Source organism: Panthera pardus, unplaced genomic scaffold, assembly GCF_024362965.1.
Source record: "Panthera pardus isolate Hobbes unplaced genomic scaffold, ASM2436296v1 HiC_scaffold_17, whole genome shotgun sequence".
Taxonomy (NCBI): domain Eukaryota; kingdom Metazoa; phylum Chordata; class Mammalia; order Carnivora; family Felidae; genus Panthera; species Panthera pardus.
This window is the reverse complement of record NW_026526732.1, coordinates 23597535-23862201: the sequence shown is the minus strand read 5'-3', so window position 1 is coordinate 23862201 and position 264667 is coordinate 23597535. Positions and strand designations below refer to the sequence as shown.

The 264667-nt window shown below is 38.5% G+C and overlaps 1 protein-coding gene and 1 pseudogene across 5 annotated transcripts; one reads left to right on the top strand and one right to left on the bottom strand.

Annotated features, from left to right (window-relative positions):
- Positions 1–50579: 50579 nt before the first annotated feature.
- On the bottom strand, positions 50580–67977 carry LOC109252472 (tubulin alpha-1B chain-like; annotated as a pseudogene).
- A 4927-nt stretch (positions 67978–72904) lies between these two features.
- ADGRG6 (adhesion G protein-coupled receptor G6) lies at positions 72905–213942 on the top strand. Of its 5 annotated transcripts, XM_019425114.2 has the most exons (26): positions 72907–73648; positions 81868–81968; positions 139400–139741; positions 143568–144191; positions 152356–152424; positions 154907–154990; positions 160604–160689; positions 163361–163413; positions 164385–164447; positions 167485–167627; positions 170908–171019; positions 172350–172414; positions 172861–173071; positions 174309–174480; positions 175894–176034; positions 178171–178290; positions 179957–180002; positions 181635–181741; positions 185550–185677; positions 186628–186896; positions 188567–188663; positions 191480–191763; positions 205175–205276; positions 205908–206060; positions 208620–208665; positions 211030–211135. In XM_019425114.2, coding segments are annotated over exons 1-25 (3588 nt in total). In that variant the 5' UTR covers positions 72907–73646; the 3' UTR covers positions 208634–208665; positions 211030–211135. The 5 variants fall into 5 exon arrangements, with proteins under 5 accessions (XP_019280657.2, XP_019280659.2, XP_019280655.2 ...); XM_019425112.2 differs by lacking the exon at positions 208620–208665 and having other exon boundaries at positions 72905–73648; positions 181638–181741; positions 211030–213942; XM_019425110.2 differs by lacking the exon at positions 208620–208665 and having other exon boundaries at positions 211030–213942.
- The last annotated feature ends 50725 nt before the right edge of the window (positions 213943–264667 follow it).

The window sequence follows — 264667 nt, the reverse complement described above, 5'->3', positions numbered from 1 at the left end:
TTCAGTTTTTCTTTGCGTAAGTATAATGCTATTGCATAGCACTTGATAGAATGAATACTCAGACAGAATAAACTATTGTAAATCATTACAAAAACAAGCCCACAAACCATGCCTCCTGAAAAACATTTTTATACCTTTCACAACTAAATTCCTATATCATTTGTGGAATTTGATGTTTGCATCTAGAACTCCAGTGCTCTGAAACATTTCTCTAGCACTTTATTGTAGTACAAGAGTGTGTAGAATGATCTTTTAATGTTGTAAGAAGTAAATAAATTCAGTGAAGTTTAATTCAGATTTTAACATGTGTGGATACCAGAAAGAAAACTGTCACCTCCCATCTCACACCCTACTTTGTTGCTCCCTATTGGGAGAGCACATTGAGGGGAAAAGATAATGTGGAAACCCCGGAGTCCGCTGACAAGTGTGCTGTGTTATAACAGCCCTTATCTCTATCTCTAAAATGGAAGCCACATCGCCAGCCTCCTCAGAATTTGTTAGAGGAGATACTTTACATGAAGTGCTCAACAACCAGTAGCTTACCATAAATGTTTGTTGTTAATGTTCATGTTATGATAATGTAAATTATTAATAATTTGTTTTCCAAATATCAGGAAATCCCAGTTGTCTCTGGCAGTGCTTTCTTACCTGAGAGGATTGAACTGGAGAGATTTTTGGCTTTGCATGTCTTTATATAAAATCTGTCAAACTAAGGTTAAAATTGTTTGATGTAGTGCTAGAATAAGCGATTTTCATTTAGTCACTCAACGTGTATTTATTGAGCAGCTATTGTGTACCTAGTATTGTCCTTTGCATGAGAAAACAGCAGAGAACAAGAAAAAAATTCCGGCCTCTTAGAGTTTATATTCTTAGGGAAAGGAAACAAACTTAATAAAAAGTTTATATTCAACTAGTGGTTTTCAAAGGGTAATTGTTAGAAATGGCAAATCTTAGGCTCTGCCCCAGTCCTATCCAATCAGAAAGTCGTAAGGGTGGGGGCCCAGCATTCTAAGAAACACTTTAGTCTGATGGTCCCTAAAGTTTTCAGTAATTCAGTCCTACCCAAATCACAAATAAGAACGTGAGAAGAGAGATTCTCCTGAAGCAGTAGCTCACAAAGTGTGTGGTTCCTGGACCCCTAGCCATCAGCATCACCTGGGAACTTGCCAGAAAGTTCTGGGGATCATACTTGAGTTTATGTAGTAGTGATAAATTCAGTGGGGAAAACAAGAGGATGGGGCAGGAGATGCTTAGATGGGTGTAGACCTGCATGCTCGTGTTTAAGTAGGACAGGTTGGGCCTCACTGAGGTGACTGCCTGAGGGAGGTAGAGGAAGAGCATTCCTAGCAGAGGGAGGTAGACAGAAGAGGTCAGAAGGTACAAGCGACAAAGGCTGGCGAAGGGAGCCACAGGCTTAGGAACATATACAGGCTTTTTATAAGAGACCAGACTTTGAACAAAATGAGCTGCTGAGAGGTTTTGACCAGAAGAGTGGCCTGATTGTGACTTAACTTTTAAGAGGATCGTACTGGCTACTGTGTGGAGACTAGACCATAGGGTGGGTAAGCGTGGAAGCCGAGAGAGCAGTTAAGAGTATTGCAATAATGAAGGTGAGATATGATGGCTTACATCAAGGGTAGCAGTGGAGGTAATAAGATGCCTTTGGTTTCTGGCTGTCCTTTAAGTAGAGACATCGAATTTCTGATAAACTGGATATGAGATCTGAGCATGGAAGGAGTGAAGATTGACTCCCAAATTTGCAACCTGAGCACTTAGAAGAGTAGTTGTTAATTGCAATATGGATAGTGGCCAAATTCTGCTGACGTTTAGGCTGAAGTACAATGTTCCCAAGTTCTGGTAACCATCCCAAGTAAAGCTATTCCATAACATTGGTTTGCCAATGCAGACAGAGGGGGAAGAAAAAAGATAAGTTCTGCCTATAGTGATTGTCACAGACATCTCACCAAATCACTGCTGAACTGGAGCTGGAAGCCAAGGACAGAGCCCATGGTTAGCCTGGCCAAGGAAGTATTCAGCCTTCAAGATTACTCCAAGAAAAAAATCCTGGTTACAGGTCCTGAAAATTAACAGCCTAGGGTGTTCATAGAATTGATCTCCCTATTTATATGATGTGTAGAAATTTGAGGTTACTGTGTATGCACTAAAAGGTTATATGCTGTTCTTTCTAAAGAAACTTACACCCTATTAGCAGCATCGTTATAAATACCTTCAACTGAAAAAATGATAACTGACAAGGGGTTGAAGAGTTTTGGTTATCTGCACAGCTTTCTTTAGCCATCCCCATTAAAAAAAAAAAAAAAAAAAAATCATTTCATGTATCCGAGCAATTGGAGCAGATCATCTACCTTGGACCATAAGTAAACCTCCACCAGTACTGCTCACAAAATTTTAAGACACCCCTCACGTGGAGGTATGCTTACCTGGTTATAATCTCTGATGTGTGTATGGAATTCTGAGACCAAAACCTCATTCACTGGACTCTATTTAAGTAGGAGTAATTCTAAGTAAGAATACTTTATAATAATAAATATAGTAGCTCACATTTAGGTGCTTACTAGGGACCAGGCACTATTCTAAGTATTAGAATTAATATTAACATTAATACTAATTAATAATATTAATATCATTAATGTTAATCATTAATATTTTATTATTTAATTGTATTAAACATTTAATATAAATTTATATTAATATAAAATTAAATAATATAAAATTATATTAATGTAAAATATTAAATATATTAACTTATTTTTTATTATAATAGTAATATAATAATCATTAATTAAAATGATTAAAATTAATTAAAATCAATAATTAAAATTATTAACTAATGATTAATGTTAATGTATTAATACATTTAATCCTGCCAGCGATCCTGAGAGGGGGTCCTATCATTCACTATCCCCGTTTTATAGGTGAGAAAACTGAGCCACCAGACAGTAAATGTGGCTGAAGCTGTACAGCTAATACTGAAAGTTTCTAAGCTCAGGTTACCTGTTTCAGACAATATGTATCACCCATATAGGTAAATCACCCATTAGGTAAATCATCAGTTAAACTATTGTAAGTGTAGTGAGATGTTCTAAGTGAACCCCATATTATCAAAGTCATGGGTCACAACCAAGGTCACAATTCCTGTTATTAGTGAGAGGTGTTCAGCTAGACTTTTCTGTTATCTAGGCTATGTGTTCCAATTAACTGGGGGTGCTAGGCAGTGAATAAAAAACGTGAACACAAACTCTGGAGCCGATGGCCTGGCAGCAAATGGACTGAGTCCAGGGAGAAAATACCCAGGATACAAATGGATTAATATATTCTCTTGAAAAGCATGTCCCACATTGCTAGGGAGACCCGAGTTTCCCATTTTTTAAATAGCATTATTATCTTCATTCCAAATATATAATGTCTATTTTAAATATTTTTATTCTAAAAATACATTAGACTTTACCTTCAGGAAATGCAATTGGAATATGAACATCAATATAAAATTAACAATAATCTTTATAATTAGTTATTTCCCCAAACTTCTCTCTGAAAGTCTGAGGCAGGAGCATCTGTCTCTTCAGAAACCCCCTGAAGTTTGGAGAGGGGGGGTGGGCAGAGATTATTGTATAACAATAGTCCACGACAGAGCTTTCTAGAGAATTAGCTCTGTAGTTCAACGATATTAGGAGATCCTGTAAAAATATTAGTATCTTCCATATGTTCAAAAATATTAATATGTATTGAGCATCCTTTGTCAATTAAAGTTCAACGTGATAATGCTATATCCTTGGAGGTTATATACAAGACCCAGTAATTCTTCCTGGGAAAAATCAGGGAAGGTCTCGAAGAAGAGGTTGAATTATAGCTATGCCAGGCAGAGAAGCAGGGAGAAGTGAGCAAAAATAAAAGCATGCACAGCAGCATCAGGGGAAAAAAAATGTAGGAAATTAGGAGAATTTGAATAAGTGTTGCTATGGCAGAACGCCTGTCAAGAACAGGAGTTGTAAGTGTGAGATTACACAGGTGAAGAGGTGTTAAGGACTAGATTGTGTCCCGCCAAACTGTATGTTAAAGCCCTCCCCCACCAGCGCCCCCTCACCTCCCGACACCCCGCCCCCACAGTGTGACCTATTTGGAGATAGGGCCTTTCCGGAGATAATTAAGATGAAATGAGGGGCGGGACCCAAATCCCATAGGACTGGTGTCCTTATGAAAAGAGGAAGAGACACCAAATATCTCTCTCTCTCTCTCTCTCTCTCTCTCTCTCTCGTGTCTCTCCTCTGCCCTCTCTCTCTCCCTTTTTCTCTCTTTTCCTCTTTCTCTCCATGCACACAGAGATGAGGCCATGTGAGGACACAGCAAGTAGGCAGCCATCTACAAGCTGGAAAAGAGAGACCTCCCCAGAAACCAGCCATGACGACACCTTGCTCTTGAACTTCTAGCTTCCAGACTGTGAGAAAATAAATTTTCATCACTTAAGCCACCCAGTCTGTGGTATTTAGTAATGGCAGCCCAGGCCGAATAAAACAGGGGCAAAAGGATAAAGGCACTGAGAGTCCTGCCAAAGAATTGATATTTTCATCTTGAAAGTGATGGAAAGTATGATTTCCAATTCTCAGTTTCCTCTAAAATCTGTGGCTCAATTTGCACTTTTGAAAATGGTCTTTATCTACAAATCTCTATAAAGGCTTTGCTCAAATATGCATTCGACCATATTGATTGCTTGCTTTATTGGGTAACCCATAGAATTGTTCTTGGCTCTGACCCCTCAGATATGGTATTTGTGTGGCAGTATGGGGGACATTCAGATTTTCTTCAGAAGGAAGAAGGACATTTAGATGTGTCTGTTGTGCCGTGCCTCTATACTTTCTCTATGAAACTAACTATACCCGTCTGACTATAACTTGGCAATTTACCTGTTCACTTTGTATATCATGTAGGTTAAGCTTTATTATGACAAATCTTTCATTAGATGCTAAGCTCCTTAATGGTGAGAGCTATTTAAATCTGTAAATCCCTAGTACTTTGTGTGATGTCTGATGCAGACTAAGTATCTCTAACCTGTAAATTAAAAAAAAATTTTTTTCTTAGTGTTTATTTATTTTTGAGAGAGACAGAGAGACAGAACGTGAGCAGGGGGAGGGCAGAGAGAGAGGGAGACACAGAATCCGAAGCAGGCTCCAAGCTCTGAGCTGTCAGCACAGAGCCCAACATGGGGCTCGAACCCACAAACTGCGAGATCATGACCTGACTAAAGTCGGTCACCTAACCAACTGAGCCATCCTGGCCCCCCACTAACTGGTAAAATTAATAGATGATTGAGTGAAGAAATTATACTGAAATCATCAAATTAAGGTTCAACATGTTCAGAAAACTGTTCCCTGCTATTGTAGTGTGAGATATAACTATAATAAGAATTGCATCAAAAAACTCTGAAATCATTAATCATTGTTATCTAAAAAATCCTCATTTGGTAATATCAGAATAGTGGGATATTGGGTAGAGTTCATCCATGCCACCCAGAAAGTCTTGATTACTAATTCAAATGCATGGTTCTTTATCTGTTGAAATCGTGAAGGGTAACAGATGTCCTCAGAGCATCCTTATACACTAATAATATCCGAATAACAACATCCATGTTCTCTGCAGATAGTTTATGTGTTCTTGGTCTATCCATACTCTTGGAGAGATTAATATGCTCAAGCCATCCGAATTATTTAACAGAAAAACCTGCATGTATTAAAAATAGGGGAAAAATACGTGGACTGTATTGTAATTGAAAATAATTAGTGTGAGGGAATTGTAACTGAAAAATTATTTTTACAGGTGAATGGACAAAGAAGCAGACGTTTAAAATGATAGAAACTGCCACTGAACACTGAAACCCGAACACTTTAGGGGAAGTTGGAACTCATTTGAATTTTTTTCCTCAATACATATACTCTCTTCTGTCCATTGGTCCAAAGACAAACAACTGAAAAAAGGAGTGACAATTATAAAGCCATGGGCATAGGGTGACATAACGTAAAGAGTATTCTTTTGTGAGACAGGAAACTGGGTTTCTGGTCCCCCTGTTGCCATGGTCTGTTCTACCACAGACTTTGCCTTTCCTGACCCTCCTCTAAGCATTAATCCTGTCACGGATAGCGTGAGGGGGCGGGGCTGGAGACCTAACATCCTTCTGAAGATCTAAGATTCTTCATGCTTCTGAATAATTCTTAGACTTCTGTAGACAAAATTTGAGGTCTGCGGTCCTCGAATCGCCTCTTATTGAACTAGATTCATTGTTACATTATGTTTTCAAAATTGAAATCCTTACATCCATCCTATTTCATAAATAAATATCCCCTGAATATCTTAGGTCAATATGTCAAGAGTTCAGCAATACATCCCTTTGAATAAATATTGAAACGAAGGATCAGGACGGCTAAATAATTACTGTTCCTTTGGGTAGAGAATTTTCTTCTGCCAATGTGAAGATTCCCAGTGAGCAAAAATCTGACAACGAAGGTTTCAGAGCAAAGAATATCCCCAGGGATAAAGAGAGTCATTTCAAAATGATAAAGGGGTCAATTAGTCAAGAGAACATAACAATCCTAAAGGTTTATGTTTCTACCAAGAGAAGTTCAAAATACATAAGGCAAAAACAAATACAACTGCGAGGAGAAATAACAAATCCACAATTATAATCAGAGATTTTAATACCCATGTCAATAATTGATAGAACAGTAGGAAAATAGGACTGGTATACTGGACCCTTAGATTTGTCCTTATGACCCTGTTTTTCTCATGATTGGAGAGTTTATTTCTATATGTGTGAAGATTGCAAACATGTCTGCCTCTTTTGGTGATGAATTAAAATGGGAGTGGGGGCACCTGGGTGGCTCTGTCGGTTAAGCCTCCGACTCTTGGTTTCGGCTCAGGTCATGATCTCATGGTTTCATGAGTTCAAGCCCCACATCGGGCTCCAAGCTGACAGTGCAGAGCCTGCTTGGGATTCTCTGTCTCCCTCTCTCTGCCCCTCCCCCACTTCACTATCTCTCTCAAAATAAATAAACTTAATTTTTTTTAATAAAATGGGTGTGTTCAGTTATTTATAAACGAGTATATATATTTATTGAGTATATATACTTATTGATTATTTTCTTAATACTGTCTTGCGATGCTGCTTGTAAACAACCCATGACAGGGGCAGCTGGGTGGCTCAGTTGGTTGGGCATCTGACTCTTGATTTTGGCTCAGGTAATGATCTCACGGTTCATGAGTTGAAGCCCCGAGCTGGGCTCCACGCTGACAGCATGGAACCTGCTTGGAATTCTCTCTCTCTCTCTTTCTCTCTCTCTGTCTCTCTCTCCCCTACCCCTGCTCATGTGTGCACTCCCTCTCCTCAAAATAAATAAATAAACATTAAAAAAATTATTAGTGTTTATTTATTTTTGAGAGAGAGAGAGAGAGAGTGTGTGCACATGAGTGGGGGAGGGACAGAGAAAGAGAGGGGGACACAGAATTGGAAGCAGGCTCCAGGCTCTGAGCTGTCAACACAGAGTCCAACGTGGGGCTCGAACTCACAAGTGGTGAGATCGTGACCCGAGCCAAAGTTGGACACCCAACTGACTGAACCACCCAGGTGCCCCAATAAATAAACTTTTTAAAAATCCCTGATATTCTATGTATTTTCAAAATGAATTAGTCTGAGAGTTTTTGCTATAGTGACTTAGAATACATTTTTTCCCAAGCTGCCTGTAAGTCTGCAGCTTGGGAAAAAATGTATTCCAGGTTACTATAGCAAAAACTCTCAGATTGATTTTATTATTTATTCGTATCATTTTTGAGAAAAATACCAGTACTGCAGATAGAATAACATAAAGAATCCCATTAAGTATATATTTTGTGTGTGTTTATAAAATATTATATATCATATATATCTCATATATGTATATATTGATGTTTATGTATCAGATAGTAGTAACCCTTTTGAAAATAATCTTTAAAATTATATGGACCAAAAAGCAAAGAAAATTAGGAAATAACTTATTTTCTATTATTGTAACCTAAGAGCACGAAGTTTTATTAGAAGTCTCTGCTGCTCAGGAGTTTAAAATCTATGTAAGGAGGCAGATGTGCACAAGTAAACATAACTGGAGGCATAGTTTTAAGTGCCATGAAGAGAAAAGTCATGAATTGCTATTGAAACTTAATAATTTTTTTTTTTCCCCAGGGCACCTGGGGTGGCTCAGTCGGTTGAGCATCTGATTTCGGCTCAGGTCATGATCTCACCATCAGTGGATTCGAGTCCTGCATCAGGCTTTGTGCTGACAGCTCAGAGCCTGGAGCCTGCTTTGGATTCTGTGTCTCCCTCTCTCTCTGCCCCTTCCCCGCTCACAGTCTGTCTCTCTCAAAAATAAGATAAGATAAGATAGGATAAAATAAAATAAAATAAAATAAAATAAAATAAAATAAAATAAAATAATTTTTTTCCCCAAACTACGGAATCTGGACAGGACATTTTCCTGGGGTGGTGACCTTTGAGCTGCACCTTATTCCAATAAAATGAAGTGGGTAATTAAGGTAAAGGGAAAAGCATAAAAAGAGAAATATAGTAGTGGGAAAGTCCATGATAACTTTTCTTCAATTATAGCAAAACAGCCATAAGGAGAAACCACCTAACAGAGTATAGTCATGTCGTCCCAGAGAGATAGGCAGCAAAATCTCTTAAAGATGGAACAGATTCGAGTCTAAACCCTTTCCTTCTATATAAATCCTAAGGAAATTCTAAATCCTCCTAAATAAAGTGTTTTTATTCTTTCTGAAGCTGAACGTGTATCTGCTTGTAGATGCCAACTTGATATAAGCCCAGTTCTCTTGACAATCTTCATCCATGCTGCTCTGTGCCTTACATCTCCTAGAGACTAGGATAGAAGGAGGGAAGGGTTCACCCTGAGGAGAGTCCTGTGGAACAGACAAGACAGAACAGGGTTGTGGGGAGAGCAGGGTAGGGAGGAAAATGGGAAGCAGGTGAAGGGGTGGATATAGAAGACAGAAGTAAGGGGGCAACTCCGTCTCAACAGTTTACAGGAAAAGTCACTAAAGTCCTGCTCGGAGACTCACTGCTGCCCTGTCTGTTCAGGGAGTGCTTAAGGTATGTTATCTGGATGCTTAAAGTTCTGTAAGAAAGTTGTAGAAAAATTCACAGCACGCTTTCATAAAAAAGTTTCTGAAGACCTTACCAACTAATCCCTCTTTCATCTGGGCATGAAAGAATCAGACTCGGATTGGAGATAGCCTGTCACTTCAAATGAGTCTTTTGAAAGAAGGAATAAATTGTATTAGGAGAGTGTGTGATAGAGTCACGATTTACCTTCTCAGGAAAGTCTCAATCTTCAGACATTTAAATTGTCAAACGGCTTGGGGAAACTGAATAATCCTGGAAACTTGAACTCAGTCCTAATGAAGTGTTAAAAATTTTAGTAATGTGACATGAGCTCTTTGATTCCCAGCTTTATGGAGAAAGCAGAGCTTGAACATAATAGGGTTTCCTGGCGTTATTGAAACTCCCACTTACCCGCTATCTTCACTGTGCCTCATGCTCCAGGATACTTTACTTGACTGTATAAGGCTCTGTGGTCTTTCTGCCACTATCAGAGCGACATCAGGGTATCATTTCTTGATGTCTCTTTAGAATATTTTTTATTTATCCTGAAAAAGGATCTGTGGTTTTGGATGAGAAAAAAAAAATACATCTTTTCTTTCTTAATCTCTAGCTGACATTTAATATTCCCGCAGTTATGAATACAAACAATAAATCAGTAGAATTAGTATAGTTTTAAGTGCCATTAAAGAAAAATTACAGAGATTTTCCTACCTCATTACAGCCATTGCAGTTGTTACTGATATATTGAAAAGTCATTTATAGGGGCACCTGGGTGGCTCAGTCAGTCGGATGGTTGACTTCGGCTCAGGTCCTGATCTTGCAGCCTGTGGGTTTGAGCCCCACGTCAGGCTCTGTGCTGACAGCTCAGGGCCTGGAGCCTGCTTCGGATTCTGTGTCTCCCTCTCTCTCTGCCTCCCCCGCTCGTACTCTGTCTCTCTCAAAAATAAATAAACATTAAACAAAAAAAAAAGAAAAGTCATTTATGGTTACCACTATTTTGAATTCACAGACAATATTTGACCTGTTCTAGATATTAGTGTGTTAATAAAGGCAAACATATATTATTATATTGCACGTTTGGATTTTAATATATCTTTATTACTTATTTCTGCATAACTATTTCATCTATAATCCTAATTAGGTAAAATAATGGCCTTCAAGGATGCCCACACCCTAACCCCCAGGATCTGTAAATATGTTACCTTACATGGCAAAAGGAACTTTGCAGATGTAATTAAGGTGAAGGCCCTTGAGGTGGGGAGCTTATCCTGGATTATCCAGGTGAGTTCAACCTAATCACAAGCATTCTTAAAAGCAGAGAACCTTTCCCAATGTGGTCAGAGAGGAGAATGTGAAAAGGACTTGATCAACCTTCGCAGATTTTGAAGGTGGAAAAAGGAAGCCAGCAGCCACGGCATGTGGGTGGCCTTTAGAAACTGGACAAGACAAGGAACACAGATTCTCCCTTAGATCTTCCAGAAAGAAGTGCAGCCCTGTCAACACCTTCATTTTAGCCCACTGAGACCTCTGTGAGACTCCTGACCCTCAGAACTTGAAGATAGTTTATTTGTGCTGTTTAAGCCAGCTAACTGTGTGGATATTTGTTCTGGCAGCAATAGAAAGCTAGTATACTATTTATTTTATATATTTAAAAATAATACTCTGAGAAACTTCTCCAAAGGCAATTTATGCACAAAAATAGCTTGAAAACTCCTGCCCACTCCTGTCTGTTGCTGCAGGTCAAAGGAAAACCTTAGGTAGTTGCCCAGTGACACCTGTCAGTATGTATTGGGGCCCCAAAGGTAGATTGTATATTTTTTTGACAATGGTTCAAATATTCCCGTAGAAATTTTTGTAGCAAAATCACAACTAAAGTTCTTATTCAAGCTTTACTTTTCTTCCCACCTTCTTTCTCAGTGCTTCTTATTTTTTCTGGCTTCCAACATTTCCAAATCTGGATTACATTCATATATGCAGCTCATTCATGTGGGAATGAGAGCCAAAGGAGGAGTGATTTTAATCCTTTTAATCGACATTATTACTTTATGAGCTTCCAAATGAACCCAGCAGCCTCCAAAATATCATGCGAGGGAACTGTTGTAAGGAAATGAAAACCGAATAAAGAGGATCTGTGCCAAAGGAGATGTGTTTTCCATTCCCAGTGGTGATAGAGTCTCTGAAGATTCTTTACTGAAATTCTTGGGATCAATTCCTAATTTGTTATAACATGTTAATGCAAAAATGATTTTAAAAAAGAGTTTTCATTTCCTTACTTGTTAAAAGTAAATGGCACCTTTTGAAGTATCTGATTAATTAGAATTAGTAACAATATTTGGGTTCTGTAAAGTTCTAGGGAAGTACCTGATAGAATTCTACCAGTGCATTCTTATCTATTATTTTGTGTGTATCAGAATGAAAAAAAAAAAAATCTTTCTTTGTATTTCCAAAAGAGATGTTTCTTCCTCCATAGAAAACCACAATCATGAAGCAACATGAATATGCCTTTGTCAACAGCAGCGGCATCTGTCTGCTCTGAGGCACAACTTACAACACACCCCTCTGCGTGTCCGCGTTCTCTTGTTACCAGCAGTCTTGCTAAATGTGTGCTTTTGGATCTTAAGAAAACAAAACAAAACAAAAAAATTAGAACTGCCAATGCAAACATTGTAAAATTCTAAATTATTGATCAGTGTGCTTTGGAAAATATGCATAAAACAATCTAACCTTCCTTTCCCAGGACTGGCTCCTCTGGGTGATTAAAGACAGAGCTGCTAGTTCTGCTGAGGTCAAGTACATACAGTATATAATAAAGTATGATATCTGGACCTTGGACAAAATGGAATGCCAAACCTAGAATGTTGCCAGCTTTCCACTGTGCAAGGTCTAATTTAGTTGATACATCTGCTTTCCATACTTCACGAACCCCAATGCATTTTCAGGAATTCAAAGCTAATATTTCTCATTACTAAAGATGCATAGTCATTCTGGCCTCAGGGACATAAAGTTGTGTTAAATGACGCGTATTTTACACGGAAGATTTTTTAAATGCCTTATACAGAGTTTTCTAAAATGTAAAAAAGTATGGGGTGCCTGGGTGGCACAGTCAGTTAAGAGTCCAACTCTTTATGTCGGCTCAAGTCATGATTTCAGGTTTTGTGAGATCGAGCCCCGTGTCTGGCTCTATGGTGACAGCACAGAGCCTACTTGGGATTCTTTGTCTCCCTCTCTCTCTACCCCTCCCCCACACGTGCGTGCTCTCTCTCTCTCTCAAAATCAGTAAACATTAAAAAAAAAGATTAAAATGAATAACATGTGAAAACGTGATGCTAAAATCTAGCTTAAAAAATCCATAAATATTTAACTTGTGTTTTATAGGAACTTTTTTTCACTAAAGCAGTTGCATACTTTCACACCTGAAAAACATCTCACATCTCTAATAGCAACCCTCAACTGAGACTAGCATTCTGTTGGTATTTTCATATAACTACACACTTCCTAAATGCTTGTGCATTGTATGGTAAATGCTGTTAACAGGCAGAAAATGCATATTGGTGATGCAAACAGTTTGCACCTAGCAGCTCTGATTTTTTTTCTTTTTTAATTAATTTTCTCTCACAGAAAATGGCATACTACCAAAACCAGACAAGGATGCCCCAAGGAAAGAAAATCACAGGCCAATATCCCTGATGAACACAGACAGAAAAATCCTTAACAAAGTATTAGCAAACCTAATTCGCCAGTGGTGACGAGTTTGAAGAAAAGCTCTCCTCCCCAAGAAATACTGATAGCTCGCTGCTTATCTCACCCACTCACCTCTTTTAGCATCTGTGTGTAAAGAGAAATCCCAATGTCTGTTGTACTTTTTTAGCTATATCTATGTAGAAAAAGCATGTCAAAATCTCCTAGGCTGGCCTGCTTTTCTTAGTGAAATTCCTTTTGTCTGTGCTGGTCTGTCTTCCACTCTCTCTGGCCTAACACTGTGGATAGATAAGAATCATGAAAACCATAACCCCCACTGTACACAGTTACTTCAACTCTTCCCCATGAGACCACCTTCCACCCTCATCCACCCACTGCACGGAGCTTGGAGGATGACACCCCCCCACCGCCCCCATCATGGCTGACTACTTTCTGCGATGTGTGGGGAATTGGGATCTCTGACAGGACACACAAGAAGAAAAACCACCGGGAGGAAGAGGAGGGCACTCGTGTGATCTCAAGAAGCAATACTTGCTGAGCAGAGGTCAAGTTTCTGGATAAAGACCAGAATCCTTCACCATTCCTCTCAGGTGCTCTGTCATCTGATCCACACCTGCCTCTCTAGTTGGCTTCATATCACTCTCTGCCTTGCTGTTTGGGTTAAGCCACCCTAGGCTTCTTCTTGGTCCCCCAAAGTCATTGCTGTATCCTGTCCCAGAATTTTCACATGTACTGAAGCTATGCCTAGAAACACTCTCTCCCTCAACTTCATTCTGTACTTAATCTCGTTCAATCTCATTCATTTTTGACATCAGATAGATTGCATATGGAAACATTTGTGTTTTAACACACTTTTGCAAGAAGAGATCTTAAGTTCTAGATTTTACAGTTATTTGAAAAATTACTAATGAATATATATTTTATTAGTAATTTAAGTGTTTCTCATACTTCACTGTGTATTCAAGTAAAGTTGACATTTCATTATAAGAATTAAGAACACTAAGAGTATATTTGCCTGGAGAAGATGCATCCCTTCATTAGGGCAAATTAGCACTGATTCTGTCAAGGTATTAAACTATGCTACCCATAGGAAGAAACCTCAGGACTCTATATCATAGAACAGAGATCAGCAAAGTATGATCTATGGGACAAATCTGGCCCACCACTAGTTTTTACCAATAAAGTTTTACTGGAACATGATCATTCTCATTCATTTATGTACTGCCTGTGGTTATTTTCATGATGCAATGCAAGTAGTTGAGTAGTCATGACCAAAACTGTATAGCTCCCTGCCAAAGAAAAACTAAACTATTTCCTTTTTGGCCCTTAAGAGAAAGTTTCCTGACTCCTGTCATAAAATATAATGACAAAGATTTTAATCTAGAAAGTTCAATGCCAGGAAGTACCAGTAATCCTGAAAGACATAAAGCATGAATTCTTCAGAAAATCTAGTATAAATTATACTCTACTCTGATGGCCCCAACAGGAAGAGTTGCCCTCAAAAGTCTCCAAAGTAACAGAATCAGTTAATTTGTCTAAAGAGTGACTGAGAACTGTAGTTTTTGAATGTTAGATATGTATACCAAAATGTGTGTGTGTGTGTGTGTGTGTGTGTGTGTGTGTGTGTGTGTGTAGAAGTTAATGTTATGATGTTGAGCTCTTCTATTGGGAGTAACTAGTCAGTCACCAGACCCTACTCTTAAGAATGTCTTAGTTTATGATGGGAAAAAGCCATCTTCATTGAAGAAAAGGATTTTTCTTATTGTGCATGTGTCCAACTTATCTAAAAACCAAATCCTTTAGATATGTTAACAAGAGGTAGGCAATGGCTTTCACCAACTTCTTTTCCATCCCTTAGCACTGGATTCTGATCAGCCAAGAGAATATTTCTCTTATCTCCAATTATAACTCTAACATTTCAATACTTCTTTGAGGCAGTTGTTAAAAGTATGTCTTCCACTCTCTCAACCTCAGTAGAATCAGTAAGTGCATGCTTATGTACATAAACTAATCTCTAATTTTGTATTTCTGGGTGTATGATAAATGCCAATAATTATCTCCTCATGGGGAAAAATAAACAAATATAAAAATACAGGCCCCGGGTTCCAGTAACCAAAACAAATTCAAGCTCAGCAACTTACTAGCCATGTTGCCATGGACCAGTTACTTAAAACTACAAAACTTCTGTTTCCTTATTTATGAAATGGAGGATATAATAACACCTACCACATAAGGTTTGCTTGAATAAAAATAGAATATTTTTGAAGCACTTATGTGATGTCTTGTGTAGAGTAAAATATATATGGACATGTTTTAGGGCATGCTGGTGATGAATCATGCAGATGGGCCCATCAACTTTTCCCATCTCTGGACACTCAAGTTGGTGATAAATCAACACAGGATGCAAAGAGTCCTAGTCCATGATGATGAAAAAAACATTGTATCTTCTGAATCTGGTTCTCAGCGTGAAGTAAGAGCACAGCAGTGACCATTAGTGGAAAAGCTATCCCTAAAATCCACTTCTTCCCTTTCAAGCTATAGAATCGACATATCCAAAACTCTAGTCTCTGAAGAAAAAATATGTTAAAATATGGGAAAAAAAGTCTAAATAAAGTGGGAGACATAATTTGTAAAGGGCAGGGGATTGCTTTTTTGAAAATAGAATAAGTCGATGCTTCTCGAATGTTCTCTGGAAGGCAGAGGAGAATGAATGGACACCTGCCAAGTGTTGTGGAGCAGAGCAGAACATGACATGTCTCTGAAATCATGAGGTGTCAATCATGATGCATAAAAATGTTATATTCTACGTCTTATTTTTTATATTTGTTAGCTTAAAAATTTCCTTAAAATCTCAATGAAAAGGTGCATCTTATACATTTCAGGTCTTTCCAGCACACTGGTATTTTCCCAGTAAGACGCACAATTTGAACAGGGCTTTGTCTATGGTATATATATATACCTGTTGAGGGAATTTTCTTTAAGGAATAAATTAATCTAGGAAGGGAAAAAAATCTATCACCTGGAATAGCGTCAAAACAGTTATAATGATAAAAACAATTTTTCTCTCAAACCCTATAAAGCTAAAAGTGAGAGTAGAGAGTCACTATTTAAACAATCCTTTGGGGAAATTGTTAGATTTTTATTCAAGGGAAGCCAAGGCAATCTTGATCTGAGGAAGCTGGTTATGTAATACAAAAAAATGAGGACTTTTCAGTCAATGTATTATAAACCTGGGCCTGCCATTTGTTATGTGAAGCAGAGTTATTTAACTTCTCTGAGCCTCAATTTCTTCACCTGCAAAGGGAAATAACAATGAAGAGTTGTTTAAACAGCCAGAAATAATGGTGTGAAATGCCTGGATTGCTTACTACATGGAGTTGATGCTTAATGTAATAGATACAGTAATACTTTAGGAGCTTATTAATTCATTTATTCATTTTGGTAGAACAGTGTGTCACTGAGACAAGGTGAAAAGTAGTAGTATGAATACTGTTCTTGACATTTTATTGATGTCTACTTGCAGAGGCTTCTCCAGGTACAAGCATAGATCACAGGGGGCATCAGCCACTGAGTAACCCAGAGCAATGTGAACAACCTGTCTATAAAGCAATGAGGTTATAAGTCCATTAGGGTGGATTTGCATATAGGTTCACCTAAAAAAAAATAGTTATTGAGCTTTGACTATGCAAAAAAGCATCATACTAGCCATAAAGCCCATAAAATGGAAGGACAAATTATAAAGAGAGCAAAAATTGCTCTTCCTAACTTCTAAGGAGCCCACCTCTGAAGGAGTGTAAAATGATGAACATGCAATAAACCCAGTGCATTTGTTCTTGGAAAAACACAATGAATCTAGGCTCTGGGAAAATTCTCAAAGCTCATGAATAAAATTTTCACATCAATGGAATATTTGCAGTTGCAGAAAGCACTCAAATATAACTTAGCACCATCAGCTCTAAAATTGCTATGTAGCTGGGCCTAGAGGCCATCTACTTGGAAGGAGAACCAGACAGATCTTCTTTGAAGCGTGGTTGACCTGTACTCTGACTTTATTTAATAATGTACCTTTGGTGGTGGTAAAGACTATGGAGAATGTTTAACCACAACCTCTACCCACCACTCAGACCCAGTGACCCCTTACCACCATCTCAGAAATTTGGGTTGAAGAACTGGTTTTATCCTTACTTTTGGAGCCTAAAGAAAACACCTGTCCTTTGACTATATACTGAGTACCTCATATGTACTCTACCAAGTGCCAGGCAAAGACACAATATGTTTTCCCAAAGGGCTCAGGGTCTAGTTCAAGGGACAGAGACCTGAAAATAAATAAGTACAGCAGTGTGATAAGCATTCATCTGGACTTAATTCTTTTCAAGTTGGTGTACATGGAATGGGAATCAGGCTTCCATCCAGAACAGGCAGGGTAATCTTTCCCCAGTTGGGGTTGGTTGGCATAAATCCAACAAGATCCTGGAAATCTTTCTCCACAGCCCAATTTCTAAAAAATAAAATGTTTATTTTCAAAAGTCATGTTTCCTGTAAGTATTATCTTCACTGGTAAATTTTTAAAATGGCTCAAAATATAAAAGATTTATACATAACTCTCCTGAGAAAGCCAAAAATTGAAAGAAAAAAAAAAAAAAGGAAATCACTAGTGCCTTAATGTTGCATTAGGAGAAAAAGAAAAGTACTTTGGCTGCCCATTGCTAAGGCAGTTAATGAGTACCCAATGACAGTTAAGCCTTGTTATAAAAAGTTAGATATATTGAGTTACTATCATGAGCCAGAGATGGTTCTGGGTGATTTACATGTATTATCCCTATCAGAATTCCTCAGAATAGTCTTCTTTTTCTTCTTTTTTTCCCTCAGAATTGTCTTTTTAGACAATTTTTTATCCTAGAGCCCTGAATTAGTCTTCCCAACAATGTTTTGATTTCTAGGAACAACCTTCCCTTCATCTACCAAATACTACTTCAAGGGCAGAGTTTGAAAAGCAAGGCCCTAAAAGCCTTAATTTCCTTTTGATTTTCATCTATGTGGGATCACAAGTATTTGGTTTAGAATTGACCATTTCTACGGTAAGCTCTAGGCGAGAAAAATTTCAATGTGGCTCTGACTGAAATATTTGACAAAGCCCTGAGGCTGTCGGGAGAGTATTGACTTTATATTTTCATTTTTTTTACTTTTTTAAGTGTTTATTTATTTTGAGAGAGAAAGAGCACATGAGCAGGGGAGGGGCAGAGGGGGAGAGAGACTCCCCAGCAGGCTCCATGCTGTCAGTGCAGAGCCTGATGCGGGGCTCCATCCCACAAACCATGAGATCACGACCTGAACCAAAATCAAGAGTCAGATGCTTAACTGACTCAGCCACCCAGGCAACCCTGGATAGTATTGACTTTATAAATAAATGGATGTCACTGAGGTGTAAATGTGCTCTTCTCCTTTGCCTAAAAGTAGTTAGTTTAGGAGGACGATGTTTACTGATATATAGAATAAAATATTTATTTGTATCTCAAGTTTATTCAATACCAAACCTTGTACACTTCAGATCACATAACGTAATGAAAGACATGTAGGGTGCAGCAAGCCCAGTCTGCACCTTACAGGTGCACCTTATAGGTGGTGAAGTCAACTCAGAAGAGGAGTCGTCTCCCTGTGACATCACGCAGCTTGAAGAGAAATGCAGCTCAGGATACTGTGTAGCTCTCCTCACTCCATTTCCTGCCTCTCCTACTGCACCTCTGCATCTCTTACTGATGGCGTGGGTGCTATTTGTATGCCGAACTCCCAAGGAATGTTCTCCCAGTGTATCATTTTGGAACACTATTTGGCTACTCATCCCTTAGTTTTCTTCGTTACCACTGAACTTAAAAGAAGCTCACTCAAGAAAAGTCTTTCATAAGACAATACCCAACTGTAGTCTAAAAGCATATGACACTTTGTTACATCAGGAATCCCTGCCTTCCATTGGTTTGTGGGATGCCAATTTGTAATAACGGTAGTAAAGAATTCATTGGAAAACCAAGATAACACATGGCCAGAGTTTAGTGGAGAGGCAGGCATGTCAACTGTGGGAATGGCTGAGTTGACAATGATATAAACTCAAAAGAACATGTTCTAGTTTCTGTTAATTAATAGGCCTCCAAAACTTCTTGTATTTTTTGACAGTGTTTAAAATCTTTCCTCCTTTTGAAACTGTTTTCTATTGGCTTCCAGTGCATTATTCTTAGTTCTCCCTCTCTCCCTCCATCTGTCTCATCTTCTGAATATCTGCTGAATATCATCCTTCTACGACACTGATGTCTTTTTCTCTCTCTTTCTCACCATCATTTTTCCATGGAGCTACAATTTTACATTTTCAAAACCCAGAGAGTATCCACTATTTATTTCTATGGCATCCCAAACTCTGTGTGTCAAAACTGAATTCATTTTTGGGGCACCTGTGTGGCTCAGTCGGTTAAGCGTCCGACTTCGGCTCAGGTCATGATCTCACAGTCTGTGAGTTCGAGCCCCACGTTGGGCTCTGTGCTGACAGCTCGGAGCCTGGAGCTTGCTTCAGATTCTGTATCTTCCTCTCTCTCTGCTCTTTCCCTGCTCACATGCTGTCTCTCTCTCAAAGGTAAAGATTAAAAATTTTTTTTTAAAATTCATTTTTTATACAAACTTCTCTTTCAAAGGAGTGAAGCATATTTCTCCATTCCTTTAAGTGTGAGCTGTGCACAGTGACTTCCTTACAAAGAGTATAGTATGAAAAAGAGGGGAAAAGGATTGTTTCACAGTGGAGGAGTCTGGAAAACACCTCAGTCAGATAATCGAGATCAACCACAGTATTGATAGTACATCCCCTTAACATGATGTGATGAAAATGGTACTTTTTCTCTGTGGTCTTCTTTCCAAAATGCATAATCCTAGTGTAATCATAAAAAAAAAAAAAACAGACAAATACCTATCAAGGGACATTCTACAAAATACTTGGCCAGTACTCCTGAAAACAGACAAGATCATCAAAAACAAGAAAAGTCTGAGACACCATCACAAACAAGATGAGCCCAAGGAGACATAACAACTAAATGCAATGTAGTAATCTGGAAGATATTCTGGAACAGGAAAAAAAAAGACATTAAAACTAAGGAAATCTGAATAAAGCCTGGACTTTAGTTAGCAATAATGTATAAATATATGATCATGAATTGTGACAAATGTACCACACTAAGAGGTTAAGAATCGAGAAACTGAGTGTGAGTAGATGCAAACCCTCTGTGCAATCTTTACAAATTTTCGGTAAATCTAAAATGATTCTAAAATAAAAATTTTGTTAAAATAATGAATTCATACGGGCCCCTGGGTGGCTCAGTCATTTGAGCGTCTGACTTCAGCTCAGGTCATGATCTCGCAGTTTGTGGGTTCGAGCCCCGCGTCGGGCTCTGTGCTGACAGCTCAGAGCCTGGAGCCTGCTTCCGATTCTGTGTCTCCCTCTCTCTCTGCCCCTCCCCGGCTCATGCTCTGTCTCTCTTTGTGTCTCAAAAATAAATAAACATTAAAATTTTTTTAAATAATGAATTCATAAATTTCCCTCCCAAGCCTTTTTTTTTTCTTTATGCTCCCTATTTTCGTCAGTGTAATTGTGGTGGGACAACCAGAACTTTGTCCCAGCTATTCACATTTATAAGGCACACGGCTTTTAATAAACAATGTTTTCTTAATTCCGAAATTTAATATCTGAGTTTAGCACCTACATATTGAGAAAAAAATAGGTAACATAGGAAGCTACCAGATAGCCTCCATTTGTTAATGACACAAATCTGGGTACCACCCCATAAAGTACAAAGTTGATTTGAGATCATCTGCAGTGGAGAAATCAGAATGGATACACTTTAACTCAGATTCAGAAAACTTTAAACTTATTTTTCTTTTAAAATCTTCTTTTTTTATAGCATTTATTTATTTTGGGGAGAGAGAGAGAGCATGCATGCACATGAGTGGGGGAGGGTCAGAAAGTGGGAAAAAGGATCCAAAGCGGGTCTCGAACTCTCCTTGAGATCATGACCTGAGCCAAAGTCGGATGCTTAACCGACTGAGCCACCCACGCGCCCCAAGAAAACTGTAAACTTTTTTTTTCTGTAAATTATCTAAACTGCCTCGTCTGAAGATAACCCCACATGCCGTTCTGCCTTTTCTGCCTGCCAATTTATATTCATTAATGTCTTTCCTGTTTAAATCCTAGAATAAATTTTATGCTCCTCCCTCAACTGTCTCTGCATCTTCCCTTTCTGCTTGTCTGACCGGAGGTGATGTAATGTCTCGTGTAGCCTCTGTGCCCTGCTGCGTGAAGAGGAAAGGATCACCTGGTCTGTCGCCATGCCCTGCCCTCATGGCCGCTTCTGAGCTCTAGGTTGATCTCACTGGTCACTAATGTCGTGCTTGGGCTGCCACCCACAGCAGGTGGCACAGCTAGGCCCATCCTGTTCTTTCAGTTTCCATCATTCAGCAATGACCGCTAGTGTCGCTGTTCCCTCACTCTTTAGCCTCTGTTTCCTGACCTTTGGCTTCTGCTGGGTCTCATACCACTTCCGTGTTCCTTTCCAAGGCATACTGAAAGTCCTGGATACCTTGCAATCCACACACAGGCTCTGGGAACCAGGAGGGACATGGAAGGCCCATCTGCCTAAACCCCTTCTTTGTCACTGACATTACTGTTTTGTTCATGACTGTATTCTTGGCATGTCATTCTGCTCTGGGATTATGCTGAATGCAGGCCTTTTCAGAGGGCCCATGCCATAGGAAAGAAAGAACAGTCCTCTTCTTTGGGATTTTCCCAAACCAACTGGGTTTTTTTCCACCACAAGGCCTGGCACCAGATCCTCTACTCCTTTACCTTGGTGAGGCAGCAATGGAGCATGGACTGGATCCCCAGTTGGCCCATCTGCTCCTCTCTTCGTATTTCACTGCGTTCATGAGCTCTCTCTTCTACCCTCTCTCTCCCCACACACCCCAGCTCCTCCCCCTAGACTTGGAAAGAATTTTGATTTCCTTTTCCTCCCTAACAGGAACTGCCTTCATGTCACAACCACATCCTTCTTTGTTCCATAATTTAATATTAAGACTTTATGCTATAGTCCTGTTTATGACTCTTAACATTCAAAGCCTAGCTTTGGAAATTCTAAGAACACTCTTTCTCTCCCACAAAGAAAGGCTCTGACAAATCAAAAGACTTCTTTCAGACTGTCATCTCGTGACGGACTTCAAAATTTTCTTTTTGAACTTCAAAGCAGAACAATGATTATTGTCTAAAAATTTCTTTGTCTGGATCTTCCCTCTGCTGCCGTTGAGTAATAAAATCAGGCTTAGGTCTTAGGCTTCTTGGCAGAAAGGCTGCCAGGGACTAACCTCAGTTACTCAGAGAAAAATGCCACAGGTTGTATTTAAGATATTATCTCAAAGTACATGGTTTTTCTCTGCTTGGCTTCAATTCCAACCGGGCAGAATGCTTAGCATGGCAATTGGCTGCTACGAAGCAGGCACACATCGTTGACTCTAATAACATTATTGTTGATGTCATTGTTACTATTGTTATTCTCAAAGGTCTGAGATGTTTTAAGAGGTTCATGATGAGAGAGACAGTGAAGGCAGAGTAGGTAGGCTTCAGGGCCATGCAGCTGGGGGGGAAAGATCGTGAACACAGGTGGGAAGGCAGGAAATCACGGAGCAGTAAGAAGGCAGCAAGATGGAAACAGAAGGAAGGGAGGGAGAAAAAGATTGGAGAGGTAAGTGACAGAAAAGTTACAGATGACCATAATTTCTAAGACTAAGAATTTGTATTTTATTTCATAGGCACCCAAGAAGTTTTTGCTTTGTCCTCACAGTCAAGTCATGAGTGTGTGGTGCGAGCACACGCATTCACCTGTGAATTCTACAAACTAAAATCAGCGTTCAAAGGACAGCAAAAACGAATGGATCTGCCTGTTGAAGCAAACATGCTCCTCACATTTTCTGAGTAGTTACTTCAGAGTTTTTTAACGAGATAAGTCCTTACACACGAAGTTGAAGTACCATAATCTTTTATTCCCATTCTATTTGCCAAATACATCATCGAGTTTGTATGTAGTACCTGTTAAATACTGGGGTGTGTGTGTGTGTGTGTGTGTGTGTGTGTGTGTGTGTGTGTTTATGTGTGTGTGTCTTAAGTTTATTTTTGAAGGAGAGAGAGAGAGAGTAAGCAAGGGAGAAGCAGAGAGAGAGAGAGAATCGAAAGCAGGCTCCAGGCTCTGAGCTGTCAGCACAGAGCCCGGTGTGGAGCTTGAACCCACAAACTGTGAGATCATGACCTGAGCCGAAATCAGATGTTTAACACACTGAGCCACCCAGGCGTCCCTAGTTACCTGTTAAATATTTTAATATTTTTTAGCCTTCATTTTAGTTTTGCAGCAAGGTTTTGCCTTCTGCCTTTGGTTTATTCTTAACAAAAAGAGAGAGAAATGTGTCAGGACCAGGGATAAAGAGAGAAGGAAATTAATAATATATGGCTTGGAAAAACCCAGGGATAAATCTCAAGGGCAAGAGGCTCATGGAAAGCAAACTTGCTTAAGTGAAATTGCAATAAAGAGACCCATATATCTAGAATAACTATTCAATAACCACTCCCGCCAACAAATAACCCAAATAAAAGACTAAGACATATAGTGAGGCAGGTAAGAAACTGAATCTGTTTTATCTTTGGAAGCAAAACTCCACACGAACCCAGGGCTGCACCGATAGTCAGGTTGGGAAGAATTCAAGGTTCAGTTCATTGGGTGATCAATTGCCAAGCTCTTAGCAGGAAGAAACCATATGCCTTATGTACTGTATCAGCACCTGTCACTAACACATACCTGGCCTTCAGTGAGTTTATTGAACTGAACCAAACTGAATACCTAAGCACTGGAAAATATAAAATCTGGCCCTTGAGGGGCGCCTGGGTGGCGCAGTCGGTTAAGCGTCCGACTTCAGCCAGGTCACGATCTCGCGGTCCGTGAGTTCGAGCCCCGCGTCAGGCTCTGGGCTAATGGCTCGGAGCCTGGAGCCTGTTTCCGATTCTGTGTCTCCCTCTCTCTCTGCCCCTCCCCCGTTCATGCTCTGTCTCTCTCTGTCCCAAAAATAAATAAAAAATGTTGAAAAAAAAAAAATTAAAAAAAAAAAAAAAATCTGGCCCTTGGATTGTGCTGACTCTTCCCAACCTTTACGGGGAGTTCTGTATTATCCTCCATTGGCTATATGATCCCTGGCCTGTAGAACTTGTTGAGTGAAGTCTTGTTTAATTTTACGTTCTTACCAAGGAATGTGTTATAGGGCTGTTTATTCTCTTACTGGCCCTTCAGTATAAAGAGCATTTACGTATCATGATTTCAAACACACTCAAGGATCCAGTTGCCTCCTTGCCCTGAGGTTCTCTGGAGCTTCAGAGAATGGACCAGACTTCCCAAGAAGGACGGTGTTCTAAATCCACTCTTGATTAAGTCCATCTTGCTTCCTATTGGGTCCTTCCTAAAAGACCATGAGATGTTCTGCAGAGGCTTCAGAATTACTAATGATAACGAAGGATAAGGAAAGAGGTTAAGAATGCTAGGATTGGTGGGTTAATAACAAAATAAAAACTTGAAATACTGTTCTGTTTCTTTACCCCATGTCCTTTAGCCTCTTAATTAACCTCTTCAATGTATAAGAAAAATAGGACCTTAACTCCCGGGGGATCAACGTTCTTTGAACCTTTATGGTGCACTTGAATTACAGCTATTAATACTGAGATCATGAAAGAATGAGTAAGACATTCCTACTCATTAAAGTGCTCCCAAACGATACATTCAAAACTTTAAGTCCTTTAAGTGGATGTAACTTTCCATTAATAATGAAGAAAAGCTCCTTATTTTAAAATTTCTAGAAATTGGAGCCTTGGAATACATCTAACATAAAAAAGGTCAATTCATTTGTTATGAAATATCCTTTTCCCCTCTCTTTCCTATTATTGGGAAGGAGTGATAGAGTCCTATCTTTTATTCCTAGGCCTCTCAGGGAAGTTACATGTGGATCAGTGAAGATTATGTTAAAGATTCAAAAAGTCTAAAGATGTAAAAAAAAATGCAGATACTATTGATATTTTTGTCTTTGCTATCACTCCATTAACTTCCATTTTACCCGTTAACTTTTTATTCCCAGTCAGTGGTTTTATTCTGCTCAAAAAAGTCTTAATTTTTCATCAATGTTCGCTTTTAAATATCAGTTAAATAACAGAATGCTTTCCCCCTGAATTTAGATGGAAACAAAACCAAAACATTTTTTTTAAAAGGGAGGGGGAGGGCGTCTGCTCCTTGAAGGGTTATCAGACACATTTTGGGGACATCTGTGTCCCAGAACAGCTCTGGTTACCCAGATCTTTCACACACCAAGTCTTCTTAGTTTGAAAAGTAGTTGCATAGTTTTTAAAATTATTACTCAGTTTGCAAGAATCTTCTCAAAAGGATGAAAGTGTGTGTGTGTGTGTGTGTGTGTGTGTGTTTCAAAGACAAAGAAAATCCATAATTAAAAAACAATTCTAATCTGCTCAGGCCTGAAAATAGCCCCAATTCAAGTTCCTTTTTCCCACACAGCTGAGGTGCTTCAAAGTTGTAATGGAAACAGAATTGAAATGAACCGAGAATGATTTTGAGTGTAAGGGAGAACTTTCCAGTTTTACTTTTGTTCAATTTCCTGATGGATGAGGCTGTACCACAACCTGACAGGGGAGGAGGTAAGGCTGGCCACTGTGCAGGCTGGAATACTCCTGCAGGGGCGCAGAGTAAAAATCACAGACCGAGCCAGATCCACATTTCTGCTATACACTGCTTCCCAGGAGCTTCACAAATCTAAAACACGTGAAGAAAGTAATTGAGTAGCTATAAATTCCATCATAAAACTTTCCTACTGGGAATAGGCAATAAGTCCATTAAAAATAAACCACAACAGGCATGCTTGATGGTGGAAAACATTACGAATAACTCACACGCTGGCAAGAAATTACAACCAATAAGTGTGTTCTAAAAATAGTGGGCCAGGGGAGGGAAACTACCTACAATAAGTGATTTCCAAAGGAAATGCCAATTATTACAAAAAGGCCAACAAAAATGGTGAGGATGGCCCGGGCTCCAGCCTGCAGGGCTCTGTCTCTCTCCACTGGCTGCAGTTAAAAGGAAGGATTTTTTTTTATTTCCCCATTATGAGTAGTTCCCATGTTTTAATATAGTCAGAAGATTTACATGTTTTTCCCACAATGTAAAAGGGAGCCTTGTTCTTTTTTTTTATATGAAATTTATTGTCAAATTGGTTTCCATACAACACCCAGTGCTCATCCCAACAGGTGCCCTCCTCAATGCCCATCACCCACCCTCCCCTCCCTCCCACCCCCCATCAACCCTCAGTTTATTCTGTTTTTAAGAGTCTCTTGTGGTTTGCCTCCTTCCCTCTCTGTAACTTTTTTTTCCCCTTCCCCTCCTCCATGGGTTTCTGTTAAGTTTCTCAGGATCCACATAAGAGTGAGAACATATGGTATCTGTCTTTCTCTGTATGACTTATTTCACTTAGCATCACACTCTCCAGTTCCATCCATGTTGCTACAAAAGGCCATATTTCATTCTTTCTCATTGCCAAGTAGTATTCCATTGTATATATAAACCACAATTTCTTTATCCATTCATCAGTTGATGGACATTTAGGCTCTTTCCATAATTTGGCTATTGTTGAGAGTGCTGCTATAAACGTTGGGGTACAAGTGCCCCTATGCATGAGCACTCCTGTATCCCTTGGGTAAATTCCTAGCAGTGCTATTGCTGGGTCATAGGGTAGATCTATTTTTAATTTTTTGAGGAACCTCCACACTGTTTTCCAGAGTGGCTGCACCAGTTTGCATTCCCACCAACAGTGCAAGAGGGTTCCCATTTCTCCACATCCTCTCCAGAATCTATAGTCTCCTGATTTGTTCATTTTAGTCACTCTGACTGGCGTGAGGTGGTATCTGAGTGTGGTTCTGATTTGTATTTCCCTGATGAGGAGCAACGTTGAACATCTTTTCATGTGCCTGTTGGCCATCTGGGTGTCTTCTTTAGAGAAGTGTCTATTCACGTCTTGTGCCCATTTCTTCACTGGATTATTTGTTTTTCAGGTGTGGAGTTTGGTGAGTTCTTTATAGATTTTGGATACTAACCCTTTGTCCATTTGCAAATATCTTTTCCCATTCCATCGGTTGCCTTTTAGCTTTGTTGATTGTTTCCTTTGGAGTGCAGAAGCTTTTTATCTTCATGAGGTCCCAATAGTTCATTTTTGCTTTTAATTCCTTTGCCTTTGGAGATGTGTCAAGTAAGAAATAGCTGCAGCTGAGGTCAGAGAGGTTTTTTCCTGCTTTCTCCTCTAGGGTTTTGATGGTTACCAAAGCGGGAGGCATCACAATCCCAGACTTTAGCCTCTACCACAAAGCTGTAATCATCAAGACAGCATGGTATTGGCACAAAAATAGACACATAGACCAATGGATTAGAATAGAGACCCCAGAACTAGACCCACAAATGTATGGCCAACTAATCTTTGACAAAGCAGGAAAGAACATCCAATGGAAAAAAGACAGTCTCTTTAACAAATGGTGCTGGGAGAACTGGACAGCAACATGCAGAAGGATGAAACTAGACCACTTTCTTAGACCATTCACAAAAATAAACTCAAAATGGATGAAGGACCTGTATGTGAGAAAGGGGGCCTTGTTCTTAAAGAAGAGGAATTGCAAATGATTCTTACCATTACCATGCCCAGAGATGTTCATATTTCTATATCTTGAAGAACCATCTGTAGAGCTTACAAGTGAAGCCTGATGGTGGCCATAAGTACTAGTCATTTAAGAAATGTAGGCATATAAAGAGCACGTGTGTTGATTGCCCACCGAGAGGCACTGGGGATTTGGAGTCAGACAAAACCTTGGCCTGTCTCCTCAATGGTTAGACTTAAATAAAAGAGATGGACAAATACGAAGGTTACAATATAATTTGTGCACTAAGAAAAGTATGCAAAGAAGCCCCAACCAATGAGAGACATCTAACATATTGGGAGGCCAATTGCTTAAACCCTGGAACCTGGATTTTCTCACCTGAAAAATGGAAACAAAAATAACTATACCACATGTATATTGAAAGGATCAGATGAATTAGAATGAAGGTTTTTGAAAGTTAAGAATACCATACAGATGCAATTGATAACTAATTTACCTCTAAAATGAAAAGATTTTTGCTATGTGCTAAGCACATTATTAGCTATTTATGTATATGAACTGATTCTCTCAATGACCCTACGAGGTAGATAATATGATTATTGCTACTTCACAAATGAGGAGACTGTGGCCTGGAGTCACCAGATAGGTAACTTATGAAAGGTTACATGGCTAGGATTCAAACCCAGGCATCTGGCTCTAAGCTAAGAATTTACCATGAGTTAATGAAGCTTAAACTTTGGGACTTCTCATTTGCATGGACCACTCCCAGGCTCTGGGTGGAACCCCAGTAGTATCTTCACATGGTCATATGTTCTTACAAGATTTGCAAAAATAAGATATTTTAGCCAACTGATCAAGAATACTCTCCCTCTCCCTTTCCACTCCAACTTGAGATCTCTCAAGTCGACTAGAGCTGGAGTAACCACGTCACTTTTGAAATCCAGCTAAGGGGGAGTTGAGTCGACGATACATTTGGTTTAGGTTTAGCAAAATCTATTTATATAGTTTGCAGTCACTCCTATGTCTGGCAGGGTTATAGGGAGGCATCACAGTCTAGTGGAGGTAAGATTTAGAGGTTTGTCTGGCTCCATTGATAATGCTCCTGACCCTTCCCTGCTTTTCATGTGCTTAGTGATCCATACACGAGTGTTTGCTTCCTTCATTTAAAGTCTCTCCTCAGCCACCAAACATCATGTGGCACTACTTTCCATGTCCTACTTGGCTGAAACAGACCTTTCTAGTTGATGTTCCCTTCCCGCTCTCCCTATACAGCACACTCCATCCAAACTTCACTCCTTCCTTTCCTGGACCATGCTTTTTGTTCATGTTCTTATTAATTTCATCAACGACAAACTGGTTAATGAGTGTTGGCAATTCAATGAGCATTTAAAATAAGTCAATAGACGGGCTCCTGGGTGGCTCAGTCAGTTAAACATCCAACTCTGGCTCAGGTCATGATCTCACGGTTTGTGAGTTGGAGCCCCGAGTCAGGCTCTGTGCTGACAGCTCAGAGCCTGTTCTGATTCTGTGTCTCGCTCTCTCTCTGCCCCTCCCCTGCTCACGCTCTGTCTCTCTCTGTCTCAAAAATAAATAAAAAAACATTCAAAAAAATAAGTCAATAGAAAACTTTAAATGTCAAAAATCCTATAACTTGTAAAAAGAAACTTGATAGAGGTTCTCTAGATTTGGTAAGAATCCTAAAACTTGGGAAGCTGGGTGGTTCAGTCAGTTCAGTTTCTGGCTGTTGGTTTCAGCTCAGGTCATGATCTTGGGGCTCCTGGGTTCAAGTCCCATGTCAGGCTCTGTGCTGAAGGCACGGAGCCTGCTTGGGATTCTTTCTCTCCCCCTCTCTGCCCGTCCCTCTCTCTCTCTCTGAAAATAAATATACTTTAAAAAATCCTAAAAATTTATAACAATCCTAAAAATTTATAACATTATCAGTATTGGGTTTTGAATCTGAAAGCTTTCTAAGATATCAAAAACTAATTAATGACTAATCATTTTAGCCTCTCATAATGTTGGAAAGATTGAATTTTCTTCCCTTTCTTGTCAAAAGAGTAAAATAACAGTTGTTATATACAGCAAAAAATAGATAGTAAAAATGTATTATAAGGTGGCTCAGCAGTTAATTAATGAAATACCTTTTCTGTATTTTCACGTTTGTGGTATCGGTTTTTGAAAATTAGTTATTATTTCTTTTTAATTTTTAAATAAGTATTTGTTTTCCTACCTGATTAATTCTTCTCCATAATGAGAGTCCCACAAATTATATGATATTGGAAATCCACAAAACATAGATTTTTCTCCATTCCCAGCCCATACTTTTTAAGAAGTCATTCTGACGGTTAAATAATTGCTTTGTTATATGGATTACAAGTTATTTGATTTTGCTTTAAATGAATGTTTATTTGAAGGAAGATGGCAGCCTATGTTGGACAGAGCTCTGCCTGGGCGTGAGCAGAGCTGAGTTCTCAGGGTGTCCAGGTGGGTTTTCCACGTCTCTGTATCTCTTTATGCTAATGCTACCTTAGACTACATGTCTCCAGTGGTCCTTCTATGTCTCTGGGTTCTGGGTTCTCTGACAACTCTGGGAAAAATATTCTCTCTCTCCCCTTAATTTTCTTTTGGCTAATAATAGGAAATGAACAGGAGAAACCAAATAACCAATGACTCCCTGTCTGACTGTGTAAATTCACTGTAACCCTATTAACAGCATCACTGAAACTTCTTTATCAATATCAATTAGACTGAAACTCTAACAATTGCTGTGAAGTAAAGAAAAATAAGCAGGTTGCTGGGGCCAAAGCAGAGTTCACGGTACAGCAGAATCTGCTGTGGGAAGGCTGGCTGGGCTAGGGTATGGCTGTAAATCATAAGTCCAGGAACAGGTGTGTGAGACTGGAGGGCTGGCAGATGACCGTGACAGAGGAGGGAGGCCACAGCAAGAGCAGCAAAATCAGCAAGCTCGCAGATCAGGCCATGCCAGGCCACCACTTAGGTCTGTGGTTCCCAGGGCCAGCTGAGTATGAGAATCACCCGCAGAGCTTTTAAAACCAATAATGCCACCAACCCACATTATAATTTACATTTCTCAGGTGATTCTAATGTGCATTTAGTTCTGGAAAACAAGGGCCTCAGTGCTGTGCTTTGGGGGCAGCCCAGAGGCTGGATGCTTATAGCTCCCTTTTAAAGAAAGGCCAAATAATAATAATAATAATAATAATAATAACAAAATGAAAAATAAATAGCAAAGGCTAATATCAGAGTTGGATTCATTTAGTAAGTGAATTTAGTTAAATACAGATCTTCCTGAAGGAAAAATATCATTAGTCACTTACACTTTAGTACATCCCTGTCCAAGAAATGGAACTTTCTGTGATGATAGAAATGTTCTGTATGTAGTGTGGAGTCCCATTCAGTGGCCTGCTAGCCACATGTGGCTATTGAGCACTTGAAATGGGGCTAGACTAATGTAGCAACTAAGTTTTTAATTTAATTATTTTTTTTAAAAGAACACTGTTTCAATGCTTATATATTTTTGAGAGAGAGAGAGAGAGAGAGGCAAAGAGAGAGAGAGAGAGAGAGAGAGAGAGAGAGAGAGAGAGAGAATCTGAAGCAGGCTCCAGGCTCTGAGCTGTCAGCACAGAGCCCAATGCAGGGCTTGAACCCACGAACTATGAGATTGTGACCTGAGCCAAAGTCGGACACTTAATTGCCTGAGCCACCCAGGTGCCCCTTAATTTAGTTAAATTTAAACTAATTTAGATGGAAATAGCTACATGTAGCTAACGGCTCCCATTTTATAGGTCAGTGCGGTTCTGTTGTAAATGGCTGAGGAATGAAAAGGTAGAGAGAATAAGGTTCTGGAAGACCCAGGGAAGGGAGCAAGAAGGCAGATAGGTAGGGAAACAAGGGTATTTATTAATGGCTTCAGGGCAAAATACTGTGGGAGACAAAGATGAAATTAGATCTGTAGTACATATCAAATATTTTCTTAAATCCTAGAAACATAACCAAGTGCTTTCTTCATTCAATATAATTTACACTGTCATTGAATTAAAAAACATCTGTATAGATCAGCATAGATAAAGTAAAACATAAAATGCTGAGAAACAGATAAAGTTGCAGGAGTATGTTTGGCATGCCCCCACTTATTCAACACTTTAAAGTAGAAAAAAACAACAGTGCATATTGTTTGCAGAGACATGCAAATGTGCTAAACACTTGAAAACGTTGGACAGAAAACTCCCAGCTTTCAGGTAAGGGTTGCCTCAGGCAAGTGAGCTGGGGAAAGGAGAGGGGGTGGAGGAAATTTTAGTTTACAGACCTGAAACAAATATGGCAAACTACGAATGCTTACTATCAGCATTGGGTACACGTGTGTTCTAGTATCTTCTGTGCTCTTCTCTGTGTTTGAAGTGGAAACTGAAATTTTCAAAATTGAAAATTTACTTATTGTTAATGAAATAAAGGTTTGCCATCAGGTTGGGGCAGGCTTCTGGGAAGAGTTGGTGGGCAAAATTCTTTCAGTCCAAAATCAAATTATAAAATGTCAGATATCTTTAGATATTTTTATAGGTAATTGAAGATATTCAACATTATTTTGTTTTTAAGAAATTTTTTTTCAAAATCAGACATAGAATCCGAAGCAGGCTCCAGGCTCCCAGCTGTCAGCACAGAGCCTGACGCGGGGCTGGAACCCATGAACTGTGAGGTCATGACCTGAGCTGAGGTCGGACACTCAACTGACTGAGCCACCCAGGCGCCCCTCAACATTATTTTGTCATGGAAAGTAATCTATGTTACTTTCAGGGAGCATTCTTCTCTACTCTGTGCTATACTACATTGTACTACAAATTCTACTGATCTACCAAAATTTTCCCATAATTAAAGGTTTATGTATAAACATCCCTGATCGTTGCCCTAGAAAATATGGAAGCCAAAATTTTATCTTTTAAAATACAGAATCATGAATAATAATAAATGAACCACTATTGCTATATATCAACAAAATGGTTCATATCTATACTTCACGTTCATCTTTAAATATACTGACAAACTCTTTACAGTTTTAGCAAAAATACAAGGTAGCAATTTGTACTCTTACCACTAACTGATCACATGACTAATTAAGCAACAATAAATGGTGAAATTAATATTTGAATCCACGTTTATCTGTTTCTAATTCTTACTATGAAATGATATGCCCCGATTCGAGAGACCCCCCGAAAACAAACCACCAGAGTCCAGAGCTAAAGGCAAGCGGCAAGGGTCGTTAAGGGTCATTTATTGCAGGTTCGAAACCGGTTCTCCGCGCACTCGTTGCCGGAGGCCGTTGCAAGAGGCCCCGAGCAAGGATCTTACAGCTTCTTTTATAGACAGGCACAAACAAGTTAGGGATTTTTTTGAGGTTACAGAGCTGTTATAGGTTGACATTTAAATTTGAACGCTCAGCAGAACTTGATTGGTTCCCGCCTTTATTTCAAACCATTCAGCAGAACTTGATTGGTTCCCGCCTTTATGTCAGACTACCACCGGGCGCGCCCTGGCTGGTTTCCAGAACGGCGGTGGAAGGGAAAGATCTTTTCTTTGCAGTTGTGAGTACACCTGGTAATTTTTCTCTTAGCCTCTCAGAAACACTAAAGCTACACTCTCTTACTTTCCTTATCCTTAACAGGGAGAAGTATTAAAATGAAAAAAATCATCGAAGACACATCACAACTTTTAATGGTGGGTTAATTGCCTTGGCTGCTCTTGGCCACTTAGTGGTGATCGTTCTTGCCCAGTCTTTATAAAAGTGCACAGGCGTGGGCTCACTTCAATCTAATTCTGTGCTCTGAGACGGGAAGAATGAGTACATTCCAAGATACTGGTTTGTTATTAAAATTTTGTGCTGAAGCTATTTTGTGTGTGCAGTTCCCCGGTCAACTTCCCTTCTTACTAATCCGAATCCTAATAGTAATAAACACAAATAAAATGCTAACGGAAGTGTAATGAAAATATTAAAAAAGAATGATTATAACATGCTAGATAGAAAACCCTTCTTCATATAACTTTAAATGATACAGCTATATTCTCTCCTGTTCGTTTGACTGAAAAGACCCAACCTCCCTCATCTTGACATTCTTCACGTAAATGTTTGATCTTGCAGATACTGTCCTGTTCTTCCATGCAGTGCATCTACCAAGGAGAATAGTTAATGTAGAGAAATTATAATTTAGAAAAAATGATGATCAATAAAATATGATACAGCAGTCAGAGCACTGCTATGAGAAGGCTAAAGATATTAACGTAAGGGTGGTTTTATATGTGAAAATTGTGTATCTAAAAAGAGATCACTGTTCACTGCCTCCGGATAAAGTTACAGATCTGTGTAAATAGTAATACATTAAACTTAGCAAAATTCAGAGTAAACGAATTAATTTTTCTTCATTACAGGACTTCTCAGAGCCTTTATTTTGTTAACCTGATTGATTGTTCTTCAAGAGAAAGGTTTACTGTGGCAAGACTGTGTGATCCTCCACTTAGTTCAGACCCTCTTACTTGGTGTTTCCAGGAACATACATTGAGCACTGCTGCTCCTAAAAGCTATGTCTTTCAATATCCTGTCTTGCTTTTTGCTTAGTAAGCATTTGTTTATCGAATTCCTGTTAGGTACCTTGTACTATGTTGGAGTCTGGAGACCTCATGAAGTTCAAAGTGTACTTGCAAAAGCAGATATCCAAACAAAATTGTTACACAATAGGCTTAGTTCAAGGTTGACTCTGGGTTAGAAAAATACTAGCAGATAGGGAAGAAAAATCTTTTGCATTAACAGCGCAGAGGAGAGTAAAACATCCCAACTGCAGGCAGTCGGAGAAGTGAAATTTAGGGTTGCCCCCACGCCAGACTGAGAAGTAGGGAGTTAACCTTTAGTATCCACGATAACACTGCAACTCCACCAGGAAGGAACCATGATGTTTGTTTTTCTTTTCAGCAATACTATTCAATGTATCTAGCATAGAGTAAACATTCAAATGTTTGTTCCTTAATTACTAAGTGAATGCATGGCCCCCACTTTATAAGCCCACATCCTTTCCAGTAACTCACTTATAATACTCTCCTCTGGAGTTGTGGCTCTAATTCTTTGTTTCCAACTCACTCCTTATATTTAGGGCTGGACACCTCCTGAAACTCTGGTCTCCTTATTCATAACTGAAGATCTCTTTCCTGAACCAATTGAATAGGACTTCCTTTAGTTTCTCTAGAAATGTATTTTCTTATCTGCTCTCTCAAAGCTGGTCTTTTTCTATTTTCCAAGGAAACAGCTACTCTGTCTGATGTACTGATTCTCACTAATGTGCTAATTGGGAGTGTGTTAGTTTTAGACTTCTGAGAAGCAGATGCCAAAATGGAATTAGGAGTGCAAGAGAGTTTTGGGGGGACATGCTTCTGAAGGCTAAAGGGAAGGGAATAGGGGAGGATGTGAGAACCTTCCATCTGACCTGAGTGAGGGCAGGAGGACTGGGGTGGGGAGAGAGTGTCAGACTACAGCAGAGTTCTGAGATTTTGGCCAGGTCAATGGAGGGATCTTGGGACAAAGCTACCCATCACAGCAGACCCCGCCAGGTAGGAATGGCTGGCCCTGATGCCCCTGCAGTGCTCAGCCATTGGCTGGGAGGGAACCAGGGGTGGAGATGTGGGGTGTGATGGGAGCAACAGCTGGAGCCCTTGGTCAAATAGGCTTCCCACTGCAGGATTGTTTTTATGATCCCCACTGGGAAAGAATAGAGATCTGCCCCTTTTGTGTCTCTCTCCTTGCCCTGGTAACAAGTGGGCATTTTCTAGTGCTCTCTGGAAACAAGGCTCTGCTCTCATTTACATTCACATTTCCCAGGCGTTTTTGTGTGTGTTTGGGCACACATAGAAAAGGATAATATATTGGCAGCACATTATGGAAAATAGTGGAGGCTGCTCCAGGCAAAAGTTCAGGGGCCCAAGTAATTCAGAGGACTGAGGGAATAAGTATCTCAAACTCTCTTAATCCCTTTGAAGCACACTGTACAGAATCTGCTTTACCCCGTCAGTTATTTTGCAGAGGGATTTTCTCTGCACGGTGGTTCTCAACTCTGGCTGTACATTAAAATTACCTGAAGAGATTAAAAAAAAAAAAAAATGAATTCCCTGATCCCACTCCAGACCATAGGCAAATCACAAGCTCTAGTGGTATACTAGTGGTGTACTGATTTTTGTGTACAAAGTTGAGAACCACTATTCTGGTGTCTCCTATAATGCCAGGGCAAGACCATAGGGCAGGCAGTCCCTAAGGCATACATCCTTTTCTCCAAAATGAGGGGGTCCTGAGAAGAATGATAATGTGTGAAGAGTATTAGGGTAGTCATTGCCTTCACCATCTTTTTTTTCCCCCATTCCTCTGGGTTTTCTAGGAGCTGGGAAGCCTGTACAAGGCTGAGTTTCATCGCTTACTACCTAAACCTGACTTGCAATAGTGCTTTGGTACTGAGTTCATATGGAAAGGCAAAAGACTCAGAAAAGTCAACATGATACTGAAGAGGTCTTGTGGTTTTTGAATTTTTCTACCGGGAAAATTGGCAAATATTACAAATCAGTGACTTTTCTTTTCCCCAGTCAGTTTTACTGTATACCACTGTTTTTATGTATATTTTTATACTGAGATTTCTCCTTCTAGTTCTATTTATTTTGTTGTTGTTGTCCAATTTATTTGTTGCAGATACCTGGTTATTTTTGCAGGTTACAACACACTGTGGTGCGGTTTAACATGTATTTTCTATAAATAAGCACGCAGCATGACCAGATTCATGTTGATAGTTTTGAAGACCATTTTATTGGTGGCATGCTCTTCCATAAAGAGGCACATAATTAGTGCTTCTCCTTCTTTTTGTGATGTTTACAGCCAGTGATACTCAAGGACCTGACTCATTAGGTCATTACAGGTTACAATGTCATTCTTACTTCCATTGCCTGCCTGGAACCCATCTATAAAGAGAAACTCCTCTTGACTATGATTTGGTTGTACAGTGACATCTATTTTATAGGAAAGGCAGAGCACACATTCAACTTTTTTCCTTTATTTACCATCCTTGTAATAACCAATCAGTTCCACAGCATCCTCTAGTGACAAACATTGGGTTGTTTTGGGTTCCCAGAATTACTAGAACTCATGGATATAAGCATATATGATATGTTTTCACCCATTGTAGTCATCATCCTAATAGATGTCCCACATTTGGTTGGTGGGACCGCTTTAGGTTAGAACCTGAGTCCTTCTGACCCAATTCCAGCCTTTCACAGGTTCATTCATCTGCTATGATAACATGTTCCAGGCTCATCTTATATACTTCCTGTCCCAGACCTAGGAATTATATATATCTTTAAGATAAGATTCTTTTTTAGTGAAAAATAGCACTCAGGGACCATAACTCAGGGTCAGGCTTTTCTACTACTCACTATTTCTAGGCCTTTTCAATGAACAGAGCTACAAAAAAATATAAATTAATTCTGGCACAATTATTTCAATGCAATTTCAGAACTGTATGGGTTTTAGGTATCCTCAACTATCTTAAATTTTTGTCTCTTTTCTCCAATACCAAGAATTCTAGTTTTACAGGATAATGGGATGCTGAAATCTGAATATCACATAATTACTCATTTGATTTAATACATGTGATTCACAGAACACTCTCAGAATAATGACATCATTACTGCTAACAATGTAATTATTGAAAGAACTAAGCATTTTAGCAGTTCTTGTGTCCCTTGATAACCTACTAAAACTACATGAATTTCTGTATTTTAAAGTAATTTGAAATATTTCTACTTGGCACACTCGTGGCATTAATAAATGCGAAGTAGATTTACTTGTTTCTTAAGATAATTTTTGATATTTAGAAACACTTTTTTAAATTTAAGTTTTGTTTTAAAATTATGTAACATACATATATGCCCTAACATGCAAATCTACAAAGACAAGAAGTATACAACGTCAAAATTAAAATTTCCAAAATAGTTCACACGAAACTTGAACTTGCTTTTTTGAGTGTAACTTTTCAAAGTCAGTTTAAAATAGCAACATGGAATTCCTTATCTTTGATGAAGAAATACTTGGTTCACAAAGCAGTGATAGAAGTATTACAACCTCTTGTTTTACCCACCCAAAAACTTACAAAAGTTGAAATTTTACTAAAGAAACTGATGTCTCTTTTTCTTCTTTTGTGGATAAATGTACTATGACAATGTGTCCTGATTAGTGAGCACACAGGCTTGGAGTCACCACCACCTGGTGCTACTGCTGCCGGGGGATCTGGCCAAGCTTCCTCACGTCAGCTGACCTTGGTCTGTCACCTGTCCCTGGGGCACCTGGCACATAAGGTCATCCCACGGCTTCCCCACGGGAGGAACATGATGGGCAGTGGCGTCCTCTGAAGCTGGTTGCTAATGGAGTTGTCCAAGTGGTATGACAACTTCCCGATGATCTTGGTTTACCAGTCGTATCACTGAGGGATGGGAAGTGCCGGATGCTTGTCACCTGCAGAGACAGGGAAGTGTGCCACTAAGCCCCGTGTCACCACTTACCATTCGAGAAGATCCAGACAAATCTGCTCTTGGTCAGAAATGACCATCCCCAGGGCTCTAGCCCCCCAGAGTGGTGAAGGAATCAATATCTCTGGTACACAAGCAGCTCATGCTGGTTGAGAAGAGCTGCCATCATGTACTTTAAGTAAAACACATTTGAGAGCAAATGTTCTTTTTAAATCCTTTCCTCACCACTCTCTGGTGGGTGCCATAAAGGGAACGTAGGCTCAAATAGCTATTTTTAAATGGCATGTTTGAAGATATTTTAAAAATTGAGAAACAACCCTACTGTAGATTGTATCTTATGTGGGTAAAAAAGAGAGTTTTTAGGTGGAAAACAAAAAAAACTATGGGCATATGAGTTGTTTTTCCTAGATTACTTCTCACTTTGTCAACCAACTGTACTTAAGTGGTTATGACCATCCCAACTGGGGCCTCACATTGGGAAACTCATTGTGGCCTTGCCTTAACATTCCATTCACTACAACTAAATCAGAGAAATACAAAAATTATAGAGAAAGTTCTACTTTTTGAAGAAGACATCCCATAAAATCATCACTTCCATGTACATTGAAATCTGTTAGCTTATGGGCACCCACATTCTGTCAATAGACAGAGAATAACATAGCAAATTTCTCAGATCTCCAGACAGAGCTCGGGAATAATGTAAAGAAGTGTGCATGCGTGTGTGTGAGGGTGGGTTGGGGGTGGATGTGTATGTGTGTTGGATGGTAGAGGATAGGCAGTAAAGTAAGAATATCGTGGGAGGAGAGGGAAAGTAAAGACTGAGGGAAAGGCTGGAGATGGAAAAGATTTGGTTACAATAGAGAGAAATATGTGGTCAGAGGTAGAGATTGTTATCATAGGCACAGAAGTGCCCTTTTATAAACTGTTGGTTAATTCCATAAAAACTTTGTAAGTGCCTGCCGCACTGGCAGCTGAGATACAACGGGGGTAAAACCAGGTAAACCCCCTACCGTTCACATTTTACATTCTTGGCACATTTGGTGTAGCTCCCAAACCTCAGTGAATGATCATCTTATAATATATTTAGGAAAAATCACTATTAATAGTGTGTCTTGAAGGAAAGACGTACATTCAATTTGATTTCTAATCTTGAGAAATGTAGCAAAACAGAAAATAGTGTACAACTTGTCTTCATTTCAAGAAATACGATGATTTTTAAAAATGCATAAAATGTCACAAATGGTTTCATGAAATGTTATAAAAGCAAAGTGTCCGTTGCATTATCACTCTATAACATGATATATATTTTCCTTCCTATATTTTTATAGGAATTATGTGAAGTCTGTGTTTTCAGGAAATTTACTTTCTGATTGCCCATTGATCCCACTATGCAAAATTACTTTATAAACTATTTAATTATATACAGAGGAGACAGGAGGCGTTCTATCCCCCACTTATCGTATTTCAGGGAGCTTCCCTACTCTCCTCCAGGGGCCCTGACCTACGCCAGGTCAGGGTAAACAAAACAAGGCATCTTATCACTCTTTAGTAAATGGAACAATAGTGCCAGAGGTCTTGGCATAGTGATGTACCAGAAAAGCTTCAAGAGGCCAAGGAGACATATGTCTGAAGACATACGTCTATTTTAGGTAGAGTATTTCAGGAAGGATCAGTTTCTGTCACCCCTTCCAGATACACACAGGACCTGAAAGTACTCACTCTTCCAGCTCCATCAAAGGGGAAACCAGATGGAATTCCCAATTCTTAGCTCAAACGTAGAGAAAGAAGTGAACTACTGGGGACAAGACAGAAAAGGGAATATGGCCAGAGAAAGACAATGAACACTCTCATGCCCATACGAATTTATCAATTTGGACCAGGCTCTGGAATCCAAAATAGGATTTTCAACTAGTAAGAATACGGCTAAAGAATTTCACAGATACTTTATTGTTATTATTATTGTTGCAGTTGTTGTTACCATAGAGACAGACTCTAAACATGCCTCTCGTCACACCTCCCATGAGATCAATGCCTGCCCCTAATATTCAGAAAACGGGGTGGGGGGGGGGGTCACAATGAATGTCAGCCAGAGCAGACCACGCCCACTACACCATGTCCAGGGGATTGAGGGCGAAAGAGCAAAGCTGTGCACATCGAAGGACCCAACCGTCATCTTTCTCTTCTTTGAATTCTCAGCATGTCCCTTTTGTGTCTGTCCTGCTTTTGGATTAGAATTTGACTGTAGGCTGTGGACTGTTGTAAAATAAGAACTATCCAGTGAAAAACAACAGAGTCGTGGCAAAAGTGCGAGATGCCTGAAGCTTTACTTTTCTCATTTAATCCTAAAAACAATGCCACATATTATTATTTTTATTACTGTTATTTTGCAAATGAACCATCAGGCTCAGAGAAGTTAAGTGAATTGTAACATGTCACCTTGGTCAATAAGTGGGAAAAACAGAATCTATCCCTAAATCTATCCAATGCCAGAGACTATATATTTTGCACTATGTATCATTGTCATGTTAATTTAAGGGGCTCTGTGAAATTGCTTTATGTGTCTACAGTTGCATAAGTGCTGTGAGGGCCACGAATGAGTCACTATTTTGTGTACTTGGTTAAGTAGCTCTGATCTGTGGGCTTACATGTTAGCCAGACTTGTTTCACTCACAGCAGGCATTCAGCCTTCTGAGGAGGGAATTCTAAGTGTTTATCTCTTCTGATGCTATGAAGATTGTTTCCTGAGGAAAATATTCTTTGATCCCTTCTTTTCTAGGACCTGCTGTTATTTCTTTGGGTATGGAAGTAAAGTATATGGGTCAAAAGATGCCCTTTGGAGGCAGACAAGATTTGGGTTCAAAAGCTGGTCCCATCACTTTCTAGCTATGTGATTTCAACCTAAATTTTCTCATCTGCACAGTGGGGATAATGCTAATATCTATTCATGGAGTAACTGAGAATTAATGAAATAATGTACTTAAAATCATAGCACAGTGTTCCGTAGTAATCCAGGCAGCTGAGCGAATCTACTTGGAACAGTAGGCATACCTTGGAACAGAACTAGGCATACCTAGGTCAAGACGTTATTATTTAACTTTCATTGCCAAGGGCACTCATTCTGACTCTTTTTAAAAACTGCTTCCTACTCATTTTTTCTGCCTAAAAGGTCATAATTTCTCTGTAGATGGTTCTATTTCTTCTGGAAAAAATAATTTCTTCATAAATAACAGCCCTGTAATGATTTGGTGCTATTCTAATCTTAGCCATGCAGAAAACGCATGTTTGCAGACAGTGATGATAACTCTCCATCTCAATTTTCCATGGTGAAGTTTGTTGTTCCTTTTCTTCTTCAGCCAGGCCACCAAAACAGAAAAGCTCTTAGCTATGTGAGTGGATCAAATATGTGTCAGACATCTCTAAAAAGCATGCTTGTCTAAGAAAACATGGCTCCCTCTTCAATGCCAAGACATGGGAAGAGCTCAATTGTTCATCAGGAAAGTGTTCAGGGTAACATTTTTAACCAGCCACATCCTTCTTTTCTAAATATTTTGGTAAGCTCAAGTGGATCTGTATGAATTTCACTTAATTCAGAGATTTTCCAATTATAAATTGCAAAGTCCATCCCCAAAGATGCCTTTCTTGGGTGGGAACTGAGACCCAGACATCAGTATTTCCATGTGATATACAAAAATCTGGGGAAATGAGAAGGTGGCTGCCAGATGTTAAGAAAGTCAGCCTGATGTGGGAGGAAAATAGATCAAAGGGCTGCCTGCAACTAGTTTGCTCCAAAAGGCCAGAGGAATCCCTTTTAAGTAGCTTCTGATTCATGTATGCTATATTCTAATGGCCAAGTCCTTCCTCAGCTCTTCAGGTGTCAGGATGAAGTCCATAATGCACATACCTAACAGAGATTTTATTGACTCCCCTTGTACTCCCAGCAGGCTTCTCACAAAGAGAAGAGGAAGGCATATATCCTGCCTTAGGAGCTTATATTTCAGTTGAGTAGACTTGAAATGACTCTTCCCTAAGACAAACTTGCAAGGCTTGTTTTGACTTAATATCAAGTCAAATGCATTTAGACTCCTAGAAGATGAAGTGTGGCCATGAGACAGAAGTGGGAGGGTTACTTGGATTTAAAGTCAAGAGATCTGGACTTTTAGGTCAAGTTTGTCTCAAACTTTCTAGATCACCTAGGGCAATCACTTTATGTATTCTAGCCTTTGATTTCTTTGCTAATAAAGCCCTGAATAAATAATCTTTAAATCTCTTTCAGTAATCTATTTCTACAATTCCAAGTGCAAATTATATAATTCCAGGCAACAATACTGTATGTAGGAACCTCTAAGCACTGTGCATCCTGTCCCCTGGAATGGTAGACTGAGGGATGAATGAGTCATAGATCCTATGGACAAGGGCTTACTTTCTATTGGGCAAACTTGATGTGCATCCAGTGTGGACCTGTGGCTGTAGAACAAAGAGGGCTACATGTTCTAACAGAGGCCCAAGAAAACTAAGACAAGAGTGTCTGGATATATTCATTGATTTTATGTCTTTTACTTTCTCAGGAACTGGAAAAAAGACAAAAGGTCATTCATACCAGATTGATAACTTCTCCCTGATCTGAACCTCTGTTACTATTTCAATCTATATAGAGATCTCTCTCTCTCTCTCTCTTTCTCTCTCTCTCTCTCTCTCTCTCTCACACACACACACACACACACACACACACATCACATCACATCACATTGTACATCATGGGCAAGATGTGTTTAAATCGTGTTTTGTTTTGTTTTTATATTAACCAATGTTCTAGCTGCACAGGGGAAAATGGTACCTTCATCAGGGTTCTTCAGTTGCAAGCAGAGTAAACAGACTCCGGACAATTTAAGTAAAAGGGAATTTATTGTAAGTTGCTGAGTGAGATCACAGAATTAAAGAAGTATAAGACCCAGGGTAAGAAAGTTCAAGAAGCAGTTAGCTCCAGGGGTCCTTGTGGCCATAAAAACCCTATTGCCTTTATCAGTGAACCACCCAAACTAGAAGGTGTAAGCTCCAACAATCTTTTCTGACTTTAGGCTCAAGAGTCAAAATCCTTAGAAGACAAAAGCTCATTAGCATAGCTAAGGCTTTCTGCTAACCTTTTGGCAAGTCAGGGAGGGCACACTGTTTTGTGACAGCTCCAAGACTGCAAACGATGAAAGGCTATGGGAACTTCGGAGATGTAAATATCCAAGGAAAAAAAAGAGTGAATGGGTGCTGAGGAGTGGACACCAACATCCATCCACTGTAGTAAGCAATTTGAAGAAAGCCTGAATTTTTCTTTAATGACCAATCACCCTTGAAGTTTTCCTTTGCCAATGCAAAATGAATAAAACTTGTAGAGATTTTAGAAGAGAGTTTTATTCTAGCCCAAATTAGGATAGCTGCTCAGGAAACACAATCTTCACAAGGAAGAAAGTGCTCTGGGGAATGAACAGTTTTTACAGGACTATATACCTTTTTACATCTTGTAAAAGCTCAAAAGATTATAGATTATCATACGGGCAGGGACCACAAGATTTAAGGCAAGGCATGCAGGGAGTGGGAATATTGATTTCCTTTAGGCTACTCATTTACAAACAGGTGCACAATGTATGCTTGGTGGTCATAAATCAGGCTTATGGTTTAAACAAAGTTTATGTGCAGTCATGTTGACTTAGAAAGAAATCTAAAATGGCCACCCTTATGCCTCAGGCCTTTAGAGAGCTTTTTGTCTCATCACCTTAAAGACCGAGGTTTGATTACTTTTTTCATTTATTTTTAAAATTAACGTTATTTTTAATATACCTGTGATTTTTTTTTTCAGATTTTTTTGGTGGGTAAATGGATGTTCCAGAAATATATACCATGTTTATTCTTGGCTGTCAGTAACCCCTAACACATCCTGTGAAGCTCCTGAGAACAATTATGGTTATCTAGGGAAAAGGAAATGTTAAGAGCTGATGCTGGTGTCAGAGAATCTACATTTGAATCTTCATTATCTACTTGGTGTACAACTTTAGATAAATCATTTGACTTCTTTGAGTCTCTGATTTTTAAAGTATAAAGTGCAAATAATCCCCGACTAATGTGTAACGAATATAAAATGCATAGAACAGTTCCTGGTAGCTACAACATGTTAGTTATATTGTAGTTGTTACTGCATCGATCGATGATAGGTCAAAGGAGAGAGGTAAAATGTGTATTTTACTTTCTAAGGAACTGGAAGAAGTCAAAAGACCTCTCAGGCAAGACTGATAATATCTTTCCCCTGTTTTAAAATGTTCCATAAAATGCGGGTTTCATCATTCTCTATTCTTCTTAGAATGTGCCATCTAGCCAGGTATATCTCATATTTCCTACTTATATCAACTGGAATACTTTTTGATGATAGTGTCTTTGCCTAGAAGTATGTTTCCTTCCCCCCGACCCTTTTCACATTTATCCCATTCATACATCCAGATGAGTCACATCTTTCACTTCTTTTCAGCTTTCCAAAGAAGCTGGCCATCTGCTAAGTGCATTCATGGGATGTCAGTCACGAACAATTGAATTCCACAGAAAGGAAGAAATGGGGAAAGAATCATATCTGAGGAGTGAGAGAACTCAATGTTGTTCTGGGCTTTTTCTTTTCTAAAGTGAATCAAACTTGAATATGTATCCAACTGTTTTAGCTCAGAATGTTCATGGAACAGAGATCAGAGTGGTTCCAGAGATGGTCATTACTTGTCATTCGTGTTCTGTTTCAGAAACCTCAGGACCTCCATGAACCACCCCCCACATAACTTTTCAGTATGTTATGGGCAATTTGAGCGGCTGCCTCTTCAGTAGCTCTGGGATCATTTATACCTTTCTCTTTTTTTTTCTTAGTTAGGAGCTTCTGAGGCAGCAGAAGTCAGAGCTCTGGCTCCTTACTCTAACTCAGCAGTAAACATAAATAATCAATCACAGAAAAACAAAAAAGTCAACAGGTCATCAGGGGTTTCACATCTTTGTATCCAGGCAGAATTCTCCTGGGATGATGATTTATACCCATATCAGCATTCTTATTTTTTAAAAAACAAGTTCCTTATTCCCCTTTTATCAGTAATTTATTTTTCACTGATTTACTGATTTAGCTCGATGATATTTCATGCTTTTTTCTATCACCTGTTGTTGTTATTTACCTTTTAAGCCAAATGACTAAAAACTTCGTTCTAAGACAACATTAAATTTACTTTATAGGATATTTAGAAATATATATATATACATATATGATATTTAGAAATATATATATATAGGATATTTAGAAATATATATATATATATATTTATTTATTTATTTTGAGAAAGAGAGAGCATGAACAGGCGGGGAGCAGAAAAAAGGGAAAGAGAGAGAATCCCAAGCATGCTCCACACTGTCAGCATAGAGCCCCATGTGGGGCTCGAACTCATAACCGTAAGATCATGACCTGAGCTGAAACCAAGAGTTGGACGCTCAACCGACTGAGCCACCCACGCACCCCTTTACATTTTCTGTAGAAGCTCCCTGCCCAACCTGGGTCTTTACATACTTTTATCTCTAAGTATATACATCGTGTTTCCTACAAGAAACAAGATGCTTTTCAGTTTGCTCTGGTTTCCATTGTGACCACTGACTTGTACCGACCACCCACCAGATCCTTGTTTTTCATGCATAAAAAATTTTAAAACCACATGTTTCAGCGAACATTTCTGGTAGAAACTCCTACCTCAAGGGAGGGAAATTAGGTATTCTTTTGATTTATTAATTAGCCATTAGGCAAACGCATTTACGGGAATGCAGAGAAACACATGCTGCTATGACGTCCAGGTGGCTAAAGAAAAGTTTCCTGCAAACAGAATAAAAGGAAACAAAAGGAAACCTCATAGAAACCACATTTAGGGAAGTTCCAGAGGGCATATCTTTATTAGCCTCAAGTACAGAGACAGTATACAAATTTCTAGTGGAATTCTAGGCACTTATCAAAATATTCCCTTCACTCAACCCATGGGATATTTTAAGGAGGAATTTAATAACGACTTGGCCGTGAACAACTGCGGGGCATAGCTACCAAGTTAACATTCAGGTTTGTCAACACTTTAAAAAGCAAGTGTCCGTGATGCGCATTTCTGTATACCTGGGAGGTACGTAAATGGTTTCTGTTTTGTTTTGTTTTGTTTTGACCTTGTAGTGCTCCAGACACAATCCAAGCGAAAGCCTTTACAGTCTTTTTTTTTTTTTTTTCCACATCCTCTTATAAACTATTCGGGTTCTGTATGGACATGGGCATGCTGTATAATAATAAGGTGCTGTTTTCTTTTCATCTTTTTAAGGATGACCCCCCCCCCCCCAAAATGTCACATTCCAGTTGCCATTGTGATATTTTTCTGACTCACACTAGAATGTAGCTGCAGGTTGTGAGCCACTTAAAATTGGTAGACAAAACTGATTTCCCTGGTGCTGGCAAAAGCCTTCTCCTAAAAATTACCTTTGCTAATATTATCAATTTTTGAAATTTTACCATTAGATATTTATCAGTTTTGTTCCCTATGTGTTAAACTATAAGTACCCAGGGAAGAAGGCAGCTGTAACACTTCTGGTTTTAGCACTTACTTATGGTTCTCTCAACTTTCTAGTTGGTGGTGGATTTTTTTTTTTTTTTAATGTTTATTATTTTTGAGAGAGAGACAGAGAGACAGAGAGACAGAGACCAAGCAGGGAAGGGGCAGAGAGAGAAGGAGGCACAGAATCAGAGGCAGGCTCCAGGCTCTGAGCTATCAGCACAGAGCCCGACGCGGGGCTCGAACCCACAGACCGCGAGATCATGACCTGAGCCGTAGTCGGCCGCTCAACCGACTGAGCCACCCAGGTGCCCCGGTGGTGGATTTTGATGAAGGGAGAGAGAGAAACAGAAAGACCATGAGGTACCCTGGATCAGAGGCATGGGGGAGATGGTATAAGATAAAGAAGGAAAAAAGGGGAGGCTTTATAAAAGGGAGATTAGTATGAATGTTCACTTTTTTTTAAGAGCTCATTTAATGCCACTTTCTCCCTGAAGTCTTTCTCGTGTGATCCAGTCAGAAGCAAAATGGTGCCTCTCTCCTATCAAATCCAGGAGGATTCAGCAACCAATGTCATGATATTCACACGTACTCCCTTGCACTGCAGTCATTTTTGCAAATGTTTAATCTCCTGATTCGTGAACACATGTATTTTGTAAATCTCTCTCCTTCTTTTCCCTCCACCCCCTGCTTCTAATTCATAAGAGAGTTGGCCTAAACCTGGAGCAAGTCATTTTCACAGTGTTTAATTCTGAAGTCAAGAGATGAGGAGAGAGAACAAAGTGTTCTCTTTCATGAGAACAAAGGATGCTTCCCTGAACTATGACTTTAGAGAACCCTGTCAACACAGTCTGCCTTTGGCTATAAGAAAAGCATGCTCTACACCAGAAAACAGCCTGGCTTAAGTAAATGCTCTATATGACTAGATTATGTGCCATGTGAGTAATAACAGTAATATGCATGTTGACATAGGTCTTTATCCTCACTGCAATATAGCAATTCTGTGATGATGTCTGGGGTTTGTTAATTCCTCTCTCTCTTTTTACATTTTCTGTTTCAATAAAGAATGAGTCATCTGAAGCTTAGACAAGTTAAATGACTTGTTTAAAAAGCAGAAAGTTCTCATGTCTGCAAAGCATACTATACCCAGAAAGGGAGAGTCGGATCACTTTAATATCATAAGTGTCTTATTGAACCTTTTTTTTTTTTGCCTACGCTTCTTCCTCTATCTCATTTTATAATGACCATCTTTCTGTTTATCCAGATACAAGCTCAGAACCATTTTGTCTCTTTCTTTGTCCCCAGAAAGCAAGATCCTTCTCTTCTGTTTAAGGTCTGTTTCCTCGCCCAAACTACTGAAATATGCATACACTAATATCTTAACTTTCCCACCCATTATCTACACTTGTCAGACTATTCTTAAAGTTTTGAATATTTTGCAACCTGCTTCAACTATCCATTGATAGATGTGGGATAAAATGCACATTCTACTTAGCAAAATCTTCAAAATATGGCCTCTTATTCCCCATCTCACGAGTTGATTCCCTTACTTCACGTTGAGTCATCCAGGAAAAGAAGAATGTATCTCGGTCTTTACCAAAACAGGTCCGTGCTGTTCTAATTCTGTGCTCCTTCTCACGCTTTTCTCAGCCTCATTTCTGTATCTAAAACTTATTGACCTTCTTCCATATCCTGAGGTCTGTTGTAAGTTGTGTTTATACATTATCTATCACTTATTTCTCACAACAATCCGATGACCTGAGTTTTCTTCTCCCCATTTTAGAGTTGGTACACAGAGTTTTAGTAAGCTTCCAGAGTTATAATGCAGGCAGAATGTGAATCTGCCTCTACCTGACTTTAAAGTGATGCTCTTCGTGTTTCTTCCTTTCATTTGGAATTTTTCCAACTTACATACTTCATCTCAAATGCAAATATTTTGTTCCCCTTCTTACACTCTTTGTGTCGCATTGTATTTAATTGGCTGATGTCATTAAGGATTTTTGCAGCTGAACTTCTGAGGAATATTTGTAGGGTTTTTTGTCTTGTAATTTTTTTTTCTTTCTGATTTTTCTGACAGAGGAATAATGCAAGTTGGTACATATCCCCCTTTTCCATTTTCTGATAGCATTTGTGTAGGCTTAATATTATTTCTTTTATGTTTGGTAGGATTTATCAGCCACTCCATCTGGGCTTGGAATTTTTTTGTAAAAAGCATTTTAATTATGAATTCAGTATTTTAATTGGCACTGGGACATTCAGATTTTCTGTTCCTTCTTGGAGTCAGATTTTAGTAGTTTCTTTTGAGGAAGTTATCCATTTAATCTAAGTATTAATTTATTGGCATACAGTTTTTCATATATGATCCTTTTAATATCTATGGAAAACTCTCTTTCATCTCTTTCATTCCTGATATTGATAATTTGTGTCTTTTTTTATTGATCAGGTGAGCTAGGGTTTTACCAATTTAATCAAAATTTTTAAAAAGCCACCTTTTTGTTTCACATATTTTCCCTATTGATTTACTCCTATTTCATTAATTTCCACTCTTTTTTTGTTTCATTCATTCTATTTAGATAGGGTTGTATATTAGCTTTTTAAGTTAAAATTTTATATCATTGATTCTAGATCTTTCTTCTTTTCTAAGGTAAGCACGGGTTGCTACAAATGTCCCTTTGGCCCTGCTTTATTTTCATTCTACAATTTTGCTATTATGTGTGTTCACTAGCATTCATCTCAAAATATTTTCTACTTCCCCTTTTGATTTAGTTTTTGGCTAATTTGTTAATTTGGTTTCTAAAAACTTATTTACTTTCCAAATTATTTAATTTCATAACATTTTGGCAAATTTCCACATATGTTTATGTTTGAATTCAAGTTTCCTTTTGTTATTAAATAATACACTTTGTACAATTTCAATCTTTTAAATTTATTGGCAGTTGTTGTATGGCCTATGGTCTGTATTGGCAAATACTCCATATATGTTTAAAAAGATTGTAGATCTTCTTGGTTTATGTGGTGTCTTCTGTGTGTGTCAACTAGTTGGTTGAGAGTGTCATTCAAGTCTTCTATATTCTTCCTGATTTTTCTATCTATTGAATACTGAGAGAGGAATATGAAAATGTTCTACTATGGTTTTAAATTTATTTCCTCTCTTTCTCCTTTTATTTCTGCCAGTTTTGGGAGATCTGTTATTAGATGTATGTACATTTACAATTGTTGAATTGACTCTTTCAACTTCATAAAATGTTTCACTTTTTTTGCAGTCACATTCCTTGGCTAGAAGTTTATTTTGTCTTATATCAATATAGCAACTCCAGTTTTCTTATGCTTGCTGTTTGCATGCACATTATTTTCTATCTTTTTTCTCTCAGCCTATTTGCATCTTTGTATTTAAGGGTGCCTCTTTTAGGCCACATGGCATAGAGTCCTGCCTTTTCAATCCAGTTTCACATTCTCTGTCTTTTATTTTGTGTATTTGGTCAATTCACATTTAATAAAATTATGTCTATTATGGACTTTAAGTCTGCCACTTTGTTGTTATTTTTATTTGTTTCATTTCTGTTTTGTTCCTCTACTCCTCCTTTCCCTGCTTCTCTCTGTGTTGAGCAAATATTTTGCATCCTGTATTTACTTTTTAACATATATCTTGCCAATTTGTTAGTGGTGGCTCTAGGGATTATAAATGCTACTTTAATTTTTTAATTTTTTTTTTTTTCACTTAAGACAGGGAATACTTTATTCAAATCCATGAGAGAAATGTAGAGCTTGGATCTATAATGAAGCGTTGTGTTTTAATGCATAGGTCAGAAATAGTATATTAGAGAATACACTGCTACATACAAATTAACTGATCAGAGCACAACTTTTCAATATTCAAAACAGAATAAGCTTCCCTGTAAAAGCAGCACTTTTGTGACATTTTTAACTTTAGTATTCCTCTCCTTCCTCTTCACCCTCTCCTTCAACAGAATCCACACCAACCTCCTCATAATCCTTCTCAAGGGCAGCCATGTCCTCACGGGCCTCAGAAAACTCTCCTTCCTCCATGCCCTCACCCACATGCCAGTGAACAAAGGCACGCTTGGCATACATCTGGTCAAGCTGGTGGTCCAGGCGAACCCAGGCCTCAGCAATGGCTGTGGTGTTGCTTAGCACACACACAGCTCTCTGTACTCTGGCCAGGTCTCCATAGGTACCACAGTGGGAGGCTAGTAATTAATGCCAACTTTCAAGCCAGTGGGGCACCAGTCCACAAACTGGATGGTACGCTTGGTCTTGATGGTGGCAATGGCAGCATTGACATCTTTGGGAACCACGTCACCATGGTACAACAGGCAGGAAGCCATGTATTTACCATGGCGAGGGTCACATTTAACCGTCTGGTTGGCTGACTCAAAGCATCCATTGGTGATCTCTGCTACAGAAAGCTGTTCATGGTAGGCTTTCTCAGCATAAATGACAGGGGCATATGTGGCCAGAGGGAAGTGGATGGGGGATAGGGCACAGGTTGGTCTGGAATTCTGTCAGATCAACATTCAGGGCTCCATCAAATCTGAGGGAAGCAGTGATGGAAGACATAATTTGACAAATCAACCTATTGAGGTTAGTGTAGGTTGAGCGTTCAATATCAAGATTTCTACCACAGATGTCATAGATGGCCTCATTGTCTACCATGAAGGCATAATCAGAGTGCTCCAGGGTGGTGTGGGTACTGAGGATGGAGTTGTAGGGCTCAACTACAGCAGTGGAAACCTGGGGAGCTGGGTAAATGGAGAACTCCAGCTTGGGCTTCTTGCCATAATTGACAAAGAGACATTCCATCAGCAGGGAGGTGAACCTGGAACCAGTTCCCCCTCCAAAGCTATGGAAAACCAAGAAGCACTGAAGACCCGTGCTCTGGGTGGCCAGTTTCCGAATTCGATTCAAGACAAGGTCAATAATCTCCTTGCCGATGGTGTAGTGCCCTTGGGCATAATTATTGGCAAAATCTTCCTTGCCGGTGATGAGCTGCTCAGGGTGGAAGAGCTGGCAGTAGGTGCCAGTGCGAACTTCATCAATGACTGTGGGTTCCAGGTCTACAAACACTGCCCTGGGCACATGCTTGCCAGTACCCGTCTCACTGAAGAAGGTGTTGAAAGAGTCATCTCCTCCCCCAGTGGTGTTGTCACTTGGCTTGTGGCCATCGGGCTGGATGCCATGTTCCAGGCTATAGAGCTCCCAGCAGGTGTTGCTGATCTGAACACCAGCCTGGCCAATGTGGATAGAGATGCATTCACACAAGGTTGTTGCTTTGCAGCTGCCGAGAAGATGGCAGAGAGGAGGTGGAGAGGTTGTTGCTTCTTACAACGCGACTCTTAGGCGGTGGATGTAAGAGAACCTCTACTTTTATTTATTTAAAAACCATTTTTTTAATGTTTATTTATTTTTGAGAGAGAGGGAGAGAATGTGAGGGGCAGGGAGGGGCAGAGGGAGAGGGAGACCTAGAATCCGGAGCATACTCCAGGCTCCAAGCTGTCAGCACAGAGACCCACATGGGGCTCAAACTCACGGACCGTGAGATCATGACCTGAGCCTAAGTTGGACACTTAATGTATGGAGCCACCCAGGTGCCCCTATAACATGCTTATCAAAATTTACCTATTCCACAATGAATGACTTCTAGTTGAATATAGGAAACTTCCAACAATATGGTTCTGTCTACCTCTCCCTTCTTTGCATTGTTTTCATCTATATATACCATAATTTCAACAATATAGTAATATACATTTGGTTTTAACTATGCACATATGTTTTTAAAGAAGCCAATAAAAAAGCAAAAAATACATATATTTATATGAACTCACATGTCACGTACTTATCCTTTCCAGTGCTCTTTATTTCTCCTAGTATATCTGAAATACCATCTGCTGCAATTTTCCTCTGCTCTGGAAAACTTCCCATTTTAAATAACGGAGTTCTGCTAGCATTAATTTCTCTCTATTTTAATTGAAAAATGTCTTAATTATAGCTTTAATTTTGAAGGATAATTTCTCCATGAATAATTTTGAATAATTTTTTTCTTTCACTACTTTTAATATGTCATCCCAATATCTAGCCTCCATTGTTTCTGATGAAAGGTTGAATATTAATCATACTGTTATCTCTATGTAATATGTCATTTTTCTCTTACTGCTTTCAAACTTTCTATTATTTTTGACTTTCGTTAGTCTGAATTTGATGTGGCTGGATATGACTTTCTCTTTTTTTATTCCAGTTAGGTTTCACAGAGCTTCTTGGACTTGTTAATTTATGTTTTTTTAAACATAAAATTTTTAAACATAAAATTTAAGAAATTTTAAAACATTTTTTCTTTAAATGTGTTTTTTTCTCCAGCCAATTTCTTTTAGTCCTTTCCTTCTGGGTCTCTGATTACATGTGTGCTGTATCAATTGATAGTGTCACAAGCTTTTTTCATTTTCTTCAATATTTTCTTCTTTTCTATTTGTCAGACAAGATAACTTTTCAAATACATGGGTTTTTTTCTCTTGCATCATCTGAAATCTGCAGTTGAGTTTATTGCTAGTTTTTAAATTTCAGTTATTATACTTCTTAGATTTGGATTTTTCAGTTTCCTAAAAGTTTCCATTTCTTTTTTGGCATCCCTACATATTTACTCATTAATATGATTTTTTTTAATTATTTGAACAGATTTCCCTTAATTATTTGAATATATGTACAGTAGTATTGTGAAGTTTATAACTATTAAATTCAACCCCTGGGGCCACTTTAAATTAGTGTCTATCTATATCTTTGTTCCTTGATTTTTCTATATAACGCTTAGAATTTTTTTTTAATGTTTATTTATTTTTGAGACAGAGGGAGGCAGAGCATGAGCGGAGGAGGGGCAGAGAGAAAGGGAGAGACAGAATCCGAAGCAGGATCCAGGCTCTGAGCTGGCAGCACAGGGCCCGACGTGGGGTGGAACTCATCAACGAGATCATAACCTGAGCTGAAGTCCTATGCTCAACTGACTGAGCCACCCAGGCGCCCCTGTATAACATTTCTTTTATAACTAATAAATTTTAGTTGAAAATTAGACCCAGTGGCAGCTATGGAATCTGTTTTGCTTTTCTGAGGACCTTCAGATTTATTGCTTCGTAGCCTGTAACTTGCGTGGATTCAAATTACAAAACCTGTCTTCATGTAGTGTATTGTAACTGAGGTTTCTGCTGCCTAATTTTGTGGGGTTTTAGTTGCTGTCTTTTTTTTTTTTTTTTTTTTGGTTTGGTTTTTGTTTTAGTTGGCATCCTGGAAATCGCTATTGCTCAGGAAAAAAATTCATATGACAAAAGACGTGTGTGTGTGTGTGCGAGAGAGAGAGAGAGAGAGCACACCTGCGTGTACACAAGTGACTTGTCTTGATTTTATCTCCAGTTTGCTTAATGAAAATTGACAGCTGAAGGGCTACAATGCACTGAGAGTCTCTCCACTACACTGCCATGCCAATGGACTTTTTCTTTCCAAGGTGACATGTTTATCCGTTTCCTCATTCAGTCTTGCTTCCACTCCCAGATGGTGCCAAGGGGGTTCTAGGGTGCTGCAGAATCCATCCGGTCTACCCCACTCTGCTTCAAACAACAGGTTACTGGTTTGGGCCATGAGTGTTCTACTTACACGGAACCACCTGAGCTCTGCCAACTCGGTTCAAGGTCTTCTGTTTGTAGTCTCTCCTATAATGGCAGGATTTTATCACACTTAGAGGCCCTTCTTTATTTACTATGGTTCAACATTCTAACAGTGTGCCATACTGTCACCAAAGATGAAGTTGTTGATGTTTTTTATGACATTCTAAACTAGAAATCTGAAAACAATTTCAATCACCTGGAAAATACTCAAATAATTACAGACACCCAACACGTCGTAGTTTTCAAGGCATTGCCCCATCTCTTATTTAATGTGATCCACACAATATGTAGAACAGGTGTTGCTATAATTCTAACTTTACCAAAATTAAGCTAAATGTTCAAAGTCTTTTCAATAGTTACGATGTAGATTCACAGAATGCAAGAGACAATGCTTTAATATCCCCATGGTCCATGCCATACTCCATTCAACTTAGCTTCTCTGAAACTATGGCAAGGCTCCATACTAATTTTCATGACAAAATTAATGCTTCTTTCATTTTAAACTGTTTCCAGAGCCTTAAATATCATAGGACTAGTAATTATATCAAAAATATTAGTCTTATAAATCTTACAATTAAACCTAAAGGACAAATATTGAAAAAATATCCTTACGTTTTAAACTTAGATTAAATTTGAATCAGATAAATTTATATATAATTATAAAACATAAGTCTCACACTTACATTTATGTAACATACAGTTCATCAGTTTAAGCCAAAATATTAATTTTACCATATCATTATTTTGAATATGAATATTAAGGAAAATACATAATGTAAATAATTATAAGCTTCATAATATATGCAAAGTAAAATGTGGCCAAAAAGAAAAAAAAATATGGTATAAACTTATTAATAAATTGTCTATAATGTCAGGAAGCAATTTGGGGTTAAGTTTGATTAAAGGAAAGAAGTTTACATTTTTAGGAGTAAATTTAGTTGCATAAAAGAATAAATAACAAATTATGAAAACATTGTGGTCAATCCTTTATTTTAATGACTGGAGAGTATTTCGAAGACAAAGTAATCCTAAATGTAATACTTTTGTTAACAATAACAGCTATTGTAATTTTTTGAATCCCTAGTCTGTCCCCGGCTACATAATTAATAAGTGTTTTATATTTACTGCTTTTTTTTTTCCCATTAGGTCTAAAAAGGAAACTTTATTACATTGTTAAAATCTGATTAATAAATTTGAAAAGTGACTTTAAATATGAGCACACACATAAAAATAATCTTGCAGTCTGGGACTATCATTCCACTTTCCATGAAATATTGAATAATATCTCTCATTAAGTTTTTCACACATGAGACGCTCGGGAAATGTTGATTTGCTAATAACTAAACATAAGAAATTCCCAACTGCTTCATGACTCTTGCTCTGAGGGTTACATACTAATAATTACAACAAATTATTTTACATTTTCTCATCTACTTTTATAATGATTCACTGAAAGGATAATTTGTTCCTTAAAAGACAGTGACCATTCTAAATATGTTTGAAGACTAAATCTAACCACTTCAGAATATGACTTTATTTTATGTTTACTGTGTTAGTGCGATGAAAAAGACTGAAACCCAAGCAGTGCTTAACAGGAATAGATTAATAGTTCTCTTGTGCTCCATTGGAATCAGTTCCTACCCAAAGCAATGACCTATGCCTTGATTATAAGAGTAAAAGCTTGTTGAGTCTAGCTGAGTTGGGAAAGCAAGATCTGTGATTCAGGGTCATTTGGGGAAAACATAAAAATGATCAGGCGCTCTCAGACATGAATCTTGTTAATTTTGGCACAGATTTCCTTCCATTTAAATCAATGGCCAGATTAAAAAAAAATATATATAAGTATGTAAGCTAGTGTAGCAATTCTGTAGATCATAAGTAGTATTTAGCATTTAAACAGTAGCCATGTTAAATTTCACATATGTGTATGGGGATGCTGACAAAGTAAAACAAAAAAACAATTTGTGGTTGTGAATGGTGATTTCTTTGATGCCAGCCATAATTTTTTAAATGGGTGAGGAGAAACTGATGATAGATTTATTAATGTGGTACAGAAACGATTAAGAAAATATCACTATGGATACTGTTAAATATACTGTTTAAATTATTTTTAATAAAATACATTAAGAAATACTTTATTGGTTGAATTAGTTTGGATTCTAGACATAGTTGCCCATGCCCAAATGCACTAGCATTTTCCATGTCAAAATATTTTTTTTCCTGAAACTACCTATTAGCAGCTGTCTATGTGAGAATAGAGGGAGGATTGTGTTCACTTCACTCAAAGATTAATGATATTTTACAGCTTCAAAAGAAGTTTTTAATTCTGGCTTTCATGGCAGGCACCTCCTTCTTGTCTCCTTTAACTTTACTGCCATTTTTAAAACATAATTATTCATTCTGTGGCATATTAAAATGGTCTACAAAGCAAAAGTTTTTATTGGAAGTAAGATTTTGCTTGCTGTTAGCTCTGTAGAAGTACACTTCCCTCTTTCTCTCATTTACCAGGTAGCATTGTAATCATTCCAATCATTTTTTGTTTTTATTTTTGCTCAAATATTTAATGCTGGCTAATGGAGACAGGGAAAAGAAGTGAGAGAGAGGAGTTGAACTTGTTCTATTTTCCTCTAGCTTCTCCAAAAAATATGTAGCAACATTTCAATGATAAAAATTAAGTTCTGAAATAGTGAAATTCTTTTTCACATCCACGATCTCTGATCTGTTATCAGAGCTGGAATCGGGTAGCAGAAGGTTCATAAACTTGTAATCCGCATGGTCTCCACCAGCACTGTCCTGTTTATGATCACCACTTAACTCCATCTCAAAAACCTGGGGTTTACCGGCCACTTTGTAACGTTATGTGTGATTTCTGCAGGACACGTTCTAAACTTTAAGAATTAAACTTTTAAAAATACATGTAACTATCAATCACAATCTCAGCAAGTTACTTTGTGGATGTTGATAAACTCATTCTAAAATTAATGTAGAGAGGCAGAAGACACAGACTACCCAACACAAAGTTAAAGGAGATAAAGTCACAAAACTGACAAGACCTGAAGTCAAGACTTACTATAAAGAGACAGTGATTAAGAGTGTGGTAGTAGTGAAAGAACTGACAAAGAGATCAGGGGCACAGAGGAGAGAGTACAGAAATAGAGCCACATAAACATAGTAACTGATCTTTGACAAAGGAGCAGGTACAAGGGGGACGAGATATTCTTTTCAGTTAATGGTGCCAAAACGGTTTTTTGCCACATGCAAAACAACAACAACAACAACAAACATCAATTCTGGACACACCATACACCCTTCATATAAATTAACTCAAAATAGATCACAGACCTAAATGTAAAACACAAAACATTAGTCTCCTAGAAGATAACATAGGAAGCATTAGATGGCTTTGGGTAGAGGGATGACTCTTTAGTTATAACACCAAAGGCACAATCCAGGAAAGACTTCATTACAATTAAAACTTCTGCTCTGCAAAAGACAATGTCAAGAAAATGAGAAGACAAGCCACAGACTGGGAGAAAATATTTGCAAAGGACACATTTCATAAAGGACTATTATCCAAAATATATAAAGAACACTTAAAGCACAATAGTAAAACAACTCAATTAAAAAATGGGCCAAGTCCTTAACAGACACCTTAGCAAAGAAGATATACGGATGAAAAGTTAATATATGAAAAAAATGCTCAATCATATGAAATCGGGGATATGCAAATTGAAATATCACTACATACCTATTACGATGGTGAAAATCCAGAATGCTGATAAAACCAAATGCTGGCAAGGATATGGAGCAGCAGGAATCCTCATTCACTGCTGGTAGGAATGCAAAATGGTGCAGCTACTTTGGAGGACAGTTTGGCAGTTTCTTACAAAACCAAATACATTCCTACCATAAGATTCAGCAATAATGCTTTTTGATATTTATGCAAAAGAGTTATAAACTCACATCTGCACAAAAGCCTGTACGTGGATATTTATAGAAGATGCTTTCATAATTGTCAAGACTTAAAAAGCAGTCAAGATGTCATTCAGGATGGCTAAAATCAAAAACACAAGAAACAACAAGTGCTGGCAAGGATGCAAAGAAAAAGAAACTCTCTTGCACTGATGGGAATGCAAACTGGTGCAGTCACTGTGGAAAACAGTATGGAAGTCCCTCAAAATGTTAAAAATAGAACTACCTTATGATCCAATAATTGAACTGTTGGGTATTTAGCCCTAAAATATTACAAAATTACAAAAACAGTAATTCTAGGAAATATGCATCCCTGTGTTTATGATAGTATTATTTATGACAGATGAATAAAAAAGATGTGATATATATATATATGTTATATATATAATAAAATATTATTCAACCATAAAAAAGAATGAAATCTTGCCATTTGCAATGACATGGATGGAACCAGAGATATAATGCTAAGTGAAATAAGTCAGTCAGGGAAAGACAAATATTGTATGATTTCACTCATACAGGGAAGTTAAGAAGAAACAGGAAAAAAAAAATGAGCACAAGTAAACAAGAGAGAGAGAAATCAAGAAACAGATACAACTATAGAGAACAAACTGGTGCAGAACATCTGGCTGGCTCAGCCAATAGAGCACATGACTCTTGATCTCAGGGTCGTAAGTCCAAGCCCCACATTGAGCATAGAGCTTACTTTAAAAACAAAAAACAAAAAAGCAAAAAACCCACACTAACAAAGTGATGGTTTCCACAGGGGAGGTGGTGGGGGATGGGTGAAACAAGCAATGGGTATTAAGGAGTGCACTTGTGATGAGCACTGGGTGATATACGAAAGTGATGAATCATTGTATCATATACATGAAACTAATATAACACTGTATGTTAACTATACTGGAATTAAAATTTAAAAGAAAGGTGTCCTTCAGTTAGTGAATGAATAAACTGTACTATATCCAGACAATGGAATATTATTCAGCACTAGAAAGAAAGAAGCTATCAAGACATGGAAGAAATTTAAATGCATATTACTAAGTGAAAGAAACCAACATGAAAATGTTACATACTGTATGATTCCAACTATATGGCATTCTGGAAAAAGCAAAACTATGTAGACAGTAAAAAGATCAGTGGTTGCCAGGGATTAGGGAAAGGAGGGATGGATAGATGGAGCACAGAGGATTTTTAGAACAATGAAAATACTCTGTGTGATATTATATAATGTTGTATCCATTAGACATTATGTATGTCATTATACATCAGTCCAAACTCAGAATGTATAACAAGAATGAACTCTAACATAAACTATGGGCTTGGAGGCGATTATGATGTGTCAGTGCAGTTTCATCAGTTTTAACAAATGTACCACTCTGGTGGGCGGTATGATAATGGGGAAGCCTGAGCCTATGTGCGGGCAGGGGATAGATGGGAAATCTCTGTATCATCCTCTCAGTTTTGCTTTAAAAAAAAGTTCTATTAAAAATAAGGTTAATTGGGGGGGCCTAGGTGGTTCAGTCGGTTAAGCATCCAACTTTGGCTCAGGTCATGTTCTCACTGTTCTTGAGTTTGAGCCCCACATCAGGCTCTGTGCTGATGGCTCAGAGCCTGGAACCTGCTTTAGATTCTATTTCTCCCTTTCTCTCTCTCTCTGCCCCTCCCCTGTTTGCCCTTTCCCTCCCTCTCTCTCTCAAAAATAAACATTAATTTTTTTAAATAATAAGGTTAATTGATAAATTATGCCTTTGGAAGTGAAAAAAATAACATAACTTTAAAAGGAATGAAATTCTTTTTTTTGTTTATTTACTTATTTTGGAAGAGAGAGAGAGAGAGAGAACAGGGGAGGGACAGAGAGAGGAAGAGAGAGAGAGAGAGAGAGAGAGAGAGAGAATCCTAAGCAGGCTCTGCACTGTCAGCACGGAGCCCAACTCAGGGTTCCAACCCACGAACTTCGAGATCATGACCTGAGCTGAAACCAAGAGTCAAACAATTGAGCCACCCAGGCACCCCAAAAAGCAATGAAATTTTGATACGTGCTACAACATAGATGAAACTTGGAGACTTCATGCTAAGTGAAATAGCCAGACATGAAGGGAAAAATACATGATGCACCTGGAATAAACAAAATTCATAGAGAGAGAAAGTTAGAATAGACATTGCCAGAGTCCGGGAGAGGTGAGAAAGAGGAGTTACTGTTTAATGGGTATAAAGTTTCAGCTTGGAAAGATGAAAAAGTTATGAAGATAGAAAGTAATGACGGTTGGCTCAGTCAGTTGAACATCCAACTTTGGCTCAGGTCATGATCTCGTGGTTTGTGAGTTCGCGCTCCGCATCAGAATCTTGGGATTCTCTCACCCCCTCTCTCTCTGCCCCTCACCTGCTCTCTTGCGTTCTCTCTCTCTCATTCTCAAAAATAAATAAACATTAAAAAAAGAAAGCAATGATGGTTGACAACAATGAGAATGGACTTAATGCCAGCAAACTATACACTTGGAAATGTTGAAAAGGTAAATTTATGTTATGTGTACAGTAAAAAAAAAAAAATGATATAATTCACTATATTCTTTTAACTTTAGTTTAAAAAGGAATTTTAGAATGTTTCAACAGAAGAGATAAGAAATTATAAAAAGCTATATGTAATGCAAACGGCAAATATACAAATGGCACTTAAAGGGAATCATGAAAGCAAGTCTTGTAATTTTCTTGTCAAAAACAGGACTGGTTTATAGAGGACTCAGAAAAGGTAGTTTCTGGTGAAGGTATTGCTCACAAGATTATTGTATTGGAAGGGTTTCAGTTCAAGTGTGCTGAATACCCAGTTTACTTGGTTTGTACATTTGTAGTAAATACAGAAACATCGAACAATCTCCAGTGGATTTGTCACACTTCCATAGTCCAAGATCTCTGTCTTGACTCCATGGCCGTCAGCCAGAACATGAACATTTGAGATGGCCAAATCTGTTACACCACTATTCAAGGAATGCTTCCTACAAACTATACATAGGATGGGAACATATGGACACTCGGTTTGATTTAACAACAAATTTTTGCTATTTATTCTGTTAGTGAATCTTGCCTTCTTCAGCGAGGGGATTTTTTTTCCATAGAAAGATCTGATTCTACCTCTAATTATTATTAATAATAATAGCTTCTGTCATCTCTAAGTTCTGACTCTGCCAAACATTTTACAAATAGTGTCTCTAAGCATAATAACAATTAGTGAAGGTGGGCATCGTTTATTCCCATTTATAGATATGGAATTGGGATTGAGACCGATATTTGCCCAAGGCCACCTAATGAATGAGTGATAGAGCCTGGGTTTGTATTCCTGCTTCTGGGGTGTTTTCCCACTGTGCTGTGCTTTCTACTGGAGTCCCAAGTTCAATGCTCATTCTGCTGGATCCAGGTTCTAGAACCTCTTGATTTCTTACTCTTTGAGACCTCTGTTTCAAAGGTAAGTTCAGCGAGTAGTTATTCTCTGTGCACCATTTTAAACAAATTTGACAGCTCATTCATTTTTTTTAACAACCCTTATCTACAGTGTAGTAGACCTGTCTTATTTTCAGTCATATTTCTTGGCCTGGAATTGTGCTTTCCTTTATTCCCAATTGTTCTGGCCCCACCAGGCAATTCAAACAAGAAAATTAGGTTCTCCAAGACCAGCATATAAAATACAATTAAAGGTACCATTGAAGAAAAGAAAAAGAGAAGTTCAAACTCTGGCAATATTCCATACCAATTAGCATACTAAATATCAAAATCGATAATCAATGATCTAGTTTGAACTCAGGCAGGCATAAACTTTTAGAAAAAATATATTCAAAAGTTTACAACATGTGAATAGATATCTTGGACTGAAAAATAATTTGTATAAATCTGTAATGAAAAAGCTTATGTTTTCAGACAGTTGAAATTTAAACTAGTCACCGTTTTTCTAAGGAATTTGTGGATTCAAAAATCTAAGATCAATTTTTCCTTCCTAAAAAATCCACAAAGTTGACTCTATATAGACTAATACGTCTACTGAGTTTTTTCTTTAAATACTAAGACAGGAATTTTGTCAACTGTGTACATGTTTGATGTATTTTGTGTGTGTGTGTGTGTGTGTGTGTGTGTGTGTGTGTGTGTGTGTGGCATTTGTTAGTGTTCCTAGAAATATAAGCAATATGCTGATTTTGATTTTTGTTTTACATCTTCTAGACTAAAACTTGGCACAAGAGCTGGTTATTTCAGAACCATTTAGTAGCATTGCAATAAAATTTAGTAGGATGTAATTGTTATGTTTTAGAAACTAGCAAAGGAAATGGTAGCTATCGTTCTTGACAACTCATATACTTATTTATGCACTGGGACAAGATTGTAACACATAGGTATGTTAAATAAAATGTGCTAAATAAAAAATATAAGGGGTGCTTAGGTGGCTCAGTTGGTTAAGCATCCAACTTTTGACTTTGGCTGAAGCCATGATCTCATGGTCGTGAGATTGTGAGATTGAGCCACAAGCTGGGCTGCACGCTGGGCATGAAGCCTGATGAAGATTCTCTCTCTCTCTCCCCACCTCTGCCCCTTCCCTGCTCATGCTCTCTTTCTCTCTCCCTCCAAACAAGTGATATTAACTCCATCAATGTTAAGAATGTGCACTTAATTAAAAGGTATGGCATAGAAAAGGTATTATTTGTCTCAGAGTATAAATTCATTTGGCTCAAAAGGGTGAGGAGTTTACATATTTTGAAACTTACACTGTAACTGAGTTTTTAAGCATGGTTTTTGAAAAAAAAAAAAACAGATGCACTAAAATTCAAACTTTTAATTAATTCTCAATAAATGTGCTCAAGTTTATATTCTTCAATTCTTAAATAATCATTTCCACCATTGAACCCACCATTTACATTTTTTTTTCATGACCATGAAACATTGTATTATCAAACAAACTCCACCTTCAATGAGAGTTGGAGATACCTGTCCTCTGAAGATCAGTATGTGAGCCTGGAAAGCTAATGGAGGAAATAGTAGTCATTTCGCAGATGGAGGTCAAACCTAAATGCTTGCTGAGATAGAGACCACTAGCGAGCAAGCATTACTGTTTTCAACCCAGGAAGGCTCAGAAATGGGAGGCATGCAATTCCTTTGATGTCACAAGCGAGGTAGGTGACTGCTTTAGGATCTATATAAGGAGCAACTTAGGACCACAGACCTACTAAGAGGAAACATCAGGGGTAAAGGGGGATTCTGACTAAACCAACTTGACAGGATTCTTGTGCAGGGACGTTAGGATGATCAGATACTACCTGGGGAATGACAGGGATGCATAATTTGAAAAATTGGTTGTTTATTCGCCTCTATATTTATTCTTGGCCACATACTATATGTGGCCACATACATTCATATCTAAATGAAATGGCATGATGTCCTTTGTGTTAGAGAGTGTGTTTATTTTTTTAATTAATTGGCTTTTCAAAAAAAATTTTTAAATGTTTTTATTTATTTTTGAGAGAGAGACAGAGGGTGAGTGGGGGAGGGGCAGAGAGAGAGGGAGACATAGAATCTGAAGCAGGCTCCAGGCTTCGAGCTGTCAGCACAGAGCCCGATGTAGGGCTCAAACTCTCAAACTGAGATCATGACCTGAGCTGGTCGGATGCTGAACCGACTGAGGCACCCAGGCACCCCGTAATTAATTGGCTTTATTAATTAATCATTTTTCTCCAATTGTAGAAAACTATCTCAGATATTAAGCTCTGTACCAGTAAAGGATATTAGTATTGGTTTCACAAAGTGTTTGCTTCCTGTTTGCTTGTCTCTTTTTGGCCTGAGTTATGAGTATCATTACAATTCACGTGCTATAACTATTGCTCAATACTTTTTTTTTTTTTTTTTTGAGCAGCAGGCAAAAGTTTATTAGAGTAGAAGTTTAGAAAGTAAGAATAGTAGGAAAGCTCTCTTTACAGAGAGGGGACATTCAAAAGTGAATGCCTCTATTGCTTAATACTTTTGAAATGAAAAGATAAGATTGCCCAGATAAAATACGTTCCTTTAAGTTATTTAAATATCTTCGCCATTTGATTGTATAATACTTTATCAATTCTTTCGATAACAGTTGTTATATCAGTCAGGATCGGCTAGATTATACCCTCGTAACAAATAGCCCCTAATCTTAGTGGCCTACAGGAACAAAAGCATATTTTACCCACTCTCTTCCCTAAAGGTTTGCTACAGGTCCAAACATCCTCACTCAGGAACGGATGAAATCAGTGGATGAAATCTCCACCCTTTTGTAATATTGCCAGTTGCTGCATCAGGAAGAGACAGTGACAAATTGCACTTTGCTTTTTAAAAACTTCTGCCCCAAAGTGATATATGCCATTTATGCTCACATCCTATTTCCCAAAGTAAGTCCATTACCTGGCCTGACATCCTAGGGAAAGGAAAGAGCACTCCTACCACGTGCTGAGAAAGAGAAGCACCACCCTGGTAAACATCCCACAGCTATAGCATCTGAAAGTAGCAAAAGATCATGTATAATCATGTAAATTAACAAAAACACAGTCAATCCTATGTTGTCTGCATGATGCCAAGCATCAAAGAGCTCAGATGTCTGTTATGTAGGTTTGGACTGGATAAGAACCAAGTCTCCTTGACTTCAGAAGTCTCTGGAGCCTGTTGCTTGTTCTCCATTTCCATTCCCACAATATTTATTTTCTCACTTAGGGCTACTGCGGTCCTCCCCTAGCATAAATCTTCTCTACTATAGTCCATCCCAATTAATTTATAAACACTGCTTTCATCCTGTGGCTCCCTTGCCAACAAGCTGAACAAAAACAGAAGACAGTTAAAAATGAGTCAAACTCCTTAGTCTGACCCTCCAAGTCTCCCACAATCTGCCATCAATTAGTCTTTCACTCCTTATCAGCCTCCAGAATCTGTAACTGCAGCCAGACCATTTGCTCGCTTGCCCTCAAATATTTATCACCATTTCCTATATTGTGGCAAAAACAGTCTCACTGCTTCAAATTCTCGCTGTTTTCCTCTTGCACTGAAAATCAAACCTATTCTTTAAGACTTAATGGAACTTCTCACTCATCTGTGAGAGGCTATTCTACCATTGCCAAGGCAGCTTGACAGAGATTTTTAGAAAAATCTTAGAACGCAATGCTTGTGTTAAATAATTAACTTTTATCAAGCACCTAATATTTTGCAGGCAGTGTGACAGTTGCATGTCTTAGATTGTTTAACACACATCTCACATTCACCATGTCCAAATCTGAATTCTTGATTTTCCCTCCTAAACCTGCTTCTCCCTCAGCCTCCTCCTTCAGGTATTAGCAATTCCGTTCACTCATCTATAGAGGTGAGAATACCAGAATACTCCCCACCTCTGTTTTTCCTCATACTCTGTATCCAGTTATCAGCAAATCATCTCCAGAATATCACAAGTTGAAGAACTTCTCACCAATTCCATTTGTCACCCTAGTTCAAACCATTATTGTCTCTTTCTTTGATTATGCACACTGCTAGATAGTCTGCTTCCATTTTTGAACTCTTTAGATTCTATTTTCCAATATGTCAGACCATACTTTTGTCTATTCAAAATTACTCCAAAATTTACTTATCCTACAAAAAAAAAAAAAAAAATCCAATGCCTGTTATATTGCCTGTAAGACAAAAAAAAAAAAAAAATTGGATTTTTGTTATCTCTCAGATCTCATTCCCTCTTTTTCCTTCAAGTCCTGCCTCTCTGTTTTCCTTGCTGTGATATGCAGGCCAAGCCCATCCTACCACAGAGCATTTGTACTTGCTTGTCCTTCTTGTTTGGAACACTCTCCCTTCATATAACTGCCTGGTTCTATTTTCCACTTAATTCAAGTCTCTTCCACGATGACCTCTTGTTCGAGAGGCTTTCTCTGACCACTGTACAGAAAATAGCACCTGTCATCACAATCTCTTTTTTTTTTTTTTTAATTTGAAACAGGGGGGGGAGGGGGGGAGAGGGAGAGAGGGAGAGAGGGAGAGAGGGAGAGAGGGAGAGAGAAAATTCCCAAGCAGGCTCCGTGCTATCAGAGTGGAGCCCAATGTGGGGCTGGAACTCACAAACATGAGATCATGACCTGAGCTGAAATCAAGAAACAGATGCTTAACGGACTAAGCCACTTAGGTCCCCCATCACAGTGTTTTGAAACAACATCACAATGTTTTGAAACCTCTCCTTGCTTTTATTTCATGGAACTTATCACCACCTTTATAGCATGAATCTATTTTTCATTACATTACCATCTACCTCTCCTCCATACCAGGTGGAATTTAAGCATAATGAAAGCAGAGACTTTATTTCTGTTTGTTGCTGTAATGACAGCACTTAATACTTGACATAAAGTAGGCAATCAATATTTTTCTTGATGAATGAATACATGAATGAAAGGGAAATTAATAATTACATGAATAAATGTGGCTCTTATTATTGCATTCATTTATGCTTGGTCTTCTTATATAACGCAGGATTGTTTCCCAGTTTTTGAAACTGTGAAGTTTATATATTCAGCTGGACTCTCAGAAACACTAATTCTCACCATGCTAGTGAAGGCCAGTTTTGGAGTGCTTTTAAAAGCAGGGTAATACACGGGGCACCTGGGTGGCGCAGTCGGTTAAGCGTCCGACTTCAGCCAGGTCACGAGCTCGCAGTCCGTGAGTTTGAGCCCCGCGTCAGGCTCTGGGCTGATGGCTCAGAGCCTGGAGGCTGTTTCCGATTATGTGTCTCCCTCTCTCTCTGCCCCTCCCCTGTTCATGCTCTGTCTCTCTCTGTCCCAAAAATAAATAAACGTTGAAAAAAAAATTTTTTTAAATAAAAAAATAAAAAAAATAAAAGCAGGGTAATACAATGGCCGAAACACCTGTATGCTTGTACTTCCTGGATCCATCATCTTTTTTCCTTGCGTTTCTTCTGACCAGACTACACTCAAACCTCTATGTAAATGCTCCAGGCAAGTATAGCTGCACTTGGTTTGATTGGGCAGGGGTGTAAGTGTCGACTTAGAAAAAATTGCATTTAAGCTCTGGTTGGCTAGATGCTTTTAGGCCAAATGTCTGTCTGTATAACGCTGGCATGAAGACTAAAGGAGGTGCTGCATGTAATTATCTCAATAGAGTTTCAGGTGCACAGGCAGCTCCAATGGTGGTAATTGCGTTCAATCATATTTTTATTATGAGTGGAAGACTACAGAGCTGTCAGTACATGAAAGTCACAGCAGCCTACGTTAACCACCGAACTAGGAGAGTCAGACTCACAACGTATGTCATGTCAGCTTTAAAACAATAACTAATTTGTTTTGATTGTATCACAGGAAACAAGGGTTTGCAGGAAGTAAACTCGAATGAACTTGATGTTTCTCTTAGACGTTGATAGGAATGGATTATACAAAGGATCGTTTCTGAGCACTTGAACAGAATGAAGTATTACTAAGAGCCAGTAAAAGCTCACCAAGAACAAGTCCTATCCTCAAACTTATGTTCGGGGTTGAAAACCGGAATGTCTTGATTGGTAAGTAGATTAGGAGAATATAAAAACCATATGAATTTTCTGACGGACATAGTGACCTGCGATCACATGCGGGCTCCTGTTGGGGAAAACGTATAGGATCAGAGTAAGGCAAGACAGATAACTGGTCGAAAACGTGTGTCTTCCAACACTAATTATTAGTAAATCAGTACTACTAAGTAGCAGGCCCCTCATGGAATCCCACAGGGCTTTGCTTGGGCCAGTGTTGTCATTTGTAACTCCAATGTAGGAAATAGAATTATTAAATTTTCAGGTAACAAAACTCGGAAAATACTGCTGACAAGATTAATAAAGGAATCAAATTTCAAATGGATTTCTACAAACTGATACACTGGTTTGAATGCAACAAACTAACATGTGCTGCGCCCCCTGACATGGGTCCAGATTATTGCCTTAGGGCAGGATGGGCTGTCTGACCTGGAACAGCTCATGTGAAAAGACATGGGGCCAACAGTGAGGAGAGGCCATGGGAGGGAAGTACAGCACCGGAAGTCAGTCACACGTTGGTGTGGCCTCAGCTTTCTCTTGCTTGCTGTGTGATCCTGGGTAAGTTGCTCAACCACTTTGAACTTTAATTTCCTATCTTTAAATAGGAGTAATAATCATTTGCCAAGCATTTGAATTTGTAGAGGCATCGTATTTTTGTGAGACTTTTTGTTTTCTTTTTTCCCTTTATTTATTTCCCCTTCTGCTTCTTCCTGCACAAGCTGCTAGTTGCTGTATGTTCACAACTTCTGGAAATAATGGGGCAGAAAGGAAGAAGAAGAAGAAGAAGAAGAAGAAGAAGAAGAAGAAGAAGAAGAAGAAGAAGAAGAAGAGGAGGAGGAGGAGGAGGAAGAGGAAGAAGAAGAAGAAGAAGGCGGCATTTAGGATCCCTGGACTGGTTTTTCAGACCCTAAAGCAGAACACCAAGAGAACTGACAGGATTGGAGGGATGAATGAAATGTTGAGACACAGCAGAGAAAGACAAGCTATCTCCCTTCTCAGGACAGAAAGGGAAGTAAGAGAGATTGTGGGCGTGTTAGAGTGCTGAGCCCTTTGTTTCCTGCCTGCCATCTCTCTGATCTCTATGGGATCCCAGACAGGGGCCAAGGGTCCAGAATGGGAAGGGCTGCTCCAAGGTAGCAGGATGGCAGACAGCGATGGCCCATCAGGAAGTCAAGAAAAAGCCACAAACCTGGAGGGGCCTCATTGACAAGATTGATAACCTTTGCAGACTGATGACCAAGCACTGAGCAGGTTGATATCTGCTGACATAAATAAATCAAGGACCATATTTTTTTCTACTCTCCCTGCTGAAGAAATCAACTAGCCTGTTGAAATGGAAGGAATCGAACCGGTTAAGGCAGAATGAGAGATTAAAACAGAAATTGGACTGAAGAATTACTTATAAATTAAGATATATGTCTTGCACAACTAGATTTGTAGTCTGAAATGTATACACTCCCTGCCACGTAGTAGATCAACATAATACTAGGTGCTCCTATTCCTACTATAATTATGTTATGTGGTTGCTCAAGTGGTCAACATTAACTTTGATTTAGACAAGAGTACTATCCAGTTCAGGAAAGGTAAGGATCTCACTGTTATCAAGGGCAACAAGTAGAATCCACTTTGAGTACATTGTCACGAGGGCTGATACTGGCTCCTGTTTTGACAGCAAAGGGTGAATCACATGTGTAGTGAGGAGTCAGGCACTGAATGGTTAAAATAGCCGTGGTTGCGGAAACTGAATAAGGAAAAGCTGAGTGGAGAGAGATGATAGCTGTCTTCAGATATTTGAAAGGCTTTTTGTGGAAGATAGAATGTCCTTGTTCTGAATGGAAGCTGATGGCATGAATGTTTGATTCAATCAACAGAAAGAGGAAGTTTCTCATAGCGAAGTGTGCATCAATGCTAAGGATTCAAACAGATGTTCAATATTCATTTTGTCTGGAATGTTGTCAGAGGATTCCTGTGTGCAAAGGAATGTGGTCCTGGCACTTTCAGTTTTAGGATGATATATGAGGCAGGCAGAGGCAACCGATATTACCAAATTCCAGGAAATACGCGGGGTGCTCTGTATTGTTAGCTCACTGAACCTGCCTGATGACCCCATGAGTTAAACATTGTAAGTATTATTACAAATCAGGTTTATAGTTTACATAGTAAACTACCAGACTTCATAGTGCTGATAAATTACAGGAATAAGTTTTGAACCCAGGTTGTTTCATTAAAAGATCATGTACTTTCCTCTTCACACTCTATTTCCCTAACATGCTCTTTTAAAGAAAAAGAACAAATCCTTAGTTTGAGGACAGAGTTACCAAAATACACAGATTTTACTAATGTACTGATTAATGACAGGCACTGTCTCCAGAAATATTTTACCTATGATTCATGTAAACATATAGAAATAACAAAAGATACATTTATGAATGTTGTAACATATAATAGCACACGTAAATACACATGGCTTTTAGACATTAGGTACATTTGTTTCAGTTACTATGATGGTTATTTTTTTTTAAGTTTATTAATTTATTTTTAGAGAGAGAGAGAGGGAGAGAGCATGAGCCAGGAAAGGCAGAGAAAGAGGGAGAGAGATATAATCCCACTTGAACTCACAAACCATGAGATCACGACCTGAGCCGAAATCAAGAGTTGGCTACTTGACTGACTGAGCCACCCAGGCACCCCTATGATGGTTAATTTTATATGTCCACTTGACTGGGCCATAGAATCCGGATATTTGGTCAAATGTTACTCTGGATGTTTCTGTGAAAATGTCTTTTAGATGAGGTTAACAGATCAGGAGACATTGAGTAAAGCACATTCCTTGCCATAATATAGGTGGGCCTAATCCAATCAGTGGAAGGTGTCAACAGAACAAAGACTAACCTCCTGCAAACAAGAAGGCACTCTGCCAGCACACTGCCTTTGGACTTGGATGGCAACTCTTCCCGTGAGTGTTCAGCATGCTGGCCTACCCTGAAGATTTTGGACTTGTACCTCCATAATCATGTGGGCCAATTCTTTAAACCTCTCTTTATATGTGTATATACATCCTGTTTGTTCTGTTTGTCTAAATCACCCTAATACAGTTATGTCTATTTCCTTGTCTGCCCTTGTGTTTCCAGCTTTAAAATTCTGAGTGGAACAACCAGATGTATGAGTTTGGGAGCAGCTCACTCCTCATCGAGCCTTCAGATGAGACCACAACCTTAGCCAGTCTTGGGAGACGCAGTGGGCAAAGCTGCCCTCAGATTCCTAAATCTGGGGACTGTGAAATAGTAAATGTCATTGCTCAAAAGAAAATTCTATGAGTAAATGTCCTTGGGACATTCTGGCGTTAATAGAGACCAATTTGAATTGTGCAGTCCTCACATCTCTGGGTCTCATTTCCCTTTCTGTCACAAGGGAGCGCTGGACAGAGGAACTTCGGTTTTCCTTAAGTGCTAAATTCAACATCTCTATTAATTATACTGTTTATTCATCAAAATAAACATTGATAAAAGTCATAAGAAGAACACACCCTGGATTTTCAGGCCTCTGCATTTGGTGGCAGCATTCCAGCTTCCTTTCTGCCAGGAGCGGTCTGTGCTCAAGTCCTGCTCTTCTTCTTCTTCTTTTTTTTTTTTTTTTCCACCCCAACAGTTTTCTATCACCAGCCAATCAATGTTACATAAATTTTTTGGCACCTTTGTGTGGCCTGCGCATGTATACGTGTGCATGCTCACAGTTCAAGTCGGGCTGAACTCTGGATGTGTATGCTGCCCTATCACCGGGAAGATTTGCCTCCAGCATTTCACAGATTAACTCCCGCAGTTCATTAGGGGAAGGGAGCTACTTTCCAAGTGTGAGTCCTTTTTTTTTTTTCTCTTCTCATCTCCAAGGAGGTGTGTCCGGATCTTTTTGCCAGTCGGCTACTTTGTAGGAGCACTGGAATCCAGGCAGTGGACTTTCCCCAGTGAGTAACCGGATTTGCTTTGCAAATCGATTCTGCTGAATGAGATGTCATGGGAACACGTTCCCAGCCCCCCTGTTAATATCTCTTCATTTTTCCTATCTCTAAGTCCCAGAGGAGCAGTTCTGGTAGGTGGGTCTCAGCCAAAACTGTGCACCAGTCTGCCACTCGTTCTAAGTTTTGCTTTCTCGGGATCTCTATGCACCCACTTTCAGCCCCCCGAGTCTGTTCCTGCCTCATATCACACAGTACCCACTCCCCTTTCAAATACTTCTTTCCAGAAGGGATGTGAACAGTTCAAATTAAGGGCAATGGCAAAGATTTTAAGTATTATCACTCTATGGGTTATGGAGAGGCATTTAATGAAGAAGACTAAATTCTAAGCCCAAAGGATGAATCTCTGTTTGTGGCACTAAAGGCGGCAGCAGATCAGGGGCAGAAGGCGGTGGGTGTATTTGTCGTGGGTGCGGTGGTGGCCACTGCGACTGCCGCCTTCTCGGCCTCTTCTTAAGTCCGGTCTTCATCCTCCCTGGAGAAGGGTGTGGTGGGAGAGCATCCCCTTTCCCCGCAGAGACCAGGGGATGCAGCGCCGGTATGGGGCGGCCGAGGTCGTTCGGAAGACAGACGGACTCCCCCTTCACTCCGATTATTAGAAAGAAAAAGAACAGAAGAACGAAGAAAGAAAGACTAGAGGAGAGAGGTGAAAGAAAGGAAAGGCAGAAACCAGGGAAGAAAAGGACAGAGAACAAGAAAAGGGGAGAGAAGGAAGCCGGCGGCCCCAGAGCTTGGCGTAGGGACCCGCTGGGCTGGGGACACGGAATCCCAGCAGGCGGGCAGATGCCCACATCGCCGCCGCCTGCATTCTGAGCTCTTTTTTTTTTTTTTTTTTTTTTTGCACAGTCTCCCGAATTCAGGGCTCGAGGCTTTCTGCTGACCTCGGGTCTGCCCCGTCCCCTCCCCCGCCTGGGAGCAGAGCCCGGCCCGGCGCCAATCGCCCACCCCGGCTCGGCCCCCGCAACGTGCGCCAGGCGGCCCGTCGGGGGAGCGCCTCTCCCGCCCCGCAGCCAGACTTCTCCCTCTCTGCCCCGGGGCAGGCGATCCTGGGTGGGGCGGCCGCTTTGGGGACGGCCCCCGCCGCGGAGCGTCGAGACTGGGGCCGCCCCAGGGCCGCGCGGGGCCCGGCCAGACGCCGCACGCCGCCTGGGCAGCCGCACCTGAGCCCCCCGCCCCCCACAGCTCGGGCCGAGCGGACTGGCGCGGGGAGCAGCCCGGGCCCGCGGGCGGGGGTGGGGGGGTGGGGGACGAGAGCCCCGGCGCGGTGACCACGTGCCGCCTCCCGCGGGCGGGGGCGAGGACCTGCCGGGTCGGACCCCTCCACCCGCGCGCGGCCCAGATCAGCCCGCGCACCCAGCACCGGCTCAGGGGCAGCCCCGCCTGCCCTCACCTTCTCGCCCTAACTTTTCTTAAACTTGTCTGGAAGGAGGAACCTGCCGCCCTGTCCGCCCCCTAGCCGCCGCGATCCGCACTTGAACTCCGCAGCGCCGGCCTTCCACCTTGCGCCGCCCCGGGCGCGGGCGTGGAGTGGCTGCCGGGAAACCCCGATGAACTCTCCAGAAAGTGCGTGAAGGAGGGTCGGGCAGCCGCGCGCGGCTCGGCGGGGGGCGCGCGGGGTCTCCATCGGGGAGCTCGCAGCAGCAGAGCCGGGGAAGGACTGTGGACCATGACCGTGCGGCCCCTGCGGACCTTAATGCCAACATGTAAGTCTCACCTTTCAGCTGAGAATTCCTTCACACCTTTACCTGTATCTACCTCCTCCCCCCACCCCCCCACCTCCACTAAATGATTTTGCAAGGACTTCAACTGCATTGACAGAATAAACCGGTTTGTCTTCAGTTTGACCCCCGAGGCACCGAGGAGCGAGCAGGTATTGCCAGGCGGAGCTGTGACATGCGTGTGCGGCTTCCTTTTTTTTTTTTTTTTTTTTTTTCCAGCGAGAGGTAAACCTCACATTTGGGCGGTGTAAAGCGTAATAAAAAAGGGCAGGGCTTCAAGAATGGGGAAAACGTGTTTTCGAGTCAAATTAAACAAGGAGTAACCGGCATCGCTCCTCCATCCAGGGGCCTTGCCCTGCCAAGAAAGAGCGCTCCTGGATCAACACCTGGGGGCTTGGAAGGTACTGGTTTTACCGGGAAAATGTTGACTTTACACATTGTCACCCTTGACTGTAGAAGTTATTCTTGGATCTTTGGGTTATTTGAATGGTTTAAAAAAAAAAAAAAAAACGCGCAGAAAAGTTTCTTGGTTGTCTTGTGTAGATTAAAAAGTAATGAAGGACTATGTCATTTTACAGGATGGGATGTGGGAGGCTACTTGTCTGGAATTAGAAGCGGGGGACATAGGGTTATGAAGGGTCAGAGAAACCTAAAAGGTTTTAATTTTACGGAATTACCATCGAAGTTCTGAGGTTTCTCCAAGCGACCCCGCGAAAGGGCCGTTGAGCGCAGCCTGGGCCTTCCAGAATGGAAAAAAAGGAAGATGGTTCTAAAAAGGCCCTGTTTTTGTGTCTTTCTGAGAAGCTGCCTTTTCTTGTAATATGTAATTTTCCCTCTGATGTTTTATTTAATCTTGGGCAGATACGCTGACATTTTACTCCCTTCCACTAACATCCAAGAGTTTCTAGAAGTTGATATTCATCCTCCCTCCTCCAGCTACCGGATCCTTATGTGTTTCCATCATAATTTCCTCTTTCAGCTTAATACCTGGGTAGAGACTTGCGCCTCAGGCCCTGTCTTTCCCTTCCTTGCAACTTCTACCCAGCATTTTTAAAACAGGAAGTGTAGTACCCACAAGCCTAGCCCTCTGCCCCTCTGTTCCTGGTGGTTAGCAGTAGAATTAGAAAAGAACTACTTATTTTTATTAAAAGTGCATGTGCAGTAAATCCACACCTGTGAATTTTAGGGTTTCATTTATGCCAGTGGATTCAGCGAGGTATAACCTGAAATAATTTATTTTGAGATGCAGCCAACAGTCTCACAGGAGACTTGTTCTCATATACAGGCGACACATTTTGAATGAATGTGAATTTGTTTTAAACTTCAGTTTTTCCTAAAAATATAGGAAGGCTTTTAACAGCAGATATTTGTCTAGTTTCCTTCAGCTTTCCTAGGTAATTTAGATCTTATGGGAAATGAAATAAACGTATGAATACCAATTTTTTAAATATAACATGAAACTGATCCACAGGTATTGTAAAAATTTCTTCATGAAATTAAGTTATTTACTCCATTTGAATTCCACATGTTTAGAAACTCTTATGTCATAGAGAGTCAAAATATGAACATTTAATCACATAAAATATAGTTTAATACCCTGATTTGAGTTTCTTTATGGAGCTATTCTGTCTGAAAGTTTTTCCATTTCTTGCCAGATCAAAATGGTTTCTTTTTTCCATTTTGCTGTTTATAATTCATATGGAATGGTTTAAGATGATCTGATTCTTTTTAGATATTAGTATGTTAGAATATATGGAAATAATACCAACCTTTCCAAAGTAAACCTTCTTACTATCTTGTTGAAAAATGCTAAAATGGGGAACACAAACGATATTATCTTTTAAATTTTTATTTTAATGGGTTCAAGCACACAAACTAAGGTATTTTCTGCCTACTCTGTGGGGGGAGAATGTTAATATATTCTTACATTCAAGTTATGAAGTTATAGATTTCATAAATATATTTGGAGTTGTACTGACTACATATCTTTCATATCCTAAGAAATTTAGTAGATTTAGCAAGACTTGTGTTAACTGATCTCAGGCTGCATGAAACTCCTGTTCCATTTATGGCTTATATAAATTACATGACACTGTGCTTTTCCAATGTGAATGGTGAATGAGGCTATTGTCTCTTGGCTTATGGGAAATATTAGAAGCTTGTAGTTTTACTGCCTAACTGGACACGTCACTCTGATTTCTGGAAATAATGATTTGAAAGAGAATCAGTTTATACATTAAAAATAAACTGACAACTACTTCCTTAAACTTGACCATTTTTCTAACTGCCCATCTCTTCCAGAGTTTATATTTCTGATGGGATGATTAAAAGTTTCTAGAGACTATTTAGACTTTAGACTAAATAGAATAAGGCTTTGTTCAATGTGTGTGGCATGCTTGGGCAAAAACCCGTATCTTTCCATTTCATTTCTGGTGGGATAGCATTATTGCATTATCTATATTGGATGGCATTAAGATGCATACTTAGTGACTGGGGTGACAGCATGTAAAGGACATTTCAGTGGTAACTAAAACACCAATAAAACTTGAGCCTGGTTACCTGAGTATCATCTCACTTTCCTTTACAAGCATCACTCAGGATGCAATTATTTGGAATGCCTAGGGCATTCAAGATTACTGTATTTAAAATATTTATAGTGAATATGACAAAAGCTTAGCATATTTAGTATAGCATTTGTAAAAAGAAACCACAAATTAGGAAGAAAAATATTCCTATTGTGATTGACAACTACAAAAACAATTTGAACATGCCAGTCCAAATAAAGGAAACCCAAATGAGATGCTACTTCTACCAAACTGGCGGTGACTAAGGCACTCATACTGATGGGAGTGTCATGAGATAAACATGGATAGGCTTCAGTGTAAATGTGTGTGGGTGTGTTTACATTTATTTGGAAATAATTTTATTTAAAAAAAAATTTTTTTTTTAATTGAGACAGAGAGAGACACAGCATGAACAGGGGAGGGGCAGAGAGAGAGGGAGACACAGAATCGGAAGCAAGCTCCAGGCTCTGAGCTGTCAGCACAGAGCCCGACGCGGGGCTCGAACTCGTGGACCGCGAGATCGTGACCTGAGCTGAAGTCGGACGCTTAACCGACTGAGCCACCCAGGCGCCCCAATTTGGAAATAATTTTAAACTGGGATGCCTGGGTGGCTCACTGGGTTAAGCTTACAACTCTTGATTTCTGCTCAGGTCGTGGTCTCACGGTTCTTGAGTTCGAGCCCAGCATCAGGCTCTCTGCTGACAGCACGGAGCCTGCTTGGGATTCTCTCTGTCTCGCTCTTGCTCTGCCCCTCCCCCACTCGGGCATGTGCATTTGCTCCCTCTTTCCCTCTCTCTCTCGAAGTAAATAAATCAACATTTTAAAAAAATAAAGCATTTTAAACCTTCATAAAAGTTGCAAGAATAATACAAAGAGCACATGTATATTCTTTAATGTGGAATCACTTAGTGTAAATGTTTATCCCATTTGTTTTATTGTCCATCCTCTCCTCTTCCCTTCACCCTCCCCTCTCTGTACATGCACCACAATATTTTGCCTGAATCATCTGATAGTAAGTTATATGTGCCAAGGCTTCAGGGTTTACTTTTTTAATTGAACATTTTATTGAGATAGTTGTCGATTTACAGGCAGCTGGATGAAATGGTAGAGATCCTATGTACCTTTTACCCAGTTTCTCCCAGTGGTAACATTTTGCAGAACTGTAATACAGTATCACAACCAGGAGATCGATACCCTATCCTTTTTTCAGATAGTCCTAGTTTTACATGGAGTGTATGTGTGTTTCTCAGGGTTGCCTTTTAATTTCACCCGGGGTACAAGCCATGGTGCAGTGGATGCTTCTGCTCACATAAGAGTCAAGATTTGTGCAGATTTGAAGAATAAACCTTTCTACCTTTTTGAAATGGGGGGTGAGCCAAACTTAATAAAAGAACTTGAGTGATAGAATAGCACTTTTTCTTTTTGTTCATTGCTTGAGATCAGGAACATGATCTTTAACCAAAAGGAGAAATACAATTCTGCTTAGACTTGAATAAACCAAATTCTATTCTTTTCATTCTAGAAGAATTAAGGTACTCTCTTTGCCACTCCTCGTGGTCCTTTGTGAAAAGATTTGACATAGAAATACGGTTGGGATCTGAGGAATAATCTGTAATTCTGACTATAGCTAGTAATGATAGAATTGGTGCCGTGTCAATTTCTCCACTGATTTTAAATTTTCTTCATCAATTTCTCCTTAAGTTGGACTTTTAAGGAGTGAAGAGGTGGAAGACGTTCGGTTTTCTAGACTACAGATTATTTCAGTGATGCGTTTGGATTGAGTCACGTTCATAAGGGGTCATTCTGACATTAACAACAATTCAATAACAGGGTTAGGTTCTAAAGTTCCTGAAATAGGACTCAAACGTATTGTATGTTGTGGCCTGTGCCGATTGAAAAGTGGAGCAAGTTTGCAATGGAGGTGTCTTGGTTTTCAGGGACAGGTGAATTGGAAGCCAGGTGGCATCGGGATGTGTTAGCTCTCCCACCACTGATTATGTGATCTTGGGCAAGTTGTTTAGTATTGTACTTTCTTTTTTTTTTTTGCCTGTGAAATGATAGGTTTTATTGCTTGGATTTAAATTTCACACTTAGATGGTTTTCAGGTGACAGAAGTCTATGTAGGACTCTCCTTTACTTAAAAATGTTCTTGGTCTCTTCAACAGAACTTTGAGGCTACGACTCAAGTAATACAAGATTGTATTATATTTTTTTGTAGCTCCTATTTAGAACCTTAGTAACCCTGATCTGGATTTTCCGTTCTTGTGAGAAAGTTATTTAAATCTCAGGGATGTGTCTTTGCTAAGTGATCCCCTGAGAAGACACATAGTGCTTTCCTTCCTCTGTTCTATTCTTAATTTGTTTGTTTCTGTTCTTCAGTAAACAGTCAAGTGGATGAAAGTTGACCAGTCATGAGGTTTAACTTTGGTTACGAGTGCTTGCCTTGTGCTGGGTTCCTTTTCAATATGAAGTGATGGAGTCTTGGGAACCAGAATGCATGAAGCCCTTGGTCATTATTTGCAGCTATTGTCTGAAAGGATACAGCTTCAGGATTGACTACGGAATCCCTAAATAAGAACCTGTTATAGCAAAAGAAAGTTGCGTTACGAAATAATACTCAATGTTGCCAAGCTAACAAAGATGATTCCTTAAGGATTTTTTTTTAAGTTTATATATTTATTTTGAGAGAGAGAGAGAGAGAGAGAGAGAGGAAGCATGAGAGAGGCAGGGGAAGAAAGAGAGGGAGAGAGAACTCCAAGCAGGCTTTGTACTCTGAGTTTAGAGCCCAACGAGGAGCTTGAACTTACGAACTGTGAGTTCATGACCAGAGCCAGAATCAAGAGTTGTATGCTTAACCGAATGAGCCACCCAGGAGACCCTCCTTGAGGATTTTTTAGAGAGCACATAAATTTGAGAGGAGACCATTCTCCAAGTATTGACAAAGGAAAATGGTCATGTGCCGTAGAGATTAAGAGGCTGGGAGTTCTCTCGTGCTGATATTCTCGAATATAAATGGTAGGGCCGGTAGCCAGGTTTGATTGCTCTGCCCCTTTATGTTTCTGGGCCTCAGTTTCCTCCTCTGTGGGATGTGAAGGTTAGACTTCATCTTTGATATTCCCAGCTCTAAACTTCTTTGAATATATAATTGTGTGTGTGTTTGTTTGTTTGTTTGTTTGTTTTAGAAGCATGCTAATTCATCCATGACCTGAATGGGAAACACCTCATTCATCCAAAATGAATGGACCCATTCTTCCAAATGAGTGAGACTTTCATGTGATAGAAGTTTATCATCTCCCCTTTTTAAAACACTTACTAAGTGCCATGCAGTAGTGACTCTGTCTTTTCGATGGATGACATCCTATACACAGAAGAGAAAATAGTCTCAGCATTTTAAGGACTTGCCTCTAAAGTCACACAATAAATTGAGGCACCAGGTTGTAACTCTGTGCTATTCCAAAGCTCACATCCGTTCTTATTATATTATTATGATGTACTGTGGCATATTGCTTCCCATTAAGCAGTAACATTGCTTCAAATTTCAACTATTTTCAATGGATGTATTTTAAAACATACCCTCCATACAGAAAACTACTCCTCAGCTCTTAAGCTTTACCTGGTTTAGAATTTCCATTAGGAACCAAGTGATGCTAGAAATTCTAGTTGGGTGAATATAAAAACATGGCATGAATATCAGGTACCGCTCAGAATTTCTGGATTAATGGCAGGCATGAGTAATCCATTTCATTTCTGTTCCCAGGTGATCCAGAAGTAGTCACAAAGTCAATTGATGGGTGTTAGTTTAAAACATCCTATGGTCCATTCTTGTTTAAGGCTTTTCTTTTGATTTTACTGTGGACAGAGTAACCATACTTACATTAGAATGCCCAGGGTAGTAGTAACAATAATAGCTAATATTTGTTGAGCACTTGCTAGGCAAGTGTCAGGCACTGTTCTCAAAAGACATACTCTGATTTCATCATCCAGCAGCTCTGTGGATTGGAGTTTCTGTTTTACAGATGGAAAGTTGGAAGTGCAGGGAGGTCAAGTACATTTCCAAAGGGGTGCATAGTTTGCAAGTAGCAAACCCTGGTCTAGCTCACTCTGGAGCCTGTTCGCCCTGCTATGTAGGTGGTCTCTAACAGTAAAGGATGGACTGGAAACGAGGCTTGAGGCAAGTGCAGAAATCATTTGATGTCTATTTTTTTCTCCTTTGAGTATTTCCTTCCCTGCGTATCTGGTTTTGTGATTAGTATGACGTGTTTTACTCCAGATAAGCAACCTTCAGGTAAAGAAGGTATTACTGTGATCCTAAAGTATCTGATTAGTTGTTTCTCTTTTTAGAAATAAAAAAAGATTCTCAACTGTCACCTGGAACCATGGGAACTCCCTTTAGAGACTTTTAAGATCAGGAGTTTTTGTTTTTGTTATTGTTTTTGTTTCACTGCTACGTAACCATTTTCCTGCTTCATGGCTGTCTTGCTAACCAGTCCTTTTGTGGGCCCTTACAGTGGCTTGCTGCCCCATTCACTGACTTGTCTCTTTTGATGGAGGTGAGTCAATGAAAGGTTTCATACCACTGTTTTAAGCCAAGATAATATGGATGTTCCTGTCTAAATTATTGGTAGGTGCAATTTTGAGTTTAAAGACGAGACCACTGTAGAGTTAATTGTAGTTTCTATAATACTTGGTGTTTAGTGGCCACTTAAAAACATTGATAGCTATCATTTACAAAGTAGTTATTCTTTTTGGATGTTAATGCTTCATTGCTTAATTTAAAATAATTTTTTTATTTTTTTTAATATTTTTTTAATTTTTTTTAACGTTTTTATTTATTTTTGAGACAGAGAGAGACAGAGCATGAATGGGGGAGGGGCAGAGAGAGAGGGAGACACAGAATCGGAAGCAGGCTCCAGGCTCTGAGCCATCAGCCCAGAGCCCGACGCGGGGCTCGAACTCACAGACTGTGAGATCGTGACCTGAGCCGAAGTCGGATGCCCAACCGACTGAGCCACCCAGGTGCCCCTAAAATAATTTTTTTAATGTTTATTTATTTTTGAGAGAGAGAGAGAGAGAGAGAGAGAGAGAGAGAGGGAGACAGCCAGGGAGGGGCAGAGAGAGTGGGAGACACAGAATCTGTAGCAGGCTCCAGGCTCTGAGCTGTCAGCACAGAGCCTGACAGGGGGCTCGGACACGCGATCCTGACCTGAGCCAAAGTCAGACACCTAAGCAACTTAGCCATCCAGGCTCCCCTTCGTTGCTTAATTTTAAGGGAAAGAAGGCAATTGGGCACCTTATTTTTATTTTAAATTGCTTCCATTTGTAACACAGCAGATGTCATAAAATGAAAGCATTTCCTTGAAGTCTACATTTTTGGGAGATTATAGGAGAGTTTGATATAAAAATCCTCTGGGGTAAGACGGGCATGTGACTGGTGATGCTGAAGGTTGAAGCTGAAATTGCTTTATTTTTTGATTAATGAATTTGAATTATCTGAATATTTCCCCACCTTCATTGGGAAACCGCCTATTCTATAACGATTGCTTTTTTCCAATCTCTGCTGAAAACCTGCACGTTGACTGTTATTGTCCTACTGCCTTACTGGATGCTGAATGTCCTGATGGTTGCTTTCTTCCATTGCAGGATGATTCACTCAGATCAAATGTGGAACTGTCGTTGGAAATGGAAGCCAGGTTCTCTTCCGTTCTTCATTGCTCTGTGTCTTGTGTATGTTCCTCTTTCAGGTGAGCAAGACCCTTTCTCTTTCAAACCCTGAATTTAAGAGTGGTCACATTGCTTTTAGTTTCAGTGTGCTATTCATTTATTTGTTATCTTTTTCTGTTTCCATTTCGGTCCTTACAGGCTTTTGCTGCCCATGGCCTCTCTGACTTCTGTACGCATAGTATGACTTTGATCATTGTTCTGTTTTCTAATGAGTGTATTTCTTTAATCTTTGCTGCATTTCTTTTAGCTTTATTTATTTGTGTAGCCCATATTGAATGATGAGATAGCTACATATCTGACATTAAAAATGTGCTAGCTGTTTCTTCAACCATTGAATAAATATACAATATTCAATTCTTTCTCTTTTCAAGTTTTCATAGAATCATTTATGGAAAGTAAAGACTTTACTGTTTTTATTTATCCTGATTTTCTTACCATGTTGCAGCATGAGATAGGAATTTGAAATTAAGTTTTTAGATCATGAGGTTTATTTAGCTAGCCTAAAAGGATATGAAAAAGTTAATTTTAATTACAGTATTTTTGGAATAAAAATATCAAATCTGTGTAATTACAGTTTTTTTCTGAACTTTGAAATAAGGTCCTTTTAGTTGTGGTTGCAAGCTACATTTTCTATCGTCAGCTAATTGTATGAATGAGCCAATCAGAACCTGAGGAATGGGAGTGATGTTTAAAAGTTAACTGTTTCTTCATTATCTGGTTTTGTTCCTGAGCAAACTGCATTTCTCTTAGGTCCATTTTCTTTTACTCTTTTTTTCTTTAATTGCTGTATTCATTCAGTTTACCATATTTGTTTTTAGAGGAAAATTGTTACTCATATAGTGTTATGTATTACATGTGCTTAATCAAGGTTTTATACATTCCATATTTATGTTATGTATCTATACATTATAAACAATACATTTAATGAATCATGAAAATAGATTACTCTAAAATTGTTTATTCACAGGTTAAGAAATTCAACTTGTATTTAGTATATAAATATTTCTTTGCAAGCCATCAAGTATTTTAAGAGTTTCAGCTACTCGGAAAATTCCTGGCACGTGGTTTAATGGCCTCAAAACAAAACAGATTCTTTGAAGTTTCTTTTTTTGTGTGTGTATTTGTTTCAATTCCATGATAAAGCCACTCTTTCTTTGTTTTACTTTCATTGCCAAAAGAGGAAAGAAACTTGTGAGGAGAAATGAAAATTAAATATACATTGGATTTCTTTGGTTACAGTGTTGAGCTTTTTCTTAGCTTTCAAAAGTGACTCACCAAGAACCCATCACATGATGTGAAGTAAGTTATGAGATTAAAATTAGTTGAAGTCTAGTTACTTTCATTTGTGTTAGGTCATGGCATTTGTCAATTTTCAAGGCTACCTCAAACCTTAAATTGAGACTTTTATTTTCATGTCAGTGTTTTAATTGATATACCCACATTCATCATTTTAATCACTGGAATAAATGAAATGAAACACATGTTCTCAGACTAATTAAAAGGAGTCAGCTGACTGGGGCTTGGATGAGGCAAGGGAAGCACCTAGGTTGCAGAATTGAAGGAGGCACTCGTTATCAGGGTCTTGGGAAACAAAGTCCTTACGTTTGTTTTTAAGTTACTGTCTCACACAAATCTTTTTTAAAACTTCCTTTCATTACTCCACACTTTGTGTGTATCACGTAAGGCTTTGTGACAGACAATAATCTGTGTTTACTCATGAAGCCAGAACACTTTCTACCTATTTATCTGGAACCATCACTCACTCACAATGCCACCACTTTACCCGTGAGGATCTGATACCACAAAAAATACTTTAGGGATTATTACTGGCATTTTAATATAAAATGTTTGCCTTACAACTCAATGTAAGTTTCCCTAAAATAATGCGTATCAAAACTTTAGATGTATGTAATATTCAGAGTCCTATCTTTAAGTCCTAGGGTAACTCTGAATAACCTGTATTTTTGAAGAACGTGTGGTGCTTAACTGTGAGGTTGTATCACAGTGTGTGCACCCTCTGACTCTTTCACTTCTCTGTGTGACCCCTATGTGATCTTTTGGAGTCCAGTGGCTTTTAATGGCATCTTGATGCCAAATCCAGTTTGTCAGCCCTGGCCCCTTCCTTGACCCTGGAGTCACCTCTATGGTTGCTTATATATATCTAAAATGGGTCTCAAACTTCACGTGTGCAGACAAGACTCTTGATTCCTACCTCCTATCCCCAAATCTACTTCGCTTTCAAGCTGTATAATCCATACCACTACATCCTGCTGTTCTCCTCTTCACCTTACTATTTTCTAGACCTATTGGCCCACCTGTTTCTTGACCGTGCCTTCCTAGGACCCTCCTCTTCCTAAACTGCACACACCTGGTTCTTTTTTTTTTTTTTTGACACTCAGATCTTAATCATTACCACCTCAGATAAGCCCTCCTGTCCCCGAATTCAAAGATGCCCCTTTTCACTCTCTTACCATGTTACCCTTCAGTGATAATCTTTATAGATTTTGGTTGCTCCCTTGATAATGTTTTGGTAATTTGGCTATGACAGCTGGAGTAAAGGGTTGGCAAAAAACCTCTTTTGATTGTTAAGATTGACACCTAGGTGAGAAGGTTAAAAATTAGAATACTGTAGTTTAATTTGGATAACATCCTTAGTTCAATTCATATCATAGAATTGCAAGAAGAAGTCTTCTGCTAGGTACGTTAATGTCTGTAGTTTCATGGGGCATTTACCAAGCAAGTAGTATAAAGTTTTATGCCCTTCAGTATTTAAAAAAGCAGGGTCTCTTGACAAGTGATGAATATAACTTTCAATAGGAACTACAACCAAATTACGGCTGAATATTGAAACTAGTCCCACAGAAGCATAAATTAAAACAATAAGACACGATTTTTTAATACACTAGCTCTATACTATTTAGAAACGTTGATAATATCCACATCCAGTATTATCACCTTTGTTGGGGAGAGGGCACATGCTAACATGGTTGGCTCTGTCCCTTGGGAGAGTTAAGTAGGCAACATTGTTTAAAAATTAAGAATTTGTATTTTCTTTAATATATCACTCCCCCGGTGTAGGTATCTATCTGACAGAAATTTTAAAAACAAACAAACATAATATGTAGAGAAATATATACCAGTATGTTAACTGTAACATTGTAATAGTAAACATTGTTCTTCAACAGGGGAATGATTTTGTAAATTATTTTATATTAATACTATGAAATACTGTGCAGTCATTCCAAACAATGTGGTCAAACTGTGTATATTGGCTTTGAAAGATGTCAGTGATAATGTTAAGAAACAAATTGCCAAACAGTATCCCAGGTTTGTAATAGGTTGTATTACAAAACTGAAATGTGTTAAGTATGTGTACGTTTGTATCAGATTGTATAAAAATTATAGTAAAACATAGACGCATGTACACGTCAGGCTTTACAATGGGTCACCCTCAAGAGCATAGGTTGGAGCGAGAAGGGAGAAGGCAATGGAACTTTATACAGCTCAGAATTATTTGCCTTGTTATAATGAACGTTACTTTAATAACTTGGAAAAACAAATAGAAGAAAACCTGATAATTTTTTTTTTTTTAAAGCCACATTAAAAATGGCCAGAGAGGCTGTGGATGTACACAAATGTTACAATTTTCTGTTAGACACGTAACCGTTACTCTGGCTCTTCCCTTACTTGATAGGCATCTCTTAAAGGTATTTCAAATAATAACCTCTTTTTATGTAGCATGACACTCCATGACTCTGAAGATGAATGATGGTATCTCAGGCAGACTAAAGGTTACCGCTTCAGAAACAGGCGAGAGCCAATGAATTCCTAAGCAACCAGGGGCCTGTTTCCATACAGATAGCCTTAGTCATGAACGCTGAGGGAGGGGCCTCCCTTCTCTCCTGAAAAATCGATGATATCAGCAGATTATTTCAAAGCTCAGTGATAGATCAACAGCTAAAAGGGGAAATGTTTTTGAAAGTGCAGTCTGGCCTGAATTGTGTACTTTCTAGCCCGGAGCGCAGCGCAGTTCTAGAAAGCAGGTAGGTAATTGGGTAAAAGCAATCTTGTGCTGTTTGTTGATTTTTCTCATGATCAAAGGAAGCAATTATTCTATAGCATCAATTACACTGAAGTCTGAATTTATGTGTTAGGCATATAACTTTATACTATTTTTGTGTTTGGTCAAAGAGGCTTTCAAATGCATAGAAAAATAATCCTTTTACAAATCTGCCATGTGTTTTTGGCTATTTTATTATTAATGTGTCTGAAAGATAAAGAATAAGGTTCTGATTGTGCAAACCATTCTTTTTTTTAAATTACAGCATAGTTGGGGCGCCTGGGTGGCTCAGTTGGTTAAGCGTCCGACTTCAGCTCAGGTCACGATCTCACGGTCCGTGAGTTCGAGCCCCGCGTCGGGCTCTGTGCTGACCGCTCAGAGCCTGGAGCCTGTTTCGGATTCTGTGTCTCCCTTTCTCTCTGCCCCTCCCCTGTTCATGCTCTGTCTCTCTCTGTCTCAAAAATAAATGTTAAAAAAAAAATTAAAAAAATAAATAAATAAATTACAGCATAGTTAATATACACCGTTCTATTAGCTTCAGGTGTACAATGTAGTGATTCAACAATCCCATACATCACCCAGTGTTCATCATGACAAGTACACTCCTTATTCCCCATCACCTATTTCACCCATCTCCCAACCCACTTCCCCTCTGGCGACCATCAGTTTGTTCTCAGTAGTTAAGAGTCTGTTTCTTGGCTTGCCTCTCCCTTTGTCTCCTTCCCTTTGCTCATTTGTTTTGTTTCTTAAATTCCACATGTGAGTAAAGTCGTAATGGATTTGTTTTTCTCTGACTGACTTATTTCACTTAGTATAATATGTTCTAGCTCCATCCACATCATTGTGAATAGCAAGATTACATTCTTTTTGATGGCTGGATAAGACTCCGTTGGATGCATAAACATCCCACATCTTGTGATATACATAGCATGTATCATACCATACCAAATATACATATCACATCTTATTTATCCATTCGTCTATCAATGGACACTTGGGCTGCTTCTATAATTTGGCTTTTGTAAATAATGCTGTGAATCACTCATCGTCAGGGAAATGCAAACCAAGACTACAATGAGGTATCACCTATCACCTGTCAGAATGGCTGAAATCAAAAACACAGAAACAACAAGCATTGGTGAGGATGTGTGGAAAAAGGAACCTTCTTGCACTGTTGGTGGGAATGCAAACTGGTGCAGCCACTCTGGAAACAGTATGAAGGTTCCTCAAAAAGTTAAAAATAGAACTACCCTACAACCCAGCAAACTGTTTCATCAAATGAAAAAAAAAAAAAAAAAGAATAATGATCAAGTGACTAACAGAAAATTACACTATCTAGTAATAAAGTTTGTTTTTCAGTTAGAGTCAAAATGCTCCAAATTACGGTCCCTAGGTTGCCTTCAGCTGAAAGGCTGTTTTCTTATTCTGCACTTGAGATTGGAGGAGCCAATGTGATCGAATAAACAAACCCCCAAGTTTGTACACAGAAGTTTCCTCAACGCATCTTCCAGATAATTTCCCATGTGTACCTTTGAGATGATCTGAATTTGATGTAGGGAACTATGAAATCCTGCTTTGGATTTATGTCATAAAGCCAATCGCATAGATGTGGAAAGAGGATGACTAGTCACCACGGTGACAATTTTACGTGACTGGGCAGCGTGATGGGGCCACTGATGAAACGGGCCCCACTTAGACGGCATCAGGAAAAGAGGGTAGTCAGCTGAGTCCTGCTGCTCCCTGGCCAGGTCACACCGCCTCTGGGCATGGTTGCCGTCCTTTAGACAGAATCCGTAAGCAGGAGCAAGAGCAGGCAGAGCCGCTTGGTGATGAGCCTTGAGCGGTCAGAGGAGCGTTTCGGGGCATCTCTGTCTCCCCTGTGCCGTGAGAAGCCTGTGTGGGGGTGGGCTGCCCCTGGAGACTGGAGTCCTTTGTCGGATACCGCATTGTTGCTTTTGTGTAACAATTTGTTTTGTGCTTTAAAGAGTAAAACTCCTGTGGAAAAACAGAAATCAGAGAAATGTCACATTTACTTTGGAATCCTGGAGTCAGAGTAAGGTGGTGGTCTTCAGATGTTTGAAGCGTGGTCCGTTGGAAGTGATAACGGACTTTAGCTTATCTCCCAGCAAAGATAAGACGGTTGAGCTGGTCCTTCAAGTACCAAAGGACTCTCCTAGCGATTGGTTGCCAAGAACTAAAACCAGCTATCCTTCACATTCCTCATCTCTGGAAATCAGGACACAAAGAAGGAATCTTAATAGTGAAGAAGAATTGATACTAAAAATCTTGAAGGGCCCCTCGGTCTACTGCTTAACTATAGAGAGAGAGTGTGTGTGTGTGTCTAGTTTTTTGAGGCACATATAGTCTTAATTGTTTTACGTCCAGAGTTTCCTCTGTGTGTGTTTCCTTTCAGTTTAGCAGGGAATTTTTACATGGAACTGGAGATTAGGCAGGAAACCCCCTCTGACAGGAGAAGCCTGTGGGAACTCTAGACTTTGGCAGGTACAAACTTTTCCTCAACTTTCGAATTAATAATTCTTTAAGGAGTTTTCACTTTATTTTCAGCAAGTGGAACATGTGCTCTTTGACACCTTTCTCACTCCGACTGCAATGTCATAGGATTCTGTAAGGAAGGAATGTGGAAAAGAACAAAATGGAAAAGAACCAAAGGGGGGGGGGGAGAACTTATTCCAAATTTAAGAAGTAAATATATCTTGCAGGGTGGGGCAGCAGAGGAGGGAAGTATAGAGGTTAGATGAGAAAACAGATTAATTCCACAATGAGCATGAAGTCACAATATTATAAACATCCTTTGTCTTCCGCTGAACTAAGACAGTTAAACACCTGAAAGGAGAATAAGGTCTTTTGCCAGCACACAGGTAGGGCTATCACCAGTTCAGATAAACCTTTCTAACTATTAAAAAACAAAACAAAAACAAAACAAACAAAAAAACCCCAACTCTCTGAGAGGAGTGAATTAGTCCAGTGGGGGCTACAATAACTATCCTATTTCTATGATTAAGACTAATTATCTTGTTTTTTTTTTTTTTTTCAAAAAAATCTTTTAAATTATGTATAGCCAAGTAATCTCTCTTTTTAGATGAGCTCATTTCTTGGGAAAATAGGGTGAATTATGATGCATTTCATGTGAAAATATTAGTTTGCAGTCATTCTTAAATCAGCTTCCTCTTAAACTTGTGGTTTAGAAATGATACACTTTTTAAAAAAAATTTACAAAATTCTTTTCAATACAACTCTTATGTAAGAGTCAAAAAAGTTGTTTCTAACGCAGTCTGCTTTGAGCTTGTGCTGCTAGTTTAGATAAAGAACTGTTCACACTAGAGCTCAGATGATAGATTGTGTCTGCTCAATTAAAAATCAGGTTCTCTTTTTCTTCTCTGTAATTATAAAATTACACGAGTAACTATTATTAGTCTGGGCAAAGCTACAGGAATCAACTACTTTTCGTATTTTTTGCAAATCTCTAAACAAAGAGATCTTTTTAGATTTCTTTACCTGGTCACAACTTGAAAGAGTATTGTCAGAGTGAAATTACAGATCTGAAAAAAGAAAACAGTCTGAATGGTAATATTAATCACTGCTTTTAAACACATTCACAGTTCTTTCTTTTTCTTTCTTTTCTTTTCTTTTCTTTTCTTTTCTTTTCTTTTCTTTTCTTTTCTTTTCTTTTCTTTGCCTGAGGTATGTACAATGAATACTGGCCTGTATTGAGAGTAGGTTACCAGTTTTGCTGCATTACTGGCTTTATCAAACAGAATTGTAAGGCACATGATGAGAGTTTTCTGGTCCTGCTGATTTTGGTGGCCTCAGTGATTGTGCTATGGGGGGAAGAGTGAGACTTTTAAAGATATTTTGCCTTGGCGTTAGGTATTTTACAGAGAATGAGCTCCAAGTCTGCTCACTAAGGGCATTGTGGACTGTGGCCCCCACCCGTCCCGAATGCTCTTAATCACCCTGTGTCTTAATCACTCATCTCCTGGCTGGTCAATATTAGCTTTTTACTTGGACTGCTCATCACATCTGTCTTTAGAAGGGGAACCTGAAAATTCTGTTACTTGGAGGGAGCTCATGACCACAGCATTTCTATTCCAATACTGATGTCTCAATAAACAATGCAGTTTGTGGCTTTTCTCCTGGAGCCTTTGCTAATTTGACATCAGACATTTTCCTTCCAGTTCCCCCTTGACGCTTTTGCTGGTGTTTGGTTAGGACTCTCATTACTCACCATTTGACCTGCTTACATATCTCTCACACACGTATTAGAGAGGTCTGCACCTTTTAGTCAGGATGTCAGAAGAAAGTCCTCTCTGAATTTTCAACCATTTCTTACATTTAAGGCGCTGTCTGTTTATACATATAATGCTATGATTGTGTGGCCCCAGAAGAAGTCTTCAGTAAATGTGTAGTGAATGAATCAAACTGCTTTCCAAGCTGCCCATCTGTGATGGGATTTCCCTTAGCAGGGAGAGTCTAGCTGATTTAAGAGTTAGGCCTTCTTAATCAGAGCCTTTCCCCTCCCGCTAATATTATTAAAATATGTTAAACATTTGTAAGAGCATTATAGTATTTAAATACCAGACAGAGAACACAGAGTTAATATTGCTTCTCCTAAGTGCTTTTAAAAACTAAGGGATATATTATGGTAATATTTGAGTGGTGTGTGTGTGTGTGTGTGTGTGTGTGTGATATATATTAGAGAAAAATCATGGTCCTTGATGTCAAGGGGTTTTTGACATTGTTGATGAGGAGACTAACGTGAGACAAATAGGAAGTACTATGATATATGGTCTAATAGAGTTGCAGAGGTGATATCAAGGGATAGCAGAGAAGATCTCAGAAAAGTTTTCATGGAGGGAGCGATGTTAAAACTGTGTCTTCTGGGGCGCCTGGGTGGCTCAGTCGGTTAAGCGGCCGACTTCGGCTCAGGTCACGATCTCGTGGTCCGTGAGTTCGAGCCCTGTGTCGGGCTCTGTGCTGACAGCTCAGAGCCTGGAGCCTGTTTCAGATTCTGTGTCTCCCTCTCTCTGACCCTCCCCTGTTCATGCTCTGTCTCTCCCTGTCTCAAAAATAAATAAAACGTTAAAAAAATTTTTATTTTTAAATAAAAAAAAACCTGTGTCTTCTAGCAGGGGTGATGAACAAAATATTTACAAAGTGGTGTGGCTTCCTACTGACCATTTGAAGACATTTCCCTGCAATCAGATTGTGTGGCTGGCTGTAAAAACTGAGGCAGTCATGGGAGTGGTTTGTACCCATAGGAAATCCCCTCTGGTGGTAACAGAGAGCAGGAAGACGCAAAATGAGGTTGGCAATAGAGATGGGCAGTGTAGGGGGGAGAAAGGGCCAAGGCAAACCCACGGATACATTGAAAATGATTTTCTGGAAGGATAAATACTTCTTTTACTAGAATAAAGGGTCTCTGCAGAAGACAGTAAGGAGTGAAGCTAGGTGATGGGAGGCCAGACTGTTAGGGATGTCAATGGGGTCTGCGCTGACAAAGCTGAGGGACGACTGCCAGCCCAGGAGGGGAGAGAGACTTGTCACCACAAGCTCAGATCAGGAGGATATGTGCCATCAGAAATGCCCGCGAAGGGAACAGAGGTGAAGAGCTTCTCTGGGATTGTAGTTAGGTAACTCAGGAGCAGACTGTTTTTTTGTTTTTGTTTTTGTTTTTGTTTTGAATCCATAGTTTATGCTTTTTCTCTATCATACCATTTCGCTTCAGAAATGGCAGCCTCACTTTTCTCACTGATGTGAACAGCATTGATATACATATCAAAAAGCTGAAGATAGAAGTTAATAGAATTCCAGCCACCCTTGGTGTTTTTCTTGGTCAAACCCATATTTGATTGTGACCAAGAGTTGCTGAATCCGCATTAGAAATGTGTCCTTCCCTTTAGAGTTACTGCCCCCAAGGTGCTCATCTCCACCGGGTGTGTTGAATGGGCTCCTAAGTCATCTCCCTGCATCGTGTGTGTGTGTGTGTGTGTGTGTGTGTGTGTGTGTGTGTTAAACTACGACTGGAATATTGCCGCTGCCCTGATTAAGTTCCTTGAAGATTCTTGTCCCCTACAGGCTACAGTGCACAGTCCTTAATTTAGGTAATTTCATGGCTCCCTAGCCTCTTATGCCCTACCCAGTGTCTGCCAAATAGTAGAGCCTCAATTAAATGTTGAATGAGTGCTGAAGGTGAAGAATTTGTATACTTTTGCTAAGCAAAATTAGGATTTAGCCACGGATATTCAGTTATTGAAGAGAAGAAGTTTGTGTGTAGCGTAGATGCTGTGTTGAGTTTAACACTAGTGAGTCAACCCTTCTATCTTTGTGGAAAACCAGCTATTTGAGAGAGGAGATTTCATAAAACTTTACAAGAATTACGTGTGCCAAAAGAAGAAGGTGGTCACTGTAAATGTGTACAATAACCAGAATAGTTTATTTTCACTTGCTTCAAGGACTGAGTTTCTGGTGGAAATACATTGTTTTAGCTCTTTTGTAAAAAACAGAGACCAGTCTTTTTAAAAAGTGTCTGCTTTTGTTGAAAATGCAAAGAAGGTGATTATTGTCTTAAAATTCTTAAAAAAAAATTTTTTTTTTATATTTATTCATTTGCGAGAGACAGAGAGCATGAGCAGGGGAGGGGCAGAGAGAGAGGGAGACACAGAACCCGAAGCAGGCTCCAGGCTCTGAGCTGTCAGCACAGAGCCCAACGTGGGTCTCGAACCCACAAAGTGCGAGACCCTGACCCGAGCCCAAGTCTGACATGCTCAACTGACTGAAACATTCAGGCACCCGGGTCTTAAGATTCTTTCAGCTAGCCTCTTCCTTCCTCTTGGTCCGTCTTTTCCACAGCTGTCCCCACTATTACCTGTAGCTTAAACTTTGATCTTGCTTTATGCCTTCCAGCTTAGTTCACAAACATATTCAGTCTTGTCTTTTCAAGACAATTTTCCACCTCCCCTCAGCCCTTCTGTTCTTTTAGGCTGTCGTTTTCATTTGTTACTTCCTTCGCTTCAGAATGTCTTGAAGGAATACTCTACATTTGGATTTATTACCTGCACACCCTTACAAAATAGATGATTCTGTTTTAGAGATGCATTGACAGGTATCGATTTGAGGGGGGTGTGTGTATAAATAATTATGTTGTTTTTCTAAAGCCCTAAAGGTCTCCTGAGTTTCTGCTGTTTTCTGAAGGTTTTTTATTTTTAAGAAATTTTTGAAATAGGTGGAACATATTTGCTATGATGATGTTTGTTATTAAGGGAAGAAGAAAACACTTTCTTCATAGAAAGTCTGTCTTAGGATGAAATTGTGTCACAAAATGAATGACTAATGATTTGGAATTTAGTTTATTTGCATTTAACTTTTGCAAGATACCATTTTCCATATTCTTCAAATTGTTCCTTTAGATGCCTCTGACTTCCTATCAGCTTATATTCTCCTTTTATTCTCATTTAAATCAAATTTATATTCTGATTTACCTAATTGCTTCTGTTTTCCATTCCTGTTTCTTTCCTTTTCAATATTCCCATCATATCTTAAAATTTTCTGTTATTAGGATATTAGGCAGTTCTGAGGATATTTATTTCAAAGTGGTTGGTTCAAGTGAAACTGAAAAAAAACATGTCTTTAGTGTTTGTTCAGTATGTATGCTTGGCTTCACTTTACAAAGACCTTTATTTTTGTTGTAATTATATTCGAAAGAATTTTAAACTGGGAGGTTTTGGTTAATTTACATTTGAAGCCCCCATTTGTGGGAAGCAGAGATACATAAGCTATAAAAAATATAGTGCTGAAAAGTCACAACTATTGTTTTGGTCAGAAAAAACATAGAGTTCATTAGGCATTGTTTAAATAGGTTGGAAGTCTTTTAGCTCTGAAGGCAGAATATGTAAACAAATCTGATTTTGCTATTCATATGGAAGCAAAAAATTAGTTTTGAAATCTAATAATAAAATTGAATCGGTGTGATTTTGTTTTCTGTATTATTAAAGGAGGCCTTGTCATTTTTTCAAAAGTAAGACCATACTGCCTTCTGGGTGTTTTAATGTTAGTGATCCTAGTTAGAAATAAAATCAGAAAACATGCTATGGGCTATTTCAGGTTAAAAATGCTAGTGAATCTTGTATTATTTGACAGTAAAAATGTGCCTCTGAGAAACATACTTTAAAAATTCAGACCTATGTTGGATTTTATTTAAACTTGAACTCCATGTACTGGGACATCAAGTTATTTTTAGAATGCATCTAAACTAATGATGATAATGAAAAAGTTGGTATGCTGTGGGCGGAACTGCTAACTTGATCAATCAGTAACATGAGTTAAATGCTGGCTCTGAAATTCAGTTTTACAAAGATGCTCATTTGCAGTCAGAGATACCTTTTCAGTGTGTTCTGGGGCTTTGTTATAATTACTAAATATTCAACATAGCCTAAATATCCCACAATATGTGATTTGATAAATTATGGTATGTTTCTAACTTTATTTTTTCAAATATTTAGTGAAATGTGGAACAGGGGGATCAAGATTCAAATGTAATTGAAAAGGGCAGGGCATCAAACTATGACTAGTATGATTTTTTTTTGTTTAAACAATGGTCTGAATTAAAAAAGAAATAGAAAGAAATACAGATAATTGCAAACTCCGTGCCCTTCAGATTCAGGTGTTTCCTTTTTCATCATATTTTAATGTTTCTAGCAATAACATGCATTGATTTTATATTATTATGAAATCGATGCATACTCAGCATTTTTGTAGTTTTATGTATGGATATGATTATAAAACACCATGATTTTAAATTGGCATATATATATTGGCGTATATATACTTATAATGCTCATTAGTTATATGTACATAAAGTTCCCTAATCTAATTCTACTGGTTAATGGTTTTGCATAAGAAAACTGGTTTGAATAGTGGTAATATCATCCTGAAAACTGGAGTACACTTCATCTCCACTAGGTTAGCTAGAATTTAAAAAGACTGACACATACTAGGGGTGGTGAAGATGTGGAACATTTGGAGCTTTCATACATTGTTGGAGCAAGTGTAAAATTGTACATCCGCTTTGGAAAACCAGTCAGTAGTTTCTTTAAAAAGTTACATACACACAAATCTACACTGTGATTTAATAATTTTATTATCGGGTATTTATCCAAAAGAAATTGAAACATTTGCCCACAAAGCCTCCATAAGTATTTCATAATATTCACAATATAATATTCACATTTATTCACATAATATTCACAATAGCCGCAAACTGGGAAAAATTCAAATGTGCATCAACATGTAAATGGACAAACAGATTTTGGTATATTCATACTACAGAACAGTACTTGGCAAAAAAGAAATGGAACTGCTGACATGTGCAACAACATGAATAGGGATCTGTAAAACATGTTGAACAAGGAAGGGACATAGAGTGTATTCTCTGTGATTTTATTTATATGGAGTTCTAGGACAGGCAAAAGTAATCTCTAATGATAAAAATCAGAACACTTGTTGCCTCCAGGGAGCCACGGACTGGAAGGAGACACAGTAAGATACACTGGGTAGATGGAATTGTTCCAAAGTTTGGTTGGGATATAGTTATATAGGGGAATTCATCTATCAAAACTCCTTGAACGGGACACTTAAAATCAGTGCATTTTATTGCATGTCGGTTATACCTCCCAACAAAGAAATCTCTGCTAACTGGAAAAAATGCCAGTTAATAGTTCTAGGGCACAATAAATAGAATTCCAATGCCCTCAGCTATCAGGATTTTACTAGTTATATCAAGAATTAAATAATAGCTTTTTGAAAGCAGAAATTCTTTGCTGTATTTGCTGTGCTTTTTTTTTTTTTTTTTGCCAGCAGGAAAGGAATATTCAATATTACTATATATGGATTAGTTATAGTATTCAGATATTTTTAGTACTTAAGAATATTCTTTTTTGTGTGTGGGAGAAGAAATTTCTACAAAGGATATGAACTTCACCTAGCTCAAGCGTAAACTTGCATTTCACCCTTCTCTAGCCCCTACACACATTCTCAAGTTCAAGTTATTACACCTTTGCCTGGCTGCATTTTCCCTTGAGAGCTTCTTTCCTCCATCTAATAAAACGAATGCAATGATTAGCAAATCATTTTTTCCTGTTATATTTTTCATACCTACATTGGATTTTGCCTTTTAACTAAAACCTTATGGTAGACTTATTGTATTTTTGGCTTATTACCTTTAATTAAAATTAAAGATAAAAAAGGTGGCCCAGGAAAACCAACTCCAATTGCTGTTGTTGTAAGCATGTTTTCTTCTATTTTGTCCTGTCTTCACTGAGGTGTTTATTTATTTCAAAAATTCGTGGATCTTGTGAAAAACTTCACAAATCTTTTTTGTAAATCTGATTGCTCAGCAAATATAAAGCATGAATCAGAAAGTAAATTTCAAGCAAACACTTGAAAATTCCGACCTAGAGTAGAGTCAGCACCTGGCAAGTGGTTTCTGAGGGGTTATTTGTTCTGCCCCAGCTACTGACTTGAGAGGTTTACCTGGGTAAATAGTGGGTTGAAAGCATCAGTCAAGACGGTCTCATTTCTGGAGAAGCACCTGCTATGACTGTATCCCTGCATGAAGGTCGCTATTTGCTCATGAAGGGTGTAATGTGAATGTGGCCATTGATTGAAGCAAAGTAATGAGACCCTAATCATCGACTGTTAATATTAAGATCCAAGATGATGCAGCAATTATACAAAAACATCTCTTGAAGGCAAGAATGTAACCTTATTGGATGGATAGTTTGAGGAAGCGCTATGTATAATTCAGTAAATCTAAAGGGGGAAGAGTGGTATAATTTCAAACTTTGATAAATACTACAAAAAGGTAAAGCTCAACTCTTACATCTTAAATTCTGATCTCACTTCTGAGTTTCCTACAAGTTTAAACTTAAGCTGATTTGGCAGATATTTTGCCATGTAGGACCTGTGCTAATAATTATAATAACATTGGTGTAGCCATTGAATAGGACATTTTATTTTCTTAAAAATCTTCACACATTATTAGGGTGCCAGGGGCACCTTGGAACCAAGCTTATAACATGGTAGAGTAAGAGAAATTTTATAGATCTTCTGTCTTGTGAAGCCACTGCTCTCTGTTTGAGTTCCAGTTAGCTGTGCAGGGGCTTGGAAAGTACTCTCAGACAGACATATGGGGCTCACCTAATGTGTTAATGTGTTTCTTTTCTGTCAAGGATCAGAGCCCTTTTCTGTCAGTTTTACAATGTCTCAAAGCAATTGTTTCATATATTTTGTCCTCTTCTAGTTTTTCTTATGCTGGGAGAAGTCACATACTTATTACTTCATCATGGCTGGAGCCAGGAGTCCTTAACATTTTATTTGAACTTAATGTAAGCTTGAATTTATTTGCTATTCTTTTCATATAGCACCAAGTCCTTTGAGGATAGATCTGAATTAGAGCTCAGTGTTGTCTCTCTTGCTTAAATCATGCCCATAATATGTCCGTGATTTTGAATTTTCCTTCCTTTACAGTGGAGAGAGATTGCTTATGAAGTGTTCTGAACAGAATCTTTCAGGTTCCCCACCAGTCAGTCATTAAAGACCATCTTCCCCATAACTAATTGAATGGCTATTCCATTTACCTTTATAAAAAACTTTCCTAACCGTTCAGCTAAGTTTTCATGGACTCCTATATCCTTTTACTTTTGTATTAATATTGCTTCATGTAAAATACAATGCGCTTTGTAACTATAATAGGAAGTACAATTACTAAAAAATAGTCTGAGGACAAACATAATAAGCACAACTCCACTAGTGAGAAGCAGCTGACTTCAAACCTCACAAGACTATTCGCTTCCACCATTCAGCTTGGATCTTTCTTCAATCTAAGCTGCTTTTTCCTGGTTTCAGTGTCTCACTAATCCCAGTATTTTTCTTCCATCCAGAATCACTTTCAGAGGTATCTTTGTCTCTTTTTTAGCCACACTTCTCAGAGATCTTATCCATTGGTAAATTTGTGAGTGTCTCTTGTATCCCCCCCCCCCTTTTTTTTGAGTCCTCTTTATTTAATGCAGACTCTTAATTGCTTCTTGCCTCAACTTTTGTAATAATAGAAAAAACTGATGGCTGTTGTCTCCTGTCTTCTTCCGTCATCTACTAACAAACCACTTTCAAATAAACCTTTAAAAAGTGTAATTTTCTTGGGAACCATGGAGAGCTTTCAGTTGCTGAATGAAATGCTGCCTTTATGGATTGACATTCAAGGTTCTTCACCAGGTAGCTGCAACCAGTATTTTCTAAGCTATTTTTGAGTTTTCTTATTCCTAATCTAAGAAAAAAAAATAATTGTAAAACTTGTTTTTCTCTGACATGCCACTGATTTCCCTACCTCCAAGTCATTCTTCATACCTTGTCCTCAACTTAAATCTCATTCCCCTTTGCTACCTAATAAAGCACCTCCCCATCTCAAGACTGATGGTAAATGCATGCTCTTGATGTCAGAAGCATTTAAAATGAGGCTAGTAAGATGGGCAGTTTCTTTTCCTTAATTTTCATGTATGTGAATACCCATGTAAGCACATATCAGATCCCATTTTAAAGGTAGAATTGGAGCAAGAAATCATTTTCTAAATCTACAATTTTTCTCCATCTCTCCTTTGGGACTCCGTAACAGTTTGTACTTATTCTGTGTTTTGTTGGTGTATTGTGTTTCATGATTGTTCATGTTTATATTTTTTCCTTATTAGTTAAGAGGTAGGGACCATGCCTTCTTTGTTTTTTTATTTGGCACAAAACCAAAAGAGTGTAGGTACTACAATATGAATGAACTAAACCACATTATTTAAAAGGAGACATTTGAGACTAGGGTAACCCATCCCCACCCTACAGGTTTGATGTGAAAGGCACAGAAGCTGTGTGAAAGGCACACTCGTGCTTTTCACTTGTACTGGAACACGTTCACTTGAACTAATCAGATTGCTGCACACCCCAGGTGGCCCATTCTGCATTTCATTCATTTTGACCTTGTTGATGTATAGACAAAATGACATCATACTTCCTCAGAAGTTGGTAACATAAAAACCGTGGACTTAACAAAACAATGTGTCTAAAAGACAAATATCATGAAGCTTGCCTCCTCCTGTTCTTTTTTTTTTTTTTTTTTTTTGACCAAACTATCCCTGGTTTGTGCTCCAAGAACTTCCTTCTGCTGTCACCCATGTTCCTTCCCTTTCCACAGGAGAGGAGCAGAGGTACCAGAGTTTTTCCTACTCTTTACATCTCCCATGAGGCTCATAGCTTAGCAGAGTCTTGGGCTGAAGTTCCAGGGTATGAAGTGGATTTGGGATTCTGGGTTGCTATTAATTTTGTTTTAGCTATGTTATGAGTTGGCCTGGGATTTTAACAGGATTTTATAATGTTATTTCCATGGGAAAAAGAATTTTAAAATCCAAACAACCAACTAGGAACTTATTTTTTGCAATATAAGAATTAGTACATTTTGGACTTGGTATTTTTGACTTTTTAAGACCAAATATGTCAAAATCTGTTGTGTCTCTTCCTTATTTTTAAAACATCAAGTTAAAATGTCCTTATTGTGAATTATTAAGAAATGTGATATAAGTGCTTTAAACTATCAGTTTATCTAATATGCTTCTTATTTGAATGAGATTTTTATTTTATTTATTTATTTAATTATTTAATTATTTTAAATATGAAATTTATTGTCAAATTTGTTTCCATACAACACCCAGTGCTCATCCCAAAAGGTGCCCTCCTCAATACCCATCACCCACCCTCCCCGCCCTCCCACCCTCCATCAACCCTCAGTTTGTTCTCAGTTTTAAGAGTCTCTTATGCTTTGGCTCTCTCCCACTCTAACCTCTTGTTTTTTTTTTCTTCCCCTCCCCCATGAGTTTCTGTTAAGTTTCTCAGGATCCACATAAGAGTGAAAACATATGGTATCTGTCTTTCTCTGTATGACTTATTTCACTTAGCATAACACTCTCCAGTTCCATCCATATTGCTACAAAAGGCCATATTTCGTTCTTTCTCATTGCCATGTAGTACTCCATTGTGTACATAAACCACAATTTCTTTATCCATTCATCAGTTGATGGACATTTAGGCTCTTTCCATAATTTGGCTATTGTTGAAAGTGCTGCTATAAACATTGGGGTACAAGTGCCCCTATGCATCAGCACTCCTGAATGAGTAGCTTTTTAAAAAGGATTTATCTCTTATGATTAGTGGATTTATTACACTAAAATTAAATGTATATATTTGATTTTTAAAAATAGCCTATGATGGATGTATCCAGGAAGATGATACTGTACCTTCTGATTAATTACTGGGAAATTTACCTGTAAACTTAATAGAAACAAAGGCTTTATACATAAAGATGCTTATTTAATACCATCGATGGTAGAAAAAAACATCCACCTAAAGTTCCATTAATATAGAATAATTTTATTAATTATTTCAAAATGAGTACAATTATAATGTAGAAATACAGGGTTTGGAACAATAAAATATCAGCACTAATATTATATACCATGTTTGCAAAGTATGCATGCATATGCTGCTGGGAGGTAGTAAGCAAATATTAAAATAGGGGAAAGAGAGTTAAGAATAATTAGCTTTATTTTTTCAAAATGTGTCTTCGAAGTAATTCTACTAAATTTTAAATGGATTGCTTCTGGAGCAGTAACGCAGGTTGACTTAAAGCAGTATGCATCTGGATGATTTCGGAATTAGGATGTTTCTCTGTATTCCCTCCTAACAAGAAAAGTGACTGTTAATAAGTGATCCTTGTTGTTCCCTGCATTGCTATTCCACTCGAGACTTTTCAAAACTCCCATAAAAAATACATGGGAATTAAAAGTCATAATTTTAGAAAGATAATTGGCATATCTCATCAGGCCTAATTATTTATAATATGCAGTGTTAAATCATAATTTTTCAGACTCTCTGCCTTTTTTTTTTTTTTTTTCCTTTTTGGTCTTGAATGTGGTTCAAGATAAGTGTCATGCTGAATGCTGACTCCTTTTCCAGAACAGAGTTGTTTTGTTCTTATGTACCCCTTGACTGTTCACTGTTCTTTTAAATTAATGGTGCAAGGACAAACTCATTCTATGAGCCTGAGATCATCTGTTATCAAAACTTAGTTATTAGGTGGGGACAGAGACCTCATGGCTGAAGTGATCACAGAAGCATCTGTGAAAAGGGCCATACAGTCAAGTTGTATAAGGGTAAAGTGTGTGTGTGTGTGTGTGTGTGTGTGTGTGTGTGTGTGTGTTGGGCAGAGGGGAGGGATCAGTGGTGAGTTGGCTGTGAACCCTCTGTAGACTTACAGGATCTGTATTTGCATACATTTGCTTTTTATTTAAAAATCTGTTCCCTTTTTTTTAAATTTTTTAAAAATATTTTTATTTATTTTTGAGACAGAGAGCGAGCATGAGCAGGGGAGGGGCAGAGAGAGAGGGAGACACAGAATCTGAAGCAGTCTCCAGGCTCTCAGCTGTCAGCACAGAGCCCGACGTGGTGCTTGAACTCACAGACTGTGAGATCATGACTTGAGCTGAAGTCAGACGCTTAACCGACTGAGCCACCCAGGCGCCCCTAAAAATCTGTTCCCTTTAAGAATCCTTTTCAGATTAATTGACATAGTCATTCTTTCAGAAACTGTCACCATCCAGAAAAATCTTAGTACGTTATTTAATGATTCAGTACCAAATTGTGGACATTATGAAAGTATAATGTTTCATCTTGATCTGATTATGAAAGACTAGTGGAGGGGCAAAAAAATGTTCCCTTCTTCTCTTCTAGGTTGTTTAGCTGGCTGATAGTTAAACTGATATAAGATGGGTTCACAAGAGAAAAACAAATTTAACTTTGTACCTACTGGATCCCTCAAGATATGATGCTCAAGGGCAAGTCCGTCAACTGAGGCTTATATACCATCCTGAGCTAAGGAATGGTCTTGGAGCCTGGGGCTTCAGAGGGGAGGAGGGTGATTCATAGGCCTGATAAGAAAAGTAGATGTCTGGTAATCAGATGTCTGTCCAGCCACATCAGGGCAGGTCCCTGTCTAGATTTTTTTTTTAGGTTGTTAAAGAAGAGGCAACAATTTGTCTTGAGTCTGCTGGGTCTTGATTTCCTTTTGTTCACAATAACCCACATGCTAAAGTGGCACATTTTGGGGTGGCATAGTCAGCTTCCCCTCACTTGTGTCCCATCTTGTTTTAATACTTTGGGTATTTATATTTTATTAATTGTTTCCAGATGTAATGCAGTCATCAATGGGATATTTTTCTAAAAATGTTTTGATCTTTAAAGTGTCATAAAATAAAAGACGAGGCAAATAAACCATGGCTTTGACTAAAATAATGACAGAGAAGAAGAGAAAAAGAGGAATTTACGTTTTTTTAAAATTTATTTTCTTTTAATAAATCATTGAGAACTAGGAGGAACTGGAAGTACTATAACAGCAACTTTCTGTGTAAACTGGAAACTCCCCTAATTCAAATTTAACAACTAAAGTCCACCTTTTACATTAAGAAATGTTTGTTTCTTTTTTGAAAGGATGTTATTTTTTTTTTAATTTTTTTTTTTTTAACATTTATTTATTTTTGAGACAGAGAGAGACAGAGCATGAACAGGGGAGGGGCAGAGAGAGAAGGAGACACAGAATCTGAAACAGGCTCCAGGCTCCGAGCGGTCAGCACAGAGCCCGACACGGGGCTCGAACTCACAGACCATGAGATCATGACCTGAGCCGAAGTCGGACGCTCAACCGACCAAGCCACCCAGGTCCCCCGAAAGGATGTTATTTTTAAGTAATTTCCACACCCAATGTGGGAGCTCGAATTCATAACCCCAAAATCAAGAGTTGCTCACTCTACCAACTGAGCCAGACAAGTGCCCCAGGAAGTGTTTCTGAACACAATATAAAGATCGGTGCCGGTAAAAATCAAATTTTGTTAGCACTGACTTCAAATAGACTTCCGAGGCTCAACAGTGTTCTTCAGTTTGACTTAAAAATAGCTATTAGAGAGGAGTGACTGGGTGGCTCAGTTGGTTAAGCATCCGACTCTTGAGTTCAGCTCAGGTCACAATCTCCCGGTTGTGAGATCAAGTCCCAAGATGGAGCCCTGGGTCTGGCTCTGGGCTGACAGCTCAGAGCCTGGAGCCTGTTTCAGATTCTGTGTCTCCCTCTCTCTCTGCCCTTCCTCCACTCACATTCTGTCTCTCTCTCTCAAAGGTGAATAAACATTAAAAAAAATTGAAAAAGAAAACAAGAGCTATTAAATACTTTTAGGAAATATATATTACCTTTTCTTGATAATTACATAACAGCACAACTCCTTTACCTGTGTCTAGCAGTAAATGTGGAGGACTTCTTACCCATCACCTTTCTCTCAAGAGAAATTTATTTCTGTTCCTTCTCCTCAAGAGAATTGTGTCATCAGTTTCCATTCATTTTATTTCTCAGAAGTTATTTTTATAAAGGATAAACGCTTTTTCATCTTTCCCACTAAGTTCTTTTCCATGGTTTCCTCTCTTCAGGAAATTTTTGAGTTAAAATGTGTTCTAATCATGACTCACAGTGATCAACAGTCATAAATTGGTATAAAATTTAATTTTCTCTGAAGAAAACAAGTGTCTTACATTTTGAGATTAAATCAAGTGTAATCAGAATCACAATGTTACATTATTTTGTGCATTGTTCCTTGGTGTTTGAAACATTTTTATTCAGTTATTTCATCAGATGCTTATAGTGTTCCAAAAAAGAAGAAGGGGGAGGGGGAGGAGGAAAGGAATGATTTATTCCTGTGTTGCACTGAAGGGGGAACTGACTTCAAGAATAAGCACAGCTATGTAGTTCATCTGGCTCCTAGTCTTGATTCTTTCCATGTTGTTGGAGGTAAATCCACAAAGGGCCCACAAATACCAAGCAAGCAAAGGTTGTGAAGGTTCGCACAAGCTCACATGCCTGTTCTTCTCTGATTAAATGTACTTCATCTCTATAGCCATGATTCAGGGTATGTATTTTATGCCTAACTTTTATTCATGACTAGTACTTAACAAAATATCTTCCACCATGTTTCAATTTACGTATCCCTGCTATGATGGTATGCAGTTCTTAAAGTGGGGTCCCGTCTTGGGACTAACAGTTATCAGCATCACCTGGGAACTTGGTAGAAATGCAGATTTTTAGGCCCCATTCCAGCCCTACTGATTCAAAAACCCTGGGTGTGAGGTGCAGCCATCTATGTTTTAACCAGCCCTCTGGGCCATTCTGATGGAAGCTTAAGTTTGAGAACCACTGTTTTAAACTCTTGTTCACCGCATTTGAAATTCAAGTTAATTATTATTTTTTTTCTGAGACATGTAAGGAACCCACACAGCATTTATAATGTATTTTTTAATGTCTGCACCCCCCACTTGGGCTACCTAAAATGGTAGAGGGTAATGGTTCAGAATGTGGGCCCTCAAGACAAACTATGAGACAGAGTTCTGGTTCTATTATTTAATAATTCTATTATTAAATCATGTGGTTTGGGGGAGAAGTTACTTCTGTGAAAAGAGGTCATGACAGTTTCTACTTCCTAGAGTTGTGGCAGTTAAATAAGGGAATCCATGCAACGTGTTTATCAGAACCTGATCCCTTGGAAAGCACCAGTGAAATGTTAGCTATAATTTTTATCATTAACTCAGAACGGTGGTTTGCACAGCGAATTATTATGCACCAAGTAAATATTATTTTGGAAAACAGTATTTTGTTTCAACCACGGATCTTAAAAATCAACTTTTGAGGAAATGACCAATTTAGAAGACTTTCCAACGGCAGTAGTACATAATGTGCGTGTCTCATTAGCAGCTTTTTTCCTTTCTAAATACTTGTGATTTCATCGTAATAAATAATGCATTAATAAGTAAAAGTAGGCACAAAGAGATTATTATCCCCCCCCCCACATCATTTGAAGGTAATATTCCTCACTTTCTTTCCTCTAATATTTTACTTTTGGAAGGGAAGCAAAGAATAAGCACATGACTGCTGGGCATCACCATCTACTTTTGTTAACCCATGGTTTTCATGATCTTTACCAAAGGAAAATTCTAACGAAGTAAATTTAATCTACAACTTCGAGTGTTTCCTCCTTGCTTCAGTGACTAATTGTCACTTGTAGAAAGTTCCCATCGCTGAGTCATGGCTGTTGTGATCCACACAAAGGGTGGAGGAAAGGACCTGTAAGTGACGGAAAGGCGTGCTTACCCTGAAGGTTTCTTTTTCATTTAACCATCGGTGGTTAAACATTGAGGTAGTGAAGGCATTCCGAGTTTACCCCTTAAGATTGCTTGCTCCTTCTGTACTTTTTCGATAGTGGGGAGTTTGCCACCTGTGGTAAGAAGAGGGGCGAAGAGAAGCCTACGGCAGGGAGAGGCACCTGCGCAAAGGTTAGAAGCCAAGTGCCACAGTGCAACTTCCTCTTCAGGGCAGCCCACGGCCAGCAGCTGTTTTTCCTTCATTTTCATCTTTAACAGCTTCTGGCAAGAAATAATCATAATAATTTAAAAAAATGTTCTGCTGGAAGAATTTTTTTTTTTTTTACTTGCCACTGTAGCTTTTTTTAAAAGCAGAAAAACAGCATAGAGGAGGGCCCAAGAACTAGGTGGTGAGAACATTATTTTCTTGGTGGTATTCTCAGCCAGAAGGAGCTTATGCAAGCCGGAAAGATGTAGGAGTAAATATGGTAATGTCATTCATTAATCATGAAAACCATATTAAGAAAAGGGCTTCCCTACCCCTCAGTGTCAGATACTAGGTCACTGGATCCCTTTTTGGACTGAGTTTTCTATGTACTCTGTTCGGAATCAAGAAACAGCTAGTGTAGCATTTTGATACCTTGCCTTTCCCTCCAGGAAAAGAAATAACATGTGCTTGAGAAGAAGGCAGATTTGATTTACTAGAACCTAGTAGTGTTGAATGCATTCAGTGGGCTGAAAGTTGAAAACGGTTTATGTGCCTTTTTCCCCTAATGGTCATTAATTTGGGATTTTGAGGAGGAGGAATTTATAACGTACTCTTTCCATTTTCATTACCAGAGTATAAAAAACATGCTCTTTCTCTCTTGAAAAATCAATTTTCAATTTATTATGCATCAGAGGAACTACAGCCCAGTGTTTTTAAAGCATAGAATTCTTGCCCACATAAAAACATTTCAGAATTGTTTTCAAAAAAGGGGTTTTCAAGCCAAATTTGTGTAACTGGGCCTGATTAACAGTTTTGTCTGTGGGAGCTCAGAAGCAAAACTCAAAACTCACCTTTGCCTGGAAGTCACCATCGGGACCCAGGAAGGCCAGGTCTCCTTCAGAGTTGAGATCAGAAATGCCTGCAAGGGAGATGGATATTCTAGAGCATATAGCAGGAAAAGAAAAGGGAAAAAAAAAACCCACAACTATCAGACTAGTGTTTTTCGGTTGTCCTGGATTTTTTAGTGTTGCCCCACTAAGTTCTAAACTTTGCCACCCCTCTCCCTCCACTTCTGAGAAGATACAGTGCCTGTTCTTTCTCTTCTGCTTCTGCCCCCTCCCCGCCTTGAATCTTATGGCTCCTTTAAAGTGTGTAGTTCAAAGAAAAGCCACAGTGAAAAAGGGCTGTGTCTTTTTAGGTCCAGTGAAACATGTCCCGCAGCCCATGAGCTTTGTGTGAGGCTTTCTGTGATCCCATCTTGCAGGGTCAGAAATGAAAAGAGATTCCTCTGTTCTGTGTTTGCCGGTATAATCATCATGCTGTATGACGAAAATGCAGTGGGAATCCAACAATGACATGACCCTCTGAAAAGGATGCTAAAAGAAAACTTTTTAGAAATGTCATCAACTTGACCTTGCTTTATTTTCATTGATGAAAATAGTTCTGAAATGCACTGTATTCACAGACTGTGGATCTAGAGTGGTTTATTAAAAAAACCATTTTTTAAAGCAAGAATATTGATCACTATAGGCAGGGTTAATGGAACAGAGTAGTTGATAAAAACTTTTGCCCTATGTTCTTTTTTTTAAACTGCCTTTTTTTTTTTTTTTGTACTTCTGACTAAGTAGGAAAGTATGTGTCACTGCTTCCCCCATCCCTTCTCCATTAACTAATCAACTTAATTCACAGCTTGTGGAATTTGGCATGTTTTCGTGTTAACGTTTTTGTCTAGAATGTTAGACCATCTTTTAATGAGACGTGAAGAAATATTGTTACAGCAAATAAGTTAACGGCAGTTTTACGATTCAGGACTCAATTGATATCTTGTGTTAGCAAGAGCTTCACAATGGGGCAGTTAAGTAAAAAACCTTTAGACCTTTAGAATAAAATACTGTCAAAGCTAAAATTTGTATCATTGGTGTTTCAGAAAAAGAGAAAGCATATATAAATTCAGGTATGACATACGATTCTTCTTAAAGTAGATGTAACAATTTAATGTCGAAATACGGGTAGATTACCCCTTGTTGATTACTTTAAGATGACTACATCTCTGCGGTAAAACATAGGTTCCCATCCTTCATTTCAAAAGACTTAGATACAGAAGTGTTGTAGCAGAAAGGCTGTGCTTGTTAGCATAGTGGTGAGTAGGTAGCATGTCCTCGAATATTAGTGATAACCTCTTTGCATTCAAGTCACAAAGAAATTTAAACATATGTAAATATTAGAAGACATGCCAGAGATGGAAAATTTTTATTTTTAATAAAAGTAAATTATGTAAATATTAGCTTGATGACCTTTCTGTGTTCTCCGCTAAACCAGAATGTTTTTAACTAGGATGTTTTTTGCCTCATTTGTGAAGGAAGTCTGGGTTAAGCACAGTTGACATTCTGCTGGCTTAGATAATGAGCCACCTCATTCCAAGGCAGTTTCTCTAGGAAATGATTTCCTTTCTTTATAAATCTTGCTGTGAGGCTTGGATGTTGTGTGGACATAAAACATTATTATTTACTGAGCCAAGATGGGATAGCTTTTTTGAGAGAAATAAAGATAGGTTATGTTTATTGTATATACATCTGTTTGGTTTATCTTTGGACTTTAATCCAGATCTTCCTCTGTAAATTATTCTGTGTAAATTAGTGAGAATACCCTTGAGCCCTTTTTCCTCCCACTCCTGAGAAGCAAGTATAGAACCACAATATGGGCTGAAGGATCGTGGCAGGAGGAACTGGCCAATAGGAGTTCTTGAACCTTCCAGGGAAGGGCTTCTGTCCAGAAGCCTGGAAATTTAAGCATATGGCAATGCCAGTGTGCTGTCTAGTTAGGATCCTAGCTCAGCTACACTAGGAAATTGACTGAGCATAAAAATAGCCTGGCACTTACCTTACTGGCTGAGAGGTATTTGAACTGTTCCAAAAGCTAGAGAGGAGAGATGGTCACAGACTTCCATCACCCAAATGGTGATAACATTACAGAAGTATGATCCCGTAGTTTGCCTCAAATTTCAGAGCAAAGAGAATATATGAGACTTGACTGAAACAGATTAGTTTATTTTATTGCTTGCGTTTGTTTTTTTGTTTTGTTTTGTTTTGTTTTTATTTTTAATATGAAATTTATTGGCAAATTGGTTTCCATACAACACCCAGGGCTTCTCCTAACAGGTGCCCTCCTCAATGCCCACCACCCGCCCTCCCCTCCCTCCCACTCCCCATCAACCCTCAGTTTATTCTCAGTTTTTAAGAGTCTCTTATGGTTTGGCTCTCTCCCTCTCTAACTTTTTTGGGTTTGTTAATTAGTGTCTCAGGGATCACACTTGCCTAGGGAACACCATTGGACAGGATGGGAGGCCCAGGTGGTTAGAAAAAGAGCATTGTTTGTTGACTCATTTGTTTTAATTCATGACCAAATATATTTAATGTTGGTTTTTCAGGGTTATATTCCTTCTTAACTATTTTGTTTCCTTCAGTGTTTGCATCCATCATTAGAATCATAAAATAAAAGACACTGGATATCAGGGAATTCTTCTTCCTCATTTGAGCGTATGATATACTCAAGAGTGGGGGTTGGGGTCAGGTGCCCTTAGAGCCCTAGAGCCCTTAACTCACCTTCATCACCTTTAAGCTTCAGGCTCTGGGAACTTGGAAACAGTACTTCAGGTTCTGATCTTTTGAGGATAGGATCAAAAAATACCTATGTTACACTATGGTGAGGTTGAAACAATATAACAGACGGCTGTGGGACATTGTAGTTTATTATTATTTAGGGATGAGGAAGCTTGAGTTGCAGAGAAGTTCATGGATTTGCCCATCATCACACAATAGGACTTAGTGGCTGGGTAGAGCTTAAATTCAGACCTTCTGTCTCTAACCCTGTGTGTCCTATCCACCTATCATTCCTCTTAATTCAAATGGATTTTAGTGACTACAGTCTGTTCCAAGGGATTGTATGTATGTAAACTAATGGTGTTTGCTGAAGGAGAGCTGATACAAATTACCGCCAGTTAATGATTTTAGATCATTGACTTGGGGAGGAAAGCGGTTTTCCAAAAATTCCCAATGAATGGATGTGGCAGTCTGTTCTGTGGTAGTTTCAGGATATTTCCAAGGTGAGCCCCAAGGTATGGCAGCTCAATCTGAAATTCTAGGAATATGAATGTTAGAAGAAACACAAAATTCCTAGGTGAAAGATGGAAAAAAATAATGAGGAAGCTAGAAAGAATAGCATTTCATGTAAGAATCAGGGAATCAAAACAGTGGCTAAAGGAAGAAAGTGGTAAAGAAAGGAAAAACAAAACAAATTCTCATTATCAGGTATACTAGACAAATACCATATAGGTTAGCAGCTAGGAGATCCAGACTCTATCAGCCAGTGCCCTCTAAAACAATAAAGTAGATTCACAAACATTAACAGATTGTAGAAATAACAGAAGCCCAAGTGTTTGTAGCACTAGAGTTGGGAGTGATGAGGAAAAGTTACCAGGAAGTATGTCTTGGCCCAGAGTGAGGAAGAACTTTCTAACAATAAGAGCTGCCAACAATGGAATGTCCCATTCCCCAAAGTAACGAGCTTCCTCTCACTGGAGAGTCAGACAGCAGCCAGAACATTGTCTGGCAGGGGTACCATTAGGGGTTGTAGCACTGGGTCACAATTTAAATCGGATGAACTCAAAGGTCCCTTGCCAACATTCTGTGATTCTATGACTGTTTTGGTTACACCTTATTTCTCTTTCATACTCAAAGTTGTACTGTTTTTCATAAATATCCTTTGATATGCACAGAGAGAGACTTAGGCTTATGAAATGAGATTAGCTGTGACAGTCCTTTAAAAAGAAGTAACTGAATGAAATTCAAAATAATGTATGTTTCAGGAAAATAAGCAGAATGTGGGATTCTTTCAAAAGTCATACGGTATAAAGCCTATGGGAGTGTTTATAACTCTCAGTAGGATTAATGCAATTTGCAGTGGACACAAACACGTGTAGGAAAGAGTTTATCATCGCATTTAGTATTTGGTATTATTCTGGCAGAGACAAGAGCTTACACAGAGCAGGCGGAAGGTTGTATTAGGAGCTACATGCAAATATTTTTATCTAGTATAGCTGATGGGAGGACAGTATCAGTAAAAAGGCAGTCAGAAATAGTGTTGGTATTTCGATTCAGATGTTTGGCCTTTGGACACCTGATTTCTATCGAAGGGTTTTTATTTTTTAAATGGAAGCAGACATGCTATGAGGTTTGTTTTACAAATACTAATTTGTTATTGATGGGGAATAAAGGTTTAGGAAAGAAGGATCGGAAGGGAGGGATACAAAGTCTGGGTGAAGTAAGTTGAAGGCCAGAACAGAAGTGGGAATTCAGGTCCAAGGAAGACAAAGTTGCCTTTTGCTAAAATGGGAAAGCCATGGAGAGGAAAGGGTTTGGAGGGTATCCGTGAAGGCACGTTGTCTTCTTCATTTGACAGCCACAAATGCAGAACAGAGGTCAGGAACTGCAACAGAAGTCAGGAATTGGAGCAGAGATCAGGAACTGAAATTTCTAATCGGATTTCATAATCATGTTTGATGAAATTCCAAAAGGAGAAACTGTCAGTGGAAAAGAGACCTCTAAGCTGAACTTTGGGGAACAGCAAAATATGAGGAATGAGAAGGAAAAAATCAGAGAAGGCAGTAATAAAAGAATAATGAATAAGGAGAATAACCGAGAGATAGTATTTCTTGGAAGCCAGGAAAGAAGAGAATTTCAAGCAAATGTAGTCAGGAACCATCTGAGAGACTATAAAGGTGGGAAGGAAGAAAAAAACCTAAGTTGGAAGTTTCCAGAGAGGGTTTGAGCAACCCTTCCAGAGCCTGGAAACTGAGGTGACCGTATAATTTTTTAAGTGTGAGAGAATAAAAAACCACCACGTTATAAATTAGTTACAATTTCATTTGCTACTTGTAGTGACTTTTCGTGTTGTCCTTTTTTCCCCCTTCTGGGTGATAGCAGTGCCTTTCTATGTATGGTATTCTGCCCCACACTGCCGCTCACATTTCTATCAGGGATGAACCTTTAAGTCAGACTTAATTCATAGTTTTGGATAAGCTCCATTGGAGATGGTGTTTCTCTTGTTTTTCTTTCTTGGAGGAAGTAGGCAGCTGGGGCGTACTAACGTGGGACTTCCAGTTATCTCTGAAATAAGGTACAGGTGATAGCATTGTTGGAAGACTGACTTTGATCTAAATAGTTGAGAAAGGTCAAATCCTTATTCACAACTGGTTTCACTATGCATATGGTTAAGACTGGAATTGAGGACTATTTACAGGGTTTCTTTTTTTTTTTATGCTTTTCTATTTGATATGATAAAAGTAAATAACTGCTCTAGTTGAAACTTAAGTACTTGATTCAAAAAGTTACCTGCCAGATCATAGCAAATGTAGTATATGTGACTGGTAATCTAATACACCCGTTTTATTAATATCAGTATAGCAGCCACCACATGTTGAGGCATTCTCTAAGAGACTTTGGTATACATTATGTATTATCATACACACACACACACACACACACACACACAAACGTGCATCTTCTTTTCTTCTTTTATGTCTTTTCTTCTTTTCTTCTTTTCATATTTTCTTCTTTTATGATAGTCTTAGGTGCTATTATTGTCATTATATGGATGAACAAACTGAGTTTGTAACAGTCTGTTTTCTGATCCAATATTCTCTATCCCTGTGTCATGTTGCACTTCCTGGGATATGGAGATATTAAAGTGGGGACCACGCAAGGACTTCACTGCCAAGGTGTGAGAATGAGTGAGCTAACATGCAGAGAAGTTCAGGACCAGCCTGGCAGGTCCTGCATCACCCAGTGCAGCTTCTCTTCCACTACAGTGTGCCTCAACAGGGGCAGGTTTTTCTCTTAAAAAAAAAAAATTAAGTTTATTTATTTTGAAAGAGAGAGAGCAGGGTAGGGGCAGAAAGAGAGAGAGAGACAGAAAGAGAGGGAGGGGCGCCTGGGTGGCTCAGTCAGTTAAGCGTCTGACTTCGGCTCAGGTCATGATCTCACAGTTTGTGAGTTTGAGCCCCGCGTCGGACTCTGTGGTGACAGCTCGAAGCCTGGAGCTTGCTTCGGATTCTGTCTCCTTCTCTCTCTGCCCCTCCCCACTTGTGGTCTCTCTGTCTCTCAATAATAAATAGATGTAAAAAATAAAAAAAAAAATTAAAAAAAGAGAGAGGGAGAGAGAATTCCAAGCAGGGTTCACACCATCAGCACAGAGCCCAATGTGGGGCTCAAACCTACAAATATTGAGATCATGACCTGAGCCGAAATGAAGAGTCAGGTGTTTGACCAACTGAGCCACCCAGGTGCCCTGATTTTTTTCTTTCTGAATACACTTCAGAGACCTTTTTGTCCAGTTTTAGTCTTCAAAATTCCTTGCCATTAGTATTCTTTAGGCTCATATGCTGTAATTTTATTATAATTCTATGTGTTTTCAAGAATTTCTTGTGGCCTGATATTCTTTGTGAATTTGGGAATGTGTGGTACCAAAAAAAAAAAAAAAAAAAAAAAAAGCCCGCAACTCTTAGAGTGAACAAAATTTCCACCTCCTAGAAATATTTCAATGGTGTCAGAGTTTAAGAAAAATTTCTCACTCTGTCTTTTGGAAGTTTTAATTCAAACAAAATAAATTGTGGTTCGTTTTAATTTTCTATGGACTGTTTTTAGTGACTGCTGCATGATTCAAGCAATGAAACCAAAACCAGAAAAATGACAACAGTGAATAGTGTAGGTAAGGGAGAATCATATCTTTTCGTCTGATGGCTCCTCCCTGTGAAGAGAGCTCCAGGTTTTATTACTGGAGGTTTTAAATGATGGGCGATTTGTGGAAGGTATAATGACATGCTCAGCTCGACTCCGTCCTCCTATGTGGAGGTGACTTCCTACCTGAAGTAGGAGGCATCCTATAGCATAGTAGCAGATCCCTAGGAACACCTATCCATGTATGCAAAATGAATGTTAGTGAGTAGTTAATATCTGATTGTTCACGTAAATGTCTAACACTGAATTTAAATATACTTCTCATGTTGAAAATGAACAAATATTCTAACAATAAATCTTTCTTTATGCCTTGTGTCTCTTTGATACTATATTGAAATTGAGGTAAATCTGTGCTTTCAATTATATTAAAGTTGTTTCTTAAACATTGTTGAGAATATCTAATCTTTGGTTGTAGTTCAGTTAGAGCACAATTTAATTCTTAATGAAGGCTCTGAATAAAATATTTATTATATTACATAAATTTAGAAATTTAGAACAAATGCTTGGTATTTAAATAATGGCTAATAACTTCACATTGATATATAAGATTCATCTTAGCCATAAAACTTTAAGTTATCCAAATTAATTTTCTTTGATATAATTTTCATATAAAAAGTTCTCAGCAAAAATTTTACTAAGGTAATACCATTTCAAAGACAGTTATAGTTAACATCATTAAATTTATATATTCAGCCCTATAAATAATCTAAAAGAAATTAAGCAAAGCTCGTAATTTTGTCTGGTATGTAATTAAACCATTTTAATTATTTTTTCCAGTTCAAATAATAATACCTATCATTCATTTATCCATCCTTTTGTCTATCCACCCCCCGCTCCCCGACTCACAAGCTTGGAAGCAACCCAAATATAAATGAACTTTTCTCTCAGTGGCTAATTATTCCAAAAATTTGTCAGCTCCCCTGACAGACACAAACACAGTCCACATCCCATTGGATATGACTTACATTGTATTAACTCTAAGCTAACATAAGGATTTTACCGTTTTATTCTTAAATCTTCATATTCAGGAACAATTATTAATTTGTAACCCTGCCTTAGCCAGCTAGTGTACAAATCTCAGGTATTAATTTAAGTATTTATATTCATTAATAGTGTTGTTCATATTTTTGAGCCAGAGACCCTGTCGAGAATCTGACACTTGATATGTGCAAGCTTTTACAATCATTTGGTGGAGGTTAGTAGAGCTCTTAGAACTCATGCAAGGACCAACCAGGTGGAGAATCCCTTCTATACTATAAACCGCCCATTGTCATCGGAGATAGAACAACAATGTGAATGCCTCCAAAGAAGCGGAAATCAACAGGCAATCAAAACTGACACGAAGCACTGCAACTAAGGATTTGATTTAGGAACTATCAAGCATGGTTATATCAGGACTGATCTCAGAGCTTTCTAGAAACCACACTAAAACTAGAACCCCTTCTTTCCCTCTGCAGTGCCAAGAATGAGTACTGATACAAACTTTTGGTCATTTCTTTTTCTCTTCTCCTGCTTTGCTAGAGTACCCCGATTTATCATTCTTTGTTATTACTGGCATTGTCTTATGTTAAAAAGCATAATCCTTTTGTGATTTCCAGGGGTGGGTTTGTGCAACACTCTCTCACACTTGGCAGTCATGAGCAGGCCTTCTTCAAGACTATCCGTGCTTTTAGGATGTTTTGACTTTAAGAATTATTATGTGCCTTACTAGAAGTACAGAATAAAAACCACTATGAAATTACCTACATAATCTTTTCATTACAGCTGTCTATATTTAATGCCAGATAATTGTTTCTGGATTGTCTTACATCACTGAAACTTTAGAAACCAGGTGCTCCCCCCACCCCTCCGCACCCCACACCCCCCTGCCTTTATTCTGTGTATTACTTGCTCTTCAACATAATAGGGTAAGTATTCCCTTCTGTGCTGCACTGTTACGTGGCATGTGTGCTGCAGGGGTGGTTGGCATTGGGAATTCTGGCTCCTGATCTGCAGACAGAAAAGCTTTCAAACATTAGATGCAGAGTTAGGTGATGCTAAGCCACTCCTGTTTGATAAATTTAACTCTTTACATTGTCTTATTAATGCTAAATGTTGCCTATTAACAGTAGCTTGTATGCACAGTGGGATTGGGCTCTTGCCTGTATGTAACTATACCTCTGTGGAAAGAGGAATACTAGAAGTGGGTGTTACATTAATATGTGTTGTTATGCTGACATACCAACAACCACTGCAAGTTATTTTATAAGGAAGACAATGTGAAATGCAGATGTATTCCCAAGAACGAATGTCCATCTGTGGCAGTCTGTACATCATGAAATATTTATTGCCTTATCCACCAGGTACCAGTCTCCCTGTTCATGAATAACCCTGAATTTCTTCAATTCCCAGTGTGTGCATTTAACTCACTGTAGGAGGTTTTATGATAGGAACATCACTTGTAAGAATTCAGAAGTGCTCATAGAGATTTAGGTATATGACATTACAGAGCATATAATCGTAAGTGCTCCATGTATGTCATGTAAAACAAAAACTTGAATGTGCTAAGAAAAAATTCAAAAGGCTATCTCCTTACCCTTTAGTTAGGAACAAAACAAAGAGATAAAGAGCCTTCCATTCTTTCTGGACTTTTTAGGCTCTTTGAGTCATAGACTTTCCCAGAGAGAGAAGCATCCTGTCTCCCCACCTATTCCAGGTAGAATCAGAGAAATCTTTATTTCTTAATCAGTGATGCTGCTGAGTTACAAGTGGGTAGCTTTTAAAAACTTGGAGTATCTATTTGAAGTTTAGATAATGCATGTTTCTGTTATCATAAGGTCTCTGAGGATACTTTCATAGTAAATTAAGGGATTTAAATGAATAGAGTATTGCTCTACTATATTACTCTCTCTGTTCATCTTCACCTGCAAGGCACTGTAGGATGACTTGGGCTGTAACATTTTGAATCTTTACAGAAAATAACAGTTTGATAAAATCCAGAGGTCGGAATTGGTATGGGAAGTCATTATGGAAAGATGTATTAAAAATTAAAAGGAACGTGATAAGAGAGTCTCCTTCTTGCTGGTGGATTTTGAGAATGAAGGGGTCTTCAGAATGAAGAATGATAGCCTAGAATTGACTTCTGTATTTGAAGGTAATTAATAATGGGACTCCTAGAGTGACAGAGAAGTCCTGGAGTGGATTTCTTGAGTCTGATTCCTGGTTCTGCCACTCAGAAGCTTTGTGACTTGGGTACAAAGCTTAATTTTCTTTAACCTTTGGTTTTATTCACTCTTCAATAGGGTTATTAATAGTGTCTGCCTCATTGAGCTGGTTAACATATTATAAGAGCCTAATACATTTTTTTAATGGAAAACTGAGATCTTGGTTTATTACTTGCTTGGAAATATGAATGGAGAGGTCATTGGAGAGCAAGATTCTAATCATAGTTGTACCACTGACTAATGTGTGAGTAACGGTGTGAGTAATTATGTGGCCTTGGACAGGTTACGCTGTCCTCCTTCCCTTTCTTCCTTCTTCTATTTTATAAAATGAAATCGTGGGTTGTCTGGCCTCTAATTCTACTCCAGTTAGAATTCTGTAATTCTATGAGTATTCTATCAATGAATACCAACTTTTTAAAAACCTCAATCACTCAAATTTGAAATGTCCCCCAAACTGTTTTTGTTTTGTGAATGTCAGAAGTAGAAGCTGGTGTAAGATCCAGCGCCTAGAAGGTGTGCCATTTAGGGCTAATCTAGAAAACACATTTTTGGTGTTTGGTGACTCAACTTGTTATAAAAGCCTGCCTTGCAAGGACCTGTGCGCAAAGAAGGACTAAAATGAAGTGAAAGGGAAGCAGGGCAGTGGGAGTTTTGGGAGGAGGAGCAAGTGGTAAAGAGGCAAAGTGTAACTGTGTGGAAAAAACATTCCCCAGAGACTAGAGAAAATTGTTGAAAGGAAAAACATTAGGAAACTAAGTTTGTCTCAGGGATTTATTCCAAAAATCAAATTCCAGAGGAGATCCATTTTTACAATGCCTTCGCAACCCATATTTATGCTGTAGTTGATTATTACTCAAAATGAGAAATTATAATATCCTGAAGAACCAAGGGGGAAAAATGGATGATTTTTATTCTTTCGTGGCACATAGTATGTTCTGTTAAAAAGAATTTTAGGAGAAATGATCCTTATCATTAACTTGAGAATATTGATTATGAAACCTTTAATTTCGTGAGTATTCTTATTGAAACATTACCATCTAAATAAAGCCTATAGAAGTGTTCATAATTACCTGACCATTTCAGCTGTTCTTTTACCGAGTCAGAATAATAAGCCACAAAGCTGACAGTAGTGTTCTTTCCATTGAGTTTTCTTTTTCATTTTACTAAGTTTATAAGCATTTTTTTAAAAAATTATCAAAATTTCCTAGAGCCAACCATATAGTAGAAAAATGAATGAAATCATTTTCATTCATACTCATCTGGCATGAATTATCTCCCTACACTAAATATGTTAAATATATTTAGAAGAGAAAAGTAATGGAAAAGACCAAATTTTATTTATTTTAAAATATATTTAGACAAGTAAATTCTTTGCTGAGAATACAGATGAGATTCCGACTTCTAACTTAGTCACGTACTATTGCTTTTATATGTATCTCAGTGTGGCTCCCAGATACACATGAATGGGTGCTTTGTATTAAGCTGGATAAAAATATAAATATTTGTCTGTAAATCTATTCTCTGCATTTTCTGTAAAATGAGATTTTTTGACAAGTATATAAAAGTATTGCTTGCTATTCGTACACTTTTATTTAATAATTAAAAAAATTAAGTTTATTTTGAGAGAGACAAAGACAGCATGAGCAGGGGAGGGGCAGAGAGAGAGGGAGAGAGAGAGAATCCCTAGTAGGCTCTACACTGCTGGCACAGAGCCAGACGCGGGGCTCAAACTCGTGAAAACGTGATATCATGACCTGAGGTGAAACCACGAGTCAGTCACTCAACCAACTGAGCCACCCAGGTGCCTCTATTTAATAATTTTTTAAGTTTATTTATTTATCTGGGGGGAGAGAGAGAGTGTGTGTGCAATCATGAGCAGGGGAGGGGCAGAGGGAGAGGGAGAGAGAGAATCCCAAGCAGGCTCCCTGCTGCCAGCCCAGAGCCCTACATGGGGCTCGATCTAAGGAACCATGAGGTCGTGACCTGAGCTGAAACCAAAAGTTGGACACTTTACCAATTAGGCCTCCTAGGCACCCCTCACTTATTTATTTTAACGTGGTACAAAAAGTCAAGACTTTTTGTGAATTATTTGGCAAAAGAAAAAATTCAAAAAGGGGAGTTCTCAATTTATATTCTGCTGAACTGAAACATTAAGATTTATGATACCCCATCATATTATATATTTAGTATACTTCATTAATTTAAAATTCACAGCACTGAATTCCTGTTTCTAAAGCTTATCTAAATGCTAAATGAAATATGTGAAAGATATCTCTGCTGAAGAAGAGTTACAGGCCCTACTGGAGTTTTTTTGTTTTTGTGTGTGTGGTTTTGTTGTTGTTGTTGTTGTTGTTGTTGTTGTTGTTGTTTTTCAGTTGAAAGGCTGAAAGAGTATTTAGACAGAAATCAGAAGGATCTAGCTTGCATGCTAATACATGATTTATTATTCTGGACTTAATACTCTGTGAAATGAGAAAGGGAAAAAAAAAACCTTCTGTAGATGGTGTCACTGATTGTTTTGTTTCCAGAGTATTAGTGATAAGAAAAATATTGCATGAGGTCAAAATGGTAAAAAAAAAAAAAAAAGAGAGAGAGAAACCATCTAATAATGTGATAAACCATATAAATATGTTTTTTCTTTATACTGTAACCTTGTACTAAAATATGTGAAATGCTTTATTCATACTATCTGAATATTTTACATGAGTTTTAGCGTATCACACAGAGCTCTCCTAGGTCATGACTTGAAAGGCATAATATGGTTTATCCTTTGCATTTAAGATTAACTTGGCATTTAATTACAAACATTTTAAAGAAAACAGTGTGGAAGAATATTTAAAGAGAAGAAAACTTCTGAGCCTAGTCTAATAATTTACAATTAGCTAGTTAATGTTTTCTTTAGACTTTTGATATTATGACAAGAGGCACTGCCTCCTTCAAAACTTTTGTTAACGTAGTTGGGTGCCTTAAAATGGTAACTAAAAACTGTTTCCATTTCTGTTTCTATTCTATTTTAGGCAGTAATTTGTAGGTAAGATTTAATGGAAAGGAAACATAGAAGAGATACCCACACACACACACACCTTGTTTAACATATCTAACATTGTGATACTCAATTACGGTTCTCTAGTTGTCATTGTGATAAAATAGATTGATGAATACAGGATATTTGCAAATCTCTTGAAATGACAGTGATATGAGGAAATGAACTGACTCTACTCCCTCTTCAAATAATTCCTTGTACTAAGGGTAGAATGAAGCAGAAAGGTAAGAGACAGATTAGAAAAACTGAGTCCTATCAGTCCAAATAAAGATAAGAATTAGGAGTCATTCAGTAACTGGATGGTAAAATATTGTCCATTACAAAAGCCAAAAGGGACACAAGGAATATTCCTTTTGCATTTTAGAAAACTTTGCATGATTGAGAAATTTTCTACAGAGTGGCAAAGGAGAAAAGAAATGTGTGCTGCAGATTTGGTGATGTGTTGAGTTTTTGATATAAAAATGCAGTTGTCTCTAATCTGTCTTCAGTTTTCAGTTAGGAACTAGATGAGGGGAAAATGTATATCACAGGAAAAAATCCCTTAGTATCCTTGTCAGAGTCTGTTCTGCCCATACTTGTTGGCTGATCTCTATAAACATAGTATACGTAATGAAAATATGGAACAAAAGTTTGGTTTGTAAATATGAAATTAAACATGGTATTCAACCTCTTGCTTTTTTGGTTAGAAATCCTTTTCACAACATGACCAACTGTGTTTGGATTCAAAAAGTCTTTCTGGCTTACATGCCAGCTAAACGCATGAATTTTTAGTGGGTGTTTCTGACATGCAATAGAGAAAGAAACAATAATCCTAAAGATTAGCCCCTCACCCTGCAGGCATGTTCTGAATATGCCCTCTAAGCTGGTGTATTTTATGTTTCATGTAAATTTATGATCAAGTGATTTCAAGTAAAACTGCATTTTTCCCAATGGCAACATGGCTAATAGTCTGGGAGTAAAGCGTAACAAAGTGAAAAAGAAAGTTTTATTATTTCATAATTAAATTGACTGTTTCAATAAGCAGACTTAGAACTACGAGCCAGATTTTCATTTGCAGCAAAATTGGCTTATTATCTTAATCATTAAATTAGTTGTTATGTCTTAGATTTGTGTTCAGAAGGCAAAAAATGTAAAGTTGTTTTCTTATGTTGGTAACCTCGCTGTAGGTTCTGTGCGGGGAAATCCCATGGTGTCTGCAGGGCTGAATCAGAATAGTGGGCTATCTGTAGGGAGGTTGATGAAACTTTCTCAAGAGACCTCTCCAAAGGCTACTCTTTGCCATGGTGAGTTGGTCTAACCTGCAGTCTAGAAGGCTCAGAAGTTTGAGTTTAAACCCACTGTGAAAGTATATCTATCTCCTAACAGTAGATTCATCCAGACTAATGTTTGTTTGTTCATCCATTCATGCATTCTCAGAGCTAATGCCAGGACCAGGAATTATACTAGGGTTTGGAAATATTGTACTAAATGAGACAGTCCCTGTGCTCACTGACCTCACAGTATAAGAGGGAGGGAAAATATTAAGCAAGTAACTGAAAGTATACTTACAAATAAAGGTAAATGCAGAAGTTACAGTCAGAACTGATATTCAGCTGTTTTTAATGCTCTGCTTTCCTGGCCAGTGTCTACTCTGATTGACTGGGGCCCATGTCTAATTGTTATGGGTTGTTAAATATTTTTGATATTGCCCCTGTTTATATTGCTGTCATGGGGATCTCTCTACTTGAGAAACCAACTTGTAATGAACAAATTTGTTGATATATAATGAGTAATATCAGAGGAACCAGAAGAGTAGATGGTCCACCTGTGTAAGAAACCAGACGATGGTCTGAACATGACTTAGAACACTGTGATGGCTCCCATTTGTAACCTTTTCAATCCAAATGAGCCTTGTGTATCCATCTCCTGAAAGACTTGATCTTATTAGTGGCACCCGGTCTCTGGGCCATTTTCTAAGATTTTCGTGCTGGCCCATTATAGTACTTAGATAGGTCGTACCGTTGTGTTCTTATTTTACCATATGAACTCACACCCTTATACCATACTCACTGTTTTTCTCTGCATTCGTTCTAATAGTCAAGTCTTAGGAAGACTTTTTTCTAAGATGATTATGTCTGTTAGTATCAATGCAAAAGAGTTAAAATCGAATACTTTAAAGAACAATCTGATTTCTAAATTCTTGGGGAGCTCTTCATCATGGCACCCAAGTACCAACGAGAGTTTTTATTTGAATAAAGTTGCTGAATATTCTCCTGGATTCCTGTGTTAGTTTCTTTTTATATTCTGGACCAAACTACCATGTTTTTTCTGGCCAACAGATTTAAAATCTAAACATAAAGGTTTATTTTTCATAAATATGTTTTGAATTTGACCTTCACAGGGAACATTTTAAGTGTTGTGATCAATGAGGTTTCAGGTACCTCTTTACAGAGAACTACTGTGATTATGTTTTTGTGGTTGGATTTTTCTGAACCCATTAGCTACATGGTAATGGAGTGGTGAAGTTAAGGTTTTGAGAATCATTACACCACCCGCTTACCAGAAATTCAATAAAAAAACAAACATGAGTGATAGCTTTATGTTCTAGTACAGTATATTTTTAAAATGGTGTTCGTTAAACCCTCTAGAGAATACATCAAAGGAAATATAAAAATCCAACTTTGAACAACTGAACCTTCTTATAATTGGACTCAGCATCAGATGCTAAAAGATCAAATGGAAGAGGCAAATTTAGATACAGGCATGAGATAGGTCCTTTTTCCAGCAGAAAAAAATGTATGCCTTTGGATTGGTAAAAAATAGGATATTAGGAAAATGTCATTTTCTAATTCCCTAGATTATTTAAAAGTATCCTTCCACTGTTCATTCCTGAATCATTTGAAAGCATCTGCTACTTCACTGTGCACAAAAGTGCGCTTCAGTAACTAAATAACTTCCTCTCTGTGCTTCAAAAAATTCATGAGTCATGAGCACAGAAATATTTAATCATGGAGTTTTCTTTTGAAATACTTAGCAGGACTAGTTTCCTCAAACCTACTTTCAATCTTAATGGTAATATAGGAAAGTTTACTTACCAATAATACGTTTTTATTAATGTTCCATAATATATTATTTAGCAAATTTCTACTTGGTTAGATTAATCTGGAAGGTTCTGCATTCCAAATATGTTAAGAAAAACATCAGAATCTTTATTTTATTTTTTAATATTTATTTGTTTATTTTTGGGGGAAGAGGGGCAGAGAGAGAGAGAGAGAGAGAGAGAGAGAGAGGAGGGAGAGAATCCCAAGCAGGCTCCATGCTGTCAGCATAGAGCCTAGAGTGGGGCTCAAACTCATGAACCGTGAGATCATGACCTGAGCTGAAATCAAGAGTCAGATGCTGAACCAACTGAGTCACCTAGACACCCCAAGAAAAGTACCACAATCTCTGTATTCATTATCTTGGGTCTGTAAATTGATTAGGAATTGATAAAAATAAAAATATTAATTTTTTTCAGTACAGGTAATTTTTTCCTTGGCCTGGTAGAAACACTAGGGCCTAAAGACAGAACTAAAATGAGGGAACTTAAACTTTATGTCAGAGTTATAATCCATCACATTTTAAACCGTTAAAACTGAGACCTTAAGCAACCCAACATACCCAGGTAGTGACTGGCATCAGGCTTACATACATCTTTTACTTCTCACTTCAGTATTTTTCTGTCACATCAGTGCAGTTTGAATGGAGATTTCTTTGTTGAGCATCCTCAATGCCTGCTGTTTCATTCGAGCACAAGACAATGAGATGATCGGATGTTACAGGTTGAGTTCTTGCAGCTCAAACTCTGAGATAGAGATTAGCATGTGTACTCTTCATTCAATGCCTGTGAGGAAGGGAAAGAAGAACAGGGCAGAGGGAGAAGCTGGGCTTCAAATGGCCACAACCATAGCCTCAGCAGACACTATAGGCAGCTCGGGAGCTAGAGTGCCCTTCAGAGTTGGGGCAAGGGGGCCGGGCCTTGTATTGCTACTTTGGTCAGTCACCAGATGGGGGTCTGACTATGGGTGAGGTGTCTGTCTTCAGCTGATGGCAGTCTTCTGAGGAAGACTCAACCGTGAACTCTCAGTAGCTCACAGTCCTAGCATCTGAGAGAAGGGGGATCTCAGGGGAATCTGGCTGGTGCTTTGCAGCATCCATTGCACCATCGGTAATCAAATAACTATGTCATATTCCAGCTGTTGCATAAGGTACTTTGTATAGAATTTCACTAATCCATTCAGTAGCCACAAAAAAAAAAAAAAAAAAAGAAAGAAAAGGAGGTGATATCTTTCCTTTTCTAAGAAGAAATAGAGGTTTAGAGGTTAAGTAACTTGCCCAAGATCACATACAAATGGCAAGTCCCCCTTACTCCAAAGCTCATGTTCTTTTCATGTTGCTGCTTCTTAGGGTAAGAAACATGGTGGAGTGGGTTATCTAAACTCTAAGATTCCTTGAAATCCTTTGGTTCTAAAGAAAGTTTGGATTAAATTCATTGTTATTAATACTGTGACCATCCATGCTACCACCACTTAGAAGCAGATGTAGCATGCAATGTTGACTAAACCCAGTTAGATGTGATCCCTGGCTTTGAGAGGTATGGGCTAGATTGTAGAAGTGAAGAAGTACGTTCAAACAATGCAGAAATGTCTGTTTTCTCATTCACAAAATAGTGCAATTTGCAAGATTATTGTAAGTATTTAATTTACACATGGAAAGATAATTGTGCATGACCTCAGGTACTGTAGGCACCCCGAATTTATTTACTATGTTTAAATTGAATAGAAGCATACAGATATTAGACACTATTTGCATTTACCCTAGTTGGGAAGCAGAAACAATTCCATTTTGATTTTCATTCATGGTGTTCTCGTGGGAAAGCCTCCTGGGCTTTAACTTCCACATCTGTAAAATGAAGGGCACGAGCTGGGTGAACTAGGAGCAGCGATAGCCTACTGAATGTTACAATGATAGAGATCCAAGTGGTTCAAGTTGAAGAAGCAGCGCATGAGGTCCACAACTGTCCTGAAGTGAAGCAGCCTCCTACATCAGCAAGTTTCCGGCATCTCTGCTGTGGCTTCTTGTTATCCCCAAGGGAAATGATTTTCCTCTTTAGTACCTATAGTGTGTGCCTTACACATAGTAAGTAGAGATTGACTAGAGTGTAGCAAACATATTCTATGAATTCAAATAGAATCTCAGCCTAGAACAGAATTCAATTTAATTTTTATCATGAGCAGGAAGGAACAAATGACTTGATGCTCTTCTATCATGTAAAACTCATGGTTATTAAAAATTATCTTGTAACACATATATTTTAAAATATATGTAAACACAGATGTGTTAATGTTGTGTATATTTTGAAGTATACATGTGTGCGGTATGTATGTCTGGTTTTTCTCAATTTCTGGGTGTTTGGTGAATCCTTGCCACGTGCCATTGTGCACTAGAGATTTAGAAGTAAATTGGGGAGACATGCTGTCTGACCTCATGAAAATTGTCTACATATATATCATGTATAAATCCAGAATGCATACACATTATGTGATACATGTAGAACTTTGCCCTTTTCATTCTTTACTGTTTTGTTTTTAGCTTGACTCATCTTATGAATCCGTGGTATTTAATCCAGGAAAAAAATATTTGACAAGGAAAGAAGTGACTAAAATTCGATGAAGGATGCCAAGAAAAATAGTCTTAAATTTCAGTGGTAGTACCAAAAAATTTTCAGATCCCCCACCCGCCAGATGCAGCAACCAAAAACAACCCAAAAAACAAGCAAAAAAGAAAAAAACCCAAAACAACAAAAAAAACCAATCCTTTCTCTATGTGGGATGAAGGAAGTCTGTAACTTTGTGTACTGGCATTACACAATGTCACATTCTGAACTCAAGATAAGGGGGGTCATCTTAGAGATACCATTTCTTTTTTTTCTGTCAACTTCCATTTTCATTGGATAGAACCCAAAGAATCAAAGGGGAAGCAGACAGCAAAAGGCTCCCACCCAAGCTGTGTCCAGAATATATTTTATTTTACTTCTTTGTGTTTCTTATTACCAGCTACCAAAGGAGGATGACAGGAAAATGTAATCGTTTAATCTGCCGTAACACATTTCCACTTGTGGCTAACGAGATACCACTCGCCTTGCAATGATTCAATCCCATCTTCTATCAAACACTCTTAGTGTAACATGTTCCCTCCCGGCCTTTTCCTAAAACCCTGAATCACATCAACTGAGCATTGACATTGTCTTTTCTTTTTCTATTTTTTTAATCCACAAAAGACAGCAAAAGAATAAGCACATTAATATTACTTGGATGATGTACCAAGTGGGAGACAATCGGATGTACTTTTTTCATTAAAATTTCATTAGCATTCGCATTTGCCTTTGTTAATGGTTTTATTTTTATTTTTTAAAATTTTTTAATGTTTATTTCTGAGACAGAGAGAGAGCATGAGTGGGGGAGGGGCAGAGAGAGAGAGGGGGACACAGAATCCGAAGCAGGCTCCAGGCTCCGAGCTGTCAGCACAGAGCCTGACGCGGGGCTCGAACTCACAGACTGCGAGATCATGACCTGAGCCAAAGTCAGACACTCAACTGACTGAGCCACCCATGCGCCCTTATTAATGGTTTTAATAGACCAGTTACTCCAACTTAGGAGATTTTCTAACCAAAGTCCTCATATTTCTGAAATGAGTGTACACCCGGAGGTAGATGTACATCTTTTTAAGTGACTTGTACATCACTAGAAGCCACGTAAAAAAATCAAACTGTGAATTGAAAGGCTGCACCTAAGCATGACATCATGAAGAAAATTGATTGAATGGAACAGGATATAGTGCCGCCTTTGTCTTTTGCATCGGCAGCCCAAATCTAATTGTTGAATAATGTGCTTTAGAAGACAGTAGTGTCTTTCACTGAAACACTGTGCAGAAAGTTCCAGCCAGTCAATGTGCTATTTCTAGTCAAGTGTATGCAGGGTTTACATACTGAGAGCAGCTGTAAAGATGTTGGCATAGGAGCAACTTCAAAGCCAGTTCAACTAGAAATTTAGATTGGTGCCCAAAAGAGCTTCTGTGAACTACAGGTGTTTAATTTTCAGCTTTCCTGGGAGCAAGTGTTCAAATATAGTAAACAAATGGCAAGACAGGCTGTCCTTTAAGGTTTTGCCTTTTTTTTTTTTTTCCCTCGTTCTGTGGGCAGGGCTTTGTGGTGTCTGAGTTGTTAATGACCACATGTGATCCTCCGTTTGTCAACCCTATGTTGTCTTCCATCCAGGCACTTAGAACCTTTGCTCTTATGTTTTAACCAGGAGCCTCTGGCCTGCATCTTAAGTTCTGTGTGATACGTATGTTTCTTACAAATTCTGTTATGAGACAAATAGCGACTGAGGAACTTCACCCGCCTTGTCTTCTTTTGAATCGTGACTTAATTTTATAGAAAATAAATTTGTGAAGTATCATAAAATAATATCCATAAAAATGATGTAGAGAAAAAAGTATTTTTGGTAATTTAAAACACTATTCCTTTCAGGCAAAATCGCATGTATGTAAGCTATTTCCACCACTTTACAAGCAAATATTAACTTTTGTTAAAATATCAACTTTGCTTTTTGGCCCATTTTGCATTGTGAGGCTAACAGTCTTTCCACACAGAACAGGGCCACGCTGGCTGGGTGGTCCTTCACAAAAATTCCTAGTGTCTTGCTCATCTAAAAGACTGAAAGTCAAGGGGCACCTGGGTAGCTCAGTAGGTTAGGTGTCCAACTCTTGATTATGACTCAAGGCATGATCTTGCAGGTTTGTGGGATCGAGCCCTGCACCGGGCTCTGCACTGACAGCATGGAGCCTGCTTGAGATTCTCTCCCTCTCTTTCTCTCTCTGCCCCTTCCCCTGCTCACATGAGTACATGCATGCTCTCTCTCACTCTCAAAGTAAGTAAATAAACATTTAAAAAAGAAAACAAAAAACTCTGAAAGTCAGCTGTGTATATTGGAGGGAGAAGAAAATCCTTTTGATTTTCTTGAGTAGAGACTCAACTCAAATTATCTTAGTAAGTAACTTTCAGAAAGATATGTTATCCAAATATCTCCTATTTACTTTAATGCATTATTAAAGAATCCCCAGATCGAAAGTTTCTCATCTTTTGGGGGGCTCAGATTTGATGCCAGAAGGACAGAGTCTTCCCATCATATATACCCTTCCCTAGAAAGATGATATATATGTATCTAAAGCTTTGTATTTACATTGGAATCCCAAACTGCCATTATTTGAAATTTCCCTTTCAGTTTTTCTGTAAAATGGACTTCCCTGTGTCATTGCAAAATTCTCTGGGGCTCAGTCTGCCTCTTCATCAGTGTTATTATAACACTCTGTGTTATAACTTGGCACTATCCGGGATAATGTTATACCTATTATTGTTCCAAAGTCACTTCCTTAGTGAACACCCTCCAAAAGTTGCCTACTTGATATTCTACATGGGATCATGAAAGGAATCTGTATGTTAAAAATAATGTTTCCCTTTTTTCTCAAACAACACTGCAAAGCCAAATAGTCAGGAGCGTAGAAGCAATTTGACAGAAATTTCGAGTGATCATTAAGCCCCTCAAATAGTTGAGCAAAACAGATGTTTGCAGCTTGAGCACTCCTAGGCTCTCCAGTGACAGTCAGTTTGCCCCAGTTCAGACCTCTACAAACTTCTGTTCTTAGGTCTGTGCCTCCAAAGGGAAACACACTACACTGTTTGCTCTGTAGACCACCCAGCCCGCCCACTTTTGGTGGTTTGGCCTTCTCTCTGGCTTGCCTGCAGGTGCGACCTTATTCACCCACCTATCACAAGTCACTCTCCCAGTTTTCTGGAGTTTAAAAACAAAACTGACTAAAAGACAGGAAGCAAGTAGATTCTTATACTATCCTGGAAGTTTGTGATTACAAAGTTCGGTGACCTTCATGAACTTTTTCAAGTGTGTTTTTACTGCAGATTGTGTGGTTGATGTGGAGGGTCCCCGGGGTAGAGGTGAAGCAGTGTAGATGTGGAGAAGTTGATGGAGTCTCCTGGATGTGCATCGCCTGCCAGAGGCACTACAGAGTTGGTGCCTACACCACCTCGTCCCCAACCCGGAGAAATTCAAAATTAGATAAACATTTTGGCAGTGGTGTGGCAAACCAAAATTCAACTTCACTTCTCAATAGGTGTATTAACTTTATAAAAGTAATAAACTGGTTTTTCTTTTGTAAAGTAAGCTTGTAGGCATCAAGAACACACTAAAGCAGCTACATTAGGTAGAAACTAGGTGATTTTCCCCCCCTGATGTAACCACACTCTAAATCTTCACAATCTGAGACAGCTTGCTGTGTAATTTTAAGCCAGCAATATCCAAAATAGTACAATAACTACTGTTGGCAAGATGTGGAAATTTTCTTGAGCAGTCAGAATATATCCCAGAAGCCAGGATGTTTGCTGACCATTAGGTCTAATTCCATTCAACCTGTGTTGCCTGATTTACAGCTCCAGAGCGGACAAATGAACTCAAACAGGCGGGGACTCGTGAATGCTCAAAAAGACCCTGTTGCCTCATAATCTGGTGAATTATATATACATCACATTCTTTCCCTTCCAGAAGTGTCAGATATCTCCATGACTCTCCCGGAAGCTTCCTCCTGCTAAAGGGAGCAATTGAAGCTCTACTGTGTGTGAGGAACTGAATCTATCACCAAACTAGGGTTTTAGAACTAGAAGAGACATTTTTTTTTTTTCCACACGTGGATACCAAGGCCTCCATGGCTAGTGACTAGCCCAGATCCCGTGGTTGGTTAATGGAAGAGTCAAGACCAGAGTCTACTGTGATCCACTTGTAGTATTACCAAATAGTCACATAAACAGATTATTTCAAGAAGAAGCCAATGTACTTTTCTCTCACCTGGCACAAAGTAATCACTCACCAAATTCTAGTGGTTATTATAGTTTTTGTAATTATCAATTCTCTGCTTCTGTGTATACGGAAGTATTGTTTGGCTTGTACTGAAATTTTAAAGAAGTATTTTACCTTCTTGGAAGGTACAATTTTAGATCTGGAGGGGATCTTGAGAGAGCTTCTAGTTCAGCATCACGAGTATATTGTTCTTGCCACAGTGTTGTTTTTCAAAAATAATAACAAACCATTTTTTATTAGATCTTTGATTTAGCTAGAAAGGAGTTGGAATAGAAGATATCTTTTTAAAGTTTAATTTCAGAGAGTGTTGAACAAACTTAAGATCATCTATTTCTCTTCCTCCCTCTCTTTCAGACTGTCCTCTAATATATTATTCTTGAGATCTGTGTGCAAAGTTGACATTATATAAATATTTTGAAAAGTAATTAATTCCAGTGATGGATTAAGTTAAGGCAGTGAGACAGCATATTTAAACAACCTATTTATGTATAAAATGGAAACTCTTACTGAAAAAACATTTTTATTTTAAAAATCTATATTATGGAATTTTTACATCAGCCCTTATTACTAAAATGTTTACATAAAAAGTATTCCATAAAGGGACAAAATTATGCCAGTTGCGTCTATAATTTACTTTTCTCTAAGCTATCACTATTTAAATGGCTGTCATTTATATGTACAAGCCTGAATGTGTGTGTGTGTGTGTGTGTGTGTGTGTGTGTGTGTGTGTGTGTGTGTGTGTGTGTGTTTAATGCCCTGAAATTAAAGACTCATTTGGAAAAATTGAGCTACAGTGCACATTTACTCTGCCACTGCCATCTTCTTCCCAATATATTCTCCCAACTTATTGGGAGGGTAGGTTAAACCAAAACTTGTTCTAGCTACTAATTTCGGGTTCTTCACCTGCACCACATAACATGGAATAAATTGGAAGCAATAACTTTTCACTCCTACCTTCAACCCTGACCATCTTCCGATAACCATATGTAAAGATACCTAAGACAGAACTAGAAACGAATGAAAGTAGGGGCCCAGAAAATTGAATGAATGAACAAATGATCTGAAACATTGCTAACATGCTCCACTATTAATAACCACAATCACAGCACCAAAAACTAATGTTATTTGGGCATCTTACTGACAACCAAGTGCAGTCCTAGTATTTTATATGGATTATCTCATTAGCTGCATTCATGTGCTCAAGAAGTTAGTAATGTGCTGATGAGCCAATAATGACATCATTGCCTTCATGGCTATTAGAACTATAATTAGCTGTAATTAGGATAAGATATTCTCCACTTCTGTTGGTTTTATTTAGCACTATTTTTCTGGTTTAGTGCCAAAACAAACCAGTTTTACTTTGCAGCACTGCCTCGATAATCCATATGGAAAAGTTTTCTGTGACATTCTCAAGTGAAATGAACATTAGGTGGGTGCTTGTTTTTCATAGTTCCCTCAGTTTTTCGTCAGGGGCGATAAAACACGGAAGATCAGAGTAAGACAGATCTTCGATGAACATGGGATTGGTCGCTTTGCTGCTTTTATATCTTACCCATCGGCAGTTAGGCTCTGCTGCAGGAAGTCCCTGTAGAATTAGTCTTCCTACTGCTGGGACTGTTCTTTGCTCTCCCCAAATAAGCTGCCAGGGTAGTTCGCTGTCTTTTTCTTCTGGTCCTCTGTCAAGTCCCTTGAATGAGGCTGCAGTGATTCTTACAAGGATCTTTGTTCACTGGTAGTTTTCTGTGGTTTATGTATGCAAGAGTAAGGATTAAAAAAAAAAAGATCTGTGTTAAATACAAATCTGATTGTTTTGCTTTCCATAATTAAAACCTTTTCATTTTCTGCTTTTACTATAATTTTTCTTTTTTTTTTAGTGTGGCTTACAGAATTCTGCCTACCTTGATCCTTTATCTCCTCTTTCACCCCACTTTAGATACTACATTTCCACAAAACTAAACTCTTAGGTTACTTGAACAGTCAGCTAGCTCTTTTACCTGCTGGTCTTTGCACTTGTTGACCTACTGCCCAGAACACTTCTCTTTTTCTCCCCTGCCTCCCTCTTAACTTGGCCCACTTCCATGCTGCATATTTAGGTCTTAGTTTCTCTCATCTGTTAGAAATGGCACTGTTTCTACGAAGTCTACACCTAGGTGATTGCATTCATCTACCTGCTCTATCAGAGCAATTTGCACAGTGTGCTATTGCTATCTATTTATCTGTATTTGAAATAATCTGTATGTTCCATAAAGTCAGGGATTATATCCTGTCCACGATATGCTTGGTATTCCTAGCAGCCAGTACAGTGCCAGGTGCAGAGATGCTTACTTAATAAGTATTTATTGAGCGAGTTGATATGGGGATGGTAAGGGATGAGTTAGACAGTGTGAACAGGACAGTCTAGAGTGCTGTATGTGTCATTCAAAGAGGGCTTGTCCGGGGCGCCTGGGTGGCGCAGTCGGTTAAGCGTCCGACTTCAGCCAGGTCACGATCTCGCGGTCCGTGAGTTCGAGCCCCGCGTCAGGCTCTGGGCTGATGGCTCGGAGCCTGGGGCCTGTTTCCGATTCTGTGTCTCCCTCTCTCTCTGCCCCTCCCCCGTTCATGCTCTGTCTCTCTCTGTCCCAAAAATAAATAAAAAACGTTGAAAAAAAAAATTTAAAAAAAAAAAAAAAACAAAAAAAAAACAAAGAGGGCTTGTCCTTTTGGATCCCAGAGAAGATTTTGAGTTAGAGAAAACATTTTTGTCCTTACATTTGCATTTTCATAGATCTTTCTTGTAGTGATGTGGAGGATGAGTTGGAGGTGACAAGACTATTGACAAAGAGGCTAGCTACTGAGCTTTTGTCCAAGAGAGAAAAGATGTGAAGCTTAAGCTAAGTAGCCATGGGAATGGGATAAGGAGATGAATTAAATAACCATGGATAAGATAATGTCATAGTCTTGGATAAAAATTCGAGAAGGCGTGGGAGAAAGAAGACAGAGGAGGATATTCAGAGGTCTAGTTTGGATGTTTCTTATGCTACTAACAACTATAAAGTGGATAAAAACAAATAATTTGAGGAATGGTGTTTGAATTGAGGGATCTATGAGACCTTCAAGTGGAGACATTGAGTAGACATTCACAAGTGTGGGTGTGGTGCTAAATAGGACATGCATGTCACCAGCATTTGAACATAATGAAGGCCTGGGTTTGGATGACATCATCCAGAGAGAATGAGTGTAGACATAGAAAAACTGAAGGGAGAGGAGAGCCCTGTAAAGTACTGCCTTGAGGCACACTTGGTTGTAAGGAACAGAAATCTACTAAAGCCACATAAAGAGAAGTGAGATGGTAGGTATAAATTCTCATCATAGAATTCAATGAAAAGCCACAAAGAACAGCTCCTTCCATTGATTTCTGGACATGGAATGTTAAAATTAAAGTCTCTGTGCTTCTCACAGTTTTGATTTTCTTTCGCCTCTCTGTTTTCTACATCTGTTCTCTTTCTCTTTTCTCTGCCCATCAGTGCCCTTTGTTTGCAAGTGGGCAAGGTAGCCACTGTTTTTCAGTTTGTATAACTTTGGCATTCTATTTTTCATCATTCTCTGAATAAATTATCTGTGTCCCTAACTTCACTTTCTCAGAGAGAGAATCTGACTGAGTAGCTGAGACTGTGATTTGGTTCCCTTCAGGTCAGGGATCCTTCCCTGGGGTGATGGTTACCAATATGACTGCGTGAGATGTGGGAGGGGCAAATCCCTTTAGGAGAAGGTGTACGCACGGAGATTGTGACTGGCTTCCGTAGTATGTTGTGATTTAAGGGAGTACCTCTCAGATTTTGATGTACTTATGAGTCACCAGAATATCTTTTGTAAAATACAGATTTTGTTTTGTAGGTCTGGTTGATTCTGTGTGTCTAACAAGCTCCAGGTGATGCTGAAACTGTGGGTCTGAGAATCACGCTTGAAATAGAAAAGATTGTGAGGGCAGTTAGAGCAGGTGCCTGCTGAGAGAGGGCTGAGAGAAGGGCAGGAGGAGAATAAGGAGAAGGTAGGAACTATGAGTGAAAAGACTACTCAAGAATCTGGGAGTGTTCAGAGACATCAAGTGTTGAAAAGGGTGAGTGAGATAAAATTGGAAGCCGCTATAATATAAACAATCTGAACAATGTTGTGGATTCTTTTCAGCAGTGTTCAGAAGCCTATGTATTAGAGAGGAAGAAGGTCCATGGCTGGATTAATACAGAGTTGGGGTTTGCAGTGCAGGAATATGGAAGGGGATAAGAGACTTGAACATACTAACCAGAAAAGGTAGATTAAGTGATCGGCCCTACAGCTTTAGGTTGTTTCAAATTATGCATTGCCTTTAGATTGTTTTTTTGTTTGTTTTGTTTTTTAAACGCTTGGAGAAGGATTCAACCACTGGTTAAGAGAGAACAGTTTCCCATGAACATGTGTGTGGGTGTGTGTGCATATGCATGCGCATGTGCTTGTGTGTTTAATCCTCTTGCAAGGGAGATATAGCTACATAATGAAGTGAATCTGGAAGCCTTTCCATCATTTCACTCATTGGTTCAGAAAATATTACCTTTCAGAGTTACGTATGGAATGTTCTTAATGCTCCAGTGGTTATGGAAAGGCAAGACTTGAAGTTTAAACATGAACAATACTATAGAAGATAGAAATGTATCTGAAGGTGTGGTGCATATGAATCGCTTTGAAGATTCAAAAAAAAGTTGTCAAGCTTAATGGTGCTTCATCAAGGAACTTTCAACTTCTTGTTAATTTTCTAGCCATATCAGACTTAACTGATTCAAGTAAAATGGTACCCTTTTGAACTAATGTGCAAGTCATTGCGATAGCTTCATATTCGTGGTGCCTCCAAAGAATGTTTTGAGGCTGAAACATCACAGTGGGAAATCAAACCATTTTCTGGTTAGCTCTGGGGAAACCAGTATTTTAGGAGGACTTTGGGAGTGAATTGATATCCTTGCTTGGCTGCTGGAAATTCCAGCAGGAGATTGGAATGACCAGTGTAACCCTGGTTTAGGAGGGATCCTCCCGTCCGTGGAAATGCCGTCTTTGAGTGTAGGGTTTGCAGAGGCGGGGTGGGGCGGGCTGGGGAGGGGGAGCTTGCCAAGTGTTTCACATTGACAGAAACACAGATGTCACAGCCAGACTGCCTTCAGATTCTTTGCTGTCCTGAAAAAATATGCACAGAGGCCTGAAATCACTTAAATTTAAACACTTCACTGTAATGACTCTGTATTATGTATAGTTTTGTATATTATCAGTCAATCAATATATGCCAGCATCTAAAGTATTATTTCTATTTGACATTTTAGCAGCGTTACATCTGGCAGCATTTTACTTGATCTGGAGCAATCCTGTGTGGCTCTTCCTGGCTTTGTGAAGGGTTAGGCATTAGAACCGATCCTGGAATTCTCAGTGGTTGGCCTTTACACGTCATCTTCAGAAACCACCACGGCTACTAAATATTTTAAACCTTTTTAAGCAACTAATAACCTTTATTCATTAGAATGTAATTTATTCACATAGATAATTCAAACAATGACTCCAGATGGATGCAAACTGAACAGGCGACTTAAGCATCATTTTCTGGAGATGGTTTTCACCAGCTAGGTTTTCCAGCAAATTCATCAGCGACAGTTTTATACACATTCAAATAAAAAAAAAATAAGATTTAAGTGTATGCATTTTGTTCACCACTTAACACATTATAGGAAAACCAGTTATCCCATCTACAGATCTGTGTTGAAAGCAGCTAAAATGGATTTCTTTTGATTTATCTTTTGGAGCCGGATACTCCTGCCTTAGATTTTAAAGAACATACTATTTGAGTTACAGGCAAGTACTTGAAACCAGGTTGGAGTAAGAATCCAAATCTCTGAGATTTAAAAAAAAAAAACAAAAAAAACCCAGCAGAACCAAAGATAACGATTATTAAATCTGGATCTAAATGCTCTTTATAAATCGAAGTAGGCTTTGGCATGACTGGGAGGTTTTCAATCTTAGATTGGAATTTCTTTGAAGAATAAAGTTTTGCAAAATAAGGGAAATAAGTGTAAGTAAATTCTTGCTAAACCCTGTCAGGCATAGGCAAGAGCTAGGGGTGGTGTTTGGTTTGTTGTTTAGATTACTGGAAAACTTTGCTTGTATAAATTTATAGGTGTGAATATGTTACTGTATCCGTCTTTGAAAACCATTGAGCCAGATATTTTGAGTTGAGTATTGTTTAGAAAATATGTTAACTCTGGTTTTACCAAGACCTCATTCAGTGGCTACTTCAGGAGCCATCTTTTTAAGTAGGTGTGCCTTTAAATTTTTTTTTTGTTTAACATTTATTTATTTTTGAGCGACATAGAGAGACAGAGCACAAGCAGGGGAGGGGCAGAGAGAGAGAGAGACACAGAATCTGAAGCAGGCTTCAGGCTGTGAGCTGTTAGCACAGAGCCTAACATGGGGCTCGAACCCATGACCTGTGAGATCATGACCTGAGTGAAGCTGGCCATTTAACCGACTGAGCCACCCAGGCACCCCTTACTTAAGTAGCTATGCCTTTAAGAGAGAACTAATTAATTTCTTTAAAAAAAATGTTTATTTATTTTGAGAGAGAGAGAGGGAGAGAGCGTGCAAGCATGGGCAGGGGAGGGTCAGAGAAAGGGAGAGAGACAAAATCCCACAACTGCTCAGCACTGTCAGCACAGAGCCCATTGCTGGGCTCGATCCCATGAACCATGAATCATGATCTGTGCTGAAATCAAGAGTCAGATGCTTAACTGACTGAGTCACCCAGGCATCCCGAGAGAGAACAAATTAATTTCTTAATGAACTAGTTCATTGTATAGGAATCAATTAATCGTGACATATGATTGCTCTAAATGGGCAAATTCAAATCACCATATTTTAGACTACCTAGTATTCTTTACTAAAATATTTCAAAATTTGTTTCTTAAAATATATTGATATCAGGGTGATTACACTATGTTTAAGAAATTGCCCATTAGAAAACATTGTCTCTTAAAATAGTATTTGAGCCCACCACTTTGCTGTCTTTTGTTTAGTTGTGGAAATTTTTTTTTTCCCTAGGAAAACACTAGACTTACATTCAGAAGAGCTGGTTTGAATCTTGGTCCTCTTATCAATTAGATGTGTAACTCTGGGCAAGCTACATAATCTGTATCAGCCTTATTTGTTTCATCTGAAGATAGAGGTGGTATTAATTCCCAGGGTTGTTATGATGTCAGATAGTATATGTGAAAGCCCTTTACCGTGAAGTTATCTATAAATATGATTAACATGATGATACTATACCTAGTTTAACCGATTTTTCATCCAGCTAAAATAATCTGTATTTAGTAGCTCTATCTCTAAATGCTATCTTGCAACTATAGATGAAAATCATACAGAAGAATGCTGTAAATATTTTTTTTTTAAATAGATATTATGGGTGTCTTCCCTTTCTCTTTTTCATCCTAAAGAGGGCCTGAGGGAAAAAGAGATTCTATTAAAGTGGAGTGCTGTTTTTTTTCCTCTCTTAAATTATTGATGCACAGATTTTGTGTTATAGTAATGATTAATAATAGTTAACATTTATATAGTGCTAACTGTGTGGCTCCAAGGACCTTGCATTAACCTATCTAATCCTCTCAATAACCTTGGGAGGTAGGTGCTTTTATTGTTGTGTGAAGATAGTGAAACTGAGGAGATTAACTTGTTTGAGATTACAGCGTCCAGATTGAATTTTCCTATACCTTTCATTCAGATCTTAGAGAAGAATTTGACCAAAAATATGTACATCAGGCTAAAGGAATTCATGAACAGTATTGGGTTTTGGATGTAGTGGATAGCATTTTATTTTGGAAAAATGCTGTTGTTTCATGCATGTTGAGATGACACAGAGATTGTATCTTATTTTCTTTTCTCTTTTTCTTTTTTAATCTTCAGTGCCTTTTACTGGATACATTCCTGTTAATCTATTAGGATTATTTCTCTCTCTTGAGCCCAAGGTACAGTAACAGGAAGCTAACGTGTCAGGCCCAGTGTTCTCAGTCCTATACTATGAGTGAAATAACTGGAAGAAAGAGCCCTAAAGCCCCATCCAAAGAGATATTCCAGAGTTCATGCATGCTGTCTTTTTCTGACTTAGACTTTGTTTGGCTTATACCGTACTTCATCCTTCTTTAATTGAGACATGTTTCCATTGATTTAAGTTATTCATTTATTTGTTCATAAATTTAACAAATTTTATTGAAAGTCTCCCATGCACCAGGGATGCCGTGAGGTCCTGAGGAGTAAGACAGTGAGTATAACAGTACATACTCTGCTTGTTGGGCTCAGAGAAGCCGACAAGAAGCAAATAATGTCACAAGTGGAAGTAATACACTGCTCTGATTAAAGCTACAAAGGAGACGAATGTGGTGGCTCAAGGATGGATGAGAGAAGGCATTTGGCCAACACTTAGTGATCATAAATTGTTTTCCTCTGTCTTCAGCCCTGTACAAGACAATGGAGACCCAGGGAGGAAAAGCAGAGGGAGGGCAAGTTAGAAAGAATTGATGGGGAACAGAGTTGTCAAGGATACAGCACATAACACAAGGTGGCCACAGGGGAAAGAAAAAAGAAAAACCTAACTTGAGCAGTGTAGTATATCTGATAAGTCCTTGTTTCTTTCACTGAATCATGGAAGAATAAGCAGTATTTGTAGTAACTACCATGTTCAAGAAAAGTTATTGCATATTTTATTCAACCCAGTAAAAGAGGGAGGAGTACAATACATTTAGAGTGATTTCCATTAACATGGCCAAAGCATTTTACTGTTTGAAAGTGTAAATGTCAGTTTTATGGCACTTTATTTATCCAGAATGTTGAATACATGAAATTACCGCCTACATTTATACAACTATAGAAAGAAACGTGAATATTAATTGCAAAAGCATGACTAGATAGAAAGACAGTAGACCTTGGTTTCTGGTTCCAACTGGTGATTATGGCCTGGAGAGCTAATAGTTGAGAAATACGTGATTTCTTTACTTTTCTTCCTACCTCATATTACCTTCTGTCATTATATTGTATTATTTATTTGGGCCCAAAACTGAATTGTAAGAATCATTCTGGCATAGACTTTGTCTTTCTTGTTGACTAATCTATACTATTTAGAATAGTGTCATATAACAGGCACTCAATTATTATTCACTGAATGAATGAGAGATAATCACACAAGTATATACGTAACAACTGTAATGAACAAATGAAACAAGTGAAAGCATTTTCAAAACTATAAATATTCCACACATGCAAGGTGATGGCTATTTGAATTTTAGAAAAAAAATACAGTCTGCCCGAAGATAACTTGTTTGCTTGTTTGTTTATTTTGTATTGGTAGCTTTCTCTTTAAACATGTATTTCCTAAGTATTTATCTTCCCTTATATCTGTGGTTATAGTATTGACTTCTACCTTTGCGTTTCTATAACTCCTTCCACCTTGGTTCAATTACTCTCTAGAGTAGAAATGCTTAACCTGGGCCAGTGCACCTTTGGGAAATCCATTGTTGCCTCTTGAGGCCTCATATACTCCCTAAAACAATGTACTGGCTTTCATGTGTTTTACTAGAAAGAGTTCCTGTAACTTTTACCAGATTCTTAGAGTATATGACCCTCCCTCCCTGCCAAGTTTAAGAATCATTGCTCTAAAACTTTGTATTTTTCTTTTACTTTTTTGTTCCTTTCTTGCTTTTTCTCCTTGAGATGGCTTCATTCTCCTTTTATTTTTCATGGTTATATTTTGGTATTTTTGTAAAATATATTGGTATATTTTGGTAAATGTTTACTATTTGATTGTCCCCAGTGTGTGGTATTCTTGGTTTATTGTATGCCTCTAATCCCCACCCTTGTCTCTGTTTCTCTTTTGTCTGGCCAACAGTGTGGGGCTGTGCCAACTGCAGAGTCATCCTATCCAACCCTTCTGGGACATTTACTTCTCCGTGCTATCCTAACGACTATCCTAACAGTCAGGCTTGCATGTGGACCCTGCGAGCCCCCACCGGCTATATCATTCAGATAATGTTTAATGATTTCGACATTGAAGAAGCTCCCAATTGCATTTATGACTCATTATCCCTTGATAATGGAGAGAGCCAGACTAAATTTTGCGGAGCAACTGCCAAAGGCCTATCGTTTAACTCCAGTGCGAATGAGATGCATGTGTCCTTTTCAAGTGACTTTAGCATCCAGAAGAAAGGCTTCAATGCCAGCTACATCAGAGGTATGTAAACCAAAGACGACGCCAACCTTCTGCTTTCATTTAGCATGTTCTACAGTAAACACAAGGACCAGAAGACAAGAGTTACGCTCTTTTATGTGAATGTGAATGATTAGGATTAGAATTTAATGGCAAGAATCTGTTAATATCCTTCAGCATTCTCATTAGCAATATATAGTTACCAGATCCAAAATCTGGTTACAGTAGAGCTGAATTCTTTTATATTGTTTATATGCAGAGCATTTAAAGGCTGCTTGGAAGATATTGTAGATATTCCACAGCTAATAATTAAAAGCTGTACTTCTAACATCACTGAACATTTAAATTTTCCTATTCAGAAATCATTTTATTTTAGGCTTTTAAGATGCTGCCCTTTTAAGGAACTATGCTATGGAACAAATATAAAAAATTAGCATATAAATTAAAGTTAGTTATTTATAACTTAAGCTAATAAACAACATAGCCTGAGGAAAACACCTTAAAAATTTCTTTTTTTTTTTTTAGTTGCTTAAAATTTTTTTAAATTGTGGTAAAATACATATAACATAAAATTTATTATCGTAAAACAGTTTTAGGTGCACAAGTCCGTAGTGGTAAGCATATTCATACTGTTGTGCAACAAAGCCACAGAACTTTTTCATCTTGCAAAATGGAAACTCTGTCCATAGAACAGCAACATCCCATTTCCCCCACTCCCAGCCCTTGACAAACACTATACTTTCTGCTTAAGAGTTTGAATGCCCTAGACTATAAGGGGAATCATATAGTTTTTGTCTTTTTGTGACTGGATTATGTCACTTAGGATAATGTCTTCAAAGTTCATCTATGTTGTACCATAAGTCAAGTTTTCTGTCCAGTCTAGGGCTGAATAATATTCCCTTGTATGTACATACCACAATATCTTTATACATTTATCCATTGAGGGATGCTTGGATTGCTTCCACCTGTTGGCTATTGTGAATAAAGCTGCTACGAACATAGGTATACAAATATCTCTTCAAGGGGTACCTGGAAAGCTTAGTTGGTTAAGCTTCTGACTTCGGCTCAGGTCATGATCTCACAGCTTGTGAGTTCGAGCCCCGCACTGGGCTGTGTGCTGACAGCTCAGAGCCTGGAGCCTGCTTCGGATTCTGTGTGTCTGTCTCTCTGTCTTTCTCTGCCTCTCCCCTACTTGCGTTCTGTCTCTCTCTCTCTCAAAAATAAGTAAACATTAAAAAATTATCTCTTCAAGACCCTTCCTCAATATTTTTGGATATAGCCAGAAATGGAATTTCAAGATTATATGGTAACTGTAATCTTAATTTTTTAAGGAACCCTCTTACTGTTTTTTAATGAACCAACTGCAGTGGCTGCACCATTTTACTTTCCCACCAGCAGTGCACAGAATTTACAACTTCTTCACATCCTTGACAGCACTTGTTATTTCCTGGGGTTTTTTTGTATGTTTGTTTGTTTTTTATTTATTTATTTTTTAACTTGTTTTATTTTTTTAAATTTACATCCAAATTAGTTAGCATATAGTGCAACAATGATTTCAGGAGTAGATTCCTTAGTGCCCCTTACCCATTTAGCCCATCTCCCCTCCCACAACCCCTCCAGCAACCCTCGGTTTGTTCTCCATATTTATGAGTCTCTTCTGTTTTGTCCCTCTCCCTGTTTTTATATTATTTTTGTTTCCCTTTCTTTATGTTTATCTGTTTTGTCTCTTGAAGTCCTCATATGAATGAAGTCATATGATTTTTGTTTTTCTCTTACTAATTTCACTTAGCATAATACCCTCCAGTTCCATCCACGTAGTTGCAAATGGCGAGATTTCATACTTTTTGATTGCCAAGTAATACTCCATTGTATATAAATACCACATCTTTATCCATTCATCCATCGATGGACATTTGGGCTCTTTCCATACTTTGGCTATTGTTGACAGTGCTGCTGTGAACATGGGGGTGCATGTGTCCCTTCGAAACAGCACACCTGTATCCTGTGGATAAATGCCTAGTAGTGCAATTGATAGGGTAGTTTTATTTTTAGTTTTTTGAGGAACCTCCATACTGTTTTCCAGAGTGGCTACACCATCTTGCATTCCCAGCACCTTAAAAATTTCTAATGAAAGGAAAAAATATATTTCTATCAAATGTATTTCCCAGATTCTGGCATATCATAACATTTGAATAATCTTGGTCTCTCTAAAGCCTCTCTTTACTTAAGGAAAACTCAGGATTCAAGACTAGCTTCTTAAGTAAATATCATGAATGAAAGAAAGAACAAAAAAGAAAGGCACCATTATGAAAATGACTGACCCTCATTATTTGGTGGTAGAGTTATTTACTGTTTGTGAGTCACAATCACAAATGTGATTCACATTAGGTGTGTGTGTGGTTAATTGGAAAACATGTGCTTTAATTTTTCACATAATGTTTTCAAAATTATAAAACCCTACAGGAAATTAGAAAAAAAAAAAGAAGCAAGTTAGAATTATCCATACATCTGTCATCTAGGCAAAACTACTAATAAAACATTGATGGACATATTTCTTTCCAGCCCTTTAAACAATACATGTAGTATACTGGGTTCATATTACGTAAGTATCCCTTTGGGTAAATAGACCTATAAAGTGCTTTATATTTAAAAAGTAGACTGAAATCCACAATTCTATTAAACTCCATCATGCAGTTTTTACTAGAATATTTACATGAAAATGATGCCTTTACCATAGACCTATATTAAAATCTATTCAATCTAGCATTCCTTGAAGCCAGCATTAAAGAGAATTTTTGAGGAGAGCTACTTCTGTCTCAAACCAGTACATGTTTCACAGTGTCTATTATATTAACATAGGGTGAAATCCATTGTATTACTTAATAATTTCACATGTGTCACAGAAAGACTAGGCTAACGCATTTTATTTTGACTATATTATGCAGATGATAATAATCATTATTAGTAATCAGTAACATTAGTAATCAGTCCTAGCTCTATACTGATTATAGCAGGCACTGTTCTAGTGCTTTCCAGGTATTATTTGATTCCTATTGACGACGTGTGCAATAGGTGTCACCGTCCTTCATTTTATGGATGAGGAGAAGAAGGTAGAGAGAGGTGGAGTAACGTGTCCAAGGTCACATTGCATTTTGTGGAGGAGCTGGGATTGGAGGTGGCTGTGTCGCCCTTTTTACCTCTGCCCCTTGCTGTCCCTCACAAAGGAACTCAAATACCCAGCTGTAAAGTAAATATAGCTTAAAATTCCATTTTTATTTTTACTTTTTTACTAGACTGCCTCTCCTTCATAGAATTATCTTTACCTTTGCTCCTGAAATAGCCAGGTGATGGGGAAAATGAATAGGATATGGGGTCTCTGAAGGGGAGAGGGTAGCAGAGGACGGTTTGGGAAGAGTAAAAGGCAATAATTGTTAATGAAAAAAAGAACTATTAGCTATTACGTTTAGAAATTATTTGAAAACTAATATATTTTTGAAAATTTTAATGTATAAACAGCTTTCCTGAAACAGTAGTTTCCTGAATTTGGGTTTTTGGGATTTTCTTTTTCAGTTCAGGGATTAAAAAAAGATACTTATCAACTGGGTTGGCTATAACTCAGAAGTTTTGCTGTGAGATCCCACATACTCTAACGATTAGAGTTACTATGGATGGGATTACATTTAGTTTTACTGATATAAGGTAATGGGTTTGTGACAGTCATGAAGGAGGTGTGAGGCAAAAGTCAGTTGATCCAGAGTGGTGGGGGTGGGAGGGCATATCAGATGTTTTGCATCTCATTAGTTCATATTTGACGTTAATACATTTTATGTGTTATTATGTTTTGTCCTAGTTGCTGTGTCCTTAAGGAACCAGAAGGTCATTTTACCACAGACACTAGACAGTTATCAGGTATCTGTTGCCAAAAGTGTCTCTATTCCAGAGCTCAGTGCTTTCACTCTCTGCTTTGAAGCAACCAAAATTGGCAAGGAAGACCATGAATGGACAGCCTTCTCCTACTCAAATGCGTCCTCCACACAGCTACTCGGTTTTGGAAAGGCCAAGAGTGGTTACTTTCTTTCTATTTCTGGCTCAAAATGCTTCCTAAACAGTGTGTTACCTGTAAAGGATAAAGAAGACATTTTCACAGAAAGCTTTGAGCAGCTCTGCATCACTTGGAATAATTCTCTGGGCTTTATTGGTGTAAATTTCAAAAGAAACTATGAAGCAGTTCCCTGCGATTCTACCATTAATAAAGTGATTCCTGGAAATGGGAAATTGCTGTTAGGCTCCAGTGACAATGAGATTGCCTCTCTAAAAGGGGACATTTATAACTTTCGACTTTGGAATTTTACCATGAATTCCAAAATCCTCTCTAACCTCAGCTGTAATGTGAAAGGGAATGTGGTCGACTGGCAAAATGACTTCTGGAATATCCCAACCCTAGCTCTGAAAGCAGAAAGCAACCTAAGCTGTGGTAAGTCTGGGCATATTCACACTTCGTTTTTTAAAGCATTGTTCTATGGATGTTGGTCAACAAGAAATTATACATAAACACACACCATATACATATATATATATATATATATATATATATATATATATATATACACACACACACACACATATATATATGTATATATAGGTAGTTGTCATTAATGAGCTTTTTTTTTTAATGTTTATTTTTGAGAGACAGAGTATGAATGAGGGAGAGGCAAAGAGAGAGGAAGACACAGAATCCAAAGCAGGCTCCAGGCTCTGAGCTGTCAGTACAGAGCCCAGCGTGGGGCTCGAATGTATGGACTGTGAGATCATGACCTGAGCTGAAGTCGGATGCTGAACTGACTGAGCCACCCAGGTGCCCCTGAGCTTTTTAGTTTCTAAAATTTTGTATGCTCAGCCATACACAGCATACATTTGATTACAAACCATATTTATTCAATCAAAGCTTTTGGTCCTACCATATTAAAGTTTTCCTTATGTCATAAAATGTCACACAGTTTATCACTGATGTAACAAGAGTGGTAACTATGACACCTCAAATAGAAATGTTAACACCAGGACTGAAATAAAAGAAATTAATAAGTGATTGTTTTTAATCACAAAGATATCGTGAAAAGTTGATCTTTATGACATTTCTAGTACCTTATTTAAATAAACAACCACCACCTAAAATAATGCTGTTTACTCAGCCAGGATAAAATACCAAAGATATCCATTTTATGGAAAAATCTTCGATAATCAGGAATTATCAATTTTTTCTTTGAGCTTTTTTTCTCCGTTTGAAAATGACTATTTGTCATCTGTTGCCCTTTATGGTTGCTCTTTGAGAGACTTAAATGTGATATTACTGGAAGTAGCTAAATGCAAAACATTTAGGAAAATAATTCTATGTAGCAACGTTATATTAAAATAGACTGCTATCAAACATTCTTTATGTGCATGAGTTAATTTTAGAAATCATTATTTTATTACAAGACTGATTAAAATACAAAAGTAGAAGTTTCATTATCACTTTTGAATGTCATATGACTAAATTGTTGATAATAGATACTTTTTAGTCACAGAGATAACTTTCCTTAAAAGAGGAAAGCAGTGGGGGTCGCCTGGGTGGCTCAGTTGGTTGGGCATCTGACTTCAGCTCAGGTCATGATCTCACAGTTCGGGAGTTTGAGCCCTGCATCGGCTCTGTGCTGACAGCTCAGAGCCTGGAGCCTGCTTTGGATTCTGTGTCTACCTCCCTGTCTGCCCCTCCTCTGCTTATGCTCTGTCTCTCTCTGTCTCTCTGACTCTCTCTCAGAAATAAACATTAAAATTTTTTTTTTAAAAAGAGAGGAGGAGAATAAGGGGTCTAATATTAGAAAGAAATCCTCATGTGACTTTGGAGGGGATTTTACCAAAAATTCATTCCCGATAATTTGAACAAAGTGGGACCCATTTGAAGATCTGGAACCACCTCCCCAGTTTCCAACCGGTGTGTATCCTTCTGGGGAATTCTTGTCCCCTAACCCTCAGGGTAAGTCACTCATTGCTCTGTGTGGTCCATGGTACGTCTGCAAATGGTGGGAGGCTATTAAGTGATGTCATTGGAGAGATTATCTCCTTGTGGGTTGTTGGACAGAGGGTAAACCACAACCGTGTTCCAGAAGAAGACCGAAGAAGTTTGTAAAGGAGCTAATGGTGTTCCTCAGCATCCCCTCAGTCTGCTTAGCTACAGAGGATGTTCAGGGACTCCTGAGAAGTCTTTCACTCGGTGATGAAATGGAGAAGATCAAGTGTGTGGGTTTGGTGTGAGATGGTGAGCGGTGAGAGGGCAGTGATGTTCTTCCTTCATCCAGGGTGATTCTCTTTACTCCAGGGGCCTGTTTTCACCATAGCCCATTAAAAAGTCATAATACAGACCATTTAATAGTTGCCTTTCTATGGGGTTATGTTTGAGGACTGTGGCAACCAAAAAAAAATTTTGAGTAGATATATTAATAATTGCTTATACTTAAGTTATACACTTAATTTGAATACTCAATACATATTATGTACTAGGTACTGTTTTAAGGTCTTTACACATATTAACTGTTTTCTACAACACAGATCCCATGATGTGGGTTTTATTACCAACCCCATTTTGCAGACGAGAAATCTGAGGCACAAAGAAATTAAGTAATTTATGCAGTGTTACTTCATTAATTAGTGGCCACGCCAGGACGTGAACTCAAAAAGTTAGGTTTTAGAGCTGTGCTCTCTTATAAATGTAAATTAGACCGTCTTTTGGAAAATGCAGCACTAGAAGGTGAGCCACACTAGAGTAGGTGAGCTGCTTCTTGCCTGGATGAGGAGTATGATGGTTCAGGTGTGATCAGTGGGAAAACACTAGCTTTCCAGGGTATGAACACTGTATTTGTTTTTTGGTTTTTTTTAGACATTTATTCATTTTTTTTGAGAGAAACAGTATGAGCGGGGAAGGACAGAGAGAGAGGGAGACACAGAATCTGAGGCAGGCTCCAGGCTCTGAGCTGTCAGCACAGAGCCCGATGTGGGGCTCGAACCCATGAACAGTGAGATCATGACCTGAGCCAAAGTCAGAAACTTAACTGACTGAGCCACCCAGGTGCCCCAACATTGTATTTGTTTTAAGCAAAATTAATAAGATTTCTTTCCTGTGTTGCTTCTTGGGTACATTAGTATGATAAAATGTGAAGGATATACATGGATTCCTAAACTTCTGTAAGAAATCCTCTAGACCAGAGGTTGGCAAACTAGGAAAGTTTTATTGCAACCCAACCATGCCTAAGAGGTTTTGTATTGTCTAAGGCTGCCTCTGGGCCACAGTGACAGAGTTGGTGATTGTGAGAGACAGAAACATGGCCCGCCATCCTGAAATTTTTCTGTCTGGCCCTTTAAGAGAAACTTTGCCCATCCTTAAAACTAGTCCAAAGAATCATGAGGGTCCAAGTTTCTGAAGCACATACTTGGGATGACACTGGAAAAGATCTGCTAGATCTCCTGGCCCACATGTAGTTAAACCAGCCACTTATGGGCTCATTTAGCCTTCAGACATTGATGATGGCAGTGGCCTTTACCTGTTATCCTTTATTTGTAATTGTTCCACATAATGCTTTTAAACAATGATTTATTACCAACATTAACAAATTAGACTTGAAATAAAGATAAATTTTTGGATTCTCTGGCAAACGAGAAACTAAACCTGGGTTAGTACTGGTGCCTGGCCAACACAACTGGGGGGAAGTGGTATCTGCTTCTTACAGAGGGAGGGGACTTCTCAACCCTTACCATTCTTTGTATTCTTTCCACGCCAACCCCCTTCCATCTTCAGATGGCCTTCTCGCATTTCTGCTTGGGAATCCCAACTTAAGCTAGTCTCTTCACTTAATACAAGGCAGGAAACTGAATTTTTTTTTAAAAAGTGGCCAAGGCAGTTGGTGAGCTAAAATGTAGATCTCCTCTCTCCCTTCCCCAGGATTCATTTATGGATATTCTTCAACACTGTCTTTACAACTCCTTTCCCAAGGCTTAGGATTACTGGAATGCATCAAACACATGCTTGGGTAACTTAGCCATCTGTAAGTTTTCAAAATGATTTCATTGAAAGAGCACAAGTTACAGAATCCGTGTATTTGAATTCCTTTAATTTTTATGGTGGTCCTCTTGACATTCCATGATGATGCAAACACCCCATTCCATGGATTCAGATATCCTGGGCTGTGTTTCAGGAGTCATAACAGGAGAGGGAGTTTCCTGCTGCTCAGTCATCAGCTTTGGGAGTTGAAGAACCCAAGTCACTTATTAACTGACAGGAAATACCTGTCACAGAGATCATATCTAAGCTTGTTAGCTATGCAGAACTTCAACACATAAAAAAGTTTGCTCTATTAACATTTTAACCTTTCTTTCTTTTTTTTTTTTTTTTTTTTTTCTGGAACATTTTGGCTTGCTCTTTGTGGTAACTAATTTCCAAAAACTAATGATCGGTACAGTAACCAATGGGAAAATAGAATTTCATGCCTGACATTCCATTGGACTGACAATATCTGTTAAATATGACCTTTAATTCCAGAATCAACTTGCGGTAGAGGAATGAATAGATTTTCCAAAGGTCTATTGCCGAGTAAATTATAATGTGAAAATACGATGGTAAAATAGAACTGATTCCATCTAACGTTAAAACATTCTGTCATTTGTTTCAAATAGTAAATATCCTAGCCTTCATATAATCAACGTATAATTAATTAATGTTTCAACAAGTTCAGAATTATACTTTTTTTGTTTTCCTACACTAGCCTCGTTGGGGAATTACACCTTAATTAAGAAATTTTCAGCAGGTCTTTTTTATTATTAACATAGTTAATCTTGTCAGCCTTTTCCAGAAGGAAATGCTTTATTTAGCAGTAATTCTTTTTCATTTTATAGCATCATTCTTTTTCTTAGAACAATTTTATTAAGCATATTCAGTTTTATGACCTCTATGGATAGACGGTTTTCCTAGTGGACTCTTTAATTATAATGGCAAGTATTTGCCTGTGTTATGATTCAGTTTAGATACTGGCTAATGTCCATCAATTTTCACAAAGAACAGACAGTGCCTTCTATACCAGTTTTATTTATTTTACTGATGACTGCTCTTTCCTGAGGAGTGGTACAGTATAACTCCGTGAATAGTCCAAGTTCACACAAACTACATTTAGTTAATAAGCATTTATTAACCACTTCCATTTATTAACTGCTTGTGGATGGAGAGATAAGACACAATTCTTAAGTACCCAACTTGGTTGTTATTCTTTTCTAGAAATTTTTGGGTTGGTACTGATTTTTCTTTTCACTTCCAGCATTTTGCGCTTAATTATCAAGGCTTCATCAACTCTTGGATTCCTACCCTCCCATTTTCAATTATTACGGTTCTGTCTTCCACAGCCATAAAATTCTGACTCATTGTTGGCTCCTTCCTTTCATCTCTAAAAAAAATTACTGAGTGTAGCATTTTTAGATAACTGAATTATTTTTTAAATAATAAAATAAAGATGAAATTACTTTATCTTTACAAAGGACTTTATTCTTTGAAGATGTCCAAACTCTTTATGAGCACAAATAGCTTCCAGAAATAATGTTGTTGTAAATATATTTATGAAAATTTATAAAATTCTATTTAGTAATCCTGCAAAGAGGACTTGAAAGCATTTTTTTTTTTTTTTTCTCAATGTTGCAACTCACTGAGGATTTAGTGCTACTGTTATTTGGATTATCATTGTGTAGAATGTCAGATGAGCTGTTAGGTGTGCATCAGTCTTTTTTACCACAACTTGTGTAAATAGTGACTCCTTTCAAAGCGGCAGGATTTGGGAAGAACAACAGAGAGAGAAGAAAGATTAATAGCTTTGCAGCTTTTCAGTGATTACGTTCCCCCCCTCCCAAGGAAATTCGGCTCTAAATGTTACAGTTACTATTAAGTAAATACCCTTAAAAACCTTTCTGGTATCCATAAACATCAGTGAACACACATAGGTCACATTTTGAAAATAATTCCTTGATACTAATTATATCATTATCCAGGAATGAGAATTGATTCTTCTTCCTTAACAATCTGGCCTATAAATATGTCCAGCTAGGAAAATTAATTGCGAGAGTAACTTTTTTTATGCAGATGTGCTGAAAATGGAACCAGGTGGGAATAAAGAGTTTGTGTGCACTTTTTATATTTTAGGTATTTGTTTATGTAATTTGGTATATTTGTAATGGAAGCTTCATTTATCAGTATAATTTCCTTTTGATTAAATTTGTCACTTGTACTTACACTATTTAGTCTTCAGATTTAATTTCTATTGCCATAGTGAATTGTCATAAACCAGTGTTTATTGAGTGTTTTATAATACAGTATCAATTTGCTAAACTGTGAGTACCCAAAAAAAGAACAACTGATCAGTTTAAATAGTGAGAAATGTTACTTTTTCCCTGACAAGGACGTCACATATTGGAACTTGCTATCATACAGTGAAACTGAAGAAATGTTAAAGAAAATTGTTAAATATCTTGCTCTAAATCATAACTCTTCTGATTTTCTTTCCTCATTTCTACCCTGAGTCCTTCAATATACTGCAGTGGAAGTGTAGTTAGCCTAGAAATTTCTTTCCCACAGCACTGTCTCCTTATCTTTCTTTGTCTTCCAGAGATACTGTATCAGTGCCAGAAGTGGCCTAAGGAACCTTTGACTGCCAGCATTGTGCGTAATCTGAGCAGCACAGGAACTCCATCCAAGGGTCTCTCTCTCTCTCTGTCTCTCTCTCTTATGTTGCAGTGGCTGACATTTTCTCATTTTGAGTTTTAAAGATTTTTTTAATTTTCAGAAGTTCCTCACTAAAATGTAAGTGCCTAACAGAGAAGTGAGACTCTTCAAGAAGGGGGGAGAAGTTGAGTGTGATAAGTAAGAATAGTGGACAGAAAATATTGATGGTAAAATCCTACCTGAATCCTGACTAAGGCAAGACTCAACTTCTGCCTCTTCAGATGCCTTTTTCCATAGTCCATTTGTCTAAGTTTTCAATCTTTCAAACTCGCCCTCCCTGTCTCTGCTTCCTTTCATAGCCAACCTTCCTCTTTTTGCATTCACATCTCAAATGGCGGTCATTCGTTCTTCATTCCCACGCTACTGAAACTAATTCCTGTACAGCTACTACCAGAATTCCAATGTAAAGTTAAACATCTTCTCAGTTTTGATCATTCTTGACCTTTCTAGATACTTGACACAGCCACACCCTCTGTGAAACTTCTGTAAAACCACCTTCTACCAGAACTGGTTTTGCTTCTCAAATTTAGAGCTCTTTTACTTTTTAAATAGTATGATACTTAAATATAGGAATGTCTATGATTCCATCAAATCTACACTCTAGCTTGAGTCATCCCAGACACGTCTGTAGATTCTGTGGCATAGTTTCTTGGCTAGACCTCTCAACAAAAATGTGTACACCTGCCCGTGTTTTCAGATGTCACACAGGCACCTCATTTCTCATTACTGGACTTATCGTTCATTCCACCTCACCTAAGTTTTCTTTTAGTATTTCCTCTTTCCTTTTATGAGATTATGTACCAATTTCTCAAGCTGGAAACCAGAAAAATATCCCCTAGTCTATCCCCTAGCCTTCTCCTCCAATTAGTTACCAAATGTTGTACCTTCTATCTTCAGATGTCTTGTATCCATCACTTTCTTGCCATCCTCACTGTACTCAAGTCTGAATTACTAATAGTATTTATTATTATTGTATCTTTTCTTTTACCTGTCCATGGAGACTCAAAGGCGGTTTCAAATTTAAAATCTAATTTTCTTACTTAGTTTCTTTTCATAGTTTCCTTTAAGAAAGAATTCAAAATGTTATCAACCGTTGATGATGCATCTAGAAATTTGTTCAGTAAAGCTTGAGTACCCATCTACTAGGTGTGTGGGATTCCCCAATGGAAGACAGAGCCCCACCGTTCATGGGGCCAGCATTCTATAAGGCCCTCCACAAGTATCTGTTACCTATATATCTGATCATTCCTACTCTACTCCAGTAATGCCATGTCACCCAGGTTCCCAGAACTTTTACTAGAAAATCAACTCTAAACTTCTTTCTTGCTGAGGATGTGTCAGTAAAAAAAAGTTTGAAATGAAAAGACACAGAGACCAATTTGAAGTCACAGAAGCGTATTTCTGGGATTGCAAATAGCATACGCTGGTGCCTGTGAACCAGAAATATGCATTTTATGAATATTAATAATATCCAGATTCACTTTTGAAACTTACCTTTGATGTTTATATTACTTTATTTACATGAATTTCTAAATCTATTCTATGAAAAGGCCCTGGACTTTTTACACAAACTCTAATGGGCAGGAGCACTTGTCTTCCTTTCATCTGTGAAGTGTCAATAAATGGAGTTACAGATTTTGAAGGAAATGTTGGTAACTTGATTTTACATTTGTGGAAATGAAGACCCGCAGATTGAGAGACTTTCTTGATGTTGGAGTGTTATTGCTGGACACTTCTAGGTCTGCTCCTATTATGCCAACCAGAAGATTCATGGATTTTTTTTTTTCTTGGATAATGCCATTAAAGCTGAAATTTAGGTAACTTGTGTCATCCTTTTGTATTGATCAAGGTTCCTACCTGATCCCACTCCCGGCCACAGAACTAGCCAACTGTGCAGATCTGGGGACCCTCTGCCAAGGTAGGGAGCCAGCGTTGTCCTCTGGACTCTGTGTCCTACTTGCTATTTTGGGTAATGTGTTTGAAGTTATTTTGATTATTATCTTAATTTTCACTTGAGAAGCCAAAGCCCAGCAAAACAGAAGAATTTCTGGCTGTGTCTTAGTTGTGTGGGTGCACAGTACATACACTGTGGAGAAAGAATGCATTCACACACTAGATGACCGTATTTCCATAAAGCATGAGGTTTTTTAAATGTGAATGATTATATGCTATTAAACAGGGATTTATTTAATTTTTTTCTCTTTTTATTTTCAAGATTATTGCAAAGGTCCGGTATAAATATAGTCACGCACTATTTTGAAAAAAGTATTCATGTGCGACAAAGAAGGGGATAGTTAAGTTAAATATTCGGTTAAGCTTATGACAAGATTATAAGGCAATTTATGGTGTATAATATAACTTAAATATTAAGATGAAAATACTTATATTAAACTAATATTAATGTAATTGTATTATTATAATGCACATTGACTATATTATGGCCAGTATTCCAATTATATATTATTATTAGATAGTTGCATGCTAATAATATATAATTAAAGTCATGTAAGTTTTGAGATAATAATATAAATATTTTGCTTTAATTTTATCATTGCTCCTCCTAATTACTCATGACCCATTTCATCCATTTGTTCTATTAAATATTTCTTTATGACGTAGCATGTTCTATGTACCACATTAAGAATCATGACAGTGCCTTTGAAAAAGCTGGATCTCTTATTAAGAGAATCGGAGAATGATTCTCCGATTATAGAAGGGGTTATAGAAGGGCTTCGAAGTGGATCAAAACCTCAGCTCTCTTCTGTGGTTCTAGTGTAGGGGTAGATGTAATTCAGCATTATCTTTGCTTCTTTTCTGATACATTATTTCTTGATATCATTACTGATGAATAACCTAGAAAAATAAAGTCATTTGAACGACCTATAAAAATAAAGTCCTTATGCGGTGTCCACAATCGGCATAGTTTTAAAATAGTTCTATAAAATAGAAAGAAACATTAATTGTGCTTAGTTCAAGATCTGAAGGGTTTAAAATTTTTTTCTTTTAATCTGAGACGTCTATCGAACTGATTCCTGAGTCTCTGATGCTGGGCAGGAAAGCCCAGCATTTTCCCCCTCGTGTCCTGAGTGACCAAAAAGCATTTTCATGTTCATTGATGTATTTTGCACTACGATAAATATAGTTGATTGTCCATTATTTTAAAAAATAAATTCTTAAGCATTATTTATTATTTTGAAATGGAAAATCATTTTAGTTAAGGATGTATATTTTGAGTCAAAGAATTTAGCTTTCAGAAGGTAGTCATAATCACTTAAACGTTTTTAAATTTAGGTAATTGTAAATTGAGACATATAAGAAATGGCCATTGTACATACAAATGTACATCTAATACAAGCATACTTCTAAGATAAACTGATATTATTTTACTACATATATAACTCTTTGAGTCTCTTAGAAAGCTATGAAAGCACTACATAAAGGTTTAATCTTGGAAGTTTTAATAGTATAAAAAGCATAGCTATGACATAATTCCTTGAAAATGGCCTCCCTGTAAGGCTTGTCCTTATGAAATTCATTTTATCTGTCAATGTTTAGTAGAGTTACTGAGATCCGTAAATGGTTGATTCTATACATTTATATTCCATATAGTCTATACATTTCATTCTCTTTGTTTTGTTTACATTTATCTTCTCAAGGAGATATACATTTTCTTCTGAGACTTTAGTTCTCTAGCTTCAGCATATCAGGAAGACTAACTTAGTTTAGAAAGCTGACAGGTGAGGTGCAGACTGCCTTCTGCGACCTTTTTTTCTTTGTTTTTTTGTGTTTTTTTTTGTTTTTTTTTTAAATTTTTTTTTTCAACGTTTTTTATTTATTTTTGGGACAGAGAGAGACAGAGCATGAACGGGGGAGGGGCAGAGAGAGAGGGAGACATAGAATCGGAAACAGGCTCCAGGCTCCGAGCCATCAGCCCAGAGCCTGACGCGGGGCTCGAACTCACGGACCGCGAGATCGTGACCTGGCTGAAGTCGGACGCTTAACCGACTGCGCCACCCAGGCGCCACTCTTTGTTTTTTTTTTAATACAAACTTAGGAAATCGAGTTCTAGAAAGATTGAATTAGTAAACCACTACGTGGTCATTAACCTGTTAATGGCAGACCTGGGTCTAGAACCTCGACGTTCTTTCTCCTGTTCCTTTGTGCCAACTCCAGACTCCTGTGCATTCTAATACCAAAGGCCATATGAAGTGATTCTTAATGTGCCATAGGAAGCATTGCTTCATTTTACGCATTATAACCCTAGAGTCTGTTGTAGTTAGTAGCAAGAAATGGTTCCTATTCCTCCTCTATATATTTTCAAGCATTAATTATAGATTGCTTATCCATATTAACTGTCATTGCTCCTTGCAAAATTACATCTCTCTCATCTTTATTACCAGCTACTGTAGACTCTCCTAGTACTACACCACCCACTGTCACCACTAACATGCCTGTTACTAATAGAATCGATAAACAAAGGAATGGTAAGAAATCATTACCTTTTATATTTGTAGTATGTCTGATGTGATAACGAATTGTATTCTAAGAGTGGGGATACCTAAGAGTCAAACAAAATTTCTGCTTGTGGAATAATTGGGAACATTTGTACGTTTGTAAGGTTAGTAAAATAAATCGATGTCCCTTGAATCCCTGGAGTTCCTTTTTCTAATGACCAGTGGAATGACCACATTTCCAGTACTACTCTCATGCACTTTTCGCTAACATTGCTTTCAAAGGAAGCTCTAAGAGAAAGGCACTTAATTAAAAGGAATTAATTTGCTTTATATGAAATATCTGAAAAAATATTCAAGGTATTTTGTCAGACTATTCTCTTCACGAAACCAGTGTTTTAAGGAACTTTATAATTTCAAAAAAACTAATGCTGGTGATGTAATTTCTCACTGAAATCAACTTTTATGTTTAAGCATTGGTGACATTTAGATCAATTTATATGGTAATACGTTGCTGTTTTTATTTGTTGAAGAATAATGGTTAGAATGTGATTGCGTATCAACTAAGTCCATTTTTGGCTGACAAAATTTCAGTTAAGTGCCAATACTTCTTGACTTTTTTTCCACATATACTTCACTATATATATTATTTGTAATTTGCAAATATGGCAGTTAATAGGATATAAGATACGAGCAGGGAAAATGCCAGGTAACTTGAATTATTATTTAGTCTGCTACCTATATGGACCACATAGCCTTTTGGTAATTCGGAGTAAATGATTTAAGTTTCTTCTAGAAAAGAGAAATTCCAATCAGGTGACCACAGCATTGCCTTGAATACAGTAATATTCTCAAATATGAGCTATTAGAAACAAAGGAATTTTCTCAACCCCAACCATTTCACTTGTGAGGCCAAAACATCTGCAGTATATCACCAAGGACAAAAACCCAGAGAAAAGAAACCCACATAGTTCATTTTTTCTTTGGCTTCGGGGGTTATACCAACTTCCTCTGTAAGGACATTTAAATTGGAAGTATGGAATATTTTACATGAAACATAGATCTAAATTTCACTACAGTTATAAAGACATCGATTCAGGGAAGTGTTTATGGTTATTCTGGTAGTTACACCAAGGAGATTTATGATGGGGCAGACATTCCAGCAACCCCCAGGAAAAAGCAGCAACAGCTGAAGTTTCCAGTGCATATTTCACATGGACTCCAGCCAGTAGATGGGAATATTATAATTCTAACTAAGTATTTCGCTCTTTGTACGAACATACAAAGAGCCTCTGTGGCATTCTCCCTCCAGGACTGGCACGTCCTCTACTGCCCAAGAACGTTTATATGATGCTTCAGAGTCCTTGACTTGGTAGAGTGGAGCTGTATTCACTCAGTCATGTCATTTCTGACATTCTTGAAGAGAGCCTTGTTCAGCCGTCTCTCTCTGCGTCATAACCTTCAATGGGGTTTCAACAAAGCGAGCAAATGTTAGAATCAGTTAAAATGGTTTGACTTGACTACATTAGAGGGAAAAACCTAATTTAGATGATTCTTGATAAAAAATGCAGTCCTAGCATTTAAAAATATTCAAAAGTCATCATGTGGTAGAAGTATTCTCAAAATCACGTCCTCCAATCTGTGTACCATCTGAACAATTTTTACCATATATTTAGCCACCTATACTATTGATGTAATAGGTTTTGTTCCTAAATCGACTCACATTTTTACTTAAGCATTTGTGTTTATTTGGGAAGATTGATATTGCTGTTGTAAAACTGTTGTAAAATAGAAATGAAAAATGAAAATGAATATAATGAAAATATTATTAAATTCTCTCCATCTCCTATTGTTTTCTTGTATCTCTACACCTTCACTGCGCCTTCACTATCTTTTTAAAAAGGGAGAGTAACAAAGTGTTAGAGGCAGACTGTAATCTAATTAATATTTTTTCTTTGATGTAGTCAAGTTGGAAATAATTGGAAAGAGAATTACTTGTTCACCTTGTGAATAAATGGAACTTAAGGTCATGTCTAAATCATTCACATACTGTCAGCAACTCCAGATACACTTCTCTTATTCCTCGGGAAATGGATACAGTAAACATTCTCAGGCTTATCATGATCTGATATATTAGAGAATCCTATTTTGTTGACTGTAAGAAAGATAGGTACAGCTATCAAATTTGTCATCTATCTATCGTACCCAATCCTTTAAACTCCAGACTATCGAAGAGTTTTCCTGAGCCTACCAATGATGATATGCTGGTGTAGGGGGTGGGCAGGGATCGAGATTGTTTGACAGACAGACTTCTTCGGTGTATCGATGAAATGCGTTTTCCTAGACTTTGTGAAATGTTCCTATGTAAAGTTCCTTTTGTTATTTTCAAAAGGACTTTTATCTGATACCTCAGATTGTATACTAGGAAAATCTTTAAGTTACTTTTCATAAACAGATATTTCAGTCTGTAACGGATAACCGAGGTATTCCCACAAATAATTTTTTTGTGCCTTTTACATTACATTCTTAAGGAAAGCTCTTGAGTCAGTTATTATTTGCATACCAAATCTTATTTTCTGTGCTTGAAGCATCACTCCAGTGCCCCTGGATATTAAATTTTGTGGGGTCAACACGAGTAACCCAAGCAAGGAACTAACTCTGTTAGTCCTTATTATTGTTCAAAAAAACCTAGCTTACAAGTATTCATTGTACCACTGCTCCTAGTTTCTTAACATAAATTTACTCTCTGGGTGTATGTATGGACCAGACAATCATTCTAGCTTTACATTCTTGTTATCTAAAGAAATCGTGTGTATAGGATGAGCAGGACTCCAGTCTTCTTATAAATGCTACTTATGTGTTATAATTGCCTCATCACTGGTCCAAAGACATCATTTTGACTCTAAAATAACATTTGGTTTATATTTTAACATCTGTCTTTTCAAATAAATATTTTAAAATCTGCCTTTCAAACCTATACTTCACACCCTTCAATATAGAATAAAGTAGTCTCATTTCTATATCTTTTAAGAAACTCCGAAAAGAGTGTTAAGGACCAAAAAAATGATTAATTGGAGAAAGACCTATAGACAGCAATACCATTTTGATGCCATGCCTGTAATGATAAGCAATGATTTCTGCTTTGAAGTCCTGCATGGATGAAAGAGTTATCTAATTGGAAAATGGATATACTCTTAAATACTTTTTTTTCCCCCCAAGAAATGTCTATCATGAATTCTTCTGGCTTGGATGCCATTAGTAGGATAATACATACAGCTTTTGAAGTCTCTGGAATATATGAAAATTTGTAATAAGCTTTTCTAATGAGACACTGTGAGAGTTGTTACATCTATAGAGGACCACTTGACCTCTAGAATGACATGGGAAAGCCTGCCTTAGTGTGTCTTAATTGTGTATTTTCTGCAATGGCAATGCTTAAGCCAATTATTTTGCTGCAAACCAAAACCCTTCTTACCAGTTCTTTGGTGGACATTTTATCTAGTGTTGACAGTCCACTCCTGGACATTTCTCATGTTTAGTTGTTGACTGTGTTATTCAGAAATTTTAAGTAAGTTTAACAAGTAGACTCCCTTGAGTATATGGATACTTCATTCCAAGGCTTCTGAAAAGAAATGACTTTGAAAGTGATCTATAACACAGGAGAATCTGTAACACAAGATTTTAGGTTGTTTTCTGTGTTCACATATTTTATTTGCTGTAAACAATATAACTCTAGGGAAAGTACTATATTTATAAATTCATTTAGATTATCTCTGATATTGGAGGTCTTTCTCCTTTATAAATAACAGCAAATTGAAAAATGAGGCAGCAGATATCTAAAATTTAAATAAAAACATCCTAAATGTTTCCAAAACATTTCAGAAATCTCAGTGATTAAAAATAATGATTTTTAGTATTTTGCAATATTTTCCTGAGAGGGAAAGAATACTGGTCTTAAACACATGCTTTACGTCTCCATCTAGTGGTGGCTTTTCAGCTACTCTGCTGGCACAAGTGAACATTCCCAGAATTGTCCTTAGGATCCTGGAATAACTCTGGGACCTCTGCAATTTGAATTTCTTCTTTCAGAATATCCATAATTTTATATGATGAGATATACAGTCTGAATGGGCTTTGTTAATCTGAATTATTATCATTGTTTTGAATATATTCCTCTAAGTATTTTAAATTCAGAATATTTTTAGAGGAACATAAAATCAACTTCATTAAAATACCTGAAGAGTTTTAGAAGCTGAAATAACCTAGTCTGCATAAGTTAAACCCACTTGTCCTTGGACTTGTACCAATTTCATGTATTTAGACTATTACCTCTGGGAGCGGTAAAAGTTTTAGTATGAGATTCTGACCCCATACTGGAAAAACATTCCTTTGGTAGTGGGACTGGAATTTGCATTTTGGTAGATATGGGGATTTCCAGAGGCAGAGTTTTATGTATTTTCTACTGACTTTCCAAATTTTTCATTAAATCTATTCCCCAACAGTATTTAAATTATATACTTTCTACATTTTCTATGCATACTTTGCTGAAGACTTACCAAAATATAAGCATGAAGAAAGATGATTGACAAAGTAATGGAGAATCAATTTGTTTCTATATATAACCTAACATATTTTAAAATGATATTTTTCTCATTAGCTATTTATAGTAAGGTATCCTATAACACACATCTAGAGAGATTCAGCAAACCTTGGGTGGTGACTTTGATTTGCATTTACAAAAAAAAATACATCAGACTACTTTAAAGATCCCCAAAAGAAAAAAGCAGAACCTTCTTCTCACATAAAGTTTTCTTTTTAAAGCAACTTAGTCCAGTTAAAATTCTATCTGCAAATATTCTTTCTTCCCTCCCCCCTTTATTTTGATACAAGCGACTATATTTATGGAATTTTGATGAAAAATCTGGTGAATGACTTAGAAGTAAATGCTGTGGGGGGGGTGGAGAATAAGGAGCAGAGGGCAACAAATATGTGTGTATCTGTTCTTTTTCAAGCTAACTTCTGCCCATCATCCCACTTAAGTTTTCAACCCCCAAACCCTGTCATTCTTTATAAGGTACCAAAAAAAATGATAATTTCTTATTACATGAGATCAAATTGTACATGAGAAAGTCATGAAAAAATTAGAGTAAATATCCAAAATCTATAGAATTAAAGAAACATATATAGGTGATAATGTAGGAGAAATGGGTTATTTCTCAGAATAAACTAATTGATAACTCTTGCTAAGCAGTTGCAAAGGTCAATGAGCATTAAGTCAAAATATCTCAATTTTCTGTACCTGTGTAGAAAGTGTTTTTTTTTTTATTTTTTAGTTTTTTCTTAATCGAAGTGTAGTTGACACACAATGTTAGTTAGTTTCAGGTATTCCACAAGTCTGTGTGTGATGCTGTGCTCACTGAAAGTGTAGCTACCATCTGTCAACACACAACACTATTACAATACTATTGATGGTATTTTCTATACTGTACCTTTTATTACTGTGACTTATTCCGTAACTAGAAGCCTGTTTCTCCAACAGAAGTCATTTCTTTTACATTGTGTGAAATTGTGTGATTGTATATTTAAATTGATAATTGTAGGACTATAAAAGGTAATTAACGGCTAAATCCTATTTCCAATGGACAGATGGAATTATCTTTAGAATTTCCATAGTGATTCAAAACATCCTTCATCACCCTGAGGTTAAAGTACAGAACAAGGTGGCAGAATGGGTAAGTGAACTTATATAATTTCTTTTGTGATTTGAAACCTTTCACCTCTGGAAACCTGCAAAGGAATCTACTGTCTGGGTTATTGAGTCCATAGATCATACTGAAACGCAGACACTCTTCCTTATACTTACTATGAATAGACATAGAAGTAAGGTGTATGCTCATGCATAGTGAGGGAGTGACATTTGAATCAAGGACAAGCCTCATAGATGATTAATGTCTAAATAAGGAAAGTACCACACAAATAGAAATATATTTTGATAGCTATCTTTATTTACTATTATATCCCTACATTTTCAGCATAGCTTTAAAAAATTGATTCTGTATTTTTTATTTAATTGTTTGAATGTTTGATTCATAAACCAAAAAGTATAACAAAATATATCATGAAAGTATTCTGACCATCTTTGTAGCTCATCTCCCTGGAGACCAACCCATCTGCTTAGAAGTCATTGTTAGTTTTTCTTGTTTGTTCCCCCGCCCTGAATTTCTTTGTGCATATAAAAGAAAACAAGGCTATATGTTCTTGGAGTATCTGGGTGGCTCAGTTGGTTAAGTGTCCGACTTTGGCTCAGGTCATGATCTCATAGTTCATGAATTCGAGCCCTGTATCAGTCTGTGTGCTGATAGCACAGCAGAGCCTGCTTTGGATCCTCTGTTTCCCCTCTCTCTCTCTGCCCCTCCCCCCCTTTCTTAAAAATAAATAAACATTTTTTAAAAGGACTATAGATTTGTATTTTTCCTCCTGTTTTTCACTAAGAGCATATCTTACATATCATTGTACTTATTTTTGTAACTGCCAGGTTTCCATCAAAGTACACAGAGACCTTCCTTATCTAAGTTTTCTTTTTATTCTTTTTTAAAGGTGCATAATATTCCATTATGTGACTGTCTGGTCATTTAAGTCTTCTGTTTTTGTTTTTGTTTTTGTTTTTTTTAATCTATCTTTATTTTTGAGAGAGAGACAGAGTGTGAGCAGGGGAGGGGCAGAGAGAGAGGGAGACACAAAATCCGAAGCAGGCTCCAGGCCCTGAGCTGTCAGCACAGAGCCCCATGCAGGGCTCGAACTCACAAACCGTGAGATCATGACCTGAGCTGAAGTCAGAGGCTCAACCGACTTGAGCCACCCAGGCACCCCTTAAGTCTTCTGTTGAGGGAAATTTAGGTTATGCTAATTTATTTAATCAGTATTCTATTAATGAAAATTTTGGTAATTTCCAATTTAAAAAATCAGCATTTTATTTCATTTTCCTTATAGATACCACCTATCGTTTTTTAATTTTCATCTCCAAAACAAAAATTTTGTTTTCCATAGGCTTCTATTTTTTCTATTTTATTTTCTATCTATAGTATACAGTGGGACTTTGTACTGCTTTTTATATACAGCACTACTACAGTTCACACAGTTTTTGTGATTGAAGTCACTCGAGTATACATTTTGAAGAAAAATGGGTTTTCTTATGCTGAAGCCTGGCAAATATGCTGTTCGTAGCAAAACAAGGCTAAATACGTTGAGAGGTAGTGGTGACTGTCTAATCTATCTGTCTATCTGTCAATCATCTATCTATCATCTATCTATCATCTGTCTATCTATCTATCTAAAGAATAACTGATATGACAAAACGGTCTTATTTTGAAGAGTCCATCATAAGAAAAGCCTTATTTTGAATATGCTTTAAAACAAGTTGACCACAGGAAACAATAGTATGTAATTAAAAATTCTGTTACAAACTTGAGGGGAGGAGTGAAATTGTCTAATAATGACAAATGCTGCTGTTGACTTTTTGCACTGGCATATTAAAGCCAGTAATGAATTCAAACACTAGGATATATGTATCATTTCTAAATGGAGAGCAGCTTTCCTAAAAATCCCTCTGGAGGTGATACACAAATAGGAAGATCTCATATCAGTAAAGAAATCCCATTTGTGATTGTATTGGACAATGTAATTGTTACTTATACTGAGAAGAATCTGTTCCTTCTTTAAAAAGTCTGATGCTCAGACCCATGAGGCTGTTAAATAGCCACACAATAATAAACATAGTTCCCAATAATATTGAACTCATTTTGTTTTTTTAAAAGGTTTGTATTGTTAATTTGTAATTATTCTTACTAATATCCTTATGAGATGATAGTTACTAGAAAAAGATGTGTTATTGCTACAGTGTTTGTTGAATGAGGAATACGAAGGTGTTTATTGTGCTAATCCTCCTATGTACCCTCTTACAACTGTGTAGCGTTCAGTCTGTGGGCTAATTTGAAGAACCATTATAGTGGAGCCCATTAGAATAAAGGCTAGAGAGGAAAGTATACTGTTTCCAGACAGACTTGGGTTTCAGTCTGGGATCTGCTACCTCTTAGTTGAGGACATTGGGCAAGCTATTTCTCTCCATGAAGCTCAGTTTCTTCATAAATAAGGGTGAAGGAGTAGATAATACCTATCTCATTAGTTGTTGTGAGATCGAAGAAATAACCTTTGCAAAGTTCTTGGCATATAATGATCCAGTAACTGTTATCTTCACCTTTCTTTCACTCTGGCTCTCTGGGATTTTCCCAGGGCCTTATTCCAATAACAGCTTATCTTTTGGGAGGGAAGAAACTTGATTCAGATTTTTTTTTTTTTTTTTAGAAAGTATTATCAAAGCTCACTCTTTCCCATTGTATTTTTCAGCTCAATTTAACCTTCCAAAATTGGAACTACACTGTTTATGTGGTCAATATCAGGTAATAACAGAATTAATTATTTAAGAAATAAAAAGTAATTTATTTACTTATTTATTTAAGTAAATAAAAAGTCTCATTTAACGCTATGCTCTCTCTCTCTGGTTATACCCCACATACACAGCACAAGTACACACATACACACATGCACTATATTTATAATCTTTCTAAAACAACTCTATATTTTGTGATTTCTGTGCACAAAAATCTTTAGGGCTGTATTAATTGGTTTTAATTTTTTGATCATGGATCCCAACCTTTAAAAAAAATTTGTATGTATTCCCAAAATATGTTTGCGATTTCAAATAAATTTGTGTGTGTGCATTACTTAGCCAGTATATGTTATAATATACCATAAATTAAAAGAAGATAATCACATATACATAGAAGTCCTGTTAGTTTCATCTCACACCCCAGTGGACCATCTGTAGCACCCCAATTTGGAGACTGTTTTTCTGTTAGATGAGATATCTATAGTCTGCACCTAGCTTTTCAAAAATATCTTTTACTATTATATTTAAATACTTTAACTACCTAGGAAATAGTATAATCCACATATCCTCCTCTGCACCTTGTTTCCATAGTTTTATTCTTAGTTTTCAAAAGTATGTTTCATGAAACCTAGATGTGTATTCTGTGAACCTGACAAATGTCGTTAACACAGAAGAAGGATCACGTTGAATTAGCCCGGAAGTACATTCTTAAGCTGAGTGCATCTCTAGATATCTGAACATCTCATATTCTTTAGTATACTAACATGTGTTGTGAATCTTAAAATCTTGGCACACGGCTGCCAAACTTACTTGACCATGGAGCCATTTGTTCTCAGACATGTGAAAGAACTATACTTTCAGGACACATATTTGGAAATAGTGGCCTAGAATGTTCATTTTGCTTCTTTCACCTCCTCAAATTTTGTTGTTGATGATGTGGCAGATGAGGTTGATAATGAATGTACATATTTGTATTTATAGTTTTCACCTGAGCACTGGAGAGGACAAGATTAAAGTCAAGAGAAGCATTGGAAATGATCCAAGGTAACACTGACAAATTCTTAACAGAAAGTGTAACATCCTTACTCTCACCTGTTTTGACTGTCTGGTAGAGAAATGAGAATAATGAAATAGGAGAGAAACATTTTAATCAAGTAGCACTTTTATTTCTTTAGCACTAATACACACTGTTTTTTTTTTTTCTTGTAGTCAAAACCATCAAATAATAGAGTGGATAGAAATGTACATCTGATGAAAAATAATTCAGAAGTAGAACACTTAAAATGTTTGAGTTTTTGTATTTAGTATTTCTAGCTAATTTATGATAACCCATTACATCTTATTTGAAATTTCAAAAAGACCATCAAAGAAAAAAAGATAGTTAAAGCTTATGCATGGTAGCATCTAATAATATGGGTAATAGCTACTTTTCAGAAGTTTTCATTTTAAAATTCGTATCAAGACCAGGCAGGTAATTTAACAGATCTGTCCACTTTGCAGAATCCACTGGCATACACAGGCCAGCTTCAGAGGGTGGTATAATTAAAAACAACTTTAACTCCTAAATGAAATAAATTTAGTTGTGGTCAGGTAGTCTATTACATCTCCAAAGAAGAAAAAAAAAAGTAGTTGAAAAGGAAAAGTTCATGTAATTCTTATTCAGTTTCAATTGACTGAACTGATTTTATAGATTTACAACAGTAATGATGGAATATACTTCTTTTAAGGTGACGTATTCTTACTAGAAGAAGACAAAAATAGAATTTCATATGAAAGTTAACCAGAGAATTTCTTCTTACTTTTTTTTTGTTTTCTGTTTAATATTTAAAAAGCAAATGTTTTTTTTTAATTATAGTTGAAACTTTTCATTTCTGTGTATCTTCAACAGATTGGCTTGAAACATCCGATTAGGGAAAGAAAGTTCCTTTTCCTTTATGATCTAAAGAACAGAATAATTATGTTAATGCTATATTCTTGAATGGTGGCTGGACTTCTCTGGGGATGCATGATACGGATCCCTTTGTTGGACACTTTGTCGAACAATCGGGGCAGCCAAAGTTGAGGGTGTCCTCAATGGTATATCCTCTGGAGGAAGTCAGCATTGCCCTTTTTAGTGTACCTTCTGTGATTTTTCTACTACCCAGCGATACTCAAGTCTGCCATCACTGGCATACGTCAGTACCTCGGAAACTCTTGCTTGAAAGACATTTACATTCATGGAATTTCAGTTGTCTGTCAAACCAGTGGGTAGCTTCACAGAAAATTATATGGAGAGGGAACCAAGACCGTATATATGGGAAAGTCCACATGTGTAGTTTTTATTTGGTATGAATCTTTGTTTCACAATTTTTTGAAACTGTTTAAAAGCTTATTGTTTGAAAAAAATTTTTAATCATTTTAAAGTTATTTACAATGTATTCTTACAGACATTCTCGCCTCTTTTTTTTTCCTACTCTCTACTTCTCTTATGCTCATTGATAAATTTTTAGTCTCTCATAGTGTTTTCTCAAAACCACAATCTACTAGTTTTACACACACTTTTTTCCCCCAAAGTTTTCCTTTCAATTTGATTGTAACACTTAACACAGACCATAACCTCAGATAATACTATCATCCTCTATCGCCCAGACAGGAAACCAAAGCTGCAGAGACTGGTTTATTCAAATAAAGGGTGATTGATGGTAACAACTGATGGAACTTTGTGGAACCATGAAACAGTTTCAGTTTTCAGGAGGAGAGAGGAAAATACAGAGATAAGGCCTGTGAAAATGCATGGTCATTCTTGAATTGCTGAATTTGGGTATTCAGTATCATCCCAATACATAGTGTTCATTATGTTCTCAATATTCAACAGAAGTAAAAGGTCATGTTCCCAACTCTAAGCTGTCAGTAACTAGAGTGGCAAAGCTTATCTTCCAACAATAATTTAATCATAAGATACTTTTTTTATAGGCCATTTAAAAAATTATTAAGTGATGACAGTTCACCATTATATTTATATCTGTTTGTCTTGCTCATCCTGAAATATGACTTATATATGAACACTAAGCAGTAGATCATTTTAGAGATAAATAGCTTTTCAGACTGAATTATGAGAACAGTTCAGCACTTTGCCCTTGAGATGAGCAGATATTTAGGGGGAAAAAATAGAACTCTTCTTTAATTTCACCTGAGCTTGAATAGCATAATTTCAAGGAATCTTTCTTTTTTTAGCACCACAAATATATCAGTACTCTATTTCATTTTTATTGATACCCACATAATTTTATAGCTTAGATATGCCATGCCTCTCTCCTGGGAATACTTATTTCAAAAGCATTGCTACCACCTTGACTTCGGCATGTTTTGATTTCTGCTATTGACTATGGCTATGATTACAGTTGAACAGAAAATTACATTATTTTGAAATGTAGAACCAAAGGTTTTTATGGGGCTTTTAGGATGCATCTCTGCTTCTCTTAGAAATATTTTCTTTTTAAAGACGTTCAAGGTCAGACAGTCTGTAGACTTCTGCAGGATGCTGGCCAATCATCATGTATATTTTAAGTATTTATTTTATAACTTTTCACCATATAACATACTTGGCAAATGCTTCATCAAGATGGAAAATCATTATTACAGTTCGGGAGAAATTGGAACATATTTGTAAATGGTAATACCCTTAATAATCTTAAAGTCAAATGGTCATTTTAGTCATATTTGTTGGAATTTAATTTTTCTAAAAAGCTTTATTATTGGCTATAAAGAAACAATGTAGAATTAGTCATAAGTGTGACCCTTTCTTGCATGTACACTATAAATATTACTTAAAACATTTCTCAAAAGAAATGAGGTTATATGATATGATATAATAGAATTATACATGCAATAATCAATATAATCTATTCATATGTAGATATTTTTAACATTCTAATTTATCCAGTAATAGGAGTTTTTGAGTGTTGTGGCCTGTTGAGTCTCCACACTCCATGGTCATCCCTCTTACTACTATATTCAAATATACTGTTATTCCACACACCCCCCGCCCCCCCAAAAAAATCAACCAACAATTCCAACCATTACATCTGAAATGTTTTTCTAGGTTGGTGATTTGGGCCCTTCTAGTTTACAATGCTACCAACAATCCCAATTTAGAAGGAAAAGATATTCAACAGAAGCTCTTAAAAAATAATGAGTCCTTGGATGAGGGCTTGAGGCTATATGCAGTGAGTGTAAAACAACTGGGTAAGTTCCTTTAATTTTTTAATAAGTATTCTATATAACTATTCAGGTTTAACTGAAACAGCCACAGAAATATTCTTCCATTGTGCATCGTTTGCTTATTTAAAACTATTTTTTCTGATGATGAAATTCATCCTATTGGTGGCGTTGTAACAAATGGGTGACCTGGTTAATGTAAAAGAGAACAACTCAACAAGTATGAATCTAAGGGAATGAAAGGGGCAGAGGAGAGTTTATACTCTTGTGGGGGACATATTCTGGAAATGCTAAGAATATGAGCAAAGTGCCAGGATAGCCTTGACCAGAATTGGCTTCAGCAGCAGGAATAAAGAGTGTGTACATGTACTTCTAATGAGGTAAATCTTGGAAAAGGCAATTCCATGTAAGAAAGCACCTTATGTTTTCTGTCTTCGTTAATGATATCACTGTCTCCACAGGGATAGGCCAGAAATCTGGGAGTCATCCAGGGTTTAGATTGAGTTCCCACCTAGACACGATTCACATTCTGAGCTCCAGCCACACACACGGGAACGCTTGCCCTTGCCCAGACATGCCATGCCCTTTTATGCCTTTCTAGGTCTGGCTCACACTGCTCTGCTCTGCTCCCACCACCCACCTGCTTCTCACACCATTGTTTTAAAGACAACCCAAAGTCATCTTTTCTGTGATGTGTTTTGTGACATCATCATGTGTAAATAGGGGTCATTTGAGCCTCTACTTCATGCTGTCCAGATACCTCGAGCACTGTACAAATCAGAAGGTCATAGTGTTTGACTGGACTTGCTGGCATTCTTACGGATGCTTTCCTTAAACAGGAATCTCTTCTCACTTGAGCACACATGTTAGTTTTTTTCACACCCTCACTCCCCACCTCCCCTGGAACCTAGCACATTCCCAGCACTTAAATACTTGAATGAATAAATGAATGAACTTTGATGGAACTATTTTAGAAAAATCAGTGATCACAAATATGGACAACGAAAAGTAAAGTTTTTACTCTGTTGCTATGTGATTATAATTATATTACGATTAAGTGTATTCATAGAGAGAAAAGGAAACTTTGACACTTTTCCTTAGACACGTGCAGGAGGCTGAAGCGAGGGCCGTGGGCAGCCCTCAGTCTCAAAGAAGCTGATGTAACTGAGGCCACAATCCCGGGGTGATAAAGAAGCAGACAATCTCTGTTTCTGTGAGGAGCTACCCATATGTAATGTGTCAACATACACAGTTACAGAGAACTCAAAGAGGGCGGAATGCAAACCGTCCGTGTTGTCACCACAAATAGTTTCTTCTCCTCCTCCTCCTCCTCCTCCTCCTCCTCCTCCTCCTCCTCCTCCTCCTCCTTCTTCTTTTTAAGTTTATTTATTCTGAGAGAGGGAGAGAACACAAGTGGGGAGGGGCAGCAAGACGCGAGGAGAGAGAGGATTCCAAGCACTGTCAGCACGGAGCCTGATGCAAGGTTCAGACGCGTGAGACCATGACCTGAGTGAGCCAAAACCGAGAGTCAGACGCTTACCCAGACTGAGCCACCAGGCGCCGCAGCATGGACAGTTCCTGAGCCTCTGTGGGAGAGTGCTTGCTTGTTCACAGATGGGCCACCCTTTCACACATGAGTCTCCACGAGGAAGGAACGTGAGGAATAGTAGCTTACATATGACCAGGAAGCTGTGTGAGTGTCAGCTGGCCTCGTCTTTGTTCTAGAAACCTGAGGAAACCCCGAAAACTGTCCACATCCCTAGATGTGTAATTTCTACTACTTACTTTAAGTTCTGCCCTTTACTGTTTTTCTGCCCAGTGGGCCTATGAGGAAAAGTTTGTACCAATTGAAAAAAATAAAGGTCAAAACCCTGGCAATTTGAAGCCTTAGAATGTAGGTGGGAGAGTTCTTTGAACGTTCAGTTGGTGACTGTAACACCAGTTCCCAACAGTCTGTCTGGTATAACTTGCTGTTTTTCAGTTCTGAAATAACAAGATTTTGTTGATCTATTGCTCTTATTCTGGTGTTTTAAAAATCGTAAAGTCTGAGTCATTTATGTCATGACACTTGCCCAGAGAGTTTTCAAACAACAGGTGGGGTGATTTGAGGGTGAGGGCATGTGTGAGAGACATGTGGTGCTGGTTCACAGCTCTCTTTTTACTATCCTCTCAGCAAACTTCCAGACAGAAGATGCTTTCCGAACAGCTGGAGATTTTTCCATAAAATATGCGAGCAACTCAATGACTACAGTATTTCATAGCCTTTTCCCTTTGGAAAAATATCATATTACATTTTGAATTTTTCAGGATCTTCATTGTATGTAGAGTTTACTATTTTTTTTTAACATTTTTTTATTATTATTTTTTTTACCATCGATTCATTTTTGAGAGACAGAGCATGAGTGGGGAAGGGGCAGAGAGAGGGAGACACAGAATCCAAAGCAGGTTCCAGGCTCTGAGCTGTCAGCATAGAGCCCGACATGGGGCTCAAACTCACAAACTGTGAGATCATGATCTGAGCAGAAGTCAGACTCTCAACCAACTGAGCCACCTAGGTGCCCCTAAATGTTTATTGATTTATTAAAAAAATAATAATGTTTATTTATTTTTGAGAGAGAGACAGAGCATGAGTGGGAAAGGGGCAGAGAGAGAAGGAGACACAGAATCTGAAGCAGGCTCCAGGCTTAAGCTGTCAGCACAGAGCCTGACGCTGGGCTCATACTCACAGCCCTGAGATCATAACCTGAGCCAAAGTCGGATGCTTAACCGACTGAGCCACCCAGGCGCCCCTATTTTTTAACTTGAGAGAGAGCGTGCGAGTGAGCAAGTGGGGGAGAGGGGCAGAGGGAGAGAGAGACAGAATCCCAGGTAGACTCCCTGCTCAGCACAGAGCCCGATGTGGGACTCGATCCTGGGACTATGAGATCATGACCTGAGTCAAAATCAAGAGTTGGACGCTCAACTGATGGAGCCACACAGGTGCCCTTCTGGTGTTAATTTTTTGAATAAACCTTTATTTTACTAATTTTATCTGCTAATAATTTACATTAGAATAATGCTGTATGTTTCATGATTCTACTCCCATACAGGTGTGACTTTGATTTGGATAATTTTTGTGTCTGAAACGTGCTAAGTGTTTCTTTTTCCTAATTTCTAAATTTTTGCAAATTCTGAACATAAAAGCTAGTATTTCAGTATTATGTGAAACAAATACCTAATTCCCAATGTCGTCGTTTTGCTCTCATCTTGCACCTCTAACTTCAAAGAATAGATTAACCTTTCTGTGTTGGTTGTTATTTTCACATAGGTTTATGTTATGCCGATGAGGATCCCAAAGGCTATCAATGGCCACTCATCCCACCGTCTGTATACAACTTCCCTTGTCCAGGGAAGCAAGGCTTTTATGCTTCAAGGACATGGTAATGCTTTTATTGAATCGTGCCAGGAAAGCTCCACATTATCCACCTCCACATTTGTGCTGTGCCGTTGTTCCCATGTGTCATATATTGATAGGAAAGGGCAGCAAAGTCTGTGAATACCTAAATCATTCACTTCAAGGAGGGCAAAGATGATATTACCAAAAAAAGCTTTTTACTCTAAGCAACAGGCTGATTCAGGCTTTTCCAAAGAAAGATGGGGAGACCTGGAAACGAGAGTGTGTCTGTAGAGCAAAGCACCTTGTATAGGGATGAATAAAGCGCCTGCTCACAGCTTTGGAACATGTAGCTGAAATTCCAAGACTTTAAAAAAAATTTTTTTTTTAATGTTTACGTATGTATGTATTTTTTTTTGAGAGAGAGAGAGACAGAGTGCGAGTGGGGGAACGGGCAAAAAGAGAGGGAAACACAGACTCTGAAGCAGGCTCCAGGCCCTGAACTGTTAGCACAGAACCCAACGCAGGGCTTAAACCCATGAACTGTGAGATCATGACCTGAGCCAAAGTCGGACGCTTAACCCACTGCGCCACCCACTGAAATTCTAAGACTTTTAAACAATTTGGAGGGGGAAGGAGGCAGAAAAAGAGGGAAATAAAGTCAGAATGCAGGTGAGGGCAGGCTGCTAATGGAGACTGTCAGGGTGTAGATTTTCCCTAAGTGTTTAATAGAAACCCCAGAGACGGGTCAATGGCAGGGGATTCAGTGAAGAGCAAGTTGGACCCAGTTCTTCATGCTCTACCTCACCCCCCAGCGAAGAATTTTCTCGCAGGGGTGGAGGGGTTCAGAAATGGAAAGTGCCCAGACCTTGCACCTTCTGTCGTGTTTGGTACGTGCTAGGGAGGAAAGAAGGGTCTTCAGAGAGTCACTGACCCTAGTTTGAAACAAAGCTGTACCTCTTCTTGGCTGTGAGACTGGAATATTCTTTGGTTTCTCTAAGTCTTTTTCCTCACCTATAAAGTATGGATTATAATGTGCTATACAGAGTTATGGGTAATCAATCAGATTTTATCTGAAAAGTTCTCAAAGAGGTATCTGACCTGTGTTACCAAATATGCTTTTAACCTCAGTAACCTGATATATTCTAGCTTAGGATGCCGGCTATTGCTAGGATTTTGTTTCTAGGATGCATGGCTTCTGGTTTTTTTCTGGTAAGAATTCTTAGTAGGACTTTTATTTCAATATATTGCAGTTTTATTTTCAAATGAAATTTACCTAGCTATCAAGGCAGATTTAAAAACTTATTATTAACTAATTTTGTCAGTTATAATGTCATTGATGCCAAATAGTTGAACGATCTTGTTTTGTTCCATAGTTACCGTGACCTTGCCAACACATCTTTAGCCTACTGGGGGCCTCCTGACATCTCTAATTGTTCAAGTAAGTGAGCAATTTTTCTTCAGTTCTTAAAGGCAAAATGAAATGACTTCATCCTCTTTATCCTCTTCCGACATATTTTTCTGCTTTGTCATAGCCATTGTGATTAAAAGCTAAGCAAATGATTGTTTCACTTAAGGTAGAAAATTCTGTTTTTTCCTGATTCTAACTTTCTGTTCTGTTTATTCTATCAGAGATTGAAAATAATAAGACAGTTTTAGAGAAGACATAAAATATAAACTGATATTTGTGTCAGTGTCTTATAGTTGTGTATTATTTTTAAACAGTAGGTATATACTTATTTTTTGTGATTCTGGGGACATTTCTCTTAGAACTGTATATGAAAATAGGTTCCTCCAAAGTTGAGACTATGAAGTGAAATATCATAATAGGTTTTGGATTCCTGAAATATTCAAAACTCTGTGTGTTGTTTTTCTGCCTTTTTTTAGGGGAAGCAAATGAAGTAGCCAACCAGATTTTAAATTTAACTGGTGATGGGCAGACCCTAAGCTCAGCCAATATTACCAGCATTGTAGAGCAGGTCAAAAGGATTGTGAATAAAGAAGAAAACATTGATATAATGCTTGGTTCAACTTTAATGAATATATTTTCTAATATCTTAACCAGTCCAGACAGTGACTTGCTTGAGTCTTCTTCTGAGTAAGTGTTCTTTGATTCTTTTGGAGAGTAAAATGTATTGGATATATGTTATATAATTTCTCACTTATCTGAATGCTTGGTACCCACCTTTCATAATTCATTTATTTTTTAAGTTTATTTGCTTTTGAGAGAGAAAACACATGTGCACGTGAGTTGCCGGAGGAGCAGAGAGAGAGGGAGGGAGAATCCCAAGCAGGCTCTGTGCTGATAGCATGGAGCCCAACATGGGGCTCGAACCCACGGACCCATGAGATCATAGCCTGAGCTGAAATCAAGAGTTGGGTGCTTAGTTGACTGAGCCACCTAGATGCCCCTCAGCTTTCATAATTTAAATGTCCATAAGACCCATTTATATTTCTCAAGATAATTCACAAAGTGAACTTCAAAGTTCTCTATTTTCTTTTTTGAGAAATATAATCTACAAAATGATTAGGATTGTCCATCTGCCAAGATATATAAATAGCTACAGGAAGACATAATCAATATTTCATTTTTCATCTGAAAGAATGTTTACTGGAATTAATTCACAAGATAAGCTATTATATATATTAGCTGATGTCACTTTGCAAAGGAGACACTTAGTGAACAGTCCACTCACATCTATTTGGCATAACTTGGTGACTGTCAGTTCTGTCCTACAGACTGTGACACAGAAATGCTGTAGCTGTGTGATCGTTGTACTTTGGGAATGAAAATGCCAAGGGCAGGGTGATCTGTACCTGTTTTTACACAACTAGTTTTCATCCATTTATTTCATTTAATGTGTTAATATTTCTTCTGTTTCCTTCCTTTCAAACAAATTTCTTCAATGAAAATTTTATGTTTTTACAACGTACTTTCGAACTTACCTTATCTATGTAAAGATAGCAAACATTTTTTTATAGTGTCTTAGAGTTTAAGAAATGCCTTCACACATTATTTTCTTTGATTCTCACTCAGTTATAAAGTAGAAAACATATTTTTATACGAGAAAAAAAGCCTAAGAGTCGAAAAACAGTATCTTTTTAGGATGATTTAATTGTTGGTATTTCTTAAAGCATAATATTTCTCCTGAGGATGCATTCATCACTATGATTCTGTGTTTTAACTGATGTTATTATGATTTGGGATGTCAGTATTCATGTTAGGATCAGAAAATTTAAAGACAATTTTATTTAGTTTCTATTTTGTCCTACAAGTCACATGTGTACAAGTTTGTAAAACATGTTACTTAAGAGTGGTGTTATCATTTCCTTAGAGCTTTAAAAACAATCGATGAATTGGCCTTCAAGATAGACCTAAATAGCACATCACGTGTGAATATTACAACTCGGAATTTGGCGCTTGGAGTATCGTCCCTGTCCCCAGGGACAAATGAAATTTCAAATTTTAGCATCGGTCTACCAAGCAATAATGAATCCTATTTCCAGGTAATGAGCCAGTGGTTTCTTTAATTCTAATTAATTAGGCAAACAAAGACTGATCTGATCACTTGCCAGTTTCTACTTCAAGATCTTGGGTGGTGGGGTGGCAGGCAGGTAGGTCAGAATGTTTGCTAAGGTTGTCGGTAGCAGTAGCCGCAGTTATTTGGACACCGAGATGTCCTTTCAGAACCTGGGTGACAGGGTGGTCAGCTTATCTTCTACCAGAGGTGATAATAGAAGGAAGAGTTAAACCACAACTGGGAACTGCCCTATTGAGAGTGAGGGGAGGGCATCAGTTCAATCAGAAGAAAGGGCTGTATTAAGGCCCCAGGTGGGAAGAAGCTTCATGTATTCTCTTTGCCGGTGGTTGTCCAGCTGCATTGTATCTCCTGGAGGACTTGTCAAAACAGATTGCAGGGTCCCATCCCCAGAGATTCTAATTTAGCAGGTCCTGGGTGGATCTCCAGAGTTTGCACTCTGAACAATTTCTCAGGTATTGGTGATTCTGCTGGTCTTTGAACGAACTCTGAACTGGTTCATGAAGCCTGGGAATGGTAGGCAGTGATGAGGCTGGGCCGGAAAGCTGGGCCAGGTTAGTGGAGAGCCACTCTGACCTGTTGAAGCGACCTTTTAGCAAATATTTTTCAGGTTCCTACTGTGTGTGTGTGTGTGTGTGTGTGTGTGTGTGTGTGTGTGTGTGTGTGTTAGGGTCCTACTGTGTGTGGGGGCAAATGAAATGTCACAACATCATCCTTGACATAGGAGAACACATTAAGGGGCATGTACTACTACTCAACTGTGGACATAAACCAAGATAAAATATTTTAAAATCTGGTTAAAAAGAAGATTCCTCAAGATTTTTCTTGAGAGTATGGGCTCTTTTGGATAATTCTGTTTCACATTTAAGGGTGAAAACTCGGTCAGCCTCAGTCTCATCCCACGTCCATTTGCGGGAAGATACTCTTTGGCCTGACCCGTGGGTTCAGGGAAAACGATATCCAAGAGTATTCACCAAACTTCAGCTGCTTCCTCTACCCAGAGATACTTATTCTCAGCAATCAGACAAACTAACTCCAATCTTTTTTTTTTTTTTGTAGTTATTTCACTATGTGTTTTGAGAAAAGCTCAAAATCTATTAAGTGTAAATCTAACTCATTTTTTAAAATGTTAACTGATTTGTAGACTTCTCATTTTGCCTTAGTTAAAATCAGTGCATCTTCCATTTTTCCACCTTTGCAAAACTCAGATGAGACCCAGGCCTTTGTCTGTAGCCATTCATTCAGGAGGGCAGTGCCTACAGTGGAGGTAAAGGGGAGCCCTGGCCCTGGCCAAGTGCTGTTCTCCTGCCTTGTTCAGTATGTGGGGTAGTTATCACTGTGATTTGTCATTAGTCAATCAGTGTATTTCTGTGTGTCACAGATGGATTTTGAGAGTGGACAAACCGATCCACTGGCTTCTGTAATTTTGCCTCCAAACTTACTTGAGAATTTAAGTCAAGAAGATTCTTTACTAGTTAAAAGAGCACAGTTTACTTTCTTCAATAAAACTGGACTTTTCCAGGTAAGGTTCATTAAATTGTTTTTTAATTGCAGATTGATTTTCTTTGCTCCAAAGGCAAAATAAAAGTTCGGGTACCTTGAAAATTTATCAAGGGGCTTAAAAAGTTAATATATCGTATCTTCAAAAATGAAACATTTTATCATAATTATTTAAACATTTTATTTCAGGTAATCATATGCTTATTTAACAGATGTGTTCATGTAGGGTTTTTTCTTCTTAAATAAATATTGGATTGAGGCTTGCATGGCACAATTAGAAATGGAATTTGTGGAGGAGCTACTATTTATTATTCCTTGTGTTAAATATTTTATGCTCTCCAGCAATTTAGACCTTCAGAGTTAAAGAAATTGTGTGCCAAAGGAAAGGTTTGCTTTTTGTTTCCTTTTTTTTTTAAATTCAGCAGGAAGCACTGTTTACATAATGAGCAGCATTCTTGGCTTTAATCAGCTTTCCCATTAATATTTCAAGTGGCCTTTGGCCTTCACACATCCCCAGAGTCGAATGGCATTGTGCAGAGCACATATTGTCATTTTTATTGGCATCATTTCTAGATACTAGAAAGTTCCCTGCCAGCAAACACTGGTGACCTCTGGTTGCCTTTGAAAGTACAACCAGATCCAGAGAGTTTCACTGGGCCCTTATTAAAAAATCAAAGTTATTTATTAAATTAAAGATACCAGCCTATATGAAACAATGCCATCTATGTAAGAGAAACTAGCCAAGTCTCAAGGCCAGTAGAATTGTTTCTAATTGTTATGTATAGAGGTGTGGAGGTGTAAGTTACGGGTAAGAAAGAGGAATACCATGAAATCATTTCCCAGAATTCTAAAATGTTAAGACTTTTTTTTTTAAAGGTTTTAGAAACAAACTGTATAAAATTTTTGAGTAGATTAAGAATATAATTACTAATTACTCTGAAGGCTTTAATAGCTGTGTACGCATAAAACTGCATTGTTAAAATCACTTGAGGCTTACGACGTCACTTTTAAAAAAACAGAACAGAAATGCAGTAGGTGTCACCAAAAAGTCACGGGTGGCGGGGCTCTGTTCAGAGGAGAGGTTGCACCCAGTGGGAAGGATTTGGGTTAGAACTGTAAGAATCTGTTGTTTCATTTTGAGTCTGCCTTCTCCACGCTACCTTTCCCTTCTCCCTTGGGATCTCCCCATCAACGTATCATTAGGAAACAGGTGCTTGGTTTTTAATATGAATTTATAGCAGAGTCAAAAAATGTTAAGGGTTCTGTGATACTTCCCTAACATAGTGAACAAGATATGCGTATTTTTTAAATAAAAGACAAGGTATCCACAAGCCATTGCCGACTTTATTGAGCGTGGTCACGCTATACAGTATCCTGCATGCCGAGATTTTATTTGGCATGTAAGAAATCCTGTAATTATTCCCAAACAACTGATTTATAAGCTGCAATGGAGAAATGCAGGATGTTTGACAAGAATAACACAAGGGAAGAAGGAATAAGAGGTGATCTTGCGGAGAGAGACACTGTTGACCCCAGTCATTCTGCAGCACGGATTCACTGATTTGATTTCCTGACAACCTTGTCTCTGAAGGGGAAGCTATGGAGGATGGCAAGTGTACAAGCAGACAAGGTAGAAGTTCTGGATGGGACTTCACCCACCAGAATTACATTTAGTAATAAGTTACTAAACACATCAGGCTATCGGCATGGATGTGAAATCTGAATTGTTAATTTTTGTTGTTGTTTTATTTTTCACACCATATTTCCTTTATACTTCTGTAACAGCAGACAACTTCATGTAGTTTTCTAGGGCAGGGAAATGGTCTAATTGTTTCGTGGCTTTTTATGAGTTTATATTATTTCTGGGTTCACATTGTTTCAGATGTTAACCGGCTGACATCAGTCACAGCAATCAAGAGTGAGGTTTTATGAACACTGCCTTACAGCATTGGCTCATAATGTTCCCTCAATGTATTTATTATAATAAGGGAAATAGCAAAGCTCTTTCAGGAAAGCCAGCAATTTAATCTTATAAACAGGATGTTCTATAATTGAAGATCTTAAATGTAAAAAGTGCTGACAGTTTGTGTGTTTGGGGGCACCAAAATCAAACAAAAGTGTACTGAATGATATAATACATTTTTGTTTTCTTTAAAAGGATGTAGAAACCAAGAAAGGCACCTTAGTGAGTTATGTGATGGCATGCAGTATTGGAAACATTACTATCCAGGGTTTGAAGGATCCTGTTCGAATTAAAATCAAACATACAAGAAACCAGGTAAGAAAATGCTACAAAGAACAGTGGAACAGAGGCAGACCATTTCAGAGAAGTGCGGGGCCTTTGTTTGTTTCTACATGGTAAGAATTTTATTCTGGTACTTTCTCAACAAGGCAGTTTTCCAAAAAAGGGGAGAACGGTTAATCAGGTGGTGCCGTAATGTCACAGTAAATGGTGGCAAATGGAAGGATTCATCCCCTTTAGGATTCAGACATGGGGAGAACAGGAGTGAAAAAAAGGGCCGTTCTTTTTAAGGAACAAACAGTGTATTACTTCGAGAAATTAGATACAGATGCAGTTGCACAATCCTGCCATTAAAGGTTTGGTTTTTTGGTTTTTTTTGTTTCGTTTTTTTTTTTTTAAGTCAGAAATTATTGCTACTGGGAAAGCAGAAGGGAAAGAGGGCAGAGTTAACTCATTTTTTTTGAGAGGTTAGCAGTTATCTGAAATCTTGGCAAACGTTGCTTTTTTGTTGTTGCTTCATTACCCTTCCTATCATGTTTATTCGATAAAATTATATGGGGTTTCTTTTGGTCCCAGGTGAGGCTAGGCACAGTCTTTCCCGTCTTTTACAGAGGGTCCCTCTCTTGATTCTGCTATTTGTTAGGCAAGGCAGGAAGCAGGCAGGCAGGAAGCTGGCTGATAAGGACTAAGGCTTGGAAGTTAAGTCATCTAAGAACTAGCCTTGCTTTGTCACTGGGCCCTCTGAGACCTCGTTGTTGTACCCTTTGGCGTCCCTTGTTTCAGTGCCTTCATCCATGAAGAATTTTTTTTTTATTATGGTAAAATATGCGTAAATCATATTTACTGTTTTAACCATTTGTAAGTGCTTTCACATTCATGATGCCATCCACTTCGGGAACTGCTCTGTGGTCCCCAGCTGAAACCGGCAGACCCTCGTGTAACAGCTTCCCTGCTCCCCTCCCCTGGGCCCCACACCCACCATCTTACTCTCCATCTCTGTGAATTTAACTACTCGAGGCAGCTCATGTAATTGTAATCATACAGTATTTGTCCTTTTGTGACTGGCTTATTTCATTTAACATAATATTTTCAAGGTTCATCCATCTCATACATTTTTAAGGAAGCATGTATCAGAATTTGCTTCCTTTTTAAAGCTGGATAATATTCCATTATATATATATATAGAGAGAGAGAGAGACCTAAATATCTCTCTCTATATATATCTCCCACATTTTTTATCCATGCATCATCCATCCATGGGTACTTTGATTGCCTCCGTGTTGTGGCCATTGTGAGTAACGTTGCTGTGAACATTGATGTGCAAATATCTGTTTGAGTCCCTACTTTTAATTCTGGGCACATGCCTACACATAAAGGAAAATTCTGGAGACGAAGTGAAATTGCAATGTAAAGAGCTTTGATAAATGCCAAGAAAAGCTTTTTAGGACCGGACATATAGAGTAACCTTTAGATAAATGGAAGGCGTGCTTCCTTATGGGACTACGGTTGACTTGCAGTCAGTGTCTCGGGACAGGAGATCCTTCTGGACCGCCTGCCATTCTTAGGTGGTATTGGCATGACTAAACCTGGTCTATTTCTTTGCGAAAACCTTAGCATTTTGACTCCTTTCCCATATTCAGATCATAAGATTTTTCACTTATTTTAAACACAATTTCACATGTTTATTCTTATGTTAATATAGGCAGTGCCTCATCCCATCTGTGCCTTCTGGGATCTGAACAAAAATGGTGAGTTTTAAAATATTGGCTGTCTTAAGAACAACTGAATTTTAAACACTGTTCGACACCCCCATTTCCTTTCGTTCCATCCTAACCAGAGTGAGTCACTGTGTAAGTATGATGGCAACTGGACTGCAAATCTTAGCGTAGGTAGCTTGGGAAGTGAACCTTAATTTCTGTAACTTTTTACTCATTGCAAGAAGAAATAAGTAAACTTGACTTTTTTTTTTAACCAAACAACCTCTTTGATTTCCATTATTTATAAAATACACTATGTGTTTTTATTGCCTGTTTTTAAAAAACTTTTTTTAAAGTTTATTTATTTTTAGAAAGAGCATGAGTGGAATAGGGACAGAGAGACGTGGGGAGACAGAGAATCCCAAGTAGGTTCCTCACTGTCAGCGCAGAGTCCAGTGCGGGGCTCGATCCCACCTAAAATGAGATCATGACCTGAGCCAAAAATCAAGAGTCGGACACTTAACTCACTGAACCACCCAGGCGTCCCTTATTGCCATGTTTTGATGAATGTCGATATGAGCTCATTCTTGGAAGGACATCTCTAAAGAGACTATTTGATATGTATGAGGCATGCAGTTTAGAATCCAGCTTCCAGATCTCATATTACAGAGAAAGCATACTAAAGGTTTATAAATTTAGAAGTGGTTATATTACACACACACACACACACACACACACATATCTTGAAAGAAATGAACTCCTTCCAAAATGATGTTGGACAATTAAGAGAAAAAGGCAACAGTAACAGATGAGTTACTAGGTATAAGGTGTGGGGATCTCTTTGATGGGAAGGACAAGCTATGAACCTCCCACCTCTACCCCATAAGAGTCACCTTCCCTTGGGGATCTGCAGGGGGATTATCGTGGCCACATCAAACCAGCCCCAGTACAGGCTGCTGCCTGGTAGAAATGGAGTCTGAAGGTGTCCAGACCCCTGTTTTTGATATGCCTTATCATAGCTGGGAAGTTTTTTGTTGTTTGGTTTCTAGTTGCACAGTTTTGAGAAAGTCCTGATTTACTGGACACATAATTAAAAATGATACCACCTTGCAGTCTTAAGATATTCTTTAATTATATGAGTCGCTCATCTTCCATATCCTGCCATAAAAGTCAGACAAGGTACGTTAAAGGCATTTATAATAAGTTGCCACCCTGCATGGTTGCTGTGTATGCAATAGTGTGTTACAAGAACGCAGACCTCTGTCCTCGTGTCTACAAAAGCAGAGGTGGACGCACAGAAACAAATGTTGATCTTCAGAGACTTCATTTGTATGTAATATGTTCAAAAGGGGATATTCTTTTCATGGAAGTTTATTTTGTAATACATACATTAAACCCTAAACTCGAATCAGACTTTTGCAGGACCCCAGAGGCACTTCAGTAGAACACAGTTGCAAACCACTGACTAGGATAAACTCTCCTGCCAACCCAGCACTAACCTTCCATGATTCCAGGAATCTAAATCATGCTAAGTATTGGCAGAATTAAGAGTAGTATCTGTTTTACTGCTAAACTTAAGGCAAAAGAGACTGAGGCATATTTTCCTGAAGAAGCTAATGTCTATTATAGAAAAGGAACTGGCCTGCTATTATTTTCACACTGTTTGTGGACTTCCTTTTACAGAAGGTTCTGGATTTTGGAACACATCAGGATGTGTGGCACACAGAGGTTCAGATGAGAGCGAGACGGTCTGCTTATGTAACCACCTCACACACTTTGGAGTTCTGATGGTAGGGGAGGAATTTCTAAACTCATTTTGAAATGATATAATTTGGGAAGGCATACTTCTTTTCATAAGTCAGCCTTTTTAGATGATGTGTTTGGGGAATTATTTCCTGATAATTGTAATCTGTGCCTTGAATCTTGCTAATTAGCAGAGATCACATATTTAAAATATGTAACAGTAATTATAGAAAAGAACCCTACCTTTTTTTTCTATTGTATTAACAGTGATGATAAATAATCCTAGAAACAGAAAATCACCATGAGACCCTTGAATTAAGAGAGAAACAGAGTCGGGGAGACAGAGAGAGGAAAGGAGGAGGGAGAGAGAAGAAACAAGGGAGAAAGAGAAAATTTAAAGAAGAAAATGTTGGTTTTACTAACATGGAAAAGAACTGTGAAAAGTTTTATAAAGTATTGTTCTTGTGTTATCACTCATTATTTTGAATGTGACTTTATAGCAGGTACTGGGCTAGGTGATCCAGTGGTGACCCAAAATTATGCGCCCCCCAAGCCCTGCTGGAGAGCACAGCCTGTTAGGACAGACTAGGGACTAAGGCAACAGGGAGACCTCAGGCCTGCAAGAGGGTTGATGGGCATGACATGTCTCTTACCACTAGGCCCTCATACTACTTTTTCCTTCCTTCCTTCCTTCTCTTCCGTGGCCCTGTTTTTATATCATTAGCCATCCCGTACAACAGTTTTAAACCAAAATTAGATCACACTAACATGTTTTTTCTCATCCCACCAAATTTTTGAGAGCCACCCTACATGCAACAACTTATTTGAATTTTTCATCCACAGACTTAACACCTCTGCTTTATGTCTGATACACTCGTGCTCTTATAGATAATTTTCTGGTGCGCAGCATTCCCTCCACACTAACAGAGCCACTGTTTCTGGTATCTGGTATAGTTCCAAAGGATCATTACCAAAGGATTTTTTAATGGTGATGGCAGCAGTGTGTGCTGAGTCAGTAAAGCTCTTTAAATTAGAATCACAATGGTTATGTTTCTCCCCTCCCTTAGGTCTCACCCCCACTTCCCACGGGACTGGGCGGGAGCGGTGAGGGACTGTGGGGTGTGGCATTGGGCTCATGAACCCACTTGGCCTATGTACATGGCCACTGCCATATAGCAAGCCTGCAAGTAATTTTCCTGACCGTCCACTGCATAAATGCCCTGGGGGATAAAAACAAGGCCTTTAAAAAGGTGACAATCATAGCAAATCATTTTTGAACTTTTCCAAAATACAAATATTTTCTTTACTGCCAGAGCATGAAAATGAACAATTAAACTATGGTATGTTTTCCCTAAGTAATAAAAACAAAAAAACACCCTCAGTTTTAACTGCCATGTTCTCCTTTCTCCAAAACTGACAGTTGACATTCTCTTAGAAATCACTTACTTTGCATCATCCTCATTCAGGTATAAGCTTTAGCTTAATTCATTTAACTATTTGAACTGTGTACGTGTGCATGTACATGCATGTACGTGTGTGTATGAGCATGTGTGTTTGAGCATGACTGTGTATGTTGTAGGTATAAGTTAAATAGATAACAGTAATACAATTCACTTTACAGTGGTGACTTATATGTAACCAAAGTTTGGCTTACCATTTCTTTTAATGGTCAGTTTCTTCATCTATTGTTTGAATTTTACTGTGAATTTGTAATTGTGTCTTTTTCTGTTGCCATTTGATTAAATAATTAGTTTTACATATATGTGAATATATGCATTTTTTGGTACTATCCTTTCTACCTTGGCTGCTCTTATAATATTATAAACTGCTGGAAGAAAAACTTTCCAGAATTTATCCTTCCTGGAGGTGTGCCCACATCCTTTCAGCTTTTCCAGACCACCAGGACTTTGTTAAGAGCCTTTCTTGATTTACAAACTCTTTATTAACTTGTGCAAGATATTCCCAGAGTCTAAATTGCCCTATGACACATTTACCGTATGAGAAGTTAAAAAAAAATGCACCCCAGCCCCATAATTCTATCTTCTAATCTACTAACATATGATGGATTTACTGTCCCCTACTACATTTCTTCGTAGTTTAAGATTGAAGATTTTTCACATTAGTATATTTTCGTGTTGGCTAGTTCAGAGGAAAAAATATTCTCATATTCTTCATTCTCAGAAGTACAAAACAATGTGAGAGTTGTGTGTAAATGTATATTTCACTTACGCTTTAAATTGTGGTTTCAATCGTGGCTTGCAAGTCTACTGCCTCACCTAGATGGGGGCCATAGGTTTTCAAGAGGTGATGACGAGTCACCTGAAGATTCCTCAAGACCATCTCTCTGTTTCATGAAATCCCGTAGTAACCAAAATGTCGATCAGGTGGCCTATCTGGTGAGTCCACTGGCACCGACTTGAACCCCATCCCATGTGCCAGGGAAATCCCAGGTCCTCCCAGTCTTTGGAGAGAGTCCTTGGAGAGAAGGTTTGGGTGAGCCCCTTCTGACCCTGGGCCTCTGTGTCTGCTGAATTCGGCCATTGTGCATTTCTGGGAGCCACTGAACTGCTGTCACCTGTTTTTTACTGCGTCAGTCAAACCTGAAACAATCCCACATCATCATGTCACATATACATACTCATATGTAGACACCACTTACTGGAGTCTTTGTGTATGAGTAACAAATTTTACGGACATTTTGATGAAAATTAAAGAAAATTAACACATAGACTGAAAAGCCTATTAAAACAAACTTTCTTTTTCATAATTTAAGACCCCAAATTTCATATCCTGTTTGGAATATGGCCTTCTCCAAGAAGACTCCATTTTTTAACATGCTGCACATTGGAAGTGTCTTTATCTTCCAACCAGGATTGAGTGGATGGTCTTAACTCAAGATTTATCCCTAACCCACTTCCCTATATAAGGAGGAAAATAAAGATTTCCCTACCAGGCCCAGATTTGTAAATCTGCTTCTGCACAGTGAAATTAATACTTCATGTTAATATTCTAGGAAGTGTTCAATTCTTTCCATTCCACAGCCCCTAACACTTTAAATGGTGCTCTTTCAGGTCTACAGATATATATATATATATATATATATATATATGTATACATATATATATATATATATACGTATATACGTATATATATATATATGTATACATATATATATATATATATACGTATATACGTATATATATATATATGTATACATATATATATATATATATATATATATATATATATAAAACTATGACCTAAAAATTTGTAATGCCTTCTCATTTATGAAAAAAATAAAGACTACCTAACCCAGTACATACCAAGCTTTAAAATAACCATAGTTAAGATCCTCAGCACTAAGCTCAGAGGTCCCTGACTCTGGGTGTCCACTGGCTGGACCCCCCACCCCCGCCGCCCCGCACTGGACAAAAAGAACCCAGTGTGTGCTGAGGGCTCACATTGGCCATGGTGGCCTCCATTTGTATTTGTGCCGCTAGCCCTGCAAATGTGAGGAAGGGGCCTGATCATTTGTTAGCCAAGGCAGTGACCTCCTCCCCAATTTCTGGTGGGTGACCAACCCAGTGGTTTTGCTCTTCATGCTATCCCGGTGTGCAAAGAGCTTCGATTACAAGGTAATGATAGAAAGCAACATGGAACTCTCTCAGTAATGCTATGCTTTGGTTTCATAGAATGATCTGTAAGAGTATAATAAACACAAGTTTCCATATTGATTTGCACTGTTTTTCCACCTAAGATTGAGCTAAGATTGTAAGTGCTAGCAATGAACTTTCTAGTAAAACACCATTCTCATGAAAAGAGATTCTTAACAGCTGTTTCCCGTGTCTTATATAGGACCTCCAAGGAACTGCCTCACAGATAGATGCAACAAACACCAAAGTTCTCACCTTCATCACCTATATTGGGTGTGGGATATCTGCCATTTTTTCAGCAGCAACTCTGCTGACATATGTTGCTTTTGAGTAAGTATTTTTTATCTGTCAAAACCCAGTGCTTAACTATCCTAAAATGTGAATAAGAAAATTGCCTTTGCTTTTAAAGACACTTACATACTTTTTGAATCGTGTGGAATGGTTCAACTTTAATGTACAGGCTTCTCATAACATATATCATGCAACACAAATTTTCTAGCTATAGAACCTTGATTTATAATTACTGTATTTCTATGGAAAAATGCATTTAAACCTGGAAGAGATTTTTTTTTTAAGTTTTTTTGACGTTTATTTATTTTTGAGAGAGAGAGCACGAGCAGGGGAGGGGCAGAGAGAGGGAGACACAGAATCCAAAGCAGGCTCCAGGCTCTGAGCTGTCAGCACAGAGCCCAACACGGGGCTCGAACTCACGAAATATGAGATCATGTCCTGAGCTGAAGTTGGAAGCTTAACAGACTGAGCCACCTAGGCCCCAAACCTGGAAGAACTGATCAACATATAAATAAAAATTGTATAAAGTGCTTTTTTACCTGGTAAAAGGTGAAAACTTTGCTTCACAGATCTTATAAAAGTAGTCCTGAATCAGAAACTTGTTTTTAAAAAAAAAAAAAAAAAGGATCCCTACTTCATTAAAAATCAAAAAACCTCCCAAAATTTTAGGGAAATTGTTTTTTTTTTTAAACAAAAATCTCATTGTTATAACTAGAATTTTTCTTGAGTTAAAAAAAAATTCAATCTGTTGAAACTAATTGGAAATTTGGAAAACACTTAGAAACAGCTTTGAAATAAAATTAATATTAAAAAAAGTTATAATTTGCCAAATACTCATAAATATCTTTACTCACAAGTCCCTTCCTCCCGGTGGGGCTGCATTGCAAAGATGATGCTATGTAACCTATTACAGAGCTTTATAGAAGATATGAATTTACCACCTGTGCTTAAAAGATTATTCGTTCTCCTCTTCCTGTTTCCCTTTGCAGGAAATTGCGAAGGGACTATCCCTCCAAGATCTTGATGAACCTGAGCACAGCCCTGCTGCTCCTGAATCTCCTCTTCCTCTTGGATGGCTGGATCACCTCGTTTCACGTGGAAGGCCTTTGCATGGCTGTCGCTGTCCTGCTCCATTTCTTCCTTCTTGCAACCTTTACCTGGATGGGGCTAGAAGCAATTCACATGTACATTGCCCTGGTTAAAGTATTTAACACTTACATTCGCCGATACATACTGAAGTTCTGCATCATTGGCTGGGGTAAGCCGCCTCAAAAGTTTTGGTTCTGTTTTTACTGTCACAGAAATTGCCAGGTTCTCAGAGGAAAATCCTATTTCAAAAGACTAGTGCTGCTAAAAGAAACTTCAAAACTGTGAATGATGAGGATTTGATATACACATCCCAAGGCAGGGATGGTATTTTTAATTTTTTTTTTTAATTTTATTTTTAATTTTTTAAATTTTATATCCAAATTAGTTAGCATCTAGTGCAACAATGATTTCAGGAGTAGATTCCTTAGTGCCCCTGACCCATTTAGCCCATCCCCCCTCCCACCACCCCTCCAGCAACCCTCAGTTTGTTCTCAATATTAATGAGTCTCTTCTGTTTTGTCCCCCTCCCTGTTTTTATATTTTTGTTTTCCTTCCTTTATGTTCATCTGTTGTGTCTCTTAAAGTCCTCATATGAGTGAAGTCATATGATTTTTGTCTTTCTCTGACTAATTTCACTTAGCCTAATACCCTCCATTTCCATCCACGTAGTTGCAAATGGCTATTTTTAACTTTTTTAATGTTTATTTTTGAAAGAGAGAGAGAGAGAGACAGAACATGCATGCATGACTAGGGGAGGGACAAATAGAGGGGAAGACACAGAATCTCAAGCAGGCTCCAGGCTCTGAGCTGTCAACACAGAGCCTGACGTGGGGCTGGAACTCATGAACTGTGAGATCATGACCTGAGCCAAAGTCAGATGCTTAACCGACTGAGCCACCCAGGTGCCCCTTGTCTCTCTTTTTTATTTATTTATTTATATATTTTTTAATGCCAGAATGGTATTTTAAAAAACTGTGCAGCCATCCTTCCTTACTAAATTCAGGAGTAAAGGAAAAAAGCTTTAGCCTCCTGAGTCACCACAAACTTATTTCCTGTGACCAACGCCAGCCCACCCAAGTCTGAAGAAGCAACTGGCAGACAGTGGTGCCTTTCCATTATGTTTGAAAATATAAAGGCCAGCTCAGACTATCCTAGCTATCCTCACCCTCTAAACAAATGCCCATGTTTTGGAACCAGTGAGAGAAGGTTATTTTTGTGTGTGCAACCAGAATACTAGCCAGAATTCTTGACTTGAACTTCTTAACATGATTCCTCAGCTAGGCATGGATGGTAGCATTAGCCTGTTTGGAATCTTCTAGATGGACTCCTTTCTTTATCTGGCCTCTTATCAGAGCAAGCATTTAGAGCCTTTTTTTTTTTTTTTTTTTTTTTTTTTTTGGCAGCTGTCGATATAGAAGTATAGGACATTTCCAAAGTGCTGCCGCCATTCTCAGAGGCACTAAAAGCATTTTTCAGGGAATTAGGGTGGTGTGGCCTTCCCCAATGAAATATACATGAAAATGTGTATTTGCTTCAGGATTCAGAATAAACCAGATTTTGGCTCTCTCATGAGTGCCAGTAGACAAACAGAATACTTAAATATCTGTCATTTAAGAGTGGGTTTTAATTGTTGCCCGTTACAGTTGGATGTTTGGTGTGAAACAACCAAAGAGGGAATTTTATTGTTGTTTTGAATCAAGTTGTCAGTTTGAAAACATTTGTTTCTGTGATGTGGAGGGTTTTCTTTCTCTTCTTTTTTCCCCCTTGCCATTATCAGTCACATCAAACAGTTTCAGATGCTTCAGAAAAGTCACTTATGTCATGATCTTTCTGTAACAGGTCTGCCTGCCTTAGTCGTGTCCATTGTTCTCGCAAGCAAAAACCAAAATGAGGTCTATGGAAAAGAAAGTTATGGAAAAGAACAAGGCGATGAATTGTAAGTAATAAAAACTTGTTGGGAATTTGTTTGTGGTGAGTACATATCCTTTGCTTCCTAAAGTTTAGTACAAGTTTCCAGGCCAGTAGTGAGCCTCGTATTTTGGAAGGTTGGAATGCATTTGCACGCCTTAGCTGAGGTCTCTGTTGTCTCACAGCTGTTCAGCTGGGTGCCCTGTCCTGTGACCTGCTTCTCCATGGTGACCTGTGGTCTGTCACCTGGGAGACTGACGAGGAAGTCTGTTATATGCTCTGCTAGGCTCAGAAGACCCATTCCCTTTGAGGAGATTCTGTAAGGCTCCCTTTCCTTAAACTCGCACACATCTTCAAGAAAATCAAATCAGTGTTTGTATTTGGAAAATTCCCTTCACACTGTAGGATCGTTGAGGCCAAGATTTGCATATTGTTCATGTCTGACAGTTCTCTCATACTTTATCTAGCCAATAAGAGGTCCTCAATAAATATCTGTTGATTGAATGAATTATTGATGCACGAAGAGCTTACTCCTGAGATGAGGCCTGTGAGGCCACATTTCTGTGCACATTTCATGCATGGATAACACGTTCATATCCAGTCAGTGTCCAATCTGTGCCCCATTCCCTCATGGACTTCTTTCTCTTATCTTTCCAAAGCAGCACTCAAAAGACCCCACAAGAACTAGCAGAAAATAAAGGATCCAGGTCAGGCATTTCAGGATCCTAAGGGGGGACTTCTGTATGTGAAGGAATATTAGCTCCAGAGATAAGCAGCATCATTTGAGGGATTTTTATAATAAGATATATTAAAAGTAGAAGTCAATGCATCAGTTCCTAAACAAGGGAATTTTGCAAGTATGTTAGTCAAGTCTCACAGGACTTTAAAGCACATTTAGCAAGTTGCTGTGCCATCAACGGCTGTCATTTATCGAGCATTTATTCTATGCCGAGAATCACGTTAGGTTCTGGGATTCAAGCTTGCTCAAGATAGCCTTTGCCTTCGTGGCAGTAATGTGTTGGTGTGGGACACATAACCCAGAATGGTAGCCATTTACTTGAGAATTTTAAGTTGAATTTAATTGCTTTAAATAAATGATCCAATTTCTGAGGCACCTAAGAGCTTTGATAGTGTTAATTAGGAATGGGGGCATCTGCAGGTTGTGGTGTTTGTCGACTTTACTCATAGGACACTTTATATAAGTATGGTTTTTTTTTTAATTTTTCTTAATGTTTATTTTTGAGAAAGAGAGACAGAGCATGAATGGGGGAAGAGAGGGAGACACAATCTGAAGCAGGCTTCAGACTCTGAACTGTCAGCACAGAGCCTGATGCAGGGCTCGAACCCACAAACCGTGAGATCATAACCTGAGCTGACATCAGACACTTAACTGACTGAGCCACCCAGGGCCCCTAGATGAAAGTAACTTAACACACATGGTATAGTTTTTTTTTTTGTTTGTTTGTTTTTTTTAACGTTTATTTATTTTTGAGACAGAGAGAGACAGAGCATGAACGGGGGAGGGTCAGAGAGAGAGGGAGACACAGAATCCGAAACGGGCTCCAGGCTCTGAGCTGTCAGCACAGAGCCTGACGCGGGGCTTGAACTCACGGACCGCGAGATCATGACCTGAGCCGAAGTCGGACGCTTAACCGACTGAGCCACCCAGGCGCCCCCACACATGGTATAGTTTTTAAATTACTTTCATCTCAGTGTGCCTGGGATGGCTCAGTCGGTTAAGCATCTGACTCTGGATGTCAGCTCAGGTCATGATCTCATGGTTCGTGACTTCAAGCCCCACAGTGGGCTCTGCACAGTTAGTGGGATTCTCTCTCTCCCCTTCCCCCCACCCTTCCACTGCTCCTTCTCTCTCTCTGTCTCAAAATAAATAAATGTAAATAAAAAATAAATTGCTTTCATCTATTTTCTGATCTATATATACCATTCTGAATATCAAGTATATTCCTCCTCATCTCATAAAGATGTAATTGGTGTAAACTTTTTAACTGTTCATGAGAAGCGTCCCTGTGGGAATATCACAGTTCTCCAGTAAGGTCTTGCCTCAACTAGGCTAATTATGTTAATAGGAATTATTCTGCAGCAGAAATGGAATCCATGATCGTGTGTGTCTTAAGTAGGAACTGGCTCTTTCCATATGACAAGAGATGTAGAAGTAGGCAACAGCCAGCATCGGTTTCATGGCTGAAAATGTCAGGACCAGCGATTCTGCAGTGATCTTGGCCTTTCCCTCAGAGATGTAAAGGGAGAGCTGCAGCTGCAGACCTTGCATTCATGTTGGAAGCAGAAAGAACAAAGGAGGGCCTTGCCAATTCAGTTTATTGAGAATAGCTCTCCCAAAATTCCCGTAGCAGATTTTGCTTCCATATCATTTTGTAGAACAATTGTCCACATGGCCACCACTTAAGTGCAAAAGCGATTGAGAAAATGAGTACTTAAATTTCCCACTCTCGGAATGCAGTCACATAAGAGAAAGGGGGGTTAGGCATGGTTTTGAGGGAGCCAAGAGTGTCTTCACATAAAGTCAGAATTCAAGATGCTACTTCATTTTCTTTTTTAACTGTTGATTTAAATAACTAGATATTAAGATGATGGCTATCTAAAACGACCCCCCCCAAAAAAAAAAAAAAAAAACCAGACAAACAAAAAACCGTGTAAACATCAAAAAAGAAACTGCGGCCCAAGAAAATGAAGTGACTGTCTAAAGACACCGAGAAAGGCCCAGCTGTGAAATCTGCAGAAGTCCAAACTAAGCCAGGAGAAGTCTTAGGTAAACAGAACATGGTAATAAATCTTTTTCTTTCTTCTTTCTTCTTCTTCTCTAAGCTGTTGGATTCAGGATCCAGTCATATTTTATGTGACCTGTGCTGGGTATTTTGGAGTCATGTTTTTCCTGAATGTTGCCATGTTCATCGTGGTCATGGTGCAAATCTGCGGGAGAAACGGCAAAAGAAGCAACCGGACCCTGCGCGAAGAGATTTTAAGGAACTTGCGCAGTGTGGTCAGCCTGACGTTTCTACTGGGCATGACGTGGGGTTTTGCTTTCTTTGCCTGGGGACCCTTAAATGTCCCTTTTATGTACCTCTTCTCCATCTTCAATTCATTACAAGGTAAGGTATATGGTACCTTGGTGATATCTGCATTCTAATGTTATCGTGTTTGCAAGCAGTTTCTCTGTGGGGCCGATGCCGTGCTAAGTGTCCACTGCATTGTTCCAGGTGATGAACACAGTCCCAGGTACAGGGCACTCATTAAAAGGATCTTGACTTTTTTGTGGTGATGTGTATCCCAACCACTTGGAACAGTGCCTGACGGATAGTAAGCACTCAATAAATCTACATGATTATATGACTAAGTGGGGTGTTTAAAGGGAGGCGCAGACAACTTTATCTTCTTCACAGTTTCGCTTAGTATCCATGTGGATGTAACATGGCCCCAAAGAATTTGTAGAATCTATGCAGGAACAGAGCAATTCACCTTGATTCCTTGGCTCCTTGGATTTCAAAATAAATACCAATATTCTAGTTCAGAAATGCTCATTTTCTTATGAGATAGAGCAGTTAGCTCAACAATTTTGCAAACATTTGCGAATGGCTTTCTTTGTACAGAAGTCAAAGGCTTCCTTCAAGGAGCTTCCTGTCATGCTTCTGATTCCATAACACATACCCGAGTATACTCTATGAGGACTTCAGCGTTTAAACTTAAGTAAATATAAGTCATATTTTTTGAAAGCTGAGTGACATTCTTTAAGATATTAGATGCCCCTTGGGTCATTGATAAGCTCCCTGATGTTTAGAAGCATGGTGAGGCCCACACTACAAAAGGAAGGGGGTGGCAAAGCTTGGGATTTTTGAGTAGGGCAGTACTACAGGCTTAGCAGCAGCACCTGGCCATGCCCTGGTAGGTATGGGGGGAAGGAGGGCTAAGGAGAGCTGCGCTGATCTGAGCTGGGGTGGACAGCATGGGAGGATGCAGGCTTGCTCATCAAACTCCCCAAACGAGATGTCTGGGCAGCTTCTCCCCTACAGGTGCGTTCTAAGAAAAGCTGATATTTACCAGCAGGGGAGTGTTTACCGTTTCGTATTGTACTACCGTATCGTATCGATACTTCGCTCTGCCTCCTAGTTTTCCCACCAGCTCGTGAGCTCTTGAAAAAAACAAAAAAATCTGTCATGAAGCAGGTGCTCAGTGATTGTTTGTTAAATGAATAAATGGATTGCTGGATGAAGAAAGGGGGGAGCAGCTTTGGAGATGGCTTAAATCCAACCTGAGACTCTTCTGGCATAAAGAGGCATTAATTAGTTCAGCAAATTTTATTCAGGTTCACTGTCCCATAATAGAGGAAATATGTGGGCTCATTATCTTTAGTAAATAGAATAATAAGCCTGAAGCACCCCTCCTAAAGATGGAAACTGGATAGGTAGCATTATGAACACATCTTCATTAGGATCTAGCTTTGTAAAGTGAGCATTCCCCTAGTTAATCTCTTCTATAATATACAACTTAAAGTGCCTAGATAAATATTGACAGAAATGTCCATTAACATTAGAAATTCCATGGTTTTATGTTTCGGGCCCATTAATCTGCCAGCCCAACCTTGTTTTTGCTTTTAGAATTTCCTGGCAGTTTCAGTAACCTTCAACAGCTACAGTTGTCTGTTCAGCTCTGTTTCCATTAATGAGAATCGGGATGTTTTATTTTTCCCAGGATAGGTCTCCTGTCAGGAGGGAAAAATGTTCTAAACCATCATCAAGTCACAGCTCTGCATGAATCGCTAACTTTTAAGACTGATGTTAAAATTACATAAAATCAGAACAGATTTCTGCACATCCCAGGGACATTAAAAACACTTCCTGAAAAGGAAATTTACATTAAAACACAGTGGTCCAGAGCACACGAGCCCACCAACAATTGCTTACTGGCCAGGTCTGTACAAAAACTTGTCAGGACGCTACAGAAAATCGCTTGATGGTTTTTATTTGAGTCACTTTCTGAACCGTCTAAGAGAGGCTTGGCTGTTGTTGAAAGCATATGCTTTATTCAAAGATGCATATAGAACCTAGGCAGTCTAGAGAAACAATTCAGTGAACTCAGGTAGTACTTAGGCAAACTACTTTGTCTTTTTTATTCTTTCTGATATATTTTTTTTTATTCCGGCAAAAAAAAAAAACAAAACCAAAAACAGACAAACAAAAACCTTGACACGATCCCACTTGTTTCACGGAGTTTCTATTCTAGTAGGAAAGACCGACATTAATCAGATAGCCACCATATGAAATGTAGCTGGTGGTGTTGGGAGCACATGACAGAAGCCATGGTGTCTAAGCTGGAATCTGAAGGACCGGCAGGGATGAACGAGGTGGAGGTGGATGTAGAAACGGAGAAGAGATGATTCCGGGTGGAGGACACTCCGTGTGCAAAAAACCTGCTATCATTAGTGATTATAGCGTATGCCCCAGGAATTAAAAGAAAGTTCCTATAACCAGAGAACCAAGAATGAGCCGTAGAGTGACAGAGTGATGTGCATGGCACAAAAGGGAGCCTGGGGCTGGACCATAAGGCCCTGTATTTTGATCTTTCTAAGACCAGTGGAAAGTCTTTGAAATCTTTTAGGTATGGAATGACATGATCAGATGTGCATTGTATAAAATGAAGCTGGACCTATGGAGAAGGGATTAGAATGGCCCAGCAGTGGCTGTATGGCAAGCAGAGAAGAGGCTATTCCAATGGTCCGGGTGAGACAAGGCAGTGAAGTATTTTAGACTGCAGTGGGGATGGGGGAGCTGGAAATACATGAATGGAGTCAAGAGAAATTTTGGAAGTATGCTGCCCCAGGACACTCATCACTGGTTTGCTCATTAAAGTAAACTCTTGGGTGCCTGAGTGGCTCAGTCAGTTAAGTGTCTGACTCTTGGTTTAGGCTCAGGTCACGATCTCACGGTTTTGTGAGTTCAAGCCCCACATTGACCTCCACGCTGACAGTACGGAGCCTGCTTGGGATTCTCTGTCTCTCCCTTTCTCTTGCCCCCTCCTCCACTTGTGCTCTCTCTGTCTCTCTCAAAATAAATAGATAAACTTTAAAAAAAAATTATTTTTTTAGAATGGTCAGGGTGAGTGGTCTTCTTGCTTAATGCGATATTCTAGCTAACTGAAGCCTATTATTATTAGACTTAGCAGTGGCCAAAGATGTAGAGTGTAATGCAATATTATGAAAATTAAGTTTATGCCAAACAGATTTTAATCTCAGATGTAGCTTGTAATGAAACATCTGAAAATCGGACCCCTCACCTTTTAGCGTTCTAGAGATGCTGTGTGCAGGAATGACAGGTGTCCAAGCTGGGTCTGTAGTCAGATCAGGGCATCTGTGTCACATGAGTGGCTTTGGCGAACAGGTTTCTTTCCATTTTTGTGTATGTCTTCAAAACTTTGGTTCAAACATGCTAAAAATCCATTTTATCTTTCAGGACTCTTGGAAATAAATGCATGTATGGATGTGAGGGTGCCCAAACACACATATACATGTATGATCATATGGGTGCTTACATAAATTTACATAGCCTACATATTAAAAGGTTATACATGCTTTATTTTTATATTTTATTTTAAGGGTCAGTTTTAATATGTATTTTTGTTATTATATGTATTTTTAATTTTTTATGTATATTTACAGCCATACAACTTAACTGCCAAAAATGGTGTCAGAGAATTATTATAATCTGTGTGTCATAGCTTAAATTTTACCTACTTGAATAAGCAAATGAAATCATGAGTTGAATCCAGCTTAAGCCTAAGTCTATTATTTTCTAATTTTTCACAGTACATTGCTTTGTTCTTTTTATTTTTTCTTCTTCGCTTGAGTAAGTTATATTTTAATCAGTCCACTGATTTTTTTTTTTCTCTTAAGATGAAAAGATAACTGTGTCTTCTCTTGCCATGGTGGGGTTGCATATCTGTTCTTACTGTCTTCGCTGCTTTCACCAGATAAACTGGCAGATCACTGCATTTGAAATTTTAATTTTTTTCTGAAGAATACAACTTGAGAAAATGGTATGGTGTACAAATTGCTATTTAAAAGGGAGCAGATGTTTGACAAAAGCATATCATAATTCACATGCCTGGGAACATTAGCCTACACTTCAGGAAATACAACGTAACGCATTTTAAAGAAGTAAAAGGCAGTTCCCTGATTGTTGAGAAGGTCTTGGCCAGAGTCCCCTTGGGCACCTCTGTCTCTTAACTATATTGACATACTTGTAGGATTAGATTATTGTCTGTGATTAAATAAGTGCACATAGTTGCTTAAAATAAAAGCGATAGAGGTTCCTGGGTGGCTCAGTCGGGTGAGCATCCAACTCTTGATTTCAGCTCAGATCATGATCTCACAGTCCTGAGATCAAGCCTCACATTGGGCTCTGCACTGGGCATGGAGTCTGCTTAAGATTCTCTCTACCCCTCTCCCTCTGCTTTGTCCCTCCCCCAGTTTGCATATGCGCATCTCTCTCAAAAACAAAATAAAAAAAAAATTTAAGTGATAAACAATGGGGCGCCTGGGTGGCTCAGTCAGTTAAGAAGCTGATTCCTGATTTAGGCTTAGGTCACCATCTCATAGTTTGTGAGTTTGAGTCCCATGTTGGGCTCTGCACTGACAGCGTGGAGCCTGCTTGGGGTCCTCTTTCTCTCTGTCTGCTCCTCCCCTCTTTGTGCTCTGTCTCTCAAAAAATTAAAAAAAAAAAAAAATTAAGTGATAAACAATATTCAGACTGTATGTTTTTTTTCATTAACTATACCAAAATATTTGATACTATCAACTAGATTAGGTTTTTTCAACACATAGGGAAGTTTAACACTCCTGGCAAGTTTATCAAGATCTGTTATTAGTCCCATAACAAGAACTTGGTCTTCAATTTTCCTTTTCCAAGCATGTGAATTCTCCAATATTGATTGCTGGTCTCGGGCACAATCAGCCCATCTTTTATAATTCTGAAAATAGAAGCTGCCGTTGCGAACACACAAGGTTATTATCAGTCTACTCAGAGATAATGTTTGCCATTAATTTGAACATATGAAGATACCCAGAGCAACAGAAATAATTTATATTTTCACAGTTGCATTGTGGCTTACAAAAAAACTCTCACACAACATCCATGATTTGATGTAATTCTTAAAACAAGCATAGAAAGTCTGTACCCAAGAAAGAGGGTATTGTCTCCATTTTATAGATGAAGAAACAGGCTCAGAAGAGTTCACAACTCCCCTAAGATCAGTTGGAATCGACAATGTAATATTTATAACATAGCATATTACATATTAGGGGATAAAGCATAAGAAAAATAAAACAAATCACTGCCCTTTCAGTTTTTTGTTTCAAAGTTTCTAGTGAGTATCTGTATCCATTGAGAAAATCCATTAGTAATTACATGTTTAATGAGTAAATGGTAATTTACTCTTACCCTTATTCAGAAAAAAAAACAACTTAGGGACGTATATTTATTAGTATTATTTTAACCTTATTGGTAAGCTAAGAAAATTAAATCAAATTAAGGGTCAGGAGCCTCCTGACTGTTAAACTGTGCTGTAATCACATGTGCAACATTAGGAAATCGGTGCCAAGGTAAATAGAGGAACCACCTTTAAACCCTAACATCTGAGACGACATCATGTTGGCTGAGACGTTACACACTGAAAGGAAATAAATTACTCATCTTTTGGCACGGCATTTTCTGCCACAGAGAAATAATTTTCTAAAGGGCATCTTGGTAGTATGAAAGCAGGATTCAGGAGGTTCCCAAAGAGAGCCATAAACCCAGCCCCGCAGCCAGCTGGCTATGTCTATGTGACAACAGAATATATGAGCTGTTCAGATACATGGACTCAGGCTTGCTGGGGGACTTAGAGGTAATCTAGACCATTGGTATCGAAAAGCAGTTATCTAGAATATGCATCCTTTTTTGCCCACACGTGGTTTGATTAATTCTTGATTGATTTTCCCATCAAAACTCCAGAACCACTTGTGCCTGTGGACCTAAGATACCATTCACTCTTCATTACTACCCGCACTGAGTCTACCCTGCATCCCTGAACTTACCTACATCTGCAATCTTCCCCCTAATTGTGACTCTGGATCTTTATTATCCAGAGTAAGAAAAAGTTAACTGAGGCCATTGGTCGGAATTTGTTGATGACAGTCTTGCTCCAAGTGTCAGTTGCTTTTAGTTAATAAAGCACTCATTAGGAGCAGAGGACCTGAGGTTTTTGGTTTTGGTTTGCTTTTTTTTTCCCTCCACCACGGCTTCTCGAAAATGACCTGTTAGAGCCGCAAAAGAATGGCAATATGTGCTGTCCTGAATTGTACTGTACAGATTTCATTTTTATATCCAAGGGGAACTGTTCCTTGACAATTATTTTTTTTTTCAACTTTTGATAATCAGGCTAAAGATCTGAGAACATCCCTTTGGCTGCTCATTTTACATCTGCCTCAGAGAGCCACAGTCTTTGCCAGAATCAGCCAAAGAGAATGAGTCCCATGTGGGGGCCAAATTCCTAGCCAAAATATTGAAGCTCAGAATTTTTTTTTTCTAAATACATAGTTAAATAGCTTTTTTAAAAACCAAGGTTAAACACAGATCATAACATCTGCAGCGAATATAGCGCCAGTACTTAGAAGGAAGTTTATTATTATTATTTTTTTCCAACATTCTGCTTGAAGGTGTTCTCAGGTCAATGAAAGGACTAGATATCAAAAACCAGATCCACTTTTTTTTTTCTAAAGAGCATGAGTGGGGGTGGGGGGGGTGGGGGGAGGTAGAGAGCAGAGGAACAGAGAGGGAGGGAGGGTGGGAGAGAGAGAGAGAGGGAGAGAACCCTAAGCATACTCCATGCTCAATGTAGAACCTGACTCGGAGCTCAATCCCATGACCCTGGGATCGTGACCTGAGCCGAAATCAAGAGCTGGACGCTCACCAGACTGAGCCACCCAGGCATCCTCCAAATCCGATGAGAGTTTTCAGAATGTTTCTCACTCCAAGTTTAGATGGTTCTTAGAGGTGTCACTGCACCGTATTTGCTGACCCAGCTTTGGCCTGTGGTGTGCTTCCCTGGGGGGATCTGAGGAGGTGGGGTTCCTTACCTTTTCTTCCTTGACAATGCTCAAGGGCAGCCCCACCCTCCCACACCCTTGGGACGCCATCCTCTGTCAGGATTGAAAAAGTCATTTATTTTAAATAAGAAAATTTCAAAAGTTGCTGAGAAGTAAGACATCTTGAATTTGCATAGTGGTCTAAATTAAAAAAATTTTTTTTAAATGTTTACGCATTTATTTTTGAGAGAGAGAGAAAGAGAGGGGAAGAGCAGAGAGAGAAGGAGACACAGAATCCAAAGCAGGCTCCAGGCCCAGAGCTGTCAGCACAGAGCCCGACACAGGGCACAAACCCATGAACCGTGAGACTGTGACCTGAGTCAAAGTCAGACGCTTAACCCGCTGAGCCACCCAGGAGCCCCTAAATTTTTGGTTTTTTAGTGATCAGATACCTCTAATTAGTGAAAGATGGTAGTAAAAGGAAAATAAGGGTGAGGGGGATGGGTGGGTAGAGAATGGGTTAGATATCTCTTCATTTAAAATTGGTTCAAGTTTTTGTTTTTCTTCTTGTTCCAGCATGGGATCTAAATCCATGTGAGTAAATTAAAGAATCAAGGCAGTTATCAAGCTTAAGAAACTATTGCTAAGGAACTTTGGCATGGATTCATTAGAGCAGTGGTTTTTCAGGCTAAAATACACCCAAAGAGGGACTGACCATCATGAGCTCTGTTTTGTGAGATATGAAGGTGTCCTGGAACTAGCACTAACCTGTCAAGATGAAGTAAAGGCTTTAATTCTGATTCAAATCTTTTCAGCCATTTCAGCTTCCAACTTTTATGGACATTGTCCCCTACTCCCTGGTCAGTTAAATAAAGCTGTAAGTCAGCGTGAAGAATAAAGGCCAATTATCCTGGTCCCTGGTCACAGCTTAAAACCCTTCCCAGAAAGCTAGAAGAGCATATTTTTCCAGGTGGTGTGGAGATACTCTTTGAGGTGCTGTGTGGTTGATAGGAATATCCTCAAAGGGAAAATATTTGCTAGAAAAGAGAGCATAGACCGGGAAGAGAAATCAAACAGATTCCCTTGGATGTCAGTGTAGAAGCCTAAAGTTTTATGATTTCAGTTGTGCTTCTGGCACCAAGATCTATAAATAGATCAAAAAAAAAAAAAAAACAAAAACAAAAAAAAAACACCAACCCTCAGAATTGACGAGGGAATAGCCCTCTGTTTTCTCACTTTGGCCTCCAGATTCCCTTGGCTCTCCTGCCACATTTCTCCTCCTCCTCTCTGAAGTGTTTAGAATTTCTTTCCATACCGAGTATGTGCGTTCTTCCAGATGTACATACCTACCACATTTCCCACAGTTGAACTGTAGAAGGGATGGTTTGTCCTGTAAGAATTTGGGTATAATATTTATTGTCAGACTAATTTAAATTCACATGAAAAGGTCTAGTTACTATGACTAGTAAAATAACCTATTACGAGAACCCTGTTCCGATTTAAAATGGAAACGTATCTCAAGGCTAAAGAATGAGCATAATACTTTGCCATTTAAAAATATATTAAGTCCTAAGAATTCGAATTGCTCATGCCTGTCATCTAATTTTGTCTCGTAGCATCACAATTCATAGTGGGGGACGGAGCATTTCAGTGACTGCTATCACAGCAGTTTAGAGGAGATGTTCGGATTTTGAATCTAATTTGTATTCCAGTGTCTCTTGAATTTATTGGATGCCTGTATATTTACTGGCAAATGCAGATGCTTAAAAATAGGCAATGTCATCTAATGCCGTATAATTATAATTTAGAACAGCACTGCGCAATCTAAAAAATTGTTTTATTAAGCCAGTTTTATCTTTAACCTCTTCCTCTGTGACTCTGGTCAGCATCAGACCCTCAAAATAATTCACGTTAGCATCCCAGTAAGGGTGACAAAGCGAATCCAAGAATTAGTTCTCTCCCGGTGTCCTCGAAACACCAGACATAACCTCTGAAGTTTTTTTTTTCCTCCAGTAGATACGACATTTATAAAATTTGCTGAGTGTAACGCAAGGGAAGCAACATCTGGCAGCTTTCACCTTCTGCTCTCAACGAATGAAAATCATTTACTCAGTGGGAGGCCCTGTCGCCAGAGATGCTTGGGAAAGAAAGTTTCTAACTGAAGTTTATAATCTCTTCCAGCCCTAATATGTGACTTTGCTAAACAATTGTTAAAGAACACATGGAGAACACATAGTTACCTGTATTTTCAGCTGTGTGTCAAAAATACGAAACCTACGGATTCTGCCCCAGTTAACAAAAATAGAGTAAACCGAGGCAGGGGCCCCTGCATCTGTCACTTGTGTTCACCTTTCCTCAGGCATCCATGCCTCTTGCTCCCTTTACTCAGAAACTGCCACCACCTCTCGGAAACTTAAAAAGAGCTGTTAACCAGTTTGTATCATTTATACACCTTGACTATTCACACTACCAGTGATAGTAAAAGGCATGTTTACTTTTTAAAGGGATTCTGTGTATTAGCAAACTGCATAGGGAATTGGAGTTGTAGGTGCGGGAAGGCTTTGAAAAGCCACCCGATTTCATCAGTCAGTGTGAAGGTGAGATCCAAACCCAGTGATGTCTACCCCCTGCTCCCCAGGAAGGTGGATTGCCTGCAGGTACCGACTCTGAGGGTTTCAAGTGTGGAAGAAAATCCTCCCCCTGCTCCGAGATTTGTCGTGCCTGGGCCAGGCCAGTCTGCAGGCAGGTCTCCTCTCTTTAGCTCCTCCTGCCCAAGCAGACTGGCACCCTCCTGTCCATAGCACAGGACCTTCAGGAGCTGTGTGGGTGCCTGTTCGTTTGTGGTCAGAATGACTGGAATTTGGTTCATATTTATCAGAGCTTTCTTTTAAAGTTAGAACTTCCCAGAGCGCCTGGGTGGCTCAGCTGGTTGAGCGTCCGACTCTTGGTTTCAACTCGGGTCATGGTCTCATGGTTCAGGGGTTTGAACCCTGCCTTGGGCTCTGTGCTGACAGCACGGAGCCTGTTTGGGATTTTCTCTCTCCCTCTCTCTCTCTGCCTCTCCCCCAGTCACACTTGCACTGTCTCAAAAATTTATAAAAAGTTAAAAAAAAAAATACAATTAGAACTTCCCTACCCTCTCTGATATCATTCCAGACAAACAACTAAGTCACTAGGATATATTTCCTTCACTGATTACTTTATTAAGAATAAAGTAGTAATGGGGTACCTACGTGGCTCATTTGGTTACGTGTTTGACTCTTGGTTTCAGCTCAGATCACGATCTCAGTTTTCATGACATCTGACAGTGCAGAAGCTGGTTGGGATTCTCTCTCTCCCTCTCTCTCAAAATATATAAATAAACATTTTTAAAAAGAAAGTATTAGTAATAAAAATAATAGTTATATATAAATATATATAAAAGATATAATCATAAAAAAATAATAAAATGGTAATATTACTGATGCCCAGTATTACTTCATTTAGGTCATTGTACATCTGTTTATACCCCTCAGATAAATGCATTTGCATTTCCCAGGAGTTGTTTTTTTTTTTTTTTTAATGTTTATTTATTTTTGACAGAGAGCAAGAGACAGAGCATGAGTGGGGGAGGGGCAGAGAGAGAGGGAGACACAGAATCCGAAGCAGGCTCCAGGCTCTGAGCTGTCAGCCCAGAGCCCAACGCGGGGCTTGAACTCACAGGCCGAGAGATCATGACCTGAGCCGAAGTCAGATGCTCAACTGACTGAGCCACCCAGGCGCCCCTCCCAGGAGTTTTTTTAATAGGCTACTTGTCCATTTGAAATCGATGACCAGTAATTTCAGTAGGAAGTTATAGAGCACCTCCTAAGTGTCAGGCACTCACTGATGACCAAACAAGAAATCAATCCCAGAGGAAGAGAATCAGCCGTGGTCCTTCACTGCAGTCCGGGCCCATCCAGTAGGCTCCTCTTCTAATAGTTCATGATGTAATGTATTCTATAATAAGATTTTGAGCATTTCGAGTTACGATATTAAACCATAAAAACATACAAGCCTAACTTTAGACATATTTTGCAACTTTCACTATATACAAAAAAAGAGCACTTTCAGTACTTTTCCCAACTTTTCTGATTGTACACACTACAGTGTAATTTAGTTTTCTTGATGAATACAACACATTAAAAAAGAACAGATAAGTCAATGTCCCTTAAATGTACTGTCATATTTTTACTTTTATACCATTCCATGCTAAACATTTCACTTCATGAAAGCAATAATCGTCTACCTTGTTGACTTGTGAATATCCAGCTCCTGAAACAGTTCCTCCTGTTTGGCAGTGCGTAAGGGTCACTGAATGAATCACCCTTCTTAGACACTTCCCCTCCTTCCCACCCAAAGCTTTCTTCAAGTTCAGTTCAAGCCCCACATCCTCTAAAAGACCCTCCCTTATGTAGATGTTCTGCTTCATATGGTACATTACTAAGGCAGTACCTGTGCATCTAACTTGCATACTTTTTAGAAACTTTTGCCGTAAACATATTTTCATTATAGTCTATGGATCCTTAATTAGTGTTCTACTCCTGCGTTTCATCCCCCATCCCCAAATACATTTAACACGTACAAATATACATATAAGTATTCAGCCAACTCATGTAAAATAGATGAGCAGTTAATCATACTATTCATTCAACAAACATTCATAGAGTTCCTGCTTAGTCCCTGGTATCCTTCTGGGAATGGTCACTACAGCACTAAGTGACACCTATCCCTCTGCTCTTGGAGCTTATTATCTACCAACAGGAGACAACCAAGAAAACAAATGAATAAATAAATGAGGAATACAAGAATATCAGGTACTGATAAGGGCCATGAGAAAAGTATGTGCAAGGGTGTGACTAGAGGTTAAAACATAAAAGGAAAAGGAAAAGGAAACAATCAGTTGATGATGCCCTCTTTGAGGAGTTAGCAATTGATCTGACACCTGAGCAGCAGGGAGCAGTACTGGAAAGATTTGAAAGAAGAGCCTGTGAAGTAGTTTTGGGTAGGAATGAGCTTGAGATATTGGTGTGAGGGTAGTGATGAAGAGGATGTCTGTGTAGAACATTAGTGGTTTAAGATGCTGCTAAGTAGAGATACAGCCAGTGAAGGTGTCCTGTAAGCAGCATGGGTTGGCGTCCTGGTGGGGGTGGTGTGACAAGAAAAGGGTTTGGGGGCAGGTGTAAAAATTAGCATATGGCACGCAGACAACATGCCCAGAGGAGATGAGAACCTACTGGGACTCTACAGCCATAGAAAAGATAGAAAACAGGAACTAAGTCATGGACATGTCTACATTTACAGGTAAAACTGGGGAATCTGCTAAGGAGACCAGGAAGCAAATAAGGAAGATACCTAAGAGAAAACAGTATCAGGAAGGAGAGAATAGTCAATCGTGCTGAGTGCTGTTGAGGGGTCTACTCAAATGGGAACAAAAAATAAGTTAGTGATGCTGGGGTTGTGCTGACCTTTACAAGAGCAGTGGCTTTGTAGCTATGGGTAGTAGCCCGTTTGGAGTTGAGAAGAGAAGAATTGAGAAGAAGTGGAGATAGCAAAAGTTAACCATTTAAGAAGCTTTGGAACTAGGAATGAAAAAGTTGAAGCCGAAAGAAGATTGGGGGTTAAAGGAGGACCATTTTGTGTTTAATTTTTACAGAGAGTTACTAGAATATGCTGGTAAGCAATGGGAAAACCAAGTATAGAGGAAATGAAGGAGAAATCAATTAGGGGGTGAAAATGCAGAAGCAAACTCCTTAGAAAGTTGAAAGTGGTTGGCTTCCAAAGCCGGTTAGTGATCCGGTTCGTTTTTGATGGGTTCGGGGAATACCTATAAATATGAAGACTGTTTCACAATACAGAAATATTTCTGTATTAAAATGTTGAGAAATTAAAGCAGGCCAGTGGAGCCACCCGAACTTGCTGATTTTTCGCCATTTTTTACATGCAAAAATACCATTTTCCTGTGGCCCAAACTTACAATAATATGCATATATAAAACAGCTGAGAATACACAAATTACAATAGATGAAGAACTTATGGATATTTTCCATTTTCTCTTTTCTCTAAGTTTTATGAAGTACTTTCAAATAATTTTGAAACAAGTATAAGGGAAATATTAAATGCCTCTTATACTGAATACTGTGCATTTCGCTTAATCTTCAGGTTAAGTCATAATAATTGCTTAAAAGAACAGCAAAGGCAGAAGCAGCTCCGTGTTATTATTCTAGTTTTAACTGAACCTTTGCGTTCTGTTCTAAAGGATTAAACCATCTAGTACATACTTCAAGATTCCTTAGGATCTTTGTTTCTTAGTGACTCAGATGTAAAAACAAACAAAAAACAACTTCAAGTGAATCTATGTGTTTTACAAGATTTATCTTTAAAAATGTATCTTTTGGCTTAAATGTTTGCATTGTTTTTTGTTGCAGGCTTATTTATATTTATTTTCCACTGTGCTATGAAGGAGAATGTCCAGAAACAGTGGAGGCGTCATCTCTGCTGTGGTAGATTTCGGTTAGCAGACAACTCAGGTAAAGGGGCATGTTGGCAATCGGTTTTATACCTGAGGTCAATCAGAAACCTTTCTCATTTGGTCTTCCATTGTCAGAACAACCCAGTCCCGATGGCAGAAAATTGTAAAGGTGGAGGATGTGAAGATGCTTAGTTGGAGTCTTAGAACATTAGGACTGTAGGAGATCTGAGGGCTCTGGCCCTCACCCTTCTGTTCTGCAGAGAAGCATGAATTCCAGCCAGGTGTGAGTTGCCCAGGGCTCTGTGTCTACTTTAACAACTCCGACATCCAGGGGTTCCACTATAACATGTGCACCTTTCCATGTTTTTGAGGTCCTCAATCACATTATTAGGCAAAGAGATTTTTCTTATTATAAAAAAAAAATACTTGAAGAATAGTATTACTTTTTTTGGCAGTGATTGCTTCTCACCCTTACAAAATTAAAGTCAGATTTTAAACAATACGCGCAACGGGTCAAATTAAGAAACTTACTTCAGTTTATTATTGTTCATATGCCAGCCTCTCCTCTGAGCCATTGCTAGCATATAAGAAAATGGGAGGCCTTGGATAAATTTCTTAATGTGGTGATGATTCTTCACAGGACATATTCCCCCGAAAGCAGGTTCATGAAGAGATATTATTTCTTTCAGACTGGAGCAAGACAGCTACCAATATCATCAAGAAAAGTTCTGATAATCTAGGAAAATCTTTGTCCTCAAGCTCCATTGGGTCCAACTCAACATACCTTACATCCAAATCTAAATCCAGCTCTACCACCTACTTCAAAAGGAATAGCCACACCGGTGAGTTATTCTGGCGGTGGGAAAGATGTTCTCTGGTACATTTCTCATCATATTTTTATTGCAATTGCCATATCATGAAGATTGATAGATCACAGTGCCCGTGAGGGTGCTTATGTTAGATTTATGAAAATCAAAATGTATTTGAAGACCTTATCCGGCACTTTTGTGAAGATTTTGTCTTTTTTTTAAACCTTTACAACCAAAATTGAATCCACATAGCCATATTATTGCCTCTGAATATGATTTGCTTCATTTGATTCAAAGCTTAGTTTTCTTTTTAAAATATGGTATCTGAGTTTAAAAGTTATGTTTTTACTTTAAAAATATAGAAATTGAGTTGTAATTACTCACAAGAAAGCATATTTCATGTTTCATAACTTACTATGAAAGTTAATTGGCACGTTGACATAGGAACAGGTGGAAACACCATCCAGGATGTACGTTACATTTGAGAATCAATTCCTTAACCATTGGATGTGTTATTGGAAGATGCTATGTAAGTCACTGAATAAATATGATAGAGAACATAATATTTGGAAAGTGATACAGGATGGTGAGAAACACCATCTTTGTTCATCTCCTGGTACTACTTGATATTTACAGTGACCACAGGTTGTAACACTGAGCATGTGTATGACCAATCCTGAAGACAGTGTGGAAATAAAGACTCTCTTGCAGTACTTGATAGCCAGCAAATGGTGTGAAATGTTGCAATCTTTTAATAGTTCTAAGGAAAATAGAAGAATTTCCACTTTGAAATACTAAATATACCTCAAGCAAACAGCTGTCACCACTTAGCACCCAACACTTTCCTCACTAAAGATGCTTCTAAAAGGATAATAGAAATAACTTTTTAACTCTGAATTTGTTTAGTTATTAAACATAAGCAGAGGCAAATGGCACTGAAGAGATTAATATTTGGTATTTTGCAAATAGTATGATGTGCAGTGTATATGTAAATGTTCACATTGCAAACACTTAAATTTCAAATGACCTGCATATACATTTGAATCCTTCCACATGTCCCTGCTTGCACCACGATCTGTGTACCTTGCCACTGGAATGGCCACTGCCTGAGATTTAAGATAGCATTATGGAAAAATGTTTGAGTGGTTAGAGAGTTTGTTAATTCCAAAATTCTTAAAGATCTAAAAACTTGGAACAGGTTAGGCCAGCAGTTTTCAAAGTTTCTTAGAGCAAAGGACATTTCTGAGAATCAAATAAAAGCTGTGGACTCTCTTCCAGAATAAGATACAGCCTCTGAGTCCTGTACGCAAATAGTCTACCTCAATTAAGAGGTCTGTGTATCCTTCTTTAAATACCTCTGTAAGAAATTTGGTGACAGGTATATAGTCTGACATAGGTTATTCTACCTAATTGGTAGTTTCCTGGCACAAAATACATTTTAGTTATAATGAATGAATTTTTTACTTTATTTAGTCAACCTTAAAATTAGATACATATATGATCATTTCAATGGATGCAGAAAAAGAATTTGACAGAATACAACATCAATTCATGATAAAAACAAAGTAGGTTTTAGAGGAACATATCTCAACATAATAAAAGCCATATATGAAAATCCCACAGCTAACATCTTACTCAGTGGTGAAAACAGACCTTTTCCTCTAAGATCAGGAACAAGACAAGGATGTCCACTCTTACCACTTTTATTCAACATAGTATTGGAAGTCCTAGCCATAGCAATAAGACAAGAAAAAGAAAAGGCATCCAAGTTGGTAAGAAAGAAGAAAAACTTTCATTATTTGTAGATGACATGATATTATATATGGAAAACCCTAAAGACTATCAAGATTACTATAAGTGATAAGTGAATTCAGTAAAGTTATAGGATACAAAGCTAATATTCAGGAATCTATTGCATTTTTCTATACACTAATAATAAGGTGGCAGAGAAATTAAGAAAACAATCTCATTTATAAGAAAAAAATAGATACTCATTTTGCCTACCCTTTGAAAAGGCAAATAGTGTGTATTCTATATCAGTTATGAATGAATAGGGATTTGACCAATCAAATTGTTGTCCTCTTAACACATGTGAGAATAGCTAGAAAAATGTCACCAGGGGAGAGATGATGACAGATAGATCATTTGGAACAGGGGACATTTTGGAAGTAGTAATGAAATATTTAGAAGTAAATAAGGATCATGGATAAAACTGACTAAAAGATAAAAGGAAATTCAGAAATTGAGGTACCAAAGAAAAACTTTGCTATTTTAAAATGTTATGTATGTTTTTTTAAGGAATGTATTAATGTTTTTCTGTTTCCCATAACAAAACCCTTGGGGTTAAATGAGTTCTTGTCATCTAGCATAAAGATATAGTCAGCTATATGACATTACTTCTGCGATATAGTAATTGATGGTTTCCAATCAACTGATGTATGAATGACCTTTAGCTACATAGCCATTTCTCAGTAGGACTGCTGGTGTACTTGGGTCACTCAGAGTATGCAAAAAGTCACTGCATATCATCATGGATATCTAGTTAATTTATTTCTTGGAATTGATCTAGAAATTCATATGTTTATGGTGTAGATAATGTCTTCTAAGAGCATTCCTTCAGCAAAAGTGGATCATTCAGGTAAACTTCTATTACTTTTTGGATGCATGAATTTTTTGCAAGGTAATAAAAGAATGTTTGCATGGATTAAACTAAGACTCTTGCTGCGCCAGCAAAATTGCTTGTTCTTTACGATACTTCTCGGCTAGCACAATGACAGTCCTGCACTGAGCTGGAATTTCTGAAATTTCAAATGGTTGTGGCTGTGCTGGCTCTTCTCTGCATGGGGGTGTCTGCAAGCTGCTCCTTCTAGGAAATGTACCATGCTCTGGAGTTAAGGGATCACATATAAGGTAGAATAGTGGGGGGAAGAAAAGCAGTACTTGAGAAGTTTGTTATAGAAGTTTGTTATAGAAACTCTTTACTCTTCCATTGCTCTTATGAATTACTGGATATGTCATGGTACATTCATAGAAGTCATAATAGAGAAATTGTCAGTTCCAAGCCTGCTTTTTGAAGATTTTTGTCTGCTTGACATTTCAGCCTAGGTCAAATAATAGTTCATTTCCCTAGCCCCTGGTTTTCAAACTTGCAGCTACAACCAAAATCTCTATTGTTACTGATGTAATATCTAACCAGAGGATTGGGAATAGCATATATACTGAAATATAGCCCTTGCTCAGAGTTTTACTTTATTCACTATGAAGACCCAGAAAATTGGGTCACATATTTGGAAGGGACCTAATCAAAATATCTGAAAAGTGTCAAGCCACTGAAAGTTGTCACTGAAGCAAAATGAGTGTATCCTTGAAGCTTCTTTGAGTGTGTGTGGTTTTCTAAAAACGTTAAGCACAAATTATTTGTTACTGATATCTAAATCAATAGAAAAATCCCCAACAGAAAACCAATGGCTAGTGAATATATGAACTGAAAGAAACACAGAATCAATCAGCTTGCTGAGAGCTAAATGGGGAGGGGCCCTTCTACAATGACTCCCTAAACCTTTTTCTCACCAGTCCTGGTATGTGATCATTCTGCCGTGCTTCATGAGCCATCTATTCTCTCTTTCTTCCTTTAGTATGGGATGAACACAACATTTCCTCTTTTAGTCTTCATTTTATTTAGTGTCTGTTTCAACATAGGACAACAGTTAAACAATTTGAGTCATTTCCAAAGACAACAGATACAGTGATGATGGCTTTTATCAATTACTGATGGATTTTTAATGTTGTGTCACATACTGGGTGCAGCTTACTCAAAGCATAAACATGCCTGCAATGAACATTCCAGATTTGGAGCCATGATTCCTTGAGGCAGTTTTTCATCATAGAGTTTTAGCTTCTTCTGCAGTGAATAGAGAAGATACAATGTAGAGAACTGAATGCTTTGTAAAAGGTCACATTTGCTCCTTCATTTGGTGTGAAATCTCTGTGGTTAATTTTTGAGTAGAATTTTTCTCCAAAATGTGCTGGGAAGGGGAGGAGTGTAGATACTTACAAGAAGGTACTTACAGGGTAAATGAAAACAGCCATATGTATTTATAAATAATAGAGCTTATGTGAATGTCAGAGTCTATCTGAACCAATTTTAGAAAGGTTTTGGGTCTAGAGAAATAATATTTAAATTGTATATGATATTGAGTGTTGAATCACTGAACTGTACACCTGAAACCACTATTACACTGTATGTTAATTAACTGGAATTTAAATAAAAACTTATACATAAATTAATGAATTAATTTGAGAAATTCAGAGCAGAAATGTATTTAGCAGTCCTTTATTACTATCAATTATTTTGATATTATTGCCATCAGCAATAACATCATCCTGAGACTATGGCATAGTTAATAAAATACCCTTTCATGTTTATTTTCATTCACTTTATTCCCCCAAATCCTTTAAATTATATTTTATAAAAACTTCCTTTATGAAAAGTGTCAAACGTATATAAAAACTAGAGAGGACAGTATGATGAATCCCCTTGTGCCTATCAACTCATGGTCACCTTCCCATTTCTCCCCCCTGTATAATTTGGAAATCATATCTTGGACATCAAACATTTCTTCCATAGATGTTTTGGCATCTTTTATTTGTTATATAATCTGTCCCTGCTTTTTTTGAGTTATTTGCCAAGTATATTTTTGTAGCAATTTTCTAATTATTCTATTCATTGGCTCTGAAAAATACCACTTACGGTAATATTTCTTGAAACAAATTCCAACACAAATTACTAGAAGGCAAATTAGCATTCATTCATGCATGGGAATGCACTTTGAAGATGAAAAGCATAAAATTTTGGAGCTGCCTGTTACCTAACCTAAGAAAGAAACAGAGCTTCATTTCCTTTATGTATTTCTTTAATGTGCAAAATAGTGTCCAGTCTGGTGGCCCTTAGGCATGTCACCCACTCATCTTGTAGCCTAACTCTTCGTATCATTTCTTTCAGACAATGCTTCCATGAACAAGTCCTTGTCCAAATTGACCCATGCCGATGGAGAACAAACATCAATCATCCCCGTCCACCAGGTCATTGATAAAGTCAAGGGTTATTGCAATGCTCATTCAGATAACTTCTATAAAAATATTATCATGTCAGACACCTTCAGCCACAGCACAAAGTTTTAATGTGTTTAGTAGAATAAAGAAGAATCTGTCTACAGAAATGTGAAAATCTGCAAGCTGTGGAAGCTATGACTGGCACTTGTGAACGTGCTATGACCTAGGTAACTGCATGTTCATATAGGAGGAACGGATTTTGTTAAGAAAGCTTTTGTAAAATTTTAAAATCTGTCTTTCAGTGTATTTCTTCCATGGGGGCATTTCCACCATCACTAAAACTTTAGTACTGAGAGTAACATGACCCAGTAGGTACAGGGGATATGAATTTTTTAAATATATAATTGGATCAGACTCATCAGAACTCGGGGAGCCAGGGGACATTAAAGTTAGCAGACAAGGGAGGGGCAGAGCTAGGAAAGTGTAGTTTATGGCTCATAAACACCCCACTTTTAGGTTTTGGATATGGCCATTGGCTACATCATCTTTCTCAACAGTGAGAAACATACAACTAGTCATAACTAAGTTCTGGTGCTAGTTTCTATGAATGCAGTAGCATTTCTACATTTTCAGTAACATTTCAACCACAGATACAAAAGAATACTTCATGTCTGATCCAAAGATTGGGAAGGAATTCTTTCTTATTCTACCAAATGCTTAACCTTCAGGACATTAATATGCTTAAGAAAGAAAGAATTTCCAAAATTTTGACCCAGTTAATATGAGACCCTGTAAATTTCTACTATTTCACTTATCCTACGCAAGACACAAGGCTTAAGCGTCATCATTAATTAGAATTTAATCCCATACATTTGAATCAAGTATAATGTTGATTTTCCATTAATGTAGACTTCCCACTACTTGTTGAAGAATGAATCCCTTAGACCTCTGGTTTTTCTCCCCTACTGTCGTTTGAACCCACAGACTTATGGGAGGAACAAGAATTTCCATTAAGCATATTGTGTATAATAGTCTCTCCCTTTTAGGAAATATAATCATTGAGACTCTATGGTCCTGTTCTTGCCCTAGAGACTAAGACATTTCCATTTGCACAATTAGAAAGCCTCTTCCTTTTCAAGTGCTTTGTTCCAGAGAATATAAACTGAGGCATATGGGTAACTTGTCATAATCAAAATAATTTATAAGCACGTGGGTCTGCAATTGCTAGTCTAAAAACCATTTGTACATAAGTCCTCTGATTCTAAGAGCCAGAGCAGATCTGGCAAGATAGATGGTGTGTTTTTTATGAATTAGGTTTCTGCATGCAAGGCATGTATATTAAGCAGTTTTCTTAATTTTCAAACTACCCTAAGTAATATGCTTGCTAGTGAATGTGTTGGAGACGATATTTAAATTGTTTTTAAGTGATAGAGTTGTATCTAGGTCCTTAGAAATTGGTCTCAGTACATATTGTACCTTTATATTTGCTCTGAGTTATCTGTGAAGTATCAGGTTCTGGGAGACATCAGCCTAAGTGACCAGGAGAGAAGACATTCTGGCACCACCAATCTACTTAAAGGCAGAAGCCAGGACTGAGCACTTGAGAGCCTTTCTCTCTGCTCAAAATACAGGTGGCTCTCAGTCTTAGACCTAGGAGAGTTGTCAGGCTGTACAGCATCTGAGGGGCCTCTCACCTTTTGTTGATCTTTAGTCATAAAGCTATTTGCCAGACTTGACTGGATGGTAAGATAATATGGTGTGGGGTTTTATTACCATTTCATTTTGCAGCAGCATGGAACATTGCCCTAGGAGACATGAGCATTCCCTGGCTTGGCTTTCACAAGGGAGGAGTGTATATAGTAGGAAAGGATAATAAATCTTAAGGTCACTAAGATTCACTACAGTAGAGCCAAATCCTTTTCTATAGGCATATTATTAACAGGCTGCTTATTCTGGCAGAGGTTACATGTAGATGAAAATCAATCATAAATAGTCACTGAATATTCATACACTTTTCCCCAAGCCTTAGAGATTCGTGATAGAATTTCATTAGCTTTCTACTATGATATTTCTATCCCAAAGCTCCTATTTAATTAATAGTAACTGAGAGATAGCTTCCAAAGTGGCTTTGATTTCTACTCATATTCATTCAGATCTGGGAAAATGTTTTCTTTTTTTTCATATTTGACAACGATGTCAACTCTGAGTTAGAAATTTCCAGTAATCAGGTAAGGAGAGATGAAGAAACAGCTGAGTAAAAGCATTTGCAGGTGGATTTAAGACTGAGCCAAATTCTACGCTCCATTCCGTGCATGGGCTTTGCACCTTCGTTGGGTTGCCTCAGAACAGAATTGCAGGAATTTAGCTGTGGAGCCAAAATTTAGGTTAGCCTAACCTTGAGAATAATATCAATTCAGCTCCCCTGTTTTTGTTTTTAATTATTTTTCTTTTTTTTTTTTTAACTGCATTGTGTTCATCTAGGGTCCTCAGATACCATCGTCTATTCTTATCATTGTTCCCTGCATCGTAAAGCTTTTCTTTGTCCATCATTGGCATAGACTCTTTTGTACATATTTATTTATTTGTGTTTATAAATGCCAGCTCGTTTCGTATCTTAGCTTTATATTGCCTGGATTTGTTATTTTTATAATTAACTTTCTTTGGGAGAGACTGTATGTATACATATGTTTTTCTGAATACTTTGTGAAATCGTTTTCTGGAGCAATATCTTTGAATATGATGAATAAACATGACTGTGAGTGCAAATTAGAATTAGTAGTAAGAAGCTACTATAGCTGATTTGCCATTTTAATTAAATGGAAAGTGTTTTTCAAATAAATACTTATGTTGTTCATGTTCCAAATTATTCAATTCCTTTATGAGTAAGCATTTTGATTTCTGACTCTTAAATAGGAAAAGATCATTTGACAGCCGGAAAATAACCCGCCACCAATTAAACCAGTGACATGATGCTACTTTGCCAAAACACTGAGAATGAATATATTACAAAGATCCAGTTCACTGGGGATTAATGCATGTGGAAGTTCTTGAATTTTCTTAAAACGATTGATGTGAAGCCAAGCTTTGGAGGATGAGAAATAATGTTGGTTCCTTTCTGAGGGTGTCTTCAGCATCTTGAAAAAGAGAACCCAGTCAGTAATATTATGTGAAGTTAGGTCCTGAGGTGTTTTTTTCACATTTATAGTTGCTGCTTTCATTGTGGGAATCTTAGAAAATGACAGAATTTAGCCAGCTTCACTTGCATGATTAGAACAGAACCTCCCCACATCCCTTTACTGTGGTTATTTCGGATAACTCTTTTCTGCAGAGGGCCAAGGCCAATTTGGCTCACAGCCCTACTCAGTGCTAAGTTGTGAGGCGTGTTGGCCGGTCACCGTGAAATCAGGTCTTCTGAGCCAATGTTCACAACTCCCGGCCAAGCCGTGGTAAGAAAACTGACAAGTGGTTTCTTAAGATTCATCTACAGTAATATAGAAGCAGGCCACTTCGGAAAGCCCAGGGAGTAGCCACAGCAAGCAGACGGGAAACACTGATTTGATTCGCAGGCTGGCCTGTGTTTGTAACATTGTGAAATGTGGAGGAATTGGGCTTTACACACACAGTGTTTTGGAAGCGTTTCTGTTTTCAGTTGAATAAAATTCTACTTTTCTCCTATAAAGGCATTTAAGATCTCTCTTTTCACTCTCTCACCCTCCCTCCTCACAAGCTTCCTCCTTTTCTCCCTCTGCCCTTCTTCCCTCTCCCTTCCTTTCTTCTTCCCACCCTCTTCATTTTAAGAGAGAATACTTAAAGTAACAGTTTTCTTTTTCTGTTTCCCTAGAGAAAAATAAGAATAAATGTGAAATATTCAAATGTTTGCATTTATATTCTATAGCCTGTCAAAACAAAAAATGGGAAAAAAACATGATGTGCTTTATTACCCCAAGCAGCTTCAGCCCAACGTGGGTAATTTGGACTTGGTAGGAAAAAAATCAAATTTATAAACACGTTTGGATACCAAATACTTCTTTACTCCCTCTTCTAATTTTCAGTAGTATTCTCTAAGGGAGTATTGTTGTTCTAATCTTCCATTAGGGGAAATTGTTGATTAAAGATGGTGAGTAGCCTGCTGTGGCCACATGGGAGGTAAGAGTGGGTTCAGACCTAAGTCCATTGGACTTTGGGTTCACTATTCTACATCAGAGTGCCTTGTGGCCTTCTTCAAAGAACCTGCACCTTAATGAAGGCAGGCATTCCAGGGATGGGATGCATGTCATGAGATTGCAGTGAAAGCTTCCAGAACTTCAGATAGAAGCTCTGGACCAGCAATATGTCAGTGACGTTTTGGTCTTTGAAGTTCCAAGAGATTCTGGTAGGCTTCTCCTGACAGTAAGGAAAGTCATTCCAGGCATGGAAAGTCCATGGCAGTGAGTGCAACACAGCTGAGGTTGGCTTGACTGTGGGGTGGGGAGCTGTGTGGAATCATCAAGAGGCTGAGTCCAGCTCACAATGTAAGACTGGGTGTCTGGGGCAGACACAAGGGAGACCTACAGGCTCTAGGCAGGGAAGGAGCTGAATCCTCACTGCAAGGTGACTTTAGGACGGTGAGTGTAGAAAGCCAATTAGAAGGCACAGGGCCTGGACCCAGGAAGAACAGTGAAGAGGCCTTTGGAGAACTTGTCAGAAGAGCAAGGGAATTCAAGGAATGGTGTGTTGGCCCACAGGTCTTAAGGGAGTGATGACACCTTCCACAAGGCTTCCAAAGCAACACAAGCCCACCTTTACCAGGCATCAGCCCACTGTACTTAGAATGGTGGTGAGAGGTGCATGGGTGGCTCAGTCGGTTGAGCAGCCGACTTCAGCTCAGGTCATGATCTGGTTTGTGAGTTCGAGCCCCACGTCAGCTCGCTGCTGTCAGCACAGAGCCTGCTTCCCATTCTCTGTCCCCTTCTCTCTGGCCCCCCTCCACTTGCAGTCTCCCCAACATAAACATTTTTAAAAAGGGGGTGAGGTCCCCAGTTGTTCCAGATGCCACAGGGTTAAAGGAGCTAAGAAACAAAGTAAGTCTTCCATGAAACAAAAGCTGCTTATATCAAGAAATGTGGCAGAAGGGGGGAGAAGAAGGGTGGTCTTATGTGAAGGGGTACAGTTGACCCTTGAACAAGATGGGTTTGAACACAGATCCACATACACATGGGTTATTTGTATAAATACTGCAAATGTGTTTTCTCTTCCTTGTAATTTTAATAACGTTTTCTTTTCTCCAGCTTACTTTATTGTAAGAATACATTTACAAACTATGTGTACATTGATTGTTTATGTATCAGTTAGGTTTCTGGCCAACAATCTGCTATTAGCAGTTAGGTTTTCGGGGAGTGAGCTTATGGTGGTTGTCAACTGCATGGAGGTAGGCACCCCTAATCCCATGTTGTTCAAGGCTCAACTGTACAAACATAAGGGACAGGTGTCTCATGGAGTTTTGTTTCTCATTTATGAATGGAATACAATTAGTTGAAGGTGAAAAGGAAGGCAGAAGAGGGTGGATGTGTTTGTGGAAGGGTTCCAGAGGTGAGAGATTGAGAACTACAGGGAGAGAGTTGGCCTTGGCAAAGGGAAGAGACCGTGTCCTTTGAAGGTGGAAAAATGATTATTACATGAGACAAGGCGGTGGGGGGGGGGGGGGAGGGGGGATAACCAGACCGATAGTAAGGAAAGTTTGTTGAGTTTCCTGATTTTTATCAGTTAAAATAGTTAGAGGCTCATTTCACCTAAGAGAGGTAGTATCCAGATGAAGATCTGAGTAAAATTTAAAAGATTTAGAACAACCTTACAGGGAATGCAAATCCTTGGCTAATTTACATTAAATAAATTAATAAGTGGTGTTTGCCCTTAGAGTAGCTTTTACAAGTATATTCCCTAAGTCATCTCATTCAAATATTTTTATTTGATGTTTTTGAAAAGCTAGTTTATTTCAAGGTCATAACCAAACAATGTTCTGAAGTCTCAAACCTTATTGATCAAGGATTTACTTTAAACATTTATAAATAATTGGATGATGAATTATTTCAGACAAACTCCAAAATCTTTTGAATCTTTCAAATGACATCTTCTGGTTGGCTTGACTTACTTTCATTCTGAATTCATTTAAATGATTTTTGTAAATTCAGGATGTAATTAGAATAAAATATTTGATATTCACATTAAATATACTTTAATATTAATATGGATAGTGTCTGGTCACAGTGCATTGAGAAAATAACAAAACAAAATAGAGTTTGAATACTCTAGGAGCAAAAGAAAGACCTATAGAGCACTGCAGTATTTTCCTGATTTTCCTGTTTCATCGTCCTGAATAAAGCTCAATCAATGATGGATATTAAGTGATTACAACCATGTAGCCTTCCTACAACGAATTCACTGTTCAGAGCTAACAGATATGTCATGAAACTCTTTTAACTCAAAAGATAATATGTTTACCTGTAAACATTTGAAATAAAACCATTACTGCCAAATTAGAGCTAATGGATCATCTTCCTTAACACGATAGCAATAAAATGCCCACATAAACTTGACACATTATATTATGCTGGTTTTTTTTTTAATTTCACATGTGTATGGCTTTTCTACTGAATGAGGTTAATATTAAAGGTTATGTATATGCTCATCATTTTCATAGGTGATAGCATATTGCTAGCCACGTAACAGGTGTGTGTTTTTAATGTTTATTAAATTAAGCTGAAATACATATGTAGTTTGCTGGGTCCATTTGCATTTTATATTTTGCAAAAGTTGATCTCCAAAGTACCTTGGATTTTGGTGGGCTTGCAAGAACATAGATTAGAAATACAAAGTAAAGAGGAAAAATGTATTAGAATTATGCTATCCAAGACCTTTACCCTAATTACTATCTGTCACCTTATATGGTACAGGCAAGTGCAATAAGAATTTAAAAAAATATCCATCAATTTGGTATTAACTCTAAATCCTTTTTAATGGTATTGGAAAAGGAACTAGCTTCAACTCAAGTCTGAGATAAATAAACATATAAACCTGCTTTTGAGCAGTTGTCTTGGGAACTGTTTAACAGCTCAAACTAACTTCAATATTAGGGAATTTAATGTAAAAGCACAGAGGTACTCATGGAGCCTGGCAACCACATGTGCAAACAGACTTGGAAATCTGGGACCAAGGGATGATGGTTTGAACATCAAGCAGTAATTTTTTTTGTGATGCTATACTTGTTGGTTTTGTTTTTTAAGACTTCATTTTTTAGAGCATTTGTAGGTTCATAGCAAAATTGAGAGGAATGTACAGAGTTTCCCCATATACCCCTACCCCCTACTCATACTCAGCCCCCACCCCATAATCAACATCCCCCACCAGAGTGGCACATTTATCACAACTGGTGAACTCGCACTGACACATCATTATCATCCAAAGTCTGTAGTTTACCATAGGATTCATTTTAGTGGTGCACATTCAATGGGTTTTGACAAATGCAGAATGCTGTGTGTCCATCACACAGAGGATTTTCTCTCTCCCAGAAATCTGTGCTCTGCCTATTCATTTCTTCATCCCCCAACACCTGAGAACCACTGAGTTTTTTACTGTCTTCAGTTTAACCTTTTCCAGAGTGTCAGATCGTTGGGATCATATAGTATACAGCCTTTTCAGATTGGCTTCTTTCACTTTGGAATTTGCATTTAAGTTTCCTCCTTGTCTTTTAGTGGTCCGATAGCCCATTTCTTTTTAGTGCGGTATAAGAAACAATGCATTGTCTGGATTCACGGCAATGTATTTATCAGTTCACCTATTCAGGGCATCTTGGTTGCTGCCAAGTTTGGGCAATTATGAATGAAACTGTTACAAACATCCGTCTGCAGGTTTTTGTGTGGACATAAGCTTTCAATTCCTTTGGAGAAGTACCAAGGAGCACGATAGCTGGATTGTATGGTGAGAGTGTGTTCCATTTCATAAGAAGTCAGCAGACAGTAATGTAGTGAAGCTGTGGTGTTTCATCTTTGCACACTGATCCGTATCCGCCGCAGACTCACTTCCTCTCAAGACCTCATAGCTATGTTGTACATGAGGTCTGAAATTATCATTGTGCCCATGCTGGCCTCAACCCCAAATGTGAATTTACATCCCTGGTTCGGAATACCGTGTAACCTCAACTTCGGTATCTCTTCATTTAAATTCTTGAGAAAGACCCCCTGATTGGATTAAGAGGTACAACCTTCCAGTAACAAAACAAATTACAGGGATGAAAGACACAGAATAGGAAACATAATCTGTAATATTGTAATAACGTCACGTGGTGATGGATGGTACCTACACTTCCTGCGGTGAGCACAGCATAATGTATAGAATTGTTTTATCACTATGATGTACACCTGAAACTAATACAATATTGTCCGTCAGCTATGCTTCAATAATAATGATTTTAAAAGAACAATAAGAACCTTACAAATCAGAAAAAAAATAGTTAAAAAAGGCCCTAGTTGACCCAGCTTTATTCGGGGTGGGGAGTATACCTTGTCCAAGAACACACAATATGACTGGCCGCCACAGGCTTACCCATCAAAGAGGCTGTGGATGGGAGAGGGGTGAACTTATTCAGACAGGACAGGTGGATTATGAAAAAAAAGCGAGTTATTACTAGCTCACTGTGTCAGCTTGGGTCATCCAGGGAGCAGTACGGATATAGAAACTCAAGTGATTTACTGGGAATAACACCCGTGAAAGACAAAGGAGCTAGAGAGGGAGAAGGAGGGGGCAAAGGAGCGCCTGCCTGCAGGTGTCACACCCATTTAAGGAGAGTTGGAGGGAGGAGGATGGTGTAGGAAGAGCCCTGGAGTGCAGTCCAACTCTGAGGAAGTCCTGGCAGCCCAGCGGGGCACCCTGGCCCCAAGATCTCTCATCCCTGTGCTCATGTTGGGTGGACACGCTGGCCCCTCCACTCCCCCCCCCCCCCCCCCCCGCCCCTCAGCTACTGGCTCGGACCAACTAGGGAGAGACGGTCCTCAGCTCTACACGGGCAGCAGACCTCTGAGGCGCCGAAACTAGAGGCCGTCAGCCGACTCTGCTTCTTGCAACAAGTTCTCTTTTGAAAGATCCAAGGGGCGTGCCCCTGGGGGCACCCATCCAAATTCACAGAAATGCAAAATGGCTAGACAGTCTGCCTCGAAGGCTGTGCAGCCAGGAGCCATGCAGAGTCACCCTGGTGCAATGCTACCAGGCACCTTCCAAGTGCTGCTGACACGTGCCCAGCGGACGCCAGGTGCAGGACACCACCAGTGAGCAGTGTCTTCAGCCAGAGATTTACAAAGAGAAGAGATTTTAGTAATTAAAAGGGGGGTTTAGAGATCAAATGGGACTATTCATTATTCACATTTCTCTCTCTCTACGTTTACCGTGTGAAATCAAGAGATGTTTAGGAAGCATGATGAATTGAGCATTTGAAAATTAATTTTTATCCCCATTTTGTAAGCTCACCGGTTTTGTTGAATGTCTGTTGGGTTGCAGAGAGAGCAGTGGTAATTTGGCTGACAACACTCCAGTATTCTTTAGACTTGCTTTGTCTGAGCTTCTGGTAAATACGTTTTTGTTGTGGTTAACTTGTTGCAGTTAAAGAAAGTCTGAGATCCCGAATAGCTAATTAGCCTGGGCTCTGTTACTATCTGTTCTAGCAGTTTCTACAAGTAAGAAAACCACGGTAGAGCTTGCAGAAAGGAGAGTAAGGTACGTTAGTGGTAATTCGTAGGGTAAGAACTAGAGAAAACAGTCATACAGAATTAGTATTGTTTAAGGTTTAGAAAGATGTGTCGGTCCCATTTTGCTAAAGTCAACAGTTCTTCACTCTGAAGGAATCATACAATGTAGAAGAAACATCACAGGCTTAATTTTTAGGAAAAATTTACTCTTTTAGCAATGGCCTATGCTGCATGACTTTAGTCTGTCACCTATCTGCAGTGGGCCTCAGTTCCTCTGGTGAATAAAAGAAGCTGATTAAGAGCTCAAACGTTTTCAGCCCTGGAATGTTGTAGTTCCCTTTAATTTCTTTAAATATAAAAATACTCATTGTTTCCATTTAAGCACAGAATCCGATGTCTAAAAACAAATTGTCAACCAACACATCTGATCTTCAATCTGAATTTTTCAAAGGAATATATGTATTCTATATCTTTTTATTTTCAAAATAAAAGCCTTTTCTATACACATACTTTAATATTTCCAAGGCACTAATGAAATCTTTAGGGATTAAATTAGTAAGAAGATTCACTCTCAAATACAAAGGAGAAGATGGCCCACCAGGAAGTCAGTACTCATTGTGAAAATCAGAGATAAAAACCCCAGTTTTCTTTGAACAAATCAATGGAATTAATGATCCCCCCCAACATGGATACAAAAAAAAATCCCATTTCTCCTCCCCAGCTGTGTTACAACAATATGCACAGCCACAGGGGGAAAGAAGAGAACAGATCAACTGGAAACACAAAGAGAGCGAGGAAAACAGATTTGCCAGTTGCCAAGAATGGTCCTCAGAAGTGCAATACAGGATCTCTTGCTGGGTGAGTGAGAAGGCAAAACCAATAGGTTTCATTTAATACATACACATGTACGTGCCTCACAGCAGAGAGGAGTATCTTACCTTTGCCCCTGGATGCCTAAGTCAGGTCTGCATTCAAATTAGAGAGAGCTGTTTGCACATAAGTTATGGAAGGCAGTCCTTAGCACAGATCCAAAGATCTGCCAAAGATCCAAGATACACTTTGAAGAGGTAATATTTCATGTGATTCCCTTTCAAGGGCCCTCAGAGTCTCTTAAATTGTGAAATAGGAGTTTACAGACATCATGACAATGGGAAATCGTCTATGGCAATGCAAATACTGGGGTGGAGCAGGGGAATGGGTTGAACAACTTGGCAGTCAATACAGCTATTAGATTAGTATCTTTTTTTAATGTTTCGTTTTTTTGGTTTTTTGTTCGTGTTTTTTTCCTTGTTTGGAGAGAGAGTGCGAGCAGGAGAGGGGCAGAGAGAGAGGGAGAGAGGCTCTCCACTCTCTCCGTGCAGAGCCTGGCGGGGCTCGAACTCACGATCCGTGAGATCATGACCTGAGCCGAAATCAAGAGTCAGACGCTTAACCACTGAGCCACGTAAGCACCCCAGATTAGTATCTTAATGTTAATGCAGGTATATTTCTGCAAACAGAAATTGTCACTAGTTTGATTAGTCTGCTTCCAGTTAACATTCTAACCTGAGGGTAAAAAAAAAAACTTGTTTCCTCAACATTTTTGCTAGAGATCTATCTATGTATGAATGTGTATACACATGCACACAGACTGCTTTCCAAATAACGTACTCAGAATTGTTAAAAGAATATTTTCTTGGGGTGCCTGGGTGGCTCAGTTGGTCAAGCGGCCAACTTTAGCTCAGGTCGTGATCTCACAGTTCCTGAGTTCGAGCCTCACATCGGGCTCCATGCTGACAGCTCAGAGCCTGGTGCCAGCTTCGGATTCTGTGTCTCCCTTTCTCTCTGCCCCTCCCCCACTTGTGTGCACTCTCTCTCTCTCTCTCTCTCTCTCTCAAAAATAAACATTAAAAAAATTTTAAGGATATTTCTTCTCAGAAATAATTCCAAGCAAGTACTCCAAACATAAGAGTTAGAAAATGTTTGGGGCACCTGGGTGGCTCAGTCAGTTAAGCATCCAACTCTTGGTTTCTGCTCAGGTCATGATCTCACGGTTCATGGGACTGAACCCATAGGGCTCAGCACTGACAATTTGGAGCTTGCTTGGGATTCTCTCTCTCCTTCTCTCTCTGTCCCTCTCCCTACTTTCTCACTCTCTCTCAAAATAAATAAACATTAAACAAAAATTTTTAACAAAAAAAAATGTTTTACTAGACCTTTGCCACAGTTACAGAAAAATCCATCTGTAGTTACAAACTATTGAGTTTTTGTTTTGTTTTGTTCTGGTTTGATTTGTTTGGATTTTTGTTGTTATTATTGTTGTTGTTGTTGTTGTTGTTGCTGTTGGTTTTATCCACAAAAGCTATAAAGAATTACTAACATAATTTGGCTTTCATTCTCAATTGATGCAATTGAAATTGAATTATTGATGCAATAATTCTCAATTCACTTGGGAATATTTTTCAAAGGATCTTTCTCTCTAACTTTCGTTCTGCTATCTTGCATAGTGTTTACTCAGTAAAAGCACTAAGCATTCTCTCCCGAATCCTTAAGTTGATTTTTTTCCCATATCTCGCTTCGCGTGTATTTGGAATGAAAGTGGTCACGATTAGCCTGGAGTCACAGTGAGGAGTAGGTATTTCCATAGCCTTTCCTTGTTTTTAGCTGCCTCTTTTATCCACCAATCTCCCCAGTGTGAGTGACTGCCAGGGTCTCTAAGCACATCCAGAAAGATCTATAATGTGCAAACCCTTGCTTTCTTCTCCGTAGTCACAAAGAAGTAGCAAGGTAAATCCATTGCACCCTAACCCCTCCCTCCTTCTAAATTCTCATGAGCACAAACCTCTGTAAGTGCAGCATGGGTTTTGGGAAGGATCTGGAATATAATGTTTCCCGAATAATAATAGTGTCATATTCTAAAATTCATGAAAATGGGCTGTTAGTTTTCATGAAACATTCCTTCCTGTACAAATTGTTGCCTATTGTTTAGGCAAATGAAAATGGTCTGCTAGAGGACTGGAAGGCAAACTGAGTCCTTATCTGTTTCCTTGTCGGAGAAGGAAGCAACTGAGATTATTGCCTTCTTTCTTGAACCCTGAAGCTCAAACCTAGAGACAATCAGGTGGTGGTTGGCATCATCTTAAAATGATAGTCTGTTTACTTGATCAGCACACTGGGTTTGATTTTATATGGGGACAGTAAAGCTCATTCATTCAATGGTTGCATTGAGTATATATAGATATATGTGTGTCTATGAGTTTATGTGTGAATATATTCATATATGTCAGAAACTATATAACACACCTAACATTATTGATTATTTAGAGTTCTCCAGAGAAACAAAACCCCCAGATACAGAGAGATTTATTTTGAGGAATTGACTCATGCAACTGTGGACACTTAGCAGGCCCAAAATCTGACGGGAGAGGCCAGCAGCCTGGAGACAAAAGAAAGAGTTGCAATCTGCATCCAAAGGCAGTCTGCTGGTAGCATTCATTCTTGCTTGGAAGAAGGTCAGTGTTTGTTCTATTAAAGCCTTCAACTGATTGGACAAGGCCCACCCACATCATAGAGAGCAATCGTCTTTTCTCAAAGTCCACCTATTTAGATGTTTATCTCACCAAAAAAACACCTTCACAGAAATACACAGAATAATGCTTGACCAGTTGGGCACTGTTGGCCAGCCAAGCTGACATGTAACATTAACTATCACCAGTATATTAATAGAGAGGGACTATGCAAGGTGCTTTTTGCAGAATGGAGTGATATTAACCACTTCATATATCTCTTCTCATTCTTGGCCCCATATAGGGTTAGGACATTTTTGGAAGGCAAATACTTTAGCACTTCCTGGAGTTTATAAGGGGCAGTGCTAGCTTATGTCTTTGGAAACTGTCTCTGAAAAGGCTAACCTCATCGAATTGGAAGGAAGTCATATGGCCCTGCCACCAACTCCTAACTTGTCTGGACCTTATTTCTTCTTAATACTATCTTTCCCTTCATTTGAGCTATGGAGTGCCCTCCAAAAGCTTTACTGTCCCCATATAAAATGTCATTAATTTCAAATAAAAATGTTAATACTGATGGTTCTTTCTGTCTCTTAAGTGTGATTGCCTTAAATCAGAAGTTGATAGTACAATGTTGTGAAAACAGTAAAGGATTTGCCATTAAGAAATAAGTTTTGCAGTCCTGACTATCACTTTGTAGGAAATATCTTTCTTTCCAAGCCATGGCTCTCTCATCTCTAAAGGGAGGTTGATTCTGATGATGATAAAAATAACTCGATTGGAAAGATTAGTTGAGATAAAGTCTGGGAAAGTATTTTATAAATGATAAAAGATGATGGCCTTGATTAGTATAACCAGTTTTCTATTAAGTCAAATTCCCTGAGTTGTAGAATCCTGAGCCTGATTCAAGGTCCCAACTCTCTGAACATGACTGGAAATTGTGATTCCTCACAGAAACAATCTCTTGTATCTCCATGGGTTACCAACTTGTCACTCAGGAATTTGACCTTAGACTTAGGGACTTCTACCTAGTGACTGGGTGGCCCTGGCCAATACACTGTCTCCTTCCTGGAATATGGAATTCTCTATCAGACAATCCCTCACTTCAGGCAATGCTTTTCTCCTACAGCACAGCCAGCAGACTCTGCAGTGGCTGTAATGTTCTCAGAAAATTACTAGATATACCTTCTGTCCTGCCCGGATGGAACTAAAAGCAGAAGTGTGAAGTGTCATCAGGCTTTGTTGCTCCTGGAGAAAACGAGTGTTCCTGATGCTGGTGACAACCTTGTGCCTCCAATGCCCAGGCTCTCACATAGCAATGTAAACATAAAATCTTAGCCGCATTCTGCAGACGTTGCCAACTTGTTAGTGGAAAAAAACCCGAAGTGCATAATGTCTCCAAAATTTATGATGTTTTCCTGTCAGAATCCGGGTTTCTAGCTATGCTAACATTCTCCATCTCTTAGAAGAATTTCCTTTTCGTTGTGGCTGGTCTAGAAGATATGTTTCTGTTTTACTATGATCTATCATGGCATTTTCATACTTCAGTAAGACTCGTTACCCTACTCTATCCTGATCATTTCTCAAAATAACTGTCAAATAGTAATACTCTATTACTGGAGTAATCATAGTAATCGCAGAAAACGTTCTCTATTTATTCTGCACATAAATTTCTATCTGTGTGTAAAATCACCCACATCCCTGTTAGATCCTGTAGCAAGTGTATATACCATATAGCATAACAAGTACTAAGATTTTGTGAAACATCATGTTACTGTTTTATCAACTTTCGTGGAGAACTCTTTTGCATTGATTTTTTCCTTTGTTTTTAGATTCTGTATTTGTAAAGCTGTATGTTCTAAAACTCATCCAAACTTTCATTGAGTATATCATGTCATATGTGTATTGAACCTCACACACACAGAAGCCTGATTAGTTTTCCTAAATCTGGGTTCTGACTGTATCACCACCTAGATCTGAAATCCTTTCCCTAGAATTCAAGGCTTTCCTAATACTCAGGTCCCATGATTTGTCACAGACTCTAAATCCAAAGTTCTCTCTTGTCTAGCAAGAGAGCAGAACGCAGGATTAAAAGCGAGAGATGGCTAATGTCCAGGGAAAGACAAGAACCCTCAATAAGGGTCCTTGCCCCGTTTTTATCAGGATCAAAGGCTCACAAACATGGCGATGGACATGCACAAAGAGACAATGAATGTGTGAACATTAACTCATGGACGTGAGGGGAAGGGGGTCTTGAGGATATTAGGGGTTAGGGTGTTTGGGTTAATACAAAACAAAATCCTGGCGCTGGGCAGTCAGGTGGAAGGTTGTTTACAGGGGACATGAGGTACCACCTCTGTTTATCTTAGCTAGCCTAGGGGATGAGAGAGGTAGGACACGAGATCTCAGAGTTAACAAGGCACCTTTCTTTTGTTAATCATCTCCACTCTGGGCTGCTTAACCTGCAGTGCTGTGGTCCAGGGTCTAATTTACCTGTTTACCTAACATGGTTCTTCCCTCCTGTGAAAGCATCTTTCTGCTATAGTACCAAATTAGGGGGCACTTCTGCCCTGAATACTTAATCTTGGTTATTTCATATACCTATGTTCTATAGTGAGGACTTTGCCCCACCTTCTCTATGCTTATTTACCTAATCTTGTGTACCCAAACTTGGGTGTGAGCATCCTATGGCTTTGTACTTCTTTATGCCCAATGGTTAACTTCTTGTTAACCCATTGGTGGAAGCCCAGGGAATTTCTAAGCTTATTCCCCACAATGATTGATATATATCTATATGGAAATTTGTTATGGGAATTGGCTTACATGATTATGAAGGCTGAGAAGTTTCAGTAGCTGCTTTCTACAAGCTGAAGCCCAGGAAAGCCAGTCAAAGTCCAAGTCTGAAGGCCTGAGCACCAGGGAAGCCAATCGTCCACCTTTTGTTTCGTTTAGGACCTTGACAAATTGGGTGATGACCACCCATACTGGGGAGGGCAATCGACTTTACTGAGTCCACTAATTCAAAAGCGCAGCTCATCCAGAAACATCCGTACAGATATACCCAGAAATAATGGGTAATCCGGGCACCCATGACCCTTGCAAGGTAACACATAAAATTAACCATCACACCAGCCCTCATGAAGAGCAATGCAGTTAGTGATTGTTGAATCCCAATAAGAGAGGAAACACCTGTTAAGAGGCCTCATGGTAAGCCAGAGTCATTGTGAGAAACCTGTGGTAAGGAACTTAACATTCCTTAAAGACACAGTTCTGGTTTTGGATTAGTATACTTGTGTGCCTTATATCTATTTTCTTTCCCCCTGAATCACCTTTATTGATTGCATTCATTTTAAGTGCACAATTCAGTAAGATTTGACAAAAGCATAAACCCACGTAACCACTATCACAAACTACAGAATATTGCCGCCTTCCTGAAAGGTCACTCTTACCCTTTGAAATCTCCTTAATCACAGAAAACCACATTCCTGTCACTACAGATTCATTTTGTCTATTCTAAAAGTACAATACTTATTACATAGTATACAGTACTTATTACATACCTATTCAGTACATACATATTTATTTCATTCAGCACGTTCTTGAAATCCATCCACACTATGGCCTCTATCAGTAGCGTTTTCCCTTTTATTGATAGTGTTGTTCCTCCAAATTTTTTTTCTTTTTCATAGTCGCCTTACCCATCATAAGTCCTTTGCATTTCATATAAATTTTAGCACAGATTGGCAAATATTTTCTAAGGGCTGGATAGTAAATATTTCAGGCTTTGTAGGCCATAAGATACGATTTCTGTTGCAACTACTCAGCTCTGCCATTGTAGCATGAAAGCAGTATTAGGCAGTGTAGAAATAAATGAGCACGGCTGTGTTCCAGTAAAACTTTATTTACTAAAGCAGATGGCTGGCCAGATTTAGCTGGCAGGCTCTAGTTTGCTGACCCCAAGATTTTTTTAATAAGTTGGAGGTAGATATACATATCTATACCTACATCTATCTATCTGCACACCACACACACACACACACACACACACAAATACACACACACGTAACATACACATATGCCTGCTGGGATTTTAAATGGAGGTGCATTGAATCTATAGGTCAATTTTGGATACTTGACATCTTAAGAATACTGTCTTCCAACCAATGAATGGTGTACATATCTCCATTTATTTATGTCTCCTTTAATTTCTTTAGTTATGTCTTATTTTTAGTGTGTGTATATATACATATATATATATATATATATATATCTCATTTATATCTTTTGTCAGAGTTATTGATTCATATTGTTAATGTTATTATAAATTGTATTTTTAAAATTTCAACTTTTTATTATTAATTGCCAGAATATAAAAACACAATTGCTTTTGTATCCTGCAACATTGCTAAAGTCATTTATAAGTTCTAGCAACAATTTTCAGGATTCTATTGGATTTGTCATCCAGAAATAAAGCCAGTTTGATCCTTTATTTTCACTCTGGATGACTTTTACTTCTTCATATTTTATTTCACTAGCTGAAACCTTCAGTTCAATTTTGAATAGAAGGGGTAGCCAAGATGAATTTCATCTTAGAGAATCACTCACTGTGATGTAAACAGAGTCAGGTAGAAAAGTCATACGACCATCTCCATAGACACAGGAAAGTCCTCTTTATCATGAACACCAGTTGGCAAGCTAGGGATAAATGGAAACTATTCTCATCTAAGATATCTACAAAATAAAAGCCACTGTAAATATCTGACTTCATATTAAAATATTAAAAACTTTGTTTTTACATTTTGGAACAAGACAAAGACGCATGCTAACACCGCATCTATTCAACAGGTCTTATCAGGACACCAAGGCAAGAAAAAAAAAGAAATTATGAGGATTCAAAAGAAAGAAATAAAAATGTAATTATGTGTAGATGCTGCGATTCTGTACACAGAACATCTAAAAGAATCATAATATAAATTCTTAGACTTCATGAATAAATTTAATAAAATTACTGCATAATTTGTCAAATAAGATATCAAATGTATTTCTCTCTCTATTTTTATATATCTGCATCCTATGTATATCTATATATAAGCAATAAGTTACATGAAAATAAAATTATAAAGAGTGCCACTTGAAATAGCATGATAATCATAAATGTGGAGATATCCAAGATCTTTACACTGAAAAGTATAAAACATTGTCGACAAAAATTGAAGATGGCCTGGATAGAATAGGGATGTATACCATGTTCATAGATTTAAAAAGTCATTAATATGAAAATATCAGTTCCCCTCAAATTGGTCTATACATTCAGTTCAATCCTATTTAAAATCCCAGTGGGCTTTGTTAAAATCCCAGTTTAAGACAAACTTAAAGATCCAAAACTAACATTTTCATCTATCAAGTCTTATTATAAAGCTACAGTAATTAAGACAATGTGATATTGACATGAACAACTGACAAATACACACATAGAATGGAGTCTACATATAGACCTGTACATTCATTATGGTGTCTTGATTTATGACAAAACTAACAGCTTACAGAGCATGGTTTTTTCAATAAATGATGCAAAATCAACTGAATACCTGTATGGAAAAAAAATAGAGTTTGACACCTACTGCACACACAAAAGTTAAATATAGGTGACTGATAAATCTGAATGTTGAAGATAAAACAATACAGCTTCTATACAATAACATGCAAGACAGTCTTTGTGACCTTGGAGTAGGTACATATTTCTTAAAGAGACCACACAAAAATATTGTTAAATTTTTGTCTTTATGTTTTAAATTGCGAACTTCCATTCATTGAAAGCACCATTTAAGGCATTGAAAATGCACACTTATAAAAAAAATGAAATCTATATATCCTGAAAATGACTTATGCCCAGAAGATTTTTAAATTCCTACATAAAAAAAAAAGAAGTAACCTAACAGAGAAGTGGCCAAAAGACTTCAACAGGAACTTCACAAAATGAAAATTTAAAAAACATCGAGATATGCTATAGACCCCCTAATGGCTGCAGTGAACAAACTGTCAATATCAAAAGAACCTAGAACTCCTGTGCATTGTTGGTGGGAATGTAAATTGATAGAACAGTTTGGAAATCTGTTTGGTAGTAATTCCCAAAGCTCAACATACACTCACTTTCTGCCCAGCTAGTTCATTGTTAGATATGTAACAAATAGAAATACTAATTGTGTGCACCAAAATCTGTGCACAAGAATGTTTACCACAACCCTGGGTAGAAGAACCCCAAACTGGAAACAATGTTAATTACCCCAAACTGGAAACAATGTTAATAACCCCAAACTGGAAACAATATTAATGTCCACAAATAGTGCACTAGGTTAAATGTTAAACTGCCTTATAAACACATAACAAAATATTGTTCAGTCGGGAAAATGAAGAAACTCTAGCTATGAAGCTCAAAAACATAATTTTGAGTGAAAGAAGCCAGAGAGAAAAGAACACCATTGACTTCTTTTATATAAATTTCAAAAATAAGTAAAAGTCAAGATAGATACAACTTTGGGGGAAGGCTGGTAGTGACTATGAGGTGACTATGCAGAAGCACAAGAGGGCTGCCTGGGACACTGAGAATGCTCTATTTCCTTTTTTTTTTTTTTTAAGTTTATTTATTTATTTTGAGAGAGTGAGAGAGTGCAGGTGCATGAGTGGGGGAGGGACAGGGAGAGACAGGGAGAGTGAGAATCCCAAACAAACTCTGTGCTGTGAGCACAGATCCCGACACGGCTCGATCTCATGAACCATGAGATCACAACCTGAGCTGAAATCAAGAGCCAGAGTCTCCACTGACTGAGCCACCCGGGCTCCCCTATTCTATTTTTTGATGGATGCTGATAAATCAGGAATACCCACTTTTTCAAAATTCACCAAGCTGCAGTTACAATTTATAAGCTTCTTTCGTGTACATATTTTTTTTTAATAAAACAATGTGATGGTTGCTAGAAAGCCAGTTCTCATTCTTCTCGGAATATTCTGGAATTTTCCTGAGGTTCTGTAATACAACATCTGCTGTTAAAAGACAATGGAAAAATTGATTTGAGATGCCTACATACTTTTTGGGAGTATTTTCTGAAGCGTGCCTTTACTACAAACTGAAGTACTCCTGCATTTAGAGATAATCTCTTTTACCTGTTTCCTATGGCTGCTCTAACACATTGCCACAATCTCGGAGGCTTAAAATGGTTATTGTCTTATGATTCTGGAGGCAAGAATTCCCAAGTCAGTTTCAGTGGGTTAAAGTCAAGGTGTCAGCCAGGCTATGCTACCTTGGAGCCTCCAGGGAAGAATCTATTTCTTTGCCTTTCCCAGGTCCTCTGCATTCCTTGTGTTCTGGCCTCATGAGTTTTTCCTTCATTTCTAGAGACAAATCTTTCTCTGCTTCAGTCATATTGTCTTCTTGTCTGTGCACATCATTCCTTCCGCCTCCCTCTTGTACGGACACTTGTGATTGTGTTTAGGGCCCACAAAACTAACCCAGGATGATCTCCCCACCTCAGATCTTTAATTCAATCACATCTTCAAGTCCTTATTGCCATACAAGTTACCATTCACATATTCCAGGGTTTAGGACTTGGATCTCATCAGGAAGCATACCTTAGCCAACCACCGTGAGCAAGGGGACGAGTGAAAAATCTAATTGACATCCAGGAGCCTTACCATAACATAGCCTTTGAAGGGTTTTATTTTGCTTTTTCTGCCGCTGATACTTTTGTGTGTATGAGAATGACATTCATTCTTACTCAATTGTAATTCAGGAACTCAATGACATTTTACATTAAATATTAATCATCACTTTCCAATTTGCCCAGCTTCAGGCACTCTCTCTGCCAGTCTGTCTCCACCCACAGTTCTGCCACATGAATTACAGCAAGCAGCAGTTTTGTGGCCCAAGCGTTCATGCTTTATTCCCTGTCCTGGTTGCTGTCGCACCTGCAACTCTCTAAGTGGTAGCTATTCACGAAGAAGGTGGGGTGGCTCACTACAGACATCTCTAGAATTTGAATCTTATCGTGTTAATCGCCTGTTGAGTGATGTTAATCCAGTGACTGACCTCAACATTTCAGTTTGACCAACCACAGGCATACCTTGGAGATGCTGCAGGTCTGGTTCCAGACCATCTCAACAGAGCTAATCAAGTGAATTTTGTTTTGTTTTGTTTTGTTTTCCAGTGCATAAAAAAGTTATGTTTGCATTATACTGTAGTCTGTTAAATGTGCAATAGCATTATGTTGTAAAAAAAACAATGCACGTAAACATCATCATCTGGCTTTCAGTGAGTCATAATCTTTTTGCTGGCGGAAAGTCTTGCCTTAATAGTGATGGCTGCTGACTGACCAGGGTGTGCTTACATGCGTGTGGTTCCCGATGCCCCCAAACTATTACCATAGTAACATCAAGGATCGCTGATCACCATTACACCATAACAGATATAAAAATGGAAAGTATGAAGAATTTTGAGAATTGCCAAAATGTGACACAGAGACACAGAGTGAGCAAGTGCTGGTGAAAAAATGGCACCGATCAGCTTGTCTGACACACGGTGGCCACAAACATCAATCTGTAAAATAATGCCGTATCTGCAAAGCATCATAAGGTGAAGCACAATAAAATGAGGTGTGTCTGTGTATATGTATGTGTGTGTATATGCATACCAACACACACATATATACACACACATTAATATATATGTATACATATACACACACACACACACACACACACACACACACACATACGTATATATAGAAATACTACCCATTTCTCAGAGCTGTTATAACAGTTAAATTTATAATGACACATAAAAAGAGCTGTCAGGGGCACCTAGGTGGCTCAGTCAGTTAAACATCAGACTTTGGCTCAGGTTATCATCTCATGGTTCATGAGTTTGAGCCCCACATCAGCACAGAGCCCAATTCAGATCCTCTGTCTCCCTCTCTCTCTGCCCCTCCCTGCTTGCATTTTCTTTCTCTCTCTCTCTCTCTCTCAAAAATAAACATTAAAAAAAAGAGCTGTCAGATTGGCTACTCAGTAAATAGTAACTTTGTGTGATGTCTTTCTGATTTGGTGTGTACAGTATAGTCATGACAGGGATGATGTGGTTTCAGTAATTTACAATCAACGCTATCATTGCTGTGATCAATTTCAAGTTAACCCGCCTTTATTAGTTGTCTACTACCTGCTGTGACCCGGGCACTGTAAGGGATACATTGCTGAACAGCATCAACCCCTCTTAATAAGCTCATGTCTGGTGAGGAAAGCAGCTGTGTGAAACAGGTGATGACAATGCACAGCGATTGAAGCTATAAACTTAAGGAAATTTGAATATGGCATTTGGTATGAAGGAATTATTAACTTTGTGAAGTCTGATACTAGCACCATGATTATATTAAAAGTCATTATTGATCAGAAATGTGTATGGTATTAGTTTCTTATTACTACTGTAACAAATTAGTACAAATCTGGTGACTTGAGACAACACAAGTTTGTTCTCTCTTAAACGTCTGGAGATCACAAGCCTGTCATTTCAGAAGACTCATTTGTCTTCTGGAGCAAGGTGTCGGTATGGCTGATTCCTTCTGGAGGCTCTGGGGGAGAATCCACTCTGCTTCTTCGAGCTTCTAGAGGCTGCTAACACTCCTTGCCATATCACTTCAGTCTCTATTCCTGCTGTCACATTGCCTTTTCTGGTCCCCCTTGCCCCTCCTGTGAGGATACTTGTGATTACATTGGATCGATCTGGATAATTCAGGATAATCCCCCAATCTGAAGATCTTTAACTTAATTACATCTGCAAAGTCTCATTTGCCATGTACACTCTCATATTCACAGGCACTGCATCCCAGAGAAGGGAGAAATGGTGATGACACTTTTTCAACAGGAAAGCTGAAATGCTTAGCACATTTAATGGGTTTCAGAGCTCTAATTACTTAGAAGCTCTCTAGGACAATCCATATTTTATAGGACAAACTTTCCCAGAGAAATCACACATCACAGTAACCTACCCTGGCTTCTAAAAAAACAAACTTTGCTCACAAGGGCTTATATTAAATATGGTGGGAAGAATTTAGGAATGCCAACGCCTACTTTTTTTCCTAAAGGACCAGGCCCCATAGTAACCGAGACTTGAGAATTTTCTAGGGAGTCAGAAATCTTAGTGTTAATTTGAAATCCTCTAAAAAACAGGGGGAAAAAAAAAAAAAAAGTCCCATCTAACCAATGGCGTCTTCATCCTTTCAACCCAGGTAAGCCTCAGAATGTCCACAGGGGGGCGCCCCTCACCATTGTTCAGGTCCTTCTTCAGCCTTCAGGTGTATTTGTTCCCTTCCAGCCTTTCTGTTCCTAGGTTTGCTGAGATTTCTCATTATAAGTGAGGGTTCATGTTTTGTCATTTTGCAGGGAAAGTGAAAAGATTTTATGATCTACAGAGATCATATTTTTTATTTTATTATAAAAGACATAAAATGTTCCCACACTATTTTCTCTGTTAAAGCAATATAAAGCAAAAAAGGAAAAAGTCCCTCAAGATTTCATTTTCATGGTGCAACTGTAATTATAGATACTGCCAGCAGATGGCATTGCACCATTAATAATAGCTGAGCATATGCTTAGAACGAGGTGAGTTCAATTTTTAGAGATGGGTAGATCTATATACTTGGGTGTTTATGAATCTCCCACTGTGTGCAAGGTTCTTATCAGACTCTGGGTTGCACTGGTTAATAAGCAAAAAGTGCTCTGACAGAGGGTAGTCCTAGTGAAGTAATGTGTGTAAACTGGAAGAAAGAATAGTCCAAGCTTCTCTTTTTAAATTTCATCTCTCCCTTCCTCACCTTGTTGAAAGCCACATTGCTGAGACAAAATGCTATAGTGAAAAGAAAACAAAACACAGCTAAAATCCTCTTGTATATAAGGAGACTTAAGGGAAATGATTTTTCTAGACAAACAACTAGTGATAATTAGATACATATCAGTTGACCCAACATTTTCTCTAACATTTCGCCACATTGATTTTCAGAGTCACAAATTCAGTGTTAAAGAGTTCTAGCCCTGGGGCACCTGGGCTGGCTCAGTCAGTACACCGTGGGACTCTTTATCGCCCAGGGTCCCAAGTTCAAGCCCCATGTGGGGCGAAGAGCTCACTGAAAAAAAAAAAAAAAAAAAAAAAAAGTGTTCTAGTCCCATCACTGACCCTGGCTTCCTAAGCAAGTTATTTAATCTCTCTGGGTCTAAATGTATTTTTCTGTAAAAATGAACGCATTGGACTAGGTAAGTAAGTTCAAATATTTTTCCCAGTGGAATCTTTTTTAAAAAAATCTTAGCTCAGCGTGTCTGTGTGGTTCAGTCGTTTGAGTGTCTGACTCTTGATTTCAACTCAGGTAATGATCTCACGGTTTGTGAGATCCAGCGCTGTGCTGACAGTGTGGAGCCTGCTTGGGATTTTCTCTCCCTCTCTCTGCCCTTCCCCCACTCATGCACGCGTGCTATCTATGGCTCTCAAAATGAATAAACTTAAAACAAAAATATTATCCAAAAGTTCAATACATAAAATAAAGTGCTGGACTTGAAGGAGACTTGTACCCCACTTTGTTTCCATCTCTCTTTGAACTTCCTCCCCTTGAATCTTGAACCTCCTTGGAGCACAATCTGGAAACTACCAGCCTGAGTGATCCTGCAAAATCCTTCCAGCTCTAAATAGCCATTATTCCCCAAATTTGTCGAACTAAGTGTGAGGTAGTAATAATCTCAAAAAAAATCCTTGCTGCTTGGTAAAAACAAAAACAAAACCTAAATCCTGATTATGACAAACTGGTGCCGTTAGTCATTAAGCACAAAGGGAAACTGATATTTAAAGCATCTTTGATATTTTCCACACAGTATCTTCTGAATAACGACATTATCTTCGTGCTTCACTGTGCTCTCAAACACACTCAGCCAGATTTCAGCTGTGACCCCCCTCTGGCACGTGCTCTCAGAGGTGTGGCATTTGCCCATGGAGAATGCTGGTTCCTCTGCATTTAGGCATCAACCACACAGGCTTTTGGCTGAGGTAAGTGCCAAAAGCCAGAGGTATATGGCTTACTGCTAAATCAGAGTCGATTGAGCCAAAGAGTTCTGGAAACCACTGAGCCACATGGCCATAGGCAGTGATGGGAAGGGCGACTTAAGGTCGAAGGATGTCGGGAGAGTGGCTAACACAGACCTGAGAATTGGTCGTTCCTGGGTTTACATTCCAGCCCCCTCGACTGCTTCATAGGAAATAGAAGATCTTAGAGGGCAAATTGCAGTAGTCACACAAGAGGAGGATATGGACATCAAGTAAAAGGCTCAGCTGTCTCTCAAGGATTCTTGCAGATGTCTCCAGGCTGGGTCCTCACTGCCCCTCTAGTCGCCTTCCGATCTGTTCGCCACGTAACAGACTGCATGGCCTTTAAATTATATGTCAGGTCACATCACTCTGTGTTTAAAACCCTGTAGTGTCCCTTCTTTGCACTTGAGGGAAAACCTAACTCTTCATGCTGACCTACAAGCCCTGTATGACCTTTCTCGACCACTCTCCAACCTTCACTTACCACTTGCTGGTCACTCTCCAGCCCTACCAACCCTGCCGGCGGCTTCTGGAGCAGCGCGTGCCTCTCCCGCCTTTTAGAACTCTAATGCTTACTACTTCCTTTCCCAGAAGACACTGGCATTTCCTAGAGCCTCAGCTAAAATATTTCTCCTCAGAGAGGTCTTCTCTGACCATTCTGTCTAATGTATCAAGAATAAAGTGTGCTTTATTCCCTAGCACAGGGTTTGGAAAATTTTGACCCATGGGCCGAACCAGCCCACATCCTTTTTTTTTTTTTTTTTTTTTGCATAGAGTTTTATTGGAACACAACCATGCTCATTCATTTGTGTATCATCTATGGCTACTTTGGTGCTCCAATGGCCAAATTTAATAGTTGCAAAGTTTAAGACACACTATGATCTTTACATAAAAAGTTTATTGACCCCTACTTAGTGTACTATCATGTGTATTCTCTTCATCACACAGATCACATTGCGGGTGTTTTACCTATATCTGTGCTTGCTCATTTTCAGGCGCCTCTTTTTCTCTCCATGAGGCTGAAGAACGTTTCTGTCTTTTTCTGTTATATGTCCAGGACAGTGCCTAAGACAAGTTCTAAATCTGTTGATATTATAAATCACGTTGCTTGAGGAAAGCGATACTTGTTGGAGAAAAATAACAGAACCCAGAATCTCATAACTTACCATGTCCAGGATGCAATCCAAAGTACCAAGAAAAAAATATATATATAATTGTATCTCCCATAAGAAACTCATTAATTAAAAAGGTTAAAACAGTGGGGCACCAGGGTGGCTCAGCTGGTTATGTGTCCGGCTCTTGGTTTCAACTCAGGTCATGATATCGCGGTTTGTGAGCTTGAGCCCTGCATCAGGTTCTGTGCTGACAGTGAGGAACCTCCTTGGGTTTCTCTCTCTCCCTGTCTCTGCCCCTCCCCTGTGCACTCTCTCTATCTCTCTCTCTCTCTCTCAAAATAAATAAATAAACTGAAAAACATTTTTAAAGGTTAAAATAGTAACTTCACAGTGAAGAAATCTGAAAATACTACCTTAACCTGGTGATTATAGTTAATATCACCAGTAATAGGGTACATATTATGTGCTTCCCAATATAATGTAATGAGAAAGATGAAATATTCTATGGTATTTTTGTCAACAATATGAAGGCTGAATCTAGCTATAAGGAAACATCAAGCCAACTTCACTGGAAGGATGTTCTACAAAATAAATGGCCTGTGTTCTTCAAAAATGGAGTAACCAAAAAAGGAAGCCTGGGTTTTCCATATTAAAGGAAATTTTAAAAAGCATGGCAATTAATCGTAGATTGAATTCCAAACAAGAAACATTAAATACACACGCACATACATACCCCTATAATTTATTTTTGCTATAAAGGGTATTAGTGGAACAATTGGAAATAATTTGAATAAGGCCTGTAGATTATATAATATTTCTGTATCAATGTTAATTTTCTGATTTTGATAGTCATGTGTGGCTATATAAAGAGAATGCTCTTATTTTTAGAAAATACACACTGAAGTATTCATCAATAAATGGGTACCAGGTCTACAACTGACAACTTATTCTCAAATAGTTGAGGAAAAAAAGCTATCTATCCATCTACCTCTCCACTCATTTATTTATCTGTCATCTATAATCCACGGAAGAGAACCTACGACAGGTTGAATGATAAAGCAAACCCGGTAAGATACTGACATGTGGGGATCTGGGTTAAGGGTGAACAGAAATACTTCATACTATTTTGTACTTGTTTACAAAACTAAAATTGTTACAAAATATTATGCTAAAATATGAAGAATGTAGGTTTTAGGGTAGCCTATGGGAAATGTTATAATTCACACTCACACTTCAACATCATTTCACGGTCAATTATAGTTACCTTTGCAAGACGAAACACAATAATTGTTAGAAAGGCTTGATAATTTCATGCCTTCCTCCCCCTCCCACACACAGTAGAAACGAGCTGGAAGGGTGTATAAAACATATTAATAGTGTTGATCTGTAAGCTGTGGATTTCCCGGTGCCATTTATTTTCTTCTTTAAACTCTCCCATCTTTCAAAGTATCTATGATGACCACTTACTACTTTTATTATTGAATCTTTGAATTTCTTCATATTTCCCACAGTCTGAGAGAAACAGAAGGGGTGGAGGGGGGAGACACACAGACAGACAGGAGGACAGAGAAGCCCTGAGATCTTCCCTGGCTGCCTGGGAGCTACTAAATGCACCTGGAAGGGAAACTTCCTACAGTTGCATAGTGTGGGCTAATGCTTGCAAACTGGGGCCTGAAGCCCTGTCATGACACGATCTGGCTGGCCAGAAGGGAATGTAACTGTTCAGCTCTCCAGGCTTGACCACGTAGGAGTCATTGACATCTGTCTGGCGGCTAGCCTCTAATTCCATTCCTCTTCTCCTCGTACCACCCTACAGAAAGAAGCTCAAGTCAAAGGCATGAAAGCAGTAATATCCACACACAAAGTCAGTGATGACACTGCCAGCTGGAGCCTGACACAGCGAGGTAGGCGTGAAGAATTGAGACTGGCACAGGGCTGGACAGTGACAAAGGAATGCGTGCGAACTCCTGGAACGATTCAGATACTTGCGCGGTGGATGTCTGTTCAGCGTTCAAACCCTGGAAGAGTACCAAGTACCGCAAAATTCACAATTTCCTTTTCCAGGGACAATTTCTTTATTTAATAGCAGCCATGGCAAGCTAAAATAAAGCCTTTTATCCACTAGCGATTTGACTTCTCTCTTACTCAAAGGCACGGAGAGGTTTCTTCCTCCACGCCTGTCTCCTACTCCTGTAGATAGATTTACACCCCACACCTGGCATTGCTCAGCCCGCTAGAGTGTGGCATGTTCTCATTAATAAAGCCACGTACAAGGGTAGGAGCAAGTGCGGGAGAAGGGATGTCGCACAGTTTAATTATTTGGTGGGGGAGGGGCGCCTGGGTGGCTCAGTCAGTTAAGGAGCTGACTTCGGCTCAGGTCACCATCTGGCGGTCCGTGAGTTCCAGCCCCGCGTCGGGCTCTGTGCTGACCGCTCAGAGCCTGGAGCCTGTTTCAGATTCTGTGTCTCCCTCTCTCTCTGCCCCTCCCCCGTTCATGCTCTGTCTCTCTCTGTCTCAAAAATAAATAAACGTTAAAAAAATTTTTTTTTTTTTAATTATTTGGTGGGGGAAGAACTCAAAGTGCTCTAGTCTAGAGGGATCTTCATGGCGTATGGTAAAGAAATGCCTGGACTCATTAGGCACTGAGCTCTCTGAGTCTCGCCATTCTAGAAGACACCTGTTCTGAAGATGTTTTATAGACTGTGGGGTGGGGGTGGGGGGCATTACCTCACTTCCGAGAGGCCACGTTGCTTCCTGTTTCCACTTTCTTTCTAGCTACATTTCACTCATTCACCCACTGGCCGTTTGGAGCCATGGTGTCAGGAGAACACACATCATAAAAAATTATTTTTCCTGTCATGGCTCAGAGAGAGACAAAAAAAGCCAGCGTGCAATGCCTCCTTAGATTCAGTTCAACCAAATACTTCAGGGAATCAACGATTTGGTCTGGCGTTAAACAGTCTTTTCTGCAATCACTCCATTTTAAATACCAAATCTACCCTAAGCCTGTCCTCTGAGTTTCTGCGATAGGCCGCATGAGGAAGAAACATAGATTTTGCCTCCATGTGCACCACACTTCTGATCCCAGCTCTAATCCAAGGTCACTGTGTGACCTTTAGCAGGTTCCTCACTTCCGAGAGTTTCACTCTCCTCATGTATAAAATGAGATTAACAACAAGTACTTGTTAGAGTGTTTGTATTAGGATTAGAAACAGTGCATAAAAAGAATCTTGCATACATTAGGTGCTTAACCAGGGCAGTGCCTCTTATAATTATTACTACATGAGAATGTGGCTTATCCTTTGACAAGTCCCAGGAAAAGAGGTTTTGTTTTGTTTTGTTTTGTTCTGTTTTTAATATTCTCTAACCCAACTGGCACAAAGAGTTGAGAGGAAATGTTGGAGGGAAGAGGGTAGGAAGGAAGTAAGAAAGGAAGTGAGGGAGGGAAGAAGGAAGGGGAGAGAGAGAGAGAAGGAAGGAAGGAAGGAAGGAAGGAAGGAAGGAAGGAAGGAAGGAGAGAAATGGGAAGGAAAGAAAGGAAGAGAGAGAAAGGAAGGAAAAAGAAAGGAAAGAGAAAGAGAGAAATAGAAAGAAAAAGAAAGAGAAAGAAAAGAAAGACAAAAGAAAGAAAGAAAGAAAGAAAGAAAGAAAGAAAGAAAGAAAGAAAGAAAAAGAAAGAGGAAGGAAGGAAGGAAGGAAGGAAGGAAGATTGATTCAAGAAAGAGTCTATTAGGATATTCTGGAGACCTGAGCTCTGTTCCCTGCAGAAATTTAGACATAGCCCCTGGGGCTGTGCATTTCATTTTATACAAAATGAGGGCATCTCTCGTTGAGGGATGCAGTTTTGGAGGAAGCAGTTGCTGGGCGCTGGCTTGAGAAAGAGTACACTGCCCCTGTGGGCTGAATGGCCAGCACTCTCTCCTCTCCCCATCCCCAGTGGAAACTCTGCACAATTTATCTGAAGGTACTTCATTTCTCAAGGTGAGATTTCTCCCACAAGAAACTTCCAACTGAGAATTCTAGCATCCAGAAGCCCTCACCTGCAGCCTCATGATAAGAAGCACTCCCTGCATTTAATCTGTGTCAGCTCAGCACTTAGTTCTTTGAGAGTTAAAAATATTTTATTCAAAGGAACTTGTGGCCATTTCCTGCTGCTGGGTTTTCATTTCGCCTGGTAAAATTTTACTCTTTTATCTTGTCTTTCTATTTGAGTACTCTTTACATTGTTTTATTGCCTTTTTTTTTTTAAGTATATTTATTGGGGCCTGGGTGGCTCAGTTGGTTAAGTGTCTGACTCTTGATTTTGGCTCATGTCATGATCTCACAGTTCATGAGTTCATGCCCCACACAGGGCTCTGTGCTGATAGCACAGAGCCTGCTTGGGATTCTCTGTCTCCCTCTCTATCTAACCCTCCCCCACTCCCTTGCTCTCCCTCTTGAAAATAAGTAAATAAACATTTTTTTTAAAAAAGTTTATTTGCTTATTTTCAAGAGAGAGAGCACCTGAGCATGAGGAGGGTGGGGCAAGAGAGGGGGAGACAGAGAATCCCAAGCAGGCTCCATCCTGACAGCGAGGACTCAGACCCTATGGACTGAGCCACCCAGGTGCCCCTGTATTTTTAAATGAGGTTTAGGAAATGGCTGCAGGGAGCAAATAATCCTGAGAAAGGATCATGCCGCAACACAGATGTGTCTTCTTTCCGGTTTGCTATGCAGAGATCTACCCAGCCAGCAAGGGGCACTGAGATGCCCACCTTTGATAAAACTCTTAGGGAAGATGTTGAGTTTAGAATTGGTTTTCAGGGGATTTCAGGAGAACAAGAGTCCATACCACCACCTACAAAGAAAGACTATGGTGACTCCGAAGAGAGTACTGGGCTGGAAGAGGATGAAGGCTTTGTTTTCTGTGTTCTCAAACTCAACAGCAAATAGCAGTACAGTGTAGGGGGTGAGAGCATGGGTTCAGGTCCAGGCTGCTGCATTTGAATCCCAGCCCTGCCATTCACCAGCTGTGGGACCTGAGGTCTGTACGTGATGTATACTTTCTGCGCTCCGTGGCCTCAATTGTGAAATAATACCACTCCAACAGTTGTTAAGAGGATAAATGAATTAATTTATAAAACTCTAAGAACCGGGCCTGACACATAGAAAATGCTATATTTGAATATTAGCTGCATAAAAGCCACTCTCCCTAATAAACATGATTATGAGTTTGGATCTTCCTCCTGAGCTGCCTGTTTCGTGGAGGGTAAAGGACGTAAGTAGGGGTCTTTGTTATTCCTTTTCCTTCTCCCTCCATGTGTACGTGGGTCTCCACCCTTGCATCTCTGGCTTTACTGCTCTCCATTAATTTGCTTATCAACCATGTGTGATTAGCATTGTCACCAGTTGGCAGATAAGGGTCACAGAGGTCAACTGATCCCTCAGGTCACAGGCTTGTAGAGAGCAGGGACAGGATTCGCATTCCTGTTGCCAGTACCCAGGGGCTGTTCCTTCTCCGTTTTCCGCAACGTGCAAAGGTACAGACACGCATCCTCAAGTTCTATTTGTAAGAACAATTTTGGGGAACAACCAGGTGCCTTTTCACAGCAGACGTTCCGTGACATAAGATAGGCCAAAAGGCCCAAAGTGGTTTCATTAGAGTGGGGGGGATCACAGACTTTTCTATTTTCTCTACTTTTTCAAAATTTTGCTTTATTAAATTGTATTCCTTTTACATAAGATCATGTTTATTTTTAAAGCATCAATTATTGGTAGAATTGCTTTAATGGTCTCTACTTAGACTAACTCTGGCTATTTGCTTTTAAGGAAGAGATTCAAAGACTTCCCCCTCCCCGCCCCCAGACATGAGAACCCAAGAGTCTGGGCTACGGCTGGAGGTGGTAGGATGGGGCAGTAATACCTAGACGTATGGGTGTCCCCTTTTTCCAAATCAAAACCCGTATACTATCTTCTCCCTTTCAATCTGAGAGGAATTGTTGACCATCATCAGTTCAGGGAAGCTGCTTTAATTCACAAACGGGCCAATCCCCAGCGTTTCCCATAAACATTCAGAGAGTGCGGCTGCCATGGAGATTGAAGGTAGGCCAGACGCCTTCAGAATACAATGGCCAATAAGGGGCCTCAGGCCCTAGGTAGCTCAGTCATTTCAACTGTTGAACTTATCAACCTACACTCTAAGCATGAATCATTTTGCGGAGCAATTCACATAGGCACCCTTGGTTCTGAAATACACCTGACTTTAATCCCATCCTCTTATAGGGGACAAAACATTGAAGCTGATCAGCATGTCATTTTCCTTGCTGTACTTGGGATTTTCCACCCTATGAGTCACAGTGGGTAGAGCCGACTCCCATTTAGAGAGTGAAAAGTGTGCCTGCTCTACTGGGCCCTGCCACTGATCGGAGCCATCTCTTCAAAACTCTGAATTGAAAGACTGATGCAAACGAGTAGACAAAGTGACAATGTATGCCTTCCAGGAACGGCAGCAACTCTAGGCACTTCGAAGGGCTGGCAGAGGCCAGGGTGCCCAGGCTGTGTCTGCTGGCATCAGCAGGCAAGTTCTGGCTAGTGATTTTGGAGCCTTTCCCCTGGGCTCCACATGTTTCTGCTTGCGGACCAGCCTGTGTCTCCAACAATTCCATGAAGAGTTGACATCACTCGTACCTCATCCCCAATTCTAATTACATCAGTCAAGACATGTTATGACCCTTTATAGATGGATGATTCCTTCAATCCTTAGTGATCCGTCTTAGAAACCTTTATCAATTCTTCCGACACCAGTAGTGGTAATCACAATGGCTAACATTTATAGTGGCTGTACTATTTGCTATATACTTTCTGGTATTGCATGAGGTAACACTTAGGAAAGACAAATATGGGTTACTTTTTATTGCAATACCAACTTTACTGATTAGGAAGTGTGCCAGGAGTGATTACACAAGTGTCCAGTGTGCACAAGCCAGTATGTGACAGAGATGGGGACCGAATCCAAGTCTGTCCGATTCCAGCCCCTGAATTCAAACCACGTCACTATCACAACTCTGGGGAACCTGACGAACTGTGTTCTACTGCAGCCTGGAAAACTGGGTCAGGCTACAAATCAATCACTATAGAAACATTTCATCCAAATTTCAAAAGGCAAAAAGTAAAAGTTTTGCGAATCTGAGAGATTTGCTGAATCATATTCTACAATGATTAAAATATTTTCTCTTTTTTTTGCAGAGACGGAGGGAAACATTGGAATGTTAACATTCCTTTGTAGCTTCAAGAGTCAAGAAAGAAGGAATTTAGAGAAAAAAAATTTTTTCTCTTGCTCTAGGTGTCAGGTCCTCTTGCAATATTTCCAGTAGGCAATGTGACTTTGCTAGAACACAGGTCAGGGTGAGCATACCAATTTCTGTCAATTCAAAAATCAAAGCAATTCTAATCAGTGCAACTTTTTTAGTGCCAATTAAAGGCATTATGGGTCAGGCAGAATAACCCAAAAGACTAGATCTGATCTAAATGACTTGAACAGTAAAAATATATATTTTTTTCCTCTTTCCAATAGGACGCTGATAAAACAGACTTGGAACTCTTAGTGTAAAAATTCTTTCCTAGTAAGGAAGATATTGATAGACCCCTAGTTCCTCCTTCATAGTCATTTAATTCATATTCAGATAACCCTTTAGTGGACCAAAAAAAAAAAAAAAAATCAACATCAGGCTCAGAAGTGGTACTTCTTGAGTCTCATTCATTGGTGTTTATCTCCTTAAAGGCAATTTTAAAATTTTCTTTTTTTATGTGTTTGGTCTATCACTATTACTTTCAGGCTGTACCTATTTTTTGATGATGGTGATAATTAAGAACAGGGCAGCCAAACTCTAGAAACCACAATAAACTGCACTGTCTTTCCTGGAAGGAGGGAAACATACTAAGTCCAGCTAGTAAGTGACAGCACATGAGTTGGGCCACAATCCCATATAAAGCTTTGGCTAAATGACTTGGTTATATCATCTATATTTTCCCAACCAAAAGCTGGGAATGGTACCCTTGTGTCCTACAACTCAAAAGTGTTGCTCAAATTAAGTGACTATGTGATGTGTTGAGAGTACATTTATAAAAGAGAAGATTTATAAACTTGTCTAGTATCTTCCCTCATGTTTTTCTGTCTTGAAGAAATTTACTATGTCATTTATGCTTGCCTTACTGTAAAATGATGATATATCAGCTATGGCAGGAGAACAAGTTTGATAATGTATTCTTCAAGAAGAACATTACCACTGACTTATGCGATAACCAGCCTTCACAGGGCAAACTAATCCATATTCCATTAGAAGCCCAGAGGAGCTAATGAAGCATACCATTGACCTTCAACCCTTATGTTCTCTGCTTGTTACTTTTTTTTTTTCTTCAAGTTACTATACCCAGTTTTATTTCTAATGAGTCTCTTCTCTGCTAACTGCCTTCCTACCTTTTCCACTCTGCCTGTCCAAAGTAGAAACACAGAGGCTTCGAAGTGGCCACCATGACATGAACAACCCCCAGGGAGGTTGTGAGCGGCACCTACAATTCTTCACAGGACTCTGCTCCAACACTTACCAGAGCTTCACTGTGGGTAACAAGAAGCAAGAGATGGGCAATTCTGCTTCCTTGTTAGGGTCAATATTACCTCTGAACTAAACTTTGTTTCTCTGAAATCAGCTTTAATTCTGCCTGCTTTTTAAAATATTTTTAAATGTTCATTTTTGAGAGAGAGAGAGAGAGAGCACGTTCAAATGAGCAGGGGACGGACAGAGAAAGGGAGAGAGATGATCCAAAGCAACCTCTGTGCTGAGAGCAGAGAGCCCAATGTGGGGCTTGAAGTCACAAACTGCGAGATCATGACCTGAGCCAAACTTGGACACCTAACAGACTGAGTCACCCAGGTGCCCTCCCCCTACTTTTGAGGAGAACGGACTCAACATAGGAAGGGTGTCAACTGCAGTAGAATGCAGAAACTTTTCTCAAGATGAGAATCCTGTTTTCCCCTCTAGCAGCTGTAGTGTAGACCATTAAAATAGGCACAACTGGGATCGAATCATCCAGATTATATGCCACTTTACAATGTGACAATTTCCTTAATTTCTCAGAACCTCGATTTTCTTTTCATTTCTCATAGGATTGTTCATATCATGCAAAATCCTCGCGTACCCAGTAGGCACTCATGGCATATTGGGTCTTTCCCCATAATAATTTTGGAGAGCTAGAGCATTTAAAAATTAATATATCGGGGCGCCTGGGTGGCGCAGTCGGTTAAGCGTCCGACTTCAGCCAGGTCACGATCTCGCGGTCCGTGAGTTCGAGCCCCGCGTCAGGCTCTGGGCTGATGGCTCGGAGCCTGGAGCCTGTTTCCGACTCTGTGTCTCCCTCTCTCTCTGCCCCTCCCCCGTTCATGCTCTGTCTCTCTCTGTCCCAAAAATAAATAAAAAACGTTGGAAAAAAAAAATTAAAAAAAAAAAAAATTTAAAAATTAATATATCAACGTCAACTGAAGAATATTTTTATAACAAGCACAAATCACACACACACACACACACACACACACACGCTTAGCACTCACAAAGCTGTATATTATGTAAAATATTTAAAAAGTGTAGTCAGACTCTGAATGCTTTTCATGATTTCTCTGGGAAGGGGGTGGGGTGTAGAATGCAATGCATATGAGAAGAAGAAACAAGGATTTTTTAAAGATTATTTTTTAGAGCAATTTAGGTTTTATAACAAAATTGAGAGGAAGAAACAGGATTTTTTACTTCTAATGTTTTTGAAAGGGAAATATTAGCACAAGGCTGATGTTTTACAGAATAAGATCTTCGGGCCAAAATATATCATCAACAACTGTTCTCTGTCCCCAGGAGAATTAGTATTGTTTGGATCATAAAGGAATAAATATTATGAGTCCCAACTGACCAATTAATAGCATGCACAAACCAGCTACTGAACAAATATAGATCAAAAAAACATCTGGCTTTTGGCAATAGGAGGGGGTATACACAGTGAATGCAGTGGGAAATTACTCAGGGAACTGTGGAGAAATTAACTGTTTTGCCTTTTCTCAAAGAAGCCACATCCAAGGTCATGTTATGCAAAAAAAGTATTGGGATGCAACCATCCCGTCTTCCTGATACAAGCTTCAATTCTATTCAATTCTAGAAGTACTTACTGAGCACCTACTATGAGAATCCACTAGATACGTCAACATTTCAGTTGACATTTGTGGGAAGCAGGGACACAAGAACGGTGACAAACACAGACTTTAGTGTCAGGCAGAGAGGGTTTGAAACAAAACTACATCACTTACTAGTTTTTTGTTTGCTTTTGCCTTGGGGAGTTTGATAGTTTTCTCTGTCTAGAAACAGACACTGAGGAGGGTGATGTCCAGACAGATGGACCTTCATGGGGACACGATGATAAAGAGGTAACAATAATAAAGACCATTGGTTGCCTGATGCTTGGTAATTTGCTAAGTACATTTTATACACTATTTTTCATTTTGATAGAATACTGAGGCTAAAGAAATCTAACTTTCCATTCTTGTTTTCTACATCATGAATGATTAAAGATGATCCAACCATAAAGAAGCTATTGTTTGTTTGTTTTTTTAGAAGCTATTGTTAAATTTAAAAGAGTGTGTTTGGGTCATTAGCAAGGAAATGAGGACTTTTACAGAAACAGTGGCTGACACATAGCACGACTTCATGTCACCTGGCTCTACTTGGCTCCGATCACAGTTGTAGGAAGCAATACCATTTTAGCAAGGATCAGAGGTGAAGAAGCAATAAAGCTTTTAACAATATGAGGGAGTACGTGCAAAATTAGCCTAAATACAATTTGCTGTGAATAAACTGGAGGTGTATGCCTGGATCCAACTACCTTAGAAGGTAAAAACACCTACCCAGGAACTAGTGGGATGACCAGCTCTTCTTAGAATTTTCTTTTGAGAAAATAATTTTTTATTTCCCCTATTAATAAAAAAAATAAAATAAGTATGATTATAAAATAAGCTTTGTATTAGTCATGTTGGGTTTTAAAAATCTAAAATGCTTTATTATAGTCTTTCGTCTACTCTAACAGGGACACATACCTCAGGATTTGTTTGAGGTGTAATTGACATGCAAGCAACCGCACACTTTGCAAATGGCCAATTTAAAATTTTTGTATAATCGTGTACAAAAATAGTACAATTTTCAAGGTTTTGGCCTATGTATACAACTGTGAAGTCATTACCACAAACAAGACAGTGACCGTATCCCTTACTCCCAAAAGCTTCCTGTCATTCTTTCTAATCCACACCTGCCTCTCTCCGTGCTCTACTTCTGCCCCCAAGCAATCACTAAACTTACTTTCTGTCAGCGTAGTGTAATTTGCATTTTTTTCAAGAATTTTAAATAAATGACATCATACAATATGTGTTTTTTCATGTCTGGCTTCTTTCACTCAGCATAAATATTTTGTGATTCACCAATGTCACTGCATGTGCCAGTAGTTTGTTTCTTTTTATTCCTGAGTAGTTTTCTATTACGTAGATAAATCACAATTCATCTAGAGATGACATTTGAATTATTTCCAGTTTGAGGATATCTTTAATGGGGCTGCTGTGAACATTTGTATATAATTCTTTGCATATGAAAATGCTTTCTTTTCTCACAGGTAAAAATATGAGGGGACTGGCTGGATCATATAGAAGGGGTGTGTTTATCTTTTTAATAAACTGATGAATTTTTTCCAAAAAGCCATACCATTTTATATCCCCACCAGCGGTGAATAAGAGTGCCCATTCTTCCATATTTTGTCAGGGCTTGGCATTAATTTTAGCATTCTGACAGGTATCTAATTATGGTTTTAATTTGGGTTTCCCTGATGACTAAAGATGTTGAGCATCTTTCCGTATGCTTTTTTGCCATCCCTATGTCTTCTTTGGTGAAATGTCTGGCCAAATATTTTGATCATTCTTTTAAGTAGGCTCCATGCCTAATATGGGAGTTGAACCCATGACCCCAAAATCAAGAGTCACATGCTCTACCAACTGAGCCAGGCAGGCATCCTGATCATTTTTTAATTGCCATTTTTTCCCTTATTATTGGGTTTTGAGGATATTCTATATACTGGATACAAGTTCCTTATCATGTATATCTTCCAAATACATCCAATCTCTAGTGTGTCTTTACATTCTCTTAATAGCATGTTTTGAAGAACTAAGGGTTTTAATTTTGGTGAAATCTGGTTATCATTTTTTTCTTTTATGTTTGGGGCTCCGAGTGTAGAATCTAAGAAATCTTTGTCTAACCCAAAGTCACCATAATTTAGCCTATGTTTTCTTCAGAAAATTTTATCAGTTCAGGTTTGACATTTAGTTCCATGATTCACTTTGATCTAATTTTTGTATATGGTGTGACGTATAGCTCGAAGTTCATTTCGGCGGAGAGAGCATGTGGATGTCCCATTATTCCAGCACGATTTCTTGAAAAGAGTATTCTTTCTCTACTGAATTGCCTTGAACCTTTGTCAGATACCTGTTGCCCATATATGAGCAGTCTATTTCTGGATTCTCTATTCTGTTCCCTTTATCTACTTATCTGTTTTTAGGTTAACACCACACTATGTTGATTACCATCACTCTATAAAAAAATCTTGAAAAATTATCCAAATTTGTTCTTTTTCAAATTTGTTTCACATATTCTTGGTTCTTTGCATTCGCATATGAATTTTAGAATCCGATTGTCAATCCTTACTAAAATAGACTGCTGGAGTTTTGATCAGGATTGTTTGCAACCCGTAGGTCAATTTTGAGAGAATTAGTATCTTCATATTGAGTCTTCTAACACATGAACAAGGTAGTATGTCTACAATTATTTAGATATCCGTTATTTAATTTCTCTCAGAAACATTTTATAGTTATCAGTATACAAGTCTTGCACATATTTTGTCAGATTTATCACTAAGTAGTTCATGTATTCTTTAAAATTTCAATTTCTGGTTGTTCATTGCTTGTGTGTAACAATACAGTTGGCTTTGTATATGGAGCTCATCTACAGTTGTGTAAAACTCAGTTCTTGTTCTCGTGATGAGAGTGGACATCACGTGTGGTTTTGTTGAAGAATGGAAGATTGGTTAACACTTGAAAATCAATCAATGTAATCACCAATTTATTAAACTAAAAATATATTCTCTTAAACGATGAAGGAAAAACATTTGACAAAGTCTAATATCTATTTCTGAAAAAAAAAATCTCTCGATACGCTAGAAATAGAAGGGAATTTCCTCAGCTTGAGAAAGAATAACCAGGAAAAACAAAGAGCTAATATCACAGTTAAGTGTGAAAGATTGAACGCATTCTCCCTAAAATCAGAAATAAAGGTGCTGTCACCTCCGTACTGAAACCACTACCGCCTTTCACATGGAGGGCTTCAATGACCTAACCAGCCTTGTTGCTTCCACTATTTCTCCTTAAAAAGGATTCTCCACACAGCACCCAGAGTGATATATTTTAATTTCTTTTTTAAAGTAACTCGAGTTAGAAAAGAATTCCAGTAGTTCAATAAACTCCTGCTTAACTTTACCCCAATATATGAATTTACTAATATTTTGCCACATTTACATTCTTTCACTCCTCTTTATCCCTAAGTGCTTTGGCATTAGTTTCCCAAGAACAAGGATATTCTCTGACATAAATACTGTGCAATGACCAAATTTGGGACTTCTGCACTGATCCTGTAATAGTATTTAATAATACATACTTAAAATTTGCCAGTTTCCCAGTAATGTTCTCTATAGCAACCCCACTGCCTTCAATGCAGTATCCTATGTCAGTACTGCACATTGCATTTCATTGTGTTGTTGTCTTTTTAAATCTCTTTTAATCTGGAAGTGTTCTCTGTCCTCCTTTGTTCTTTGACTTCGACATTTTAAGAGATTACATGTCAGAATCTGGGCTTATCTTTTCTTTCCTCGCAATTAGATTCAGGTAATGTATTACCAGCAGAAGTATAGCATGATGTATAGTGACATGACACATATATAATGACTCCACACTGGCTGGCTCCTTTTCCCTACTGCACCCAGTCTCTTGCTCACTCTACTCCAGCTGCCCTTGCTCTGCCCACCACAGAGCTTGGGTCATTAGATTCTCACTGCCCGGCCCCTCCTACGATAGGTTTCTTGAAGTCCCTGTTTGAATATTCTCTCAGATCAGTATATACCCCATAATATCAAAGTAGCACCACCTTGCCCCACCCCCACCCCCCTGCTCAGCCATTACTTTCTCTCTTACCACCCAGTTTCCTTCATGATGTTTCACATGTTTGAAATGATTGTTTTTATCTATGTGTTTACTTCTTTGCTGTCTCCCCAGATAAGAAGCTCTTTGGGTGTGGGAACTCCTCCGTTTTATTAACTACTGAGTTTCCAGCATCTAGAATGGAGAGAAAAAAAAAAAAAAAAAAAGTTGTGACTTTCTATTTCTCCTTCTGCACTTTGCTGTCATTTTAATTTCAAATATGAAATAAGAATGAGCAATACATTACTGAAGCAAGATTTAGAGTTCGAATCCTAGTATTTAAAACATCAGGCAAGGGGCGCCTGGGTGGCTCAGTCTGTTAAGCGCCGACTTTGGCTCAGGTCATGATCTTACGTTCTGTGAGTTTGAGCCCCCGCATCGGACTCTGTGCTGACAGCTCAGAACCAGGGGCCTGCTTCGGATTCTGTGTCTCCCTCTCTCTCTGACCCTCCCCCATTCATGCTCTGTCTCTCTCTGTCTCAAAAATAAACATTAAAGGGCGCCTGGGTGGCTCAGTCGGTTAAGCAGCCGACTTCAGTTCAGGTCACGATCTCGCGGTCCGCGAGTTCGAGCCCCGCGTCGGGCTCTGGGCTGATGGTCAGAGCCTGGAGCCTGCTTCCGATTCTGTGTCTCCCTCTCTCTCTGCCCCTCCCCCGTTCATGCTCTGTCTCTCTCTGTCTCAAAAATAAATAAACGTTAAAAATAAATAAATAAATAAATAAACATTTAAAAAAAATTTTTTTAATGTTTAAAAAAAATTTTTTTTAATGTTAAAAAAAAAAAAAACATCAGGCAAGGTATCACAGTTGTTGACGTAACCAAATTGTATTTCCATGAAATTTTTCTCTTCTCGATGTTGCTAAGTGTCCCACAACCACTTCTTTTTCTACTTTGTGCCATAGCAAACACACACTTGGCAATGAAAATGAGACAGTAATTTTCTTTATTTATTAAAAAAAAATTATTTTCTTTTACTTTAGGGAGAGAGCACGCACAAGCAGGTGAGACTGGAAGAGGGAGAGAGAAAGATTATCCCAAGCAGGCTCCAAGCTCAGCACAGAGCCCAACACGGAGCTTGATCTCACGCCCCTGGCATCATGACCAGAGCCGAAATCAGGAGTCAGTCGCTCAATGAACTGAGCCACCCAGGTGCCTCAAGACTAATTTTCTTACCCAATTCCGATTCTATTACAGACAAAGTTTTGAATAGTTTTATAGTTTTGAATAAGTTACTTTCTATAGCTTTAGTACTTAACTCAATCACTGGATTTGATGGAAGGAAGGAAGGAAAAGAGAAAGAGAAAGAAAGAAAGAAAGAAAGAAAGAAAGAAAGAAAGAAAGAAGAAAGAAAGGGAGAAAGAAAGGAAGGAAAGAAAGAGAGAGACAAAGAAAAAAGAAAAGAAAAGGAAAAGAAAAGAGAAGAAAAGAAAACAATTTTCCCAATCATAGGTATAAACATTCATTTACTTTAAAGACCAGAACATTTTGTCTGTCTGTTTCAGGATAAAATCAGGCCCTCCAATCACTTCCTGGACCCAGAAGTTTCTTTAGAGTTTTAAGCACAGAGTATAGAATAGCAACCTGAACATATTACAAAACGTCTCTGTTGGAATCATTCTGGAAATATACACTTAATGTGATGGGAGTCATGCTCAGTTGCTAGGAAATAGGAGGTTTAAAAATATATTGGAATAGTGTAACTATAGAAAATTTCCAAATACTGTGTTCAAATGCTCATTTAAAAAAAGAAAGAAAACCTGGACAAAGATTCACTTATTTTTTTAAAGTTTTTATTTAAATTCCAGCTAGTTAACATATAGTGTAATATTGTTTTCAGGCATACAGTTTAATGATTCAACACTTCAATACAACACCTAGTGCTCATCACAACAAATGCCTTCCTTAATCCTATCACCTATTTATCCCATCTCCTATCTACCTCCCTTCTGGTAACCATCAGTTTGTTCTCTGTAGTTGAATCTGTTTCTTGATTTGCCTCTCTCTCTCTTTTTTTCTTTTGCTCATTTGTTTTGTTTTCTGAAATTCCACATATGAGTGAAATTACATGGTATTTGTTTTTCTCTGGCTGATGTATTTTGCTTAGCATATTATTCTCTAGCTCCATCCATGTCATTGCAAATGGAAGGATTTCATTCTTCTTTTATGGCTCAGTAACATTCCCTTGTGTATATACCGCATCATCTTTATCCATTTATCAGTCGATGGACTTCTGCACTGTTTTCATAATTTGGCTGTTGTAGATAATGCTGCTATAAACGTTGGGGTGTATGTATCCCTTTAAATTAGTGTTTCTGTATTCTTTGGATAAATACCTAGTAATGCAGTTGCTGGATCATAGGGATCTTTAACTTTTTGGGGAACCTCCATACTATTTTCCAGAATGCACCAATGTGCATTCCCACCAATTATGAGAGGGTTCCCCTTTCTCCCCATCCTTGCCAACACCTGATGTTTCTGCTGTTCTTGATCTATTCTAAAGAGATGAATTTTAATTAAGATTGTTGCTTATGCTTTCATTTATAGTTAACTTAATCCATTTATTTCCTAAAATCACCATATAAACTCATCAGTACTCTGGGTGCTTGTGCATTCTTTAAGTCATTTCTCATTTGTAACTGCTACCAGTTAACGGAAACTGGACTAAAGCTTACCTGATTTTTTTTAGTTCTAGCATTGCAATTCTTTATTCACACACTGACCTGAGAAAAATCTCTTTAAGTTGATAAAATCATGCTATCTTCTCTTATCAACTTATAAACATGTTTCTAAGATTTTTTTACCTCCATAGACAAAGGATGGAGGCAACCTTTTTCCTCCTTCATTCATTATTCAACCAATCATTCAAGAACACGTGTTGAGTATCTCCTATAGACATAAGACCTAAGTCTGTCCCTTGTAAACTAAGAATCCAGGACAGTTCAGGCTTGTGCACAGCATGGCAATTACTATGACAGAACTATGGGTGAGTTACTCTGGAAAGTCAGGAAAACAAATGGAGCTAACTGAGGCAGGGAAAGTAGGAAAGCCATCACAGAGGAGGTACTGGACTTGACACACAATGTATGTGTTCATCAGAGGGGAATGAGTAAAAAGTTGTTCTGGCTGACACCGCATAAGAAAACAGACATGAGAAAGGGCAGTCAGTGGCAATGCCACTTACTGAAATTAGACAACAGATAAACTGGAAGATTAACATGTCAGTTAATCTCCAAATAGTTGTGTAACACCCACTAATTGAAAGCTCTGGGCCAAGGGCTGGGTGTGGGGAAAGTGGATTGTGGGAACCATTCCTGTCTTCCAGGTTATATTCTAAATGGGAAAAGAAAACATAAGGACATTAAACATAAGCAATGACACAAGGCTATAATGAATGCTAAAACATTTAGGAAAATGGAAACTATGCTGATTAAAGCAGTTGGTTCTCAATGTCCTCATTACTCATTCCTACCAGTAAGAAGTGTTTGAGGGGCGCCTGGGTGGCTCAATCGGTTAAGCGGCCGACTTCGGCTCAGGTCATGATCTCGCGGTCCATGAGTTCGAGCCCCACGTAGGGCTCTGTGCTGACAGCTCAGAGCCTGGAGCCTGTTTCAGATTCTGTGTCTCCCTCTCTCTCTGCTCCTCCCCTGTTCATGCTCTGTCTCTCTCTGTCTCAAAAAATAAATAAACGTTAAAAAAAAAAAAAGAAATGTTTGAGGGTGCATGCCTTTAGATGCATATTTATTTACTTAGAAACAGTGCACTTACACTATTGCCCCGATTCATTGAGATTAATAAAGTTTAGTTTTTCTTTTTAGATGAAAGCAAATAGAAATAGAAATTCTCCAATGGATGTCCTTGTACAACTCTTAGGCTGCACACACCTCCTTGGAAGACCACTAACTTTGAGCATTTAGACAGAGTTTCACAGAGAGCATATTTTCCTTTTTCACAGCATGGCATAGATTTGGCCCAGAAATGAGTGACATTTTTAAGGAAGAGTGAAAATGGGAACAGGATGTGTTCTAGAAAATTCAGGAAGAAAGAACTTACTAGATCTTTGATTAAAAGAGCCCATTATATGAAGCGTAGTACATATAACACAGGATTTCTCAAGTGCAATCCATGTATCCTCTGCATCAGAATGACTTGGGCGCATTTATGATACATGCTGACCCCTGGGTCCCAGCCAAGACTCACTGAATCAGAATATCTGGAAATGGGGATAAGGAATGTAATAAGTTGATTTTTTTTCATCACTAACATTTAAAAACAAATAATCTTAATAATTTTTTAAGTTTACTTATTTATTTTGAAAGAGAGAGAGAGCAGTGGAGGGGCAGAGAGAGAGAGGGAGAGAGAGAATCCCAACCAGGCTCCATGCTGTCAGCGCAGAGCCCAATGTGGGGCTCAAACTCATGAACCGTGAGATCATGACCTGAGCTAAAACCAAGAGTCAGATGTCTAAACGACTGAGCCACCCAGGTGCCGCTAAAAACAAATAATCTAAACAATAAAGACTTTAAATAGCCTAAATGACATTTCAGTTATGTAATCTTAAAGAGTCACAGAGATTATAGATATGTAAAAATAGTCTCTCACAGAATCCATAGGTCACACTCAATATCGAATCTGTGAAAAAGACCTCTTGTCATTGTTTAGTTTTGCCAAAAAAGGGAAAACTTGCTATTCTGATCTTCACTCAAAATAAAAAATACTTTCTCTGAGAGTAGTGTGCACATTTGCAATTAAGGTTATACTTTTTCCTGCCCCCCATCCCCCCCCGCCCAGCAGACAAGATGCTATATTATGCAGGAAAGTGGTTTTAAGTCTTAGGAGCTACTTGCTTTTCACGTAGATGAGTATAGGCAAATAGTGATGCCTGATTGAACACTTCTCTGTAATGATCATTAGTAAAGCTTACTCTTTGGTTTATAGCTCTTGTCATATTTTAGAAGTTCTGGTACAATTATACTTCAAATTCTGTGTCTCCCTCTCTCTCTCTCTCTCTGCCCCTTCCCTGATTACTCTGTCTCTTTCTGTCTGTCAAAAATAAATAAATGTAAAATAAAAAATTTAAAAAGAAGTTCTGGTACCATTAGCTCTAAAGCTAATTATATATGAGATAATGGAATTAGAACCAAAATTTCTGATTTGCTTATTTGATCAGTATATTTTGCTGCACATTGGAACTTTCACGCAATAATACAAACTGATCTTTTACCTTAAATTGAGAGGAAACCAAATATTCATGTTGCTATTCATGACCTAATTCTAATTTGTACTCATATGTCCCCTGATTGAATTGGAACACAGACCTTGTTTGTGTCTCAATGACCCCATATTTAGATATAGATTTTGTTGGGTTTAGAAAAACTGTGAGCAGCTTTTTAAAAAGTCACATCTCTACTACCTCCAACTGAAAAGTAATGATTTTCTAAACTCCCTTAACACTTTATCTATACTTCTACGACACATGTCACGTTCTCACTTGTATGTCTCTGTATATGTATGTGTCTATGTATATCCTTGTGATGATGTATGCTTTACAGAAGCAGTGCTTGGGTTTATTCACCTTTGTAAATCCCACCATAATTAACAGTAGCTTAAAAGATAAGTCTCAAAAGTATTTATTTAATATGAAATTCGCCCCCAACATCTAATCAAGGGTCAGAGAAAATCAAGTTCATACCTACAAAAGTAATGCCTGCTTTTAGGTCCTATTTTGTACCCTCCAAGTTCAAACCATAAGCCTGCAGCTCTACGCCAGGCAAGGCAGGGACCTGCGTGTACCACGTACCCACTCTTGGCCACCCATTTATGTCTTAATTACTAAACGATAATTAATCTTTACTGTGTTACTTTATGGAGTTGAAGAAACTGATACTTACGGAGTTTAAACAAGTTGTAAGGGTCACATAACATAAAGTGGACAGAGTCAGTCTTTCAAAGCAGGTCTGTTTGACAGCAGAAACCACGACCATATTCTACCTGTTCTCTGTTGTTGACTCATCCGTTTCTCTATTCTGGTCTCTGCTGCTTCCTAAATTTACGCAACAGAAGCAAAACATATTTACAGTATATTTACAGTATTTAACACCGAATCGTCATGGTCGGCGAGAAAATATTATTTATCAATGAACTTGTGCATTACATTGGTTTGCTCATAAAAAGTGAAGAACGTTGGCCACATTAGACAGACACATAGCAGTAGCACTATATTATTTACACCCCGAAGTCCGAGACACACCCCAAGCATTTGCTGGGAAGTTGTATTTAAAGGTATGAACATTCTCTGAAATAACTATAGGTACTATTTGTTGAGCATCAATCACACATCAGGCATTATACTATCCATTTTCAGAGATAACAAAACTGCAAAGAGAGAGTGGATAAATTGCCTGTTTTATATAAAAGCAAGCAGACTCTGGTTGAGGGTGGGTTGGGAGAAGGCTTTGTGCTCCTTGAGGCACAGTTGGGAAGCGATTCTCAAATCTTTCCCCCTCCAAAGCCTTCTTCCCTCCAATAAACCACATTCTGCTCCCCCGCATGTGTTTCTCTTTCACTCCAAAGTCCTCCCTCTGCAGGGTGGAAAGGGGTGCCATCCCTGAACATTTGCTGTGCATGAAGTATCAAAACTCTCCTGTGCTCATTTCTTAATTTTCTACGTTGGAGAAGTTCTGTAAATCTTTAGTTTGTACTTCTTTCCCTCTGACTAAAACATATATTTTCTCAATTAGCTGGGCATCCAACATCTGATTAATCTCATAATCTTGTTCTACTCTGTTTTTTTTCCTTTCTGGCACGTATTCCCCATATATTTATAATTCTGTGCACCCGCCGCCCCCAAGAATGGGCAGATCCTTCCCATTCTCTTTTGCTATTTTTGAAAATCATTTTTCTGCTGAGTCTTTCCTTATTGCATTTCTTTATTCCTCACACATTGGCATTCTCCTCAGCACCAGTACCAATGAAAACAAGCAGTATGAGGCGAACTGCGAGCCTGCCTCCCATCACCTGGTCTATAGAGAAATCCACATCCTTGCTTAATCAAAATCCATTCTAGGGCTGAAGGAACACTGGCCATATAAAATATTAACAGTCCAAACCCCTGCCAGTTACACATCTAGAGTAAGTTGCTCTTTTCCCCAAAGGATTCAAATTATGCTTAACATGCTCTCACAGGGAAGACGTTTACTGAATTCTCTCTCCTCTGATTGTGACCAAGAAGAAATAGGAAAGAAAAAAAGAAGCTTGCTATTTTAGCTCTGGTGGAGGCTATATTTGGAGAGGAAGCTTGTGTTCTATTGGAGGCTAATTTTGGAGAAGATTACAGTGGAAATCAAGGATAACTAAGATGGAGGGCATTAAGTGCATAAACTTTAAAATGTTACTTTCCCTTTAATGAGTCAAACTGGGAAACACTAGTACCTGTGTGTAATACTTCTTCAATGTCCTTTTGGAGATGCTATAGATTCTGTATTAGAGATATAGTGCATTCGCCAGTTTTTTAAATTTTTTTAAGTTAATTTATTTATTTTGAGAGAGAGAGAGAGAGAGAGAGAGAATCCCAAGCAGGCTCCACAGGGCAGTGGGGAGCCCGATGTGGGAGTCAAACCCATGCACCATGAGGTCATGACCTGAGCCAAAACCAAGAGTTAGACACTTAACTCGCTGAGCCACCCAGGCTCCCCTCACCAGTTTAAACCCTCTCATCCCTCATTCAAAAAACTGAAGCCTACTTTTAAACAGCACACTTGCATTGGAGAAGACGAAATATTCTGAGAGGATAAATGAATAGTAATTTACCACCCAAAGAATAGGTGGTAGGCAGGCTAGGCGGGACACACAATGGCCATGAACATCTACTCCTGACATACTCAGACCACCTGTACATCTCCTGGTCTGGAATGGAAAATATGAAATGTTTGCCACACCATTTCACTCCTCCCAGATGAATACTACACTGCGTGAACAGTGTTTTACTTCGGGAGAGATTTAACACTGGAGATTTAACTGTTTTTTGCTTGTGAAGGGTGGAGGGAAACGTGGTCCATGAAGGATGTCAGTGATGGAGAATTATAGGCCACGTAAGTAGAATGTTGTAGGAGCTGATAGAATACGCAGCAAATGTGTATTTTTCTCAATTAAAATTGATACTTAAAAATCAAATTTTTCTCAATTAAAATTGATACTTAAAAATCAAAAGCAGTATCTTTTTATTGCAAAAAACTAGAAAATTTAGATAAACAAAAAGAGAGAAAAGAAAAAAACACCTATGATTTTTCCTATATGTAGAGAAAATTATATGATATTCCAGGAATTTTCCAATGCACAAATCTATATTTTTCCTAAAATATTTAACGTATGATTTGCAAATTGTTTATTTCACTTAAATATATATCATAAACAGGCTTTTAACATTAAATATGCCTGTTCTCTTATTCATTAATTTCATATTTAGCAATATATTTATATATTTATATTGTATAGAATATATTTAGCTATATTAAATTTAGTAATTTTTAAAAAGAATTAAAAATTTTTTTTTTTTTTTTTTGAAAGAGAGAGAGAGAGACAGAGTGTGAGCTGGGGAGGGTCAGGGAGAGAGAGGGACAGACAGAATCCGAAGCGGGCTCCAGGCTCTGAGCTGTCAGCACAGAGTCTGATGTGGGCTTGAACTCACGAGCTGCGAGATCATGACCTGAGCTGAAGTCAGACGCTTAACGGACTGAGCCACCCAGGTGCCCCAAAACTTAATAAATTTTTAAATCTAATTCCTTTGCTTCCAGTTTTTAAAATTATTAATAGTGTTGTGATGAATAATTATATAATTTAATCTTTCTACTTAAAAATTATTCTTTTTAGTGGAATTATTCAGAGCAAATATTCAAAATCACAATTTTGAGGGCTTCTCTATATGCAATAAAATTATTAATTATTTTGAAACAGATAATTGTATAAACAGCATTTACAACCCCCTTTCAAAAAGGTTGCAAAATTATTTAAATCCATTTCAAGTCAAATTGTTTGCAATGAAGAAATTCAGAGGTAATTTTCAATTTACAAATGAGTGTGCTCCAAAGGACAACTTGTAATCCAGTTATTCTTTCCTTTGGACATGTTTTGTGTTTTAGGTTTGCACAGACTAGTGCAGTCTCTAGGTCATTCCTCATTTATTATTCATTCTACAGATCTATTCCTTTGGGCTTTCTGCTTACAGAGGTATGGTTAAAGTCTTATCTCTGCTGGGGAAATGGTAACAAGAGCTTCTGGAAAGATGAAAAGGAGTAAAACAGAGGAAGAGGCAGACATGAGGCTACTGTAGATGAGCCCCCCTACCACCCCATGCTCCAACCTTGGCCCAGCCTTTCATTTGTGTACCGCACCCTGTCTTCTCTTTTAGTCTCAAGGCCACCACTTTACAACTCTCCCCTCTAATTGTGCCATCGATTACTGCTTCTATATTGGGTCAGTGGGTCACTTACACTAATATACAAACATGTTTTCCTATTTCCCATCTTAAAACAAACAAAACAACACACACACACACACACACACACACACACACATAAAACAAAACAAAAAAACCCCAATCCTCTTTTGACTCAATTCCCTCAGGGCTTGTGCCCTATTTCTCTGTTCTCCTGTACAGAAAATCCCGCAAAAGCATTAACTATACTTTCCAATTCCTCTCCTCCATCTCCTCCTTTAAAACTCAGCTCAGGCATCTCTTCAACCCCAAAATCTCATACATAGGACTCTCTGAATTTGAGATAGATGGTCTTCCCCTGTCTTCTTCTGCCCATCACGGTTCCTACTACCTGGTGTGGTAATGATCTGCTTACTGGACACTTCTCTCATTAAACTGCAAGTATATCCTGAACAGATACAATGTCTTATAAAATATTGAGTCCCCAGTGCCTATAGTGGTGTCTGGGCAATTATAAGCAACCAATAAGTGTTGCTGAATAAATGGAGTCTTGAAAGATGATCCAGAGTCCACAGTGAACCATGAGAAGAGTATTCCAGGCAGAAAGAACAGTATGTGCAAGAGAAAAAGGCCAGATAGAACATAACAGTTACAGTCAGTACAAGTCATTCAGTTGTGGTGGGAACACAGGCTGGGTGTGTGAGGACACAGAAGAACAAAGTCGAATTTATTCCATCATAGGTCGTTAAGATTCTAATACCCAATGGTAAGAGATTAGGCTTCATCTTATTCACAATAAAGACTCACAAATGAAGTATAAGCTGGCTAGTAATGTGATCAAATTTTTATTTTATTTTATTTTAATTTTATTTTAATTGTGTTAACATTTATTGAGCTGCCCTATGCTTATTTTACATAGAAGGACATTAACAGAAAATTTATTTGAGTTACTAGGGTACATAACCAAGAAGTAGGAGAGGAGGCATGCAAAGCCAGATCTCTCAGAGTACAGAAGACTCTTTAATCTCCATATTCAGTACAGAAAGATCACTTTGGCAATAATAAGGTACATTGGAGAAATGCACCCGTTAGGAGGCTATTGCATAGGCTGGCGAGACATCATGATGGCATGAACTAAGCTAAGCACGCGGAGGGCAGAGACCACATGTTCGTCACCATTGTCTGCCATCATGTTCCTGACACATTTATATGTTTAATAAATATTTTCTTAACTAAAAAGTGACTGAGAAGAGGACAGCATAAATTTACTTAAGAAGTAGAGTTGACAGGGGCACCTGGGTAGCTCAGTCGGTTGGGTGACCGACTTCAGCTCAGGTCGTGATCTTGTGGTTTATGGGTTCAAGTCCTGCATTGGGCTCTCTGCTGTGGGCGTGGAGCTCACTCCCTTTCTCTAAGAATAAATAAACATTAAAAACAAAAAGAAGTACAGCTGACAGATGGGAGGTAAACTGTGAGGGTTACTAAAAAGAAGTTGAAGAGACTAGTTTCTAGTAGAAGCCATGAAGTCAATAGTGATATCGTTAACTGAGATGTGAAGCCCCAGAAAAGGAGCAGCTTCAGTGTTGTTGAGGAGGATAGCTCCATTTTGGGTTTTAGGAACTTGTGTAATGCTTGGATGGAGATGTCTAATTTGTAGCTGCAAATACAGATCTGGAGTTTGGGAGAGAGGTCTGAAAATAGTCATCAGCATATTGGCAGGCATCAGTATAGATTACAATATAAATGAACATGTGTGGATAGAACTTTATGGGCAAAATGTGCAATAAAAGAAGTCTTCCAAGGATCAGATCTGAAGTATGGAAACATTTTACGAATGGGCACAGGGTGCTGAACCTGTGAAGGACACTAAGAAGGAGTAAGAAAACTCAGAAAAGAACAAGGCCATCAAAGCCAAAGGGAGAAGTTCAAGGAGAGAGTGGTTCACTCTGTCAGATTCTGCAAGAGTCCTTACTTAAGTGTATCATCCAAAGAAGGTAACAGAAAACACGGCAGGTATTATAAGCAAGAAGGGATGGAATTCAGGGTGCCTGGGTGGCTCAGATGGTTGAGTGTCTCACTCTTGATTTTGGCTCAGGTCATGATCCCAGGGTTGTGGGATCAAGCCCTGTGCTGAGCATGGAACCTACTTAAGATTCTCTCACTCAGGGTACCTGATTGGTTCAGTCAGTTGAGTTTTCAACTTCGTCTCAGGTCATGATCTCACAGTTCATGAATTCGAGCCCCACGTTGAGCTCTGTGCTGACAGCTCAGAGCCTAAAGCCTGCTTCAGATTCTGTGTCTCCCTCTCATCTGCCCCTCCCCTGTTCATGTTCTGTCTCTCCCAAAAATAAATAAACATTAAATGTTTTTTTAAAAAAAGATTCTCTCTTTCTCTCCATCCCTCTTTCTCTCTCCCCCCCCCCACTCTCTTTCTCTCTCTCTCTCTCTCTCTCTCTCAAAGAAGAAGAAGGAGGAGGAGGAGGAGGAGGAGAAGGAGAAGGAGGAGGAGGAGGAGGAGGAGAAGGAGAAGGAGAAGGAGAAGGAGAAGAAATAGAATTCACTGAATTAGCTACTTACAAAATTGTGGGAAGAGCTGAAGCAGTAGATTCTAGGCTGTGCTTTCCAATCAATACTGGAACTGGGTCATGTCTTTTTATCCTGGGACCCAGGCTGATGGAGCATCTCTGGTTTGGCAAGGGGGAGGGAACAAGGACATAGGAAACACTGCTTCCTAAAACTTGGTCCAGTAATGGCATATGTTGCCTCTATTCATATTTTATTGGACAAAGCAAGTCAAATGGTGACACCTACCTTCAGGAAGCAGAAGTGTGCTGACCATGCACTTTGGAGGAGAACTGTAGTAGTGGTGGACAGACTTAATGACTCCCACGGGGAAGTTATTTAATTTTCTACACCTCCCCTTATTCATCTGTAATAATTCTACTGTACTTCTCTTTTAAGGTCTGTAGAGTATTAAATGAAGCAATGTGTGTAAGATTCTACAAACTGATTATTATAGATATTATAGATCAATATAATAAACCCCAAATAACTTAGGCATTGTTTTGTTTCTCTATTCTTTTTCCTTAATGCTTCCCCCCTCCGGTGCCTTCCTTTCAGCCCTGGACTTGATCTGGCCAATGTGCATTTTGTTCTGTTCTGCCAGTGAATTCATTCTCCAAATGAGAAGAGCCCTTCTGTCCGTCCCCTACCCCACAAAGCCACTGCTAGGGAAAAAGAGGAGAGCAGAAAATTCCTCTTTTTCCTTGTGAAAATAAATCAGGCTTCTTTCTTAAAAGATAAAAACTCAAGGAGATTGTAAAATGATATCTAGGAAATGCCCTGTACCCTCTACATCCCCTAATCAGTAACAATGGCCTGGCACAATGCACACTGAACAGGAATTTGGGGCCACTTGATCCCTTACCTAG

Coding starts and splice junctions, on each gene's coding strand:
- ADGRG6 (XM_019425110.2), top strand. Junction 176,035..178,170: donor ATAAAACTGGACTTTTCCAG/GTAAGGTTCATT, acceptor TTTCTTTAAAAG/GATGTAGAAACCAAGAAAGG. Junction 206,061..211,029: donor CAAAAGGAATAGCCACACCG/GTGAGTTATTCT, acceptor CATTTCTTTCAG/ACAATGCTTCCATGAACAAG.